The sequence below is a fragment of the Watersipora subatra genome, chromosome 1 (assembly GCF_963576615.1).
Source record: "Watersipora subatra chromosome 1, tzWatSuba1.1, whole genome shotgun sequence".
Classification (NCBI taxonomy): domain Eukaryota; kingdom Metazoa; phylum Bryozoa; class Gymnolaemata; order Cheilostomatida; family Watersiporidae; genus Watersipora; species Watersipora subatra.
The window spans coordinates 27266656-27489404 of NC_088708.1; the positions used below are offsets into that span (position 1 = coordinate 27266656).

A 222749-nucleotide genomic window follows, 5' to 3' on the forward strand; every position below is an offset into this window, starting at 1 on the left:
TGTTCAAATCTGTAAGGAATTATTTTCTCGTAAGATATGATCACAGTCATGATTCTAACTCTTTGATAATATGGCACCAAACTCATTTAACCCGCATGAGAGAATTTCTTATTTAACCTTATAATCACCATACAGTTATGAGCCACTCTCAGTCAGATAAACTGTAGATTTTAAGCTCCTTTATGGTCTATTATTTTGTTCTTGCGTTGTTTTTACGTTACCCTGAGCAGACTGAACTAAATATGAATTGTTGTTTTTGCATTTATGATTGTGAAATCTTCACCGAGGTAGAATCACAATGGTACTGAACAATAAGTCCAGTCATGTTTGTATTCCATAAATACATAGTCGCCTTTTTACAACTTCCTCTATTCGGTAAACGCAATATTCAGATAATGGTATATACCAGGGGTCGGCAACCTGCGGCTCATTCATCCCTTTGCTGCGGCTCCCTCTGACTTTGGACTTTTCCTTTTTTTTACCATATGCCAAGTAATTCATAAAAATATAGAGGTTTTATCATTAGATTTTGTAATATAATTTATAAAATTGTAATTATGGCAATAAATCAAACATTGTCGCTTGTTATACGTCATTATTTATGCGCTAATGAAACTGCCAAAATTACACCAGTCGGCACGACACTTCTTGATTTTCTTTCTCCAAGTAAGCAAACTATGGCGAATACCAAGAAAAGAGAAGTGGCAGAAGAAAATAGAACATTTAATCCTACGTGGGCTGATTCGTTTGCTTTCACTGCTGATGAGACAGGTTAACCAGTTTGTTTAATATGTAATGAAAAATTTGCAAACAACAAAAATCAAATGTCGCAAGACACTTTCAGAATAAACGCAGCCTTTGGTAAAAAATATCTAGAGGAGATGAGAGAGAAAAGGCTGTTTTGGAACTGATGCGTAAGGCTAATTTGAGCAAAAATCATTTTAAGAAGTGGGTTTAGTCCACAAATTCAACTAAATATGCTAGTTTTGTGGCCGCTCAAGAAATAGTCAGGCATGGAAAGCTGTTCACCGATAGAGAATATATAAAATAATCATTCGTTAAGATTTCTGAGCATTTGTTCACGCACTTTAAAAATAAGACTGAATTTGTGCAGAACATCAGAGATATGCCCCTGTCTGCAAAGATAACCAAAGACAGGACCATACGAATGGCAGAAAACATCACCAGACAGCAAATAAAGCTATAAAAGACATCAATAAAGCTGTGGCGTATTCAATTGCTTGTGATGAATCTAAAGACATCTCAAAGATGTAGCACATTTGCTGCAGTTAGAATTTAAGTTCGGCGTTTTGTTAAAAGGACTGAATGAAACATGAAGTCGCAATTTTTCTTGAAAGTAACCGTAAAAACAACGTAATATTTTCACATTATGTTCAAGTTATTATTAACTATTTTATTGTTCTTTGCAAAAGTGTAATTTTGTTTTCTCAGCAGTTAACCATTATACATGCCACACCTTTTCATTTTATGATATAAACATGGTATACATAAAAGCATTGAAAACTAAACAAAAATGTTACATGTAGTATTTATTTTTTAATTTAAAATATCAAAGGGCACCCGGAAAACGGGTCCAAATGACTGTTTGAGTGGAAAAGGTTGCAGACTTCTGGTAAATACAGATAACACCGCATATGTATTTAACAATGCATGTATTGAAATATAATCTGATGTTTTTATTGCCCTGTTTTTCGATTTTTAATGGGAACACAGCGCCTGCAATGTTAGCAGTCTTCATCTGCCAGTTATTGGATTGTTCGATGAGAGTTTGAACGAACTTAAAATTGCTTCAAGTTGTTAAACTAAGCTAGTAATCATTTACAACTGTTGCAAGCTACTTTGACTATGGATGCTTTGTAGAAAGTCTGCTCAAAAACAGATTAGTGTTGTATCAATAGCATATAATTGCGCTTGCTAATTTTCCAACACAACATACATTATACATAAAATGGCAAACTAGAGGATTAGATCGAAATCTGGCTGACTGGCTAACTTTATGTTGTATGGCGGCTCGTTGTATTTGCTATGCAATATCATCGTCATGGCAATATGTACGCAAGTGTTTGAGGGGAATAGGTAAGTCGTCTCCTAGAGGTACGTGTCGCTCGGTGGTTCAAGGAGTTATGATGTTACATGTACAATTTCAGTTGAGACTGCAGCGCGGAATAGCTGGTCTCTGACCTTTGACCTTCCTGTGTCAGCATCAGTTTAAGGATGGCCGCTATTTGCTCCTCCCGCGCTCTTCTCTCTTGAGCGAGCTCTTCCGGAGTCAGCTTAGTCCTTACTGAGTTTCTAGATATGGGGTTTGAATGGTTGGCGGTAGTTGGTAGATTTACATTGTGTTGTTGCTCTAAGCTGTTATCTGGCAACGATTAAAACAGATATACATAATGTTATACAACTTGTGATCCAAGTAGCCTTACGATTCATGAACTTGCATATACCATAAAACCTCTATTTGAGTGCCATGGTGTTCAAATAAAGGTTTTACGGTACTTTCAAGTTATTACATGAACACTGAAGGTCAACAAATTATCAATACAACCTTCAACACTTCCTGCACTTTTTTATATATATATTATTGTATTTATTATTACTTATATTAATATAATTATAGTTTATATATATTTTTGACTATCACTGTTGCGTATAGCTACTCCCTTCAGTCTGCACCCTTTTCTAACCTTTTAACTCACAATTGATCTCTCATCTGCATTATCAATGCCATGCAACTCGCTTGTCCTACAAAATTCCAAAGGAATCTGATTTAGACAAGAATGTACCCAGCTCATGGGTGGGCGAGGTCACCAGGAAATAATTCCTTTATGATATAAAACCACATATTGTTCTTACATGCCCGAATTCCTGTAATAGTACACCGGCTTGCAGTAGAAAGCTGATAGCAGGTTTACAAATTTGTATTATAAAATATAGCGGATAGTCAATTATGCTAACCTAATACTTTGCTAACAGGTCACTCAGCGCATGTTATCTGATCAGTGACCTTGGCACTTGCACAAAATGGGAAGAGCTGTTTAACACATTATCTGAACAGGCTATAGAGCCAACAATTTTAGTTGGTCCTAACGAGAACAAGCTATTAGATACATCATCTTACTTTCTTTATTAACAGTGTGGCTGTTCCTTATAACCTCGCCCTCACCGTCTGTTCTGTTTCGGCGGCTTAAAGAGGGACATGTTCCATCGACTCCGTGGTTAGCTGGTACATCAGCTTCATCCTCCGAGTCAGCTCCCTCCTCAATACCAAAGTCAAAAGGGCACTTCTCTTCCCTAGGCTCTGCGTGTAGCACTGAATCAGGTTTGCCAAAGTTAAATGGGCATCTTCCACCTGAATCTTGAACCATCTTCATCAAATCCTCCTGATTGGTTACTGAGCTTTTGCTGCTGGAGTGTGACAGCGAATCGTCACTTTGGAAGGGGCAAAATAATTTGCTCACATCTACATCATCGTCTGCCAAGTACAGCATTAGTCTAGTAACACTGGTACGGTCTTTGAAAATCTTCATAAAGTTTTAATATCTTAAAGTTTAGCAATATTATTGCTTGAATTTGTGCGTTATAAGCAAAGCATTAACAACTTCTTGTTTTTAAATTTGATATTTCATTCTGGCTATTTTGTGTGGAATTACTTTGAAACCAAAAATCTTTATCCTAGTTTGATACAATGTAAAACAACTCCAAAGTGTTTGAAATTAGAATACGTTTTGAGACCTTCAGACTGACTTCATGGGAAACCCATCTTACTTCAAACATATTCGGTTTAGCCTAAAAAATTCACATTTTATGACTCTGAAACACCTAGTATATACTCCCTGCCACATTACTTGTATATTACATTTGCTGCCATTGATTCCACCTTTCAGTGTTTGATTTCACACTAGATGTCAATAATAAATAATATCTATCAACTGGAGAATAAATAAGGAAATAGCAGCCTTGTTTTTACTCACCTTTGGAGCCTGGCTGCTTCAACTTTCTGCCGTAGGTCTGATAAAGTGGGTCCTTGACACCTTGTTCTAACTCTGGACAAAAACCTTTTTCCAAGAACAGGTAAAATTTTTCTTTCATCGTCATCTCTTTTTCACTGGTTCTGTGAATGAATGAACAAAGGTCATTGCAATTTATGTTTGTATCATCGCAAGGTGGGCATTTTCGATACAGTAGTATTTTCGATATTATCGCTAAAATAGAAAAATAATTTCTAAATTTCTTATATCTGATTTCTAAAGCAACTGTTTGTCTGCTCGCAGCAAAATCGATGTGCACATATCTACTGCTTTCATTACATGCTTGAAATGCTGGGCACCTTTATACTACATACAAAGTATATATTAGCTAAAATCTTACACAAACATGAATAGTTCTGCACAGCCATCATCTTCTCAAGCAATCATCATGATAAGCCTCATCTTAACAGCGCAGTTATGAGTGCACAGGCTACAGTGTAGACTCAATGCTGATGGCTTGGCAAGGCAAAAAACTCCAGAGAGGAATTATGTGCTTATTAAAAGTTAAAACGACCTTAAAATTTGTAATTTCCAACTGTCCGGAAAGACAGCGTATCTACTTGACTTATGTATTATATCACATTGTTAGAGGCAAAGAAGGTAGGCAGAGGTTCAACAATGGTGGCTCATACAACCATATTGTTTTTCAAAATATGATTGATGGTAATAGCCTTTGGGCTCCAATCTAGCAGGTTTATTCTATTGTCTCAGTTCCATGTATGGCTATTATTATACCGTTTTCACACGTATTTGTCGCAACTCTCAGCTCCACTAGTATTGATTGGTGTCTGTGTATGAAGCTGTCAGCTGCGCTAAGAGTGGTAACTGACTGTGAAAGTCACCACAAAAACACCTGAACATCATGCGAATAGGAACCATGTATATGTATATGTTTGCTATAAGAACCATGTATTTGTTTGCTATAAGGACCATGTATATGTTTACGTGTAATCTACTGTTGGCTCATTAGTTTTATTACTAAATATTGAAACTAGTACGCTAGCAGTCATGAGCCTGCATCAAGAGAGATCGTCATGTATCACAAGTATGTGCACAATTATTCATAGATTTGGAAAGATGGTCGAGTGACACCGGAGTAGTAAGCTTGCCTTTGAATCTGGATAAGAGTCTGGGTTCAATTCTTGTGCAGTGCAATCTTTTTTCCTAACGCTATTGATGTGGCCTCGGACAGATGGACGAACAGACACGGCTCTTATTGAAAGACTGTAGTTTTACTATACAGCAATCTCTTATTGTACTGTAAAATCCTTGTGATATTTTTGGCCTTACACAGACAGGGAATTTTTTCTATTTCGTAGAGTACAGATGGTACTATGCTAATACCAACTGTATAACTGTTTCCTATTTGCTTCCACTTGGTCAATAAACCAGCAGTTTCTCTTGCCTTGCCTCATTGCCCTCGCTTGCAGTCTGTCCTTCAACTCCGACCAATGGTTGGGAACAATCGCTATTAGCATTAGGCTGGCAGTGTAACAATGTAGGTCTTGTTCATAAATTTTCGAGCAATTAATTCGTACGAGTGAAGCGTGTTTTGTGTTAATGTAAACTATGATATCTAAAGTTCACTTACTCCTAGGTATTTGTTACCTGACAGGATTGGTACGAGTCGGAATGATACAGTGAATGTTTCAAAGTAACCATGACAAATGCACTTATCCAAGTAGGCGTACATCTCTTCTTAGATAATCACAATCTACAGAAAGAGCAAAAGTTCGTCTTTTGTGCTTATGTAGCTCAAAATATCCACAAATTAGTACCTCAAGTTCACTTAATCATACATAATTATTATTTCTCAGGGTGCATAGTAGGCCTACATAATACCCCTTTATGTATAGCGCATAGTAGCAGGCTTACCAAGGTCATTGTTTAGACACGAGTGGTAGCCACTTTTTCACTGACCCAGATTTACATGTGTGCTCAGCTGTTCTCACCCGGTAGATTGTAGATGGTTGGATAAGTCACCCTCCTCTCGCTTATTCGAGTTGCTGCCATTTTTCTTGACGCATCTCTTTGTTTTGTCTCCATGCTGCCACTCTTCTTCACCTCGACTATCAATTGTTGGTCTCACAAACTTGGTGTTTAAATTCCCAAAGTACCAAAACAACCACATGACAACTGTAGTGACTATTCCTATGAAAATTGTGGAAAATAAATTCAGCTCTTCCATTTCTGTGGCAGCGAGTCAGGTGAGTGGTCCGACAGCCTAACTACCACATTGGATATTGATTTCAAGACATAATTAGCTTTAAGACAGCTCCCTCAGGGCAGCGCGTGTTTAATTATTTTATAGATTGAAAGACTTGGCTTCTTCTAATCCTCAAAACTAACAGAGAATAAGAGGCTTTTATACCTTTATCTGTTGTCTTAAGGCTCATCTATCCACACTTATAAACAAAGAACTCGTTTTTTTCGGAAAATAATTTAGATATTTTCAAAATAGACATTGTCCAGAAATTGAGCTAACTTGGTGTGCTAAAGAAAAAAGTAATCTACAGTCATTAGCACCATTGACACCAGTAAAAGTACCGACCGATGTTCTTCTGTTAAATTACTGCTCATCAAGTAATGCTCACATGTTTCTCACTGTAAACCAACCTCTTTAAACTCAAATATGAAATATTCGAAAACTTAGTAAAAACTCAAAACTCCAAAGATTACTAGATATGAAATCTAGAAGGAAAAGAGAATTATTACGAAAACAGGCACGGTTCTTAAGTACCACTAGCCTGAATTTATAAAACTATCAATACCTTTGCAAATTGTTTAAAAATTGCTAGATCTAGCAACGGTATATGTTTAATGCTATGCCTACAAACAGCATGGCTGACAAAAGGTTAAGAATTAAACAAGGCCAGTATGAGATGTAAAACAACAGGTAGGCCTATATGGTATAAAAGTAAAACAACTGAGATGTTACAAATGTGTAAAATGCATCAGGTAAAAAATTCATAAAGTTGATACATTGTGTGGAGAGGAGCAGAGGACTAGCCGCGCTGCTGAAACAAGGATGGCAGGAAATGGAAGAGTTAAGTTATAATAACGCAAAGGCAAAGGAATGCTTAACCATGAAGGAACATAATCTTTAAATTATGTTAATCATATATTTTTATATTTTAATATGTTGTTATTTTACATATTTTGAAAGAGTACAATAGTGCCCTCATATACTGCCCATGGCGGTTATGGGAAATAGTTTTTCAACTTATTGTTTATTGAATAAATTGAAAGTTGAACTCAAACCATCTCAGTAAATAGCTATTATGATTGACTCTTTGTTCAACCTATTAATTGTCATAAAATTATAAATTCTGACTCCAAGGTCGTTTAAACAACTAGTGCCAACAAGATTTCACTATTTTTTCTCCTTGTATGTTCTCTGTCCTTGACATTGTTGCTTCCATTTATGGCAGCCCAAGTGTCAATATACAAGAGGGTTGGCCTGAAACAATTTAATACCAGGCCTTGATTCAAGACTGCTTCTCAAAGTTCAACTAAATAAATATATAGCACAAGTTTCTTTATGAAGCAGGCGTTGAATGGCAACGGTATAAAAAAAGCCTGTTGTTTTTAAGGCAATCTCAAAATAGCCTGTAAAAAGTTGAATAGTGACCATGCAAGGCCTGACAACTCTGGCCTAAAAACTCTGGTCTGACTGCCTTTAACTATGTCTTTGAGGACTAGAAATGGCCTGCAGGTTGGCCTCTTACTATGACCTTGATAATTAGACATGGCCTGCAGGGTGCCCTCTTACTATGATCTTCAGAATTAGAGATGGCCTGCAGGTTGCCCTCTTACCACAACCTTCAGGATTAGACATGGCCTGCAGGTTGTCCACTTACTACAACCTTGAGGAATAGACAGGCCTGCAGGTGCCCATCCTCCTGTTTGGGTCAAGGAACATTAGGTTTAGAGTTTATTTTAAGTTTCAAAATCAGTGGCTTTTTCTGTTTGAAACTTTCCAAGTGACAAGCCGGCCTACCCCAGCTGTATTTTAGTATCCTACTAGAGGAAAAATGCTAATAAGTGTTTTGATTAAAAGTTACAAATGTTTAAAAGGCCATACGCTTCAAAGGTGTAGGCTCTATGCAACTTTCCAGTCAGAGAACAATATGCCTAGTCTTTTGTTACTGTTTTATATATATGTGCATGTATTAACAACGGCATGGGTAGCATATACATAGTACCTTGACAGCTTCATAACCCCATTAGAGAGTTGGCTGCTATTGAAGCAATGTCTAATATAACAAAGGCTGTGAAGAGGGTTTTCTTACTTTTTGTATCAATTCTAGGAATGATCACAGTTCTGATGTCTTTGCAAGGAAAGCTTATTATTGAAAGGTTAGTTGGCAGCTGCCAGGTGTGTCGCCCATAAAGGGTGGTGCACTTGACAAGGTTGGTGAGCGGCTGTCAGGGGGTCAGACACCCTTAGACACTGGTGCACTTGACAGGGTTAGTTAGTGGCTGCCAGGTGTCAGTCATCTATTATACGCTGGTGCATGTTGTGAGGTTAGGCATGAGCTGTCAGATGTCAGTCACCCATTAGACGCTGGTGCATGTTGAGGTTAGGCATGAGCTGTCAGATGTCAGTCACCCATTAGACGCTAGTGCGTGTTGAGGTTAGACATGAGCTGTCAGGTGTCACTCACCCCACTATTCTGTTGTATGCGGTAAGGAGAGAATTCTGATAGTAATTACTAGTTGACTGCCATGAAAACTCAGCTCTTTTCTCAATGAGTGAAAGGTTTTAAGACTGATTCAAAATAATTATTATTGATTATTATTATTCATCTGTCTTAAAAATTTATTATCTGTTAAAAATTAGTGTTATCTGTTCTTCTGAATTTGAGTACTGAAGACTCCTTGACCTACCACTAATTATACAACATGTGAATACCATGTATACAACATGTAGACACTATGTGTACAGTATGTAGACACTATGTATACAACATTGAAATTCCGTGTATACAACATGTAGACACTATGTATACAACATGTAGACACCATGTATAGAACATGTAGACAATATTTATACAACATGTAGACACTATGTATACAACATGTAGACACCATGTATAGAACATGTAGACAATATTTATACAACATACAACACTATGATATGTATACAACATACAACACTATATGTATATTATAAATTGTAATCTGTTCAATTAGGATACGTCATTTCAATGAGTTAAATACACATGTATATAAATTCATTTTTATTCATTAATTGCGAAGGCTTCATATAATAAATTACACCAGAATGAGCTTATAAATTATTATGGGTGAAAAGGCTAAGTAATATACATATTAATTAGACCTGCAAGTTGCTTTTTCATTGGTCCTTTTGTAAAACCAGTTAGCACTTTTACTGATGTATTTCAATGATAGGACTGTGTTAGTTTGTGTTCAAGCAAACCTCTGTACAATTTTGAGTTGTTGCTAAACAGACCTCAAATTTATACACGTCATTTGTATCTTTTCGTGCAAACACAAAACTATACAGATGAGATACAAAAATGCAATGCACAAAATATTAGTTTATTTTCATCTTCTAAAACATGGTGATGATCAACCTTGCAGCCTCTGATCACCGCGTAATTCTAATTTAACATTTTTTATTTCTACTTTGTACTCATGTATATAAGAGTGTAGACACTGCAAACATCAGACTTACCTTGAGTTACTTACCATCTGCACTATGTTTAATCTAACTGACCTTCCAACTAACTTTAAAAACTGCCATGATACTGTAAACTCAATCTGGAGCAACCAACCATAATATTATCAAACATGCGATTTCATTGGAAGCGGTGTGAGCTGAATCATATGTGCTTGCTTTTTATGTTGATTCAAGTCTTAAGAGTAAGTAACACACTTTCATATCATGTCTCCCTTTGAACAGGGAACAAACAGTTTATTATAATAAAGTTCTACAAATTTTTACTAAAGAGTATTAGATGAGCAGACTGCCCTAGCCTTCTTTCTCTCTCCGCTTTGTACAAGTGATACTCAAACATTAACACGCCATTTTGTCATTGTGCATATTATTACACATTGATAATGTTTACCGGCCTCCAAAGAGCTAAAGCTTTAAGTGTGTTACAAGGCATCTTTAGCTTGAAATACTCAAATAGTAGCTTTATGAAATCATCAGCCACTTTATAAAATAGCTCATTTTTAACTCTTCTTGCATTAATCATCTTATAGTTGTTTTCATTACTTCATCGAAAAAATTTTTTAGAGTCTTACGCTAGCTGAGATGGAAGCTATATGACTATAATAAAGTAAATGATTTTGTATATAGAACAAAATTGTAATATTAAATGCACAAATATTGTAGAGAGGGATACATGAATATGAAAGGCGTCTTTAATGAACACCTGATTATCAAGGTATGTGGTAAGCATGTGCTCATATTCATAGATGGATGTGTATTAAGAGGCCTGACAAGGTTATTAGCACCTTTGGCAGGTCAAAAGGTACTAATTAGGTTGTTACATCTTACTTCTCTCCATATGATATCCTTTTAGGTAGTTTTTACAGTACTTACTACAATACAATTGTATTAGGCGCTTTGGTATAGCCAGTTATGTAACAGGGAGATAAGATTACTTCTTAATCTCTGCGAAGAGAAAGTGGGAACCTAGGCTATTATTACAGCAGTATTTCATTGTCGCCAATGCTAAATCTCAAACAAATCGCTATTACCTGCCTTGTAACTTTCAATCAAACGTTTTAGTGTCTGCATTCAACCATTAATAATTGCCAATAAAGTAATATATATATATATACAATAATAGTAAATAATATAAAAAAATATATATATATACATGTATATATATGTATATAAATCTCAAAGTTTGTGTGTATGTATGTGTGTATGTCCTTCGGTATGTCTAGGTATGGCTATTAAAATCTTGGAATTAAAAGCTCGCTCTCTGCTGGAGTTGAACTCATGAAGATGGCAACCACAAGATTTGGACTGCAACACTGGAACCGCGCACTGAGCCACCAAGCTACGCTGTTCTCATGATTCTGTTGCTATTATCACACAGCGTATACCCTTTTCTCGATTTTCCACGCTAAATGACGTATTAATCGAAACTCTATGAAGTCTATTACCTCTATGAAAGATGGAGATGCGTTTTTCGTAAGGTTTAATTACTGAATTGGTAAAGGCCAATACTTTTCATGCAGGCAATTGTATTATATCGAGTAGGAATAGCCTCTACATTCTCTCTTTGTTCGGTCGGACAAAGATAGTCCGATATCTCAATTTTACATTTGTACCAGTATCGAAAGGTACTAGTATGGAGGTATTCAAAGTTTTGATGGATAGCTTTTGCTGGAACAATAACTTTTTTACACACACACTTTTATGCATGAATAATTATCATTAATTTAACATATTCATGATTTTTATTTTGTTTTCTCAGTTCGTATTAGTTGTATCATTACCAAATCATATTTTATTGTAATCGTAGCAAAACAGACTTAATTTAGCTATTACTTGCTATTTATTTCACATTTTAACACTTTTATAGTTGTTTTATTTTGCTTCTTAATTTATTTGACCAGCACAAACATTTTCCTCATAATATGAAGTTTGAAAATTACATTTGTTTGACAATGTTTGAAAACCTTTACAGTTGTTTTATTTTTTCTCTTAATTTATTTAAACTGCACAAAGCGCTTTTCTCGTGATATGAAGTTTGAAAGTTAGAAGGGTAACTGTTGTATTTTGTTAAATGGAAATAAATTTTCTGTGCAAAGACTTTTGTTACCCGGGCAACGCTGAGTATACATGCATGAATATATATATACCTATATACATATAGGTATATATATATATACATGTACTATTAAAATTGTTATTAAGATTATATTTGTTTGGACTTGCATATCATTACAATTTTCATGCTATAGATTTCGTGACAATCACAAATATTCTCTGTTCATTTTGAACTGTTTTGCGATGATTACAAAAAAAGGAGAGGAAGTTGTCACTCGAAAAAGCACTAGCTTAATTATGCTGCTGATGCCAAAAGGCTTGCTCTAGCATGCGTATAGTTTAGCGAATACGTGTGCGTAGGTACGTATCATAATCATAACATAATCATATTATACTAGAGGTCTGAAAGAGATGAGAAAATACCTACTAACGAGACAACACATAGGAGCGAGATAGAGGCCACATACAAATGCAGCAACTATCATGGTGAACTCATCTTGGCATCACTGCGATGTGATGGGCAGAATGACTGTGGGGATTGGTCCGATGAGATGGGTTGTGACTGCAACAGCCGGCAGCTGTACAAGTGTATGGGTAAGTAAGGCTGCCACAGCAATGCTGCCGTGTAAACAAAGTAACGACATAAAGATTAGAGCAGGCTTTATGCTGAAGTCGACCAACAATATGACAAAATAAAGCATCCATACTTTTTTCTATAGATTTGTAGATATGTTTAGGGAAGAGTATCAATTAGCACAGGTAAATATGTGAGACTGCTGGAGTTGTCCGAGCAATTTTTTAAAGCAAGTCCTAATCCGTCTAAACTCATCTTCACCGAATACATCCAAAGAGTATCATCGTAATCAAAGGGGGGTTAGAATGTCATTTGAGAGAACAATACTGCTTGCTATGAGTGAACTTTTACTCCTTCAGTTGCTATTGTCAAACATAGCAAACATTATATTCAGCCGATTAACATCCTGTAAAATAATCTAGGTGCAACTGTAAGACATATTCATAGCGTATTACGTAGGTAGCCGGTATTGATCAGGTCTGACCTTGTAAGCATAATAAGTGAGCTTAATCGCTAACAATAGGTATGATATCTGCTCTACAATCAATATTACGTGTATATATCCCAGGCTCAGGCAAATGCATCCTGAAGGAAATGCTGTGCGATGGGTGGAATGAGTGCGGCGACTGGGAGGATGAAATATGTTCCTGTACGGCTCGGCAGTTCGCGTGCTTTCAGGACTGCATTGCCAACACTGAAGTGTGCGCTGGACAACTGCTATGCGGAACTAACTTGCAGAGCTGGTCAGATGAACTGGAGGAGTGTGACTGCCACAATTGTTGAGACATTTTTTGGTAGCTGTTTTCCAATAAAAGGTTACATATTTTAGTAGAATAATAAGGTACTATTTTAATCTATGCTGATGCCAATGTATTTCTAATAGCTCAGCGCGTTTAGATATGACCAATTTAAAACATGACCATTTATAAAACGGAGAATCAAATGCAAAAACTGATATGGACGGAGGAAACAATAGCTAAAGTATGAGCCAGTCATGTTAAAACAGTGGGAACAAAAAAAATATCTAGCAAAATAAATTAGTTTTTAGAGATATTGAATTTTTGGTATAAAGTTGTGATAGAATTAGTGACTAGCTTCACATTGTATGTTGATTTTTATTATTAAAACATGAGGTAAGATAAATCGTAATGTTTTCAGTGATGTTTTAAACAAATTTCAACTATTTGTTTTTGCAAATGGAGTGAGCAATAAGTTTACAGAGAACGTTCGTTATTTTTCTAGTTTAATATAAGCAGACAACTCCCAATTTTGGTGCCTTAGCCTAATCTTAGTACATTATGGTGCTTAAAATTGTTTATTGAATTTGGCACTACATTTGTCAACTCTCGTTGCCTAAGTCAACTTGCTAACAAAATGTTTACATGAACAATTGCTCCAAAGGCATTTTAACAAGGATTATATAGCTTGTATTCTTTAAGAAGCGTATTGATGTTATTATATTTGCATGCTTGAATTGCCTGTGTATTTAGCCTTTTGCTTAATTTCAGACACTATATTATAGAAAAGACATTGTAAAGCTTTTTTTGATCGTATATATAAATATATTTCTATGACCTTGAACTACAGATATAAAGACAACCAACTGATTCAAAGTCACCTTAATTCATAGGAAGTTAACAGAATTACAATAATACACAATGAGGTTTAGGATGAATCCTAGTTTTTGTATAGTTTGACAAGGTCTTTTCTGCATCTGTGACATAAGTAGAGAGTTACATATGTAGTCCAGTTGATTCTACCAAATATATATTATCATTATTATTATTATGAGACAGACGTCTAATATGGTATTTATGACTACTGTAAGTGAAAATAGACCATTGAGAAACAATAAAAACTCTGCCTCTGATTACACGTACTTATTATGGTTTGACTTTTGTTGCTATGAAAATATGTTAACAGCTTGTAAACGTGTCACAGAGTTACCACTTGATGACTCAATTTCAAGTTTGAGCAAGGAGACACGACTCCAATATCAATCTATCAAGGATGCTCATAATTGGAGTTTGGCTAGCACACATAACTCAGATAATTGTAGAATCAAGCCATGTGTCTTTATGGTTTACAATGAGTTTGTTATAACAAATGTTCCTGTTTAGGGTACTAACCGTATGTTCCTGTTTAGGTTACTAACCGTGGCTGGCATTGAGTGATAACTGCATGTATGGATCGACTATACAAACAGGGAGTTGGTTTGTGATGGAGCTTGTTGACACTTCATTACCAAGCTATTTGTCTCATGAATACTTTAACTTCTTTTACTAACTTCATAATATGCTTTGGGCGCATAAAACATTATATTTATGAGTAACGATTATGATATCAAATTACTCACAAGTGAAAACTACAACAAGCAAACCAGATGTCAGTTTTTAAATAACAAGGGTGTTGAAAAAATTAGAAAAAATTGAATGGAGTTATTAAAAAGCAATTGACAAGCAGAAAGACACTGATGATAGCGGCTGTAGAAAGGCTAGTACAAATTTACACACATCTTTAAACAGTTTTTCTAAAATATACAAATGCAAAATTTCACACAAAATTATCGGTTCAACAGGTTGAGCTATATGTAAACGAGTATATGCTTTACTAATTACACATGCAGACAGTGAAAGCTTAAAAAATGGAAATAGACAATCAGTTGATGAGTATAAAATATTTTCCTCTCATTAGCCACTGAAGAAATATCAATCAGAGAAAGACCAGTTCAACTTGAAGCTTCCGTACCTTCTAAGGTAAGCATTAACCTAGCCATTATGCAGCCTATCTAGAACTTGGCACTTTCCATGACTGGCATCGTCCTTGACCTCATGTAATCACCGAAACATTCATCCTTGTGTTTGCACACGCTCAGTGACCGCGATGTATCACCGTAGGTATTACCAAAGGCAAATCTCCTCTCTGAAAATATTTAAAAATCATTGAATTGGATATTTGATCATACACTTTGCAGTATTGAGTCTGATGATTAAAAGGTTAGAATAGATCTATTATAGAATGAGTACATTGAATTCATTAAATTTTTCACATTATTCCATGTGGAGGCAATTCCATGAAATGTTTTAGATTGTTCAAGGTGAAGACAACTCCATGAAATCTTTTAGGATGATGAGCAAGAGTCAGCTTGGGCAAAAGTCTCAGAGCATCATTTGCCATGTGGTAAGACCACAGGCTAATTGGAGCAGTTCCTATAAAAACTTTGGGCAAAAAATGTAATCAAATCGTTTTTAACATGACAAAATCACTGCTATCCATGAAGTGAAGGCGCAAACAAAAGAACCTTTTACTATAATCAATATTGCAAGACCTGTGAGAGTTTATAAAAATATTACTTAGTCAAGGTAATTTGTGCATTTAGCTAAACCATGACAAAACATGTTAGTCCTACTACACAAGCTGCAATAAAAACTCTAGACATTATTTGGCAGCCGACTATATTTTGAGCTGCAGGTATTACCTCTTGCTGCAGGCTCTATACTTGAGCTGCAGGTATTACCTCTTGCTGCAGGCTCTATACTTGAGCTGCAGGTATTACCTCTTGCTGCAGACTAATCATGGACTGAAGACTAGTGATGTGAACCACACAAATAATATCTGTTAATTTTATTGACTGCTTTGCTTATATTTATGCATATTATTGAGTTTTACAATCATTAAGATAAGAACATCACGCATTTTAATATATAGGTAATCCAGGGTTGGAAAAAATCATTATTTTTTTAAATCAGATTTGTTGAAAACATTAATTACCAGCTTTTTTTTCATAACCGCTAACATAATATTATTTTATTTTGTTGAAGTGTGCCACATGAAAAAATTAGCAACATAACAAAACAACTTTGCATCACTTTAATTTATTAAAAGTTGTTTTTATTTTAATTTTGACCAACTTGTGCAGTTCATATTCACAGTAGACCCTCTATAAGTACCATTTTTTTGACATTGAAAAAATAAAAGAAATCATCAAACATAATTTTTTTAGGATGATTTAAATCGTTTGATTTTAATCGGCCAACTCTGAGGTAAGCTGTTTTATAATCCAAAAGACGCCAAAAGCATGTGCTCTTCAATGAAAACAAGATAGATTCACAGTGCCTTACGCAGTATTCTTATGGTACTCACGTGGTAAATAGCCTGTGTACTTTGGAATCATGCCATCGTTGAGATAGACCCTTCTACTGTATGATGGGCCATCTACACCTTCATAGTTCCTACAATCAGAGTCTTGTGTTTGTTGACTATTTTACTTCTCACTTCAGAATAAATCAAGAGAAATCCTAACAGCAAAAACAAGAAATTTTTAATTGAGTTGGTTTATCTTTGGATCAGGTTTGGTTTATGTCTGACTTGAAAGATTCTCATCACTAAATATTAAATATTTGTTTCATTGAATGATTTGAATTACCGGCAACATTTTTACTTGTATTTTTTGTGTCTAGTTATACGAAAAACAATTCTCTTTTTCTTGCAAGTTTATTTGAAATCTCAGCAGCGATGAGCAACTGTTAAGCTAGTCAAGAGCTTTGTTAACTCATCTTTTGCAGTTTTATACTACAAGTTTTAGAATACTACAATATTATAAAACTTTCTTAGCTTTAGTGTAATTAATGCATTCTTTAGTAGAGAGCAATAGAGTAGAAAGCAATTTTAGAGCAATAGGAGCCAACTTTTTGATTAGAAGTTTAGTGCTCTTGTGAGTAGTGAGGCAACAACTTCAAAATTAATGTTTTAAACTACATGTTCATGAGTCTCACATACTGTATCTAGCAACCATCGAAATAAAAGCTAACTTCTTCATAAAGCAGGTAGCTGGTAAAATTACTTGATTTTATTTTCAATAATTTAAAATGCACATAACATGCATAAATCTGTTAGCCACTAGAGCAATTCATTGATCACTAAATATTTTCACAAAAATAAGATTGCTGATTAAAATTGTAACAAAATTCTGGAGATTTAACAGCTCTTACCTATCCAAATTGACTTTTTCTGACATAGCATTCCAGTGAGCAGCATTTTCTTGAGCAAATGACTCTAATCCTTGTTTTGTTGATGAATGGTATCTACAACATTGCAACCAAATCTAAGAATCAAACTCAGCAAAAAGCAAATAAATTCCAAACATGCAACAAACAGTATTAGTAACTTTATTTTATGTACCAAACCTGACCTTCAATAAATCACAATACAATCAAAGTTAGGTTTCGCTCATCATATCAACAGACAGACATGAATTAGTTGTCAATAGCCTAACACCGGTTAATCACTGATTGAGAAAACAACTCCGTGTGATATGAGTTCGGTTAATGACTTGTGAGAAATTCAAACGCTAATTTACTGTTGAACATTAACAATACACGCCATCGAGTTGCTAAAATGGAGTTAATAAAACTAACGGTTGTGACCCAATCTTACCTTGCACCAAGACCCTTTTCCGTTACGTTGATGCGAGGAATAAAGCCTTTGTATCCTGGCATCGGAGGCTCCGTCGGCAGCCTCTTTTCAGCTGGCAATTAAAAAATAAACAGTTATCACGTGTAAGTCAAACACAGAAAGGTGGAAATAAGATTTGCTCAAAGGGGTTGCTAGGACATCTATATTTATTTAAGAGCATTATTTAGTTTGCTAAGACAAGTGAAAATAATTAGCTTGATGTAAAAAATTTAATTCTGCAAATGAATTCATGCTTGACACTCTCTTTTATTTGTTAAAAAAATTTCCATTAGCATCAGATCACTCTGATGCTAATGGACACACCAAAAAGTCATGATAAAACTCAACACTTTTAGAAAACTCTTCAATTTAGCCTCTGAAAATCCTTGAACTATAGAAATCCTCAAGGTTCAGTCATATCAGTAACTAGAGACATTTCACTCCCAAGACTTATAAAAACTGCAAAACATTTCCACTCCAATAGACTTATACCTAATAAAATGGATCGGGATGGATGGGTATCTCGATACTTGTCCAACACATTCTTAACATGGGGATCCTTGTCTACGGGATGAAGCTGTGACGCTGTTTTAACATGGTTCTGCAAATCTTTCATCTTATAATCGTGATACTTGTACATACTCAGATGCTGGTCAATGTTAAAATCGCAGTCCTCTTTGTAAGTGTTTCCAAACTTGAAGGGTGAACGAGGAATATAGCCTAAAATAAATTTACAGTATCTTCAGCTATGACAAAATTTTCTTGAGCAAATGACTCTAATCCTTGTTTTGTTGATGAATGGTATCTACAACATTGCAACCAAATCTAAGAATCGATCTCAGCAAAAAGCAAATAACAACAGATTTAGAGCTTGCGACGAACAGCAATAGTAGCTTTATTTAATGTACCAAACCTGACTTTTAATGAATCACACTACAATCAAAGTTAGGTGTCGCTCATCAATTCTACAGCCATATATGAATTAGTTATGCCAATAGTCAAACACTGGTTATTCTTGAGAAGACAACTCCGTGTGATGTGAGTTTGTGCTTTATGACCCTATGACTGACTTATTATTATGACAAGATCACTACAAGGAGTTAATTTTATAACGGTATCTAAGAGTATCTATGTACATATAATCATAAAGTTCTATAGAGTTTTTATAAAGTTATCTATAAAGTGTTTATTGATATGTCTATGACACCAGCCTTACCACTAAAGCTGAGTCTATAACATCATAGGCAAACGTCTAATACAAAGTAGTCTCTATAAGTATTGTGTCATTGTATCTTGTTCTAACAAAGCACCATCATGTATGTAACCCTTATGATGTTGATGAATTATTTTAAACTAATTTAAATCCTTTTGTTTTTGCAATTTAAAAGTTTTTTTCCATAAATTGCACATTTTTTGTGTAACTCTCAATAACTCCAAACAACTTCAATGCTACAAGTAAAGTCTAAAGTGATATCCAACCCTGTGTAAAAACATCGATCAAGTCAGCAAAAAAATTCAAAGCAAAAAGGGTTTCATGAGCTGACATTTTTCAGTTTTGCCGTATATGTTTAGTTAGAAGAGAGCCATTCTGTAAAAGTTAGTAGTCCTCTATACACAGCAACTAAATAAATGACAAAAGCCAAAATTTAATTTGAGCGCCGTGAATCTGTTTATATATAGTCAAATACATAAAGTCAAAGAACAAACATGCCAATCATCTACAACCTGCTTACTGCAATATGTTCCAATCATGTTATACCTGTATAGCCAGGTACCATCTGTTCTGTGTATTTGTTATCTCCAGTAGCGCTGGGAAGTTTATTTGACAACACAGGTTTTGGATTGGAAGGTCCAACTGGAGGCAGAGGGTGGACATGATCAGTTTTTGCAGAAAGTTCGCTTGTATCAGTGCCATATGTTTTTCCAACTCGATACTTTATCTGTGGGCAATACCCTCGGTAGCTGGGAGTTACACAAAACAATGCATGCAATGCGTGCAACTTTGGTAAAGATTTAACGTGTTGTTTAAAAAAAAAGCTAATTGATCTCAAGCTACAACAAGAATGGGAAGGAAAAGTTTACTAATTATAATTCAGCTACAAGCATGCAAGGAGGGAAACTTTGGACTAAATGTCCCGATAAACCTTTTCAAACTTGCAAATAAAATGTGAGACAACAGTAGGCTGTGATGTTGTGCACGCGTTGCAAAAATAATGTCAAAATTTGGCGGGTTTATACATGTAAAGATACCATCACTGAGCGAGTCCTGACAACAATGTTTATCAATTTGATGAAATCTTTTTTCTACAACCGAAAAACCTTAAAATAATTGTCGTAAGATAATGGTCATCTGACGGCAAAAATGAACTAAATCATTTTGAGAGTTTGTAATGTTCAGTACAAAAACTGAAAACAATTTTTTTGTTTACAGGCATATATATGTAGCAAGAAAAGTGTTATTCTTTATAAGTTTTAATCTCATTGTAGTCAATAAGCTATACATTCTTATAATGCAATCACTAGTAAATGTTAATTCACAGCTGATATCAATATATGCAGAGAGCGACTGTGTACAGCAGTATATTTTTTAACATAACAATTTTGGTGAATAGGAAGAATCTATAAGAGAGGGAAGAAGCAATGATATACAGCCCCTATGGGGCTGTATATCATTGGAAGAAGTAAGATTTACAGCAATTTAATGGTCAAAATCTATAATTTAACAGCTACGTAATACTCCAAACTACTGTACTCACAAAAAATTTAGCTGATAACAAAAAATAAGCCCATTGTAAGTGCCTATCTATTTGCTACTTCCAAATCAAAATTTTCAAGTTATCTCAACGCCTACAATATTTAATACATCGCAAAAAGAATTACAGCAACATTTTTCTAATAAATTCAAAATCATTAAATAAATATTTTTATTGGTCTATCATCCTTAAATGTTCTGAAACTTAACTTTATGACAACCACGTATATGACAACCACGTAGCGACCTTTCATGCGACTCAAAACCTAACACGACGTACACCTGAGCATAAAACTATAAAATTATACCCTGGTACATGAGTGCCTTCTCTCAAGCCTGCAAACTCTCTTCTTTGAAATACGTCAGGTCCTCCACCAAGAGCTATGGTGGTCATGTTGACTTCAATGTTTTTAAGACCACGAGTCAGATGTTATCATAGGTTGGTTGTGGAAAAAATATAGTGCCTTTGTTGAGGCAAGGTTTACGTTCGCTAACGAAATGCTTTTCCGTTTACCATACGTGCGGGCACCTTCTAGTCCGTGACTTGAATTATGAATAAACGCTTGATAAACTACATTAAAAAATGTATATAATTAAAAAGCACAGGCTAAAATAAATTTAGACAGACCCGCAAAGAAAATCATCGAAAAGTGGGCGCTTTTGCTAGTCGGTTGCTACGGACTGTAGATCAAATACAAACTTTTAAAACTTTTGGTCATTCATTAATTTTTTAAATTAAATTATCAACTGTTACAATTTAATAATATATATTTTGTTTATTAATTTAAAATTTATTTAAATAATTACATTTTTTCTAAGATCTTTATTTTTACTTTACTCATCTTTCTTTATTTCGGGTTTTCCGTTTAACCATTGTAGATGTGCATAATGAATCAAGGAGTAGGACCTCATAGCAAGAAGAAAGTGTGCTACTACTATGACGGTAGGCTACTAAATAGTTATTTTATGCGTTTACTTGGTATTATAAGTATATATGATAGTTTGAAACATTATACTGCATTAGTTTATACTCCGCCAGGTGTGGCGAGTCATTTGACAACTAGCCTATATGGCCAGGGTTGAAAATTTAGTCTAAATTCTTCTAATGTATTGAGATTCTGATTAGCAGCAATTACATAGCAACTGGATTCTTGGTGCGGTAATTAAATTTTGCTTAATATACTTTTTGTGAATTCAAACAACAGCGCCATAAAATTTTGCGCGATTTTTCTAATGGACTAAGCAGATTTTGAAAGCTCTAAACAGCGACGAAAAGTAATCAATTTTGACATCTTGATTAACAACATAAAATATGTGCAAAAATTTGCATAGTTATTGACTGATCCTCATTGCTTTGGAAAGTTGCCAGTTTTGTGTTTGTTGAAAATTAAGCATTGTTGAGTTACCTAAAATAACAATGCCTTTACGTTGCTGCGAAACATTATTATTTTGCTGTTAAACTGATATAGAAATTTGCATGTTCGTTTAGAGTCTTACATTGTATCAAAAAAACGAACACATGCTAGACGTTGTCAAACATTTTTTAGTTAGCGGTTCATTTAGACTCAATGTAGTGTGGCATACATCTGCGGAACTTTTTCGAAACACAGACTTTGTCAACTTTATAAGTGTTGCGGTTAATTGTACCCTAAAAGCACTTTCGTAGGAAACTCACACTTAAATTAGCAATCCTTTATAGCAGGGGTGTCAAACTCATTTTCACCGAGGGCCACATCAGCGTAATGGCTGTCCTCAAAGGGCCAGATGTAACTTATAAATGTAACAAAATGTATTCGAATAATGTAAAATAGCTTTAACTAATCTTTGATATTAAAAAAACTCTGACTTTATTACTTAAAGTTGCAAACAGAACAGTTGCACAGCAAAACATGCAGAACTCTTGTTTTCGAAAGAAATCAGAAAAATTACACAATACCCATTAACATGGGCATACTTTCAGCAAAATCAAAAATTGTGAGCTGCTAGCAACATGAATTTGTTTGCATACACACATGAAACCTGCAAATACTAAATAATTGCAGCAACACAGAATCAATATGTTAGCAGCAAAAAACTATTTGCTGAAACAAAGTTAGACTTTTTCCGAAGAAATTGCAAAATACACAGTGTTTGACTAAAATTACTTATTTATTGCATACAATACAAAGTTATGAATATTATTTATACATATACAGTTAGTTATGAACATGACAATCACGAAACTCTAATTTCCAACTTTTCTACGCGAGTATTATCCTTCAAAGCATAGCAAATCTACATCCTAATATAACTCAAATAAACTATCATGAACATATTATAAATAATAAAAAATATGTTCAGTAACTCTGTTCTTGACTTTTCAGACTTAAAGAGGCAGCTCTAAGAATCAATATGATCATATCGAAATTGAATGATAACTTTACTCTGACTACGGCTGACAGCCTAAAAAGTGCATTTTTATTCTAGCATAACGATTTAAATTGAAAAAAATTAAAGTTAATAAAAACTGTAAAACCTTAAAAATAATGTTTCGATTTGATTTATGCAGTCTTTCACTGTCTTACCCCTTCTGAATCTGCATATTAACTTCTGGAGTGAAAAAATTGATCGCGAACGATAAATTTTAAAGTGACGATGAGGATTTTTGGTTTAGCTAGATGTCGAACTAGGTGTAGTATTTTGGGTGTGACTTTTGCCAGAGACATCATTGAGGCATATTTGTACGTTTGTTTGATTAGCCAGAAAATTTTCTTTCTGACTAATCAAAATTATTCTTATGTAATTTAGAAATAACGATACAAGTAATAGATAAATTTTAAAGGCAAGATAAATTCACGTTGGGTGCCTAACAGCGTTATAAATACGGAAGTTGACTCCGTCGCGTGTGAATGAGTCAAGCTGTCACTGGCCACATAAAATGACATGCCGGGCCAAAAGTGGCCCGGGGGCCATGTGATTGACACCTGTGCTTTATAGTGTCGGGTTTGTTGTAAGATCCGTCTGCTAGCAGGACACAGTAGTAACAACAGACTTACTTCTTGGTGGCAAACTGATTATAAATGCATGCTAGGATTTTTAATATTTAAATATATCAAGTTTTATACAATCGTTTTTTCTATCAACAAGGTTTTATGCAATTGATTGCTTTTTGAATGCTGCACTCAGTTAAGTTGCGTATCAACTGAAATTTTGTACCAAAGATAAACAAAATGTGGGCTATGTGACATTTGTAGAAAAAATTCCTATATTTTCTGTAACGCTTATTTTAGTTATTTTGCGCAAGCATTTTATTTATTTTTGTGATATTATTGAACAACTGGGACTTCCGCGCATAACTAGTGTGGATTTGGAAATTAATACAAAGGCTTTGCAGTTTAAAGTAGTAAACTAACTACTATTAAAGAATATTTTTGTTTAATAAGGTTTTAGGGAGCATCCATGGCTAATTGGTTTGCAGCATTTAACTTGTGAATAACATGTTAGGGCTCACTAATCACAAGGGTTACTAGTGGTGACAGGAAAGGTACATAACCTTAAATTGCTCTTTGTCACATATGCAGTGCAGGGTAGTCAGCACTTTGCCAGGAGATCGCCTAACTAGAGTTTGGCGACAAAAATTAAACTGTTTTCTTTTCTAACTTACAAAGTCTATGTAAGCTGTGACTGAAACCTTTGACGTAATTCTAGCCGAGGCAAGAATTAAGACTTATTTGAAAATTAGAATCAACATTTTGATCTGAATTCCATTCAAATGAACTTCAGAGTGATTTAGCTTTGAGTTGTCTTTTATTATAAACCACACAAGAATAACACAATAGCAAGGTAGTCAACCAACCATGATATATAACTTGAGTATAAACAAGCTAGTTGGTCAACTTTCATTCCTTATTTCTTGATCTAGCTTTGTCCAATTTGAAGGAACAAGGCTTATATAGCTCCCGAGTCACTATGGGCAATTGCTTGGCGTAGCAAGATATTCATCAGCCATATGCATACCGATCTAAAACATTTTCTCAAAAATATGCCGGAGTTGTATGCTGTAATGCTAAGTTTATGTTGAACCATTGTAGGAGATATTGGTAATTACTATTATGGACAGGGTCATCCCATGAAGCCTCATCGAATAAGGATGACACACAACCTTCTTCTAAACTACGGTCTTTACAGAAAGATGGAAATCTATGTAAGACGCAGTATTACCTGTTATTTTCGTCATGTTCATAAATCAGCTTCATTCTTGTTTCATATCCTTTTTTTGTAGATAACTTTTTTATTCGTATTTAAACAGAGTTGGTGAAATATCTAGACTTGAAGTTATTCATTCTGAGATTTTTGTTTGCTAGAGGCCGATGAAGGCGTCGGTTGAAGAGATGACAAAGTTTCACAGTGATGACTACATCAAATTTCTCCGCACTATCAGACCTGACAATATGTCAGAGCACAACAGACATATGCAGAGATGTAAGTAATGTCCTATGTAATCATAAGACTTGTGTGTTTAGGCATACTATGTGCGTCATATTGGGATTATATCCTCCAAAGTTTGAGAGACAATTCTCTTCTGATTGCAGTTAATGTTGGAGAAGACTGTCCAGTGTTTGACGGCATGTATGAATTTTGTCAACTATCCGGTGGTGGCAGTGTTGCTGGTGCCGTTAAACTGAACAAACAACAGACAGATATTGCAGTCAACTGGGCTGGTGGCCTTCATCATGCAAAAAAGTCTGAGGCATCCGGGTTCTGCTACGTGAATGACATTGTCCTTGGTATTCTTGAACTTCTCAAGTAGGTCACTAACTAAATGGTCACCTTGAGGCAGCTCTCTAATTGTGTATACTCGACAACCTTTTTTCTTGGGTGATGCCTTCTTCACACTCTACATTGCTGCATTCACACATGCGCTTGTTTGCTGTTTTTTTGCAACCAAATATATAGATAAGGGGTGTTTCTTTTGGCAAGATATTAGGGGCTGCGGTTTTCTTGGGAATCGCTCAATATTTTCCGGACAGCCAGAAAAATTAGGTATTTACCAGAAAAAATTAGGATTTAGAAAAATTGGCAAAAACTACAATTATAAAAATTGTTCCTACTACTGTTACATAAAATTGACATTACCCTACAGGATGAAATTATTCGATGGATTGAATAATTCATGAGTTCGCGTACAGTCAAATCCGCGAATAATCAGTGTTATTCTTAACACAAGGGAGAATAACTACTAAGTCAAATTAAAAACTAGCGGCTAGGCAGAGTTGGTAAACGTAGCTAAGCTCCAAACTCATAAAATCATCGCCCTGGTTTTGAATTAAGCCCATTGCGAATGCATCACACGTTTTTACAAAATTATTCAAGGTCACAAGTTATTTAGAATTCGGCACGGCATCATCATCGAAAAAATCTCTCCTGCAGTTCTTTCCGTTGAAAAAAACTCAGAACTTACCATAGGTAAGTTGGTTCACCAAAAGCCTCCAAATCGATAAAAATTCATGAAAACCTCTGGATGCAGCAAGAAATTTATAGCTTAGCATGATCAACATAAAATTCTCAGCTAAATAGAAACCTAAACACGTGGTATACGCATGTGAAGGTTTTACTCTATTGCTAACTGCTTTCACGGATTAATTGATTCGCAAATGTGTTCATCCACGAATAATTTAGTCCGCAAATATGCATGAAAAGGCAATTTTCATGAAATTCAACTCCGCGAATAATTTCATCCTGTGGGGTAGATTTTGACAGCGTTGTAGACTTACATTATATTACATACTGAGAATTCATGATTCAGCCCACATTTTTGAGTTAGTTAAAAATACCTTTTTGATTCTGGACGTGAGAGCCAAATATTTGCTGCACTGACGACAGCCGCGCGGTTTGGAAGTTGACTAAAGCTGTGTAGACTAAAATGAGCAGCCGGCATGGAATAGATATGGCTGCAAAGCTGGTATTGGGTATCACCACCACCTAAGAGAGCGAGGACAGTGTAACTTAAGTTGGTTACCAACTTTGAGAAACATTGTTCACTCTTATTGCCCATTTCTTACTTTTGCTCGTTGTCACAGCGTTGTATATAGTTGTATATAGTTGTATATAGTAGTATATAATTGTATATAGTTGTATATAGTTGTATTTAGTTGTATATAGTTGTATTTTCAACATACTCAACACTGATACACTTTAGCTGTATAAACTGATGTGCGTCATTAAGTGTCAAACAGATGAATAGCAAAATTCTATGTTGTATGACGTATTTCTAGTATCACCACTTCGCCAATCAAAGTTACAAAATTGAGTTTTATATCAGTTAAATATCAATGTCTTTATTTTATAGCAGTTCAAGGTGTAAGTGAACAGATTACAGTGCATGAGAATTAAAATGATTTCTTCCATTTTAATTTTTTACTAGGATTTTTTCTACTCAGTTTTACCAGAATTTTGTCAGTGGTAATTACCACTCTAGAAAATATTAACCCTGCAAGATAAATAAAACCCTGCAAAATAAATATACCATCAATAAATATACTGAGTATTTGGTTCACCGTGTTGCTCTACATCAACGCAATATTCTACACAGGCTTGCTTGTTCAATTTTCTAACAGAGTTCTCATAGCCACAACAATTGTCATGAGTAACTTTCACTTAGGCACCTTTTGAGAAACGTTTAAGCTAAGGTTGGGAATGTTTGTTACCTGAACCTACATGTTTAGTTGTTAATTTAGGAGGTCTGTAGCCTAACAACTTATCTTTTTATTTGCTCAAACATTTGTTGAGTTGAGGTTGACTATTTGTGACACCTACGTATATGAATATTTATCTGTCAGATATACTCCTTTACTGACAGCATTCTGACTTGAAACTGTTTGCATAATCTGTTCCGTGTTGGTAGACTATAAAATTTAGAAAAGGAACATTGGTAAAATATTAATATCTGTTAATACATATGTTTTGGTGTGTTTAGCATTTAGCTATGTCACTCAGCACACTTTTCAATTAATGCTGACAAAAAACTATGTGGGGATCACACTTTATGTACACATCTTTGATGCCAACATTTGCATGCGAATCCTGTCGGCGCTGCCTATGAATGTCTAATGTGAAATTGCTTTAAGATTAACTGGCAACTTTATGCTATGCATTCACCAATGGCTGTTATTAATGTTCACCTACTGGCTACAGGCATCACCAACGAGTGCTTTACATAGACATTGATATTCATCATGGAGATGGAGTAGAGGAGGCATTTTATACTACAGACAGAGTGATGACAGTCTCTTTCCATAAATATGGAGAATACTTCCCTGGCACTGGTGATTTGAGGGTAGGCCATTAACTTACTCAGTGCTGTTTTCTATACTCGTCACGTTTTTACCTTCTGTCATTGGAATGTTGCCATAGCCACTGCCTGTTTTGTAGGATATCGGAGCAGGAAGGGGCAAGTATTATGCAGTAAATTTCCCTCTCAGAGATGGAATCGATGATGAGTCATACGAACAGATTTTCCAACCAGTGAGTCTTACAAAAGTTGCTAATGCATGAGTAATACTTTGTAAGGATGATGTAATCATGATCTCAAATAAGCTTCCTAATGTGACAGGTATTGCAGGCGACTCAAGTAGGTGTTTATGTGTGACAACTGGGATAAAAAGTTTTTGCGCTCTTTGATTTTGTCACGCAGTCAGAGGTGATAGATCCCAATTTTTATGAAAGTTCCATCAATGATCATATTTACTATACCTGCTTTTCATGACCCGCTTGACTCTAACACGTTGCTCACTCGACTCACACATTTTGAAATCTGAAGCTGTGAAATGTGCATTTAAAGTTGGTGTGACACCGACAAAGTCTATGCATTTTACTAGAATGGTTATGAAACTAACTACTTTAATCATGAGTAAGTTTCATGTTGCGCAATACATAATAATTATAGACGCTATATATAACTATCTACTCAACCTAAAGTTTAATGCTCTTGCTGTTGTATTCTCACCACATTCCTTTATTGTCTGACACTTTAAAAAAATGTTACAGCTAGCTTTATACTGGTGATTAAAAAGAATCTTGCTGCTAATATGATTATGGATGCGTTATCATTTCATTTAATTCTTTGGTTACGTAATGCTATAGAATATATGTCTATTGTGTGCTGGTGTTTATTGATCTCAGCAATATATGGCTATTACAATAGCTCGCAAGGTGTAATGTTAGGAAAATTTTTGTTTTCACTTTATAAAATGTAGTTAAATAATTCTAAAACAGCACATAATGCCTTTAATATATGCTCACCTCTTAATTCAAATTTTTCGGAATGCAGCAAAATTTGAACAAACTTTTTTCATGGAAATTATTTACTACGTACGATATATGAAATTTCTCAAAATGTTTCAGTTCGGTAGAGAATATTAAAAATTAGTAACTTTATGATTCTTTGTTAATTTTGTTTTTACAAATAATTTAGGTTTTGAATTTAGTTGTTTGCATTGTTGCATAAGCCATTTGTTTCATGCTGTAAATGATTACTCGAAGTAATTACCTTTGTGTTTTGGGCCCTGACACAAGTATAGCGAAATATGAACTATTCTTATGAGAACGTGATCCAGCCTATGACTATTTCAATATACATAACAAGTACCAGAACTCTGTAACTTTGTATATCAAGCTTTTCCTTTCAGTTTTTTTGCAATAGCTCGAAATGGAGAAAAGTTTAATACATGCATTAGGTAAGTTTCTGTTTTGTTTGTATCAAACTTATTTAAGCATTACGGAAACATTAAATGCAAAGTTCTTATTTTACTGGCGCCTAACCATGAAAACAGCAATCTTTTAAATTTTCACATATGCATGTCCATGAAGTGTTACTTGGTCTGCATATAAAAATGTGTAGGCATCAGCGTTGCCCCTGAACTCACAAATGGAAGCTATTTTATACTTTGTTTTGGCATAAATCCAAGCATGAAGTTGTTACCGTATAAAGTTGTATAAATTCTAGTTTCATGTTTCCTTTGTTGATTTGTTTGCGAAGGACCTGGTTATTCCTCCATGGTTAGATTTTTACAGTCTGCAAGTGCAGAGATGTCTGCCTCTGTATATATACCGTGTGGCGTGTCTTATACAGGTGATGGCAAAGGTAATGGAGATGTACCAGCCCTCCGCTATTGTTCTCCAGTGTGGAGCAGACTCTCTCTCAGGCGACAGGCTCGGCTGTTTCAACTTAACATTGAAAGGTTCTGTCTCGTGTCACTACACTTGAGTAATATCTTTAGTTCTCCATAGTCCGCTCAGCTTGACCTCCAAACCTTACCCGTGTTCACATGGTGTTTGTAGGACATGGCAGGTGTGTGGAGTTTATGAAACGATACAACCTGCCGCTGTTGCTTCTTGGCGGGGGAGGCTACACCATAAGAAATGTTGCCCGTTGCTGGACATATGAAACTTCTATTGCATTGAATAGTGACATTGCCAATGGTAGGTACTACTTTTCTATCATATGGGCATGTTAGAGCAAATTTCTGATAATTGCTGGTAATATATTCTGCTCGATACATTAAAAATATTTAATAATTTGTGTGGCTCGATTATCTTTGTGTATTGACGGGTAGAGTAGTAACCGTGCCTGTTCGTGAATGACTATATTTACATGGCTATATATATATATATGGCTTATAAAATACAGGCTGTGCTCAATAACGTATCAACTAATGGTTTTATTTGCTAGGGATTCATTCTGCTCGAAGAACTGGTTCACTCAGGGGTATTTTAAAAATAGAATATCACAGTAGGTCTTTCAGTTTTGCAGACAAAAACATTTTAAACGGTGATCCCTCACTAGAGAATTTTCAATAGCACTACTTTTATTGTGTGTGACACGATAGGAAGGGGCTCAACATAAACACAACAACAGTTTAGACAACTAAAAGTATGAGCTATTAGTCTACAGCCGCCTGGGATTAAAACTTAGATTTGAGACACAAACATCATTGGACTAGGTTGTCGTATTTCGTTCACAAAGCTTGTTTTATCCTTATGTAAGATCTTGCTCTAGCATTTTTTACTGCAAAAAAGATAAACTAGGAAGCTAGTTTAAGTTGTTTTTAGATCATCCAAATATTTTAATATTATATTATTAGGCCATATAATTTTACCCCAACAGGCATCCAACGTACCAACTACATCTGATCTAATGTATTCGATTTTACACTTTTTACACTCAGTGCAAAAAGTAAGATTCGTGTATCCCAATTTCAGTGATCTCTTGCATATCTGAACATAAATTAACTTAAAATTTATTGTTTGCTCACCAACCCCTCTTGTAAATTCTTACCAGATTCGATAGTCTGCTGTCGCTAACGATGCTAATTTTTTTAATCCTAAACACTTAAATATGTCTGTTTTAAAACATGTTCTTTCCTGATTTTTTATTCTCAGCAGTAGTAACTCAATAGAAAACATTGCAAAGCGATGGGCAAACCTTTTGATAAGGTTTACAAGTATAAATAAACATTAAGAGCAATTACATACTAAATGGTTATGGTATATTAAAGACTTGGCACGGAATTTGATTTATTCAAAAGAGAAGGCAGCATTTGATGATAGGTTCACTGAACTATGGCTTGCCATGAATTCTTTAATTTAACTTGTTCTACAAAATAGCAATGCATTTGCAAAATGTAGAGAGATAGGTTGACATATGTGTGGATGTCTCTAATATGGAAAATTAGCGAGACAGTTGATTTAGCACTAATTTGTCAATTCTGATGCAAAATTATGTCCAATTATAGAACTGCCATATAATGACTACTTTGAGTACTACGGCCCAGATTTCAAGCTGCACCTAAGTCCCTCCAACATGAGCAACCAGAACACTCCAGAGTACCTTGACAAGATAAAGTGAGTTTTGTGTGTGCTATAGTCTTTACTATGCTCTCACTTATCTTTCCTTCATTAGTAATCTCTATTGCAAGTCTGCAGATTTTTCAAGTTTGGTTTACTCAATACATTTTCAGGTGCCGGCTGTTTGAGAATTTGCGAATGTTGCCACATGCACCTGGCGTGCAAATGTCTAACATTCCAGAAGACTCTTTACACACAGATGACAAAGCTGAGGCAGATAAAGACAATCCTGATGTTCGACTGTCTGGTATGAAATGGCATTAATTTATTCATATTGTGCGCCTTTGGCAAACATAGGAAAGTTTTAATTTTACATGGTTTGAGTTTTATGATGGATTCTTTTGGATTATCTGCGCAGGACGGTCATGGTTCTGTTGTCTGTGATTGTGACAGATGGCCGTATTGTCTGTGATTGTGGCTCATGGCTGTATTGTCTGTGATTGTGGCTCATTGCTGTATTGTCTGTGATTTTGGCTCATGGCTCTATTGTCTGTGATTGTGGCTCATGGCTGTATTGTCTGTGATTTTGGCTCATGGCTGTATTGTCTGTGATTTTGGCTCATCGCTGTATTGTCTGTGATTGTGGCTCATGACCGTATTGTCTGTGATTTTGGCTAATGACCGTATTGTCTGTGATTGTGGCTCATGGCTCTATTGTCTATGACAGTGCGCGCCGGTGAAAAGAGAATAGCTTGTGATGAAGACTTGTCTGACAGCGAGGATGAAGGAGATGGGCGCAAGGATGAACAGAATTACAAACCTAAGAGAACGAAAGGCGCGATTACAAATGGAGAAAGCAAGTCTATCAAGGATCCTTTACAGAGTGCTGCAGGTGATAGTGAAAAGATAGAGGAGCCAGCTAAGAGTTTACCCGATGGTGACAAACCTGCAGAGACTTCCACTGCTTCGTAAGTTCCTGGCTCCCTGGATTGTTATCGGTGTACATGCGTGTGAGGCAGCTTAACTTCAAGCAGCTTCAAGGCAACTTAACTCGCAAAAATACTTCTACAATAATAAAATTAGCCTATCTAGTTATTCTTGCTTTCGTTACTAGGGAATCGAGAGCACCCGCCCTAGAGTCTTCTGGGACTACAGCTACAGCAGCAAGTGAGACTGGTGGTGAACCAGCAGGGGATAGTAAAACTCTCCCTTCAGCCATGAATGAAACTCCTACAGTAGTGGATTCAGCAGGAGACAAGCCCTGACAGCATCTATGAGGATGTCTAATTTTAACACATGCTAAATCAAACGTTTATGTGCAGTCTATCTCGCTCTTGTGTATAAAGTAGTGGCCAACTCTGAACTTAATCTCACAACATGGTGATGCATTACATGTCATGATGTAAATAAATGGTTTATCAACATTGTATATTCAGGAAAATTTATCCTATTTTGCAAGAGCATGATTTTTTGTTATGTTCGTTTGCAGATATTTTTAATCCGAGGTGCTATTTATTAAGCTGATGAAACATGCGTTGTAATTTTATCTTATTGCAAGCGGTATTAAAATTGTACCTGGGTTAACAATTTCTGAATTCTATAAAAGCAGGCAAGTTGAAGTCTAAAGTGGAACCAGTTAGTATCGAACGATTCCTGTTAATATGCCATATTAAATTTTATATGTCCGTGTGCATGCCGTTTCTTTTACCTAGTAAGTACTGTTCTGATGTAGGATCAGATTTGTAATGCTTATTAGACTAATACAGTGTACATAAAATGTTCTCAAGTTGGATCTGCTTACAACACATGACAAAATGTTTCATAGGAAATTGACTTAATCACTGTTGTGTCAAAAAAGGTGTTACGGCAGCCTTTGACAAGGATAAAAACATTGCACCAGCATACTTGAGAGAGTATCATAAAAATGGTGCATGTTATTTAATTTTGAGGCTTTCACTTTTGGTTGCTTCACCTTGTAGTGTCATGCATCTGTGGTATGCCTTATGTAGTAATGCTGTAGGCTATGATGACCAGAATTGATCATGCGCACAAAGTATTCTAAAAACTTCAACTATTCACCGACTAAATTTTTCACGCAAACAATTTTTAGGCATGTAAAAATGTTGTGCAACTAGTCAACAATCAACTATAATATTGCCTTGTAAGACTGGAAAGTAGATATATTCCTAATTTTATACCTACATGTAGGTAATAATGTATAATAATAATGAGGTTGGGGCAACAATAGAATCTAGGAAGATTTGAGCATCGTGACAAAGTTTTTTTTATTAATTTCAAGTAATTTCATAAAATTTGGTGCTCTAAGAAGTCTTGCAAATGCAATCAGTGGTCAAAACCTGATGTCGTGTGACAATGAAAAACTTCAGGTGAGATGTAATCAAAGCTATTCAACATACTTTAAACTTATTTCAATCTACCTGGTTGAGTAGATTCCTCGTATTTACAGCACTCTTTTGACATACATGTTACAGGGATTCTTATAAACTACTCAAAATAGAAATATTTAAATCAGTTTGTGGCTACATTATGACTGACCCTCTTCGATCACTTGATCACCGATTCGGAGTTGCCTTTCCGCTGTAATTATCATTTCCCACAATTCCGTTCTCTTCCCAGTTACCATTAAGCAACATGGTGTCGTTGGTATTTCATTATTAGTCGTAAGCGTTATATAAGGCTGTACATGTTTTATCACATTACAATTTTTATGTATGCACTCAGTCGAAATCGATTGTTATTGCAAATTTATGGTCAAGCTTTTGCAGTCAAAATATTGCATTTTATTAATAGAAGCAGGATAGTTAGGGTTACAAATACGCTTTGCTCTTAAATGTTGCATATATAAATATATATTATTTAGACGCTCGGGCTTACTCAATGGATTTATTTGGGAAAACATCAAACACTGCCACCAAGAAAAAGTCGCCGTTTCAAACCGAACTAGCTGCAACGATGCGTGAGAGAAAAGCTAGAGGTCTTGCGGCCGATTTAACAGAAACTGAAGAAGACGATGACGATGTATCGGCCAGCGACGAAGATGGTACAAATTCTTTTTCCATTTTATGTCCGTTGTAATTTTTTTATAATGTTTAACTGTGTTCTCTCCAATCCTCTTTATTGTTTCATTAAAATGCTGGCAGGTTTATGATGGCAAAAATTTTCTTTAAGAGTTATTAATGCATTTTTCTTGATTAAGTTGCCTTTATCAGCCCATTCTATGTAGTAGAACTGCGATGATATTTAAATTTGGAGCAGAATAACTAAGTTCAATCATATGTGCTTGAAACTAGGTGATCTTTATTCAAGCATAATGTTACATAGGCTTTCTTGTTTAATTAAAACTAGCCATCAATTCGGTCAGTTGATAATAAGAAAGGTGGCACAGTGGGAAGACGGCTAGCAAATATTGTCTCCTTGTTTTAAAGAAATCTTGAAAACTTAGTGTTTCACTTAGTTTTAAAATAATAACATCTGCCAACTTTCCTAAACAGCTATATAATTGGTTATTGCGTAATACAACATATATTATTCAAACCATTCGTTCTACAGATCTATTGGCAACATTTACTAAGAAAACTAATGGCACTGCAAGATCACAGTCGTCCTGGAAGCCAGAGCTAGAAGCAAAACAACAGCCTCCAAAACCACAGATGCGCACAACCTTGAAAGACAATCAGTCAAAACATAAAATTCCCTTCAAGTATGCAACAGAAATTGAGTTGGTGGAGTAATTATTTCTAATATTGCTTTAGCAGCAGCAGTTCACGCCATTTTTCATGACTTGAAAATAATTGTCAGTAGAGGTAGGAGGGCACATACACACTAATAGGTTAGCTGTTACAACAGATTTTATTGTGATTTTAGACCCACCAGTGAATTGGATCACTATATGAGAGATGATATTGATGAGGTTGATAACATGGGACAGACTCAGAAGAAACCCTGGCAGCCTCCACAATTCAAAGAGTTTTCTACAGAACAATATACTAAGTAGGCTTCTATTTACTCTATTAAATTTGCAGGTGCAATAAATGCACTTTTTCAGGAAATAGAATACCACTGTTGCTGGTTACAACAGTTTCTGGCAGCTCCATAGTAGCAAACGGTTAAGACCCGTTGTTTGTGATTTGTTATAGTTTAAAAAGTATTTATACTTAGCAGCTGCCTTAGTCAGCTCTCAATATTGGCATTGATAATCCATTGGAAACTCGCTATTGTGTTTTTAATTGTTGGCACTCCTTTGTAATTTGGCTATAATTTACTGCAGAGAATCACCAAGTCTAGAAGATCACCTGACTAGGCAAACGCCGTTGATCAGGAAGCCACAACATGCACTAATGGAAGAGGATGAAGATGAAGAACTTACGGGAGCATACACACGACAGCTGGAGCAAATGGAGAAGCAGGGGAAATCGCCCTTAGGTATACCAACCCAATTTTATATCACAACTCCACTAAGCATTTTTAGCCCACAAATAGCATAGTTGTGAGTTTTATTGATTTTCAACCGACATTTTATTTGTTTTTGAAGGGCAACAATCTCCATCTGATAGACTAACTCCAACAAATAGACAAAGCCCATTTGGTGATCAGTCCAAAGTAAACAAGACTGAAGCCATATTTGGCAGTCTCAAATCACAGAAACCAGGTAACGGTATCAATGACATATTCGGAAAGCGTAAAAGTCCAACCGATCCAGAATTATTTGGTGGTATAAAGAATTTGAGTGATGGCCTTGCTGGTATTGAGCGAGGATCCCCACAACTTGGGAATAAACAAAGCCAACATACTGACATCTTTGGACGTAAAACGCCACAAGAAGTTACAGGCCGTAAAACACCACAAGATTTACCTGGACGCAAAACCTCACATGAAAGCCTATCAGGACGTAAAACACCACAAGGAGATGCGCCAGGGCGTAAAACACCACAAGGAGATGCGACGGGGCGTAAAACACCACAAGATGTTGCTGGACAAAGAATAGCGAAACAAGATATGTTCGGTAGAGGAAGTCCTAAATCGCCGTCATTCGATCGGCGAATTTCTGGAGACCAAGGTGACTTTACTAGGCAGTCAGCAGGTGACAACGCATTTGGAAGAAAGACGAGAACCGAAAGCCCACCTTTTCAATCAAAACAATTTGGAAGATCTTCCACCAGTCCTTTTGAGAGAGAAGGCGTATCTCCACAGCTTGGTCAAAATCAGGCAAAACCACAGCCAACTATCAGAAAAGGTTCATATATGTCGAAGCTTCTTGCCGACACAGGAGAAGAAAAAGATTCTGATTTAATACCCAAAACTCGAACATCCTACATCAATAACCTGCTTAATGATGATACAACGGAGAACAGCTCGGTGGGTTACAATGAGTATCTGTGTCCAACTTGCACTCACGTTTCTATTGATTAAGATTTATTTAGTTTTTTAAATCTATCTATTGGTTTATCTGTTGCTAAGAATATTAGCAAAAATTGTTTTATATATTGTATTTAAAATCTCAACTACCAGTAGCATTTTTGGATATTACCCAGTATTACGTAGAACAGCTACGATACATATACAGTAAAGCTGGCAATAATTTGGCGGCTTTAGTATTCATGCACTTCAACCTTTGTTTCAGATTTTAATACAAAGGTATAATTTGCCCAGTTCTGACGTTACGCTGTTTCAACTATTTTTCAACGTTGTTTCAAATTGTTCTTCGCCTCAGATGATTTAAATGTTTATGACATTCTACCTATGATGACTAGTTTATCCTCAACTGGATTGTGGCTGTTTATACGTCGGCTCATGTTGACAGACATGCAGTCCTTTTTTGGATAATCTATTGGGGGATGACGAAACTGACAGGCGTCAGCCACGTCCACGACAACGTAGACAAAGACCAGATGATTCCGCCCTTGCAGAGGAACGGGAAAGTTCGGTTGGTCGCGACGTAAACAAGGACCCTATGATGATAGCGCAAATGGAAAAGGAAAGAGAAGAAAGGTACTTTTCCTCTAGTAAATAGAATTAAAATAAAAAAGATTAAAAGAACATTATAAGCAAAATAAAAGTGTGTTATTTAATGATACTGAAATGCTTGGCAAGGCAAGATATTACATGCATTTTTTTCCGAGGTTACATGTTTGTTACAATGCATTACCATTCATTTTGTTAAATTCCCAAAATAAATAATTTGATGTACTACTACAAAGGTTGTTCAGATCTTTTTTGAATGTGTTTCAGGCTGTTATGGTGGTCTTCCTGACTTTGTTGGGCTCTGAATTTGTTTGCGGTAGTTTGAAACCCTGGTTATGTTCTGTTTGTTATTATAGCTTTCCACAGACTTGATTTAAGTTATTTATTCCAAATCTATCAGACTGAATAGACAGTTTATACGGAGTAAGTGTTTCTGGCTGTGTCAGCTTTAGGAATGATGTTGGCCTCACAGCCTCTGTCTGTCTTACAAGCTGAACTCTCACTCATATTGTATTTATTTTCACATGTCCTCTTACAGGCGACAGAAGAGTCAAGGAGCTGCTACAACTGAAGGTGAACAAGCTAGCTTTGATATCGAAGAGGTGGCTGATGCTCAGAATCCTCTCGCGATGACATACATTCAGCCGGAAACAGTGAATCTGTGAGCATCAGATAAGTTTTCTTTGCTCACATAGCTGCGTCATAGGTCAATGTTAGTCTTTGCTTGTATCTTTGCAAAACCATTCAAGTATAAAATGTTCATTTATCAGGTGAAACCTCATGACCCAGTTTAATCAACATGATCATTTTATACAAGTTCATAAAAAGTCGAATTAGCAGCAGAAGTTGTGATAAGTGAAAAACATGGCCAATCTTGTGAAAATAAAACATTGCACCTCAAGCACAAGCATTATACCATTGCCAATTTTTATCAAAAATATAAAAAACTGTATATTTTTGAAATCCTCAGGATGTACCAATCTGATTCTAGTATTTCTTTCTTAAGTTGTGATCAACTTGTGATATTGCCCTGTAAGTCTGGGAAGTGATATCCTGACTTTTGTTTATGCATACTCATACACAAGATCCAGACATTTAAAGGGTTAGGGGCACCAATAGAATCCAGGAAGATTTGAGTATGTAGTATGGCAAAGTGTGAGAAATTTCAAAGATTTTGGTGTTCTAAGAAGTCTTGCAAATGCAAAGTGTTCTAAATCTGGTGCTGTAAGACAATAAAAAAATTTGAGTGAGATGCAATTAAAGTGATTCAACATACTTAAAACCTATTCCAATCTACCTAGCTGGAACCTGAGTAGATAACTCACATTCATAGCACTTTTGATATACAGTTTACAGGGATTCTCTTATAAACTACTTAAATTTGAGATATACTGTATGTCAGTTTGTGGCTACATAACGACTGGCTTGTTCCTTCGCAAGGATTTCACTTTTCATTGTTATCATTTTGTGTCATGTTGCAAGTCTGTAGTGAGTCTAGTGTAAGTAGTATATGTGGTTATCTAGGAAGAACAAAGAAAAGGCCCTTCGCAAACCTCAGTCAAGGAGATCTTCTGCAAATCAACATTCCTCTCCGAGCTCGAGCGACTTGAGCTTTGAAAGCGCATCAGACATTCGCAATTATATTTACAAGGAATGGAGTGAAAAGAAACTTGCAGCTTCTAAGACAAACCTGAAGGAGAAGAAAAGGCAGGAAAAAGAAGAGGAGTTAAAAAAACAAAAGGTTACTGTAATGATAACTAAATTTCCACATTTTTCCGTTTTTTTGTCATTTTAATCATCCGCAAACAAGATCTTCTGTAACGTAGTCTGTGGTTGAAACGCCACCAGCTTTCATTACTAAAAGCATTGAAAAGCTTTTCAATTAACACAGGAGAAGGATGACAAAAGGCTTGAAAATGAGGCGACATTCCGAACATGGAAGAAAAACAAGTCTGGGATCCTGAAAGAACAGGTCAAAAGTAAGCGGCTAGCGGAAGAAAAAGAAAAGGAGAAGTTGGCAAATGAGCTTCAGAAAAAGCAAGATGCAGCTAAGGTAGTCATATGACCTTCCAATCACCATTAAATCAGTACTATATTACTAAAGATAAGATGTCCCTGCGGTAAAATCCCTGACATTTCAACTCAGGTTTTTCATCACTTTCAGCATAACTTGCAATTGGCTTCATGAAATACTCGATGAATGGCTGGCATTGCACAGGTGATAAAAAACATTTACCATTCTAACTTTTAAATGAAGGTGTTTGTTTATTTCTGTCTGTGTCCGGCCAATGCGTAATTCAAATACCTGACAGCTCGAGGCATAGCTAAAACGGATTGTTGAACAACATTTCTTCTTATTTTACACATTCGTTCAAGGTTTAAAATAGCTTATAAACAGGTGTGGGTAATAGCTTATAAACAGGTGTGGGTAATAGCTTATAGCAGGTAATGCAGTTGCCATTGGCTAAGTTTCTTTATTTAATAAATTTGAGTAACTTAAGCTACTCTAAATTTTTACTATAATAAGAGCCGTCCTTTCATCTAGGCGTAAAGAAAAATACTGCACCTCACAGGAATCGAACCCATACATTCTGCAGATGCAGGAAAGTGAAGTCAAGCGAAAACTACCACTAAGCCACGCAGCTAGCTTTGCGCTGATTGGATTTTGTAGTTATAATCGCTACGCGTCATGATCTCTCACGCAATCATGATCTCTCACGCAATCATGATCTCTCACGCAATCATGATCTCTCACGCAATCATGATCTCTCACGCAATCATGATCTCTCACGCAATCATGATCTCTCACGCAATCATGATCTCTCACGCAATCATGATCTCTCACGCAATCATGATCTCTCACGCAATCATGATCTCTCACGCAATCATGATCTCTCACGCAATCATGATCTCTCACGCAATCATGATCTCTCACGCAATCATGATCTCTCACGCAATCATGATCTCTCACGCAATCATGATCTCTCACGCAATCATGATCTCTCACGCAATCATGATCTCTCACGCAATCATGATCTCTCACGCAATCATGATCTCTCACGCAATCATGATCTCTCACGCAATCATGATCTCTCACGCAATCATGATCTCTCACGCAATCATGATCTCTCACGCAATCATGATCTCTCACGCAATCATGATCTCTCACGCAATCATGATCTCTCACGCAATCATGATCTCTCACGCAATCATGATCTCTCACGCAATCATGATCTCTCACGCAATCATGATCTCTCACGCAATCATGATCTCTCACGCAATCATGATCTCTCACGCAATCATGATCTCTCACGCAATCATGATCTCTCACGCAATCATGATCTCTCACGCAATCATGATCTCTCACGCAATCATGATCTCTCACGCAATCATGATCTCTCACGCAATCATGATCTTCTAGCATGCCAATATTATTCAAGCGTGCTAATTATTTTATAGTATTGCATGTAGGCGGTGTGGTGTAGAGAATAATACGGCTGTCTGCAGAACTGCTGTTTCTGAGTACAATGCCAGTGCAGTGGTATTTTTTACTTTCACCTATCTTTTACTTTCAGCTATTCCTTTAACATTATCGCTATAACTGTACATTTTAACTGTATATTGATGACAAACCAACAAATGCCTAGATTTATATATATACATGTAGATTGTTATTAATATGATTGCTCAGACTTGTGTTTCGCATCACTCGCTCCGCTAAGTTAAAGCTTATGTGTATGTCACAGCGGACATTTAAAAGTCTAACTTGGACAAACTCTCAGTAACCTTTCTCTTCCAACATCTCCATACCTAATGGTAATGACAGCACATAGTTTGAAACAGAAGCTTAGGGTAAATATAACTGCTGGGAATAAACTTTTTATGTGGATCTGCAAATCATTACCCTGTTAAGCGTACAGGAGTAACTGAAAAGAAGATATCAGATAAAATGCATTGTGAAACCATTGCTTTTACAAATTGAAAATGTCATTTCAATTCTCCCACTAGAATTATGACTGGACGCAGTTCACCCAAATCAGTACTTGCACTTATTGACTTGATGACATATGTCTCCAGTAGTATCACCAAATGGTTTTTGTATAACTTGTTATTTAGCTTGATGTTCATTCTTATGTACAGATTTTTAAAAAGTGGAAGGAGTCCAAGGATGAGGAAATATTAGAAAATCGAGAGAAGCAGCGAAAGAGCTTGTCATCAACTTTGGCTGAAAAACAGGAACTAGAGGCAAGGAAGCAGAAGGATGCCGAAGGCGCCTTTTTAGGCTGGTCAGTGCCTGGAAGTTTAAATAACTGTGGTCTATTAACCTTTCAAATACAACCGTAATCTGTTAACACTTTAAACATAACCATTGTCTGTTAATCCATTAAATATAACCGTAGTCTTTTAAACATAATCATAGCCTGTTAACACTTTGAATATAACCGTAGTCTGTTAACACTTTGAATACATGCATAACCTTAATCTGTTAATCATTTGAATGAAATTGGTTTGCCCAGCTAAACTTGTTAAATTGGTTTTCAATTAGGGTTCAATTAGACTGGATTCACGGGGTCTAGTTATTCAACTATAAAGTACACTAATGGATTGATCAGAGTGTGTAAATGAACATTCTCCCTTAAGGAAAAAAGCAAAGGAAAGGCAACTCCAAAAAATGAAGCAACAAGAAAAAGAGGTTAAGCAGAATACATCACCGAAGATGAATGAGCGCAGACGGAGAGAGATAGAGGCTGAGCAGCTCTATGATAAGTGGTTGCAGAAGAAGGTAGCGTGAATCCTATGCTCTCTATTACTTGCTAGAATTTCTTACTGCTAGAATATTATATAACAGAATTATTCATAGAGTATAATTAATGAAATAAGCCACCGAACCCTTTTCATTAACCTTTTGAAGCCTGTCTCATCAATAAGACTAAGAGCATCGATTGTCCTGGTATTACAGGAAGAACAAAACAAAAAAGAAAGGATGCAAGCCAAGAGACAATCCAACCAATCACCCCGTCCGGCTTGGAGCCCAGCTAACAAAACGATACCATATGGTAGATAGTAAGATAGCACCAGTTTCATTTTTCATGCCTTCATTTCCATAGATGCGCCGCGTTTATACAGATTGCATTCTGCATCAAATCAGTAGAATTAGTATCAGAGATGGCCTAAAGCTTTAGTAATGTATTTTCTATTTATCTATTATTACAATTTATATACAACTTGCTATTAGCTACTAGCTATGACATTAATCAAATACAACGGGTCTTGGCTCAGTCCTCCTTTTCTTTCTGCTGATCCGTTCTTTTACCTCTAAACCACTTGATGGCTGCCAGAGTGGATGTGAATAGAGGAATTCCAATCGGGAGAAACAAGGGAATGTAGATTGCGAATCTAGGAACAAAACACAGTTAACATATCCAGTGCATTGAAAAACAGGGTACCAGAATGGTTAATGGCTATCCTTAACAATGGTTAAGATATGTAGTAATTGATGAGGGGCTACCGCAGTGATTACTAGCTAAGATTATGCAGATAACAATTACCGGTATTTACAAATTCACAGATAGTGAAGTACTTTAGTTACTGGATTATGACACAGCCTAGCATTATGTTGTTGTAACAATATCAGCCTTTTTCGGAGAAATGTAACAAATAATTTTTGCTGGGCTGCATCAACTAATTGGTTGTGACTCAGTGTCAGTTTTCAATATTGAGAGAAGCCATGATGCATGGGTTAGCACTCCGGACTGCCCAGCAACAGGTCTGTAGTTCAAACCCTGCTATGGGTGTCAGGTAGGGCATTCTTAAACCGCCCCTGTGCTCAGGGAGACAACCCTGGTAGGAAACCGTCTATCAAGAAAACATGTAGAAATATCTAAGCAATTAGAGAAAATTTTATTTTCTATAATGGCTTAATTTCTATAATGACATTTTATTTTCTATATAGTTCTATACAAGGTATTCGTTCTAATGAGCAGCCATAGTACATTGGTTAGCACACAGGATTGCCAAGCAATCACAGCGGTTCAACCCTCAGAATGCCAGGACAGACATGTCCCAAATTTATGCACCAATTTCAGGGCAATTTTGCGTTCATAAGTGGCTCTATCCCAGAGCAGTAACGATGTGTCAATTTATCAGTAATGATACAAGGTATCCATTTTTCAGCAACCAAAATTACCTAAAACCCAAAGAGTCACATCCAGTAGATGATTAGACTAGTTTAGGATACATACTTTTGATCTTCAGGAAAGTAGAGCAGCTCCAACAATGAGGGATCAAAGAATGCTTTCTCTAAAAAGCAACAATTAAAATGTTTGACGCTGTGCATGTCTCTCAGCAATGCGTGACTCCACTTGACCAGCACCATTGCTCTGAGAGTAAATTCAAAGGGAAATGTTTCAACCAAATGTAACGAGCCTGGTGAGCGTTTGGAAAGACCATGCGAGATACATGATATTCATGCTTGAAAAGGAGTTGCTCCACATGAGCTCTGTGAGGAAAGCGAGACACAACACTCTTTGGCTTCTGGTTTTCCTCGAGACTATAGCACTTGGAATATATTTTGCTATGATTATATTCAAGGTGGCTTTTTTGAGCAGAGACCGACTTTACCGACAGATATACTTACGACTTTTGGGAGGTCAGCGAGTATTCTATCGTTTTCGGCCACACATGGCCCCACGATGGGATTGTCCTTGGAGAGAGGTACTCACCCTTATTGTGATAGGCATTGTCATACATTTTCTCAGATTTCAAATGAGAGTTCTGCGACACATGCTGACAGTGACGAGCAACCGCATCGAAAAAACTTACAATGCGTACACAACAGAAATGATGCCATACAGAGATTTCTAGTAAGAATGTTACCTGCAGAAATCAGGGCTTCTTTGGAGGCAAGGAAAGCTTCATGAATAGCTCCTCGTGTGAGTAACCTGTGGCTCTGTTGAACTGCTGCCACTGAGTCCTTCACCTAAGGTTTATATAACGAGAGGTAGCCATAGCCATCCATGGCAATAAATACCAAGGTTTACACTTGAAGTTAAGGATTTAAAACGCCAGTAGAAATAGAGAAGCTAACCTGTTCACTGATGTTATCATTGATGATCATATTACGAATATTCTGCACAAGGTTGGAAAGAGAATAAAGTGCATGAGTAGTGGTGCCAATGTTTTCCACTGTTCGTTGCCTCAACCACTGGTCTATCTCCTGTCAGAATATAGAGTAAGGTAAAATACTCATCTAGTCTAAGTTATAATATCACAGAAACTGATCATACATTAATATAAGGAGACCAAATTAATCTATCTTTATTTATAGCTAAAGCAAACACAGATATGCAGTTATATAATGCAACATGCAATCGTACAATGCAATATTCAGAAATGCAAAATGTATCATACAGTTATATAATATATTTGTAATATAATTGTATATTGCGATATTGTATAGATTGCAATATACAACTATATAATGTAACTAGCTGTGCTACCCGGCGTAGCCCGGGTATTAAAAATCGGCTTATAAACAATGAGAGGTAGTGAGAGTTGCCTGCCACTTGCTATTAGCCTGACACGTTGCCAATGGATAATTTGAGTAATCTTACTAATACGAGTTACCGCTTCTCATGACGCTGCGTCGTAGCGAAAAACGGTAGCGTATTTGCTCCCATATAGTGACATATATCGCTTGGCAAATCTATCAAGCTCGTGTGACTGAATTGGTAAGGTGTCGGACTGGCCAACGAGAGGGTCCGAGATAATATCTTCTGCGGTACGTAATCTTTATATTAAGATTTTAATAGCTTTAGATGGACATATACAACAACGGACGAATACACAAACTTTGAGAAATAGCTATATAGAAGATATGCAGTTACAAAAAAGCCACCTATACACATATAAATCTCAGTGTTTGTTTGTCATTTTGTTGGTCTTTTTGTTTTCATTCCTGTGTCCAGGTATAGCGATTAATATCTAGCAATGAACAATCCGCTTTGCGGAGAATTTCAACTTGCGATATTCAAATCACAACTCTACAAACCAGCGAACCTAACCACTAAGCTAAGCCTTTTTTTATCATTTTAAATGCGCTTATCTTTAATAAGTATATTCTTATCGCGATCACACATGCTAAATATGCACTTTTTATTCTTAATTAATATAGTTATTTTTTTAAGAGCTTATCTTTTCACTATTACCAACTTTTTCAATTTTCAATTATGCCGTTTCAATTTCAAATGTGCCGTTACACTCATATTTCCGGTTTCGTTAAATCTGTAAGTAAAAGTTAAATACTTTTCATGTGAACAATTGTATTATCTGAAGTAGGAATTGCCTTCACATACTCTCTCTGTTTGGTCAGACAGTATCAGAAAAAGACAGTCTGATATCTCATTTTTATGTTTGTACCAGTATCAAGAGGCACCAGTATCATCCATCAAAACTTTGAATACAATGAGTTTTTGCTGCAACAGCAAACTTTTTGTGCACATAATTCCATGTACTCATTGTTTATTTTTTCTCTTAATTTATTTAAACTGAACATTTTTCTCATGATATGAAGTTTAAAAGTTAGAATGGTAAATGTTGAATATATTAAATGAACATAAGTTTTCTGCGCAAAGACTTTTTTATTACTCAGGCAACGCCGGGCATTCAATTAGTACAATTATAAGACGCAATATACAAATACGCAGTTGTAATAATATACGCATTATTCAGTTATATAATGTAACAAGCAGCTATATAATACAATACACAGTTATATAATACAATATGGAGTTATATAATGCAATATGCAGTTATATAATGTAACATGGAGTTATATAATGCAATATGGAATTATATAATGTAACATGGAGTTATATAATGCAATATGGAGTTATATAATACAATCTGGAGTTATATAATACAATGTGCAGTTATATAGTGCAACATAGAGTTATATAATACAATATGCAGTTATATAATACAATATGCTTTCTCATATAATACAATATTAAGTTATTAATGCAGTATGCAGTTATATAATACAATAAAAAATTATACAATGTAACATGGAGTTATATAATACAATATGCAGTTATATAGTGCAACATAGAGTTATATAATACAATATGCAGTTATATAATACAATATGCTTTCTCATACCATGCAATATAAAGTTATATCATGCAGTATGCAGTTATATAATACAATATAAAGTTATATAATGTAACATGGAGTTATATAATACAATATGAAGTTATATAATACAATAAGAAGTTATATAATACAATATGAAGCTATATAATACAATATGAAATTATATAATACAATATGAAGTTAGATAACACAATTATATAATACAGTATGCAGTTATTTCAGATTACTGGTTCACAATGTTAGCAGTAAAGCTTCAGGTCTAATAAACTAACACTAACCCAATGAGAAAAAGAATCTGTCCGTACGGTTGGCTGCTGCAGAATTTTACTTTCCTGCAATAAACACATAGCATATCATAGAAATACTCAACTACAGATATTTTACTAAAACCATACAATCCATAGTTATTCACCACTTCTGATAGCGCCACCATATTATAACTCACACTGATTGGAGCAATGCCAAGCAGAGAACGAAGTTGTGGAATAAGCTCACTAAACACTTGTTCCATGTCAACCTGATGCACTACAGGGTATGAGTCTGCAGTCGTGTTGACGTTGTAGATGTAAAAGCCACCCCAACGTGGTACCAGAAATGAATTGGCTAGCACCTTCTTTCCTGTAACCAGATATAAGAAAGGTGTAAAAAGAACATTGTTCCAAAGCAGCTGAGTAAATCAGGTATACTGAAGAGTCAGAGATAAGCAACAATGTACTTTAAAAATGACCAAAGCAAAGATTAGAGTAAAAATTTCTAAATAGTCACAAAGTTTCAATTTGTAGAAGACGGTTGGGTGCAAGTGAATCTTAGTGCATCTAGTCATGAGGAGAATTTTACATGAACTGAGCTTTAGGCTAACTCAGTTTCAAAGCTATATTGATGGTAATCTGCTTTGTGATAGCCAAAATAGTTTGTTTACTGTCTTGAAAAAGCTATGACCTCTGTACCACGAAATTTCCTCAGGGAGCTAATAATACGAACTGTACAGTGAATTGCTCCTGAACCACTCTAATCTTGATTTACTATAACAGATTGTATGCAAAAGCGGTTGTACTGTTTGAAAACTTTGTACTGCGTTACCAAAGCACAAAAATGTAACCACAATTTTAACACCATTATATACAAATATCGTATTTGTCAAAAGAACAGTACAAAGGTTTTTGCTGTAAGAATATTTTAAAATTTACAGAAATCTAAATTCTATAGTACTCTATAATACCCCTTGTTCTAGACTTTAGAGATTTCAGAAGTGTTTAGAGTAAATAGTAAGCTAACCTTGTTCATCATGCAGATGTAATGGGTATTGTTCTCTTGTTGGAACATATACTATGAAGTTCAGGGCTGGATTTGTATCGACAAATGAACCTGAAAAAAAGAAAATGACAGTGAAGTTGGCACAATGCCATATGAACAGATCATTATAAAGCATAGCAAGAGCTAATTAAAAAGACGAGATACCTAGCCTGGCTTCCACAGGATTGATAAGATGAGGCATATCTTTTGGAGTCATATAGTAGTAACCCTTATTTTCCTCTTTCTTTGGCTGTATTGGTAATACTTCATAATATAGAACCTAAAATGAAGGCATCGACAAACTGAACCAGCCAAAGTTGTTCATCTCTATAGAGTCCAGGAAATATACAGAAGTATTGATCAGTTGTTACTCGTACTATTCATTCTAGCAACTAGATGATCATGAGGGACTATTTTCATATATGGAGGATTAAAAGGAAACCGATGCTATTCAGCACTGATAAGTACGTATTTGCAATGCTACAACATGGGTGATAACTACACAGTTATACAATGGCACTGGTGAAATCATCTTCATGACAGAATAACAATATCTTTCATAACTACACAACAGTATAACATATCCATGCAGCAAAGCTAATGGCATAACAAAACTGCATAAACATCAACTAAAGAAAATGGCAGACGAAATTTGCGCTGAGTCTAATACCATGGGAGAGGTGCTTACCTGTGATTTGACCTTGATATCCACATAGTCTGAGAGGGCAGTCTGCAGATCATAGAGGTACTCTGAAATTTTTTAGCAATCTAGTAGTGTAAGTAAAAGTAGATAATGGCGAAAGATTCATAATAAGCGGAATAAAGCATGTTTTATTAAAGTAAAAAAAACACACTGTAGCTTACACCTCATCTATACCATATGAGTAGTGTGTTACCTGACACTGTAGCATGCTATGATTAGTGTGTTACTTGACACTGCAGTATACTATGAGTAGTGTGTTACCTGGCACTGCAGTAGACATATCCCAACTGGCGAGCACTTGATCAGGTTGAGAGACGAGCAGAGAGAAGACAACTGTGTATGTAGGGTCGAATTTAAGCGACCTTAGAAGCTCCTTGTCATTCTAGGAAAACAAACACAAAGGCTTTCTAAAATCAATTTAAAAAAACTATGATGTAATAATAAAACATGGGAATATATTATGCTTATATTAGTACATGGACATTGTAACTAGAGGTCTTACCTTACATAACACAGAAATTTAAAAAACCTCTGCTTTATGTAAAAAGAGCAGGATGCTGAAATTTAGATATCAATGTTTTGCATTGGTCATATACAACATTTCATCATCATATTATGTAATATTTATATGCGTGAAGTTGTGCTTTCTACATGAGATAAACATGATCTAGTAGGCCCTACTGCTCACACATAACTTTGATCTCAGAACATGACTCAGCATTCAAAAGTGAAAAGGTTTTTTCCTTATTAAAACTAACCTACTATATACTGGGTACAGCTGTTGCCTACTATATACTGTGTACAGCTGTTGCCTACTATATACTGGGTACAGCTGTTGCCTACTATATACTGTGTACAGCTGTTGCCTACTATATACTGGGTACAGCTATTGCTTACTATATACTGTGTACAGCTGTTGCCTACTATATACTGTGTACAGCTGTTGCCTACTATATACTGTGTACAGCTGTTGCCTACTATATACTGGGTACAGCTGTTGCCTACTATATACTGGGTACAGCTGTTGCCTACTACAGTAATACTTCAACTTACGAGTGCTCCAACGTACGAGAAACTTGAGATACGAGCCAGCTTTCAAGCAAGTTTTAGCACTAACATACGAGCCATGTTTGAGATACGAGCACTTGAGTCAGTTGCCAAGTATGCCGGAGGTGTTTTATGAGAACAGCATCACTCTGTATTTTTCAACTGCTCAGGTTATACTGTTGTACCGTGCTTTTTGTGCACGATTTTCTGTGCAGAATTATGTGAATTAAAAGTACTGTGCGTAGACCGAAGGTTTGCCAGTAAAATGAAATATAATACAAAGAAAAAGCAAATGATAACAGTCGATATTAAACAGAAAAATATGCGAAATGTGTATGCGTAATTCAGCTAGCTCGGCAATATGACAGAAATACATTCATAATTATCAAACAGAAGGATTATATTCAGGGCATTTAGTTCGCAAAAGGGCTAACCATAGTTTCTAAACGGTGCAGCGATCTTCACGACTGCTGATGGCATTGGACAAACAATTGGCCGGTGACAGCGTAACTGAAACGATGCTATGTGAAAAGGCCGGCGCTATCTATCCAAACTGTTTAATAGACATTCGGACAAGTTGGCTAGTGGTCGTGCGTTAACCATTTGTGACGACACCTGTGTTCGTCCTAATCGCAACATGTTGCAAGGGCGACAAAGGCAAACGTCCTTAGATAGGTTTATCTTAAAACGGCCGGCTAGTCGTGAAAGCGAAAAAAAAGGAAAAATTTCTCGACAACCAGCGAGAAATTTCAAACTATGAACGCCGAAGAAATTTTAATTACGTTTAATTGAAAATGAAAGTTTGCTTTTAGGTTTGCTTCTGAGTTTGTCTTTTAACACTTTGATAAAATCCAAATTTATCAAGGACAACTGTTGTAACGAAGGATAACTTATATCTCCTTCCCTGGCAAATGCGAGTGTTAACTGCTATTGTATGTATTTACTTTTACATTTTAATTAATCACATTTCCTTGCATTATTTATTTGTTGCTTTTTGAAAGCATTTAGTACGTAAGGACAATAGCCAACATGTTCTTTCTGTTACAACATCTTGTTTTGAGTGTTCTATTTGCTTTTTTAGAGTATGGAAACCAATCAATATATATTTAATTGTTCTATATATAAATGAATTGCACCAACATGAGAGTAAATTGACATACGAGCTCAGTCTCGGAACGCATTAAGCTCGTAAGTTGAAGTATGACTGTATATACTGTGTACAGCTGTTGCCTACTATATACTGTGTACAGCTGTTGCCTACTATATACTGTGTACAGCTGTTGCCTACTATATACAGTGTATAGCTGTTGAAACCACAGAGCTGACTGTAGTTGATAAGATTGTATGTTTTCTGTACTGATTATTTGTGGATTGATTTTTTAAATTTTAACTCACCATTAATTAATTCTCAATTTAATTTTAAAATAATTTTCACAAGTTTATTTGCTACCATTAATAGATTTGTTACAATAGAAATCGACCACTTTACAGCCTTAATGATACCCATATAACCAGCACAATGCTATGTTTACAAAAGAAATTACGTTTTACCTACTTAGAAATACAAAAACAATAAAATTGTCAAACTTCTGAAATAAAGTCTGCTACAAACTATTAGCTTTTAAAATTAAAGCTTTGGGTTGCTGACCCAAGTTTTAATGCCACAAAATGACACAGCAATATCATCATACAAATGGCAACCCGAGAAAGGCAACTCCCAAGTTAGATAACAAAGGCATTTTTTTCATATGTTATCAAGTTCTCCGGTCACTGCTGCTTCAAATTGGAAATTTTTTGTTGCGCATTTCTTAGTTTATTTACCCGCTGTATGTCTCTGGTGAAGTTAAAATACAATGACATGGACTCACTATTGGCTCCCCGTGAACTACTTGGAAGGAACGGGATAGTGCAGCTGGCCGGAAAAGCTCTTCACACACAGCCTCAGCTTGTGGTATAACATCTGTCAGCTGTGAGGGATCTGTGACAACCACAAGTTAAATTCACAACGGCATTTAACAAAAACTTTTCTGACACACACAAATATTGAGCCCTCAAAAATTTTTATTCTAAGCCTGGGCACCTAGTTTCCCACTGCCATGTCATTTGATTTTATCGCACCGATTATTCAAGATATACTGTTATGAAAAATATATTGTGACATCAGCAGCAAACTGTAAGGAGAAGAACACAATTCCATGACTGGTTGAACACAAAGCGCATGCTGTCACTTATCACATACTGTAGCATTCAAATGTGTCTAAAAACCAACAATGCAAGTAGTGCTTCAGCAGCTGCTAGTGCTTGAGTGGCGAATGTAAACAGTAGACCTTTAGTAATATGAGTGAGAGGTACAAGAGTACACAGTATAGCAGTATGAGTGGGGAGTGTAAATAATACTGCCATAATAGCATGAATGAGAAAACTTTGTTTGATGAAAGAGGAAAGAGAGTTTGAGGAAAGGTACAAACAAGCAGTAAAACTGTAGTTGTACAAATGAGCGGTGTAAACTGCGCCTTTGCAGCAGCATGAGTGGAAGGTACAAACAGTGTGTTATGGATGCGATAGATTTGATTTGCGACCCAACTCATTTGGGTCCTATAATGCGACGAAGCCACTTCAAAAGCAAGACTTCATCCCTTCACACAGCTTAAGTTGTAAGCATTTCAGCATCAAACATTTCAGTTACATCAATTGACTTTATTTGACTTCAATTGACTTGGTTTTATACCATTGCTCTTGAAGAAATGCTTTCTTCAGAGAGATCTGCTTTATTTTGTTTCCTTACCAAGGAATATGTTGTTTATAATGCTAAGGCAAAGTGTTAGCATCATCTTATTTAAGGCAATTTATTTTCATGCCATTGTGTCAAAATTGTAAGTGATTACATTATTGCATACTGGTTACGAATCTGACATTTTGGATGTGACATTTTAGATGTGATCAAAATCTCTGATAGTGTTATGAAATTAATTATGTATAACAATTGAAGGTAAACGTGTATGTTCAAAAGTAAGCAATGGAGTTGAGATTTTATAATATGTTAGCAATTATAAGTGAATAAGTGCATGTATAAATGCAGTGCTAGAATAGTTCATATCAGTATGATTGGTAATTTTTTTCAAAGAAGTCAATGTTATCGATGTGACAACATCAGTATATTGATAGTATGTCCCAATTTTTTAAATATTCACATGAATAGGCCTTTTTAACTTTAGCTTCATTGTTTAATTTGAAGAAGCAGCAGGAGTTCCCACTGAGATAGCATGGCCCTGTGAGGTTCATCATCTATTACCACGTTCATAAGTACATGTAAGATTTCTGATGACTAGGATATCAATGACATCCTGTATTCCTTCTTTGCCACTACCTTTCAAATCTCCAATCGACCAGTTCTCATTGTAATCAACAACTCTGATGTTAACAATGATAGAAATTTTTTCTTCTACACCTTTTGGAAGAGTGGTTGACAAGCACGTTAACAATTCAGAAACAGCTGTCAATGAATTAGCAGGGGGTCATTAGTGTACTTGGTGAGTCAGCAACAAGCATGATTCTCAGCATCTCAAGCTGCCCATTCAAAACACTCTTTCATCTATGGCAGTTCTATCAGTATTTCTCGTCATTCTATAATTATTCCATGATTTGCGGAACTCTGTTCAGCGACAGGTATTTTTTTTCATAGGTTCAGAGTGCTGGACAGGTAAGCTATTACAGACACTTTCTTTATTGGTAAACTTGGCAATGTTCTCTGAACTCTTTCGCTTGCTTCTCTTAGATTATGTAACCTGACACTGACGGAAAATTTGCTGCTTCTAAGAGTGCCTTGGTTTTTGCACTTGGATTACTCTTCCAGTCTTTTGCCATTTTCCACTTCTTTGCTTTATTTTCCTTAGAGCTTGTTCTAAAAGATTCAAACATACTTTATGAATTATTGGATTGACAAGCCTTCCTATTACTGTATCACTGTGTGATAAATTAACAAAGAAATTAAGCATCCCTTCTCACATTGCTTATCTCTTATAAGTACAATTCAAACATTTAGAAATAAGGAGATGAAGTTTATTAGCAAGTGAAGCTTACCTTTTCTGTTTCTCTCTATTAGCTTTGTTCCTCAGTGCATCATTGGTTGCTGCTTCATATCTAGTTGTCTCTCGTTTTAATTTCTGTCTGACTTGTTGACACCCATGACTGCTCTTAGCCATGCTGCTTTGCTGGTTTACAATGTTCAACTGAGAGAGTATGCTTTTTGTTATTTTGACAAAAATGTTGCTTTATGTTTTACCTTACGCCATGGCGAGATGTCCTCATTTAACCTAACAATGCTATCAATAGAATACAATACAGTACGCGTCAAGTATATCCATACTGACTAAATGCCAGCTGTGTGTTCACTCTTGTGAATTTTTTAAAAACTTATTTTAGACTGGTGGCTTTGACTTTTCCTAAGAGTGATTAGAGCTGCCAAAAATAACCTAAATATTTCTTCAATGAGCCAAAAATAGCATTAATTTGCTGATCTTGTAACACACGCATACTGGCCACATACATAGCAAAATATAGACAAGCAATAAAACAGTGTTTAAAACAGTAATTTTTATTCACGAGTAGGTGACATGCAGTGGGCGTGCCCTGCCCATAATATTCAGCTCTTATGACTTCAAAACCTTAAACAACTTCAGTGGGAATAAAAACCAGCTCTAATTTTTGCTTGAGCTGGTAGAAAATATGATCAATGTTAAGAAATTCATTGAAAAAATCTTGGACTGAATCTATATTTAAAATGACGTCGGTGATTGGCTAATATATGTAACAGAAATTTTGTAAAAGTAAAAATTTAAATCTTAACTATTTTGTGATGGAAAAAACAAAAAGTGTCAGTCGGCTGAATTCTTTTATTAATTCAATATCGGTTTGATATCAAAGTGTAATCCAAATTAACCAATGTTTTGATGCAAGTGGGAGATACGAAGAGCGCTGCTGGAGTATTATGAGTGGAAGATAAAAACTACTCCTGGTGTAGCACGTGCTGATGATCCAAGCAGATTCATGACATGCTGTGGAACACATGGGACCCTCTTCGTAAGAATGTAACAAATGTCAAGGAATCGGTAGACTGGCGCTAGCTTACAACTCAAACATTATTATTCCAGCTCTAGTCAGTCATGAACAGCGATTAGCTGAATGGCTGCCAACAATCTGACTTACCCGAAGGAAGTGCAAGAAATATTTGTCGTCGGTTGTTGATGTAAGGAAGAGTGACCTTGGCCTTGAGACGTCTCACGAGGTAGAATACATACTTTTCCCCAGAATCACCAGGAAATGAATCCAATTCTGAACAAAAAAGAGGAAACTTGACCGAATATTTTCAGTAAACTGATAATATACAGAGGATCTTGAGATTGCAAAGCAAACCAACCTTCTGATGTCAGTGCATTCAGTTGCTGCAGCTCCTGTTGCAGCGCTAGCCGAACAGTTCCTTGGTATTTCACAGAAACAAATCCTTTGACATTGTTCATTCCTGCAATATATATCAAGAAAGGCATTGCGACCTTCTACCCATTTTGATCAACCTGAGCCATGAGCCTAATTTATCTGTTGGCTATCACCCGTAATGCTGTTCCTGACCACAGACTTATAGATAGCTGATGTTCTGTAAATTAACTTTCTAAATTAACTGAGACTCACGAGCAAAAGTCTCTTGAAGCACTTCACCAAATCTTGCAGCAGCAATAGGATCCACTTCCTCTGATCCAATCACAAACTCCAAATCGATTCGTAGGTTCGGCTATATAAGTATCAAGAGAACACTGAGAACAACTGAACTTGTAAACAAACAGCGTGCAAAAAATTATGTTTTATAGAGGAAAACATCTATGTTCACAGAACCCATATTTGAATTCGCTTACAAATCACAGAGTTTACAAATCACAAAGCCCCACCGCTATACTAGTATTCTTGTTGCACTCAAAATAGTATCATGAATTATAACCCTGAAAAACACCCAAAAACTTGGATAAAAAACAATAAGCACAATAATGTAATACATGTTGTGAAAACTGATTTCTTAGTATAAAATAAATACCCAAAGATGACAAAATATATTACTACTTACAATAGCGTTGAAGGCTTGCTGTATTTCGCTGTATGGTAAGTCAGCTCTGTATACTGTTGTGGTCCGCCACCAAATGGGCACACCAACAAAAACAAAGAATAATCCAAAGACCACAGAAGCTGTGTGACTGAACCATCTCTCTGTAAAAGTTATTATGCTATATTGGTAAACTTTTGTAGAGACCTAAATTACATTTTTCATCGGTTGAAATGTATTTTCTGTTTAATAATACGAACCATAATTACTACCATATACGGCCTACTCTATACAGAAAAGGCAAACTTTTTTAAAACTACATTCACTCATGTTTGTTAGTACTTACATCAAATCAAAAATTATCAAAGGCAAAACTTGAAATAATTAGTGCATATACATGTGTTAAGAATTTTTCTGCCGAATGACTAATTGCAACGAGAGTCTATTTCAGTAAAGTCTACTAAAACAGCAGTGGCATCCACAAGACACAAAAATTGGTAAAAGTATTCCACTCTATTGAATTGTCCAAGGTGATCAGTGCCCGCAAGCTATTCAGAATAAACTGACTATTATCAGGTCTTTTAGTTGCAAGAAGGGCAAATACTATCTAGTACAACACAAAACTGCAATTGCTGCCTTAGTAAGAACAGCCAGAAATTCTCTCCTTCAAATTGTTTTAACATATATGTACAAACTCTCTTTTTACTGTTTAACCTAGTAGCAATAATTAACTACCAATTGATTATTATATGTAACTAGCTCAATAATCTATACCGATTAATACTAAAGCTATGGAGTCTGCTTCTGTCAGGCAAGACATGTTTGTATTATAAAATGGTAATAGTCAGCAATGCTTGAAACTGATAAATTTTTAACATGCTTCAATTTTGTGCGATGAAAAATGTAGAATATCCTAATTTTAGACGATTTTAACACATGAAACCTGTTCAACTTGTAAAGTTACTCTAAATCGATTTATAAAAATTGCTTCAGAAATTCTCTCCTTCAAATTATTGTAATATATATGTACAAACTTTTCAGCACATGATACATAGTCAAAGGTAATATTTGACACTAACATGCCCAAATTAATTTCTAACAAGCAAAAGCTACATGACATCTTTGTAGCTTTTAGTTATAATTATACTAACACACATACCAGAAAAAGTGTTGCGCATTCTATATATATATTTAAAGATATATAGAATGCGCAACACTAAAAGATATATATATATAATATATATCTTTTAGGATTTACTTCATGTTGCTTTCTATTTCAACTCCCTATCTACGCCACTTGTTTATCAATAATGAGTGATAATAAAAAGGTTATCTGGCAATTTATGTTCATATATCGGTGACAAAAATTACATTTTCAGGTTTCATAACAAAAAGTCCATTTTTAAATGCAGGCGTATAAAAATTTTGAGTATAATATAATCTATAATGATAAAGTAATTCTAAATCTTAAGTCGAGTAATAATCCTAAAAAACTGATAGAATACATTAGAAAAAATTCTGATTAAGGTCGAAAAAGAACTGTCGATTGGATAAATTGATTAACTAATACTAGCTTCTTTCGCTTGCTGTGGTTGCACGCTAAAGGATCACATTATATCATCACATTACGACTTTGTTTCCTCAGCTGTTATTACAGTATATTAAACATATTAATATGTCTTAGAGAACAGTTGTCATTGAGAGTCAGTCTTATTCTCCCTGATAAGGAGTGCTGAACACTATTCTGTAGCAAGTAGCTTATAATGGAATGCAATTACTCATGTGGCTGGAACAATGTTACACCTGATAAGGTTTATAAAAGCCTGTAGGAATTTTACAGAAGAAGACTGCTGTGAGGTGTTGTCACTATAAAGGGTAATAAGGTTTGGGATGATCCATGTCGCATAGCAATTGGATGTAGTGTGTAGATAGGTGTCAACATTGTAGATGCCTTTCGATTAAAAACATCAATAATGGTGTGCAAATAATGTTGTCAAATTAAATGACACGGCAAATGGCATCAATATGTTTGCAAGGTAACAACTGAGAGATGTGACAATAATGACTGACTCAGCAACCGTATTTAATATCCCCCACCTTGATTTAGTAAATATGATTAACAAGTGATAGTTATACAATGGTGTAAATCACAGCAGATGTACTCGGTATAATGCTACTTCCAGTAGTTTTGAAATTACGGTTGCAGCCGATTTAAAAACGGCTCAGCATCAAACATGATCATGCAAACCGTCAATAGTCTATGTGGCTTGCACAAGGGTTTTTGGGAGATACTCGGACAAGTAACAGATTTTTGTGATCAGTTAAATTAGTCGCCAACTGATCACAAAAATCAGTTGTGGCTACTAATCAATTAGTGACTACTACTGTTTGAGAGACAAAGAAAGCTACTGCCTAAGTTGTTTAGCACAGCAGTAAATATATACAAGACGATGAAGCACGAGGCATTAAACTGTGCTGAAGGTAACAAAAGGAACAACAGACGATAACAGTAAGCTTAAACTATGAGCTTCGGTGAGCTTCAAAGGTTGACCACATGCATAACATTAAGCCTGTTGCACTAGCTCTACCCTGGCCTGCCGAGTCAATGTTAGTGACCCCCTTATGGCTAGCAGATTGATTTGGATCCTTTTGTCGGTTATATTATCATATTATGTCTTTGTGTACTCATATGTTTTAAAAATACATAAGCGTGTCTTATAGAGCAGTTGTCATAGATGTTCAGCGCAAAAACAATCTAAACAAAAACTGATGGGATCTACGACTAACAATGTTGACCAACTGCTATTCTCTGGCCTTCCTGCTACTAAACTCTTTTGGCATCCACAAGTATTAACCTGCAGTTGTACTCGAGCACTTACACTGCTAAAATATTTCGGCATATTTAAGGAATGCTGCATTCGTGTATAGGCTACTGTGTCTTCATTGTCAGCAATACGACAAAGAAGTTGCTGCGCAGCACTAAGCTGCTACAATAGCACACCAACCTCCCCTTTGCCACCAGCCTTCACCACCACGGCAATACACGCCCACAGCAGAATGCTGTCACAAATCTTACGGCAGTCCCTACTGCCAACCCGTAAGCAAAACAAACCAGCAGCCTCGCTGCTGCCCGATGGACTCTCAAGTCCGATCTCCACGGCGCAGATTGCTTGTTAGTAGAATTACAGCAATACACGCAATCAGCTTACTTGCTCTCCCACTGAAGCTTCTCTCAAGCAACTGATTAACGCCTGTTTATATAGCGAGACCTGTTAGTCCCTCGGCCTGTGAAAAGCTGACTTTTCTCAGGAAAAGCAAACTTACAGAGCAAAGCAAAGTTCACAGGAAAGTTAGGGACTTTCTATGAAAGCAATGATATACAGACCCCTGTATATCATTGCCCTGGGGGCTGTATATTGTTAAATAACGTGCAGGTACATACCTTGATACGACACTATAGAATAAGCCGATCCGTGAGTTGCCGTAAAGCTTATATGTCATAGCATCGAGAAGCCAATCAAGCTGTTTATCTGATAGCTTTAATACCATGGCAAAAGCATCACTTACCTTGACTTGTTTCACCATTGCCTTAGACATCATTAGGCTACATAATACCTCAAAACACGATTACACACCATGCCCCCTCTCCTAGGAAAAAGCCACCTCAGAAGATCCTAATTTCATATATTGTTATTTCCAATCAAGTTACAAACTTCCAAGATCAAAACTACAATTTTCCTTTTACCCCAAATACTCTATCATCTCCTTCGCTTCCCAAGGACTCTTCCTCTGCAGCTAGGTCAAGGGTCTTGGACTCCTCTTGACCAGTGCAGGCATCTGCCGTACTGACAGGCTTGCTGCTTTTATAAACCCTGGGGTCTCAAAAGACTCCTCCAGGGAGCTTTTAGCAACGCCTACAGTTTCCACCCTGGCCTTCTCCGCACTCAAGCTTTCCTCCCTGGAATCGCCCTCCAGGCTTGGATTACAAGAGCCAGGTCCAGCAGCCTTCTCTGCTTAAGCATGGGCGCCGGCAGAAACGCTGTCCACCGCGGGCCTAGCCTTCGCAAATCTAGCGGGCAAACGGGCTTTCACCTTGGCCATTTCAGCTAAGACGCCTTGGAGGGCGACAGAGCTCTCATACTCCTCACTCAATTCCATTTCCTCCTTCTCTAACTCCCTAATCTGCTCCTCAAACCTGCGCTGTAACCTCTCTCTCCTTAACCTAATATTTTTCCTTTTCTCCTCAAATTTATTCTCATCCAAAAAGCTGTCGCTTTCTATTTCGTCTAAAAACTCATTCACTTTGTTCAATATAGAGGCTTTCTGTACTTTGCCACTGTTCTTTATTACACCGGCATAACTAGCACCAGATCGAGAAATTGATTCACTAGCTGACATTATGTCTAATTCTCTTTCAGCTTGATCCTTAAGACCAGACACCATTGGTTTGGGTGTTAATAAACGCTTAGGTTCCATATTTTCCTTCAAGTTCATTTTAAAACCATGAAAAACGTCAGGAAACTCCTTTTGGTCAAAATCATCTTTGCACATACTATTAATGTCAAGCAATTTTAGCTGATGTAACTCATGTAATCCTAAAAGATTTTTTCTAGAACCTGTTAAAACATACACGGAAGTGTCGACTGACCTAAGAGTGCTTCTGATTTCAACTTTACAAATTCCAGCTACAGATAGAGAAGATTCATCTGCGCTATATATACTACGTTCAGGTTTACTCAAACTCAGACCAAGCATTTTACTAGTCTCTTCTGTTACCGTAGAAACTTCTGCTCCTGTATCGAGTGTAAACTCAACATTTTTCCCATTTACTTTTAAAACTTGTTTAATGTCACTACTACATAGCCCATCTTTATTGCTTTTGGTGAATCTCACTCTATGTGGACTTTTTCTAAAACTCCTACTTTGTCTACTAGACTTGTACCTATCCCCTGATGGGCTTCTACTCCTACCACTGCTGCTATATCTCTTACAATCGCGTCTAGACTCTCGTCTTTCAATACACTTGTTGCGAGGACAATCCTTAGAAATGTGACCTCTCTTTGAACAAACATAGCACCTAGCACTCGAGCAATCCCTAACATGATGTCCTTCCCTGTTACAAGCAAAGCAAATAATACTTCTAGCAGGGGAATTATATCGTCTAGGTGATGACCTTTTATAACTTTGCCTACCTCTCCACCCAGGTGAAAAGGTGTCAGATCTAGCACTACCTGAACTATCTCTTCTAGACAGCTTAAAATTAGGATGCTTACTACGAGATTGCCCGCTTCTCCTAGAAACTCGGCAAACAGGCGCAACAGGACTACTGTCACTAGATTCACTGTCTACTCTTATCCTGTCAACTTCTACCTTGATATCTCTCTTAGCACCGCTGATAATAGATTCTGATTCCCTAGCTAAATGACTAGCTTTCAATCTATTAGATAACTGCTCCCAAGTTAAGTCAGTCTCTTGCATTAGCCCTTTTCTGGTACCGGAATCACGCAAACCATTCACTGCTAAAGCTACACAAAAGCGCTGCCTTAAATCATCATTACCATCACCGAAATCCATATCTCTACTCAACTTTTCCACTCTCACCAAGTATTCTCTCTCTTCTTCCCCTAAAGCCTGTGAGACAGTAACAAACTTCATCGTTCTCACAAACACACTCTCCTCCCTCTCATAATGACCTCTCAAAAGATTTAAAGCCGTTTGATAAGCATCAGCTGCTTGGCTCGCAATATCAAACCCTAAGCTTCTCAGTAACTCCATTCCTCTGCTACCGATAGCGCCTAGTAAAACTAACAGTTTAGTCCTCCCCGCAAAGAGTGGGACCCCACCTTCAGTATTATCCATACGGAACGAAGTAAGCTCACACGCAACCTCAAACTCAGTAAGCCAAGACTTAAAAGAACTAGAGACGTTTCCATTATCTAGCCTCAACTTAGGGAAAACACCAACATCTAGCTGTCTAGCAGCCATAATCGCACACAACTATGACAACACTTTTGACACACCTAACAATTAACACCTCAAGGAATCACTATAGCACTACTACGATAATGCTACTCCACTACCTATACAACGTGGCAACCCAAATCTATAAATAACAATCACCTACCCGAACAACGCTACGACACAATAGCGTTACTAATTAATATTACCAACCCTCAACGATATATTAGAACAACACAGTATAATAACACCCCTCAATTAATTAATGTAACAACACAGTATCCTGCCTACGACGCCATGTTAAATAACGTGCAGGTACATACCTTGATACGACACTATAGAATAAGCCGATCCGTGAGTTGCCGTAAAGCTTATATGTCATAGCATCGAGAAGCCAATCAAGCTGTTTATCTGATAGCTTTAATACCATGGCAAAAGCATCACTTACCTTGACTTGTTTCACCATTGCCTTAGACATCATTAGGCTACATAATACCTCAAAACACGATTACACACCATATATCATTGATGAAAGGCAGGGCTTTTTATGAAGGCCAGCCTTGGCTCTCCAGAAAAGCCAGCCCCGTATTACCAGCTAATCACTAGGAAGCCTAAAATATTTACATAATATTCCACATTCATTTTAGTCATAGAAAATTATTTTGACTCTATAATTTAAAGAGTAGGCTATTATTCACGAGTTATATACATATAAAGATGTAAACCTTTTTCGTATCGAATGTCATCGTCACAAAGAGTTTTTTCTTCCACAGCGTTGGCCATAGATGTTAGTTAAACTACCGGTAGATAGCAATGTATTATAGCGTTTCTATATTATTATGAAGAGCGTAAAAACAATTTTTCTATTAAACGATATTATAGCACGAAAACCTATAAACATTCGGGTATAGTTGGACAGCACACGTATTTTGTACTACTAGCGTTTCCATGTAGTATGTCAATCTTTACTAGGTCAAGAATTACATAGTTACAAAATAGTTGGCAGACTTGATGCGGGCATTGACCAGGACAGCCGCCTTTGCTTGCAACATTTTTCTTTGCTTTTATCCATGTTTTTGCATATATGCAGTGCATGTGCTTCATAATACATGTATATGTACATGTGATTAATTATTATCACATATAACATATAAAAAGTATGCTTATGGTAAAACTCGAAATAATTGTTTATTTATGGGAGGCCAGGCTCGAATAAATACAAAGCTATACCGCACCAGCTATTTTTTTCGGGTACACAATTGAATGTTTATAACGATGTTTGTTTATGCTGCGCTCCTGTGAGTATGTTGTCACTGGTGGATTTGGGAGAAATTATGTTATCTATAATTAATCTGAATCCACATATGCCTCGGTGTTGAATTTTCTTCGTCATCTTATTTTATTCTGACTATGTTCAATTTGTACATTTTTGTTTAGCTTGTGTGAACTAATTTGATTATTGCTGGTTCAGGCATTAGTTAAGGTGTTGAGCTATTATGAGCAATTATGATATTTACTAGCAAAAATTTCTTTATTCTGTAAGTCAAACAATTCAAATACACAACTAACAAAATTCTAAAACAATAACCAGTTAAAATAGGCAATGAATGTTACGTTCCTACTCGCATGGTTGTCCATGTTCCTTTGCTCAGTACCAGATGGCTGTGAGTTTCGACAGACAAACGAGTGTCATGACTGTCAATAAATATATCGGCTCAGCAATTGAGATAGCGAAGGTAAAGAGGCTCATTAGATAATGGCGAACGAGGCTCCACAGGCAGGGGAAGGGCCTCAGCAGGCAGTTGGAGGAAGAGCTCTACAGGCGGGAAAAAGAGGCCAAGCCATTGGAGCTGTGTGTTTTTATAGAGGTCTCTGTTAATTTGTGAGAAAGTGGCGAGGCACTCAGGTTCGGTTCTTTATGTTGCAGAGGGTTAGTATCTGAGTACTTATCTCAAGTATGTCATGGGAGTTTACTGATCGGAAATTATGACTAATTCCAGTTATTTGGTAATGTCTGGTAGAGGTCTAATTTTTTGGTGGCTTTTTGTTAAGCCAATTGATATCTCTTTTTTCATGGGTTACTTTTACTGGAAGTTTCTAATCCGCTTGTAGATGGGTATACGATAACTGTTTTTCTTGATGGTTCTCTGATGTACCATATGATTTTGTTTGCTGTAGTATTGCGTATACTTCCAGTGATTTATTTGTTTCTCCATTATGCTATCTGCTTTTGCTAATACTTTCATACAACAGTATTCAACCTTGTTTGTAAAAAGGACCAGAAACTAGGCAAACGAATAAAAAAGATGATTCTAACATATAACCAAAAATACCTGCAAGTAGTTGGTTTAGTGAAGTAACAATACATAAATGTCAGCCCGCACTCATCGAAGAAAAAAAAGTTGTCCATAATTACATACACTGTAGGGTGGTGACGTAGCATCTTGGAGTGGAATCAATGCAGATACGAATCTAGCAAAGCAACATTATGGGTTGCGTTCCATTCTGTAAAACATTACATTTTTTAGTATCCGTAATGCACCTTTTCTAGTGAGGGTCCTATCATGTTTTATGAAGATTTTGATGACCTGATGACGGGGATAATTGAAAAGTAACAGACGAGTTGACCATTTATCACTGTAGGTGACGTTGACGAGGTGGCAATGATTGTGTAAGTAGGAATACTAAGTGGTTTATTATTTGTCCATAAATCAACACGATAAAACGAAACTTCACCAGTTTCGGTTTGAAGTATCCAAAGCCGTATCCAAGTCTGTGACTGACAGTGATTCTTGAAGACAATCTCATTCTACTTTCAGTACAGGAAGTGTAGCCCTAAAAACCTAAGACGCCTGTCACTCTTCGCGAAATAATCAGCAACGCTCCCAAACGTCACTCATAAGTTTGTGAAGGTCGCTAGTTCAGCCATGCTTTTGACTAGCAGAAGTTCAAGCTAGGCAAGTTTCAGGTTCTCACTACCTTTTGGAATACATCAAAACTTGTTGTCTATATTTATCCATGAGGTATTTAGGCAATTTTGAATCTCTAGCCCTCATAACAAAGTGATCACCAAAAAGATCATTTCTCAACAAATTGTAGATGCTAAAAATGACAAAACTAATTGATGACCTTTTCAGCAGATAGATGAAGTATGGAGTATTGGACCATCCAAAATTTATAGCATTTGAAATTAATTGATGTTTTAGTGGGTTTCTCTTATACATTCTTCTCAAAAACAAATGTATTTTTCAAATATCATTCGTCTTCTCTAAAACCTCATGCTATACCGGAGATAGCATGAGGTTTTAGAGAAGACGAATGATATTTGAACTCGCTAAAACGGGAAGAAATCTGTTCGAAAATTAATTTAGAGCACCGATCATATACGGTTTCTATTAGATACTAATTTGGCCAGTCTTACAGTATGATTACACCTTAATTAGAGCAGCTGTAATTAATAATTCTGTGAATTTGTGTTACTAAGAGCTTGATATCAATGTTTTGGTTTCTGGTTATAAAAACGACTAACTACTATGGCAAAGTAGAAGGGTTTAATAATTGAAGTAAGCAGTCCTACTACATGCATAACCTCTATCAAATTTTTAATATGAGCTTGTGAACAGCTTCTATTAGTGCTATTGGCTTCTTTTTGTAAACTCTAGTTAGCTGAGCATGAAATTTTAGCAGTCGACTGTAAAATAGTTAGTGGATGTCTTTACATGTATTTTCACATTTTCTGTATACTACATTACAATAAAAATAAATTTTGATACATTTTAGAGATTTGTTTAATACAATGGTATTGCTGAATGCTTTTTGTCATTTAATATGATGAGCTTGGCTACCTGCTCTTAGTGTATTCCAGCATCATTCAAACATTCAATCTTGATATTTTCTGCAAAGCTTTTTGAGACATACAATTTTTTTTGGTAACTCAAGCATAAAAAGTTAATCATTTGCATCAATAAACAAGATAGTGGAGTTAAATTATCGTTGCTTGTTCTCCTGTTTTTGAGAAGTTTGTTTCAGTAGTTATGTATGGAGATGCTGAATATCTGGGACACGATTCAGGAAAAAGAAAGTATGAAGCGCATCTAAGTGGTTTGTTCTTGCACTTCTGACCATGCCAGTTTCTATTCTGGTTTTATATATTTCCTTAAGTCATGGCATGACATAGTAAAAGCATGATACATGGAGGTCAACACAACCTTACTCATGGCTCATGTGATTAGTGCTAGCACATAATTACAGCAAACCTAGTAATGATATTGTTAGATAACAACAATTATCAAAGGATCAGCCGGTACTCTTCTATCAACCTACTCAGTGGGCACTGCCTCAGGCAACTAAATAAGTCAGTATCAACTTCACCATTGATTATTTAAGGAAGTCGGATGTCCTGGAAAATACTTGTTAGTTTTACATAATACCAATGGTATTGGCAGAAATAGAATGGAGCTTTACTAATTATGTTATACGCAAATAATTAAAATATACTGAGTGCATCAACTTGGTTCTTAACCAACATTTTAAAATAAAACATAAAGGGCAGATATGTCATACTCTTTATCACATTTCTTTAAATGCAATAAAGTAGTGAATATAAAATTTTGGCAAACCAACCAAAATGACACCCTGATAAAACATCAGTTTTTCTACCTCAGATCTTTACTGTAGATCATAGTGTGTCAGTTCTGGCATGTACACTTTATCATTTACTGATTATTTACAAATTTGTGAATATAGCATACTTGAGCAATTTAGGTAGACTTAGTGAGCTGACAGCTCTGTAAGAGTTGGTGACCCTAAAATCTGACATTCATTCAGGCTCTCATCGGTGATGTACAAAGGGCAAAAGTTGCAAAAAGCTTTGAGGCATCCGCTTTGTGACCAAAAAGCTCAAATCTTTTCTATCATTAGTTCTGAACTCAGTCCGTTTCTGCCTGGTGACCCAGTTAAGTGTTAACCTTGGCCGTAGCTCTGAGCCTAACAAAGTAGCATCCGCATAAGTGGTTCTCATGAGCAAGAACCCTAATAATCACAGATGATGTATTGAGCACAGCTATAAATATCCCACTTACACAAAATGTTACGTCAAGATATTCATAATTATGAATTTATCCTTTATTTAGAGCATCATGCTATGTGTTGGGAGTATTTGTGAACCATTTAATAAACACGTATTAATGCCGGTTCAATTTTATCCGCAATATCCTTGCGCGGCAAACCAAAAGACGGGTCTTGGTTTGCCATACGATTTTAACATCCACAAATATTTGTGGATTTTAAAGACATTGCATGCGAAGATTGGTACACTCAGAGGCTATCAGAAACTGTCCGACACACTTTATTTGCTGTGTTGTCCTTTTTTATTCATTGTTACTGGTGGCAGAATTGGGAAGTCAGCTATTATATAAAGAAGTTTTATCACTAGGGTTATCATGAGTTTATTCCTCTATTGGCCAATGTTAGTAGCGGTGTTTTATATTCAGTGGTATTGACGTTGTGCATGGTGAAAAATCGAACTTGATATAGTAAGGATCACACTCGCCTACAACATTATAGACAGTACAACATATAAACATTACCAAACTGAACCGACGGATGCTGCAGACAGATACTATCTACAATTCCCTTCTCTTTTGATACCTATAGTAGTAATCGACTAGGCCGCGTCTAGTAATCATTGTTAAGTTTATATGCATTAACTTGTTATGGTTTAAATCCGTAAAGAGGTTTTGTACATGTTTACTTTTGACTTTATTTTCAAATACCTATTAAAAATATCATAAAATCATTTTATTTATTGCATGTGCTAACATGCTACCTTTTGGATCTCTTCCAAGTGTAGTTTTAGTGTGTTGTGTTTATTATGATGTTTAATGGTCAATTAATGTTCTGTTTTGGCTTATACCCGTATTTTGTGTCATTTTTTAGTTTCACAAGTCATGCCTGCTGCAACTGTCACAAGCAATGCAAAGATAATATTGCTAGATATAGAGGGCACCACTACCTCTATCAGTTTTGTTAAGGTAATAAACCTATTTCTATTTGTTGATGCGCATAGACTATCTGTGCATGTTGAAACCACTTGAAATAGTTGGAACTTATTGTATTGGTTTTTTGATGTCAGGATTGAATATGTTAGTAGCCTTATGTTAAGATTGAATATGTTAGTAGCCTTATGTTAAGATTGAATATGTTAGTAGCCTTATGTTAAGATTGAATATGTTAGTAGCCTTATGTTAAGATTGAATATGTTAGTAGCCTTATGTTAAGATTGAATATGTTAGTAGCCTTATGTTAAGATTGAATATGTTAGGAACTTTATGTTAGGATTGAATATGTTAGTAATCTTATGTTAGGATTGAAAATGTTAGTAACCTTATTTTAGGATTGAATATGTTAGTAACCTAATATTAGGATTGAATATGTTAGGAACCTTATGTTAAGATTGAATATGTTAGTAACCTTACGTTAGGACAGAATATGTTAGTAACCTTATGTTAGGATTGAATAGGTCCTTTAGAGCAATGGTTTTCAACCTTTTTTAAGCCAGGGTGCAGTTTTTACATTGGAAAAATTTTGTGGCGCACCACTAACCAAAAATGTTAAAAAATGACACTCTGAACAGTATATTTAATTACAATATAATTTCTCAATTTATTTATACTCAGTGTGAAACCTGGGACTGTTTAGATGAACGCAAAGCCGATATCCTGGCATGAATAGAAGAAAGACACGCATGAAGCTCTTCTTCAACAGATCTCAGTCTCTCTCTGTTTTTAGTTTTTATAGAGGTTAGGCTTGAAAAGCTCTGCTCACACAGATATGTTGTGGAGAATGGGAGCGATGTCAGAACAGCTTTGTTGGCCAGAATGGAGAACTCCTTGGCAACAGTCAACCAAAAACTGTCCGAAGGAAAATCAGCAAATCTTAATTTTAAACCTCGATCCTGTTTCAGTTCAGCTAGGTCCTCCTGCTCGTGTAAAGTCATGTCCTTTCCAACAACTGATGCTGAGCTGTATGGGTCCCTTACCCAGTCAAAGCATTCAGTGGAGGCTGAAAAGAAATAAAATGACAACTTCTGCTCAAGACTTCAAATGTTTACATATTACCTCACACAGTGCAGCGGTGGGACATTGCCATTTCTCTGTGGGTCAAAACATCGCCAGGTTGGCACGTAGCACATGTTGTTGCCAGAGGTGGTCCTTTAAATGGAATCCATTTACTTTATTTGTGCTTGTAAGCAGGTTTTTATTTCGGCCCTGCATCCTTGTGTTCAGTTCGTTCAGATGATGAAATATATCAGCCAGATATGCCAGCTTTGTGCATCACTTGAAAAAAGATGTGAGTAATCAGACATCTCATTTGTCAGAAACATTTGAAGTTCCTCTTGTAGCTCATACACACGGGCCAGGGCCTTATCGAGCGACAACCATCTTACCTCCGTATAAAGTAATGAGGCCTTATGCTCCGCTTCCATTTTCTCACACAGAGATGCAAATATATGGCTTTTCAGAGGTCGTGTCTTTACCAAGTTCACTATGCTCTCCGCATCGTCCAACACAGGAACCTGTTCTGCTGGTAAAGTCTTAGCAACAAGGGCCTCACGGTGCAAAAAAACAGTGTGTCAGGTCTGGGTTTCTTTTCTTCACTCTGCTCACAAAGACTTTGGTGCGCCCGACCATGGTTGCAGCTCCATCAGTGCAAGCACTTTGCAGTTTTCTTACGTAAGTCCTCCATGGTCCAGATATTGCGATGTAACCCGAAAATTTCTTCTCCAGTTGTAATTTCATGCAGGCGAACAAAATAGTTTATTGGCTTGTTTTGAAGTAGTGGGTGTTTTGTTTGGAGATGGGGTTTAAGCTTGCTCGGCACCATAGCGCTGTTGGATAGCTTCTCGCCACATACCAGGCATAATGAAGTAGGTGTTGTATTATCCCCGGTGAAAGTAAATCTATACGAAAGATAGCTTACACTATATTGCCTTGAGCTCACCGTCTTTGCTTTCTTTTTCCCACCACTTATACTAGGGCTTTCATCTGGGTCAGAATATTGTACAGAGCCCAATTCGGAGTTTGCAGTTGTCATTTTCAAAAACTTCTCCATGACTGTTACCACAACCTCCCATGTGCATCATTAAGTCTCTCGGAGGAACAAGGCTATCAGCCACACTGACGAACATTAAATTACCCTCCCAGTCTTTACAGCATGGACACCAGACAATGACATACCGTAATATTTACAGAAAATGATTAATAAATGTTTTATAAAATTTTAAATTTCAAAAAAGTGACATTGAATAATTTCTCACGGCACACTTGACGAACTCTCACGGCAGACTAGTGTGTGGCAGCACAGGTGGTGAAAATCTCTGCCTTAGGAAATCTTGATGAATATTAGCAGTTTTTGTTAACAATAGTAATATATAAAAATAATGTCAGATTCTTTTCATCCGGTTTCACCTGATACCAGTAGTCTCAGTCCCTTGTATGGATTAACTGGCATTATAAGTACATTTTCAGTGACATCCAATATATCGATTTGCTTGGTGTAATGTAACAATGCAATCAAGCTGACTCATCAATCAAGGTCTACAGCGGCTGTGATAGAATCTAGATATCATTTTAAAGGCCAACTTATAAGGTTTTGCTCTTGTTGTGAGAATGCTCATAAAGTTGTCTCCACAGGATGAACTCTTCCCATATGTACTCCGGAACTTAAAGCACCACCTTGACAATCACTGGAATGAGCCTGAGATGATGGCTGATATTGATGCTCTGAGGGAGCAGGTAACCTTTTTTTTTCACATTTATCTTAGGTCCTTGTAGCAGCTGCATCCAGATTTTCATCTTCAAAACTGTTAAAATTTATAGGAAATTGGCCTTATTTTCTGCTGTCTGGAATATTCTACATCTTGCCTAACACTCTGAATGGGCAACAGTATTGCTAGTTAGCCGCAAGGATATGAGTGTCAATTGATCTAAAATTCCAATTCAAAATTTTTTTGGCATTCATGCAAAAAAAAAATTTATCACTCAATTATAAAGTTAACTAATGCTGCGGAATTACTTTTGATATCTTTTATCAAGATTACCGCTATTCAAACTGACTTTTGGTTCTCTTGGCTATACCACAGCTTTAACGAAAGGGAAGTCACGGACTCGGGTTCTTATTGTCAGCGAGGAGGTGCAATCTTTAAATGTTTACTTGTAGACAATGCTTGTCAGAGATGTTTGGTAAGTTTACAATTTACTGGAATATTGCTCCTCGCACTGTGGTCGCTGCAGAAACTGAGTGATGTCTGGGCAGCAGTAGCGACAAACTTAATAACAATATAATATCTTACTGTTGATTGTATTTACTAATATTGAAATTTATTGTTGTTTCTGACAATACTATTGTTGTTGTTAACGAAGTCCTTTAGTTTGTCTTTCATTTGTGCCTTCACTCGCATTTCTAATAATTTCATGCTTTTTGCTATTAACAAGTATTGTAGGGAGTAAGTATAATTATGTTCTATGGGTAATCTGTGGAAGTCTTTTCATCACGGAGTTTGATTAACACAATCTGCTTATCCTTGTTGCCTAATTTCTGTAAAGGCCATGGTGACACGTCAGCTACATTCACTGCCAGATAATGGAGTGTTCTGATTATCTATTTGTGAGATATATAGCTAATCAGTAGATATGTTGGAGGCAGCGCTGCTATCTAATATCTGCCGAGGTCTAGTACATCTGAGCTGTGAACAACATTTTGGGATTTGATTCTTTAAAAGGCCACCGGTGATGGCGGGAAGGGTCTTCCACTTTGTTGTATTATTCATTCTGTTAGCAAATAGAGTTGGGGCCCTATTAGGCACTTGATGTAATCACTGATTTTCATGTGGTAGCCCCAGCCTTTGTGCTCTCTCCGGCGCATTTGCACCACATTCCCTCTGACTTCCCCTTTAACAAAACATGATTTGTAGTTCACCTACAAATCATGCATGATTTTTAGTAAATTGATCCCTTCAGCATTGTTTGTCATGCTAAAATAACCTGCTGGTGGTACACTTGACTAGGCTGAGCGAGACAGGACAGATGGCATACTCTCCGCTCCTCCAATCCTATCCACTGAGAGTGTCCAATCAGAGATTATCCAGTCTGTCATATCCAATGTTGAATGGCAAATGAGTAGTGACAGAAAAACAACAGCTTTGAAGCAACTTCAAGGTCATATGTGGGTCGATGCTTATGAAAAAAAAGAAATTGAGGCACAGTAAGACTATATATCTGAATAAGCATGTAGGAACCATATGTCATGATAGTTGAGGTGCAGTAAGACTATATATCTGAATAAACATGTAGCAACCATATGTCATAGTAGTTGAGGCGCAGTAAAGGGGTGGTCACATGAGCCCCGAACCGAACTAAATGACGCAAAACGACGTCGCTCTCAGCTGTAAAAAGTTCGGCCGAAGACATTTCTGGCCAAAACGAACCATTTCGGTCCTGCTCGAAATTTCGTGGCCGAACCCTTTCTCTTATTGGCTGGTTAAAATTTCTAGAATTCTAGCGAGCACACGTCACATTTTTCCTTACGTGCGTGTGAGTAAAGTAAAAAAAGAAATGGGACGATACTTTTATTTCATTAAATAAACAACATGAAGCAATTTACGACAAGGTTCGCCCGGACTTGTGATTGTGTTGCATAAATGTAAGATGTTGCACTTAAGTTTTGCATAAATGTAAGAGAATGGTTGTGATTTTCTTTCGTGTAGAATATAAGTAATGTGTCATATTCATCCTGATGAAGTATCGTTGACTGATTTATTTATGTAAAACCACAGTACTATGATAAAGACTGTTTTTTTTGGTTATGTACTCAGCATAGAAAAACATTCATATGTTAATACAAAAATATAATTATGTTGATTGGAAGGGTTGGCAAAATCTTTGTATCGAGTGATTTATTTTGAGCAGCTGAACAATTTTGTGATAAATCTGCTGTGTAATTATAATTTATAATTGTTCCTCAAAGTTTTTGTTTACAATAGAAATATTTAACTCAAATACATAAAAACTACTAATGAAACCGTGTCCTGTCTCTATATGTATGGTATCTAAAAAGCGAAGTGACTTCGGATGCCATGTGACATATGCCACGAACCGAACCAGCCTCCGAACCGATCCTACATTGGTTCGGTGCTCGTGTGACAACGCCTTAAGACTATATATCTGAATAAACATGTAGCAACCATACGTCATAGTAGTTGAGGTGCAGTAAGACTATATATCTGAATAAACATGTAGCAACCATATGTCATGGTATTTGAGGAGCAGTAAGACTATATATCTGAATAAACATGTTGCAACCATATGTCATAGTAGTTGAGGTGCCGTAAGACTATATATCTGAATAAACATGTAGCAACCATATGTCATGGTAGTTGAGGAGCAGTAAGACTATATATCTGAATAAACATGTTGCAACCATATGTCATAGTAGTTGAGGTGCAGTAAGACTATATATCTGAATAAACATGTTGCAACCATATGTCATGGTAGTTGAGGTGCAGTAAGACTATATATCTGAATAAACATGTTGCAACCATATGTCATAGTAGTTGAGGTGCAGTAAGACTATATATCTGAATAAACATGTAGCAACCATATGTCATAGTAGTTGAGGTGCAGTAAGACTATATATCTGAATAAACATGTTGCAACCATATGTCATAGTAGTTGAGGTGCAGTAAGACTATATATCTGAATAAACATGTTGCAACCATGTTATAAAAGTTGAGGTTTGTTAGGACTCAAAGTTGAGGCTTAGTCAGACTATATATCTGAATAAGCAACTATATACGGTATACTGCAGTGTAGATATCTATATATAAATATAACTAATAATTAAAAAATGTATATCTAATATATATTATTCTTGACTGTTTTCCATCTGTCTGTTTGCGTATTTTGTCACAAAGCGCAAAGAATACTTATGGTCACAATTATTTCTGAGGCTTTAGAACATGGCTGATTAGCTCAGTTGGTTAGAGCTTCATTCCAATGAGGTGAATGTCATGTTGGCCAACATTTTAGTCATCTCATTAGTTGCATGTACAAAATTTTGTTGTATGAAAGCTGGCACATTCGAAACAACTAGTACTGTAACACAAAAATAAAAGGCGTTGACATCCATATTGCACTTCATCATGTCTGGCAATTTAACATTGATTAAAAAGTCACCTTTTACTAACGACGAATCCTCTTAAATGAATCTCTAATGAAGATGATTTCAGATAGAAGGAATTACAATATAAATTGGTAATCTGCCCAAGCAAGCTGTATGCAAAGAAGAAAAGGAACATTGATTCGCTAATTCGTCTTTCTCAGGTATACAGCAAGGACATCAGAATAACCTTGATGGTATAAAAAAATGTGGAAAGTTAATCCTCAAGAAAGGCCATCCTGTGCACACAGATGGCCTGGAAATATCAACCGGTACCATCAAGGATATTAAATAAGAGTACAAGGAATTCATTCGGCAGTTTCTACGAAGTTAGCTCAATGCCAGGAACCAGGTTACGACAATAAAGACCTATGCACTGACAGCAGTAAGGCACCCAGCAGACATAAGGTGGACAGAGAAGCTACCAAGGAAACAGACATAGCAATTCGCATGCTGCTGACCATGCTTTGAGCACTCCATCCAAAGTCATATACTACTATGTTATACCTGAGTAGAAAATATGGGGTAGAGGGATCAAAAGTGTAGGCTACGTCAAACAGTGAAAGAAAAACAGCATGGAAGCTTATGCAGTCTCCATTGCCATCATTGACAAGTTGCTAGCTGAATTCCACTTGATTGTTGTGACAACGGAACCGTAAACTGATAATGAGGAACCTGACTGTCACATTAAACCTCTCCATAGTGCCTACTACTGACAGGTATCTGAGGTTGGCGACCCCCACCAAACATATACAAAAAATGTATGTGTCTGAACAGAGCTCACCTAATGGCCAACACAATGTTGTTAATCATGGCAGCTCAAGAACAAATACTCCCAACTAGGCAACCCTAAACACATATATCTCGCTAGCAAAGATCCTAGACGCAGACTGTGCAATGATGTACCAGAGACCATCTAACAAGTCATCAGTGGATGCAAGCAGATAGCAGGCAATGTATACACTGAGCGAAATAATCATGTCCCAGGTGTAGTGTACGGAAGCCTTTGTGATGAGTATAGTCTCAATAAACCACAACCCAGCTCACCTAATGGCCAACACAATGTTGTTAATCATGGCAGCTCAAGAACAAATACTCCCAACTAGGCAACTCTAAACACAGATATATCTCGCTAGAAAAGATCCTAGAAGCAGACTGTGCAATGATGTACCAGAGACCATCCAACAAGTCATCAGTAAATGCAAGCTGATAGCAGGCAATGTATACACTGAGCGAAATAATCATGTCGCAAGTGTAGTGTACGGAAGCCTTTGTGATGAGTATAGTCTCAATAAACCACAACCCTGGTGGGAAGCTCATAATTAGGTCAATGAGACTGACCGGGGCTAAGCTCTTAGTAGACTTCAACATCCAGACTGACAAGTGCATCTTGGCAACCCTACCAGATATCAAGGTAGTGGACAAAAAGAGCAAGAAGGCTACTATAATAGATATAACCATATCTAATGACTACAGCAAAGCAAGTCAATAGAAGGAAAAAGTGGAAAGATATCTCCCACTTGAAAAGTGCCAACATATAACAACTGTACTCTCAGTATTCATTGAAACATTGGGTGTCATAACACCCAACATCAAATGTGGCTTGCCCAAACACTGGCAGCATCAGCACAAGTGAGTTGCAGAAATACATGTTATGGGAACTGACAAGACCTGTAGGCGAGTGCTCAAGCTACCAGGTCTCTGGTAGGAGCCCCGAGCTTGAGTAGACACTACCACCCACATGAGTTAATTGGAGTGATGAAACAACATTTTATACATACTATATATACACTATATATAGTATATATATACATGTACTATATATATATAGTATATATACACTATATATACTATATATATGAAGGATTATCGCATTGTTTGAAAAAGTGCTCAATAGTAAAACTGGAGCTGACTAACATCAAATTTGAGTAAAAGTTACCAAAATGGTTAGAGCATTTTACTACTAAATAGTTTCACGCATAGTAGGTGCACTTTATTTTAAACCTATAATTGCTTAGCTTGCGTTTATACGTTTTATGAACCTTTGGTCATTTTACCTGAAGAGTGCCCTTACTATGCTCGAAACTATTTAGTAGTAAAACTTTTTAACCATTTCAGTAACTTTTACTCAAATTTGATTTGATAGACTATATATATATATATATATATATATATATATATTTTAAATAGATATAGTCGTGCAATTATTTGTTAGCACCCTTTAAAAATTTGTATTTTTCAATTGATATTAGCAATTACTCATCATATTGAAGTGTATCCATCTTTACATCTACTCGAACCTTACCGGATGTTCTGTCAAATGATGCAACTCAAAATTACATACTCAGTTTTCACTCGCAGTGCTGATTTTGAGAATTTACATGTTTCCGAAATTTTTTGATGATTGTAATAAGATTGTAGCAAAATTACAAAACAATGTGAAGCCTATGTTAGACGTCATGCAAAACATTGTGTAGACAGTGATAGAGTTTAAAAGCTGCTTGCTGGCTAAAACAAGGCAGAACTCAGCTTTAACTTTACTTGATTCTCACCAGTGAGTATGAACAACAGCATCTTTTAGATTAGTGATTGTTCACTTACACCAGCAAAGCTTGGGGTATAGGAACTGTGCAACTCAGGGTCTTTAAGATCAACTATTAAATACACCATCAAGGCTTGGGGTATAGGAACAGTGCAACTCAGGGTCTTTAAGATCAACTATTAAATACACCATCAAGGCTTGGGGTATAGGAACAGTGCAACTCAGGGTCTTTAAGATCAACTATTAAATACACCATCAAGGCTTGGGGTATAGGAACAGTGCAACTCAGGGTCTTTAAGATCAACTATTAAATACACCATCAAGGCTTGGGGTATAGGAACAGTGCAACTCAGGGTCTTTAAGATCAACTATTAAATACACCATCAAGGCTTGGGGTATAGGAACAGTGCAACTCAGGGTCTTTAAGATCAACTATTAAATACACCATCAAGGCTTGGGGTATAGGAACAGTGCAACTCAGGGTCTTTAAGATCAACTATTAAATACACCATCAAGGCTTGGGGTATAGGAACAGTGCAACTCAGGGTCTTTAAGATCAACTATTAAATACACCATCAAGGCTTGGGGTATAGGAACAGTGCAACTCAGGGTCTTTAAGATCAACTATTAAATACACCATCAAGGCTTGGGGTATAGGAACAGTGCAACTCAGGGTCTTTAAGATCAACTATTAAATACACCATCAAGGCTTGGGGTATAGGAACAGTGCAACTCAGGGTCTTTAAGATCAACTATTAAATACACCATCAAGGCTTGGGGTATAGGAACAGTGCAACTCAGGGTCTTTAAGATCAACTATTAAATACACCATCAAGGCTTGGGGTATAGGAACAGTGCAACTCAGGGTCTTTAAGATCAACTATTAAATACACCATCAAGGCTTGGGGTATAGGAACAGTGCAACTCAGGGTCTTTAAGATCAACTATTAAATACACCATCAAGGCTTGGGGTATAGGAACAGTGCAACTCAGGGTCTTTAAGATCAACTATTAAATACACCATCAAGGCTTGGGGTATAGGAACAGTGCAACTCAGGGTCTTTAAGATCAACTATTAAATACACCATCAAGGCTTGGGGTATAGGAACAGTGCAACTCAGGGTCTTTAAGATCAACTATTAAATACACCATCAAGGCTTGGGGTATAGGAACAGTGCAACTCAGGGTCTTTAAGATCAACTATTAAATACACCATCAAGGCTTGGGGTATAGGAACAGTGCAACTCAGGGTCTTTAAGATCAACTATTAAATACACCATCAAGGCTTGGGGTATATGAACAGTGCAACTCAGGGTCTTTAAGATCAACTATTAAATACACCATCAAGGCTTGGGGTATAGGAACAGTGCAACTCAGGGTCTTTAAGATCAACTATTAAATACACCATCAAGGCTTGGGGTATAGGAACAGTGCAACTCAGGGTCTTTAAGATCAACTATTAAATACACCATCAAGAGGTTCCAGCATACCGGATAGTTCAAGAATTGTGGATGGTCTGATCACCTCACCAATATCTATAATGGTAAATCTTAGTAGTGCTAAACTTTAGTGCACATGTGCAAGCTTAACCATTTCTCTGGCAGCGCTGAGTTTGCTGTGAAGCTTGGAGACTCTACTGGCATAAAGATTGTACGTTCAACTGTCAAAATCATTCTGGTGAAGTATGGTTTTAAAGCAAGAAGACCTTGCAAGCAGGCCTTTGTAAATGCAAGCCAAAGATCACGGCGCTATTGGTCGGCTGTTCAGCATGCATCTTGGACAACAGAGCAGTGGAAAAAGGTAATATGGAGTGATGAGTCAAACTGCTACCTCCATAATCACTCTGATCAAATAACCATCAGAAGACAAGAGGGAAATATAAACAAGCCATAGCATTTTTATCAACTATCAAGCATCCCTACAATTATGATTTGAGGATGTTTCTCTTTTGCTGGTGCTCGTTGTATTGGTTTCTGTTAGGGAGGAATGCAGCGAAGTACATTGAAACAATGAAAATTAAGTTACTCCCTTCTGCAAATGACATTTGATCAGAACAGCCGAGACTAGATGTTTCAGCAGGATAATGCTCCATGCTGAGCAAATTGTGAAGACTTGGTTCCGGTGTAACCAAAGTGATGTCATGGCCTGCTCAGTCTCTCGACCTTAATCTTATTGAGAATCTCTGGCAGCAAATCAAAGTCATAGCCAGTAGAGACAAACCAGAATCTAAAAGAGTCTGTCATCAGAGCTTGGCATGACATATTAGTAACAGATGATCGGCTCCACACTTTTATTGAGAGTGTGCTACGCAGGTGTGCTGTTATACAGGCAAAAGGCTAGCCTACTAAGTGTTACACTCTTCTCAAACTCCAAAGGCCTTTTTAGAGTCACTACCAAAGAGTTAGTTCCTATCCACCCAATAAAATTGAATACAAACCATCACATGTCAAAATCTTTCCATGGCTGTTGTTGTTGCAGTACAATATTGTGCCAATAAAACTATTGGAAATGATTTGAAGCTTGCAAAAACAGATTCTCTGCATCAAAATTCCAAAGCCAGTTTTAAAACTTCTCGCGATGCTCAAGGGTGCTTACAATTAATAGCATTACTGTATATATACTGTGTATATATATACACACTGTGTATATACTCACACCGTAACTAATAGAAATTCTAGCATGATGTATGCACTTTAGAATAATAACATATACCATTACCTTGATAGATTTACTGTATCTATAATATGTACTATAGATATCTACTGTAGTGTGTATAAATCATAATATATGCTATGGTATATTTACTGCAGGTTGTATATACCGCTGCATTTGCTATATATATTTACTGTTATGTGTATACTATGGTTTTATTCACTATTGCATATATACACCATAGTGTCTGTTATAGTGTCTGTTATGGTATCTGTTATTCAGTGATTAAATACTCACATCATTCTTCAGCAAGACTGTAAAATTTAAAGTTTTCATCAGTATCTTAAAGAACCTACGATATAGGTGGGCAGTGTTGTAAAAACCATAAGGTTCCGGTAATACCAGTGAATATTTTTATAGCAGTTTGGTTGACAGGTTTCCTTGACTGCTGTTTGTTGGGGAATTGCTTGAGTATTACTTTGAAGTGTATATAACGGTTGCAGTAATAATATAACCAAATCGAATTCCAGGTTTTTGAAAGTCCTTTTCACTTATTTCAATCATCGTTTAGTCTATTCCTTGCAGCTCTTGTCATAACCAACAATGTTGCTTTACATCTCCCCTCTCATCCTCTCTCCCTCTCTCTCCCTTCACGGTAACTACTAGACTGCCTGGGAAATTGGTCTGCAGATGTTTGGCCTTGGATTTCTATTGTTTCCATGGTCTTTTTCATTGCAGTTTATTTGAGGATGTGGCCTCTTGCATGAAAACATGGAAAAAGTTGGGGAAGTCCATCTGCATCTATTCATCTGGCAGCGTTGCTGCTCAAAAGCTACTGTTCAAGTATTCAGTGAAGGGGGACCTTACCGAGGTAACTGATCTTCTTTGATTGGATACCATGAGATGTTTTACTATGCATTATTTATTGCGGGAGATAGAATTTTGGGGAACTCTTGCAATACTGTCTACCTTACAATACTGTGTGCATCATTACAGCTCATTTCTCAAAACTTTGACACCAGAGTCGGAGGTAAAAAAGAGACAAAAAGTTACAGCACCATAGCAGAGCAACTTGGAGTGATGCCAAATGAGATTATATTTCTGACAGATATTGTGGAAGGTATATGTGCTAAATCAACACTACAGTAGACACTCCTATAACGAAAATTCCAGACAGCGAAAAGAATTTATGTGAAGTTTTTACTTCGTACTACATAAGAAATTCTATATAATGTAAGGTGTCAAGTCTGTGCAAGTTCTCAAATTCGATCTGAATAGTAATGCATCTCGCAGCACTTGTGAGAAAAACACTGTACGTATTATAGTGTTTACATACTATATATACAACCTCCACGACATTCTAGTTTGTGGTGATTAATCGTCAGATGTGTTGACTAAACAGAGAACAGGTAGCTGCGCAATTGTTCATAAATACTTAAAGGCAATCGATTGGTGCAGGTGTTGCAGTATCAGTCTACCAATCTGAATGTCACGAGTTGGAGTATCGTCGAAAGTTATCTTCTATTCTAACCTTGACCCCTGGATATAGATAGACGATGAACAAGTAGACACACCTTTTTTTATAGTAAAAACATTTTTGTTTTGCTTTATTATAGACATATTGTAGATGTATAAAAGATTTGTTATTAGTTTTTTTTTACAGAAATGACTTTTCTGTTAAGAAAAAAATAAACAAATTATCGTAAATGAACGTCGAGAATGTGCGCTCCCAATCAACTTATTGTAAAATTGCTGCAACCATGGTCTATAAAACCAGTGAAATTAATCAGAAAAAGGAGACAAGATATCGATGCAAACCAATAATAATGCAGTTGTGGTTTAGCCTACAAATTAAAACATTGAGAATAATTTTTTCTTTTTGGGTGGCCATAAGGGTGAGTTTGTAAAGATCTTGGAATGGATTAGGCAATTTATATGTACATGTATTTTACTGTTCATATAACGTAAATTCGGTATAACGTAAATGTTCCTGGAACAGATTATTTATGTTGTAGGAGTGCCTACTGCACATCTAACAGATATAGTTGAAGGCTAAATTAACACTGTATCTTTAACAGATAGAGTAGGTGTTATATGCTAGATTACCGCTGTAGTATATTTTGCATATGTAGTGGATGGTACATGGGCTAAGTTAACACTGTTTTCGGCAGCTGTAGAGAAACAGTACTGAAAGAATTGAGCAAGGGTCTAATTTGAAGTCAATAAATTTATATTTGGAATACCTCATATCTGCAATTTGTATCAAAATCAGCTGTGCTACTACATGTACTTGCTGTCTGATATTGTTTATAGAAGCAAGGGCTGCCAAGGCAGCAGGAATGCAGACTACAATAATGGTGAGACCAGGGAATGGTCCACTGACTGTCCAACAATTGGAAGAATATGAGACCATGACTGACTTCCATCAGCTCAAGTTTGAGTAATCCACACACACAACTCCAGACCATTAGGCACAGTCGGAATAACTGCTAGTTATAATCTCCCGTCTTCCATCTTGCGACTAAATTCGTTTCAGAGTTGATAGAGTTTTCGCAATTCCTCCAGCTGAGCCTTCGGAATGTTCTCCTGCGTTGCTAAGTGTTCAAGAATGTTTTTTGCATCTAAAAGTGCGAATAATAATCTGGACTGTTGGACAATCAATCAATATACTACTGCAATATTTTACATTACCGTGCACAGTTCATGTCGTGACTACGCTATATATATATATACATAAATAAACTTTGCATATCAGCTATAACATGAAATAATGTTGACCTTGTTTGTCATCTCGTGACATGAACATGATGACCATGGTGAACCTCTTCACTTGACTTAAGTATTTCATTGGCTGTAGCACATCTAAACCATCCCTGAAATAACAAGACAATAGCGTTACTAGCTAGTAGTACTAATAATAGCTAGTAGTACTAATAATAGCTAGTAGTACTAATAATAGCTAGTAGTAATAATAATAGCTAGTAGTACTAATAATAGCTAGTAGTACTAATAATAGCTAGTAGTACTAATAATAGCTAGTAGTACTAATAATAGCTAGTAGTAATAATAATAGCTAGTAGTAATAATAATAGCTAGTAGTAATAATAATAGCTAGTAGTAATAATAATAACTAGTAGTAATAATAATAGCTAGTAGTAATAATAATAGCTAGTAGTAATAATAATAGCTAGTAGTAATAATAATAGCTAGTAGTGATAAACAAATCAGATTAGTAGCTAGAAAAGGGCATTGCCGTATGATTACAGATGGCTGACGGAAGATTTGCATAAATCTGTGTTCAAATCATAAAATATTGTTAATATATATCAAATAAGGTTATAAATTGAATATGCAGACTGTTTGCCCACAGCAACTAAAGTTTGTTTCTGAGAAGCCCATATTTCAACTGATGCTTGTAATTGGTTGTCACATGAACTAAAGAGAATCCTCAGCGAAGAAGCAACAATAGCAAAATCTGAGTTTGCCTACACTAGAGTTTGTTTATAATATATAAACAGTTTGTAATAATTAGTGACATGTATTTAGTGTAAACAAGCATTAAATAAACTGATAACATAATACTCCGTAACATAATGCATTTGTCTGTTCTTTTTCAATTTAACAGCAACATACATGAGAAGACAATCCTTAATTTAGTATCAGCTTTTTATTAAATGATTGTCTGTAATGTATTCGGTAAACTGCAAGCAATATTAGCTGAAAAAGCATATTCTGAGGAGGGCGCAGATGCTCAATAATGTATTTAATCAGACTAATCGATAAGCGTTACCATCTGACAACAGTAATATAATTCTTGCTATTGTCGAGTGATTGATTTTCAGCAAATGCACAACACGAATAACCAGCAATGAACAAGTTAAGTAAAAAATAGCGTTCACCAATCGTACATTACCCAATTAAATTTTAATTTGGTTGTTGCTTCACCAAAAGAAAACTGAGATTGGCCAACGAACGCTGGTTTCGAGCCTTTTGGCTACTTCTGTGATGGAGCCTTTCTGAACTGACATTTCCAACATCAAAAACATTGCTTTGGTTGCCAAGTGCTCAGGTTTTACAATACTTCTTAACATGTGTGTGAGCAATACCTTGAAGATGAGTATGATGTCAGCTTATTAGAAGCTGTACGTGTTTTTTACGAGCACAAACGATGGCTCTGTAGTCTAGGCTGGACATGTCCGAGTTCAGTAGCCGGGAAACCTTGACAACTGTAGACATGCCCAGTTACAGAGAGCAATTTAAGGTTGGATGTTATTCCTGTCACCACCAGTGGCCCAGTGGCCTTTGTGGGAATTTAACCCAAACCTGTTGTATGCTGGTCAGGGTTCTAGACCACTAAGGCACGATGAACATATGTTGGTGCCAAAGAACCACATACTAAGCTTATCATCGGTCTACTGTGGAGCGAATAGGAAAGTTACCTGATGAACCTGGAGTAGAGTATAGACAATATGGTTTTTAGCACACTCTCATCTAAGAACTCTCCAAACAGTTTAGGAAAATCGGAGACAGGAATAGGCTGAAACAAAAATTATCTGATTAAGGAAAATGGTAAACAAATAGGAATACAAGTTTTGATTTTATCTCAATCGTAATGATTGAACCTGTGCACTACATGTGTATGCGTTTCGCATAGCTGCTGTTAAAACAATGGCTGCCAATAGTGCAACTACAGGATAATGATCATTTTAAAATAGCGACTGTTGCTATGGCGACCATATATAATACCGTAATGTAATAAACGAGAGATCGTCATAACATGGACAAGGCTGTATCGCTAGGTCTGTTCTTGTCTCATCGGTCGCCCCCACGTCAGCATAAATCATTTATCAATTTCAATAAACAACTGGCAGTAGCTGGAAATACACAGCAACATGTAATGACTGCTCATTATAAAAAGGTCAAGCTTAAAAAATTAGATATTTGATTTCATTTATTCTACTCCAACGATTATATTTCAGCCAAAATATCTAGCGAGTAAAACAGAAATGCTTAATTAAAGATGACAAAATACTATTCGGCAAAAAACATCTATCATTTATTCGAAAATGACTAAAAATGACATTTAATTTAGATAAGACAAGCAAAAAACATACTTTGCGGCCTTTTAAATATATCTCATTTTAAAGTTGATAATGAGGTCGATGCCATAACAGTTGATGTTATGAGGTCACAATACAGAAAAAAGCCATTTTCACAGTCGTTATCCAGCTGGGATACTGACTGTCCAGTGACACATCGACTGACCATCATGGTTTTAAGAGCTAGATATCATGCACTTGGCGAAAAGGGAAGTCTTTACAGAAGAGTACTTATACAATGGCAATTTGTATAAGTACATCTTAGTTTTACTTACTAAATCATACGTGTACATAGCAACAGAAGCATTTCATACCTTGAGATAGTCATAGCATGCATCGACATCGTGCTTGACTGTTTTCCAATCTTGGTGGAATTGATAGGAGTTGGCTGGTGTTCTTGGACTTGTCCTCGGAGAAGTGTGACTGGTTTCCTTGGCTGGAATCTTCTGTATCGTTTTGTTCATTGGAAGTGGTTTGATATCAGCTGGTGACTGGACTATCGTAGCCTGAGGACTTTCATTTGTGTATTTGCTGAACATTTCCTCATCCTTTGCAACTATCCTTTTCTTTTCGCTGCTCTGATGCTGTGTAGTCTTCGAGATGGCAGCGTTTAATTTCAGTTTTACATCTTCCTGATCAATATCCTCTATCTCTATACGTAGTAGTGGTTTCTAACAACATAGAAAAAGTGAAGATGGCTACGTGGTAGTCCAGTGTTGAACAAAACAATATTCAAGGCAACAGGGTATAGTATCATCAGCAAATAAAATACCACGAATAATCAGATTCCTACCAATAGGAGACAACTACAAATACATCCTCAAATCTTCATTTTAAGACATGTAATAAAATGAACCAGAGAGAATGCTGATAGCGCCAACCATATTACAACGTCTGATCATGTCAGTGTGAAAACAACCAGAGCTCAGGGTTGGAAAAAATCATGATTTTTTTAAAAAATTCAGAAAGTCAGATTTATTTTATTTGAATCGGATTTTTTGAAAACATCAATTCTCAGCTTTTTTTCATAACCGCTAACATAATATTATTTTATTGAAGTGTGCCACATGAAAACATTCGCAACATAACAAAACAACTTTGCATCACTTTAATTTATTAAAAGTTGTTTTTATTTTAATTTTGACCAAGTTGGCAGTTCATATTCACAGTAGACCTAAAATTCCCATTTTTTGGAGGTCAGCCTTTGAGATGGGTAACTTCTGAAGAAATCAAACATGATATTTTAGGATGATTTAAATTACAGTCTTTGACATGGAAAAAATAAAACAACATTAAACAGGAATTTTTTAAGATGATTTAAATCAATGACTTAAATCATTTGGTTTTAATCGGCCGACCCTGCCAGAGCTTTCAAGCAATAACATAGCCAACACTTCCCAACAATGTAAGCATCAAGGTTTTTCATATAAGACCTATTCTACAAAGCTTAAATGTCTGAACATCTGGAACATCTAAACCTACCATTGTACTTTATGCAGTATATTTTTAGAAATGACCAAGTTTATGACATACTTTTGATCGTTGGCTTATATCTTTCTTGATTGGAATAACGAGCCCTGCTTCACTGATCTCCAGCTCCTGCCAATAAAACATTCATTGGCTGATGGGCTTAAACTTGGAATTATCATTGTATCACCTGGAGCAGGACAGTACATGCATACAAACCTCACACACACATGCTACCGTGACATTCATAGAAACTCTTAGCCTGTTTAATGCCAATTGCATTTGATAAGCAAAAAGGGTGATTCCAGAAACTAACTTGTTTTAAAATGGCGGCTTCCCGCTTGGCAGTTTTGTTTTCAGGCTCAAGTGAGAGAACCCTTGTATAATCATTCAATGCAGCTTGCTGTTTATTCAGCTTATGTCGGGCTGTGGCACGTCTCATATATGCCTTAATGTACATGGGATCTAAGGCTATAGCATCAGTGCAATCCTGCTCAACTGCACCAAACCTACAATAGTAAAACAAATCACTTCAAAAGTAGTTCAATTTTTTACGGCATAAAAATTTAAGCGCAATTTATCAAAAATAAAGCCAACACTAAGTTAAGTGCAACAACCTTCAACAATAGGCTATATGGAGATTTGCAACCATAGAATACCGCTTATATATCGACCCGGTGAGGGTACATATGACAGTTTATCAGTTCTTTTGTGAATATGTATGACAGTACTTAATCAACTTTTAAAACTTTAGAGAACAAGCCCGACAGCAAAAACTTACTTTTCCTGTTTGAGGAGAGCCATAGCCCGATTGGCATAAAGAATAGCGTTGCTAGGGTCACATGCTATGCCTCGTGTGTAGCAGCTGATTGCTTCATTAAGTTGGTCTTTCTTGTAATAATCATTACCCTAAAAGCAAATTTTAACAGATAAACTATAAAGATCTACCTCGTTCGATACAGTGAGTACCCATAACGCAGCTAGTAATGCAGCTGATATGTGAATATGTGAAACATGTGAAAGACTTGAAGTGCATTATAAAGAGCCTCTAGTTATCTTAAGCTAACTCTAGCTGAAACCTCTATTTAAATAAGAATACTACAACAATCCATGTCAAAAGTCGTCTTCAAAGTCAGAAAAGTGGTGTCAGAATTTAGGTAAGTAAATAATAGAATTATACCTATAGCATTTTTATAGATAATCTACATCAATAAAGCTGAATTTAGAAATAGTAAACAAAAACTGTAACAGTAAAAGAATCATTAAATAGATTTATAGATTTATATATACTATATAAATATATATAAAAAAATTGTTTCCTCATGCCGGTTAACCTGTATGGGTGGTAATTTCTGCTCTAACTCGGGTCTCCTACCAGAGACTTAGGAGTTTGAGCATTCGCCTCAAGATCTTAGCTGTTCCCAATAGCGCACTTTTCTGCAACTCACCTGAGTTGATTGCTGTCGGTATCTGGGCAAGCCACATTTTATGCGCCGGTGTTATTGCGCCCAGTGCCCCAATGACTACTGGGATTACCGTTGTTCTTACATCCTAGCATTTTTTAATCTCTTCTCCAAGAGGGAAATATTTCTCTAAATTTTCTTTTTCTTTGCTGACTATATTGTAGTCATTGGGTACTGCTATATCTATTATAGTAGCCCTCTTGCTCTCCTTGTCCACCACCACTATATCTGGTTGGTTTGCTAGGACATGTTTGTCAGTCCGGATGTAGAAATCCCAGAGAATCTTAGCGCGGTCATTTTCATTGACCTTACCAGGAGCTTCCCACCAGTGTAGTGGTTTATTAAGGCCATACTCATCACACAGACTTTTATACACAACACCTGCGACATGATTATGCCGCTCAGTGTATGCGCTTCCTGCTAGCTGCTTGCATCCACTGATGATGTGTTGGATAGTCTCAGGTGCATCTTTGCGCAGTCTGCATCTAGGATCGTCTCTAGTGTGATAGATTTTTGTTTGGAGTTGCCTTGTTGGGAGCACTTGCTCCTGGGCTGTCATGATTAGCGACTCCGTATTGGCCGTTGGATTTTTTTTGTTCAGCCACATATATGTCTGGTGAGGATCACCAACCTTAGATATTTGTCGGTGGTAGGCACCATGAAGAGGTTTCATGTGCCAGTCAGTTTCCTCATCATCACTGCGAAGCTCCATTGTCAGAGCAGCCGATTGAAATTCAGCTAGCAACTTATCTGAAGTGGCCATGGAGGCTGCATAGGCTTTGATGCTTTGCTCTTCCTTCTTCACTGTTTGCTGTACACTTTTGAGTCCCCTACCGCCATCTTTCCTATCGAGATACAATCTAGTAGTATCAGATTTTGGGTGGAGTGCTTCATGCATGGTCAGCAGCTTACGAGTTGCTATATCTGTTTCCTTGATGGCTTCCTCAGTCCACTTTATTATGCCTGCTGGATATCTTATTACTGGCAGTGCGTAGGTATTTATTGCCATGACTTGGTTCTTGGCATTGAGCTGGCTCCGTAGGACCTGCCGAAGGCGATTCTTGTATTTAGTAATGGCTTTGTGACGTACCTCAGCTTTGTGGTTGATGTTGCTTTGCATAATCCCCAAGTACTTGTACCCTTCTTCTATATCTTTGATGGTACCATTTAGCATTTTTGCGCCATCTGTGAGCATAGAATGGTCTTTCTTAAGAATTAGCCTTCCACATTTCTCAATACCGAAGGTCATTCCAATGTCCTTGCTGTATACCTGAGTGAGGTGTATTAGCGAATCAATGTCCCTTTCTTTGTTAGCGTACAGCTTGATGTCATCCATGTAGAAGCGGTGGTTTATCTTGGTGCCACTCTTAAACTGGTACCCATATCGAGTCTTCTCCAGCATATTGCTTAGAGGGTTTAGGCATATGTAGAAGAGCAGCGGTGATAAGGAGTCACCTTGATAGATGCCTCGCTTAATTTTTACACTCGCCAGCTTTTTGCGATTAGCCTCCAGTTCCGTCTTCCATTTGATCATTGACATCTTGATGAATGCCACAAGAGCAGGGTGAACATTGTACATACTGAGGCACTCAAGTATCCAACTATATATATATATATATATAGTAACTAAAAGCAGGTGCAAAAGCATATAAAAAGAGAACTCTACACTAAATACCTAAAAGACAATTAGTGGAGTATGAAATATTTGAAAAGTTATTCAGAAGAAAGTAAATTTTTAGTAATTGCGCTACAAATCTGTTTCGTGCGATGCACTCATCAGACGTGGTTGTACTAAAATCTAATTATGATTTTAGTACAGTCTGATGAGTGCATCGCACGAAACAGATTTGTAGCACAATTACTAAAAGTCTACTTTCTTTTGAATAATTTTTCAAATATATATATATCTATATACATATATATATATATAGTATATGTGGTTTACACTGTAAAGTGCTCAATAATCGAGTCAATTAGAGCTGTGTATGAAGTTTATTTAAAACTACAGGTTAAAATCATTACTACTATTAGTTTCATGCAATCGCGTTGCAATCTTCAAGTAGAATGACTAAAATGTATAATGTACAAGCTATAAAATTACTTTATAAAGCTGAGGGCTTAATACTATTGTGTGATATATGCATTATAGTATACAGCAAATATGTAGTCAAATTATGTTATTGAGCTAATTAGGTGTTTTCTAGCATGCCAGCATGTGGATATCAGCTCACTTCTAGTGTTGAGGCTGGCTAACTTCGGTTCGAATATGATTAAGTACTTTTCCCATAGACATAACTGGCAAGATTTTGTTGATGTGTTGTGAGACCGTGCTCTTTTGATGATCTTCCAGGTTATATTATAGCAAACGTTCTTGTGGTGACTACACACCATGTGGCTAACAAACAAATTTTTGTTAGTAAATTGCTGTTACATTGCTTCCATATTTAAATATATGCTACCATATTGTACAAGACTAGCCAACCACAAAACATCCTTTAAATATCTTACTAAAAGGCTACAAACAGAATTGAGTAAATACATATGGGACTTAAAACAAGAAACTTAAAGATAAAACCAAAGTTATTGTGGCTGCAGACAAAACAAACAATTACTATCGCTAGAATACTCAGACCTACCAAAGCCTCTTAACCAACAACACCACGAAGGACTACAAAAAGATAACTACAGCTACAGTAGATTCCATCAATTTAGAAACAAAGGCTATAGCAGACAAACCTAATATTGCAGACCGCATATATAAAACTAGCGAGCAAGAAGCATTTATCACTATTAAAGACCAACAAGGCAAACTTCCCCGAGAAACCAAATTGCCGGCTCATTAATCCTAGCAAATCGAGATAGGCATAATCAGTAAACAAATCACGGATCGCATCAACCAGGAAATACTCAACCAACTGAATTTAAATATGTGGAAAAATACAACATCGGTGCTAACCTGGTTTAAAAACATCAAAAACAAATCCCAGCACTCTTTCATTGTATTTGATGTTGTTGAATTTTATCCCTCAATAATGGAAGATCTACTTAACAAAGCTTTAACGTTTGCATCTAAATACACAAATATATCTGACTTGGACAAGCGTATAATACACTACGCAAAAAAATCTATACTCTACAGCGCTAATGAACCATGGGGTAAGAGATCAACTGCAAACTTGTATGACATAACAATGGGCTCTTATGACGGAGCAGAAAGCTGCCAACTTGTCGGAATCTTCATGCTACACCTTATCACTGAGAAGCTTGGCAAAAACTTTGGCTAATATCGGGACGATGGTCTAGGACTACTATAAGATACTGCACGAAACATCGAGCGCACTAAAAAAGAACTATGTGAAATCTTCCGTAAACACAGCTTACGTATCACCATCGAAGCAATTAAGAAAGTAGTAAACTTCTTAGACATAACTTTGGACCTTAACAGCAACAGTTTCAAACCGTAGAGTAAACCTAACAACACAACCACATATATACACAAAGACTCAAATCCCCCACCATCAATCGTAAGAAACATACCTGAATCCATCAAGAGAAGACTCACCAACATTTCGTCAAACAAGCAACTCTTCGAGGAAACAGAAGCCCCATTTCAAAATGCACTTTCTAACAGTAAATACAACTTTTCTTTAAAATACCAGAGTCAACACAGAAACAGGAAACGCCAAACAATATGGTACAACCCCCCATACAACAAAGCTGTTAACACTAAGATCGGTAAACAATTTTTCCAGATCCTGGAGAGTGAATTTCCACCAGAACATAAATTACACAAAATCTTCAACAAAAACTCCTTAAAACTACGTTATAGCTGTACTTCAAACACCAACCACATAATTAGCGGGCACAATAAACAAGCACTATCGCAACCAACCAACATGGACAGGAAATGCAACTGCAAAAATCGGAAAAATTGCCCTCTAAATGGAGAATGCCTTTCAAACTGCATAGTATATCAGGCAACCGTAGAGTCTGAAGAACGCGATGCGCAAGAGACACAAACGTATGTAGGCCTCACTGAAACAACTTTTAAAACAAGACTAGCCAACCACAAAACATCCTTTAAATATCCTACTAAAAGGCTACAAACAGAATTGAGTAAATACATATGGGACTTAAAAGACAAGAACATTCGCTATAATATAACCTGGAAGATCATCAAAAGAGCACGGTCTTACAACACATCAACAAAATCTTGCCAGTTATGTCTATGGGAAAAGTACTTCATCATATTCGAACCGAAGTTAGCCAGCCTCAACACTAGAAGTGAGCTGATATCCACATGCCGGCATGCTAGAAAACACCTAATTAGCTCAATAACATAATTTGACTACATATTTGCTGTATACTATAATGTATATATCACACAATAGTATTAAGCCCTCAGCTTTATAAAGTAATTTTATAGCTTGTACATTATACATTTTAGTCATTCTACCTGAAGATTGCAACGCGATTGCATGAAACTAATAGTAGTAATGATTTTAACCTGTAGTTTTTAATAAACTTCATACATATATATATATATATATACATATACGATAATATTCAACAACACCCAATCCAGTCTATAATGCAATTTTTTAAATGTTGAAATTTCAACCTGGTCTTTTTCAAATATGGCCTGCTGTTTCATTCGCTCCTCTTCCCATTCCTCATCTGTCTCTTCTTCCTCACTAGTACTACTATGAGCTTTGTCATCAATGTCATCTAGAGCTTTATCCTTTAAACAGTTCACAAAATTAATAACAGATTGTTTTATTGGTAATCTCTTGTATGAAATATAAATTAAAAATAGTTGAACGTCTACATGCAGACAACATTAGTATTATTAAAAACATACCACATCAAACCTGTCCCATGCTTTAAAATCGTAACCAGGAATCCTAGCCGGTTTTTTCTTTTCATTTGGCTGTTCATCTTTAGGCTTCTTAATTTTTTTCTTTTTCTTTTTGTGCAAACTGTTTCTTATAGGAGGATAGCTCTATAACAAAAACAATTATCCGTTCAACTACTGTATACACAATTTTAAATAAAGCATTTCGTGACTTAACCATTCACTTAATATGTATGCTATTCGCTCATTCATTTTAGCTACCATGAGTCAGACGCACTTTTTCTGTAGGATCCGAAGCGGTTCCAGCAGAACCTTTGCTGGATGAACTCAAGTTTTTATCTTTTTGCGTAATAGAGTCTTTCCAAGAGTCCAAGTCTTTTAAATAATCCGTTAGTTCAGCCTGATTTCGACTTATTTGTTGCTGAAAAGAACCAAAACTTGATTGATCCATATTAGAAGTCAGGGTTGACGAGCAAGCATTTTTCTTCGCATTTGTTTTTTTAGCCTATGATTTATATTTCAGTTGCTAGCGCTTGGCTTGGTTATGTTCACGACGAAAAAAGTTGAAGATCAAAGGTGTTAGCAAGGAGGTATTTATAGTTTCACAGAGAGTTGCCGCTATTGCATGTAAATCGCTGGCTAGTAATTAAAAAGAGAACGCAACTCCATTTAAACCGCACGCCTTTTGCAGTACTCCGTGTACATAACTACATACGGCCACATATATTAGTTTTTTTTAAACCTAAACTGAGCGGTCTAACGGTTTTTTTGTGTTGTATACTGAAGCAAATAAAATGGTAAAACTTTGTTACAATGTATCAACTTTTTTTATATTACCCTAACTAGATATTACAGTCACTCAAATTTGCTTGGCTCAAAACTTTGTCAATCTGGAATGTATCTAGAAATGCTGCATAGTTTCAAAAGGATAATAAAGCCTTAATACTTTTAAAAATTAAAATATAATATTCTATTAATAATACATAAGAAATAAAAATGTGTCCAATTTTTGATGAAGTCTATGTTATTAATAACTTTGTAAATAAATTTTGTCTGGAAAAGTTGTCGTTGCATAAAGCCTATTTCTCAGAACCTATATTGAGCTCCTAGGATTATTGCTTCACTGTTGGAGCAATACATGATACGCAAAAAAATAAAACATCTATTTTAAACAATAACCGTCAGTATAAATCAATATATCTTATGAAAGAGTTTAGAACTAGTAGCACACTTCATCACACTTTGTCATATCTAATTATGCCTAGTCATAACTAGTCTAGCTATGGCTAGATATCTAATGATATCTAGCCATCGCTAGTTAAACGTAGTCATATCTAGTTGCATCTAGTCATATCTAGTCGTATCTAGCTGCATCTAGTAATATCTAGTGATATCTAACCATATCAAGTTGCATCTGGTCATATCTAGTTGCATCTAGTGGTATCTAGTCATATCTAATCATATCTAGTTGTATCTCGTTGCATCTAGTCATATCTAGTCGTATCTAGCCACATCTAGTAATATCTAGTGATATCTAACCATATGTAGTTGTATCTAGTCATATCTAGTCATATCTAGTCATATCTAGTCATATCTAGTCGTATCTAGTCATATTTAGTCATATCTAGTTGTATCTAGTCATATCTAGTCATATCTAGTCATATCTAGTCATATCTAGTCATATCTAGTCATATCTAGTTGTGTCTAGTCGTATCTAGCCATATTTAGTCGTATCTAATCATATCTAGACGCATCTAGTCGTATCTAGTTGTATCTAGACGCAATTAGTCACCTATAGTTGCATCTAGTCATATCTAGTCGACTTTAATGTACATTTGCTGTGAATTAACGCCGTGGATTTTTAAGCCAAATTTATATTTGACAACAAAACTATGTATGCTTGGCATGCCTAACAGATTATTTTGTAGCTAAAAGCTCCTAAGTATTAACAAAAAGCTCATTTGTATTCATAAATTATCACGCTCATACAGACAGACATAGTGATGCTAATCAATAAACTAGCATATAACTACCGCAAACGATTATAACATTTATATTAATAAATCCCACTTTGTCATTGCGCGTATGGTGTGTGGTCTGGTGGGTGTGTAGGGTGTGTTTAGCGTGTAGCATGTTGGTGTGGTGTGTGTGGTGTGTGTGTAGTGTAGCGGGTGATGGGCGGTGTGCATCGTGCGGTGTGTGTGTGTGTGTGTGTGTGATGTGTGTGCGGTGTGGTGTGTGTGGGTGTGTGTGTGGCATGTGTGTGGCGAGTGTGTGGGGCATATGTGGTACGTGTGGCGTGTGTGGCATGTATGGCAGGCAAGCCTGATGAGAGGATAGGCTGCATCTATTGGCGTATGTCTATTGGTGTATACATATATATGCCTATATATACATTGTACGTACAAATTAAAAAATTGAACAGCTTACTTATCTTTTTTCCACCTACTGACAGTTTTTTGCTAATGCAATCCTCAGGCTGTAGACTTCAACTGGCACAAAATGGTGACTTTTCAAAAGAGCCCCACAGAATCCACCAATCCATAAAAGAGTTGGATGTTTGAAAAGTCACCATCTTGGGACTATATATATATATATATATATATATATATATATATATATATATATATATAAAATATGTATAAGTGGAACTTCACTCTATAAGTTAAACATTTTTCCAGAAGACAACAGTATCCACTTTGTCTATATATATATATACATGTATATACTACATGTAGCTGTGAATATCGGCGTTGCCCGGGTATTAAAAACCAGCTTATAAACAATGAGAAGTGATGAGAGTTGCCTATCACTTGCTATTAGCCTGGCACATTGCCAATGGAAAATAGTCTTAAAAATCAACTTATAAACAATGGGAAGTAATGAGAGCTGCCTGTTACTTGCTATGAGCCTGGCACATTGCCAATGGCAAGTCTCAGTAAGCTAGTTAATAAGCACTATGCTTTTAATGACGGTACACCATGACATTGCGTCAGCATTTTCCAGCTACAGCTGTTCTAATAATAGCTATAGCTGGAGGGACACACATATTCTCACATTTATATATCTAGATAGATTTATGAAATATATATTTACTTTATTGCCTGGCACTCAGTGATTTAGATTCTTACGGACTAGTAAAGGGAAGACCCCTGTTTCCTTTACATTATTATCATAGTGATAATTGCTACTATTACAGTATTCTAATATGTTGTTCTTATTACAACTTTTCTTGTTCTGGTCAAAAAAACTTCTAGATGGTTGTTTGTAAGGCCCAAACACAGATATTTGGTTTTTCAACATTTTGGTAATGTTACTTGCAACCAAGCAAGAATCAAGCAAATGGGAAGGTAATACAAATTCTTTACCTGTTTGATACTCTACTCACGTAAATCTTATAAACCAATCCATAGGTGATTTGCTTCAAGCCTTTTTGTATTTGGTTTGTAAGAGGTTTGGGAAAAAACCGTTAGCAAAATAATTGATGTGCATTTATTAGATTTCTTCAAGGTGTAAATTATTTCAATAACCACACTAGTAAGTGGAAGACCTTATCTATTACTCATTGCAATAGTTTCTCTAGGTTTGAGTACACTAAAGTGACAATATGAGAAGATCAAGTGTCAGGTAGCTTGGCAAGATCGCCATGATTGCCTTAGATTGCAAAGAGAAGGCAATCCCTAAATACAACCAATTTTGGTTATGTGCTGTTTATACAATGATGGCTGTTTAACATAGATCTTCCTTATTTTTTAGCAAATTATGTATTTTTATGTACACTATATAAATATTTATTTGAAATTACGTACTAATGATTAACAATGGAATTTTTGTGATTATGGTTCAGTTTCTGACATCGCCAGATTGAGAGAGTTTGTTAATGGCCAAAGTTGTCCTTGGGAGTAAGGAGTGCTGAGTAAAAAGGAGGATCAGGTGAGCTGGAGTTAAAATGAGGATCAAGTGAGGAGTTGTTTACTCATTGACATTCATAACCCAAGCTCCAACTTTGGCATCCTTGCGTCATCCTTGTTTTTGTTAACTGTATGTAGATGTACCCAAAACCATAGCAATTATATAGAAGTTTCTGAGGCTGCAATTTAACCTCCTTTGGGCTCATAAGCGACTATTACAGCTTATAGAAATAAAACAATCATTTGTACCCTAATTTTTATGTGTTGTGCGATGCAATGTGATTAACATAAAATTAATAAAGTTTGATGGCTCTACACAAAACACCAGCGATGAGCTATTCTGTGATGGGTTCAGGTAGTACACTTTGTACTAACATAAAAATTTTGCATTTCAAAGGTCGCTTTCAGATTTGTCATTCCGTACCCTTTAAAGTTGTAAGAAAATTGGGGTAGTTTTAGGCCTTGTTTAGAATACATGAGAGTGCGTGATAACTGATTTGGGTAAGGAACATTGAAAGTGAAAAGGGGCATGTGAAAATCCAAAAACCAAGCTCTGTATGAAGAGGTTTAACATTTGCAGGCTATGATACCTGAATGCTGGCCCTATAACAAAAACATTCAGTGTTTATAATTGTTCATTGGGCTTATTTGGGAGTTATCGATAGAGTAATTATCAGATGATCACATATGGAGGATAACTCCAAGTTAATAGATTAGCCTGAAACTTAAAGAATGCTATCACGCACTTTATTTCATTATGATATTTTTCTATTTTTGTAATTCAAAAACACCCCAAGAACTACGCATGATTTTGTTAGCTACTACAGACAGTAAGCCTGGCAAAGCCTGGGATTGGTTCATTTTAAATCAGAGAGGTGGAGTTTTAAAAGCCAGCCAAGGTTTGAAACCAATAGATGGTTTCAAACCTTTGTCTGGTTCCTGAGAACCAGACAAAGGTTTGAAACCAAATGCTTTTAGCAATTTGGTAGAAGGTACAAAGCATATGTGTGGAGAAATTAGATGAAATTGATCAAAAAATATGGAAACACATAGCATTTCAGACACACACACACTTGCACCCAGCAAACCTGTACCACCGCAAACCTGTACTACCGCAAACCTGTACCACTGCAAACCTGTACCACCGCACACCCGCAAACCCGGGCGCATACACACAATGCACAGTGGAATTTATTAGCATAGATATAATAGACTGCACATTTAATCACAACTGCCAACTAGATATATATTTTATAATGGTCAAATGAGGTCATTAAAGTAATTATTTTTTGTCTTCTTTTACACATTTGGTTAATACAACAAACAATGCCTTGACATAATTTGGGGTGCTACTATAACGTGAGGTCTACTACACTATGGCATGAGATCAACCTCCCATTAGTACTATAACACAGGTTTAATGCTGGTTTATTGTCCCTCATAGATAAAACACATTCCATATATTATTTGTTTAAGCAATAAACAAGCATTTTGTACATATCTTAGAAATGATTAGTAAAAATAATTGGATTTCTGATTACATTAAAAAAAAGCATGAAACTAAAAATAAACGCATTATCATATATTTCTATGCATTTATTCTAATGATGTATTCTTCGTACATCAAGCATATTATCATATACTTCACGGGGTATCGAACACGGTATACTATATATTTTGTATATTATATATATAGTATATTACATATAATAAGTTATATAGTATATAATATATAATGTATAATAATATATATTATAATATAGATATGTATGTATATATTATAATACAATTATACCATATAACTATGTTATACATGTAATTATATTTACAACATAGTATATACAATGTAGGTAATATTATATAGTATATTATATATTTTGAACGCGGTATATCATATATTTCACGCAGTATATTTCACGTGGTAACGAATATTGGCCACGAAATACATGTAGACCTCACCTTTCACCACGGTAGGCCACATATGACGGTAGACCTCATGCTATAGTAGCATCGTCTGTGTTTGGGAAGGATTTACAATCTTCTACAATGCTGAGAAAATGTCTCAGCAAGTTTACAAGGTTGCTAGCCTGAGATCTCAGCTTACAAATGTCTCCAATGGAAACGTTGTGCTGTGAAAAAATAGAAGTTGAAAAATACTAATAATAAAATAACAGTATTATTATCAAGTTTGATGTCAAAGTTTAACAAAACCAAAATATTTCCAGTATTGCGCTGTTGATAGCTACGCTAAACAATAACTTTATTTATTTTACAATGACTTTCATTAGGCGCAAGACTAAAGAGTTTCTAAAAATATTAAAATGACACTTATGAAAAATCTTAAACGTACTTTTTTGTAACAATAAAACAAAAAAGCCTCTTGTGCGTCTATTAAAACAACGCTGTGTTATTTTGTATTGGTAACTAAAAGGCAGTTGAAAATAGTTTTATTTCTATTGAAGCGATGGCTACTTTAGATGGACATCTTTTCATTATTTGATCCTAAACCAATCATCTGAGAAGAAAGTGACCCAGGCCTAAATCCTGAACCAATCATCTGAGAAGAAAGTGACCCAGGCCTAAATCCTGACCCAATCATCTGAGAAGAAAGTGACCCAGGCCTAAACTCTATAAAAAAGTCATCATGGCAATGGAGGTGTGCCAATGGAGGTGCTAATAACAATGAATAGTTTATATGTTGTTGTTGGACCCACTGACTTGTTGACAGAATAACATCAAAGAACGAGAAATATTATGACTGGACAAATGGATTACGAAGAAGATGCCTTCAAAGAATGTCTTCCACTCAGACTAAAACTGAGGGCCAGCTGCGCAGTTTTACTTTTATGTAGATAATATGTAAGTTATTATAATATATATTATAATAACATATATTATGATAGTTATGTAATATATTATTATATTTCCGTTTTTAATATTGATATCTTTAATCAATGAATTGAAAATTTCATATTGAAATTTCATTTCATATAAATATGTCAGCCTGTAACACAGCTAATTTAATAAAATTACTCATACAATACCATCCTTACTATGGGAGACCTTTAACAAATGTAAATAGTAATATTCAAAGATTTCAACTTTTAGAAACTAACTGCAGTGAAACTCGGATAACTCAAACTTCACAGGACGGAGCAGAAGTGTTCGAGTTATCAGAGCACTGTCACAAGCCCATGTATTTATTAGTAGATACCTGTACATATAGAAAATATATATAAATCAAAAGCATAGATTGCTTGTTGCAAACTAAAGGGCCTCTCATGTAGAGTTTTAAACAATTTTATCAGAAAGTATGGATACTTTTCTATCATTTGAGATTTGTTTGTTGTTTTAGGTGATGTGACTGCCAGGACATTCTCAAGTTAAAATTGCCAAAACTTGATCACGGCTAAAACGCTCAGAAAAAAAGACATCTTTTTCTCCTGAGCGTTTTAACCAAGATCAATTTTGCCGATTTTACTTTAAGTTTATCTGAAGGTTACCTCGCTTTTCCTTGCTTTCGAAGGGCCATCAAAGGATGTTTGGTAAAATTTGATGTTTTGAAAACCTTTAGAAAAGTTGTTAACGAAAATATTTTGCCGATGATGGTAATAACGACATCTGAGAACTACTAAAAGTTGATGTTTATTTCTATGCCTTGGAATAAAGTGATATTCTAAAGCGATAACAACCGTCTTGGTAGCCGTTGGGCAAAAAACTGTTGAGTTAATAATGTTAAGTTCGAGTTATCTAAAACAATTTATTTATCATTGCGTGGGGACAGACCAAACAAATCCGTTCGAGTTAGCCATGTGTTTGAGCTATCCGAGGGCGAGTTATCCGAGTTTGACTGTACTTAGTATAAGTGATACAAGAACGTTTACAATGCCAACAATATGGAAAATTTACCAATGAAAGCGATTACAAGATCAATTAAATACAATTACGCACAATTATGAAAACAGAAACTTCCTGCTTGTAGCTACTAGCTAATATAGTCTGTATTGAAATTTGCAACATGAGTAGGTGTGTCTAGAGGGGTGTGTCTAGAGGGGTGTGTCTAGAGGAGTGTGTCTAGAGGGGTGTGTCTAGAGGGGGGTGTCTAGAGGGGTGTGTCTAGAGGGGTGTGTCTAGAGGGGGGTGTCTAGAGGGGCGTGTCTAGAGGGGTGTGTCTAGAGGGGTGTTTCTAGAGGGGCGTGTCTAGAGGGATGTGTCTAGAGGAGCGAGTTATCCAAGTTTGACTGTACTTAGTATAAGTGATACAAGAACGTTTAAAATGCCAACAATAGAGGGGTGTGTCTAGAGGGGTGTGTCTAGAAGGGTGTGTCTAGAGGGGTGTGTCTAGAGGGGTGTGTCTAGAAAGGTGTGTCTAGAGGGGTGTGTCTAGAGGGGTGTGTCTAGAGGGGTGTGTCTAGAGGGGTGTGTCTAGAGGGGTGTGTCTAGAGGGGTGTGTCTAGAAGGGTGTGTCTAGAGGGGTGTGTCTAGAGGGGTGTGTCTAGAGGGGTGTGTCTAGAGGGGTGTGTCTAGAGGGGTGTGTCTAGAGGGGTGTGTCTAGAGGGGTGTGTCTAGAGGGGTGTGTCTAGAGGGGTGTGTCTAGAAGGGTGTGTCTAGAGGGGTGTGTCTAGAAGGGTGTGTCTAGAGGGGTGTGTCTAGAGGGGTGTGTCTAGAGGGGTGTGTCTAGAGGGGTGTGTCTAGAGGGGTGTGTCTAGAAGGGTGTGTCTAGAGGGGTGTGTCTAGAGGGGTGTGTCTAGAAGGGTGTGTCTAGAGGGGTGTGTCTAGAGGGGTGTGTCTAGAGGGGTTTGTCTAGAGGGGTGTTCGTCCACTAAATAATTAAATATAAACTAAAAAACCAAATCACTAGTCATTGCCAAGTCAGCGATGACTTAGTCTGTGATAAAATTTATTTTCTAAAAAAGTAATCATTTTGGAGTTTTGATGTTCAGGATATGCCTGACTTAATAGACTTCTTCATTTCGGTTTTGATTTAGCAGGCCTTCTCTGACTTAACAGACAACATGCTAAAAGAACTTTTTAGAAAAACTAACCATTTCTGTAATGGATATCTTTGAAGCAGAATCAAATATCAGCGAATAAATTTTAGGGGAATCAGCTGACCTTAAAATAGAAACTCCTTCACGTTTCACACCAAATTTTACAGTTTTTAGGTTATATCATTAATATATATCATTAATATTATAATATATTGAGTATAATTAATACAATATGAGCCTAGTAAAAACTGAAGTTTTACCTATTTATGGATTATTTTCTGAGTTTGTGTCAGCAAATTCAGTTTTTTAATTTACTTATTAAAATGGTGAAGTTGAAGATGAAACTTAGCCATTTTTGCTTCTACTATCATTGCAAAAATATTAGTAACATTATATTTTTTATCGTTGTGTTAGCTTGGAGTCAGGTTCAACATGAAAAATGAAAAGAATAGATATTCTCTCAAGCATGTCAAGATTTGTTGAGTTAGTATAAAAATATTCAAGGAAAAGTTTTTATACCTTGCTGAGGCGACAACCATTCAATTCTCACAGGTTTTTTACACTTTTAAATTTCAAAATATGTGATAACTAGTAGTAAACTAATATTCAGATATTATGGTTGGTCGATTTAAAGCAAGTAAGTAAGTTAGTCAGTCAGTCAGTCAGTAAATAAGTAAGTAAGAGCTTTACTTGATCAGATCAAGGTCAAGGCCAAACTGATTAACGATACCACAACCTCCTGTTTATAAATAATGATTCATAGCAATATGATTCACAAACTTTCTGTTATATTTGGTCTCATCATATATTACATTGTATAAACATTATTATTTCACATTATATCACAATATTTGGTCACAATATATACCTGAAAACATTTAGTTTATGGAAGAGTTTTAATTTAACCTGCTTACAGATTGTATGTATGTGTGTGTATGTATGTGTGTGTATGTATGTACGTACGTATGTACGTATGTACGTATGTATGTACGTATGTACGTATGTATGTACGTACGTATGTGCGTATGTATGTACGTACGTATGCATGTATGTATGTACGTATGTATGTACGTACGTATGTACATACGTACAAATGTACGTATGTACGTATCTATGTACGTACATACGTACATAGATACGTATGTGTGTATTACTTTTTATTAGCAGTGGTAATCATCAACAAAATGATGTTTTTCATTACATGCCAAAAGAAAAAAAATGAAAAGACAGAAATCAAGAATTATTGAGTAAATCGAACCGAAGTGTTTTAATAATTGTAATTTAACAGTGTTGCAGAAGAGTCAGGATAGTAAATTGTAGTTTGTAGTAACCAGACTGTGGTATGTAAAACATGCTAATGCTTTGCTTCTCATGCTGACTTTGTAAACAAAGTGTGTGAGGATGCTAGCTATCTAATATGACAAAGCACAACTTGCAAGAAAATGTATGTGAAAATTGATGTCAAAGGACATATGGTCATCATTTCAACCTTTCTCTTGTCGCAATACTGTCAAACCTTAGCATATGGAGTTAATTTGTTTTTAAATCCGCCTTGTCTGTTAACGCATCCTATGTCGTAGCAAATATTCTCCCATAACAATATAGTCTAATTCTTGGTTTAGTTCATTTCGTAAGACTATGACAACTCCTTAACACTTAACACTAAAACAAATGCAATATATAAAACTATATGTAAAATATTACATTATATGCAAAAGAACTCGATGAAAACCATAGTACATGTATATGTAAAAAGCTAAAATAATACAGCAATAATAAAAATATGTTTTTGTTTTCCTTTACCTGAGATACACATGAATAGAAGTGTAGGTGTTATGTAAGATCGAAGGTAGAGATGTGGTAGGGATATACACTATAGTCTACTTGATATATCAGACAAGGTAAAATCTAACTGCTTGATTTTTAATTTTCACCAATTTTTGCTTACAAAATTTCAATGTCTCCAAAAACCTTAAGCGCTGCATGTTAGAATTACTAAGGGTGTAGATTTAAATGTTGGTTCAAATTTTGCTTCAAATGTGGAAAAATTCATGTGTGGAAGTGATTGTGAGAAAATGTCAGACTGTATTATACTCCAGTTGTCATAATAAAACACATAATTGGTTCTACTGCTTATAAGCGTAGAGAAGATAACTGCTTAAGAAGAGAACCATTATGAAGTATTTCCTTTTATTGCGGGAGAAGGTGGTTAAATCGTTAATTGTATTGACAACTATTACTTACAAAACACATGAGTACTGTTAGTGTGTTTTAATAATTTAAAACAAATTTTCTGTGAATAATCATGTTGATATGTGAGAACACAAGCCATGCAAGATGATTATATAATCGCAAAAACCAAATAGCAAATTTAGATGCAAAAACAATGTAAAGTGTATTTCTAATGTCAGCATATTTACTCACATTATTTTATTTGTTATATTATTTGTTATTTGTCACATTCTCACTTTTGTTTATACAAGCAATGAAAATTATGGATTACTCTAATTCTTGCATTTTACCAAAGGCATAAAATTGTAGAAAAAGGCAAACAACATGCTGCCAACTGGTAGTCTTTAAGAATACAATTAATAGGCTCTAGTTCACTATAACTATAGTTCCGGTACAGAGTAATTACGGCAAATAATGCTTGATGATGTGTGACTGCAATGATCATATAACATGATATATCATATATACATATATCATCATGTAAAATGATGATAAAAACACAAAACATTTTACAAGAGTTTCATACGTGTACATAGTTGCGTAACTAAAAACAGTTAACAAGTTATAATCTAAAAACTAAAATCACTAGCGCTATTAAGACAAACTAAAATCTTAAACGTATTTAAGTGAATTTTAATAAAAAATATTTAACTACACACTTTCTGAAAGTTTTAAATTAATATGCTGACAGTTGTTGTTGGTTACAATTCTTATTAGGTGTAAGAAGTGTAACATATTATTAGATATCGTATACGTTATATTTTATATATATTAAATTATATATATTATTGTATATCACATATATTGACATCAAATAGATTTTTACTGAAGTAGTCCATTTTAAATGAGCAATTATATTACAGTCTGATAAATAGTCACAAAATTATTAAATTATTTAAAGTAAACCATAAATCTCTTGCTTAATTTGTACAAAATAAATCTCAAATATTTACATCTTCACAATTTAATATGTCAGAATAAATCTATCAGAGATTACAACACTATATAGAATCATTTGTGAAGCAATCATCACCTGGTGTTATTGGCCTTAAAGGCCCAGGTAAATAGCATCAGTCACAAAGTGCAACATCATTACACTCGCTGCCGTTGCCTTGTTCTGCTACAAGAAAATATTGAGACACTCTAGTGAGCAACGATAACAGGCCAAATAAGTGCAAGTCAAAGGCGAGCTTTCCTAGCAAGCATCTATATGATTATTATGTGTGGGCGACTAATGAGCCAGCCAATACCATCAAATGACAGTCTTCATATAGTCTCTTCAACTCTAACAATAGACAGAGCATGGATCTGTTGCATACCTTTCTCAGCCTCATCATAGATCACTCTTGTCTATAATGGCTTTATAATTGTTTATACAGCAACGCTCTATTTACACCTGACAGCGATACTGCCTCGTTTCAAATAAATAAATAGTATCAACCACCTCGTAGCCCATACGCTGTTTTAAGGTTCCCAGCTTACACTCGACAACTATCTTTGTATTACACACTCCCTCATAAAGTGGGACTTTTAGTAGCATTATATTAGGGCTTTAAGACTAGAGGTTGGAAAACTGGCTGAGGTTGAATTTTTGCAAAAAAGGAGATTTGCGGTGTGACAAAGATCATCTATTTGAAATTTTTTATCTCATTCTCACAATCTTCATTCCTAACAAAAAACTAATTAATTGTACATTTTCAGCTGAAATTAATAGCAGAAGTAGATATGCTGAGTACAGTACAGTGTGCCTTTGGGTCACAGCGTCCTTGTGATACGATTTTTCCCGCCTTGTGATGTCACACACAATGTTTTTTGTCCTTGTCATACGACATTTTTTCGTCATAAAAATTTCTCTCGAAATTAAAATTTGGCAGTTGGTGTGCTGAATACGTCAAAATACAAAGATGCCAATATGCTATTTACTGAAATCTCTCTCACAATGCTTGAAAGAGAAACAAAGCTCACTCTCTCTCTCAGTTCAGCATTATTCGTTATTAGTTATAGTGAAAACGAAACCGGAAAGAGCTGATAAAATTTTAGATGATGACAAAATTGATGTTTAGTAAAATACATACTAAAACTTAGCTTTAAAATGTGTCTAGTAAGCTAAATTCATTCAAGTTAAATTAAATTTTTATGTTATATCTCTGTCTCAAAGATAAGAACTCTCTGTGGCTACTGCATGTAGTACATTGTAATATTATATTTTGTTTCAGATCATAACCACTAAATACACTAAAGTTACTGTAGGTAACTATAGTTACTAAGTTGTTACGAATTTGCAATATGTACAGTACACACATAAAAGTTTGATGCTTTTTTACCAAGGGGTGTTTGCATTGGATAATTACTGTGGGTTTCTATACTCCTCTATATGACATTTTTGCTATGCGATATATTTTCCCTTTAAAAAGAAAAAAATATCATGGGAAATTACTGCAATCTTGAACTCTAAACCAAGTGAAAGTGATATAAAAAACAAACCATTTTCATCTGGTTTTGGGTTCATGATTATAGTATTTATACATTTAGGAGAGCGCACACCTTCACATGTAAATCGATTTTTTCCCTTTTCTCTAGACATCAAGGTCTATGGTGGAAAGAAAAAAAAACAATTTTGTATGTCTATAATAAAGTAACGCAAAAATATGTTTACTTACTTTCACAAAAGCGCTGTCTGTTTTTCTGAAGCCAAGGTTAAAGCTCAGGATAAAAAAGTGATTTCAACAAGATTCCAATTGGTAACATTCAGATTAGTAGACCAACACCCTAACATTCACACCAATCGACCTCCTTTAGGTATTTCTGAATAATATGAAGCTACATATCCTCTTTGCCTTATCGGCATACGTGACGATTGTTCACATTTGCTAGACTGCGATGGTACTAGTATAAATATAATAGTGATACCCCTATATGTTGTTTACTCTCAATAGTAGAAGAGAGAAAACGGTATTTTAAGGTTAACTATGAGATTCTCGTTATACAAATTGAGTTTGAGAATTTGCACCGACTTAACGTTTTACGTTATATGCAATTTTTATGTAATATCAAGCAAAAAATTTACATAAATTTTTTAGGTTAAGTACAAATTATTTACGTTCTAATAGCAACTACTAAATATCGCTCCACCAGAAACTGATGCTTCTTCCTTTTATTCTAAACTTTTGTTAAATTTACTCACGCAAACTACATTTGTACATGTTCATGCGTCTACATGAGCACAACCACGCAGTAGGCTTTGTAATAGTTTAAAAAAGACCTAAAAAGTATCAGTAGCAACCGACTCAAGAAGGTTTTTGTACTCACAGGGAGTGGTTAACTCAGAGAGAATATTATGGTTAATAAACAACTACTCAATTCTAAAATAACAAACAAATATTCCATTTATGAGATAGAACTTTAAAAGGTGACCTCACAGAAAGATTTCCTCTGGAAAGTTTTTGCTGTCTAGAAAAAATGATAAATTCCGAGTTATGGTCTGGCTATCATGATTTCTTTACCATACACAAGTCTGTAAGTTTTCAACGAAGTGCTAAAACATAATTTATGTAGCTTTAATGTTGAATGTCTAAAAACAGCCAACATTTACTGAATATTAAAGACAGTAGATGGTTAGGCTGTTGCTGCGCGGCACAGAAAATAGATACTTTACCAGAAGTCTGGAAAATAACATTTTGATTTGTTAAACTTGAAGCATACAATGATAAGAAGAGAGTCGTAACATAACTTATTGGTAAAAGCATTGTTCTAGAATGTTCTAGAATCAAACTTTGAAAGTTAGACAAAAAATAAGTGAATCAAATTGCATACTTTGTTCCTGAGCTGAATGCTAGTCTAAATATATATACTGAACTGCTCTTAAGACGGCATCTACGTTGTAATTGCCTTTTTTAAATGCAGCTTCAAAAAACTTCTCGCTGCCAGTTTTAACTGCTGACCTCACTTTTTTTACTTGGCATTCATATTAACAAACCCGTGATACCTCTCATTTAAATTCTATTTCTTAAACTCTCTTTATTCACCTTCTTATTGGACACAATTTGTGCAGCTCAGTCTGAGGTCTTTGCAGAACAAGCCTCTTAAAAATCTCAACGACGGATAAAAAGATTTATACCTAACATTCTGATTGGTACTTGGCAGATTATCGAAATATGATTGGCTGCCGCTCAAACCAGACCACCACAGCATAATCTTAGTTTTTATATTTTTGAGGATTTTTCAGACAGCTGGCTTCTGTGTAGAAGGTTCATTTTTAAGTCAGCAGTTTTGGGAAGACCACTGTAACACCTATATTTCTGTTTATGCTCTAATACATACAGTAGTTTTAGGCATGTTTGATTTAAGAAACTGTTTGAAATACTGCCTTTGATAATTTTGTTAAATGGTAAAAGTTGTAGTCACGAAACGCTAACCATGATATACCATTGCGTATACTAGCTATTATTATTGACTTATTACAGGTATGAGTGTCCAATATACTTTGTATCATATATATTACTAGTGCACAGCATATGATATGTTATATCATTAGTGTACAACATACAATATGTTATATAATTAGTGTACAGCAAACAATATGTCTCATAAGCTATTATAGCAAGTGTCACATACCTTATTTATAAAATATTGTATATAATTAGTGAATGGCATACAGCACACTACAATTTTTGCAATGGCTTCATTCAAGAGGTGCTTTGAACCATTTTTACAGCAAGGAGAGAAGTTTAAGTTTTCTCATTCTGATGGCACTCAGGCTATCTAGTTTGGCTACTTATGTCCAACTACAATGTAGTTTTGGCTAAGTGCCAATAATAATTTTTCATGAATTCAGTTCCTTTCCAGCTATGCTTTTGTTGGAAGAGCAAATGGGCTGCAAAAGGCATAGATGGCATGGTCATACAGCAGCACATAACTGCCTAGTATAGTAAGGAATGTGCTGCTCCTTCCAATCAACCATCCTGAAAGTTTGATGAAACTCCATATACCGGTCAGCCGTATTATCAATCGAATTGGGTCTACCTGAGTTATGACTCATATCACTTGTACCCCAATGAATTATGCTGACATCATGATTGGAAAAGAAATTCACCACATCGGTTCAATTTTAACCTAAAAATGTTTGTCTCAATCTGGTAAAGATGTGAAATTTTGTAATGTCATCATCATGTCGAGAAACAGCATCCTGTATAAAACGTAAACATATTTTATACATCACATCTGTCCTCATATATCTGATTATAAATAGACAGTGTAGTTTACACTTGACAAAGCCTAATGCCACCTAACTAAATAGTACAGTGTTATTCTCTGGTCGCAATGATGATCTTGATGTTTTACCACAAGCTGGTCAGCACGCTGTTTAGGAATGCCTTTGTATACCAAACTGTTGGTTTGTTAGTAATCGGAGGCATGAGAAACAGTTCGGTTTTGAGCAAACTAAGTAATTCATTCTTTTGGGAAGGCAGTGAGCTTGAGGGAAGATCTCAGTGGTTTATAAGATGTTGTTGTGACTGGCAGACGAATTCGATGAGCGATATTCGTTTGTGTAGGCTGTTGAATAAATATTTTCTATTGGTAATTTTGGCAGGTTTCATAGATCATACGTATGTTGAGTGGGGCTATGGTTGAATAGATCATACGTGTGTTGAGTGGGGCTATGGTTGAATAGATCATAGTGTGTTGAGTGAGGCTATGGTTTCATAGATCATACGTATGTTGAGTGAGGCTATGGTTTCATAGATCATACATATGTTGAATGGGGCTATGGCAGGTTTCATAGATCATACGCATGTTAAGTGGGGCTATGGTTGGGTAGAACATGCAGGGAGCTAGCATTCAGGTTGTTGGATAAATGAAATATATACCATAGTTGTTTTGGTTTGAGGAAGTGGAATTTAGCAATCATTTGTGAATTGTCTTGAAGTTTTAGGTCAGTTTTTAATATGCATGAATATATCTAGAGTAAAAGTTTATACTCTAGGTTTCATTGTGGTAGCAATCTTACAAGAAGTATTGTGCGAAAGTCTTGCGTTACCAAATTTTCTGGTGGCAGTCTTACAAAAAACATAGTGTGCTTCCAAGTTTTCTAGTAACAATTTTATGTCATAAAATTTTTTTTTAATTCTGGATTTTTATATATTCATGATGTAGAAGGCAGAAATAAACAGCACAATCAGTTTCTCTCAAAATATTTAACAATTTGAAAATATTTCAATGAAATTTAAATGTTCCAAAAAATGTCATTATTCATTAAAATCTCAGAGAACAAACAGTTACAATGTCAGTATTTAAATAGCAGATGGGAATCTTCCTGCGGTCTGGATGTGTCATCTATTGGTTTGCTGCTAATCGCTGACCTATGAGCGAATCTAATTGGCCAATAAGAGAAGTAGACATCGAGTAAATCGTGAAGTCAGCCCTTTCATGACTCTTGCCAATATAACGAGTTACTTGATTAGCCGTGCTAGGAACGGGCGCTGTAAAACGAATAAGACTCAAGGTTTAGAAATCATTACGGTCATCATCATCATCATCATAAGATAATCAGCATCATCTGTCCTAAAGCTCATCAACAAATAATGCAACAACCAAGATTCTACAGCCATGTCAGCGCTCCACCACTGCCACATTACCATTCAGGTGAGTCACCAGCATATATTCTAGTCTCTTTCCTCTATACTATTTACTGTTTCTTTTTCAGTTCGCTCTCCATTTTGCTAACAATACTGACAGATTTAGTTTTGACTTGTGATAGTAGAAATGGTTAAAAACATTTTTGGCATATTTATATTTACCAAAGTAAAACAATGTTCTGTTTACAGTCATAGCTACTCAGGAAGGTTGTTTGTGAGTTAATTTGGTGTTGAGATTGCTTACAATAATGTTACTAATAATATATTTGATCTCGTATACTACTTAGTAATGTTGATTTGTACTACACAACTTTTTAAAATGATAAGTCAACCCGTGGCCGTATTTTTTAGAGAAAATTGGATTGATAAAGAATCAATTACCTTTTTTAACTCTTTTCTCTCATTTGAGAAAACTATTATCTTCAGCAAAAAATATTTCATTCAACTTTTATTAGCATGGCACCAACCGATACAGCGAGCTGGAGCATCTCTCCCTCCTTTTTACGGAACACCCTTGGGTTATACATCAGATTGGGGTATCAACGCAACTACAACTGCTGCGAGAGAAACCTACATGTCAGACTATGTGCAGGTATAACTTCTACATCTTGACCTGAACATATCTTGGCATGACTTCCACGTCTATGTAAAACTAGCTATACGAGCTGCTCAGAATATATGAACCTCTTGGACAGTGGGCTGAAGATTAACACAAACAATTTTAGAAAAGTACAATTGCCTTTGTCTGTAATATAACTAAAAACTGATCAGGGTGCAGATGTATTTTGCTTTCCTATATGTTAGATATTAATACTTGAAACTAAATCAAAAGGCTTGTGTTCTAAAGCTTTTTGCTATAAGGTCTATAAGCTTTTTGCCAAAAAGCTTATACACATATAAGTTTGCATTTTGACCACGTGGAAATTCAAGAGTATTTTGTTAAAAATTTTGCATATGTGTTTATTTTTATATTCTCTACACAAACTCTTCTTAGCTGCAAAAAAATTTATCAACTTTCTAAATAAATTTTTGTCGTATAATAATATATCAAATAAAATACAAAAACTCATTAAGAGACCTGCTGAAAAAAATCATGTTATAATTGCAGCAAATATATATTCGGGATGGCCAGAACAGGCTGGTAAATAATACTAAAGTTTTCTTCTCTAACTATGGTACATGAATACACATGTATATCATACACTTGTCATAGGAATTCAGGGCTTTGTTTGACCAAATAACAGCTATATTGCTGTCACAAATATCTTTTTTACGACTGGGAACCAAAGATATGTGCCAACTGTTTATTCACACAGTGCTGTGATCACCGCTTTTAAATATTAGAAAGAGGCTAAAGCTGGTTTGCTATAGCTACAGATTGATAAATATTTGTGTGATTTCAGCTTGATAGTTGATAGTAGATGTTTTATATGGGAAAATGAAGGCGGTGGTTATTAAAAGATGTCTATCCACTCAGTTCCTGAATTGTCAGCTTTTATGTAATCTTTGAAGCCACCCAAACAGGCTTTGTTTGAGTTTTTTTTTAATAAAGTAAAAACTCGCTCAGCAAATGAGCACTTGAATAATATCAACAGTTTACTACTTTTTGGCAGCCATGCTGTGGGATGCTCTTTAGGCAGCTTGCCATTCAGCAAGCATGATCGGCCATGAGCGTAAGTTTAAGCCAGTCTTCACAATGCCAGCCTTTTCCAATAGAGATAATTTTTTGCTAAAAAAACTGCTCATGATAAAATGGCAGCAAATGTTATAGTTCAAAAGTAAAAGAGTAAGCTATTTGTGCACAACTTTCATTAAGATAACCTCACAAAAGCAAGAACTTAAATCATTAAGGTGTCAAAATCTTTGAATCAGTAATCTTTGTATCACTTCCTGTTGTCTAGCAGACCTCTCCAAGACTTACGAGGCTGGAAGAGGCAGTCACAACAGCGCACTCAACACCCCTTGCTCAAACTGCACCACAACTTAATCCAAGCTCTCCCAACTCTCTCATCCTAGGAGACAGCATATATGTTCCGAATAAACCTAGCTCCAGTCCGATTGAAGAAAAACCACACTTGCATGGCAGTGACAGTCCGCTCAGTAAGCATCTTTATTTTATCAACTTCCTGATGCTGCCTCTATTCCTGCTAAGTCGCTATGTAAAAAGATTTATGTAAATAATCTCACAATTTCCGACAAAACACTCCTTTCTGCGTGAAGTTTTTTGTAACTTGACCTTCCCGACGCAGGGCAACGAAAGTATACGATGTTCCTGAAGTAACGTGATACTACTGTAAACTGGCCAACGCAGCTTCCAAAAGTAGTTACACCTGCACAGTCTCGATATCCAATTGTCAGCATCAAAAGATCAGGTTTTAGGTTGAGTTATATTAAAAGCCAATTGTATTCAATCAGCTGTTTGCTCCTCTCCATAACCATTTTCAGCGCTGTGTAAAGTCTCATCCCTGCGGTGTTATGGCGGCACACGAACAGGCATGATTGATACAGCGACTAAACGCAGTCCGCTCTGGAATTATTTATTGCTTTTGCAGATTTTCAGAGTCGAAATTCTCTGAACTTTGTCCATGACTAATCTAATTCTATTATGGTGACTGACAGGACGCGTTGCTGTTACGAGAGAGCAATAAGCATTAATAAACAGGCACAGCGCTGCCTGACCGCATGTTATTATATTATGTAGAGCTAGAGGAGTTGCAAACAAGCATGGCAGCAGCAACCATGCACATAAAGACTGCTGCATTTTGCCAGTAAAACTATGTGTTTTATTCAATTTTAACCTTTGAGGGCCACTGCATTCTATGATACTGTAAAAAGAGAGTCCATTTTTGATAAAAAACTTTCCTATTTGTCGTGCTGGATTTATGAGCCTTGATTGGTCCTTTTTGTAGCAAACTGTATACAGTTTTTACATTTTTACACGCTTTACTAGTCATAGACTCATCTCATGCTAAGATTCTCGAAGAAAAACAAGCAAAGGTTCATCAATAACTTGTGATCAAAAGACTCCTTTGTATTCTAGGGTTTTTTCAGATCTCACCACGTAGGGGATATAGCATTGGATACAACTGAGACATTCAAATTCCAATCGCGTACATTTCACTTTTGTGGGATGACTATGGTAGTTTTTGCCTAAATTTGGGCGTACGAATACACACAAAAACAGAGTAGAGTAAGGTCCATCAATGAAAGATAAGCACGTGCGTGCCGATGCATCAGTCAATGTCGTAGACCAATATCTTTATAAATATTTTAATGTTTGTAGGATTCAGTAACCAAACGCTTGCCTCATAACAAACAAGCTCAGCGCACCACGCTAAAACATTTTATTCTATTAGTTCACAGGTCATCAATAGCATAACCACCATTTGGGGTCACATATCTTTGAAAGTGGCATGTAGAGAATAACTCTATGAACATATGTAGTGTGTATATGCGTGTAGAGAGAAACATTTTAAATACTTGATCACGCACCCTCCTCTAGAGTACGCGTAGGAAATCCGGAAGCATTCTAAGTCTACCAAATCGCTTGAAGTTGTGTTCAAACATTACTTAAAAATATATTTCTGCTCAATTAGCAACTCCCTCTATAAATACATCTATTGTTTAATTTTAGCAGTTCTCTGAAACAGCAACAATGTACAGATGACTAAAGTATACAATTCCATTTTTCTTAGAAGAAAGTTCTATTTATTCGTTTTCACTATGTACATAGCGCTGGGTATGAACATCTGTAACACCTTTGTGGCCTCTAGCCCATCATCTCATAAAGTGTTAGTTGTTTCCTGTAGCACAGAATAATTTATGATTTTTCTACATTTCCCAGCACCATCAATGAGCTCGTGTTGGAACACAAACTTGAAATGACCAAGTCTTTCGGCAGATGCAGGGGACATTAGTAAAGACACCAATGTGTTCAACTCATGATTTTCACAGATTATTTAGACTCATGCATGTTGGTATTAGTTCAATGAGCTCTTGCATCACATTGGACAACTTTGTTAGAAGCAAGCATGATTTTTGTTGTTTGAAAGTTACCAGACATGAAAGGCTCATCATTGTAATAATTGTTTTCAACTCAGAGCTATTGACTTAATTAGTTAATATAAATATGCAAACAGTAAAGATGATATTAAAGAGGACATTTGGTTGAAAAAAACATTGCCAAAATTGGGTTGGTTTAGTCACTTGAGGTGAAGGTTTTAGCGTTGGTTCTCACATCATAATGATAAACATCAGCGTGTATAGCTTCCTTTTAGCCTGTTGATTTGATGTCAGGCTAAACCCATAGATTATGACTAGCTGTTCATTATTGATAGTAAGATAGATACTAACACTATCAGTCTCACAGTTTTTTCGGGTATGAGGTCACATGACTTCTTAAAAAGTCATGTGATTACAAAGCGGTACATTTGGCCATTGTAGAAGATGCTGACGATTCTGGCAACTATTCATCAAATAAACCAAGGAAAGAGAGAACAGCATTTACTAAACATCAAATCAAAGAACTAGAAAAAGAGTTTGTAAACCACAACTATCTAACTAGATTACGAAGATATGAGATATCCATGGCACTCGACCTCACAGAAAGACAGGTAGGCTCTCTAGACTCTGAATGTAACTGCTGACCACTGATCAATTCGCGGAACAGTGCATTGCAGTTATTATTATGGCAAGGCAAGGCAGGTACTTTATCCGTGATGATACACACAATTATACAGCCATTAGCTATAATTAGTGCTGCCACAGGCTGCTCTCTGCTTGGGTCAGCTTGGTTTAACATAGAGAATGTGTTTGTCGGGTTTTATCTATCTTTACCTAATATGCAGCATTATAGCCGAGATATATAAAATTCAAAGTCTATGGATAGATAAACAGTTGAAAAAGAATTTGACACTTGGTAGCGGTGATTAAAAACTAGGAAAATGGTCATTCCAAGTGATTATAGGTATTTCCACTTAGGGGTCATTTCAACTTGGTTTGGATTGGTCAACCACATTTATGGCAACTCAAACTTTGCCATTTGTATTTTACCACGACAAACCATCAGCGTTGTGAATAAGCATTGCAACAGTTTGTATACAAATAGTCTAAAAATAGAAAACAGCCGAACCTATAGTTGGAAAGGGTAACAAAGCACAGGCCTCATAACCTTGGAGCATGGTCCTGAAGCTAAATACTAATAAGTGATACAATTCACTGGTAAATAAAAAACCTATGACATCACATACGTTGATTCACAAAGGGGACTTTTGCAATTCACACTAAAACCCTTTGAGGTACTTTGAGAAATCTTAATGAGTGCAGCAATATGCTGCCCTTGATATTCATCAATCATCATCCTAAAGATTTAGTGGTAGACTTTCACCATTTTTAAAGTTCTAGCAGTTTTAGCTGCCACGTACTTTGAGTGTCATGACTTTTAGCTACTATACTAATCGCAGAATTAAAATTGAGATAAACGCACAGTTTTTAGCCAAATTAACATGAGATCGGATTAACATCTGATTCATTGTGGGTAATACATTTCTATTGTTAGCTGGATAACCTGACTAATGTCCTAACTTTGAGAATAAATGTGAACACTTGAATTGCCCATAAAGAGGCCATAAAGGGATATCTCTCCCTCTCTGAGTACCATGTCCTATGAAGATATAGGTGATCATGGTTTTCCCTACTTCCTATAACCATGACTTTTCTTGGCAGGTTTCAGCAGTGGTTTGTCATTGCCTTCTGTTTTTATTGAGACAGCATCCCTAACTAGCTGGCCATTGCCTCGCAGTTGCCTTGCCGTTGCCTCAGCCCTTTGTCAAATTTTTTTAGTCCTGCAAGGTTGCTAGCCACCCTCCTTATCCACGCAGCAGCGCAAATGTGGAAGCCGTTTTAGTCGCCGACGACCCGACCATAAAGAGGTAGCAATAAAAAAGTATCATTGTTGTGGTGTAGCCTGAGGTCACACTATATGATTTTTTAAAGAAATTTGAAAGTTTACACACTATTAAAGGGCAGTCATCAGAGCCAAGTCACACAACAATAGAGAATGCATTAGTTTTAACCAAAATACTCAGATTGGTTCTCCAATCTGCTTGACCATCCACTATCTTCCTACTTCCCTAGAAGTTCCACTACCGTAAGTCCTTATGCTCAAGCCGCGCGGCTTGTCGTTGGGCGCGTCTTCTGGTTCAAGGTCATAGACCGCGGCTAAAGCCAAGTTTTTAAAACTTACGTGGGGCTCAGGGCGGCTTCTCGATAAATGCGGTCTCTGCTCAGTTCCGCGCTATAACAATATAATCGCAGTCATGATACACTTTTATGTACGGGGTTTTGGCGATCTACTCGTTTATTTTCAAGGTCATGTTTATGGAATACTTTAGACTAAAGAAGAATTTATCACTCTAAATCGATATGAATTCGTGACACACGAGTGAGAGACAGTTGAGAGTTGGGAGTGTGTTAATACCTGCCGACATCGAAGCAGAAACTATGGACCAAACTTAGTGCAAAGCTCATTTAAGTGATATTAAATTTCTTGGGCGTTTTTGTATTCTTTTTAAATAAATCTAAATTCCAAACGAAACTTCTATCTACGAAGATGATGAGGTATGTTTAACTCACCACAGTCATAGGTTATTAACACCTTTTCATTCTTGACCGACATCTTTCCATAAACGTGAAGCCCTCTAACAGCGCAATAAAAATCTAGCTGAGACACGGCAAGTAAGTTCTTAATGCAAGGGTTCAGAAATTTTAATTCGAACTTGGAAGTAAAAGAAAATTATTTTCATGTTTTCTGATGTGGCCTGTTTTCTTATTCAAGAGGACAGGGGTATAGTGAAACCCGTCTCAACACTCTCGCTCCTGAAAGGGTCAAGGACAACAAAACCTCAGTCGTTAGCCATGGCCTGTGGGCATATGCGGCTTGTTGGTAAGGGCGGCTAGATACTGCAGGCGGCTTGTTGGAGGATTTTTTTTTTGTGAGTCATCTGTTTTTGAGCACAAGCCGTGCAGCTTGAGCATGAGGACTTACGGTACACCTTATATCGAACACCTTGTCAATTCACATTATAGAACAGCATTATGTAAAAATAGCTTTTTATTCCATTGCAGATGAATTTTACTTCACTATTCTTTATTTTATGATATTATTTTTATCTTATTGTCTAATTTGCCTTGAACCGCATTGACCGGTAATAATAAAGCTAATATCTAATATCTATCTAAAACTAAAGACTGATATAAAAAATAAAAACAATCAATTAGATTGTTGCAGACAAAAATATTAAATGTATTGATTTTATTAATAGTTTTCAACAATTCTAGTCGATACTGTTTAAAATCATTTGATTGGGCCAGTTTACAACAACCTTGTAGCAACTTTTGTTATGCTGCTCATTTACGGTAGTCCCTCACTATACGCTTAATGGGGACCAATGTCCTCCGCGATAAGTGAAATCCCCAAAATAGAAACTAATTGTTTAAAGTATGCTATATGAATGCCTGGCATTGCACAGGGAATAAAAAAGTTTTTGCACAGAAAATTTATTTTTACTCAGTATATACAACAATTATTATTATAGCTTTTAAATGAAGGTGTTTTGCTTATTTCTTTGTACTTTGTTTATTTCTGTAATTTATACTGTACCGGCAGCAGTGCCTATTACAGCTCTATACTGATTGCAATAATCTTGTCGGCCGAGTGAGTTTAAGCATTTTTTTTTGTTCTGGCACGCATTTGTCTTCTGGTATATTTCACGCATAAAGCTAGCTGCAGTGTTAAGCGTGAAGCCATGAAATATTGACATGTGTAATAAGTATGTGCCCAATTTATTATCTAGTATAGCCAGTTGGACAGTGTAGTGCATTGGATAAATGCCTGTCCACAGAACTATAGGTTCTGAGTTTAAATCCAGCGTACAGTCGATTTTTCATTCCTAAAACTTTATAGCTACAACTGGACACGCAAACAGACAAATGTTGAGATTTCTGTACGTAGATGTAATGTATGTATGTAATGTATGAGCCAACATTTTAACACCAGATTACTTGAACTGCTTTCTAAACATATTGTATTTACTTCCTAGATAATAAGTAACAAATTGAAATTATTTTAATTGACTTTTAGTTTATATTTCAACTTTATTTCCAGTATTTTAAACCAGAGAAAACACTTACGTAGTACTGACATAGTTGAACCTCGTCTGGTCTGAATATTTGTGCATGGGAATGACTGTGGGAAGGAAGTCAAATCTTTGTACTTATGTATTTTATGTAAAATACATAAAACATGTGTAAATTAAAATACATGTAATTAACGTATTGTAATTTTTTCAATGTTTTTTTGTTAATCTTTTTAATTTTGGAACGAACATTTTTTAATCAGCAAGTACTAAAACTGCGAGAGGTGAATCGCGAAGTAGCAAGAGTGTACTGTATTGGAAAACAACATTGAGTTATTAAGATACGCACGCTAAGGAGTTGTTGCTAGCATTGTAACGTTGAGCAAGTGATTTCAGCATGGCGAGAAAATGCTCGTTCAAGCACATTGAGACGAGATGAGGCAGATTAACCCTGCATCTACTCAGTTAACCAATCACATAGTCATCGATCTGGTTCAGCATGCTTGCGCTGGTGATAAAACAGACAAGAATTTAATAAATGATTACAACATTGAGTGGTAGTGCAATACTACAAATTATAAATAAATTTATTTATTTATGATATCTATTTATAGATATCATAAATAAATAAATTTTGCCATATTTTGTTATTGCGGAACAAAATGTAGCAATGTACTATTGTTTAGATTGAGCGTTTAACAATATTTACAGAATTATTTTTGGTTTATAAAACCATTGTTTTATGGTTTTATAACCCATAAAACAATTTTTGGTTTTTGAGAGAGCAAATGGTTTTTGAATTATAAAACCATTTGCTCTTTCACCATTTTAATAAACCTTTCAATATAAACTGTGTTGTAGTTATGGTGCAAGGGACTAGGTTTTTTCTGAGATTAGATACTTGGCGAGTATTACTTATTTGCTGTAAGTAGAGCCCGTTGGGGTAAGTGAGACTGCTTACCTGGATGACATCTCCCTCAAAAGCGCTCAAAAACTCTTTAGTAAGTTTAAACCTTTTGTTACCGAGATAATTAGAAAGACAGTTAATGTCGTTTGCTAAAAACTCCTACAATTTTTGTTGGTTTTTCATCAAACTGTTCGTTTAGCCTTGTAAAAGAATACTTACCTTACAAAATGCTAAAAAGATCGTTTAGTGTAAAGGATGAAATTTGAGGAAGCCATCGCTGTTAGCGATCGTAATTCCGATCAGTTGAAACAACAGAATTGCTCACCAATTATAGCTCAGCATAAGAGTAGTTAGTACATTCGCTTTCGTTTCCTATCATCAAAAATCTATGCTTACAAATCACCCGTAGTGAGTTTACAGGAAGTTACAGCAACATATTTAACCCATTCAGGACTAATTAGTTATTGGTTGACTGCTCCCCCAGCCCAATTAATTTTTCACTAGCCTTACAATTAAAATAGAGCTACACAAAATTGAGTATAACTAGAGTTCTTTTCAAAATAATCTGTTTTTGTTTTTTGCAGCTTAACAAAGACATTCCAGGCTACAATGTGATATAAATTTTTGTGCACCTTTACAAATTCTACTGACCACAATTTCTAATAATTCTGTGAACTTTTTTTTTATCAAAATTGTTTTTCATGTTTCGTAGCAGCTCACAAGCAGTTTTTTGATACTGAAATTGTTGGACCTATGTTAGATTGATTGCAAACTTTATCAGCAGCAAATAAAAAAAAGATTTCTCAATTCCGAGCAATAGAACAGGTGTTACTAGCTTCTAACTAACACTACGTCACTGACAGTTTTATCAATTATATAATCAAACAATTTGTTAATTTATATTGAAATGCATTGCAGAGGTTATTATAAACATATTATGCATAAAAAATACTCAAGTTACCAGCTAACAGACCATCAATTACTAGCAAAAAAATAGGTGTAAAAATACAGTAAAATATATTGTAAAAAATACAGTAAAAATGAATATGCATAAAAACGAAACAATATATACATGTATAATAAGGGTGTGTTCATTAAAAAATTATGACACGGTGAGAGTTATTTGATGCCAACTACACATGCATATTTGCTGCCATTATAAGTTAGTTGATGCAGTATTCATCAGATATTGGTGTTGAAGCCCTAGGCTCATCAACAATGGCATCATCACTCACAAGCCCTTGACTGTCTTCACCTACATGTAGCAAATATGATCGGTAGTAAGCAACCTATTTGCTTTCAAACTTTTTGTACAGCCTAGAAAAAATTGTGCTTTAGTAGCTTTTCAGGGTAAATACCTGATAACAAATTGAAAATAAGTAGTCTACTGCAGCTAACAATTGGTAATACAAATTGCAAATATTTTTTGATACTGTAAATATAAACACAAAAAGTCATGAAGATGATTACTGTGGTAAGTGTCCCCTATCGACCAATATTAGAGCCTAGTGGTTGAGGCTAGTTTATAGTAGATGTTGAGGTTGAGAACTATATGCTTGACTAATTGTGGGTTGAACAATTGGATATAAATGAAATAAGAAATTTTTATTATCTTGTAGTTCTACAAGGAAATCATAAAACTATTGTTTATTATGGGGTAATAGAGTGATGAGTTCATGCTGCAAAAAGATCTAAATTTTATTGGATTGAAAATGTTATAATCATGTGTATCATGAAAAAAATCCATATCTTACACTGTTAGAATAAAGTTTGTTAGAAATTCACAAGAAAAATTTTGGCTTTTTATCGTTTTTTTTTCGGTAAAATTCTATAAATAGCCACATAAAACTTACCTTCTTCCATCAGAAAATTCTCATTTTCTTCTTGAACATTACTTTTGTTGCTATTTTCTTCCACTGAGCTGATTACCGCATCTAATTCACTTAAAAAATTTGCCATCGTTCGGATAAACCTTTTCCAATATGGCGATCATCAAATTTCCAAAACAGTTGATATCTATCACATAATTTGTTAGTTAAAACTTTCTTGTCCAATCACATATTTGGTATCAAAATGATGCCCAGACTCTTAAACTTCGTTTGGTGAATGAATAAAACCGATGTACCTAAACAGCTAAGCAATAGATCAAATCAAAGTTTAACCCGAGTACTTCGGGAATGGGCCCTGGAGAGCACAACTCTTCCCGAGGTATTCGGGAACAGTCCTGAGTGGGTTAATGTCATCCAATTTATTACTGGTCTGGAAGTTATGAAGTCCTCAAATGCAGATCTAGTCGGTTCAGTTTAATACGCTGATCAGGCGGACCATCAGAGTCAGCAAATAGCCGAAAAGCTATTATTAGTGTAAATGCTACTAGACTTATGCTTCTACAAGCATGTATGTGCTCATATATACACACGCTTGCACTGTAGTAAGTTGTAGTAGGCTGGCCAAGCAACATCCGCAGTCAGGCCATCATAGGAGTATCAATTTATTCCAAGTCCTAGTCTCGTTGCGTGACTCTGTGATATCTGTTAAAGTTATTAAAAATAATACCAACCCAGCCAGCAGCAAAACAGGTCAGTGTTATTCAAAGAGCACTGACAGCGCTGACAAGGCGGTGTTGGCTTGGGGTCTAGTTGTTATTCCAGAAACGAAGTCCTATATGATTGTTTTTACTGATGAACAACAAGGATATTGTAACAAACTGCATTATATTTCCATGAATTTCAACATATTAAAAAAATGATTAACTAAATATTGATTTATGTTCATTGAGAACAAATATGTTCTCGTTTATATAAACTAAACATATATGTTCAGCAAACAATCGCTGCCCGGCACTAGTTCATGAATAGATGGCATTTGTAACTTTTGATCTGTGACATCAAAGATGGATATACAATTCAAGCCACATCCTTGCATATAACAATCGCCATGGCTAAAAAACTAAAATGAGTGCCATTCATCTATCCAGTAACCCAAAGTTCATACACATCAGAGAGCGACAAACCGATTGAGTGCAGTCGTAATAAAATATTTCTCACAATGAACTGAGCGCTGAGCGGCCGATAAAGCCGATCTGGACAAGTCATTGAGAAGCTAAGTTAATTGCCATCGGTTTGGATTAGTTTTGGTTTTATCTGTCCTCTATAATGTCAGGCCATTAGAGAGGAATGCCTTCATCTGAGGTTCACCACTTCATATTGCGCTGCCATAAAATTGATGGGTATGGTTTGAGGCAGCAGCTGTTCACATACATCAGACTACTGTGTAGTTGCCAAAGGAAGCAATCTGTCTGTTTATTTACACATCAATGCGGTTGATGGGAGTGACAGTCATATAATCAAATGATGTCAGCTCGTTTTAAAACTTGCCAAATGCTAATGCTCTAAACCGACTGCACTGGCACTGCATTGCGACATTCCATTTAGAGGTTCCTGACATTGTTTATAGAGCATCTCAAAAAATATAATTTACTTTTAATTGGAAATATATTTCAATCTCAGTTTATTAACCTCTATTTCACATTGCCAAACAGCGCAGCCTTAAAAAGCTGCTAAACTTACTGCATTAACTGTTTTTTTAGAACATTCTAGAAAAAAAAACATTTTGTATTTCGGTCCACTTCTACTGTTTCGATAAGCAGACACGAAGAGGGTTTTATGTCAGTGAAAACTAATCAGCTGATTCGAATGATCTGTACTAATCCCTTGCTGACATTAAATATCCTGTCAACTACTTAATAAAGATATAGTTCTCAGTGTTTAGAATTTAAACACTCCGCAAGCTAGATTTTAAAAACTTAAAAATCATCTGTTTTGTGCAAAAACCTTTTAAAATGTTTGAGGCAGCCTTGAAGCTACTAGTATGACATATAAACCATTTCACAATTCTATTGGGCTGCTAATTTAGATCTCGAGATCAGCACTTCCCTATTCGTTCTCATCACTGAACCACTTTCGTCTGATGAGGGTACCCCTCGTTTTGAATGAAACAAAAGGCTCAAAATATAACTAAAAAATGGACGTATTTGGAAGATGTTACTGGAAGGTCATTCTAAGAAAAGTCTAACGTTTTTACACGGCAGCAACATGTAAAAAACTAACCCTGTGATCTTTGACCTTTTTCTGTCTCTTCTCTGCTATCATCTGATCGAAACTTGATTCCTTTTAGGTGAGTGAAATGTGCAGATCATTTACAGGATTGATGGCATTATGATATTTATTTTTGATATATCAAAAAGATAAAAATCCGGATTCACTGGGCAAGTTGTTGTGATGACAAATACGTTTTCTTCACAATTGATTCTTGCAGCCCCTGCGAACAACAGCTCATACCCCTTAGAGATGTGAACACTTCTTAGAGATGTGAACACCTCTTAGAGATGTGAACACCCCTTAGGGGTGTCAACCCTCCAATAGAGAAGCCCTACCCTAGATTAAGGTGGTAGCTAAAATATAATGATGTCAATATGTGATATGTCAGATGTGTATGGTGTCAATACATTTTTTTAAAGTAATTAATGGCAGACAACTTCATTTTAATTGCAAAGTGATATCCTTGTAGACTATTTTGTCATTGTGAGACATGCTTTCAAATGAGTAGTAGTGTGACTCAATGCCAGAGAGGTTGTCTTATCATTACCACTACGTATACCAACTACCGCTAACTAAAAACTATGCAAATGCCAATGTACTATTACTGCACTGATTTACATAGGCTACTGTAGAAGCTCGTCTGAGGTAGGTCTAGTATTAGTCAGAATGTTAAACTCTACAACAAATGTAACATAAAAATGGCCGCACTGCAACCAATTTGCTCCATCTTCCAACACTGCTCCATCTTGCTAGTTTTTAAGTATTAGCAACTTAAGATATTAATAGCATTGAAACTTGGATATATGCATTAGAGCAGCAGCTAACCTGCAAATACCCTACCGATGAAATAGGTGACAAAACGTATCATAGAGAAATGGTTGTAAAAGTATTTGTTAATCGCACAAAAAAGGGTTTTAGAATTAGGGTGATAGCTGAATGATATCGATAGCAATTATCGATACAAAATAACTCTGCAAATATTACTTCTTTTGAAGCACAGAATATTAAACTATCAGCGCTAGATGAATTAAATAAATAAATGATTTATCAAATGCAGCATGCAAAAAAGAAGTGATGCTTCCTTCAGAGCAGCATTTTAATTTGATGTTTATAGCTGTGCAGACGTGGCTGAGATTGTGCAGTTGCAAAACAAATGAAAACTTTGTTTGCATAACTGGACAAGAATTTTTATACTAACAGTGCAGTTGTTTTCCTCTTTTCTTAAAATTTAAAAATTTGATTAAAATGTTTATATTATAAATGGAGTAAAAAACTACTTCCCAAAATCATTTAGAGCTGCAAACTTTATTCACAATACAGTGGAACGCTACCATATGACATTAATCCGTTCTGGTGTTGGGATGGTAAGACGAAAATATCGTATAGCAGTATAAAAACCCATTGTAATTATATAATGCAAAAGCTGCCCCTCTGGTAAAAAACATCAACTGTACATAATAAAAAATAGTAACGAAATAGTATATTAACCTTAGTAACTATAGTTACCTATTTAGGGGTTATGATCTAGTTATATATAATTAAAGTTATATAATATTAAAGTTTATAGGAAATATTATATCAAACATAAAAATGCATAATAAATTCGATATCGTTTCACTCACACAAGATTTCACAAGTCTTCCCGAAACATGAAAAATGCTTAGCTGAGAGAGGGTTTCGTATCTCTTTTATGTGTTGGTGGAGAGATTTCAGCAAATAGGATATCGGCATCTTAGTGACTTCGATGTATGCAGCACATGGACCGCCAAATTTGAATTTTGAGAGACAATTTGGTCCATGTCATATGAGGAGAAAAATGATGTAACGAAGGCCGGAATAACTTCGTGTTCCACATCATAAGGTGAAGAAACTGTAAGACATTGGGTCCACTTTATATGTATTAACTAACAGAATAGCAAAAAATATATTAGTATTACATTTGTAGTTTTACGAGTGTTTCACTCGATGCTGCTGGGAAGCATGTCTGAACAACGGAGTAAATTCCAACTTGACAGCAATCTGTCAGACCAAGAGCACCGTGCATTTGTAAACAACACTGTTTGTTTGGTAAACAGAGAAAGACAAATAGAAAGTATGACAAGCAGAGAGATGTCATTATAGGCTAAGCACCATTGCTAGCCTAAGTTCTACCGGTGCTAGCCTACGTTCCACCGGTGCTAGCCTAAGTTCCACCGGTGCTAGCCTAAATTCCACCAGTGCTAGCCTTCATTCCTTTAGCGTTGGCCATGCTCCGTATTCACGGCATCGTGATTTGCTGGTTTATCTAGAAATAATGACTCACTGGAGCTGCCGAGTATGTAAAAGTAACAACCCACTGCCTCATTAGCCTCTCCTAAATCATTATTAATACATAAATTACCAGGTAGCTGATGAGGTATTCCATATTTCATATGAGTTAGGATTCCATGGATCTCATCAATCTCAGACAATTGCTTCATATCTGCTGCCAAGTGTCGTGATGTAAGGAGTGGCTACAAAGAATGCTGCTTCATAATGGTGCAGTCGGGTTTTTTATGCACCACAGCTGTCGCCCTGTACTGTAGTATGGAGGGCTAGGTAGCCTTTGTAATGCCCAAATAGATAACAGAGATGTAACACAAATATATATAATTTGTCTTTATTTTTTGTCTTAAGGGTTTAATTTGTTATGAACAGTATTTACCAGCGGTGATAAAGTTCATACCTATAAAAATTCAATTGAAGATTATAAAGATTATTTTCAAAAGATTTGTAACGGAAAGATGAGAAAATATTATTGAAATCTGCTAAAAAGGTTAGGAGACATTAACCTAATGACCTATAATGAAAATGATTATCTTTGATGCTTCACCGTGGTAGGATGTTAATAATTAGGTCAATTAATTAAAACTGTTGTTTTAATTAGTTTTGTTTGCTTTAGCTTTGTTTTTGTTTTTGTGATGTCATTGTTTTGTTTCTGATTTAAATATTAATAGTCTCAATTCTCTCACTTGTTTGAGGTTATAATGGCATTGACATCATAAGTTATTTGCTCTTAATTTTTCTAATTTGACACTTTTTAAAATTTTGCCCAGTCCTACTTCCTAATAATGTGATACTGTGAAGTCAAAATACTTATAAAATACTCGTAAAATAATACTTATACTTGAAAAATACTTATAAAATATAATATATATATTGAAATTAATCATACCTAAAACACTAAAACTAAAATCACATTGCTAAACATAGAATGAAGCAGTATAATATATATATATATATATATATATACTAGCTGTGCCACCCGGCGTTGCCCGTGTAATAGAAAAGTCTTTGGACAGAAAATTGATTTGTATTTAACATAACAACATTTGCCATTCTAACTTTCAAACTACATATCATGAGGGAAGTGTGTCGTGAAGTCAAAATAAATTAAGAGAAAAATAAAAACAACTGTTAAGGTTTTAAAACTTTATCAAACAACTGTACCTTTCAAGCTAGTAGCCTGGCATAAATTCCACTAAGCTAGTTAATAAGGTTAGGCTTCCAATGACGGCAAGCCATGACTTTGAGTCTGCATTGTTGTCCAGCTCAGCTGTTCTAATAATAGCTATAGCCGGAAAACCAACAGACAGATATGCGACATACAGACGGACTCTGAGAAATATATATATAGATATATATATATATATGTATATAATTGTACGGTCATAAAAACAGCCTATAAGCATTACATTACTTACTTATCTACTACCTTACCTTTGCACTACATGCGAGGTTGTTTATAAGCTGTTTTTATTTCCCTAGTGCATTCAACTAGTGAGGTCGTGAGATCAGTGTGTGACTCAACGTTGTTATGGGTATTTTAACTGATGTAATAGATATCTTCACTATTGTTGATCACCATGCTCAAAGGAAGGCGTAGTTTACTGGGTAAACTCAGTGCTTCTAGAACTGGAGGTTTGAAATTTGAATCATCTGCGAAGTGGATTTTTTGTTACCAAAACTTTATCGCTATACCCGTACCATATAGATATATCGAGCAATTAGGAATACTATTTTGTGAACAACTTTACATCCAATTGCAGATGACTATACGTCCAGTGTATTGCTTCTTGTTCGGAGCACTTTTGCATCACTGGCTCATTGGCTAATTTGGTCGGCCATTAATCTTACGTTTTGGAAAATTGCCGGAAACAGGAAACAGCCGGTAGCAGGAAACAACAAAATAACTTTTATGGAGTTTACTAATAAATGAAATTGATCCTTAATTCCATTTTAAAGTGCCGAATTTAGTATCCAAATTAATATTGAAAAAAATTGTGTTTTTGTATGAAGCAAGGTAGAAAAACATGATCATTGTAATCGTAACATTGTGATACATTAGCCGATGTCCATAACTAAAATTTGATTAGTTTTTCAAAAGATACTATAATAAAAAAGCTGTAATATCTGTTAGTTGCTCTATGACACTCTGTGAGATCAAGGTTTTTAATATTGACAGATCTTAATCAGATCTGTCTCATTCTGTGCATTAACAAATGCTGAACTAGTAAGTATGGTGGTCACACGAAAGGGGTGTCAAGGTCAATAGCAACAATAAGTGACTCAGTTTTATGCGTCTGAGAGTTGTCAGTCATATTTATTGTTTTTTTTGACACACAGACTACTTTTTAGCACAACCATGTGACCTTTCAGAGCTGGCTCTCTTCCATGAGCAATCTTTTCCTGACAAGATCAATGTTTCAGATTGTACTGATCTAATTGGGTTACTCCGATTCCTCTCAATTCTTGCTGCAGTGACGTCGGCTAATAGCTATATTTTTGATCCATTTTCTAATGCATCAGCCTTCTGTTAATCAAATTTGTGTTGTGAGCGGTGACACATTGCCTTTTCTAAACATGGGCCCCTAAAACATCTGCTTGTTTAACCAAACATTTTAAACAACTAGCCTTACCTCCTGGCGGCTCACCGCCTGATGGTATTTATACATTTAAATAGAGCTTACACAAAGTTTCTGTAGATTTTATCAGAAAGTATCGATATTTTTCCCTCATTTGCGATTGTTTTTATGCCTGAGGTGGTCCGTCTGCCAAAATTTTTTTGGCAGAAAAACTTGATCGCATCTAAAACGCTCAGAAGAAAAATGCTTGTGAAATATCGTCACTAGTCGCTGTCTTGTCTGTAAATGAAATCGGCGATCGCTTTCAAGTTGAAACATTACTGGTCTCTATTCTGTCCGTTTTTGTCAACTATCGACATAATAATCTCACTCTCGCTTGATCTAAGCGGTTTAACAGCGATCAAGTTTGGCCGATTTTAATTTTGAAACATCTTTACATTCAGATCACCTCAAACATCAAAAACAATCGCAAATGATAGAAAAATACCGATACTTTGTGATTAAATCAACTAAAATTTTGTGTACGGTCATTTTTAAAATAACTAAATGATAAAGCTTTTTTTATCTATAGTAGTGGCTAGAAATATAGCGAAAACCTATTACGTACGCATCACAATGAATTAAACATACAATGCTATAAGTATTCATATTGAAGACGGTCTGGCTGCATCAAAGTTGATAAATACTGAGGAAATTATTGTGGTATCGTAATAAAGAGCGAAATGGTCTATAATCATTCAGCATGGGCAGTGACGCAGATCATTGACAAACAATTAGCTGTTCTGAGTGAGCTCATTGACAAGATCATTGACAAACAATTAGCTGTTCTGTCGTTTTTTTTTATCTAAGAATTTCGTAGAGCTTTGTTTAAGATGGCCTAATATCCAATTACCAGCCTTTTTACAATCAATATAATTGTTGGCAAATTCTGGAAAATAAAACTTTGTAGTATGTATCGGTAACGAATTGAAATCTAACTTGTGCCACCATCTGTTCAAATCCGCAATACTATACTGCTGACTGCTATTGCAATAGAGAAAAGCCAACAAAGTTTAATATTATTCAAATTTTCACTTTGTTTTTTATCAGTTTTATTTAAATATTGTTTTAATTAAACGTACAACGTCTCCCAGTTTAGCTGCACAGAAAAATATGAAAACAGCCAGCTTGTTTATTTTTCTCTAAACAAAGTAGTATTGGCAGCAGCAAAAGTGTGAAGCTATCAGCTTTGCATAAGGCAGACCAAGAAGAACAAATCCAAAGTTTCTTTTGACAGAAAAACTATGATAAAGCTACTGCTGTGTAAAGATAGTAGAAGTGGCAGATCACTAATGTATGGTCGCTGTATTACGCCTCCAGTCACTAATGTATGGTCCCTGTATTACGCCTCCTGGTTTTGTTTCCTAATATTTGTTGAAATTGTTACAAATAATTTATACCCTACAAATATGTTTTTGTAAACAATGCATCAAAATTCCAGTACAGTACAAAACTTAGTATTAAATGTAAAAAGATTTCGTTGTGTATTTATAATATAAAATAAAATACAACTTTTGTTTTCCGAGATTCATCCATTGTTGCACAAATGATAACATGACATTTAGGTTGATCAAAGTAATATAAAGATATCTTGTGCCTTACCTGAGTTATTGCTTCAAATTATATGTTGTACTTAATGTTTTACATACAAGAGAATTTATATTTTGTATAACGTATTTTCTACCATCTTAAGTTTTGGACCTGAAAAGCACTTGGATGTTGCAAACGGTTCAATAACTTGAAAGACTTAAATGCTTTGAAAGAAATATAGAAGCCACTCTCTCCGCCCTGGACCTGTAACTCTAACAAACTAGCGGTCAGATAAAAGAGCTCACTTATATTATTCTTTTTCAATTAATTAGAACATCTTGGCAAATATTTCTCTTAAACTTGGTATATCACAAGCAAGCATAAACACTTGCAGTACTGTATTTATTTGCTAGAATGATTTATGGGCTGCTGCTGTACATGTTTCCTTCCAATTTCAGCATATGGTCAATGTAGAGTTTCACGATTTCCAAAAATCACTAGGCAATTCGATATTGCAAATTTGCAATATCGAATTCATGATTTATTATATTATTCATGATTCGCAATTTCATTCATGATTATTCATGATTTCATAAGTTGTTCGTGATTCATGATATCATTATATGTAAAAAAACTTGTAAATTTTTGTTAACGTTTAATTCTATATTTTAGCTTAAAAAGAAACTGGTTTGTGTTTATGATAATTAGAAACATTTATGTCATGAATGCCCGTGTGTGAGTGGAAGTGGAAGGCTTTGAAATGAGCTTATTTTAAGGCATCCGTTTTTGTTTCAGTATCGCTCACTCTCAAAATCGTGAGGTGCGAGATAAATTGCCGTTACATTATTATATTGCTTATACGATTGGCGATGTCTCTTTAAATGGTGGTCATTTTCAAATCGTCTGCCTTCAAAATTGCCACTAAACAATTAAGTCATGATATCACAAAGCTTAAGGTCAAAGTGCATTTATGATGAGTATCCAGACACAATCGTTTTTGAACATCTTCCAAAGTTCTCGCAAGGCAGTGCTGTAGCTACAGTGTCTCATCCGCTCTTCTCCCCCTTCAAATAAACAATTGTAACACCTTTGTCATTCAAGTGTGTCTGGAAGTGACACCTGAGTCTACACTGAGAATAAAAACAATGAAGTCTATGACTATACATATAGGATGCTATTTAAAGTGCATTCAGAGCAAACTGTACCTTTACTAAATGTCAAACACCTGAGTTGAAATATATTTCAGCTGAGAGATTCTTCTCCGCATCTCTATCTAGAATAGCCTACCTAAATTGTTCAGCTTTCCACAATTGTAATATTTATATTAGTGACTTATATATACAATGCTTAGCTTAATGAGTTGATCAGGGATAGTTCACTCATCAACTTCTCATCCTCTTGCTTCTGGAAGAGTCAGCTGGCAGCACAGTCCCAGCTTCATTGACTTTCCAACTTCGGATTCTAACATGTTTTAAAATTTAGTATAAGGTTATGATATTTTGTTCCTAAACCTACCAAAAAGCCATCTTAGAACATATATACGCTGTTCTCACAAAAAAGTTTTCCCGAATACAGTCATCATTAAAGATCAACTTGCACAGAATTCTAGCAAATTTATCAAAAGTTTTTTTATCATTTGCGATTTTTTTGATGTTTGAGGTCGACAGCCAGAATGTTTCAAGATTAAAATTGACCAAACTTGATTGCGATTAAAAAACTCGGATCAAGCAAAAGTGTGACTATGACGTCTATGGTTGCAAATAAGTGTGACTATGATGTCTATGGTTGCAAATAAGCTGCCAGAATGAAGACGCGTAATGCTGCAACTTAAATGCAAATCAACTGCCGTCAATAACTGCAATCAATAAATGCCGATATCAACTAAAGCAGCGATAGCAACTAGTGACATCAGTACACAAGTCTTTTTCTTCTGAGTGTTTTTACCGCAATCACGTTTTGCTGATTTTAATCGTGAAACATTGTGGCAGTCAAATCACCTCTAATATGAAGAACAATAGCAAATAATAGAAAAATACCGATACTTTCTGATATCCACTAAAATTTTGTATAAGTTCATCTCTAAGCTGAAGATTATATTTTTCTTGTACCAAGCGTTTGGTTCAGTGAGGAGGCTGCGGCTTTGCCTTATGTTAGACATAGGTACCTCTATGCTAACTAGTTCTATGGCGGATAGTTTTATGCTAGTTTTTTCTATGACAGATAGCTTAAGATGATGTCGCTTGTAACAGCTCTACGTTAGTCTATTCTATGAAAGGCAGTTCTAAACCAACTCAGTTTTTGTTAATTAGTTGCGTACGCCAGTCAAATGTAGACAGGTTAGGTCTATGGCAGTTAGTTCTATGTAAATTAGTTCCATGATAGAAAACCTGTGAGTCTGCTGGACAATGAGGTGCATTGCTATTAGCTAAATATAATTTCCTACAATAATTATATTTTATTTATTATTTACGAACTATTTGTGTCTCAACATCAGCTGATGGCTGTGTGCAAGTTACGACTCACTTATGTAAAAGGCCAACTGGCTTCACACCTGCTGCTGTTATTCTCCTTTTAATAATAATGTAACCACCTGAATAGGAGGCTGTGTATAGGAGGCTGTGTATATACACATCTGCGTAGCAGAGCTATTATAGTGAAGGAATTGTATTAAAACACTGCAAGCATTTGTATTGCAAGTAGTTACAAACACTAAAATAATAGCTGTAATTCGATGAAGAAAATGTTGCACTATTTAAAGATTTTGTTTCAAAATTAAATGAATTGTGTTTGTCCAAGTTAATTTCACAACATCAGCCTAGTTTTAGTTTTCAAGCATTTCATCTCTGCACAAATCAAAATTTTCAAACTTGACTTCGAATGCTGAACAAAAATTCAGAGCCTGATCAGCAAAAATAACCTTGACATGGCTCTGCTGTCGTGTGACTTTCAATATCTTTTGTGTTCAATTGTTGACTAGCTTTCTATATGCTAATGTTTTTGATGTTAAAATTGGTAACAATACAGAAACATTTTTGAAGCAGTTTTACACGATCTTTGAGAGAATATCTTTTATTTAAATGAAACACAAAAGCTATTTCATTTTAAACCAAAATTTAAAGAAATAACTATGGAATACAAGCTGCTATACTGTTCCACCTAGTCGATGCTATTAGAAGAGTATTTACGGCGAATTCAGTTTACTTTATACACTCCCTGCTTTGGTTATATACAGTTGATAATTGAAATAATATAACAACACATTAAAACACTGTGTTCTAGTTTTGGAGCAAATCAAGTTGTTTCCATTATTTTTAATAAAAAAATCATTTCGGACTTTGAACAAACCACTTTTTAACCAGCCCTCTGTAATGAATTGTTGCCCAAAACTACCTGAACAGTAAGAGCTCAAGAGTTTATTTCACTGTATTCTGTCAGCATCTAGCAAAGTACACGCCAAACTTGCAGTGCAATGTTTGCTTAAAAGCAGTAAAACACCCTTTTGATCATTTTAAATAGTTCAAACATTTTACTGTGCTTGTAGCTGTATTGATTAGTTAAAAATATTTTTTTCACCTACAACAAAAGCTGCCTACTATTATGTGTTGGTTAAAAGACAAAACAGCAAAATCACTTGTCAATTTGCTGTCGGGTCTGTTTCAGGTCAAGGTTTGGTTTCAGAATAGACGAATGAAATGGAAAAGAACAAAGGGAGCCCAAGTAGTAAGAGACAAAGTCACTGGTCAAGTAAAACCGGCAGCGGAAGTAGACATTTCTTTAAATAATTTGGCCAATCAAGTGCAATCACATGCAAACTCTGTCAACCAAGGAGTTGCAAACATGTATCTAAATGACTGAATAGAAGTAGTAATACTTTGATTGTTATCACTAGTTGATGAGTCAATCTAAAGTTTTCATTTTTATTATAAATTTCTATAAATATATTAGACTATATGTTTTTAACAACAATAATAATCCTGACTAGCGGACAAGGTGTCTTCTGCTGTTAACGGATATTTGTCTTACAGTATATTGAAAGGATGAATAGTTTATAAGAAGACAACTCCGACATGTTTTTTTACCAAAGACCCTAGTTTTATGTTTCCATCTATTACCATTATGTCAGCCATGAGATAAATACCTCTATATTTCTTTCTTGGCTGATTATAAGAAACAATGTAAAAATTTCTGCCCCGCCAAAGAATGTACAATGACAAGCATCACAAAGCATTTTATCAAACAACCCATTTGTATATTGCTGTCATGTTTGTGTTTTATAATATTTTTTCATTTTTTTGACGACATGCTCAATATAACACTCTGGTGTACTTGATTATCAGACTCTTCTTTTCTTTGAAATTATTATGTTTAATGAATTTTACCTTTGGTTACTCTGCAAGCAAGGATTCTTTGCCAAAGCATCAGACCACAAAACTTGTTTCAACATCATCTATCTAGCAATGAATAGGGCTATAAATATAACTTTATAGTCACTGCCAAAAATTTTATTGTTTTTGTACACATTAGAGCTTGACTCATTTGATAAGAATGCCATTTCAATGGGTTTTAACTTCCTCTTCAGTTCCTTTTATGTGCCAATTTACAAAACACGCTAAATGACCTGAATCAGCTACATTTATGTCTTGTTTTGATAATAATATTCTCTAATTTACAATCTGTTCAGTTCTCTAATATTCATAGTAGTGGTGGTGATCATGGCAGCATTAGTAAACTCAGTAAAATTGTTGGTAATGGTAATAACAAAATGGCATTAGTCTTTAAAGTATAGCAGTAATAATTAAGGTATTAGTAACAGTTGAAGTGATACTAGTAGCAATCGTGGTATTATATAACAGTATAAATAATACTTGCAGCAGTCGTCGTCGTATTAGTAACATTTGAAATAATTCTAGTAGTAGTCGTGGTATTACTAACAGTTGAAATAATACTAGTAGTAGTAGTCATGGTATTACTAACAGTTGAAATAATATTAGTAGTAGTCATGGTATCACTAACAGTTGAAATAATACTAGTAGTAGTAGTCATGGTATTACTAACATTTGAAATAATATTAGTAGTAGTATTGGTAACAGTTGAAAAATGTTAGTCTTGCAGGTAATGCCACTAAAGGTTTATTTCATTTGATGATAGCCAGCAACTCAGTTTTATCTGTTCCTGGGTAAAACCAGGTGAAACTCTTTCTTGTACAGCTATGTTTCAGTTAGTCCTTTTTACATCACAAACTAATACTATTGAGTTGTCTGTTCTTGTAGATTACAACTTATTGGTCATTATTTTCTTGAATATTGAATGTTATGTACAAATTCAAACTGGATTTATATTTAGCAAAATGTCGCACTTTTGGATTGTAAAAATCACTATCATATATTTTGCACAACTAGAAGCACCAATATAATTTGTTCATTTTGTGTACCATGTTTACTAGCGGATTAGCTATTGTAAAGCTGAAACGATATTTATTAAGTTAGATGATTGATTTATATGATATAATTATAATCTTACACAAATAAAGTTACAAGACACCATTTCTCAGGTTACACAATCTCATTGATATTCAAATCACTTATATATTTAATATGTAGCCAAACGAATTAAATACGCACTAAATGAAGTAGACTTTGACAAACAACAATGTTAACCGTACTTTAGACAAGCTGTTGAAGTTGTCTTATTTTGTTTCTTTAATTATTTTGATGAGAAGATGACTACACTCCTCACTGGTCATATGAAACACTGCAGGTTCTTTATGCTAGCAGTAGTAAAGTCCAAAGACACGTAATTATGCTGACATACTGAAGCATGCTGATACACATTGCTTATTGACACGCTGTTGTTAGCATTTTTGAGCCAAATCATATATAAAAGATTTTACCAAATTCGATATTTTAGCATATTTGCAAGAGCTGATTTTTATGTGAGATAAGACAATATGCACAGAAATTCTTTAATCAGCTTTTTTCTCATTTTGTTAACAGGTCAGTTTATTAACAAATTTAAAAAGCAAATTATAAAGGCATTAAAATTGCAAAATAATCTCATATGAACTTTCAATTTATAAAGCCACTATGTAGAGCATGTGGTCAGTCCCAAAGTATACAAGGCATCTAATAGTAAACAATAAACAGGCATCTAAACTCTATACGATACAGCCATTTGAACCTTGTGATGGTAGACCAATATGTACATTGTAGACTCATTATAAGGTACCTTGTTACTTAGTTCCATATGTGAATTACAGTATGCAGGCCTACGTATATACTATCCTATAGAAGTGCACATCCTTCATACATAAGTTATATGGCTGAAAGTGTTGTTTATTAGTTTATATTGAAAAGAAAACTCTAAGAAAGAGGTGAATAATAATGCTAGGCATATAATGGTTTTTAGGGGTTAAAACTGTCAGTCTCCTGACAAAAGGTAACTACCATTAAATATTTGGAGTTGTAAGCTCATTTATTGTTTTTGGCAAGTGAGAATAACTCCAAATTGACTTTTCTAAATCATGTAATTACGCTTGAGCAACATTTACAGTCAGGGTGTCAATATTTCCACAAGCAACCTAAAAAAAGGTATATTAAGTTTATTTGAACATAATTCTGGATCAGATGCTTTCCAAAGGCAGTTCAGATGCCTACTTGGAAAACCATTTGGTTTACCAGGCAGTGTTACAGCTACGGGGCCCATCCTCCTCCCCGCCTTCTTCACTCCCTCTGTCCCCCCTCCACTCTCTCAAACAAACAAGTATTCTGAAAAGTAGCATGTCAAGAATAACAAAAGTAATCAAAGATAACAATTAAAAGCATATAAATCATTTTTTCATATTTTCATGAAGCGCATGAAAAGTTTGAAAGCCTTAATAGAAGCGAGTAGACCTACTTTTTCCCTTGTATAACCTACCGTAGACCTGCCTACCATGGAGCTACTTACTGTAGATCTACCTACCATAGAGCTAACTAATGCAGACCTACCATAAGCCTGCTGTAAACACGTTCATCAGCTTTTGAGAGCCTCATGTAAAAGGTTGACAAAAAATAATGTTAGCTAAATATCGCAAAAACATGCCCTGCTTTTGTTCAATTTCTAAATTGAAACAGCACATAAAAATGCTTTAATGTTGTTGGTAGACTAGCTGATAATCTGTCATTAAAGCTGGTTTTTGTGACTGACCATTTATTTTAAAGATGATTCCATTGACCGATCTACACTGACAATTGATATTACGCACACATGGACATTCATCATTCTTATTGGTTATTATTCCTCGCTTGTTGTTGGTGAGAGAATAGAATTACATGTGATCTGCTGTAACTGGTTGCCACACCCAATCAATCATGTGCATATTGAACACGTTCAGGCTGGGTTGGTGTTGGAGAAAATAAAAAGTTTTCTTTAATTTCTCAGCTAGTGAAGATTTTTGCAAAATCTGCGTGTTTATTGGCTAACGTATACAGAAATCTGCGTGTTTATTGGCTAACGTATACAGAAATCTGCGTGTTTATTGGCTAACGTATACAGAAATGTAAACTCCTACTACTGATGGGGCTAGCAGCTGTAATATCAATGCTTTTATTTAGTTGTTCACAGCTGAGTTTGTTAGCTAACATTGAATAGAAGCTCTCTAAAGCATGTCTGAATACAATTATGCTAGATTTCCTTTGAAAAGGCAGGTGTGCATTTCTTAATGTCAACACTGATGCAAGCCAAACAGCCTCTGAAGCAAATGCATGAAAGGAACGAGAACAAGAAGAGCCCAAGTAGCAAGAGACAAAGTCACTGGTCAAGTAAAACCAGCAGCGGAAGTAGACATTTCTCTAAATAATTTGGCCAATCAAGTGCAATCACATGCAAACTCTGTCAACCAAGGAGTTGCAAACATGTATCTAAATGACTGAATAGAAGTAGTAATACTTTGATTGTTGTCACTAGTTGATGAGTCAATCTCAAGTTTTCATTTTTATTAAATTTTTTTATAAATATATTAGACTATATGTTTTTAACAACAATAATAATTCTGAATAGCGGACAAAGTGTCTTCTGCTGCTAATGGATATTTGTTTTATAGTATTTTGAAACGATGAATACTTTTTATTGGATGATAATTGTGAAATTTCAAATTTACAAGGTATGATTATGATTTTCCAAAGCTCAAGGTCATGTTTTTATAGGTGCAGAGTAGGCACATACCGGTATCCGGTATCATCGTGTCATCAATGAGATATATCTGTACATTAGTTACCTCTACTATCTAAAAAGTTGCTCAAGTACAATTACTTTCAGTGAAGGCGTGATGTACTTTCTTATGATTGTATTAACAAGAAGGTAACAGTTCGTCGGAGAAAAAAATCGGAGGAGGTACAAAAAATCTTTCGATGGACACAAAGATATTTTTGAGAGAGACTAAAATTTACAAAGTAAACCAGAAGTAAGAGCAGAGTTACAGAAGTTTTAATTACCGTAACTCTGTCTTATTGGGTGGTCGTAATTTTGTACTTGAGTCATCAACTTCAACAGCCGGGTTAAAACTAGCTAATCAGAGTTGACCTATATACCTGTACTAGCTGTGCTACCCTGTTGCCCAGGTATTAAAAGTCTGCTTATAAACAAGGAGAGGTAATGAGAGTTGCCTGCCACTTGTTATTAGCCTGGCACATTGCCAATGGATAATTTGAGTAAGATTGCTAATGAGAGCTACGGCTTCTCATGACGTAATAGCATGACTTTGCGCCGTGACCGCAAGTATAGCCTATTTGCTCCCACATAGCAACATATATCGCTTATTGAATCTATCAAGCTCGTGTGGCTAAATTGGTAGGACGTTGGACTGGTGAAAGGGAGGTTCCAAGATCAAATCTTCTGCGTAATGGATTCTTTATTCCAAGATTTTAATACCTATAGCTGGACCTACACATTGATGACAAGCTTTGAGAAATAGATATAAGATCACTACTTCTTCCAAGGTGGCAGTTTCCTGCGTAGGGGAGGAGTAGAATACGTGGGCCTCCAAAAGTGCTTATAATTTGTTATTTGAATATATTCTGCCGAAAATGCCAAAAAAACTACCTATTGTCACCATGAGTTAAAGCATTTGGTACAATACTATAATGGCATTAAACTTCTGCACAAAAACATTTGAAAAGGGAGTTTTAAAAGTGTGGCTCATGTATCCTTTTAAAGAGGATACATGAGCCGGTATGGAGGATACATAGTCCACTGCCGTAGGACATTTGGATATTCAAGATATTCTTATCCTCTACTACTCTTTTGACAGCTTTTCTCATCACAGTCTCGGGTACTGCTTCTCCGTTTGTTCTCTTTTTGTAAAATTGGGACATGATTATCTGAAATAATCAAAAAATAGGATAGATGGACCACCTTCCTAATCATCCAGGTATATATCTGCATTCATGTATGATACTTGGACCGCCCGGTTCACCTATCCTACCATGGCATAGCCCGTGTATCCTCAGTCAAAGCATTACTGAATCGCCTGTCGAAATCGCAAGTCATATTTACTGAATCGCCTGTCTATCTGTGCGTGGAGAATCTGCAAGTACCACAACACCATTTTTGATCTTGTATGAATTGGTCTTGTAGTTTATAGTGTAGTTTGTTAGTAATTTGTTACTTGTTTATAGTGTAGTTTGTAGCAAATTACTAATCCTTGTAGTTTGAAGCATTAGTAATTTGATAATTTTTGGGATTAGACAGTTTTAAATGTTTATCAAAATGCATTGAATGGCTCATTTAATGTTCAACTTTGATATAAAATTAAAATCCGTAACATCTTTTTAATAATTACAAAGATCCAACCAGCATTGACTTACTAGGAATAGCCCAAGTTCGCAAGCATAAGGCACCTCACTTGCAGCTCTTTGTATGAATGTTGAAAATTATTAAAAATGGCAACCGTGGGTTCGTTGCTGATTGGCTAAAAAGATTATGGCAGTGGAAAACATTCACAGATAACACAATTCCTACAATAAGAGGTGGCCTATATATCCTCTGTGACCTCCCCTACCAGAAAGGCCTGACTTCAGCCAGGACATTTCAGTAGCTGAATTGTCGGATATTTCAATATTGAAGGGTGTTGATTTGACTGAGTACATCATTTTAAGACGTGTTCTACCGGTGTAGGCCAGTAACTGTGAGATCTAAATCATTACCATATGTTTACTATGTAAACTAACAGAAACCAGGGCCTATATAAAGAGTCTCAATAAAGATATCACTACGTTTAGAGAAAGCAAAGCTTGCTGTGCTCTCAGGCTAGATTTAATGATGGAGAGAATATTTATGAGTCTGATATTCTGGTTAAAATGGTGGGTGGTGTGGTTGCCCACAAAAACAGTGTAACTATCCCTCTGAATTTTGACAGTGTAGACTGATTGGATGGATGAGTAGTCTTATACAACATTTATTGTTCCGACCAACCGTGACACTATAATTAAAGGCAATATGAAATAATATGTGCACTGAGCATAAAATAGAAAGTGACAGCATGCAGTGCAATAAATTCAAGCTCAAATTCAAAATAAAACAATAGGCATTATATAAAGTGGATGAATAGCACAAATCATACCTTATTGTGGTCTCCAGAGAGTAGTTAGTGTTTCAGTTTAGTTGTTGGCTATATGTATGTAGTTTAATAATAAGAAATCATGGCTACGTTTTTGATGTTGCTAGCGTAGCTGTATGCTGAGAACTGATCTACTGGATTACAAAACAAAAGACAAGTTGCATTTATCATAAAGTAATTAACCTATGAATATCCATCTCTTCATTGCTCACCCAACCGCAATCAAAACATTCACAGCAAAAAACAGGCTGGTGGGGAAAGCCACTAGGCATTGATGCTGACCAATTCCCTACACTCCCCCTTTTAATTTGACCACCTGACACAGGAAAATTAACTCCTGAAGTTGTATCTACATTGAATTAAAGCACTGAATATTGTCTTATGCTGCCACATACTTACCATGCTAAAGATTGTTGTCACGGTCTTAGTTCTAAGATTATTACTATAATGTGGGTATTAATAGTTTGTTTCGCTTTTGTTGTTGTTTTTCTTATTTTATTTCATTTTTTGTATTTTTTATTATAGCAATAAATGGTAAAAGCTACTACTACTAGTGGTGGATAAGGCATAATGGCTATGGTTATGTACGTCAGTGTGAGTAGTTTCATCAAGAGTATACTTACTTACTTTGGTACGGAGATCTCTAACGTATCCTTGACATATCTTAGCAATTACTTACCTCTTTCTCTGGTCTGTATATGGTAATCAATTTATGAACTGGCCTTTCAAAAGTAGATCGTTGATCAACAGGCTTACCATTTTTGTGGAGTTTATCAGTGGCTAACACAAGTTGCACCCTTCTAACTTGTTCGTCCTAGCTTGTCCTAGGGAGAAGTTGCGTGATTCTTCCCATTTGCCAGTCATTCCTGTGTTTGGCGTCATCCTTAAGTAAGACTATGTCACCCACCTGAGGTGGAGTTCTCTTCTCTATCCATATCTGTCGGCTCTGTAGGCTTTGTATATGCTCTTTTCTCCACCTTTGCCAGAAGGCATCTGCGAGACCCTGTACTTGACGCCATCTTTTGCGGGCATATACATCTGTATCGTTAAATTCACCTGGAGATGGCAAAACCACATGAGACTTCATGGTTAAGAGCATGTTTAGTCGACAAGTTGCCATTTGTTTGGTTTTCCATCCCATTCCTGTTGGTCTGGTGCAAAATGGTAGTGGCATGTTTATGTAACCTCTTTTATCTTTCTTGATTTCGTTTTCAAGTTTTGTGATGAAATGGCGATTTTTGATGGTAAGACCTGGTTCTTCTCTTGTGACTGCGAAATCGGCTTCCAATATCCTGACTATGGATTCAGGTGTGGGTAGTTGTGGCTCTGGTTCTACATTGCATTCAAAAGGCACGGAGCATCGTGAGTTAGCGGCACCACTGTTTACTCTCTTAGCTAACATTTTGTAACTATATACCTGTTTGTCGCTATTTTCGTGATGGCTACCCATGATTGTCCAACCTAGAACAGTGCGTCTAGCATGTGGTTGCTCTGGCGAAGATGCTACTACTTCGAGTGGAAGGTGTACGGCATTGCAGTCTCCTCCTAATAGGATATCGACATTGAGATCGAGTTCTGGTGGTAGCTTCTTTGCAACATCTCTCAAGTGTGACCAGCTTGATATTCGTTGTGCAGTTGGTATGTAGCTTTTGTTGATTTCCATCTTCTCTGGAGTGGTTATCATTGTTGGCAACTTAACCACATAGCTTTCACCATATCCTCTCAGCTTGAGTCCTTGTACAGCTAGTCGAGTATCTGTAGATATGTGGTTCATGGTTGTAAGCGTGAGCTGCTTCGGTTTGACAGCACTCTGTGGGATATTTAGCGATCTGAACAGTCCTTCACTTATGTATGAGCTGTCAGACATAGAGTCTACTAAGGCATAAGTGAGTTTCTCCTTGCCATTGTATGATACATAGACTGGCATAACCATCAAGCTGAGATTTGATTCCATGCTGCGGATACTGTAGCACTGTCCAGACACACCTTTAGATGTATCGGCTGGATTTGTGTTTGGCAGTGCTCCTGGGATGGCTGGCATTCCCTGTGGTCCTACAGTTGGTTGGAGTTGAGTAGATTGATTCTTCGGTTCAACTCTTTGTTGCTGTTGGTACGCAGTTTTCTGTTCAGTCAGAATTGCATTTGTTGTTTGTTTAACTTGCTGGTTTGTAGTAAAGTGATTGTCAGGTGTGATTGCATTTGCAAATGGTTTGTTTCTGAGCGCATTGTTCTGGTTTGTTGTTGGTTTGTTGGTATACCTTTGGTGGTTGATTGTGGCATGAGCTTGTTTGCAGCCTTTTACTTTGCATTCAAGATGGCTTCTGCATTGTTTTGAGCTGTGTCTGCCTCTTGCACATTTAAAACAAAGGTTATTGTCTGTGAGGAACTTTTCTATTTCTGCTACAGATAGTTTTCCTACATGAAAGCAGTCTTTTGTTTCGTGGTTTTCCTTTTTGCAGTAACCACAATACATTGGTTTCGGGTTTGTCTGTCTATTTTGACAAGTCTGAATTGGGAGTGATGGTCGACTGTTGCTAGCAGCGATGTTGTATGCATGGGATCTTTTAGGTAGAGCAGGCCTTTTGGTTTCAAGCAAGGTTTTACTGTTTGTTTGGGGTTTATCATAGTGTTTCAGGTTGTTCAAAGGATTGCATGCAACTTTGACTTCAATTCTGAGAAAGTCACAAAGGTCTTGAAGTTTAGGAAACTTACTATGTTTTTTTTGGTATTTGGTCGACTCCCGGATCCATTTCCTTTCAAGATAATTTGGCAGCCTTTCGATGATTTTCTTTATCTCTTTAACAGTGTTGAGATCTTGGAGTGTGTGTATCTTTTCCATCGAGGCAACGCATTGCTTGAGAAATGCAACATAATTACGAAGAGCTGCTCCGTCTTGGTTTGGTATCCTTGGCCAGTTTTCCAGCTTTCGTCCAAATGCAGCTCCAATGAGAAAGGGATCCCCAAACTGCTCATCAAGCATGTTCAAGGCTTCTCGATAAGCATCTGTGGTTCCTAGTGTGCAGTACCCGCTGATCTGCTTTTGTATGTCGAGGCACAAGTAGCTTTTCAACAGCGCGAGTTTTTCTGCTGCTCCACCAGGCCTTTTGTCTACAAGTTCGATGAATGAGGTTTTCCAATCGGTGTATTGTAGAAGGTCACCGTCGAAAGTAAATGGCTGAGGAGGTGGCAGCTTCGATTGGTTTATGGCTTCCAACATGGCGTTGGCCAAACTTGCTTCATCTGAAACTCGAGACGATGTGTTGCGGGAAATTTCTACGGGTGTATCAGAGACGTTTGGCTCTTGATGTGATTTGGGCAGTTGTGGAGTGCTAGTTGGAGCTTGGTATTCAGTGCGTCTGAATACTGATCAAGGTTGATGGGAGTGGTTGTGATAACTGGCCTATTCAACGCTTGATTGGTTTCATGGGTGTTTTCGTGTATAGATTGTGTCTTACCTTGTTTATTTGTTGATAGTTGTGATCTTTGCAGTTCTGTAAACTGTCTCTCTTGCAGTTGTTCAAAAGATGGAGCTGGTAACTGCATGGTGTTAGCATTTTGTATAATGTTCCTTTGGACTACTGTCGGTGGTCTTAGGACTGGCGGTAAATCTTCTTCTGCTGCGGCTTGTTCCAGCACTTGCTGTCGTCGCTCATCAGCAGCTATTTCAGCTCGAAGTTTTGTCATCTCCATTTCCTTCCTTTTTCTCTGAACTTCGCGGTTCATTTCTGCTATTCTTGCCTGCATTTCTTGGTTTAACTTTTCTAGTTCATCTTCTTGATTTTCTTCTTCCTGCAAGGCTTGGAGTTGTGTTCTCTTTGCCTCCATGTTGGCTCTGGCCATAGATGCTTGAAATCGAAGGGCAGAGCTGGTAGATGATTTACTGGTGTCACGAGAGGTTGATGACTTGTGTGATGTAACACTGCTGAGTGTTCTGCTTGAGTGGACAGATGCAGCAGCAAGGTTTTTATTAGTTACCGGTGCAGCAGGTTCATCTGTCTCACCAGTAATGACAGTATGGCCAATATCTGTCAACAATGTGGCTGAAAAGGTTTCTTCCAAATTTGCTGGCCTTTTGGTTTGTCTATCAAAAACATGGCCTTTCAATGCTCTAATTTCTTCAGATATAGCATCTACATCTCTTACTATAGCCCTATCAATATCTGGAGTTGTTTTCCTTACCTGCTCATAGATTTCATTTAGCTTTGAGAGCATTCGACTTAGTTCAACATAGATCTGTCCTAGTCTATCATTTCTAGGAGGGGTCATGATATTAGTCAGCTTTAATCTGTAATGCTTGATAGAATGGCTAATAGACTCTATGTTTTCATTCAGAGCTTTAGTATTTGCTAAATTCTGTACTCGTTTTGAGAACCTACCTTTCGTAGTCTCAAAAATATCTTCCATAATTTGTTTTCATTAAAAATGTTTGGCAGCAGTCAGCAATGTTCTTTGAAAAGAAATATTTTGATTGTTGTGTTAACTTCAGAAATCTGTATGTAGCCTCAGGTGATCAAGCCCCAGGGTTAACCATAAGGAATACACAAACAAGTCAAATACCAGTCACCCCTCTAATTTTAGAAGCAAGCTTATGGCTATTTTATAACACCAGCCCTTTGTTTTGATCAACTGAGTACGGTTGTGGTCAGTAATGGCTAAGATGTTTACATTAATTCTCTGAGATAAAATAGAATAAAAAATAACCAATTTTATCAATCACAGATGTTAAAATATTAAAAGTCTTTGAATGTGAATGCTTGTTTAGAATTTGGGACTCCGTAGCTAGTATCCCAGCGGTAGCAAGAAATATTAGCAGTTGTTAGATTAATTGAGTGTGTTTCAGATGTAAACGTTACTAATACCAGATTCAGTGTCAATGGTTATCACAATTAAACACTCGCAACATAGAGCCTTGGAGACTTATCTGGTCTGCGTTTCTCTTGTTGAGTAGTGGTTGTGATCTGTTAGACTCATCAAAGGTAGTGTGAGGTTGGACATCTGCCAACGTATCAATCTTGTATTGTATTAGCTTTCTAGGTCAGCCGCTGCCACTGGCGTAGAGTTTACTTGCGTGGAGTGTTAATGGTGTATATGTAGCTTGTTTGGAGATATGTTGAATATACGGTACTGGTACACCGTCTTCTCCAAATAAGTGTCACTGTAACTATCCCTCTGAATTTTGACAGTGTAGACTGATTGGATGGATGAGTAGTCTTGTATATACAACATTTATTGTTCCGACCAACCGTGACACTATAATTAAAGGCAATATGAAATAATATGTGCACTGAGCATAAAATAGAAAGTGACAGCATGCAGTGCAATAAATTCAAGCTCAAATTCAAAATAAAACAATAGGCATTATATAAAGTGGATGAATAGCACAAATCATACCTTATTGTGGTCTCCAGAGAGTAGTTAGTGTTTCAGTTTAGTTGTTGGCTATATGTATGTAGTTTAATAATAAGAAATCATGGCTACGTTTTTGATGTTGCTAGCGTAGCTGTATGCTGAGAACTGATCTACTGGATTACAAAACAAAAGACAAGTTGCATTTATCATAAAGTAATTAACCTATGAATATCCATCTCTTCATTGATCACCCAACCGCAATCAAAACATTCACAGCAAAAAACAGGCTGGTGGGGAAAGCCACTAGGCATTGATGCTGACCAATTCCCTACAAACAGTCTATTATGTAAATATGATTTGACTAAAGAACGCCTATCATATTTCATTGTTAGTGTATTCTTCAATCTCTCCTTTGGGGTTATTTAGTAAGACTAGGAGGAGCTAACAGAAAGCTGACAGAATGCAGTGACGCCGTAGTCTATCAATAGGATGTATATGTGACTGCGTGACAGGGCACAAGCTTACACTATAGAGCCATATACAGTAGTTGAGAGATCATTCAACCGTATTCATGCCATCAGCTAAGTTTAGCGGTATCAGACATAATGAGTTCATCTGCTTCATATGAGCTAGCGAATGTCAAGGTTGACTTAAAAGACATGGAAAATGTGAAAATGCAAGAGAGTGCGGATAGTGGAATGGTAAATTCACGGAATGGAGAGACTTGCATTGAAATGGTAAGATAGATATATTACTAGCACTGAGGCTATGCTTTAGGGAGATTAGCTCTATGTATTCATAGACAGTTCAAACATAGAGAGAGTTTTGAGTAACTTGAACAACCCAGGATATGAAATTGTTACCAGCAGGTTTCATTTAAAACTCATGTCAATTGGTGTTAGAGATCACTGTTTTACGTTCTGTCTGTTGCTAGGGCCTGATAAAAGAAATGGTTTCTAGTATGAGTGAACATTGGTTGTAGTGGAAACTTGTGTATACCAACGTTATTAACTGTAGGGAGGAAACCATGCTCTATACAGGTTTCCATCACATATGTTTGCAGAGTCACTTGTAGGCGTCAATGCTTGTCAAAACTAAATGGGTTTTTTATATTCTATGAAAATTAGGGTTTGCAAAGTTGCTCATGCTGTCAACAAATGCATTTGTTAACAGTATGTGTGCAGTAACAACAAATGCATTTGTTAACAGCAGGCGTGCAGTAACAACAAATGAATTTGTTAACAGCAGGTTTGCAGTAACAACAAATGCATTTGTTAACAGCATGTGTGCAGTAACAACAAATGCATTTGTTAACAGCATGTATGCAGTAACAACAAATGCCTTTGTGGACAGCATGTGTGCAGTAACAACAAATGCATTTGTTAACAGTATGTGTGCAGTAACAACAAATGCATTTGTTAACAGCATGTGTGCAGTAACAACAAATGCATTTATTAACAGCATGTGTGCAGTAACAACAAATGCATTTGTTAACAGCATGTGGGCAGTAACAACAAATGCCTTTGTGGACAGCATGTGTGCAGTAACAACAAATGCATTTGTTGACAGCATGTGTGCAGTAACAACAAATGCATTTGTTAACAGCATGTGTGCAGTAACAACAAATGCATTTGTTAACAGCATGGGTACAGTAACAACAAATGCATTTGTTGACAGCATGTGTGCAGTAACAACAAATGCATTTGTTAACAGCATGTGTGCAGTAACAACAAATTCCTTTGTGGACAGCATGTGTGCAGTAACAACAAATGCATTTGTTGACAGCATGGGTGCAGTAACAACAAATGCATTTGTTGACAGCAGGCGTGCAGTAACAACAAATCAGGATTAGCCATGCAGATAATTGAAACTAAGAGATGCTCAAAAGCACTGCGCTTCGCTTCACTTTGTGCTGATACTGGAGCTATTAGAAGCTCTGTGCTTTAGCTACCTGCAGCATACTGGTTTGGGCCAACTTTGCAAGCTGAACTCTTATCCTCATAATAAACAGTTTTGAACAATTTGTTGCAGTTATGACTTGGTAGGGCTCTAACTTTTTTTGTCGAGCGGTACTTAGACTCTTCAACATAACCAGTTTTTACTATGACAGAGCAGGTTGAAAAGGTAGGTTGAAAAGTAAAATCTCTAGTGCCTTTGCTACTAGGTATGATAAGGATGGCTACTAAAACAACCTATCCATGACAGCATTGTCTCCACTCGTACTCACGGGAAGTTTCATTGTGTCATTCTGACAAACAGCAAACAGGCCGTGTCCGAAATTTGATCGACTTTTTAAAACTTTGACCTTCTTAAAATGTAAAGTTGCGATGTTTACCAGCCAGTCAGACGTATTTCACATGATCAGTCTATTTTAAATTCATGACATTTTATTCTATGCATTGAGGAACACCGCAGTTAAGACTACCAGTTGTGCGAAGGCTATGTCAAGGTCGATATAATAGACTACCAAATTCAGTCATTGTACGCTTATATTTGTTCCCTTATTTGTAGTTGTATCATTATCAGGACATTTATTACTAGAAGTATCTTCACTGCCCAGAAGCTGTCAGCGATGTTTATTGCTTTGCTTTATTTAATTGCATAACCATTGCTATGCTGCTGCTTTTTTTGACAACCATCAAGTTGGTCGGCCAAGATCAACTTTCTCCCATGAACAAACCCTACCATAAATCTCCTATATGTACAAGTGTAAGGGGTATGCGATCTGATGAATGTTTCATGTTTACTGAATCGCTTGTCTATCTATGCGTTGAGAATCTGCAAGTACCACAACACCATTTTTGGTCTTGGATGAATTGGTCTTGTAGTTTATAGTGATACAGGAATTGACACTCAGCTAAGCTGTATTAAATGGGTGATAAAATTCCACCCTTTCAGAAATGCTGGCATTTTAGCAGCATTTGTGTCTAGACAAGCTGTACATTTATTTTTAGTAGATGTTTATTGGCTCCCTGTATATAAAAAGACTCGTGTGTCAGCATTTTAGGCAGCTATGAAATGGATCTGTGAGGTTATTTGATAATCATGTAGCTCGTAGCCACATTTCATCGATACTACTATTAGAGTGACTCCTCGTTTATCGTGGGGAGGGGAAGTTGCCTTCCAAAAATAAACCATGATAAGTGAAACCCGTGAAGTAGTCAGCTTTATTTTTTTATTATTTTACAATGCAATACTGTATGATAGAATGTCTAAATGATAGGATATCAGCGAAACGCTGTCGGTCAGTGTAAATGTGGCTCACCTCAATTTGCAGTGTTCAACAGCAGTTGCAAACTTCCAACGTTACACCATTTTTAAACATAATATGTCTTGCTCCATTTTGTTATAATTTTAATTGTTGTTATACAGCGATCCCTCGTTCATCGCGAGAGTTGTGTTCCAAAAATAACGCGTGATAAATGAAACTAGGAGATCAGTTTTATTTTTGTATTATTTTACAATGCACTGTACTATAAAATGAAACCAAAAATCAAAACTTGTTTCAAGGCCTCAAATTTGTTTAAAAAACAAAAATTTCGAAGAATCGAATTATTCAAAAAATTCATTTATTCAAATTATTCGAAGATTCACTTATTCCGTAATGGCGCCCTATAGTCACATAACTTTTACCTTTCTTTAGCATGTTCTGAAGTTTAACTTGTTCTGCAATAGCTAGCATCTTTCTCAGCTTTTTGGGCGCGTCCGGAGGCCCCTTCGTCTGCACAGAACGTTTTTTTGACAATGTGAGTTTGTTACGGAGAAATTTTGCAAGCTTAAATTTGGCAGAATGTACAGAAACAAAAACTGTTGTAAAGTGATAAAAAACAATACAGTACGGCATCAATATTTTACTTCTAAACAACAGTAAGGCCCCTGAGCTAATTAGAAGTTGGAGCACAATCCATTGTAAAAAAAAATCCTCGAAGCCGCGAAAGATAAAGCGCGATAGAGCGGCGAATCACTGTACATCTGCTGGAAGACAGAGTGTTGCCACACTTGAAAGGAACATTGCACTCCTTTATTTAACACTGTCATAGGCTGGGTGGCAACTAGTAGGAATGACTAACAACACACTATTGGTTTATATAAAATAGCGTTTAAAAAGTTCCCACTGGACTGCAAGGCTAATAACAATAAAAATAATAGCATGGCTTCATCTGGAGAATTGGATACCGGTTTCACGTAGAACACTCATGGAAGGGAGCGCGCTCAGAGTATGCAATGTGAAAAAAAGGTTTCGTGCATTTTAGCCATTTGTTGTACTTCTAATTGACAAACAGAAACTGGAAGAGCTATTGCTTTTTAAGTTAAACAAGTTTTGTTAAAGCCCTGTGTTATTTGGTTCAGCAATTGTGATTGGAAGACCAGATTTCTAGTTGCCAGAAGAAATGACACAATTAACAGCACTATGTTACAGGGATTACGTGTTTGTCACAATTTCCATTTCCATAACATTTCCATAATTCATTTTCATATTATTTCCATTTCCATAACATTTCCATAATCTATTTCCATATTATTTCCATTTCCATAACATTTCCATAATTCATTTTCATATGATTTCCATTTCCATAACATTTCCATAATTTATTTCCATATTATTTCCATTTCCATAACATTTCCATAATTTATTTCCATATTATTTCCATTTCCATAACATTTCCATAATTCATTTCCATAGTTTTTTTCCATTTCCATAACATTTCCATAATTCATTTCCATATTATTTCCATTTCCATAACATTTCCATAATTTATTTCCATATTATTTCCATTTCCATAATATTTCCATAATTCCTTTCCATATTATTTCCATTTCCATAACATTTCCATAATTCTTTTCCATATTTTTTCCATTTCCATAATTCATTTCCATATTTTTTCCATTTCCATAACATTTCCATAATTCATTTCCATATTTTTTCCATTTCCATAACATTTCCATATTTCTAAAATAAAATTTCCATATCCATTTCCATAAAAATTATGGAAATATTTATGTTTATGGAAATGGAAAAGTAAACATTTCCATAATATGTTTAGCGATTCCTGGTGTGTATGTATGTGTGCGCGCTTGCGTGTCAAATGAGCGTGTGTGTGTGTGCAATCGTCGACTCTTCCCGAATATGTGATTAATTTATACATAATATGAATATGATATTTGCTTGCTAATATACTTTATTTAGGGTCCAGGCAACATCAAAACTGTATGCTACCATTGCCTATAACTAAGCCAGAGACGATTTGAGATGTTTTGAGAGTTTCTTTCAGACTTCCTTAATAGTTTCTGTAATACCACTGATGTTAGCTGGGTTTGTGTGTTACCATTGTCCGTACATGTAGCCAAGTCCAGAGACAGTTTGAGTTAATTTCTCCCAGACCACTTTATTAGTTTCTGTAATACCACGGATGTTAGCTGGGTTTGTGTGTTACCATTGTCTATACATGTAGCCGAGCAAGAGACAATTTGCGTTAGTTTCTTCCAGACCCCTTTAATAGTTTCTGTAATACCACTGATGTTAGCTGTTTGTGTATTACCATTGTCTATTCATGTAGCCTAGTCTATACAATATAACTCCCCTCTGTTTATATCTTGGATTACGTGTATGTTACAATTTCCATAATTCAATTCTATATTATTTCCATTTCCATAAAATTTCCATAATTCATTTCCATAATTTCCATATTATTTCCATTTCCATACCCTTTCCATAATTTATTTCCATATTATTTCCATTTCCATAATATTTCCATAATTCATTTCCATATTATTTCCATTTCCATAATTTATTTCCATATTTTTTTCCATTTCCATAACATTTCCATAATTTATTTCCATATTATTTCCATTTTCATAACATTTCCATAATTCATTTCCATAGTTTTTTCCATTTCCATAACATTTCCATAATTTATTTCCATATTATTTCCATTTCCATAACATTTCCATAATTCATTTCCATATTTTTTCCATTTCCATAACATTTCCATAATTCATTTCCATATTATTTCCATTTCCATAACATTTCCATATTTCTAAAATAAAATTTCCATATCCATTTCCATAAAATTATGGAAATATTTATGTTTATGGAAATGGATATGGAAAAGTAAACATTTCCATAATATGTTTAGCGATCCCTGCTATGTTACTACGATGAAGAAACCCCTCTAATAGTCCTTCAATACTGGCTGATGTCAGATAGGATTTCTTAGTTAGTAGCATAGCCAGAGAGCCAGAGATTGGCAGATTTGTGCTTTTAGCATTCCTTATAACAAATCTGTACTAAATTAGACCTCTGTATGACATGTACATCTACAAAATGGTCAAGGGCAGACAAGTCTAGTTTCCTCGTAGAATAAACTTGCATCGCTCAGGGAGCTGATACAAAAAAGGTCAAAGACAAATGTATATTATTGTTATTACTATACAGCTATTTTCTCAGCAAACTGAAAATATTCAGATAGCGGAGATTTAGAAGGAGTTATCTCCCCGACAATACGCTGCTTACACTGATAATTATAATTCTGTCGTATTGAGAGTTTTCGTAACTCTTGGTTTAATCATGATCTGTTACGGTGAAGGCTTGCATTACATGGTGTCATCAAACCTTTGCTATATCCTTTAATACCAAAAAGGATTTTTTCAAATCCTTGCTTTATCTTGAGCATGTTTTTCAACAAGCTCAGTGTTCAGCTGATACTTATCATTCTTTCAGCTGCAAGCTTTAGTTCAATTGTGTAGCTTCAAGAATCACATTAAAAAATGTTCAATTCATCAGCAAACAACCAATATGCAACATGATAACGTATTTTACTAAACGGTGAGGAGTAACAAGTGATATACGATATTTAGCAGTTAACGCTATGCCCATGATGTTTGCTGTAGAAATATATAACTTATCATAAACAATATGATAATTAAAATATATACCATATAATAAACATATTTAACTAAACAGCGAGGGGCAATGAGCTACGCAACACAATGTTATGCCCACAATATTCGCTGTAGAGATGGCTTCTCCATTCATGATAAACTTTTATACTCATATTTTCATAGAATCTTGTCTAAGGTAAATCAACAGCCAAGCCAACATGTCTTGCTATCATGATGCATAATAGTGGGTGTCTTGCTATCATGATGCATAATAGTGAGTGTCTTGCTATCATGATGCATAATAGTGAGTGTCTTACTATCATGATGCATAATAGTGGGTGTCTTACTATCATGATGCATAATAGTGGGTGTCTTGCTATCATGATGCATAATAGTGGGTGTCTTGCTATCATGATGCATAATAGTGAGTGTCTTGCTATCATGATGCATAATAGTGGGTGTCTTGCTATCATGATGCATAATAGTGAGTGTCTTGCTATCATGATGCATAATAGTGGGTGTCTTACTATCATGATGCATAATAGTGAGTGTCTTACTATCATGATGCATAATAGTGAGTGTCTTGCTATCATGATGCATAATAGTGGGTGTCATGCTATCATGATGCATAATAGTGAGTGTCTTACTATCATGATGCATAATAGTGGGTGTCTTGCTATCATGATGCATAATAGTGAGTGTCTTGCTATCATGATGCATAATAGTGGGTGTCTTGCTATCATGATGCATAATAGTGGGTGTCTTGCTATCATGATGCATAATAGTGAGTGTCTTGCTATCATGATGCATAATAGTGAGTGTCTTACTATCATGATGCATAATAGTGGGTGTCTTGCTATCATGATGCACAATAGTGAGTGTCTTGCTATCATGATGCATAATAGTGGGTGTCTTGCTATCATGATGCATAATAGTGGGTGTCTTACTATCATGATGCATAATAGTGGGTGTCTTGCTATCATGATGCATAATAGTGAGTGTCTTACTATCATGATGCATAATAGTGGGTGTCTTGCTATCATGATGCATAATAGTGGGTGTCTTGCTATCATGATGCATAATAGTGAGTGTCTTGCTATCATGATGCATAATAGTGGGTGTCTTGCTATCATGATGCATAATAGTGAGTGTCTTACTATCATGATGCATAATAGTGAGTGTCTTGCTATCATGATGCATAATAGTGGGTGTCTTACTATCATGATGCATAATAGTGGGTGTCTTGCTATCATGATGCATAATAGTGAGTGTCTTGCTATCATGATGCATAATAGTGGGTGTCTTGCTATCATGATGCATAATAGTGGGTGTCTTGCTATCATGATGCATAATAGTGAGTGTCTTGCTATCATGATGCATAATAGTGGGTGTCTTGCTATCATGATGCATAATAGTGAGTGTCTTGCTATCATGATGCATAATAGTGGGTGTCTTGCTATCATGATGCATAATAGTGGGTGTCTTGCTATCATGATGCATAATAGTGGGTGTCTTGCTATCATGATGCATAATAGTGGGTGTCTTGCTATCATGATGCATAATAGTGGGTGTCTTGCTATCATGATGCATAATAGTGGGTGTCTTGCTATCATGATGCATAATAGTGAGTGTCTTACTATCATGATGCATAATAGTGGGTGTCTTGCTATCATGATGCATAATAGTGGGTGTCTTGCTATCATGATGCATAATAGTGAGTGTCTTGCTATCATGATGCATAATAGTGGGTGTCTTGCTATCATGATGCATAATAGTGAGTGTCTTACTATCATGATGCATAATAGTGGGTGTCTTGCTATCATGATGCATAATAGTGGGTGTCTTGCTATCATGATGCATAATAGTGAGTGTCTTACTATCATGATGCATAATAGTAGGTGTCTTACTATCATGATGCATAATAGTGGGTGTCTTGCTATCATGATGCATAATAGTGAGTGTCTTACTATCATGATGCATAATAGTGGGTGTCTTGCTATCATGATGCATAATAGTGGGTGTCTTGCTATCATGATGCATAATAGTGAGTGTCTTGCTATCATGATGCATAATAGTGGGTGTCTTGCTATCATGATGCATAATAGTGAGTGTCTTACTATCATGATGCATAATAGTGGGTGTCTTGCTATCATGATGCATAATAGTGGGTGTCTTGCTATCATGATGCATAATAGTGAGTGTCTTACTATCATGATGCATAATAGTAGGTGTCTTACTATCATGATGCATAATAGTGGGTGTCTTGCTATCATGATGCATAATAGTGAGTGTCTTGCTATCATGATGCATAATAGTGGGTGTCTTGCTATCATGATGCATAATAGTGGGTGTCTTGCTATCATGATGCATAATAGTGGGTGTCTTGCTATCATGATGCATAATAGTGGGTGTCTCACTATCATGATGCATAATAGTGGGTGTCTTGCTATCATGATGCATAATAGTGGGTGTCTTGCTATCATGATGCATAATAGTGGGTGTCTTACTATCATGATGCATAATAGTGAGTGTCTTGCTATCATGATGCATAATAGTGGGTGTCATGCTATCATGATGCATAATAGTGGGTGTCTTGCTATCATGATGCATAATAGTGAGTGTCTTGCTATCATGATGCATAATAGTGGGTGTCTTGCTATCATGATGCATAATAGTGGGTGTCTTGCTATCATGATGCATAATAGTGGGTGTCTTGCTATCATGATGCATAATAGTGGGTGTCTTGTTATCATGATGCATAATAGTGGGTGTCTTGCTATCATGATGCATAATAGTGGGTGTCTTGCTATCATGATGCATAATAGTGGGTGTCTTGCTATCATGATGCATAATAGTGGGTGTCTTGCTATCATGATGCATAATAGTGGGTGTCTTGCTATCATGATGCATAATAGTGGGTGTCTTGCTATCATGATGCATAATAGTGGGTGTCTTGCTATCATGATGCATAATAGTGGGTGTCTTGCTATCATGATGCATAATAGTGAGTGTCTTGCTATCATGATGCATAATAGTGGGTGTCTTGCTATCATGATGCATAATAGTGAGTGTCTTGCTATCATGATGCATAATAGTGGGTGTCTTACTATCATGATGCATAATAGTGAGTGTCTTTCTATTGGATATAATCTCCTTAAAATTAGTGTTGCAGGATTTTACAAATATTTTATAGTAGCGAATTTTGTATTTTAATTCATGCTAAAATAGTTTTCCTATTTGCCTCTCTTGGTCTGCACTATAGGTAATAGTGTGTTCAAATGCTGCCGAGCACACATATTTATATTTAATTTCCTTTGGGCAGATATAGCAAAATCTATGCCCGCTAAGAATGGAAAACTTTGCATGTGCTGTTTTTGTAATAGTTGAAAAAGCTTAATTGAACAAAAAAATTAAAGTGAGATTATACATTGGAGACTTCTTGACTGTTACAATAGTAATATAATATAATATTGTTTGTATTGATAGCCATTGGTGCACGTAGAAATAACTCTCGTAACGATGTGTTCCACAAATCATGTGCAAAAATGCACATAGCTAATGTTGTTGATAAGATTTGTAATTGTGAAAAATATAATGTTGTCTTATGACAAAGTTTGATAAAGCGCTGTAAAAAGTGGTTGAGTGCTATTGTTTTGTCAAAAGCAGTAAGTTCTCTTAGAAAACACCATAGATAGTTGGCTACATAACCATAACAACTGTATCTATCGCTTGTCATTGATTGACCTACGCTACTGTTTGCATGCAAGCATGACTGACTCATAAATCATTTCATAATTTATATTTAAAATAAGTGTTTGTCCTGAGATGAGTTCTCACAATGCTTAGATTTGTAGCTGTCACACCACCTTTAAGTTCACATGTTAAGGAATGTCAACCTACTATATGTCGCTGCCTATCAATAATGATCGTATCTCAATATTTTAAAAGTAGGCAATGTTCCTCACATTACTATTCCATTTTCAATTTAGATTTTATCAAACTTCAAGTATTTAAAAACATGCATTAAATTAAATTAATTAAAAGCATGCAGAAACTCTCATAATGCACAGGAACTTGGAAAACAAATCAATATTTCAGTTTTCCTTTATTTACATTTATATGATCTGTTGCATAGGCAGCAGTAAAATAGGTCATCGTCTGTTGCTGGATTGAAATGCGCAGCTGCGCATTAACCTGACCAAGTAAGAGGCACCTATAAATTGATTTTTGGTGTACATGATTCTAAAACAGTTATTATTACTTAAAGTGTCAGCACTCCTCCTTTAAGGTCTTGTGCCCGACCACTAGAGGTGTTTCTTTATGGAATCAGAGTAGTGGTTGACGCTGCTGTCAGTGACTTCAGAGCAAGTCCTTAAGAGCAAGATTTATTCCTCAATTATAACGTTAAACTAGTCTTTTGAAGTATGAACTGGAAAAACTGTTCAATATGCATATCCGATTGCATCCTCTACAACATTTGGTACTAATCGCTTTTGGATAAATCGTGACCACCCAGTCTTTCATTTAAGACACAAGCGGAGGATTGGAGGATTAACAGCTATCGAACTTCTGCTTTCAATTTTCTCCGTCTTGATTGCATAAACAGGCAGGAACTAAAGGAACGACCCTGGCCTCTGACCTTCACAATGTATTCTATTCAGGGGTTGACGATATGAAATGCCACGTTTGTGGTTGTCAGTTATCGAAAAAGTACCAGCAAGTGGAATACTTGACATGTTGTTGTTAAATACTATCTTTTGACTAGTAATGAAATTACAATTCATGAAAACATGAACTCTGAATATACATAGAGCAATACATAGAATATATAAAATACTGTCTCTTTACTGTTACAAGGTAAAGCTATTACTAAATATACTATACAGTTTATAGAGTAATATATAGTACAAGATGGTTATATTTATCTGTTGGTGTCAACCACAAGTATTAATTAAGTAGTAATTAACTACTTAGAAGATGATTGCAGGCTTACAAATGCATCAGATTAAATGATTGCTGTCGTATATCTCAGCCCATGATATTTTTTGCATGTGCCCTTCAAGGATACGTGTGGAGAGCCTGAAAAAACCAGTTATCCACCAGTAAGTGATCTTGAATCAGTAAGTTTACTTGAATAGCTTTTGGAGGTTGTTTGTGTATATTTACTCCAACAAAGAAAGATAGGAGAAGAACAGCAGCAATGCATGGAACCAAGCTCTAGCGTACAAGGCAGCTGTAGTGTTTTTTATAAGTTTTAACCCATAAAAGCAGATGAAATAAAGTGAGCACTGTCGTGGCTGGACTATTATGGTGGTATTTGAAGAACCAGATAAATACACTTTATCCTAACTAAACAAATAATGTAAGTCTTATATTTAAAGTGCTCATATAATAACCAAGTGTTTGGTTATTGGACTCTTGCTAGATAAAAATTTGTACTGTAAAAATTGAATTTTTCTCCAAACAGTAGAAATTCTAGATTTTTCAAGTGAGGATACAGAAGTATTACAGATATTGACTGTTTGATCGCCAAGTTGGTGGTTGCAGTAAACAGCCATTCATTTTTTGCTCATTTGTTAACCTAATTAACTGTGTCAAACCAAAGGATCAGAGTGAATTCTTATTATTCCCACTTGATACAAGGTACATCATTTGAGGCATTTGTTACTCGAGATGACTGAAGGTTAATGAGATGCAACATTATATCTAGAGGCAATAGATCAGCAGGTTTATACTCAGATGTTCTCTACTTGTCGCTGATAAACATCCCATATGTAGTTTATGACTAAAAAGAAACTGCCAGTAATTAGTGTTATAAGCATGAGCGATTTAGATGCACACAAAAAGTCATTGTTGAACATTTACTATTTCAGATTTGCAGTTAGAAATCAGCTAACCACGTTTGATCATTCAATTATTTTCACGGAGTGTCAATTGCGTTCAAGGCCTTGATGCCATCAGTGAGATGCCACCATGGCCAACAGTATTTTGAAATAGGCCTACAGATTTTCTGATGATGTCTTTGACGGCCTAGAAATTATGTCGTTTTGCCACATCTGCTCATTGGCTACTTTGTGTGAGAAAAACATGCTTGGCAATTTAAGCCTGGTTTCCATATGACAGCGCAATGATCGCGCGCGGCCCAGTGATCAGGCGCAATGCATTTCTTGGGCCGCCAGGCAGTGTTTCCATATCGCGCGTAAGCTCCATGCTTGCATTGGACAGGGTGGATATTTTCCTTACTTTTTCGTAGGAGAGACATATTTCTTCGGAAAAACAGACCTCTGTTGCGAAATTACGATGTCATATAAAAATCAGGCTAATAAGGCTCGTTACTCTTTCATACGGGAGACCGATTTCTTCGGAACAAAGCCCTTCGCTGGAATTGTGGGATAGGTTGAAAAGGTCTAGCGGTGTATTGTGGGATACATAATCGCACGCACCCATTGCAAAGATCCATTCTGTTGGATACTTGCGATCAGCGTACGCACGTCGCGTGACCGTCGTGCGTTGACGTTTCCATATCACAACTGGCCTACGCACGACGTCGTGCGCCTTGTTGCGCGCCTTGCGCTGTCATATGAAAACCAGGCTTTACTGGGCTCAGTCATTTGCAATATAATGTTAGTATTTCTCAATGTCAGCATGAAATTCCTCCACCCTTCTCGACATACTCGACTTAATTGCAGCAATGTTTTTCATTGCAAACAATCAAAAGGTCAAACATGAAAGGACTTTAGCATGATTCTAGAAGTACTTTACTTTTCATATGAATATGCGGCTGCAATATTGACTTGGCAGTTGTGCAGAAAGCAACTCTCTAAAAATTAGGCCAATCTTCTGAAGGATAGATCTCACCGAAATGTAAAATTATAATATTTGTCTGTTGGTCTTTAGCACATCATAAAGTTGACCTTCATTAATGAGCTACATACTACTCACAATAGTGATGAATTTCAAAAAGATTATAGTATAAGCCATAGTAAAACTATGTCACCCAAACTAAGGTCCCCAAAAATGTAAGTTTTAGAGCCAAAAATATGCATGCAGTACCTGACTGCTAGCGTTGACACTCCAAACCTTCCCTTATGTCACTCCTACTCCTCCTGCACGTTTTCCCAAAAAACACCGTAGTGCCAGACTACTCTAAGAGATAAAATAACCACAAGTCACCAAGACCCAAACAGACAAGCAAAGAGTTGATCTGTAACACAGCGAAAAAACACAGCGAAGATCGCCAATCACGAGCTACTCGAACGAAGCTCTTTATCAGAATGCGGCATGGCCAATTACACACGTCCGGTGGAACATGCTCACGAACTCTTACGAGGCCCTCTTGAGCACCACACAACTATTAACTCACAAAAACAATCGAAAAAATGCCTAAAATCAGTGGTTTCATTATGCTCTTTTAGCATTTAATTTTATTGTACATAACAGCATTTTGCTATCTAAATATTCTAGTCACCATATATCTTGCTTCCTCACGCTACAACTAGCTGTTGTACCTTTCGTATCAGTTTTTTATGAACGATCTTTTGACAGGAACTAAATTTTATTGATTGTATCACAGCAATTGCATTGACCCAATTTTTATTCATCTTTGCTGGCTCAATGCTGATGATTGGCAGTATTTTTGTTAATTATAAACATAGCAACCATTTGTCATTCAAAGTTGATTCATGGTTGGTGACGGTTAGAAATTCATTATTGATGAGAACTTAAGATTGGTGAACAGGCAGTCTAAGCGGTTGGGCAAACTAGTTCCCTGGGCCGCAGACACAGCTAACTAATTCTGTAAGGACGCAGGTCAGAATAGAACTCGAAATCTAAAGCCATTTCAGCTATTTCTTGTTTCATGGATGCTCACTCCACTTGAAGCATTTTGACTCAAAACTTACTCAGCTGTTTGTGGACAAATAAAGTGAATAGTGTACTCACTAATAATAGATTATCCAATCAAATGTAAGCTTTGATTGGGCCTAGCCAAAATAAGTAGCACATGATGATAGTCATTCAGCTGGAGGTCTCAACTCTTTTCTTACTTTGGCTGTATCTTAAGTTTTGTATGTCGGAAGTCTCACACCCTTCTATAAGCCTTCGTGAGTTGGGTCTGTAAAGAACCTTCCATATATGCTGCTATAATAAAAACTTTCTATAAATATAGCAGAAACCCAATAGACTAGAGCTTGAAATTAATTACAATTTAAGCATTTTATAATAAGTAACTTGTTTTAGAGGCAAGAACTGTTCTTCAGGCTTTCAAACTGGCAGCCATTTTGAATCTCGTTGCTTAAAAGATAAGAAGTTCTATGTAAAGCTCACTCAAGTCTCACATACAACATTTATATATAAGTATGGAAATTCGTGTATTCTTATGTATGTGTTCTCTAAAGGTCTCTAACTCTGCCCTAACAGAGCTGCATACAGTTCTAAGTGCAAGTGATTCATAAGACCAGATGCAAAAAGAGGAAACCTTTTAAATATTACAAAAGAATGAATTTAAGAATAATCATCAGCTGATGTTATAAATATCTAGTACGTGTTGAGTTTGAGAGCTGAGCAAATCACTCAAGTGAAAAATATGTTTTCATCGACATTTGACCCCTCGGCGGCATGTACGTATATTCACCCCGAAGTCTCCTTTTTCCTTTATATAGGTTGATTAAGAAGTAAATAAGAAGTGCTAAGACACTAACAACCACTTGCTCAAGTGTTTGTAAACAAGATTACAACTCGACTTACAAGTTCTTGGTTCAATTACAGAATAGTCAAGCAGTAGTCATCGATGTTCCGAATGACACGGCTGACGTTGATGATGAGACGACTGATTCAGAATCCTTGGAGTTTGAGGAAACTGCCTGTAGTGCAGCAGTCGGTCACGTAACTGGAGATATGTCAGATTGGTATGCCCTTGTTATAATCATCTCTCTCTACTAGTAAACAACTGATCAATACTTTAAGATGAACATCAATGCCTCTAGTCAGCTTTTACAAGAATATCAACAATGTAACGAAATGAACTCCCATAATATTCATATAGTAGTTATATTCATATTTACCAGCTACAAAAAATAAGGACAGTGGAGGGTGAAAATTTATTTCTGACTTTCTCACTCTGTCTGCAAGCAATTTAAAAATTGAGCTTCAAATGTTTATATTGAGGAGGTAAATGTATTTTTAGCTGTTTGCTGTCTAGAATCCTCAAAATGCATCTCTATTCTGCCTGACCATCCATTGCATCCTTATTTCTCTTAAAACCACTACACCTTATAGCAGGCACCAATACCTTACCAATTTACATTATAGAACAGAGTTATGCAAAAAGAGTTTTCTTTCAATACACATAATTTACTTAACTATTTTTTGTGTCATTTGTTTCATAGTCAAATTTGCTTTGAAATGCATTGACCGGTGTAAATTGTTAATAAAGTTAACCTAAATAAGTCTTTAAATAAGTTTATAGGTAAGTCTATCTACCAATAATAAAATGAACACTCATAATTTTCTTAAATAGTTACATACAGTGTATATATATTCATATTTACTAGCTAGCAGTGAAGAGTGAAAGTTTATCTTCAACTTTATCACTCTGACTGCAAGCAATCTACAAATTGAGCTTCAGATGTTCATGTATAGAAGAGCCATCTTTATGACAGCTTTATTTAAATGCAATCAGAGTATACATATCAGAACACACAATGCTAAAGCTTCTCTCCATTATTACATGGCTGGGCACACATAGACTATATAACATAGCAACGCTACACAAGAACAAAACACAGCATCTTCATAGAGTAGACTATTGATAAGCTGAGCAAGTCTCCACATGCTAGTATATATTCACCAGTGATCACTCCATGATTTTTACTAACTTTACTATTAGATTAGCTCTGTTTCTGAGAACTCTTAAGCTACTTGTTTGTATAATTATGGAAGAGCTTATAATACAGAATGTAAACCATTATAAATATGATCCACATCTCAAATTCATCATATCATATCATCGACGACCGCCTTTCAAATGGGAACCATTTCAGCGATGGTAATTCGCAGTCGCTGATAAAGTGCTTTATTGATATCCGGTTATGCTAGTCGCTACGGGCCTAGTTTTTTATTCTAGCGCACAACAACAAAGAGGTTTCTTCGCGAAAATTTAAAAAGATAAATGAACATACTACGTCACGGAGTATTTGCTGATGCAAAGGCAGATGAGTATGTGATAGTGTGAACATGGTCATCATCGATGATCATCGAAGTATTGTGGCATCAACGCCGAATTACGCCGATATAGGGTAACTGGCCTTTAAAGACTGGCACACACTGTATCATCGCCATATATCAACAGTAATTTCACTTCTGTGTTTGTCCATAATACCATTGCTCACACTATCAAAAACTCAATTTGCGTTTACATAACCGAATAGTCAGCCACATAGTGCTCTCATTGCACAATGCAGTCCTCAAGATGCTAGTCTCGCAGCAACTTTCATGAAAATAAATATAGGTCACACAATCTGTGACGGGCAAATCACCATTGCACAGACTGTCGTGGATGCACTGCTAAATATAGAGAAAGTTTGACAGCTGCAATTTTTCCAAAATGTCTGTGTGTCCAAGTGATGCCATTGATACCGCGTTCTCATGATCTATGGATAATTACTGAGAGGACAACCCCAACATCCTGCAATATAGTGTGTACCAGGCTAGTATAATACTAGTATATCCTGCTAGTACAAAACATGTTCAACCTCCATATAGCTCCAAGGGATTGATACTTGTATGACAAGATATCACTGTACACAGGGGACTTGTCACTAATTCTCAGCTCACATTCACTGTGTATTCATTCTTATAAATGAGGTCCTTCCAAGTGTGTCTTGACATTTTCACAGCAATCTTCATCGCAGAATAATTAAGCTTACAAATTTTATTTAAGAAGTTGAAAATCCAGCAACAAGAACTATTCTAAGGTGATAACATGGGCACAAGTATAAACCTGAATTTGAGTAGAGCAGCAGCTGCCTAAACAAATTTAGGCAGCTGTTTCTATTGGGAGGGAAATAGGGTTTTATGGTTATACCAGTGACCTATGATACTTTTTTATGACCTGATAAATATTTTTATTTCATGACACAAAATATAAAAAAACATGCGAAGGCTGAACAACAACCATTATTAACTGCTGATCAATTGACAGAAACAAATATTTTACTTTAGTAAATAACTACAGTATACTTTGATATCTAAGTTCACTTTTATATTAATTAACTTATTTGATGAGACAGAAGTTAGTTTCTTTGTTTCTTTGGTCGCTGTGGAGCCCTACTGACATACATGTACTTTTAGTGAGTGCTTTATTTTACCAATAACAGCAATAGAACAAGCAATAAAACAAGAAAGTTAATTTAATTAAACACTAAACAAATACCAATTATTATTAATATGAAAAATGTTATTTTGTAAAAAGAACAATAAATGTCATCTTAGACAAAAACATGATAAATTATATTACTGAGAGTAACGACAATTCCATCTCAACCCAATTTTGAGCTCAACTGCTAACTAGTTATAATAATTCCAACAATATATGCAAATAAAAAGTATATCCCCTAACATCAATTCTTATGTACAATGTGAAAGCATGTGAAAGAAGGGAAGACAACTCTGAGACATGCTAAAATTGCTTTTACTGCTGCATGCCATGTTTGGTTTCACAATCTCACAAATGTTGATACAAACTGGGGTACTAAAGTGTATAACTGCTGGTATTACAGGTATAAGATGAACTCTACCGTAGTGAAATACGGTATAGGACTCGGCCTTCTTGTGCTCTGGACTGCATACTTTATATGGACTATGATATACAACTTTCGCCGCGGTTTTGACCCAACCAATGAACCAGCCATTCGCCTGATTTCTATAAACGTAATTGCTGTCTTCTGCGTCACTTATTGGGCTATTAAGAAGTTCTACGGGAGGCAGATATGGAAACTATTTTTGAAGCCATGTACCCAAGCAATATCAGCTTTTGTCGACAAATACTGGCACATTTTGAAATGGTGAGTCATATGCCTTCTTTATGTTTGACATACTATGTAGATTTAGAGCCAAACATATTCTAGATGCGAAGAATTGATGTTATGTTTAACTCTGGTTGAGATTCACTAGCGATTTTTGAAGATGTACATGATTAGAGATGACAACCAGTGACTCCATTTTCAATTTTTTCAACTGTTACTTTCTGGGTGTCTGACTGACAGTCTCTTTTCGTAATTTTATATACCTTGAAATCCTAGTAACAGGTCAGCAGAGTACACAGAAGTTTGAGCTGTTTATGTTAAAATAACTGCTGCAAGTAAGTAGAAAGAACGCTGATAGGATTTCAATGGACTATTTGAGACAGTAACCAATCGGTCACCTGTTCAGAGACACTACAATATTTTCATACACTTTTACATATCGATCAGTTGAGCTTATACCCAGCCACTATCCGTAACCAAGTTAGGTCAATCTTCCACGTGATCGATCTTACTAACACATAAAGTTACAATATTTGTCATACATTCTGTAATCCTATACGGTAAGATTGACCATTAATAACCGGTTTCATGATGTCTCATTCTCTGCATCAGCGATCACTAAAGCAATAATTGGTGGTCATGCCGACTCTGTGTCAAGGACGCCGATAGTATGGATTACAGAAGTCATAAATTATGCCTTATCATTTTACTCTTTTGTTTCGTAGTTTTATCTTTCACAAAAAAACACTTTTGATCCTTCAAATTTCTAATCAACCCATTTAGACCTTTGCTAGACTTGACTACTATTTGTTGACAATCATTAGATCGACATTTTAGAATAAGCTTTCACCAGTAAGAAAAATTTTGTAAACAGGATCTTTAAAGTTTTGTGATAATATTTGTGTTGATGTGATTTTTTTTTATTTTTGCTAGCGCAATGCCAGTCCATAGCTTTATTTTTTCTAACTATTTGCGAAAAAAATGTGTCATCGCAATGGTTCAGTAGGTGGTTGTAAGTGGGGTGCAAGAGATAGGATGCCTAAAAGAGGTATAGCATGAAAAATTGAAAAAACTTATGTTATAACTTTTTCACATTTTGGTAGACTTGTCTCCCATGATATAAGGTGCATTTAAAGAAGATGACTAAGCATTTTTATTGTTGCCTATGTAATGCATAGTTCATATAAGCATAAACTTTCTGTTTTCATAAGATGTAGCTAAAAATAGGGTCTTTTCGTTTTTGGTCATATCAAAACAAGTCTGATAAAAACAAAACACTTTTTTCAAGTGATATTAAACTTTGCCAAAATTCAAGCTACTGCGATAGTGATGTAATATTGCTTGTATTCTTAAATACTAAAAAGCAGCACGCACTAAACTATAAATTCCTTAGCAATGCGTAACTGAGGGAGCAGGGAGAAAAAGTCTTCAATTTGTATAGCGTCTGTTTCATTGAAGGGCATTTTGGAAGCTTGCGAAAATATGCTCACTTTTTCACCTCAATTATTAATTTATTCACTAGTACAATCTGTTTATAAGTTTTTTTTCTAAAATGTCAAAAGATTGCTTAGAAGAGGTTCCATCAATCAGTCTGTTTGTGTAAAGACCACATGGTTTTTGAAGGAAGATCACATGTTTTTGTGTCAAGACCATTTGTTTTTTGTATTAAGACCACATGTTTTTTGTGTAGAAAGATCACATGTTTTTGTGTGAAGACCACATGTTTTTGTGTCAAGACCACTTGTTTTTGTGTTAAGACCACATGTTTTTTGGGGGAAGATCACATGTTTTTGTGTGAAAACCACATGTTTTTTGGGGGAAGATCACATGTTTTTGTGTGAAAACCACATGTTTTTTGGGGAAAGATCACATGTTTTTTAGGGGAAGATCGCATGTTTTTGTGCGAAGACCACATGTTTTTGCATCTTCGAGACAAAAGTTGTTTATAGCAGCAGTTGGTGTGTAATGATGTACTGAATAAGCTTTCTCTTTTCGTGCAGAAAGTTGGAGGTACAATCTTACTAAGGGATTAAGATCACAAAATCGGGCCACTAGTATTCCAAAAAAAAAACTGCTGTTTCTTTATCAAAAAAATATTGCTATTGTGGGTTTTGCAAAAAACACCTAATCTATTGTGATTATAATCTGCTCTATGGTTGCTAGGCTGACTAAAGAGAGATCTATGTTTTCATGCAAATCAACATGTAATGAAAGCAAATCAAATTGAAAAAATAAACTTGCTAAAACTTTTACAGAAGAATATAATTGAAGAAAAAACATGCTGTCATACTTCAAGTGTACACTTTACTGTATCTGTCCTACTTCAAGTGTACACTTTACTGTATCTGTCATACTTCAAGTGTACACTTTACTGTATCTGTCATACTTCAAGTGTACACTTTACTGTATCTGTCATACTTCAAGTGTACACTTTACTGTATCTGTCATACTTCAAGTGTACACTTTACTGTATCTGTCATACTTCAAGCGTACACTTTACTGTATCTGTCCTACTTCAAGTGTACACTTTACTGTATCTGTCATACTTCAAGTGTACACTTTACTGTATCTGTCATACTTCAAGTGTACACTTTACTGTATCTGTCATACTTCAAGTGTACACTTTACTGTATCTGTCATACTTCAAGTGTACACTTTACTGTATCTGTCATACTTCAAGTGTACACTTTACTGTATCTGTCATACTTCAAGTGTACACTTTACTGTATCTGTCATACTTCAAGCGTACACTTTACTGTATCTGTCCTACTTCAAGTGTACACTTTACTGTATCTGTCATACTTCAAGTGTACACTTTACTGTATCTGTCATACTTCAAGTGTACACTTTACTGTATCTGTCATACTTCAAGTGTACACTTTACTGTATCTGTCATACTTCAAGTGTACACTTTACTGTATCTGTCATACTTCAAGTGTACACTTTACTGTATCTGTCATACTTCAAGTGTACACTTTACTGTATCTGTCATACTTCAAGCGTACACTTTACTGTATTTACATTTTGATGGCCGGTATAAACACAAAATGTTTTCAAAGAAAATCAACAAATTTTGAATCATTTTTACTAAACTATTTGATTTTTTGAGTCCAAACTTTATAGCACTTTTTATGTCTCTTTTAAATTTGTTTTTTAAAGTCTGTTTTAAAGAAATGACTGTTACCTTAAACTCTCTAACAGTTTTTTGATTTGGTATCATAGATTAGCAGCCCTAAACATTCACTTAGGTAATATCATCACTTTGTTGTCAAAACTATTTTTGTCGTACTAAATACATAGTATATCACAGCGCTCAACTAACCAAACATAACCAGATTAAAAAGTTATGTACATTACTTTGCGCTAATGCACACTGCACTAGACTGAGAAAAAATATAGATGTACATTTTCATGTAGACTTTCCGTATAGACTTTCAGACTAGATAGATAGATAGATAGATAGATAGATAGATAGATAGATAGATAGATATATAGATAGATATATTGATAGATAGATACATAGGTAGATACATAGGTAGATACATGTATATAGATAGATAGATAGATATATAGATGGATAGATAGGTAGATAGATGGATAAATAGAGAGATAGATAGATAGACTTTCAGATGAAACCTTTAGTGTGATATACAATTGTTCTCTGCACTGGGTGCATGAGATATTAGAGAACAGTTATTCAGACAATAGAAAAATATTTGAATAGAGATGAGCATAACTGCATGAGTGAACCCTGGAAAGTGTGGAATGCTATGCTGAGAGGTGAGAATTATGTAATGTGTTTTGTTCTCACAAAGTTGAATCTCTGGCTCCATAAACAATGAAGCACAAGATGTGCTTCATTCGTTCTTTTGTGACCGTCAGAGCTCATGGATTACGGGTTCAGGTGTCATTAGTGCAGTTTTTGGTGAACAATGGAAAACATCAAATATTAAGCTATGTTGACTGTTAAATTCATTTCATAGTAGCAATCAGCTGCTGGCAATAAGACACGCAAATGAATCATTATAAACATTTAGGTATAGATGGTACAGTAAGGTATAGATGGTACAGTAAGGTGTAGATGGTACAGTAAGGTATAGATGGTACAGTAAGGTATAGATGGTACAGTAAGGTATAGATGGTACAGTCATCAGGTATAGATGGTACAGTCAGGTGTAGATGGTACAGTCATCAGGTATACATGGTACAGTCAGGTGTAGATGGTACAGTCAGGTGAAGGTGTGATTGGATATAATAGTTCGCCATAATTTGATATTCATGTCCATTTAATTAGAAGTGCACTAAAAATATTGAGTGAAATGATTGGGTATATTCTCTGGCAATGTTGCTGAATTGAAATTGCACTGATGATGTATTGACGATGCATTGATGATGCATTGATGATGTATTGGATGTATTGATGATGTATTGATAATGTATTGACACTGCGCTGCATTGATGCTGCTATTTATGCAAGTGGTAATGCTGGGCGTTGTCATGATTGGCTGATCACTGAAGAAACAAAACAAAGTAGTTTGATCTGTAATAAAAACTCGGTTGCTTTTAAACAATATTGTTTTGAAAAAATGAATCATTTTCAAGCCGTTATTATGAATAAAAAATACTTTTCTGAATAAAATTCTTAACAATTAAGGCCAGAAATATATACAAGTTATATTACCAGGATCGTAATAAAAGTTTGTTATTAAATTTTAAGAACACAAGATTTTGCTGATGTCTTAAGATGTTAAGGTTAAGGTTTTGACAATTTTGTAAGCTGCCTATTACATATCTAACCAGATTTTGTTAACGGCAACTGAGCTATTTTAATACTGCTATTTGCGAGGCTATAAATTCTGTCATATGAAATATATGCTGGAGCAATCCATATCATGCAGCAGCCACTCTATGTACATACAAAGCGTGAAATTAAGATTTGTTTTCCTTTTTGATTTAGTTATCACAACAAAAGAGCAGACAACTACTATGTGATACCCTATCATTGCTTGTAAAGTCTACATAAACCATACTCTGATCTATTATTCTAATAATATTCTGGCTGAGTGCTCACTTGACTGGCCACATACTCTGGTCTATTATTCTAATAATATTCTGGTCGAGTGCTCACTCAACTGGCCACATACTCTGGTCTATTATTCTAATAATATTCTGGTCGAGTGCTCACTCAACTAGTCACATACTCTGATCTATTATTCTAATAATATTCTGGTCGAGTGCTCACTCAACTGGCCACATACTCTGGTCTATTATTCTAATAATATTCTGGTAGAGTGCTCACTCAACTGGTCACATACCCTGGTTTATTATTCTAATAATATTCTGGCTGAGTGCTCACTCAACTGGCCACATACTCTGGTCTATTATTCTAATAATATTCTGGTCGGGTGCTCACTCAACTGGCCACATACTCTGATCTATTATTCTAATAATATTCTGGTCGAGTGCTCACTCAACTGGTTACATACTCTGATCTATTATTCTAATAATATTCTGGTCGAGTGCTCACTCAACTGGCCACATTCTCTGATCTATTATTCTAATAATATTCTGGTCGAGTGCTCACTCAACTGGTCACATACTCTGATCTATTATTCTAATAATATTCTGGTCGAGTGCTCACTCAACTGGCCACATACTCTGATCTATTATTCTAATAATATTCTGGTCGAGTGCTCACTCAACTGGTCACATACCCTGGTTTATTATTCTAATAATATTCTGGCTGAGTGCTCACTCAACTGGCCACATACTCTGGTCTATTATTCTAATAATATTCTGGTCGGGTGCTCACTCAACTGGCCACATACTCTGATCTATTATTCTAATAATATTCTGGTTGAGTGCTCACTCAACTGGTCACATACTCTGATCTATTATTCTAATGATATTATGGTTGAGTGCTCACTGAACTGGCCACATCCTGTGGTCTATTATTCTAATAATATTCTGGTCGAGTGCTCACTCAACTGGCCACATACTGTGGTCTATTATTCTAATAATATTCTGGTCGAGTGCTCACTCAACTGGCCACATACTCTGATCTATTATTCTAATAATATTCTGGTTGAGTGCTCACTCAACTGGTCACATACTCTGATCTATTATTCTAATGATATTATGGTTGAGTGCTCACTGAACTGGCCACATACTGTGGTCTATTATTCTAATAATATTCTGGTCGAGTGCTCACTCAACTGGCCACATACTGTGGTCTATTATTCTAATAATATTCTGGTCGAGTGCTCACTCAACTGGCCACATACTCTGATCTATTATTCTAATAATATTTGGGTTGAGTGCTCACTCAACTGGCCGCATACTCTGCTAATCTCTCCCTCTTTGTCTATTACATTATCAGTATCATTGCATTGGTAACCAGAGCACATTCACTGCAACTCTTGTATCCAGAAATGACACAGTATTCCAAATTTCCGTCCTTCAGTAGCCAAAGCCAGCTCAGCACACATAGTCTATAACATATTAAATACGACAATAATGTAATATTTATAACGATGCTGGTGTTACAGAATGACAGGCATGACAACAATTGAGAACTCTATCCTACAGTTCATAATATAGACTCTGAAATTCTGGCAGTTCCCAATTGATGTATGGTAAAACCTCACTTTTTACGGTTAATCGGAACCGACGGATTCAAAAGATATGTGAAAATCCACAAAATAGAAACCAGTTTTTTAAAGTCACTTCTTCATTAGCCGTGGGTGTTGAAAAGCGTGACGAGGGGTGTCACAAGCACGTCACCACTTTTCACATCACAAAACAACAGAAAAATAGCAAACCGCAATGGCTACTAGGACAATAATGCTTGCAGACAGATCTCACTGGGCCAGAGTACGAAAGAAATTATATACTATTTTACTATATTTATTTTGCATATTTGATATATTTACTTTTTGTTTTTATTTTTCTAATTTATTATTTATTCAATGGGTACTTTTCCCATTTATTAAAATTAAAATTGGTCTTGTCTCCCTACAGCTATTTTAGCATGCGCTTTTCATTTGTGCAGAGGTCACCATTACTGAATTACAGATCTATGTATCTTCATCTAATGCTGTGGTGCTAAAACACTCACTCGCTTGATTGATGGACAATATGAAGAAATGAGACAAATAGGGCTCAATATGTGAATTATCTGCAATGTTTTACCATCATACGAATGTTACCTTGTCAGTGCGGTCTATGGTGAGGTGCTATGCTAGGACATTTAAGCTCTACTTTGATCTATTAAATGAGAACGTATAACAATATTTTAGTAATAATAAACATGAACTGTAAATATGTCCAAAGTATTATAGCAACTACATCAGCATAGCCTTAGCTCACACATACACTGATGCTTCATACTGATGTGGGCACCCATGAAGCCAGACGTACTTCAGATCGGTTTGGCACTAAGTCCAGTATGTTGGTGTTTTCTCCACTCACCTTTACTTGCTTGTTAGTGGCAGAGTGTGTTTAGAGAAGTGACCAGAGACAATAAGTATCTCATTACATCAATTCTTCTCATGGCTAATAAAAATAGATAATTATTTATTTTAAGTAATAGAGCAGCACCAAGCCTAAGAGGTGTAACTTTCTGTTAGATTATTCTCAGTTAGCATGAGTAGAATTTAAACTAGAATACACAAATAAAGTATCACAGAGAATACATTGGAATGCATCTAGCAACTAAAACACTAACCTTAGAGTAACCACTCTATGGACGGTGGTCAACTAATATTTGTCATGAATATTGTCTACCAATGTTGGGCTCAGCCAAACTGCCTTTTTTTCTTTTTAGGGTGTTTACTGCTGTCTTGGTGCTCAGCTTGGCAGCAATATTAATCTTTGATGTCGCTCTCAAAGCTCCGTCTAATATGATTTCTCTTCTTGGTTTGGCAGTCTACATCATCCTCTGCTACGTGTTTTCTGCTCACCCATCCAAGGTAATTTGTTTGCTCAGTGAAATATATTTTAGTTGAACATGACACATGCATCACCAGCCACTAGCTTTGCTTGTAAAGATCTTAAAAAATAAATATTAATTTGTTTTATTTATAGTTTGTTATAAGAAAAACTTTGGACCGTTTCTTGAATTGTTTAAAAAAAATTTTATTTTTAAATAATTTTTTTTGTATAATATACAAAAAAATTATTTAAAAATAAAATTACTACTACCATATTATAGTAGAAGACATCATATTCCGTCGTGACACTAATAATTAGTTTTTATGATAAAACTTGCTGATAAATGTTTCTATTGAATGAGTAAATAAATGTATATTTTTTCACCTCAGTTCAAATCTATGAAATCAGCACAATTGTTTGTTTACGCACTGTCCAGAATGTATTCACATACCAATTCTAGAGTGAAAGTTTAATTTTTTTAGTCCTGCAAACTTTTAAAACACCTGCTGACCCACTTATAACATTCACTATTCATACATCAGTAGGAGCTTGTCACGAATCGAATCGTAGCACTATGATAAGAGATCTTTGAGTAGAAACTTGCGGTCAGTAAACAAGGTGCTATTCGCAGGTGCGCTGGAGGCCAGTCATACTAGGATTGGTTCTGCAGTTTATATTCGCTTACCTCATCTTGAGGACTTGCGTTGGATATCTGACATTCAAGTGGTTGGGAGACCGCGTGCAAGAGTTTCTGGAGCACACTGACGCAGGTTCCAAGTTTGTGTTTGGAGACTCATATGAGAACCACTTCTTCGCCTTCAAGGTTTCTTTGATGAAAAATAAAATTAATATCTAGCTAAATATGAAGTATCAGGCATTTGCTGTGTGAGAGCCAGAATACGTAAGGATTATAGTTTATTGGCTAAGCATGTAACTTAGATGATGCTGACAAATACTGTTGTCAGCATAGAGATTAGACTACCTGAGCAATTTGTAAGTTTTGTAATTATTTTAAAACACTGAAAGATAAATATCACTATGACTTCATTAATGTTCAGTAATCTTATGCTATGAAATTAAGGTTTAATATTATTACTATTACTAGCACTCTTGCCAGTCCCATACACTGAGAGATTGTCATGAGTGATCAGTATATGGAGAATTATCTCATGAAGTTGTAAGGTGCACAAGTGGTGTAGAAGTAGAATGCTTGTCTTTGAATTTGACTTCCTGGGTTTGAATCTCTTGCAAGGCAATCCTTTTTCCTAACGCTTTTAGCGTGGTTTTGGATAGATGGACAAACAGACAATGCATTAATTATAGTAAAGATTATTATTAGTGTTATAGTTATTATTATTGTTATTTGTACATATGAATCAGTGTTGAGCTACTTTTTAGTGCTTTAGCTAACAGTGTATTCTTCTACCATTGACCTAGCTCTGCCAGATTTAGTTAGATCAGTCTTTTTGTATTATTATTTGTATCTTGTTTTTCTCAGCTGTTTATCTGGTTTAATACCGGTATTCAGAAAGATCCTCTCACCTCAGATATTAAGCACTTTTTGAAGTGCATATTTGAAGCGCAATCATAGCAGAGCAACTTCCTCACCCCCTCCATTAGACTTACCACTGCTCCCGCTGTTCTAAACACAACATCCTATTCACTGTCATCTTGCAGTGTTTCTAGATTTCTAACCAGGTCCTAGTACTTCTGTCTTTTCCTGCTCCTCCTGTCTCCTGTCACCAAGCAGTACAATATCCAACACATGACCCAGATCTTTGTGTTTGATCTCTTACATCATGTGAATTCTTACAGTGTGTTTGTTTTCTTGTTCTCTGCCACTTTCTCTGCTACATGATCATACCAGGTTTTTTCCTGCGGTAGCTTATACTTCCTACATATGCACCATTGTATGGCATATTATTATTATTGTTATTATTATTATCAAATAGAATGAATGGTATCAGGTTTTAGCTAAAAACTAGTAAAGTTTGTATAGCTTTTACCATTGATGTACCTCCTTCAACAAACATGACATTCCTAATATAAATAGCTTCCTGTCTTGTCATAGCCATTTTGTGCATCCAATCGCAGCCAAATAAAGACAGGTGCCTGTTCGAAATAGTTTCTTATGTCCTAATTACTATAGAGATAAACTTGGATTAATATCACACCGCCATCCATTTCCAAATTTTAGTAATTAATTCTTTAATCCTTATTTGGAATTGCATGTGCGTCTTTTGGGTTTGTTGCTGTTAATATATCATTTCAGAGTTTAAGTTGATTTGATAATCAGTTACAGTAATGGACAGCAATCGTCTTTTAAAGTTGACTGTTTAGTAACAGCTTACAACTGTTGTAATCCATATACAGTCATACCTCGACATACGAGTTTAATGTGCTCTGGGACTGAGCTCGTATGTCAATTTATTCGTGTTTAAAGGCACTATTTTCTATATAAAATAACTAAATACAAATATATCCGTTACCATACTATGAAAACAAACATATAAAACAGAACATTACGGTGGAAAAAACGTGTTTTGACTATAATAATTGCAGTTTAGTACCTAAGCTAACAAAGTAGCAAATACCTATTTCATTGTTAAAATCTGCAATAAAGTGTGAAATTATTATGTACACTACTAGAAGTTTTTACCTTCGAGACAGCCGTAGTGGTTAACGGTGGTATGAGAGACGTAACAGCAACGCGTTCGGTACACTAAACTTTTGTGCAGTTACGTAACAGTAACTTTGTATTTAATTTAAATGAATTTAGCTTCCTAAGCACATGCTTAAAATTAAGTTTTAATCCTGCACTAAACTGGCTTTAATCTTGTCATCTTAAGTTTTTATTAAACAATTTCTGTTTTCGGTTTGAGGCTTTTTGCTTCGCGTTCACTATAACTTTTAACCAACCTTTTAAAAACCTTTTTTTAAAACTGATTCGTAGAGAAAGACCAAGCGATGCTGTTCTCCAAAGCAGCCTATCAAATACTTTGTCATATCGTGGCCATTAAGAACTTGCTTGTATCTTAAATATTACTCGTATCTCAAAGAAGAAACCTGCTCGAAATGCTGCACGTATCTTGATTTTCTTGTTTGTTGAGGCACTCGTATGTCGAGGTACTCGTATGTCGAGGTACTCGTATGTCGAGGCACTCGTATGTCAAGGCACTCGTGTGTCGAGGTGCTCGTATGTCGAGGTATTCGTATGTCGAGGTACTCGTATGCCGAGGCCTTTGTATGTCGAGGTACTCGTATGTCGAGATATGACTGTATATTAATGTAAGCGCTTTTTGTCTGTGGTATGTGCAGTTTATAGCGATTGGTTAAAATCCGCATGCTTGAACTACTAGAAGAAGAATACATGCCCAGACTTCCCCAAATTACTATAAATATATGTACCATATAACATAAACTAACTTATACATATATAGCATAAAAATTGATCTTGATTTCACGATGACGACAAGCCCAACGCCACGACTAGCTATGCTAATGCGTATTATGGGCTTCATCACTCTTCCAGCTTTTCTTTCTTTTTAATGGCTATTGTTGATGAAAATAAATCAGAAATCAAAATCAAATATACCACACACAAAAATAGAAAAATACCTTAATTTAAAAGTTAGAATGGTATATGTTGTATATGTTGTATAAAAATAAATTTTCTGTGCAAAACCCTTTTTTATTACCGTGCAACGCCAGGTATTCAATTTGTATAATACTATAAAAATTTAGCTGGGACTGTATGCTCGTGTTGACCTATTAGAGATAACCAATAGCTTTTACCTATGCAAGGCCATAACAAAGCCATTTAGCTGGGACTGTATGCTCGTGTTGGCCTATTAGAGATAACCAATAGCTTTTACCTATGCAAGGCCATAACAAAGCCATTTAGCTGGGACTGTATGCTCGTGTTGACCTATTAGAGATAACCAATAGCTTTTACCTACGCAAGGCCATAACAAAGTCAACAATAATTTGGTGAATAAAAAACTTAGAAAATTTTTTCTAGTTTTTCTTTTTTCTTTTTGTATGTAATAGAAGTCTGTTATAATTTCAGGTTCTGCCAGTTGTGGTGTTCTTTAGCACTACAATATCAATGCTCTACTATCTTGGAGTCATGCAGGTCATTATTCTCAAAGTAAGTATTATTACAAAATCTATTATACATACAAAATACTGCTACAAACTGTTACACGTATTTTCTGATCAATGAACATTTGTTAAAGAAAATTCAGTCAATCTGGGAAAAAATAGCTTGACTATTTCCTAAGCTGTAATGGCTGGTCGTACATCGCTATACTTTTAAGAAATAACATTTTCAACAAAATAACATTTCATCTAGTAAGAAAGTTAAGTTTCGACTCACATAGCCAAAAGCAAAGCTATTATAAAGCATTAGATAGGCTAAAGTGACTAGCAGTCCTCCAGCAATTTAGAGAAGTGTATACTGTTTAGGACGACCAACTGTATCATCAATATACATATATTGCTTCTTGATATATGAAAGCAACTAACATTATATCCAGATATCATTTAAACCTGAACGTCAGCCTCCTGTCACTCACAATAATGCTAGTAGTTAGTAGCACCTCTGCTGCATACTTTAAAAAATTCAGCATTCATATGCAACTTATTAGATATTTGTAATTTTTAGATCGATGAGATAAAGTACCAAGTGACAGCAACGATATAGAGTATGTTTGTGAAATAACATTTCAGTTTAAAAATTGAACTAAAAGTTTATCTTCCAATGCAATAAAACAAACTACTATACAAACTAGACAGGGCTAAAACTTTCTAATTCTGCCAAAGCACATGCAACAACTAGTGTGGTCACTTAAGAGATACTTTCTGTTTGTATTTACTACATGTATATTACAATTACAGAAAAAATAAAGCTTTGCTGAGCTGACCAGATTTAGAAATGCAGCGTATATATTCCCTTGATTTGATTTGATTACTGGTTTAGTTAAAATGCTGTTATCTTTTTTGTTTATTTTTGAGAAAATATATGCATAATCTCACCTTTCAAATGATATAAAAGAATATGCATTTCACTGAAATGCTACAGGAACTATTGTCAATGTAACAGCTGCTCAGTCAAAACCTTTTAAACAGTTGGATACATTTATAGAGTGCTAATAGTTACATGCATAAATAATCATCATCATTATCTGCATAAATAACTGTCTCATCTCAAATTAAAAACCCAGGCTGCTGCAGAAAGTATATCAGTCAAACAATATCAACACTTTTACAACTTTTTACATTTTCGTTCTTATTGATTTAAACGAAATTAAACGAAACTATACACCCTTTAAGTGTATACAAACGAGAGTGTACACTCATGAAAAACATTTGATGAACAAATATTGTTAACTTACATGCACTTTCTGCTAACAATTCCATGAAAATTATTCCGTTACATTTGGTTGTTATATCAAATTCCAGTAAAACGACTAACAGTTGAGCTGAATCAGCAGGCTTCCAACACTACTTGGAGAGTAGACTGATTTACTTGCATCTCACAAAGAATAAGTTATTGTTCATTTTAATGAGGATCATTTTTTGTAAGGCACTATATGCTAAAAATTGCTTAATTTAAGGTTTAATTTAAGGTTTAGTTTTAAAAGCACGGAACTTTTCTTCCGTACAGACTTTCTATATGCAATTCATGATTGCAGGTAGCCTGGCTGATGCAGGTAACCATGGGAACTACTGCTGGGGAGTCTCTCAATGCTTCCGCTAACATCTTTGTTGGTCAGGTGGGCTTCCATATTTGTTAGAGATATACCATATATAACCATTCCAGAACTCATTTCTTCAAGGCTCCAACAATTGTCACAATAGATTATGTTCTTAGTTGATAAACAGTAAGTCTGTCAAGTTATCTAATCCCGTTATATCACATGTACTTACAATATCACTATATCGGCTCATCCATTACCTTGTCTCTACTATAATTAATACAAGTAGACAGATCTGGCGTTGTTTAGGCAAAAATAAAACTTGAATTTCTAACTTTCATTCTTTTATTGTAGTAATCTTCAAATAAATCCAACAAAAAATTAAACACAACAGAGATAAAAATAAACTATTTTTATCTTTGTTTGGTAAAATTATCCCGAGTCTTCAGAAGGTGACTAATTAGTTCAGTTGGTTAGAGTGTTAGTCAAATAAACTGTGATGATTGTCATAGGGTTCCACCGTAATATTGGCCAACATTCTAGTGGTCTCATTAATTATGAAATCGTATTTAGCGTCATTTTTATTTACGACAAATGTCTTTTTTTGTCTGTATTTGCCCCTTACGGGTGGTGAACCCAAAATATGTTTAGACCTCAAACTTGAGGGAGTAACCATGAAAACCACATGCAAATATTAAACAGATTTTTTCCTTAAAAGTTAGTTTCTATAGAGGACACACGCACGCACGCATGCACACACACATGAAGCCAAATATATATTGCTGACTTGAGTGATGTAAGCGATCATCAGTTAAGCTTGCAATAAAAACGATTCTATGCAATTCAATTCTCAATCGTCAAAACATACCTGATGCTATGGCAAATCATTCAAGTATTGTTTATAATAGATCATCATTTATGTATGCACTTTTTCCACAAATAATTATGCCAAGTCGAATTAAAATCTCAGCATTCTGATAAATCTATTGTATTTAGACTGAGGCACCACTCATAATCAAACCCCTACTCAATGACATGACCAAATCTGAGCTACATGCAGTTATGACGGGAGGATTTGCAACCATAGCTGGCAGCGTGTTGGCAACCTACATCTTATTTGGGGTAAGCTTAAACACCCATTATATGTCACTCTCTTTTCATGTAGGTGCTTGACTGCCCAAAACATACACAAGACAATAGTGAGGAGTTGTCTTTGCCTGATACTGTCATACATAGGATTAACAGTTTTTTGTGTTACGGGGTTAACAGCGTTAACAATGTTTTTTTTCACCCTAGTAGATCTAAATTCAAACTCGCAGAGCAAAATATATGAAGAAATGTAGTGAAATAAGGGTCTGTTTCTCGATTACTTATTAAGACAACAGTAGTTGGTACAAGAAAAAGGAACTTATCGGAAGATGTGAAAACCCACACTTTTGCAGGTTTCGTCTATACATTTAAGTAGCTTTTGTTAGGATAGACCATTTGATAGATATGGCAACATTTATAAGCGCGTATAACTGCCATTCACTTGCAGCGTGTGCGTGTGGCACACATCTCTATAGAGGGCATCCAGTTAGAGATTGATACAACAAAATATACAAACAGATATCTTCAGATACAGAAACAGTGAATATCTTTAAACATATTTTGCTAGGTCTCTCCCAGTCACCTGCTCTCTGCATCTGTCATGTCAGCACCTGCTGCACTTGCCATGTCCAAGCTATTCTATCCAGAAACACAGAAATCTAAGACAACAGTAGATGACATTAAAGACATGGGTAAGCTAGCTGTTATTCATATATACTTTTCTAATCATAGCCCAGTTTTGTATTAATATAATAATTTTATCATTTTTATTAGAGCTCTGATCGTAATATTCACACAAAAGTAATACTATGCGAAATATGATTGCACTATTCTAATCATGACTAAGGTATATAAAACTATCACTATCACAAGATCGTGGTTGAAGTCACATAAGTGCTAGACAAGTATTACTACTACAATAACTCTCTATGATTATTATATTGTATTATAATTACCATAGTTTTATTGCTATAACAATTTATGATAATTATAAATCTCAGCGCTTGTCTTCTTGTTTTCATCTCTGTGTCCAGTTATAGAATTGAAATCTAGCAATAAAAAATCTGTATTACACTGGATTTGACCTCGGAACCTCGAGAGCTGGAGGCAGCTAGCTTAACCATTATACTAGGTGTGCATAGCTAATAATAATGGTCAAAATACTGTTCATTGCATCAATTAAACTGCTCACGCTTATACTGGGTGGGGCTATTAACTAGCTCAGTTGATCATTGTGCGTAATGGAACGGAACGGTTATTAAGCAGGCCGAAAGCACCGCTATTGTTTTAGTAAAGATTACTAACTAGCTTACAAGGTAAGTTAATCAAATTCAAGGGTGATTATTTTATTACCCACGCGACCCCGGTCATTTGGCTAGTCAGTCAATGAATTCTTCTTTTTATTTAAACTCTAAGTAAAGTGTAACAACTCCCAGCAAGAAGGAGATATTAACAAAATTAATTAGCGCAAAATGTAGAAAGTAACTTCAAATAAAACTTCCGTTAGTTTTGATCAATACCATGAAAAGTGAGTTGAAGTTTTTTTCGCCATTGATGCTACTAATAAGAGCAATAGTAATTATGATGGTGAAGCAATAAGAGTAGTCGTTTATAATCACTGTTTATCTTTTCTCAGCTAAGCCTCAGGAGAGAAATATAATCGAGGCTGCATCCAATGGAGCCTCCACCTCCATAAAACTTGTAGCTAATATCGCAGCAAATCTCATCGCATTCTTGGCTCTCCTCCAGTTCATAAATCAGACCCTCAAGTGGTTTGGTGCCGCAGCTGGACTCAAACGTCCTCACCACCCTGAACTTACTTTTGAAGTAAGTTTAAGTTATTTATATGTGGACTTCCTGTAGAACACTGAGAGTTGGTTTTCACACAATTTTTAATACACGCTGATATGTTAAGAAAGCATATAATCATATGATCACTGAGCTACTAGTTTTAATTTTTTGTCAGTGACATCATCAGAAAAATTTTATTATATTCACTTAGCATTTGGTGAGCAGATAGAAAATAAATCACCAGCGATTGCCTACTAAGATCAGTAAAACTTGAAGTTAAGAATTGTTTCCTCTTTTCAATTAATATTTGGAAAATAGCTGACTGCTATTTGCATAGCAAGTCGTATTGCGTCGCAGTCTCTAAAACTCGATTTTACCAATTCATTAGGTACAAACATTTGGTAAACAGGCTAAAGATGTCTTATTATCGGATAGTAGTCTTACTAAAACTTTCCACTTTGACCACCACCAGTCACTGACAGACCTCCAGAATAGTTTAGATTGACCACTGCCACTTAGCCATTACGGCGATGAGCAGAACTTATAACTTCTTTGTACTTTCTCATTTCTTAACAAATTAAAATTTCTATGAAATGTAAAGGTATAAGTTTTCACTCTGTTCACATACCAAGCTAGCCTATACACATGCTAAGAAAGCGCAGTGACTAACTTGGCATACAAATAATTTAATCACCATATACAAAAATTTCTGCAACGCTTTCTGCACATACTACAGCTACGAGTTACACCCACCTTTGTAGGTAACTCTAGGCATGCGTAGGTAGCCAATTTAATCTAAAGGCCTTCTGCACACCAGCAAGGCTTCATCAGAGAGAGTATGTTAGAGTAGAGTTGTAAGCGACGATTTTGAGTTTTGTGTAGTTAGTGAAGTTCTCTAAAAGCAGACCATGGAGATAGGCTTGGGGCAAGACCCGCCCTACTCTCTTGAAATTAGATTTGTCTGTCTCTAATATATACTCATGGTATACACAGCATTCACTGATTTGCTGTTTAAAATTTCTTCTGCAGCTCATTTGCTCCTACCTGCTCTACCCTTTTGCATACGTAATGGGAACTCCCACAGAAGACTGCTTCCAGATGGCCACCTTGATAGGAGTCAAGACTTTTACTAATGAATTTATAGCATATGACCAGCTCGGGACACTACAGGAAAACAGGAATTTCCTCAGGACATGGGTGAATCCTTCATTGAATCGAACCACACACTATGACCACATTGGGAACTGTTTTAATGTCATGGACGGTGACACAATAGCCTCCGATAAATGTTATCCTACTATATCGGTAAGATCAGCATAGCCAAAGTTATTTCAGGTTCTAAAATAAACCCAAAATACGCTAGCAAGCTGTGAGTGGGAGTAAGAGCTATTAAAGACTTAGTACATGGCTGGTTGAACTTGATGAAGAGAAAAATCTTCCAAAGCTAAAAAACTTCTAGCTCAATAATTGGATTTAAACCTAAGGCTTTCTTGAGTCCTGTTGCATTACAGTAAAATTAAAACTAACCTTGGATAGATGTCAATAGGACATAATGGGCTAACAGTTTGTAGAATGTAGAGTAATTGTGTTGGTCATCCTTTTCCTTTCCCTCATTTGGGGGAGTACATGTTGCGTAGAGCACAAAGTTTGCACCGTGTTGTTATGCTCTTTTGGTCATGAGGTACAAAAGCTTTTACTAATGAACACCTGTATACTTGGTATAGTGAAATAATTTCCAAATAAGTTTGGCACAAGTTGTCTGTATCTGGAAGAGTTGTTGTCCTTTAAATAATGTTGTTCATTTTGAGAAGTAGGCAACTCTTTACGATCCTTACTTAATGGAGTTTAAACAAACTATAGCTGGGCTCTTCTGAAGCATCCCACAATTAAACAGTACTATATACTGTTGTGTAAAAGAACTGACCGAGTTTCTCTACTTGCTCTACAAAAACCAAACCACTCAAGTGTAAGGCAATGAATTTATATATTTCTCTGTAAATATGTATAAGAGTACAGTTCAATATGCAATAAACATCTAAACTGCACGTTGAGGGACTTCCAGGTGTTCTGCTCTTGGTCGCTTTTGCAGCGTCTTTCATAGCTCCTGCAGGTGGCTTGACTCCTCCCCTCAATGGTAAGGCCAACTCGGTAGATGACTGGAATTGTTACCAAGGGCTGTGTTGTCTACCAAGTCGAGGCTCAGCCTGATCGTGGCGTCTGTCGCCTCGATGTCGGTTCTCCTCTCTAGTTCAGCTTTGGTCTCAGTGATCGGTCACCACACTCTCACCTCAGTGGATTCCTAGGAGCCATCCACTTAGCCACGGGAGAAAAGATCAGTTGGGACCAGAACCGGTGCTGTCGGGTTCCCTACTCCAGTCAGCTGACTTCTGTTTTGACAAAAGCTCGGTCCTGTCCCTTCAGGTTCTTTGCTTAGATCAGGCTGGTAAATGGTAATGTCAGTTTACCGAGTTGGGTTTCGGTCAGGTCATGGCACCAGTCGCTTCATTGTTGCTCTCCTCTTTAGCTCAGCCCCAGTTCTGGCACAATCCACCGCCACAGTTGTGCATTTTTTAAAGGTGACAGCCACAGAGAAAGCCTCACAATGACTAAGCATCTCTCTACACTGAACTAACATAATACAAATTTGCGTGGCTTGTCTTTAGAAACACTGGAAGCATAACGCAGTTTTACGATGGCATTAGATTTATCATATGCAAACAACGTGCCAATAATTATTCTATGTGCAAAGCTAGTTTCACTGCATAATGACAGCACTTTTTTTAAGGAAAAAACATAAATTACTAAAACTCTTCATGCATATTTGTAATACCATAATGCACTGTGTCAGGAATTAGAAAATTGCTGTTGAAGTAGTTTGATAACATCCATATCAATGTAGGAACGAGGAGAAGTAATAGCCACATATGCGTTATGTGGATTTGCCAACCTTGGAAGTATAGGAATAATGCTTGGAGGCCTGGGAGCTATGGCACCCCAAAGAAAAAAGGATATTGCTACAACAGTATTTCGTGCTATGCTAACTGGGAACGTTGCGTGTTTTATGACGGCATGTATTGCAGGTAAGCGTTTCCTTTGAGAATAAAAAGGATTATCTAGACTACATTCTATAGTGACTTATTCCAATCTCTGATTCCAACATATTGCACTTGCTGTTTAAACATAACATCTATACTTGCAGGACTCCTCTCAGTGCCAGGTGCTTTAAATCCGGAGACATGTGGAACGATATGAATTACCTAGAATTCATATGAATTCAATTCAATGTCAGCACTTCCTAATAGATGCTGATTTACTGACGCTCATTGTAAATAAAAATAGCTAGTAGAATTTTTACATGACATGAATTTTTTGATTTTCAGCTAAAATGTGCAAGACCAGGATGTCCAAAGGCCTCCAGATTAGGTTTAGCATTGTATTAATGAAGAACCAATATGACCTTCAAATCTGTTTATCCCAAACGTTACAGTGTTTTATCTATGCAAATAATATTGTATATTAGCTAATATATTCATATTTTATATGGTAATTTTGCATGCTACCAATATTTTTCTGTAAATTCTAAAACCTGCAATTTGTACTCATACCATTGGTTCAGGTATGTAACTGTAACCTTATAACCCTTTGCTACCAGAGTATGAATACGAGTGACATTTCTATAGCTCTTCGGTGCAAAAGAAAAGAAAACATGAAAAAACGAACAATGTTTGCGCACGCCATGAATCACTGTTGGTGTTAAAGTTTTCCACAATAAGCTGACAAGTCACTAAAAAATGTTGCACTGAGAATCGTTTTGCTACAAAAGAAGTTTATTATATGCACTGCGCTACCCAATGTTTGCCAGAACTGTCTCCAGGGAACCAGGGAAATGAACGGCGTGTCGATTGACCCATGGTAAGGAATCCAGGAAATAATATTTTCAGACATGATACAACGGCTTACATTCAGATTAAGTGTCAGAAAAATGTGGTTAGACATTACCAAATACACCAAACAGATTCCAGGAAAGCAGTCCATTTGTTTCTACAGCAACATCTAGTTAAGAGTAAGTACCTCATTGCCAGTAAGAAGACATCATGATTGAACAACAGAAATAATATTCAGTCTCTGTAAATCTATCACTCCCAATAATTAACTGGAGTAGATGATGTTGACTATAGAATAATCTATGAATTATATTATATAATATGATATTGTAAAAACATGAGTAAGAGTAAATATAGCATCACATTATTGGATGCAGATGGCAGAGTCACCAAATTATACAATATAGAATAGACAAGTAAAGACCAGATAGTGTAAAGCTCGCTACGGTATATGCCACCATCTACAGGAGATGTAAATATCATATCAAAAGTTGTGGTTACTGCCGGTGTACAGCCTCGTGTTTGGAGAGAAACTCTGAAGCAAAGTTGGAGTTCTTAACAAGAACAATGAGAGTTGGCAGACCTCCATAGACAATGTACCTGACAAGAGAATTATCAAATTGTTAAATTATTATTATTATTCCTCAGTTATTAATATGAAAATATTCAAAAACAAACTTTTTGTTGCTTTGAAATCAAACAGAAATATACAATTCTACTACTATTTAGAGAGTATATAAGGCTTTAAACTTACCGAGAAGTGAAAAAGGTTTGCACTTTTGAATGCGTCATTTTTGAGAATGAACACACTGGATGATGTTAACAATATAAAGAACCATTCTTGGTATGACTCAATACAGAGTGTATAGTAGTAATACTTACTTGTGATGACTCGGTACAGACTGTATGCTAGTAATACTTACTTGTGATGACTCCATACAGACTATGTTAGTAATACTTACTTGTGATGACTCAATACAGACTGTATGTTAGTAATACTTACTTGTGATGACTCAGTACAGACTGTATGTTAGTAATACTTACTTGGGATGACTTAATACAGACTGTATGCTAGTAATACTTACTTGTGATGACTCAGTACAGACTGTATGTTAGTAATACTTACTTGGGATGACTTAATACAGATTGTATGCTAGTATCAAAATTTAGCTCATAGAGCGATTGCTTCTCTCTATCCTCAAAGAACACCTAGAAGCACAAACAACCATAGAGCCAATCGTCACAAAAATAGCCAAATATTCATTGTCGAACAAGAAGTTTGTGAAGGGTTCTTCAGGAATCTATATACAGTATATACAAGGTCTGATCCAAAAGTTCCAGTAATGGAGATATAACTCATAAGTCATGGGAAGCCAGATCTGTTGAATATGGAGGATGTGGTAGAATGGCCATGTTGTATTTAGCGCAATACTGTTTCACAGAAAATGCAGTGTGGGCGGGTGCGTTATCATGGTGCAGCATTCATGAACCTGTGCACCACAGTTCAGGTCTTTTGCACCTCTTTCCCTAAGACGTCTCGAAATAGCAATATAAACATACTGATTCAGAGTAGTACCCTGTGGTAGTACTCATGGTGTACTACTTGACGAATATTAAAGATCAGCATGGTCTTTATGCCTGACGAACACATCTTCGCCTTTTTCGGTCTTGGGGAGCCCAGAGACTTTCACTGGCTACTTTGTAATTTAGTCTCTGGGTCATAACCACACACCCAAGACTCATATCCAGTTATTACATTCGAAAGAATGCTTTTTACCCTTAAACTTCCTTGAAAGCATTGCAAACATGCATCCTGAGCTCCTTTTGGTTATCAGTTAGCAAGCATGACATGAACTTTGCTACAACTCTTCTCATGTTCAAATTGTCAATTAAAACTCTTTGAACAGTTCCAAAACCAAGTCCAGTCTCTCCAGATATCTCTCCAATGGTTAAACGACGATCTGCCGTGACTAGTGATCTCACACTGTCGATTGACAAGCAAGTTCTTGACAAGCAAGTTCGTGCAGAGACTGGTCTGCCAGACCTCGCATCATCTTCATTGCTGTCTCTACCTTCACAAAAATATGTGTCACTCAAAAACTTGTGTTATTTTTAGAGCAGCATTTCCAAAAGCAATATTTAACAATTCAGCTGTCTGAGTACTTGTTTTCCCTAATTTCACACAAAATGTAATGCAAATACGCTGTTTCGATTGATTAGCCATGACAATAAATCTGTTAAAAAATTGCTGGAAGCACCTGACAGGTCTTGATATATCGTCGACTCACGTGAGAACGCGTTGCTATAGCAACTTGAAATTTTGTGACAACACTACAGAGATGTTTCCCGGCAAACGCTGCAATGGGTTTTTCCATCGTGCAAATATGCAAGTGTGTACAACTCATTCCGCGAACTTTTGGATCAGACCTCGTATATATACTGTGTGCATATACCGTGATTATATACCGTGTTTGTATATATATTAGAGCTGCACAACGATTAAAAAGATTAATCATGATTAATAACTGGTCTGACCCAGTTAATCTTCGATTAATCTTAGAATTAATCTTGCAAAAACCTGCATATTCAAAAACAAATAATACAGCTACATATAGATTAATTATATTTTAAACAATTGTTAGCAGTAGTACATGTTATGTACAATGTACATAAGTTAAAATGTAATAATTAATATGAGTATGAAAACTGTCTATGAAAGTCTAGAGCCAAGAGTTGAGACAGCACAGTTTATTCACATTATCTGAATAAAGGGATGCCCTCTTCCTACATACGATATTGCCAGCTTTAGAGAATAGCCGCTCACATGGGACAGCAGTGCCGGTAGTCAGTAGTATTAGTTATTGTCTGCGACAGCTGGTGATGATTTCTGCACAGTAGGATGAGAATTAGTTAAAATATATCTTAATGATGATGTGCTGTGGTAGTAAGCAAATTCTTTCTGGCATATACTGCCCTTCGCTTTTTTGTTTACGCTTCCAACAACTTACATAAATGTGCTCCCTAGGGTGGAAGACATATTTCTGCTTTCATGTTCCAATAAAGTGTCAATCTTATATTACTAATATTCTGAAGCTGAAATATGATTGTGATTTTTTTGAAAAATGAAAATACATGTATAATTTACTTAAAGAAGTATTTAAAAAATAAACAAAAATAAACTGTAAGATATTAAATAATTCTGAAATCACTTTTGTTGCTGTTACCTAGAAACATGTTCAAACAACTAACAACATGGCCGCTTACAGTTAGATCGGCACGGCGCTTGTGCATTGTATTGTATAAACAAGTTTAATGTTAGCGACTCACTGTGTTTTCATAGTCGAGTGCAAAATAATTGTGGTTTAACTTATTGGTAAGAAAATGTTGCTTGTCATAATGTTTGTTAGTAAATTAAATGGTAGTAACCTGCTACGTTAGTATAATGTATGGTACTAAACAGTACTAAGGAAAGGAACCACATCAAGATCATCACCTCGGTTGCATTTTAATTGAAGATTAATTGGCCCAACTCAGTTAATCATTTATTTGTAATAGTTGCGTTAATCGTTTAATTAACGCGATCATTGTGCAGCTCTAATATATATATACATATATATTTAGAATAAAAATAGAGATTTAAAAATATATAAATTGATCTATATATAAATATATCTCTCAGTCTTTGTCAGTCGGTTGTGTGTCCAAGTATAGCGATTAAGATCCAGGAGTCCAGGAGAAAAATCTGCTTTGCACGAATTGAACTCGGAACCACTAGTTCTACAGACAGACAAGCTAACCACCATGCTATGTTATCCTTGCCATACTATGGAATAATTGCGCACATACTTCTGCAGCGCTTGCGAAAATACTATTGGTTACTACTAACCCATTTAAAGATCATGATGACGTGAGAGATCATTACATGTAACGATCACAAGCTGGCTTCAGATGAACGGACATGGCTCTTATCATAGTAAAGATTTAGATTAGCTTAAAGGTTGACTTGCAACAAAATTCACATTACAGTTATTTGGTATCATAAGATTCACCATGTTTTACTCTGTTGTAGGTGCAAAATATATTGAAATCTGATTACAAGCTCTTAAAAGCTAAAAAACGAACAGTTAATCGCAGCCACACGAGACCGCCGTAGTTTGGATTCTCTTCCCAAAACGGCTCAAATGGGACGTAGTTGTTACAAGATGGTTTCTGTTTACACATTCATGCAACCTCATTCTTCGAAATATTTTCACAAATATACTTCACGCATTCAATAAAACCATGTCTATTGTTCTTACGCGTCTATTTTATCGTCATTGTAATGCTGTCACTTTTAGCACTGATATCTTATAACTTACCGTAAAAATTTGTTTAATTTTTTAACCTTAGCTCGAAGGAGTACATATCCTTGTCTGATAATCATGACGAGCCTGTTGGTCACCTGTGATAGTCGAAAAGTGCTGCAGAAATTATTTGCGAAGTATTGGGTCACATGATCAGATTACGACTTGACGATTAGATCAAGCAGAAACAAAACTGTAAAGTAGCGAGCATCAATATTTGATACGGGGTCTTTGGTAAAACCCGAAGAATTGTCATAAACTAGTACTGCGATAAGTTTTATATTGAGCTTTTTATTGGCCTTTCAATTCACGTGAGAACATCACGTGACAAGACAATAACCAAATGTTATGACTACGTCAGAGAAATGAACAGATTCCAATCTACGGCGGCTTTTCATTTTTGAGCTTTTAAGAGCTTGTAATCACATTTCCACATATTTGGCACCTACAACACAACAGAGTAAGACACGGTGAATCTTTTGATACCAAATAACTGTAATGTGAATTTTGTTGCAAGTCAACCTTTAAGTTACTCAAATTCATTGGGTAATAATATTAAGAGAATGCAAAGAACATTTTAGTCACTAAACCTCACCCATAAGAATATACATAAAATTAAAAAAACTAAAATTTTATTTTGGTTCGGCGCATTTTACTTGTTCAGGTCAGTATTTCACTCGGCATTTTATTGCACATTTAACATGAGTAGCTTCAATAGATGCAGCTGATCTGTGACCATTTCAGCATTAATTCCTTATTTTACTTCTAATCACTCTTTCATTAATTACATGAATGTTTATGTTCACATTGCCAAATTCAATTAAACGATCTCGTGAACGACATCTGTCAAATACATAAATATAGCCATTATGTACAATTTTTCTTTTTTGCTTTACTTAAAATTTGTTGAGCCATAGTAACTCGCAACAAAAGATAAATTCTGAATTCGTAACCTTCGGCCAAATTTCTGCAACAAAAAGTCCTGCGCCAAAACATCTATGCCAAAACCTCCGGTTCTGTCTTGAAATAACATGGAACAGAGAATACCTACTGCAAAGAGAGACTACGCACCAATAACAATGAGCAGAAAAGACAATACTCAGAAGAGACAATGCTCAGCAAAGATCATGTTCAGCAAAAACGATATGTAACCAAGACAATATGCAGCAAAGTTAACGCTGAACAAAGACAACGTGAAGCAAGGACTTCTTAAGATATACATGTAAATAGATATCAGGAAGATATAAATAAGTAAGATATGATATAAATAAAAATCGGCTATTACCTCTATTCTGTCTAACTTGTATTTGAGCTCTTCATCCCAACTGGCTGAAGGAGTCTCAGGACCGAACACTTGGTACAGTAAGTCATATAGTCTAAGAAAAGAGAGAGATATACGTAGATTAGACATCATTTACAGTATCAACATCAGCATCCGAGGTTGACAGAGTTTTTAACACTCAGTGCAACTCACAAATGGCAGGTTCGATGCTATCATCGACTTTGCAATTCGCATACATAAAGTGTGCGCATGAAATAATAAGATTTTTACATAGCAGTACCTTTGTCATCCGTAACAAAGTTGCCCAAGTGCCAGGTCACCAAAGTGGCCATGATTCCTGACTCAAGTTGTATTGAAAGTAGTTAATGTATAACTCGCAGAGCATATGTACGACAATTATTAGGGTACTTGACAAGGTAGGCAAGAATTCATTTTACTATGAAAACGCATCATCTAAAATTGGAGCTGACATTTCAACAAGAAGGTGGTGTGGCCTAGAAAATTTAGCAACGCTCCAAAATCTTTATTAGCTGAAGCTCTAGAAAAGTAAGATGAAGAGAGAATAGCCTTAGGATATGCCTTAAGATATGCTTGGATGGAGTGTTAGAAGCTCGGATTTCACCCCATGGCCAGCCCAGATGGTGTGCAGTCTGCCCGCGCATAGATCTATTAACTATAATTAATATTAACTGTATAGTTAATAGGTCTATTGCCCGTTTGTACTGGAAACCTATGTATGGCAAACGCGTGCCTGGGGTGGCCAGGGCGACCAGTCGCCTATGCTTGACCTGGTACTGGCCGGGCCGGACAGCAACTGTGAAGAGACTCGCTAGAACAAGGACAGCCAGAAGGAGGCAAAGACGATATGCCGGCAAGCCCCAACAAAAAGTGGTGGTAGACTTGGTGGGGCCTCTGCTAACGACATCAAATACAAATAAGTGGATTCTGGTGTTAACTGACCAGTTCACCCTATGACAGGGCGCTTTGGCCCTTCCAGAAGCCACATCCCCATGGAGGCCAGTGCCCTGGATGAGATGATACTTCCTGATACTGGTGGGAAGGGGAGAGTCAAAGGGCAAGCTGAAGACTCTATGGTAGTAATGTCCTTTAGTCAGAGCAGCAAATTCAGTAAAACAAGTGCAGCTGGTGCACATTCTAAAATGTCTATATGTACTGACCTAGTAGTCTCATTAGCCTGAGATATAAGGTCTGTTTGCCCGTATTCTGGGTACATGAGGAGCAGCGGCCAGTGCATAGTACCAAAGTCATCTACGAATACTCTGGCGCTGGCAGCCTCCGTGTTGGCAGTCCTTCCAAACAGACTCTCCCACTCCTCACCTACCATTCCTTCCTCGTCATGGTCTTCACCGTATACACCCCTTAACTGTATACTCCTCAGCTAAATACACAACCAAGGTAATAGTCAATTCTAGAAACATGACGTACCCGCTGTATAGATGCAAACATGCGCTAATACACTTCTGAGTGAAGATAACACGCATGCATATGTCGCTACTCAGCATCCTTTAAACTCTGAAGAAGGAGAAACAGGAACTTCTAAGCAAACCTTTACTGCATCTAACAATGTTTTTCTTTTCTTCTCTTGCTTTCTCTCTTTAGCCTGTTCTTTTCTTTTGTCTCTCTCCTCTTCTTTCTAAAAAATATAAAACCTATCCATTTGAATAAGTCACACAGCACCGTAAGAATGAATGATTACAGGTGACGAGCAAGGTCTAGCAGCAAGTCTTATAGTACCTGAAGTTTTTCACATGTCTGTCGCAGGTTGAGCAGCTCTTGGTGAGAAGGGTCGATCAACAGGCCACTCTCTATCCATCTCAAAGCTATAGCAAACTTACGCATCTTACATGCGCAGTTGGCACCTGTAACAGTTGACCATTATATCAGTACTGCTGAATGCCCGGTGTTGCCTCGGTAATAAAAAGGTTTGCACAGAAAATTCATTTTATTCAACATATGCAACATTTGCCATTCTAACTTTTAAACATTATACCATTAGCAAAGTGTTTTGTGCAGCTCGAATAAATTTGGAGAAAAAATATAACAATTGTAAAGGCGTTTAAACGTGAAATAATTAGCAAGTAATGGCTGGATAAAACCTGTTTTGCTACAATGAAAATGATTTAATACTGATACAATTAATAGAAATTGAGAAAAAAAAATCATGAATATGTTGAATTAATAATAACAATGAGTACATAGAAGTATGTGTATAAAAAAGGTTACTGTTTCAGCAGAAGCTCGTTATATTCAAAGTTTTGATGAGTTATACCGATACTGCTTGATAGTGGTACAACTCGTACAGCAGTGAAGCGCACAAGGGTACTTTGCATGACAGAATGCACAAGGAAGGAGAAGGAATGTAGAGGCAATTGCAACTCGAGATAATACAACTGTCCACGTGAAAAGTATTTAGATTTTACAAATTTAGCGATTGCCATTAGGAAGAACCGGAAATTGAAGGAGAATAACACCACATTTGAAATTGAAACGGCCATAGATATATATACCTAGATTGGCCAATAAGGAAAAAGCCTGTCAGACATAAATAGCAAGACGTAACGTCACTGTATTGTACCTCACGCTTGACTGCACTGCTGTTTACAATGAATCTAATGGGAAGAAGGTAACAAAATAACATTTATTTTCACATAAAAACCTTCTTGTATACATAATCCAGTAAACTAAAGCAATTCTGTGATAATATCTGATAACCACCATAGATTAAAACTATAAAAGCTATGAATTGTTGCACACAAATCATGAGCCATCATGACTTTATTTGCAACCTCTCTTATCCCCATTCTCTCTTTTCCCCTTCTCCAAAGAATAAGTTAGAAGGGGAAAAGAGAGAAGGGGAATGGAGAGGGGAGGGGAAATAGCCCACCCACTCAAAGAGCCAGACCTTGGCTAGGTAAATAGACTAATATGCTGAACTAAACATGACTAAATATGATGAGTATGCAAGTATGTCTGAAGTCGAAAATGAGACAGAATGGTTATTTTACAGCTGGCTATGTAGCTGGCTAGGTCACCAAAGCCAAAGTGTAATGATTGTATCACTAGCATCGTTGATGTAAACCAAGCAACGAATTCCCTAATCACAGTTAAGAATCAGGGTGGCTTGACTTTGTCTTCGCCTGTGGTGATTGAGGTTTGCAACCACAGCGAGAAAGCGACAAGAGTGTTGCTCAGTAGTGCTAGATTGGTGACAAACTTTGCCAGGCTAGCACTAACTGCCACCACTAAGAAGCCAGTCACGAAAGGACAATACCAAGTTATTTGTACAATATGCAAAAGCAAGTTAAAGGTTGACTTGCAACAAAATTCACATTGCAGTTATTTGGTATCATAAGATTCACCATGCCTTACTCTGTTGTGTTGTAGGTGTGAAATATATGAGAAGGTGATTACAAGCTCTTAAAAGCTAAAAACCTATACAGTCATACTTCAACTTACGAGCTTAATGCGTTCTGAGACTGAGCTCGTATGTTAATATACTCGCATGTTGGTGCAATTTATTTATATATCGAACAATTAAATATATATTGCTTGGTTTCCATCCTCTAAAAATGCAAATAAAACACTCAAAACAAGATATTGTAACAGAAAGAACATGTTGGTTATTGTCATAATTTACCACATGCTTTCAAAAAGTAACAATTAAAAAATAATACAAAAAATGTGATTATTTAAAATGTAAAATTAAATACATACAATAGCAGCTAATGCTAGCATTTGCGAGGGAGGGAGATATAAGTTATCCTTCATTACAACAGTTGTCTTTGATAAATTTGAATTTTATCAATGTCTTAAAAGACAAACTCAGAAGCAAACCTAAAAGCAAACTTTCATTTTTAATTTGACGTAATTAAAATTTCTTCGGCGTTCGTAGTTTAAAGTTTCTCGCTGGTTAGCTAATTTTTCCTTTGTTTCGCTTTCACGACTAGCCGGCCGTCTTAAAATAAATCTATCTAAATACGTTCGCCTTTGTCGCCCTTTCAACATGTTGCGACTAGGACGAACACAGGTGTCGTCACAAAGGATTAATGCACAACCACTAGCCAACCTGTCCGAATGTCTATTTTTATAGTTTTGATAGATAGCACCGGCCTTTTCACGTAGCATCATTTCAGTTACGCTGTCACCGGACAATTGTTTATCTTTTACCCAATTAAATGCCTGAGCAGTCTCTCCATCAGCGGTCGTGAAGATCGCTGCGCCGTTTAGAAACTATGGTTAGTCCTTTTGCGAACTAAATGCCCTGAATATAATCCTTCTGTTTGATAACTGTGAATGTATTTCTGTCATATTGCTGAGCTAGCTCAATCACACATGCACATTTCGCATATTTTTCAATAATTTTCTGTTTAATATCAACTGTTATCATTTGCTTTTAGACATGTTATCAGACATTTCTTTGCATCATCTTTCATTTTACTGGCAAACTTTCAGTCAACGCAGAGTACTTTTAATTCACATACAGTGTAATTCTGCACTGAAAATCGCGCACAAAAACGCAGTACCAAAGTATAAATCTGAGTAGTTGAAAAATACAGAGTGATGCTGTTCTCATAAAACTCCTTCGGCATACTTGGCAACTGACTCACGTGCTCGTATCTCAAACATGGCTCATATGTTAGTGCTAAAACTTGCTTAAAAGCTGGCTCGTATCTCAAGTTTCTCGTACGTTGGAGCACTCGTAAGTTGAAGTATTACTGTACTTAGTAATGTTTAGTTCAACATGATATTAGTCTTTTACCTAGCCAGGGTCTGGCTCTTTGGGTGGTTTGGCTATTTGCCCCCCTCACCTTTCCCCCTTCTCTACTTTTCCTTTCTCACTTCTTCTTTGGAGAAGGAGAAAAGAGATAATGGGGATAGGAGAGGGTTGCAAATAAAGCCCTGATGGCTCGTGGTTTGTGTGCAACAATTCATAGCTTTTATAGTTTTAATCTATGGTGGTTATCAGATATTATCACAGAATTGCTTTAGTTTACTGGATTATGTATCCAAGAAGGTTTTTATGTGAAAATAAATGTAATTTTGTTACCTTCTTTCCATTAGATTCATTGTAAACAGCAGTGCAGTCAAGCGTGAGGTACAATACAATGACGTTACGTCGTGCTATTTATGTCTGACAAGGCAACCGATGGGAATAGCTATTATTGGCCAATCTAGGTATATATATCTATGGAAACGGCTCATTTGAATATTACATATTAAAAAAGAGTAATGGATTTTATAAATACATTGTAGCTTTTAAAAAACTTTCAAAAGAAAAACAAACATAAAAGGTAATATTAATTAATAATCAAAAGTGCATCTTTAGTTTGTAGCCTGCAATCGCAGTAAGAATAGATAAGATAATAAAGAATAATAAGAATGGCTTAGCCTAGTGGTTAGGTATCTGTGTTTGTAGTCGTGCAGTTTAAATGTTGAGGGTTCGAATCCGGTTCGAAGCAGATTTTTCATTGTTTTTTAGTAGATTTTAGTAGCTATAACTGGGAACAGGAACGACAGACCAACAAAAGACAAACAAGCTTTTATATACATAAAAGATTAACTCTTAAGCATGTACAAACAGCCTAGTGAGATTTTAATAGCATTCTAACTGTTAGCTAATAGCCGGACTGCTTCAGAAACCTGAGATTTTAGAAGTAAGTAACGACATGTGTATGATGTTACAATACACAGTAGTAGCTTCTCCTAATTTGCAGTTTTTAAGGAAGAGACCCGACAGAATAATACAATTATTAAATTTACTGACCAACACTTTATTCATATTAGCTGATTCACCGTTGCTGCCAATTGGTTTTACTTATTGTCATAAATTTTCCAGTGTTTCATGTTCGCTGACTTACTTTTCCTATTACCGTATGTCCCGGCAGGCAGCATATAAGCTAACCCTGGAAAAACAGCCCTGATATCAGGAAATTTATAATTGTAACCCACCAAACGTATCTATAAAAGCAGAAGATCGCGGAAGTAGAGCGGCTTTTGCAGGATTAGTACAAAACGTTTCTGATTGGTGAGTAGTTGGATAATTAGCCTATCATGTCTCCGCATAATCGAAAGAAAACAATAATCTGTTTGCGTTGAGCCAATGAAAAACATGTTTGCATCTTACGCTAACCTTAGTTTTGCTTTGCAAAAACACTTTTTATAGCTATTTCTTCTTCGCAGTCATCAGGTGCATTGCAGCTACGTAGGTTCACTAATTGTAGATCAATAAACTTCTTATGATTATCTATTGGGCAATAGTAGTAGTGACAGTGAGTATTTATTTTCAACAGTAATAATAATGCCTCAAGCTATAGCATTAGTGGTAACTTGTTTGACTCGAAATATGTTATCTTGTCAACCACGACAGTATGAAGACGACAACAAAGTGTCCGAACTCATTTTGCGACACATTTATAGCCTTTTTATGAGATCAGATGATCATTATCAAATTTTATGCTAATTAATTTAGTCAAATGTTATGACAACTTATATGCACCAATGTCAAATATTTGGTTTCAAACGTTTAATTGTCTCGGTAAGAAAAATTATTTGGTAGTGAAAAAGTAATAGTGGTAACAACTATTGTTATGTTATGTTGTTTACCAGTTTTAGTTTAAAGAAGCAGTGTATGACATTCTTTTTCTTTCAATATTAAGATCAGACCTTTCTTAGGTAAAATCTTTCCAACTGTACTAGCGATACTATTAATGCAATTGCGTGTGATGCGCGTAAAACGTAAGTGATCATGTGTATGACAAACCAACTGCAGACTGTTATTGCTGTCACAGTGTACTATTATCAAACAACAGCTGCTTCGCATGTTTGTGCACGCTCTTACCGTGAAAACAAAAGCTGAACAGAACCAGGCTAAATGCACCAGTTCCGCTGCATGTTTTTTCCGATGAATCTTCACAAGCAGCTTTTCTTCAACTGCAAGCCATCGCTACTGTATATAACAAACTGTAAGTAAAAGGCTACCAGAGGTATGCTTCGAGTCGTGGTTGTTGAAATTAAGTTAGCATATCATGTCGTTTGCTTTCAATCAGTGTGACACACATATAAGCCGGATCCTTTAGTTTGGTGATAATTTTTGCGTTTTAGAATCGGCTTATATGCATGGATAGAGAGCACTTTAATATACCTATGCTAAATCTAATCTTATTGACGTCATTTTACTTCCTACTAATAACTCTAAATCTAGTGAAGAGGTCGTATCACCGTATTGGTATCAAAAGGAGCTGTGAATAAAACTTTTATAAATAAATCCCCTTCCTGCCACCACTGATGACCTTGTGGGTGACTGAAACCTTCATCCGGTGATGGGAAGTCGACCACTCTAAGCAGCTGCTACTAGACCAACCCTATGCTACTCTTACTGTAGCTGCTACTGACTCACCTCGCACTATTGCTTTCATATGATCTGGTACAAACTTTCGAGCGAACACCACATCTTGAAAGGCTGATCTTATGTTTCCTGAAAAGTGAGCATGAGTAATAATATACTTGTAAACTATTAGGGCATGCTGCCTGCGTATCATCTCTGCATTAGATGCAAGACCGCGCAAGATATACAGATAAACCTTGTCCAGTGAGCATATCTTACCAGCAGGAATTACATACTAACCATAATATATTTGATATGTTCTTATAGAGCCCTGAGAACAAATTATTAGCAGTAAGTGAACAGCAAATTTCATGCTTGAACCATAGAAAATATGTTTTATGACCCGACCACAACGGCAAATATAGTGTAGTTCTTCACTTCCCAACTGGGTCATTCATTATCACGCATTTATACAGTTTCAGCTTATTTAAAACAATCTATTCAGAATGAGCATGAATATTCATATACAAATATCTATGTACTAATTGGAGTTAATTTCAACAGATTTGGCAGAAAACGCCTCTCAGCAACGGTATGTAAAAGAAAATTATTAATTGCAATAACAAGACAAATAGTTGCTGATTAGATTGTTATAAAAGGAACAAACTAATGTTTAATGTTTAAACAATAGATCTTAAACAACCTAACAAAATCCATGCAAACTGTATACTTGATTATAGCCACGTTTGACAAACAATCGTACATGTGTGTAATTAATAAAATGCCATGGTCAAAAGGTACCAAAACATGACTACAATAAAATACAGATTAAAGGATGTTGTAATCCTCTAGTTTGGAACTAACATAAACAATCAGCAAGAGAAAAATAAACAAAATATAAACCATTTTAATACGATGTAAGCATTACATCGAGCCTTAGAATGAACACCCCACTGGTTCCCAAAATGTTCTGAAGCCAGTTAACTTATAGTTGGCATATAATATAGATCTGGTCATTTGACGCTGTAGATTAATGTCTACTATATGAGTATCTGTACTACACTTCAGCAATTAAATTACTTACTCAGACATTGATTCATGCTAATGAGACTCTATCACATGCTTTCTATACATGACCATGGGATTTCTATATGTGATAACACATCTTATATACGTGATAACCCATCTCCTATACGTGACAATACATTTTCTATACATGACAACATATTTCCTATACCTGAAAATACATATTCTATACATGACAACACATCTCCTATACGTGACAAGACATCTTCTATATGTGACAACACATCTTCTATACGTGACAATATACCTTCTATATGTGACAAAGTGTCATTCGTATGTACCCAAGAGACTTTTATGTGAGGTAACACTATTGAGTAAGTATGAAAGTTAACTTCTATTCCTTTTTTAATTACACTAGAAGCCATAACGACAATATAGTTTTACATTAATAGCAACTGACCACACTAAAAAGGAAAACAACATGCCAATGGTAAAGCAAATCCAACAACACAAAGTGAATCTAAACAATAGAGTAAAAATGTAAGTTACTACCAAAGGCAGCCCTAATGTTTCTGTACGCAGTACACAGGAGCAAAGGCTATAACTCCCTCAAGTTTACAAGCAGAATAAAGAGCTAAGGTAGACTGACCAAGCCTATACTGGGCGGCAGCTCGGTTGGTGTAGCAGACAGCGTTGAGTATCTTGTCCGGGGACTGGCATTGTATGGCGACAGTGTAATTATCTATGGCCCAGCGGTACTTGCTGTTCTTAAAGTTCACATTGCCATCATCCTTGTAGTTGGTGGCCTTCTCTGTAACAGTTGACTAAGGTTGATGACTCCTGCAAAGGCTGCCTACCGTTAGTACATTTTGTGAATGAATAATGTGGAGTTGTGCTCTTTTGACAAGTGGTTAGCGTAACAACTTAACAAAGAGCTGGTAACTACAATAAGGTTAGTGAATCTCAATGTGTAATTGTGAGCTTGGTCAGTGAATGCAATGCTAGTGTTCGTAGAAAATTTCCAAACATTTTAGGCGGTTATATTTTTAATAGTGAACATGTACGCGGAACAAACTTGAAGAATGAAAGTAAAAAAAACTCTAGTAGATGATTTCTATTCAGTTTGTTATTCTAGTTTTGACTGATCGCTGATAGAGATGAGAGTAAATCAAATGAGTGCAGTTCAACAAGCCGGTTATTATAAGCCTTAGAATGAACACTGCACTGTTTACCAAAATGTTCTGAAGCCAGTTAATTTATAGTTGGCATATAATATAGATCTGGTCATTTGACGTTGTAGATTAATGTCTACTATATGAGTATCTGTACTAAGCTTCAGCAATTAAATTACTTACTCAGACATTGATTCATGCTAATGAGACTCTATCACATGCTTTCTATACATGACCATGGGATTTCTATATGTGATAACACATCCTCTATGTGTGAGAATATATCTTCTATACATGACAACATATCTCAGGGACTATACCTGACAACACATCTTCTATACATGACAACACATCTTCTATACATGACAATACATCACCTATATATGTGACAACACATCTCCTATATGTGACAACACATCTCCTATATGTGACAACACATCTCCTATATGTGACAACACATCTTCTATACATGACAACACAGCTTCTATACACAACAATACATCTTCCATATATGTGACAACACATCTCCTATTTGTGACAACACATCTCCTATATGTGACAACACATCTCCTATATGTGACAATGCATGTTCAATTCCAATAATGTTCAAATTCTAATGACAAATTTCGGCTGAATGGTGCCCTCCATGGTCATGTCTCGAGTTGAGATAAAACATTAAAAGGCAATCATCTTTACCCTTCTATCAGTTTTGCTGATCCGCTTTTTTACGCACATGGCTACTCCTTCAATTGCATTTTTATAGTAATAATACGGATAATTCAAAATTGCAATAGAATTCCTTTTCACTGATCATGGATGTTAGAAAACCAAAATTTACTGCCACTAATGAGATTGCCATGAAGAAACAAAATCACCAAAGTGCATGACAATCAGTGGATGAGCTTGGATAATGTGAAAGACCTCCAACCAAAACGTCGATGAAGAATTTTTCAAAATGCAACTTCCTGCTATTTCATCAATCCATGATCTTAGCTTTCTGGATAAGATAGAAAGAGCTAATCAAGAGACAGCAGGTAGAAGATAGCATTGACAGTATGTGATAGACTTGATGTTTACATACCAGTAGCATCATCACACTCTTCGTACTTTATGTTAATTAAAGCTTCCATCTCTGGAGTCATTGGCTTGCTTGGATCCCATTCAGTCATAAATGCGGGGTGGTTGACCATCGCCTGGTAAACACAGAGAGACATCAGCTATGTCAATTATTAGTTTGAAGCGGAGAGTGTTAATCCTAACAGCTCCAGATATCACTACTCCCACCTCTTCCATCTTTTTAAAGTCAAACGGCTCTATAGGCACATCTTTGTTGGCTTCGATTTTTTCCAAAATGAACTCCTGGAGATCTTTATCCATCTGCTCAGCAAGCAGTGCTCGCTCCTTGTTTGACATACTCTTTTTTCCAGCCATTCTATTTCATAGGAAAAAGATATATATTAACAAACAAAGGCACATGAATATGTGGCTTTGATAGTGGCTGTGAAAAAACTTGAGTGACTTGCAAAAACACGGAACAAAGTTCCTAAAATCAAGAATGATCAGTGTGGGTATGAAATATGATTAGTGTATTGCAGTTTTTGATACCATAATTAAATAGATAAAAGATTTTAAACAACTTTTAAGCTGTGAATAATGGAACTTTGTTTAAGAAAAGGAAATGAGATGAAAAACATATCAGCAGTACAGAAAACTTACAGTTTATATTGTTGCCAACAACCTAAAGATATACTAATCAGGGGCAAACCGAAAGGCAAGAAATGTATGACTGGATTCCAGCTCTATGCTGTATCAAAAGGAACGAAGACTGGGATATTCAAGAACCAGCTCGCCTGCGCACCCCATGAGAGAAAGGTGAATGGAGCAATATCTAAGGTGTTTAACACTGAAGAAGAGGCACAGAAATGGTTAGCCACTGCAGAAACACCAGTTACATACAAAGATCGCAAGCAAATCAAGAGTTCTTAAGAACAGGAACTTTAGTAGATAAAGATAACATTTCTATGAGTTTATCTCTCTCTGACCCCAAACTTCCAATGAGCAGTGTCATATGTTGTTTAGGGCGTATCAGTTGTGCGTGTATGATATTGTTATTGTTGTACTGTGTTATGTGAATGTATGAAGTATAATCTTGTGAGAGTAGATTAGTTTATTCTTGTCAAATCAGCTACACAACAGCAAGTGTGTTACCACATCAGTTTTACATCCAAGTATTAATCATGAGTTGATCACTAGTTAATTAGATCAGGAAACAGTAAAACCACACAATTCTTGTAAACATACATGGATGCATGACCTCGTGACCTGCCTGTCAGCCATTGCTATATACAAAACATCACAACAAGCAGCAACCTCGGAATACAAGAAACTTCACCAGCAGAGAGCAAAAATGGGATGTATCTCACTCTGATACAGCAATCTGAAGCGATCGAACGGCCGGAAGATTTAATCAAAAACAATCAAGACCATATCCAGCTTTTAGAATGTTGTCAGAAATTCATTAAAGTTCCACAACAACCTGACTAAAACAATGGCAAAGAATTCAACAATGGAATTCCAGAAACTCCAACAGCCCACAGCTCAAACACCAAGCAGTACATACTCGGATAAAGTGAAACATCCCTCCAACACCCCTACCACATCACTGGGCTCCCAGATACAGCCTATTCAATCAAACAAAGAACGAGGCAACATAATAAAAAAACAGAAAAAAAATTTCAAGCTAGAGCAATGCATCATCATCTCCATCATCATCTCATCATCTTAACGAGTTCAATCCAGCTACAATCAGAAGAATGAACAACAGTCATTTTGGACCAACATTAATAGAAAAAGTAACACCTTACAAACTAAAATCGCCAAATCCACGAATAACCATCAGCTACGAAACAATGGAAGTGCAGAGAATATGGTGAAAAACTGGTCTGATACTCCATTTGGTGGTTCATCAACTCGACTCACTATTGATCCCACAACAGTTAATAAAAACACCATCATGACTCACCATCACGATGAAAATTGCACCACTGGACTCTGATGATTCACTAGCATATCAGGATATTCTGAAATCTTATCTAGGTGCAAAAAGCCCTAACTAGACTCAAAGATGGCAGGAAGCTTTGCACATTTAGGATAGAATTTGAAAAGGTACATGAACGAACGAAAGCCTCATATGATGGAGTTATCTTATCATCACAAGCAATCATCTGCCACTGTCAGAAAATAAACAGAAATGGATAACAAGTAACACAGTACCGACTCATTTGAGATTGCGTATCTTCATGTTTGTGAATTAACCGGTAAGATTGATCAAGTGAGGTTTACTATTTACACACAAATTTAAAATACTCTGTCTGAAACATTTCTGAAGAATGACTCCGTCAGCAGTTATTTTGACATTCCCGGATATAACTTGATACGGAAAGAAAGGATAGAAAAGCAAGGTGGAGGCATAATCTGCTACATTGAAAAATCTATCGATTTTGAACTTTTAGACATTCTTCATCTACGTAGGTGATACAGTTGCTGTTAAGATCTAACACAGTCATCAAAGCAATTACATTGTCTTATGTGTATACAGCCACCAAACTCCGTTTTCACATAGAATAAACAGTTCAAACAATATGTGGAGACCTGCTATTCCGAATGGAGAGAATTATTAGTAGTAGATTTTAATGTTGACCTTAACTGCTCCATCAGCTCAAAAGGGTGAAAAAAAGATCTCATAGATCTACTCGGATGATTTCTGGTGCTGCTCGTGTTACCTAGATTTTCTCTACCCTTATATATCATGCTTATACAAACAATCCCCAACATTATTGTGATCAAAAGATTCACCTTGTATCCATGAGTGACCACTATTTAATTTCTGTTACAAGAAAATTGGGAGTTGCGCCTCAATAAAAAAGCTCAAGCACTAAAGTGTCATATCTGGCCTATTCATCCTTCCCTGCAGAAAATATTAGCAATGCGCTTACAAGTATGTAATGGAACAACTTTCTTTTACACAAAGATGGCAATGCTGTGTTTGAGGACTTTAATTCAACTTATCAAGGCCTGATCTCAAAGATGGTTTGCAAAAGGACATGGTATGTGAAAAGTGAAATACTACCTCCTGGATGGATAAGGAAGTACAATCACATATTAGGGAGAGAAATCAACTAAAGCGTGATAAAGACTGATTATCTTATAAGTTGCAAAGAAATCTTATCACAAATTTGATACATTCAAAAAAGAAGCACTACATAAATGATATCATCCGACAATCCAAACCAGGCAACACAAGACAGATAAGGAATTCTCTTGGTATGAAGATAGAGAAAGATGACAACATTCAAGGAATATCAGCAGAAAATTTGATGCCACTTTACATCAGTTGCATCAAAACTGTGCTCAGTGCTTCCTGACAGGAGTTATGATAGCCTTACAACTAACACACTTCATGTTAGGAAGGTTTCCTAGGTTTACACCTTTTCCAATAAAAAAGCTACCGGCCCCGATGGCATGTTTGCAAGATGGTTGAAAACTACTTTCCCTTAAATTATCCGTATTATTACAGACATGTTCAACCGAAGTTTAATAGATGGGATATTTCGAGACTGCTGGAAATTAGCAAGGGTTCTACCTATATTTAAATCAGGAAACCGTAAAGATCCTAATAACTATCATTCTGCATGTATATCTATATTGCCGATTTTAGCAAAAAGATTTGAAAAACATTTAAATCAATGCCTCCAGGATTATCGGCAGGACTCCAAGCAGCTTCATCACCTACAAACCGGTTTCAGATATAGCCATATGGACAGTGATGTAGTTTGGTCAGTAATATCTCTTTGCGCTCAAAGATGAAATCGAGGCGATTCCACTGCTTTGGTATTTCTTAACTTTGAAGGTTTACTTGCAACAAAATTCACCTTATGGTTATTTGGTATCAAAAGGTTCAACCAGTCTTAGTCTGCTGTGTTGTAGGTGCAAAACATGTGAAAATGTGATTACAAGCTCTTAAAAGCTCAAAAACAAACAGTTAATCGCAGCCATCACGAAAACACCGTAGTTTGGAATCTCTTTATTTCGATGACTTACTCGAACATTGTGGTTATTGTCTTGACATGTAATATTCTCACGTGAAATTAAAGGCCAACAAAAGGCTCAATATGAAACGTCTCGTAGCACTAGTTTATAACAAACACTTCGAGTTCTCCTGGAAAGCCCTTATCAAATAGATGCTCACTATTTTACAGGTTTGTTTCAGCCGGGTCTAATCATCAAGTCGTAATCTGATCATGTGACCTATACTTACTTCCGAATGGCGCGAACAATTTCTGCAGCATTTTTCGACTATCACAGGTGACCAACAGACTCGTTATGTTCATCAGAGTATGATATGCACTCTTTCGAACTAAGGTTAAAAAATTGAACGAATTTTTATGGTAGGTTTTCAGATATCAGTGCTCAAAGTGACAGCATTACAATGATGATGAAATAGACGCGTAAGGACAATAGACATGGCTTTATTGAATGCGTGAAGTATATTTGTGAAAATATTTCGACAAATAAGGTTGCATGAAAGTGTAAACAGAAGCCATCGTGTTCAACTACGTCCCTTTTGAGCCATTTTGGAAAGAGATTCCAATGTTCCGAATTTTCGTGAGGGCTGTGATTAACTGTTTGTTTTTGAGCTTTTAAGAGCTTGTAATCACATTTCCACATATTTTGCACCTACAACACAGCAAAGTAAGACATGGTGAACCTTTGGATACCAAATAACTGTAATGTGAATTCTGTTGCAAGTCAATCTTTAAGAAAGCTTTTGATTGTGTCAACCATGATATTCTAATGGTGAAACGAAATGCGATTAGAATGACAGGTTATCCAGTCAAATTACTTGCTTCCTGCCTATCAGACCATGAACAATTTGTAAGAGTTGAGAATGTTCAATTCAGTAGTTTGCCAATCTCATTCAGAGTGCCACTCGAGATACATCCTTGCTCTTTCTAATGTACATAAATGATTTGCTCCTAATGCTCTTGTTGAGTGCCGCCTATGCATAAGCTAATGACAATGTTTTCACTCGAAACTACAACGGAATCGCCTTGCTAAAAGGAGTGTAATTCTGATATCAATAAAATTATTCAGTGGTGTATTACCAATAATATGAAGATCAATATGCAAAAGTCACACTTTTTGTTGATCAGTCATTTCAAAATGGTTACCGTAATTTTCAATTTACATGTGGGAGATAACATTCTGTGACGGTAGAGATCAACAAAACTACTCAGCTTCATCATAAGTAATGACCTTACATGATCCAAACATATTGATCATGTTTGCAACAAGCTTTTATCAAACACGTGTTTTTTACCAAACAGTCCTTTTTTCGAGGCAATGCAAATATTTTATGAACAAAATGACAGTACTGTTGTTTTACTTCCAATTTTTACATTTTCATTTTATCAATGGCATTGATTTATATCGCAAAAAGGAATATTGCTTCTACATAAATCCATACAAAAACTTATGTACTACCAATCACGAATTCCAACTTACCACACTTCTACCCATCGCATCACAAAATTTTTGAACATTTTGCCTTATCCTAAATTTGCTCATTTCTGCATTTGTGTTAGAGGTTTCAAAATTCTGCATAAACTGTACCTAGAATATTAGTATTTATCCATCCACACATATGAAAAACATAGTTTTGTATTTCGCGACACCAACATACTACATCCACCATCTCGTTTCAGTTTATCAACTTTCTGTTAAGTACTACAACCTTCAATCCATTATCCCAACTCCTCCGCAATACTATTAGATTACCAACTTTTAAAACGCATTTGTTCAACTCACTTAATACTTCTTGACATCTGTTTGTTTTTTTTGGCATGTAATGAAAAACATGATTTTTTATGTCAAGTGGATTTTGGTTAGCAGACTAAAGGAGGTTGTCCAATCCCTGACCCTTTGTTCACAGGCATTGCAACTTCAAACTTTCTGCTGGTTTTAAAGGAAAAATAATATTTTGTATGGGTCCTGACAAGTGGAAATTGCCAGGGAGACACAACTGTCCTACTGGTGCACAGTGGTAACCCAGCCTCTTGGAGAGAACAAATCAAATTAATGCATTTCAAGAGATTGCCAACCTAGTTGCTTATTGAAGATGATGTTTGCTGGTATACTGTGACGCTGGTGCAATTTAGGAGATTGCCAACCTAGTAACTTATTGATCATGGTGCTTGCAAGTGCACTGTAGATCCTGATGCAATGCAGACAATTGCAGCTCGTTGATGCTTGTGAAAAAATACAGCGAAGGTTGTAGTTTGTCTTGTATTTTGCACAAGAATGAATATAACTATACATACAGAAGTATTTATACCCTATATGGTGGGTCTTAGCAAGTTCAAGAGGGTAAAAGTGAATGTGTCAACTATCTTAAGCGGCTAGTCATATAAGAGTTACAATGATTTGTAGTTAGTAGAAAAAAGATCCTGCCCTCAACTTATAGAACATGCCTATGCTTATAGAACACATCTAATGGTTACACACATAAAGAGATAGATGAGGATATATATTGTAGTTTATACGCGTCTACATCATTTGATTATCAATACCAATAAAAAGTAATACAAAGACGTTTATTAAACATCATCAACAATCCAAAGGCAGGTGAAAGTTACGATAAAAAACAAATTATTGTATATTTTGAATAAATTTATCCACAAGACAGCATTCTTCCAGCTATGTCAGTCGAGCTGGTTCTTTCTATTAAACCAATGATATACAGCCCCCCATGGGGGCTGTATATCATTGATTAAACGATGTGAACTATAGTGTACCGAGTTGTTGCTCATATTACGTACATTGCCTTACTAATGTAACTCACACGTCTAATAATTTTCTCATAATCATTCTAAGGTAATGGAGATCGAATTTGACCTGCATATATTCATACAGCGTTCACAATGAATGTCATAACAGGTTTACCTGGTAGGAATGGGAATAAACGTAGGCTAGATCTCAGAATGGAATCTGCAAAAGTTCAATTATATTATCACTTATTAAAATACATTAGCTATCATTTGTGTAAGCATAGCTAAAAATTTCTTATATAAATTGGCTCAACTTATGGCTTTGAAACCTTATTCTAAAGTTTGTGTGAGCAATCGCTTTCGACACATGGGCGAATTTTGCGAAAATATTATATCAGGGTCGCTAAGTCTGCCTAAGTTGCCTTAGCAGGTCTTAGTTGTATACGCAGGCGTCTCTTGCGTCTTCGACTATGCAGTGAGAACTCGAGTTACGGATGCTAGATCAGGTCCTATAGGTGCTATGCTGTGGTAAGGGTACAGCCAGAGCCATGTAGCTTCACCGAGTGCCGCGACCCATAGAAGCGTGTATGGGAGCTCGCTTGTTTCCAAACAAACAGGCCGCGCCTACAATTTTTATATGAGTAGTGAAGGAGAGGCCGCAACACTAACCAACAAAAATTACTTTGAGTTTCAATTTTGTAAAAATTATTTTTGAAATTACACATCATATAAAAAAACAAAAGCTACTACATGTAATAATTATTTGTAAAAAAGAAATTAAATGCAAAAACGAAAGGTATTGAAAGCGAGGTATGAATATTCCATTAGAGATCATTATGTCGATCGTGTTTGTTTGGAAACGAGCGTTTTTGTTTCCTGTTTTGGTCGCGGGACTTGGTGAAGCTGTACAACTCCGGAATACGTAATGAATTGCTACACAAATGCAACGTTTGCATAAGTATTAAATTGGAGTCGCTAGGTTTGCTTACGTAGCCCTCGCTCGTAATATTTTTCCGCTATTCGCTGCGCTGTTTTTGTTACACACGCGAGGCTCTAAGGTTAATATTCCTATCGTGTTTTGAAGTAGTCAGCATCATTTGAGATTGAACTGCATTTGATCTTCTTGTTGTATACGGTATTATTCTAGAAAAAAATTTATTATAAATTATACATCACTCCGTTAATTGCCTAATTTTAAATGTAGGAGAGTCCACTTTAACAGCTTGTCAACGGTAGCCGTAACGCGAATCTCCTATATTGCTTGATTTGATAGACTGATACCAACTGATACTGATTTGATTAGATTGATAATAAACGTTGATGGATTGCGCAATGAAATGGCGTTTAATGTATTGTATGGAGATATAATGTTGGGATAGTGTTAAAACTCATCAAGTTTGCTAAACACGAAGGTTGTTTACTAAATGCAGGAATCTTAAAGCTATTCTGATTGAAAACAAAAACATTAGCAGCCATCATGCTGTGGGATGGAAAAGTCAACTGTCATATACACGACACACAAGTTGTCAGTTAATCATGATTGAATGTGGTCTTAAGGATTCTGTTGGAAGCCCATGATTATGGGCTGATTCGTGCCTTTGTAGACAAAATTTAGAGTAGGTTTCTGTTACATTTAGATAAGCTACATAATAAGTTTAAGTAGTATTGCATAAAGCCGTCATATTCATATGTCAACTACAAAAATATGGAAAAAAATCAGCACAGTCTGTACAAAGTTGCAGTTGGATGGCCTATTTGACAAGTATATTGTTGTGTTGGTAATTAGTAGAACTGGTTTATCCTACCAATTACTCTACAACATATTGGGAATGGCTCGGTTTATTATTGAGCGCAGATTGGCTGCTTCAAGTAGTTATTGCTAATAGCTCTTCAGTAAGGTCTGATCCTGATTAGTGACTGTTTTAATCAATATATCTTGTTGATTAATGTAACCAAAGTCTTACAGCTGACTTTCCCAGATGCTAAAATTTAAAACTACAGTTTTAAAGGAAATGAAATTTCTAAAATGAAGAATTTGAAGTGGTTTTCTTATAACCTTATGTTTATTTTAACAACAAGGAACAGATATAATAGTTATGCATTTAGATTAAATTATAAGAATAGAAAGTAAATGTCTGAGATTTAAAATATAGTCACCCTCTTGATAATCGACTCTTTGGCTCGCTCTGCTGACACGTCTGTCTGCCATGATGACGCTGTATTGAAAGAGTGAAGATTATGAGTGAATATTTGTCTTTTTATATTGATTCAGCATTAGCCTTAGTGTCCAGGAGTGAAACTATGTTTCAGGTCTTTGATTGTGAATCTTGTAGTTTTGGGGGTTTCTGACAACTTTCAGATTTCCACATGTGTAATCTCTAATCATAATCCCAGGTCTGGTGTAGATTGGTACCAGATGCGAATCTTGATATTGCATGATACCATTTGTTATAGTCTGGACTATAACTACAGTCTTTTGGTGATTGTCTGAGATTTATTTATGCCAAGTTCTCAATGTACTAATAGTACAATGGGTAGGTTGAATCTGGAAGTTGGCTTGTAATGGTGATCATCTCATCTCCGGAATTTGTAGATGCTGTAACTGTGGCAATCTGTTATGAAATTTGCATTGGTGCTGTAACTTGTTATTCTCTGTATGTCTATGTGTACATTGCTGATATCAGATACAACAATATCGAAGTCATACATTTTTATGAAGGTATTTAGTTGAAGATCATAGAGACACCTTATCAAATGATCAAATGTATATAATGAATTAGCAAATCTCTATCACAATGCAATATAGTAGTTAGACAAGGTAACATAAGCAATATAGGCTAAGTTGTCAGTCAGCATATCATAACAGCTTCTTACCAAAAATGGCCGTAGAACAGCATTTCTAGCTAATGATTACTTAAAATGTTTTTAAGGCATCGCCAATACTGCTAACAATCTATGAAAATAAGTTTCAGTATAAAATGTGCAACCTACAGCACAATAAGGTTGCTATAATACTAGTCATGCATGTCAGTCAAAACCTGAAATTGTTCTATGTATTTACTAAGCACAAAGGGTGTTAAAGTAAGTGATTTTTTTTTGACGGCGGTGTTCTATTTGAAGCATTTTTCTTATGCGTATGCAACACATGATATTCTCAAAACTTTTGGGTAGACTAAATTATTATCTTTGGGAAGGTCAACAAGCTCTTTTATAGTAGGAGTAAAAATATTGGTCACTCTATAGATGAGCTCAGTGCACATAATGATTCAAAATACAAACTGTTAGACTTGAAATGAATAGCAGGTACAGCAATTTTGAAGATGCAAACATTTAAAAGTAAGTTTGAGCTTCAAGATACACTTGTGTGGCTTACTTGATGAGACTAAACATTTTCCTATTTACTTCAGTCTTATTTTCATGTCAGCTATTTCATGCTCTATCAGCCATTTTGTTAAGCAGTAGTCTGTCATTGCTTGAGTCTCATCATACATGAGAGTTTTCAGCATGATATCAGATTTGAGGAGCGAGTCAAGCAGTTTTCTTATGCACATGTGCATTATAAACCTATTACCAGTTGCATAAGATGCCCTCACCCAACTCATCCAAAATTTTTACTTTATGCAGTTCACCTTTTGCGTTTGTACTTTCATCCGTATGCATGTACAGTATGTCATTCTTGGCTACAGAGTTTCTTCTGTCACATCATTACTGGTTTAGATTCTGTGACCATCATTGAAATCATGTAAACCATTAGTTTTCTTGCCATTCTAACACAGCTGCTAAACTTCCAAACTTTCTTCTGTTGTAAAGTTAATATAAATGTTTTGGCATAAATAATATCGATCGTTTTTTTCAACACATGTTTATCATATCTCTCAGAATCATTGAAAGTGAAGCCAAGTTAAAGTAGAGTCTAATCTATTTTTTGTTCGGAATCGTGATAAAGTTTGCTTGTGTAATTTTCATGTCCTCGCTCACAAAATTAAAACAATATATAAGAACAAAATGGCTAATACATTTCATGCCTCTGAGATCAAAAACAAATATATACTTTGTATGTTGTGTTGAGTATTTTAAAAAAAATGACCACCACTGAACCCAACTTTCTCGGTTGAACTGATCTACAATTATATTTATATTCTATAAAACAGAAATTTCAAAAACCATTTCTTAACAAGGTATCTAAAAACCTTATGGTAAGGCCTATTCGTAAATATGAATATACCTTAGCTAAAATAACATTGATAGTTTAGTGTAGTTTTATATTTTCAGCATACAACCGTGTCAACATGGATGTATTCAATGTTGACAAAGTTTTAATTTAAACTAGAGAAAAAGAGATATTTATTTTGTTGTTATGGCACTTTGACGTTGTTGTAGATATCTCCAGGACTCAGGTCAAATCATGGCCGTGTGTGTGGCTGTCATAGCTAAGGATGTATGTTTCTATTGATAATTATTTTACTGCTTTTCTTTTCTCTATATGTTCTTGCCTTCACCGTTTTGTCTTGCAACATCACTGAATTCATTTATTGCTCATGTTGAGTAACAATAGCGAGGCCGTTGAAGAGCATTTAAACACTGCTTGCAGAACTATCCCCTGTTTGTGAAGACTGTGCCTGCTGAGGATGAGCTTAAGTTTACCTACATAGTACACACATCTCTTGATGTGGTGGAAGAGAGGCTAAACAATACTAGCAGAGCTGCTGGAGATATGAGGGAATTATATCTAGGCCAGCTCTATCCCACAGAAGACTACAAAGTGTATCCTTGTCATTTTGTATTCGTACCAAAGCTTACAGCAAATATGTTTCTCCCAATTCTCATTTAACTTGGAATATCACATAGACTTTATACACCCGTCTTGTCATCCATGTATGAGTACTATTATGAATACTAGCAGTTACTGTTAACAAGCTTATGTGAGACTTTGGTCATGCCACGTACTCACTGAGCCATGGAGACAAATACATGTATTAGACAATTTCCTATTTTACTTGTTACAAGTGATTTTCACGACTAGGAGACCTTGGCTAAATTTTTGATCGCGAAATGACATGACTAGTTTTTTGATGTTTTTCGCGAAAGGTTTCTATTGTGTTGTTTGGTTCTTGTCAGTCATAATGTTCTATTCATAGCAAAATGCTTCCGCAGGATCTTTTAGGATCGTCTTGATTTAATTAATATTACATATGGTAACAGGAATGAGCTTGAAATTCATTTTTTGATTTATTTTTCCTTACTATGTATTGTCTATTGTTTTGCTTCTTTTTCTTTCATGTAATAAGCTTTGTTAGTTTAAGAATGATTCTTAACAAGAGACCTCAGATATGGTTTTGTAACCAACACCAAGGTCAAGTTCATTCTAATTGTTGAAGCCTCAAATGCAAATCTTAGAGACAATGAAATTCGAGGGGTGAGTCAATACCTTCATCAATTGATGTATCAGCTATGATATGTTGGTTTTCTAAGAACTACATAAAGCTATTCTTAAAGTGTGTATTAATAAAATTTTCTAAAGGGTTTGCTATTTTCTGAGTAATAGCAATGACACGCAATTACAGGGAACAACTTTATTACACAGGTTATTTAGTGGCAGTGTACTTATATTTAGTTCAATAAATTTTCAAAATATTTTTGCTTTGACAAGTGTGCTGCATTCTATCATGGCTACAAAGTTTTCTGTCCACAAGACTTTGCACACTGATTTAGTTGGGAAAAGCATACAGGACTATAGAGCTAATGTATAATTTTTATATTGTTTGGAAGAGAATGATTAAGGAAGTCTCACTGCAGTGTTGACACTGTAAAGAACACTTACATACCCTTGACCACTTTGGAACATAATCTATATATATAAATCTCAAAGTTTGTGCGTGACTTTTTGTGTCCGACCATAGCTATTAAAATCTTGGAATTAAGAATCCGTATCGCAAAAGATTTGATCTCAGAACCTCTCAATCCCCATACGATATGCTAATCCAATGCGCTATGCGAGATTTGGATTCATTGGGCGATATGTGTTGCAATGTGGGTGAAAATACGCATGTCGCTTTCCGTTGCAACGTCATTTTATGCTTGCTCTCATAGTTCTTATTTGTAAGTTTAGCAATAAGTTACCAGCTTACTCAAATTAGTCATTGGCAATGTCCCAGGCTGATGGCAAGTGGCAGGCAACTCATTACGTATCACTGTTTATAAGCCGATTTTTTATACCCGTGCAACGTCGGACATTCCGCTAGTCTTGTATATACAAGTAGGTGCCCTGATTGTAGATCGCATTCACAACTTCTCATTGACTGAAAGAACTTATAATAGCCCAATTCCTTCTAACTGAATGTTGTTTTGAAGTTCTAAGCTGGTGAAACTTGATGAGAAAAACAGAAATCAAATATATTAAAGAGTTTTTTCTACACTCTTTCAGAGAAGTGATGTTTTAAAGATCATTTAAGAAACATAATGATTGTAGTACACTTAATTTGATAGACTGTTTATATTTGTTATGAATAGAAAACGAATACCATAAATTCCAGGGTACAAGTCGACCCTGCATATAAGTCGAGGTCTAAAGTTTGGTTTAGAAATCTAGTTTTGACAAGTACCTGCCGTATGAGTCAACCCTCTTCTCTAGTTCAAATTGTTTGATTGCCAATAGTTCAGTCGGCATCAGAGACAGGCAATGCGCAGCTGAAGAAATGGCATTCAAAGACGCCATCAACAATAACGCCCGTTTTTTGTGCCATTAGCAGTATGTACAGCAATTAACAAAATAACGAGGAACGACAATTCTACTGAAAACCGCAACGCATGAAAAACAATACTTCACCATCATATTTACCTACCTCGCCAATAGAACGAAACTGGATGCTCTGATAATATATACATGTATGTAAATTATTAACAAAAAAAGCCATGCCCAAGATAGATTTCAGGAATCATGATTCATGTACATAAAAAGGATGGATGGACAATAGTGGATGTGTCAAATGGATTACTGAAGTGTGGACTTGTAGGCAGATACTACGAGAAAAAGCATTGAATTAAAAAAAAACATGTTGTTCCAGAAGAGAATCCTAGTGATGACAATTTGAATGAAGAATGGGACTTTGAGTTTGATTACTAGTATTTTGCTATTTCGTAAATAAATCCTTATATGTCATATCGTGTAATTTTGATTTGCGATGGTTTTTTTTAGTTAAATTTTACTAGAATTCGTGTCATGAAAAACGTGACCGCCGTAGGAGTCGAGAATGAATGTTTAGCTTGAAATTTGGTGTCAAATTTCAACATATACGCCGAAACTTACGGTAGTTTTAGTGTGAAACTCTTGTTGCTGAGGAGAAGCTTCATTTATTTTTTATCCTTCATTACAAATAATTTCATTCAATGGGTCATTAGAAACTAATGTTCTGTTAGCAGCCATTGTTTATTTTTTAGTTGGTGAGAATTGACTCGGTATTTTGAGGATATTTCAAGAACTAATAAGCCAATCAACTTGAAGGTCAGAATAAGGTTTAAAATATATTAAACACAAAGCGACACAAGTTTTATTAATCTTACGTAAAACCAAAAGTGCGAAAAAAAGGCCAAACTACGCAGTTGAGTTTACTCGGGTGTAGGATCAGGTGGGAAGACGATTCCCGGATGAGTCACAGTTGTGATTAGTCACAGGTCCTCCGTGTCAGCATTATGAGCTGAACGATTGAGGGTATAATTCAGTGCAGCAATGCTGTGATTTTTTATTATCTTTGAAATACGAGCAAAAACAAGCCATAGCACTGCAGTCGTACATATGTGCTGCTTCTCTTGTGCCAGTAGGACCCAGTGCTGTGATGACTAGTGATTATTGTTGTAATGGTTTATTGTAGATGTTTCGTAAGCTACACAATGCTTATGTCAGTATGGTATTCAATCCATTCTATACAACATCCCAGCCTATTTCATCCAGGTAATCTTTGTTCCTGTATTTTAAAATCAGGATTTGTCTGTATCTACTTTATTCTTGAGGTCCTGAACATCACAAAAGAAGACATTTTCTAATAGTTGAGACATTCACTAACTCTAGATTTAATGTTTTTGACAAGTTTTTTAAACTCAGCATTAAATTAAATGGAAAAATTGTTTGTAATATTGATTGTTTTGTTGACTTAGTAACCAAAGCAGTTTGGAATTTAGACAGTACTATAATAGATATTGTCCATCCTTTTAGCTTCACCAATATTTTACATGTTGCTATTTATTACGGCTAGTGTTAGGACTTCAGATTATACTATTCCTGTTTTAGGATATTTTAGTAGCTTCAATTGTAAGTTTTAACGAGTCCTACATGTGATAAAAGTGTTGTAAATGAGGGTTTTTTATGCCAAAAAAGTGCAATTGTTATATTCATGAAACCCTTAAAATTACTCATGTCAGCAAGTTTTTGGCTTCATTTTACTCTTAATTTTATGCATCTACATCTTGTATTAGAAACACCACTCATTGGGAACTCCAGTAGCCCAGGCCCTTGTGATGAAACTAAACTGACTGGACTATTCTTGTAGTCGCTTTCTAATTGAAAGTTTTAGTTACAAAAAAGTTTATTTATAAAACAACAAATTATTTATGTTAGACAACTTCATTATATTTATATTGTGGTTAATTTTATATTTGTAGATCATTTGAGAAAACAATATCTACTATTCTGATTGAAGACTGAGATACACACAAGTAAAACTTATTATTTTACTATTTATTGTTGGCAAGTTTGGAGTTTTCTACTCTTGTTGTTAAGTTTTATTCAAATCTAATTAATTTTTCAAGCAACTACTCACTCAATGAGCTGATAAGCTAGGTGGCTGCAAATGGAACATTGATATTTGACATTTTGTCAATAGTTAGTATCACTATTCCATGACGTAGGATGTCTTGTGGGTCAGCCCGAAAGCCTCAAGTTCTTAAAAGTACATTCATGATTTACGTCAGCGTGCTCTGTGTGTATGAAAGAGAGTCTTTAATTTAAATAGACATTTATAAGTAAAAGTAGTCGGCCTAACTTACACAAAACATGTGCACTCTATGTCAGCAGAGTCTCTAATGAATTCTATACCGATTTTGATGCATTTTATAATGAGTAAATTATTATAATACATCGGCAGCAGTTAGTCGCTTTGACTCACTACTAAGGATTTATTGGTAGCAACTCATTTTTCCGAGTCACTACTCTGAGCTTGCTTCATGGATACTGATAATCTGAAGAAGGTTGGAGACAGAAAGGTTGCGAATTTATTGGATCATTCATTCTTTGCCTGGAACATTCTAGAAACAAGCACTCAATGCTGGAACATGTATCGGATTAGATTACTCTTGTTTCTTAATATTTCAACACTCTAATTTATTCTTAAGATGATCCCACAGTCTAGGGTACTTGTTGAATCATCTCTAACAATTGTGTACCTCCTTAAAGTGTCTACAAGAAACTATATGCCTCGCTGAACATAGTATTACATCTTTATGAAAATCTATATAGAGATTAGTTAGGTCACGACTGATGCAAAATTATGGCTTTCCTAAAATCAATAGAAAACTATTATAAAATATCAGCAAAATGGAATGCAGAGATTCATTTCAAAAAGATTGAATCAAGAATAAAATTTATCTTCCTTTCCCATTACATAATCGAACCAGTTGATATAAGAATACAAGGGTGTGTGCTTGTGTATTATAGAGTTTCCTGACCTTGTTCGTCGCCATTCCGCTGTTGTTAGACCTGCCAAACCCCAGTCTGTATCGCGAATTCCGAGTCGAACGTATATCGGAGCATCTGTAATGGTTTGTGTACTTGGAGATTTTTTCACGAACCTTGAACATATATATTTGCCTGATGAGCAGAGTTTGGGAGCCAGTTTTATTTTCTTAGATGTCACATCCAACCATTCTTTCCCTCGTCCATATGTTATCATTCCGACCTTAAATTCTTTGATAGTCCTTGTCAGATCTATTTCTGAGACGATACACGGAAAACTGCTGTATAGCTCCGCTGCCTCAGGAGCACCTGCTAGCTTTATGAGAGCAATGTCGTATCTTCTTTTGTTCCTCCTTTCGAATTCTGGGTGAATCACTACCTTGCTTATGCTACGGAGCTGTTCTCCGACATCCCCATCAAGATGCCCGATGGCAACCTTGTACTTATGTTGCGACTTTTGTATGGTTTTTCCCTGAATGCAACTAGCTCTTAGTGTGACCCATTTCTCGTCAAGTCGCACACCTGTGCACAAGACTGTCTCTGTATCTTGCTCTATCAACCGTGCATGCCAGTTGATTAACAGCCTCTTACCTCTGCAATAAGTACAGGTTCATAATATACCGCTAACATTTGAGTACGAGTTGCAACTAGACCTACACGATTTCCAAAAATCGCCAGGTAATTCAATATTGGAAATTTGCAATATTGAATCCGCGATATATCTAAAATTGTCTTTTTTTAAACGATTCGTGATATATCACAATATTATTACTTACAAAAAACTTTCAAGTTTTTATCAATATTTGTTTGTATATTTTAACTTTTTAAAAAATGGTTTTATGTTTGGAATAACTAGAAACATTTATGTCATGAATGCCGGTGTGCGCGGAAGGATATGGAATGAGTACATTATAATACTAGAAGACCTGTGCATTTTAATTCCAGTTTTTTTAATTCCAGTATCGCTCACTGAAAATCGTCAGGCGTGAGATAAATCGCCATTATGCGATTATATTGTTTATACCATTGGCGATATCTCTTTAAATGGTGGCAATTTTCAAATCATCTACCTTCAAAATCGCCACCAAACAATTCGCCATATTGAGAAGCTCTAGTTTCAGCCTTTATGCATCAGGTGAGTAGCGTAATATAACAATGAGTAATAAACAATCTGGCATCTCCAAATGAAATTTAAGAGTAAAACACTGACATATATGTCTGACACCACATCAAGAATGAAGCATGCCAATGAAGCCATCGGCATGCTGATAAAGATGGCCGCACCAAGTATTAGACTCATTTATACCTACCTATAGGTTGTGTTGTGTTGAGGAATTTGATCACATAGCAGCTTGGGCATGGCTGGCAGTGGACCAATAGGCATATCAGCAGATGCTATGCTTGATGTGAGAGGACGAGTTTGCAATGTTGTCTTTGGAGTTGTCATCTCCGCTGTAATAGGTTTCATCGCTGTTGTTGTAGTTTTCATTTGTGAGGTTAGGTTCGCTGTACCACACAACACATCTGCTCCTAATGTCAGCATCTATGACAATGAAAACATCATTTATGGCCCTATCTCATCCGTTTGTAGAAATAGACTAGAAATGTATTGTATATAGTGCTCAGCCCATTGTGCTGCCATACCGGCCCTCTGAATTTTCTGAAGTTAATAAGTTGTGTTTATGTAGAAATACACAAAAACCTGTTGGTATATGTAGAGAGAATATACAGGGAAGAAAGAGGTACCTCTAGCCCGTGTAAGTAGGTTGGGCTATAGCAATGTAGTGTGTCGACGTCCCGTAGTGTTTGGAGTAGCCTTTCATCCATCAACCAGAGTAATTGACATGAGCAATGCCAGTTATTGCCTTGCAAATATATCTTGCCATCTGCGCACAGAATATGTATACAATATTTCTCTTTTAAAGAAAGCTCACTAGTATATATTGGCTAGTCACTCGCTTACCCTGCATTGCTCAAGTCTCTAAAATAACTAGACGTTAGACAACTCTGCATAATTTGTGTTAATACCTTTGGATATATTAAATTGATATTTTCAGATATCATTATTACATCGATATCTTCAGATATATTACATTGATATCTTCAGATATATTACATTGATATTTTCAGATATATTAAATTTTATAGAATAGTTCAAATCATATTGAAGTAAGCTCAATCACTTGAATGGTTGCATAAGTTAAACCTTCAATTATTACAGATTAAATTACAGATGAAAAGGCAAATATTTCAAATTTGACTAATCACCTTGAGTAAGTGAGCTCATCATGGAAACTGAGATGGTGTGTAGATGATTATAGCGCAAGTCAAGTACATCAAGGGCAGCGGGTATCCCCCTGGTTGGTTCAACGCGCTCAACAATATTATACGATAAATTGAGATACCGAAGACTTGCCATTTCTTTGAAGAAATCCATATCAATTCTATGTAGGAAGTTTTGAGCTAGTTGGAGTTGTCTTATTTCGATGAGCCTTTCAAATGTGCCGGTCTGAAAAGATGAGATGGAATTGTTCCTGAGATTCAAGTCCATTAGTCTGGTTAAACCATCAAATAGTCTTGGCTGTATCATACTCAAGTTGTTTGAAGCTATGTCTAGCTTGACCAATGATGGAAGAGAATGAAAGAGACTCGGTGGTAAATAGTTCAATTCATTATACGCCAAGTCAGCCGTAATTAGTTGAGGGCACTGCCTAAAAGCGGCATCAGAAATGAACTGAATGTGATTATTGCTGACTCCCAAATATTTAAGAAATGGCGTACCAACTAACACGTCATCTCGAATGTAACTCAGCCTGTTGTAGTCGAGAAACAACCACGCCAACCTTGACACACTAGACACCGATAATACCACAAATGCGTCGTCTTCAACATCTTCGATCAGGTTATGGTCGAGATGCAGCACTTGTATCTTTCCCGTGTTTTGGAATGTTTGGGCTTTGATGACTTGAATCTTGTTGTGGGATAGATGTAAGCTTTCTATATTTGGTAAAGCCTTCAAGCTTCTCATGTAACTGATGTCTGATATGCTGTTGTGGCTCATGTCTAACAGTGTCAGAGAGGAAAGGCCGGTAAAGGTATCTTCTCTAAGGAATGTTATAACGTTGTTCGCCAAGTGTAGTTTCTCAAGCTGCCTTAGCATGGCGAAGGAATTGTCTTCAATCACTCCGAGTTGATTTCTGTTTAGATTCAACACTTTCAAACTGTGCAAACCTTCAAACGCTACAGGGTCAATGCTGCTGATTTGGTTACCTGACAGATCCAGATGCTCGAGGTTACGCAGGTCTATAAAACTGTTATCTCTTAGCATTGTAATTAAGTTGTTGGCTATATTCAGCCATATCAAAGTTGATGCTCGGTAAAACCATGTATGTGAAATCGTTTTTAGCCTGTTTGATGCAAGATTTAGCTTTTGCAGCCGAGTAATGTGCGTAAACATTTCTCCGCTGATATATTGTAGAGAATTGTTAGATATATCCAGCTCTTCAAGCATCAGTGTGTTTGCAAAAAGATCGTTTGTTAGCTCTTCAATGTTATTACTGTTAAGAATAATTGTTTTAAGCTGAAGAAGTGGAGCGGCTGACAGTTTGGAAAGAAATGAAAGTTGATTCTTTGACAAGTCTAGTCTCTTTAGGTTGAATAGACCTGCAATAAAACTAGTTTATAAATACATTCAACTACAATTAAATCTTTTAGGAAATATTATACATTACCAGAATTTTTAATATCTAAAGTGATATAAACTAACATTACAGATGTCCCGAGAACTCTAAAATATTACAACTCATGCGGTCAGTGATTCTTTACTGTGAAGCTTTTGTGGTTGGGTATTTTTTATCAACCAAGTATAACTTGGTTCAAATAATCAGTGAATTAATGGATGCAGTGGTAAATATCCTGCATCCACAACCACTTATAGTCTTATACCAACTGCTATTGGAATGGCAGACTTTCAACCTTATATAATAGTACAAATGATGGAAGTCAATTGCTGATTATAAAAAAGATGATAGAAGCGAAATTAATAAGTTTTGCATTTTTTCACATTTTTTATGCATTTGACAGGAAGCCATCAAATGTGGTCTGAATTAATATATTTACAGTCCTTATTTTTCAAAGGTTTATAGTTGAAAAACGGCAATTGTTCACCAAGTGTGGTCTGGAACTTATGTGGAATTTAAACTGTGTGTTTCTTTTTGCAAATCTCTCAAGTATTCATAAAATATTACTACCAGTCCTACAAGAGATGCTCAGTGGCAAGCCAGCTACCAAATCCTTAGCCACAAATTAAAAATTATCACACTGATATTGTTACTTTTTTTTCATTTGCTCAAAATTTTATTTTTCAATCGTGATTATAAACTAGCGCTGGCATGCAGTCGTCGGCATGCGGTCGTCGGCATGTGGTCATCGACATACGGTCGTCGGCATGTGGTCATCGGCATGTGGTCATCGGCCGTCGGCATGCGGTCGTCGGCATGCGGTCATCGGCATGCGGTCGTCGGCATGCAGTCGTCGTCATAACTGCCTTATAAACTAAAAAGCAAGAGTACAGCATATGTAAATTTGCCTGCATTTATATGTTTATGCGTAGTATTAGTAAATACGGACATTCACAAATATTTACATTGTATAGGCAGTAATTGTAGGCAATAACTTTTTTATAATTTAATATGTAATCAGAACATCTGACCAATTTGATGTCTTGTAGGTATTACCACCTTTACCGTTTATAGGGTTCAGCAGACACACAGGGCTGAATTGATTGTCTCATTTTACAGCCGGCCGACTAGCTTCTGCGTAATTTAGTGTAATAGTTTATAGATTAGTGTCTCAGCAGGACCTGGCCTAAGAAGATAAGCGTATCCTCTGCCAGACTTATCATTTTATTTCCTCCGCTACGTCGCCACGGCTACACACGAGTCTGATACTCTACAGTCTACACATACCCCAGCTCAGCTAACATAACTAGGAAATACTAGTGTATGGTCATTATCAGTTTACAGAGAATAACAGTCTTAGAATAGCAATAGTTGGGTAGTATAGTCCCAGTCCCCTACTCGCAGAGCATTGCAACGTCTAAAGGTGTTCTTAGTTATTTACTACCTTTTATATGCATTAAAATGAAACTCTTCAACTGTAATGAAGATACGAGGTTACTAGTTTACCATCAGAACATACTGGGCCGCAACCATAGAAGGACCTAGAGCTAGATTCAGCTAAGATTTCCAAGTGTGAATATTTCTACTAGTTCACCATGGAGGGTCCAGTTAGAAACATGGCCTAATAACACTCAACTCGAAGTAGCCAACTTCAACCTGAATCTTGTTGCGGGATAGATGTAAGCTTTCGATATTTGGTAAAGACTTCAAGCTTCTCACGTAACTGATGTCTGATTGCTATTGTAGCCCATAACTAAGAGTGTCAGAGAGAAAGGCCAATAAAGGTATCTTCTCATCGGAATGTTATAATGGTGT

At 35.9% G+C, this 222749-nt stretch overlaps 13 protein-coding genes across 19 annotated transcripts; 6 read left to right on the forward strand and 7 right to left on the reverse strand.

The window, feature by feature from the left end:
• Nucleotides 1–14681: 14681 nt before the first annotated feature.
• On the reverse strand, nucleotides 14682–21041 carry LOC137400767 (ciliary microtubule inner protein 2B-like). Its single transcript, XM_068087104.1, has 7 exons — nucleotides 20897–21041; nucleotides 19596–19798; nucleotides 18329–18556; nucleotides 17819–17909; nucleotides 17374–17466; nucleotides 16526–16614; nucleotides 14682–15304 (listed from the first exon to the last, which is right to left on the reverse strand). Exons 1-7 carry the CDS (start codon nucleotides 20980–20982, stop codon nucleotides 15171–15173), a joined length of 924 nt encoding a protein of 307 aa, XP_067943205.1. The 5' UTR covers nucleotides 20983–21041; the 3' UTR covers nucleotides 14682–15170.
• A 400-nt stretch (nucleotides 21042–21441) lies between these two features.
• Nucleotides 21442–33193, forward strand: LOC137385273 (probable histone deacetylase 1-B). Its single transcript, XM_068071712.1, has 12 exons — nucleotides 21442–21531; nucleotides 24659–24771; nucleotides 24932–25049; nucleotides 25160–25373; nucleotides 27762–27903; nucleotides 27999–28091; nucleotides 29698–29806; nucleotides 29907–30047; nucleotides 31361–31469; nucleotides 31586–31719; nucleotides 32140–32380; nucleotides 32527–33193. Exons 1-12 carry the CDS (start codon nucleotides 21468–21470, stop codon nucleotides 32675–32677), a joined length of 1629 nt encoding a protein of 542 aa, XP_067927813.1. The 5' UTR covers nucleotides 21442–21467; the 3' UTR covers nucleotides 32678–33193.
• Nucleotides 33194–34306: 1113 nt separating this feature from the next.
• LOC137385271 (microtubule-associated protein 9-like) lies at nucleotides 34307–42492 on the forward strand. The gene is made up of 12 exons (XM_068071711.1): nucleotides 34307–34473; nucleotides 34983–35133; nucleotides 35298–35423; nucleotides 35701–35855; nucleotides 35965–36788; nucleotides 37234–37421; nucleotides 37933–38055; nucleotides 38919–39135; nucleotides 39286–39447; nucleotides 41535–41680; nucleotides 42036–42177; nucleotides 42355–42492. Exons 1-12 carry the CDS (start codon nucleotides 34311–34313, stop codon nucleotides 42457–42459), a joined length of 2502 nt encoding a protein of 833 aa, XP_067927812.1. The 5' UTR covers nucleotides 34307–34310; the 3' UTR covers nucleotides 42460–42492.
• Nucleotides 42493–42654: 162 nt separating this feature from the next.
• Nucleotides 42655–62510, reverse strand: LOC137385274 (GPI transamidase component PIG-S-like). Its single transcript, XM_068071713.1, has 16 exons — nucleotides 62362–62510; nucleotides 55703–55842; nucleotides 55276–55375; nucleotides 55007–55108; nucleotides 54784–54921; nucleotides 51459–51550; nucleotides 48805–48925; nucleotides 48529–48590; nucleotides 48006–48120; nucleotides 47823–47912; nucleotides 46993–47165; nucleotides 46826–46879; nucleotides 44482–44610; nucleotides 44271–44373; nucleotides 43637–43694; nucleotides 42655–42791 (listed from the first exon to the last, which is right to left on the reverse strand). Exons 1-16 carry the CDS (start codon nucleotides 62417–62419, stop codon nucleotides 42671–42673), a joined length of 1656 nt encoding a protein of 551 aa, XP_067927814.1. The 5' UTR covers nucleotides 62420–62510; the 3' UTR covers nucleotides 42655–42670.
• A 222-nt stretch (nucleotides 62511–62732) lies between these two features.
• On the forward strand, nucleotides 62733–81496 carry LOC137396949 (enolase-phosphatase E1-like). 2 transcript variants are annotated; one of them, XM_068083246.1, is made up of 7 exons: nucleotides 62733–62793; nucleotides 67574–67668; nucleotides 70330–70431; nucleotides 71703–71899; nucleotides 79785–79917; nucleotides 80043–80166; nucleotides 81360–81496. In XM_068083246.1, exons 2-7 carry the CDS (start codon nucleotides 67585–67587, stop codon nucleotides 81488–81490), a joined length of 771 nt encoding a protein of 256 aa, XP_067939347.1. In that variant the 5' UTR covers nucleotides 62733–62793; nucleotides 67574–67584; the 3' UTR covers nucleotides 81491–81496. The 2 variants fall into 2 exon arrangements, with proteins under 2 accessions (XP_067939347.1, XP_067939339.1); XM_068083238.1 differs by lacking the exon at nucleotides 62733–62793 and adding an exon at nucleotides 64467–64593.
• A 36-nt stretch (nucleotides 81497–81532) lies between these two features.
• On the reverse strand, nucleotides 81533–92415 carry LOC137396939 (RNA polymerase II-associated protein 3-like). The gene is made up of 10 exons (XM_068083231.1): nucleotides 92208–92415; nucleotides 91937–92077; nucleotides 91697–91816; nucleotides 86394–86521; nucleotides 85929–86121; nucleotides 85679–85744; nucleotides 84460–84816; nucleotides 83486–83583; nucleotides 81825–81919; nucleotides 81533–81667 (listed from the first exon to the last, which is right to left on the reverse strand). Exons 1-10 carry the CDS (start codon nucleotides 92379–92381, stop codon nucleotides 81579–81581), a joined length of 1461 nt encoding a protein of 486 aa, XP_067939332.1. The 5' UTR covers nucleotides 92382–92415; the 3' UTR covers nucleotides 81533–81578.
• A 17096-nt stretch (nucleotides 92416–109511) lies between these two features.
• LOC137400132 (homeobox protein MOX-2-like) lies at nucleotides 109512–133623 on the forward strand. Of its 3 annotated transcripts, none has more exons than XM_068086451.1 (5): nucleotides 109512–109706; nucleotides 110155–110291; nucleotides 111601–111799; nucleotides 114143–114312; nucleotides 132954–133623. In XM_068086451.1, the coding sequence occupies exons 1-5, from the start codon at nucleotides 109646–109648 to the stop codon at nucleotides 133146–133148; spliced, it is 762 nt and encodes a 253-aa protein (XP_067942552.1). In that variant the 5' UTR covers nucleotides 109512–109645; the 3' UTR covers nucleotides 133149–133623. The 3 variants fall into 3 exon arrangements, with proteins under 3 accessions (XP_067942552.1, XP_067942558.1, XP_067942565.1); XM_068086457.1 differs by having other exon boundaries at nucleotides 111604–111799; XM_068086464.1 differs by having other exon boundaries at nucleotides 111604–111799; nucleotides 114146–114312.
• Nucleotides 133624–140758: 7135 nt separating this feature from the next.
• On the reverse strand, nucleotides 140759–143104 carry LOC137385722 (uncharacterized; the record flags this gene model as incomplete). The annotated part of the gene is made up of 1 exon (XM_068072260.1): nucleotides 140759–143104. A coding segment is annotated over exon 1 (2346 nt), but the record flags the coding sequence as incomplete, so codon positions are not given.
• A 2660-nt stretch (nucleotides 143105–145764) lies between these two features.
• On the forward strand, nucleotides 145765–184331 carry LOC137385704 (solute carrier family 28 member 3-like). 2 transcript variants are annotated; one of them, XM_068072235.1, is made up of 13 exons: nucleotides 145765–145973; nucleotides 160885–161024; nucleotides 163896–164180; nucleotides 171967–172111; nucleotides 172705–172896; nucleotides 176143–176223; nucleotides 177770–177850; nucleotides 178769–178894; nucleotides 179430–179564; nucleotides 180509–180688; nucleotides 181682–181957; nucleotides 183552–183732; nucleotides 183852–184331. In XM_068072235.1, exons 1-13 carry the CDS (start codon nucleotides 145842–145844, stop codon nucleotides 183902–183904), a joined length of 2007 nt encoding a protein of 668 aa, XP_067928336.1. In that variant the 5' UTR covers nucleotides 145765–145841; the 3' UTR covers nucleotides 183905–184331. The 2 variants fall into 2 exon arrangements, with proteins under 2 accessions (XP_067928336.1, XP_067928335.1); XM_068072234.1 differs by having other exon boundaries at nucleotides 145766–145973; nucleotides 179430–179553; nucleotides 180498–180688.
• Nucleotides 184332–184461: 130 nt separating this feature from the next.
• Nucleotides 184462–207899, reverse strand: LOC137385706 (tetratricopeptide repeat protein 4-like). 2 transcript variants are annotated; one of them, XM_068072236.1, is made up of 11 exons: nucleotides 207706–207899; nucleotides 200989–201136; nucleotides 200786–200897; nucleotides 199182–199343; nucleotides 197579–197656; nucleotides 191917–192041; nucleotides 191729–191815; nucleotides 191340–191560; nucleotides 190165–190255; nucleotides 185663–185745; nucleotides 184462–185136 (listed from the first exon to the last, which is right to left on the reverse strand). In XM_068072236.1, exons 2-11 carry the CDS (start codon nucleotides 201133–201135, stop codon nucleotides 185034–185036), a joined length of 1209 nt encoding a protein of 402 aa, XP_067928337.1. In that variant the 5' UTR covers nucleotide 201136; nucleotides 207706–207899; the 3' UTR covers nucleotides 184462–185033. The 2 variants fall into 2 exon arrangements, with proteins under 2 accessions (XP_067928337.1, XP_067928338.1); XM_068072237.1 differs by having other exon boundaries at nucleotides 200980–201136.
• A 703-nt stretch (nucleotides 207900–208602) lies between these two features.
• On the forward strand, nucleotides 208603–216489 carry LOC137405718 (trafficking protein particle complex subunit 2-like protein). Of its 2 annotated transcripts, XM_068092093.1 has the most exons (6): nucleotides 208603–208665; nucleotides 211911–211968; nucleotides 212122–212294; nucleotides 212859–212946; nucleotides 215399–215478; nucleotides 216186–216489. In XM_068092093.1, exons 2-6 carry the CDS (start codon nucleotides 211936–211938, stop codon nucleotides 216226–216228), a joined length of 417 nt encoding a protein of 138 aa, XP_067948194.1. In that variant the 5' UTR covers nucleotides 208603–208665; nucleotides 211911–211935; the 3' UTR covers nucleotides 216229–216489. The 2 variants fall into 2 exon arrangements, with proteins under 2 accessions (XP_067948194.1, XP_067948185.1); XM_068092084.1 differs by lacking the exon at nucleotides 208603–208665 and having other exon boundaries at nucleotides 211907–211968.
• Nucleotides 216490–216539: 50 nt separating this feature from the next.
• LOC137410655 (uncharacterized) lies at nucleotides 216540–218694 on the reverse strand. Its single transcript, XM_068096118.1, has 2 exons — nucleotides 218565–218694; nucleotides 216540–217847 (listed from the first exon to the last, which is right to left on the reverse strand). Exons 1-2 carry the CDS (start codon nucleotides 218636–218638, stop codon nucleotides 217151–217153), a joined length of 771 nt encoding a protein of 256 aa, XP_067952219.1. The 5' UTR covers nucleotides 218639–218694; the 3' UTR covers nucleotides 216540–217150.
• Nucleotides 218695–218818: 124 nt separating this feature from the next.
• Nucleotides 218819–220711, reverse strand: LOC137385731 (insulin-like growth factor-binding protein complex acid labile subunit). The gene is made up of 3 exons (XM_068072271.1): nucleotides 219523–220711; nucleotides 219001–219140; nucleotides 218819–218914 (listed from the first exon to the last, which is right to left on the reverse strand). Exons 1-3 carry the CDS (start codon nucleotides 220709–220711, stop codon nucleotides 218819–218821), a joined length of 1425 nt encoding a protein of 474 aa, XP_067928372.1.
• Nucleotides 220712–222749: the final 2038 nt, after the last annotated feature.

Excerpts from the sequence above, each read along its gene's own strand:
- LOC137400767 (XM_068087104.1), bottom strand. The coding sequence starts at position 20,982 with ATGACCACCATAGCTCTTGGTGGAGGACCTGACGTATTTCAAAGAAGA. Across the intron at positions 18,557-19,595 it reads GATGGTACCTGGCTATACAG|GCTATATTCCTCGTTCACCC; the intron begins GTATAACATGAT and ends AATTTATTTTAG. Across the intron at positions 17,467-17,818 it reads GAAAAGGGTCTTGGTGCAAG|ATACCATTCATCAACAAAAC; the intron begins GTAAGATTGGGT and ends GCAATGTTGTAG.
- LOC137410655 (XM_068096118.1), bottom strand. The coding sequence starts at position 218,638 with ATGCCTATTGGTCCACTGCCAGCCATGCCCAAGCTGCTATGTGATCAA. Across the intron at positions 217,848-218,564 it reads CAACACAACACAACCTATAG|AGGTAAGAGGCTGTTAATCA; the intron begins GTAGGTATAAAT and ends TACTTATTGCAG.
- LOC137385704 (XM_068072235.1), top strand. The coding sequence starts at position 145,842 with ATGAGTTCATCTGCTTCATATGAGCTAGCGAATGTCAAGGTTGACTTA. Across the intron at positions 179,565-180,508 it reads AAGACATGGGTAAGCTAGCT|GAGAGAAATATAATCGAGGC; the intron begins GTTATTCATATA and ends GCTAAGCCTCAG. Across the intron at positions 180,689-181,681 it reads ACCCTGAACTTACTTTTGAA|CTCATTTGCTCCTACCTGCT; the intron begins GTAAGTTTAAGT and ends TTTCTTCTGCAG.
- LOC137385706 (XM_068072237.1), bottom strand. The coding sequence starts at position 201,135 with ATGGCTGGAAAAAAGAGTATGTCAAACAAGGAGCGAGCACTGCTTGCT. Across the intron at positions 190,256-191,339 it reads CAGGCTAATGAGACTACTAG|ACTATATGACTTACTGTACC; the intron begins GTCAGTACATAT and ends CTCTTTTCTTAG. Across the intron at positions 185,746-190,164 it reads ACAAGTTAGACAGAATAGAG|GTGTTCTTTGAGGATAGAGA; the intron begins GTAATAGCCGAT and ends TTGTGCTTCTAG.
- LOC137385271 (XM_068071711.1), top strand. The coding sequence starts at position 34,311 with ATGGATTTATTTGGGAAAACATCAAACACTGCCACCAAGAAAAAGTCG. Across the intron at positions 35,134-35,297 it reads AAACATAAAATTCCCTTCAA|ACCCACCAGTGAATTGGATC; the intron begins GTATGCAACAGA and ends TTGTGATTTTAG. Across the intron at positions 42,178-42,354 it reads ATAAGTGGTTGCAGAAGAAG|GAAGAACAAAACAAAAAAGA; the intron begins GTAGCGTGAATC and ends CTGGTATTACAG.
- LOC137385731 (XM_068072271.1), bottom strand. The coding sequence starts at position 220,711 with ATGTTTACGCACATTACTCGGCTGCAAAAGCTAAATCTTGCATCAAAC. Across the intron at positions 219,141-219,522 it reads GATGAGCTCACTTACTCAAG|ATGGCAAGATATATTTGCAA; the intron begins GTGATTAGTCAA and ends TTCTGTGCGCAG. Across the intron at positions 218,915-219,000 it reads CCTACTTACACGGGCTAGAG|AAAATTCAGAGGGCCGGTAT; the intron begins GTACCTCTTTCT and ends TATTAACTTCAG.
- LOC137396949 (XM_068083246.1), top strand. The coding sequence starts at position 67,585 with ATGCCTGCTGCAACTGTCACAAGCAATGCAAAGATAATATTGCTAGAT. Across the intron at positions 70,432-71,702 it reads TTGATGCTCTGAGGGAGCAG|GCTGAGCGAGACAGGACAGA; the intron begins GTAACCTTTTTT and ends ACACTTGACTAG. Across the intron at positions 79,918-80,042 it reads TGAAGGGGGACCTTACCGAG|CTCATTTCTCAAAACTTTGA; the intron begins GTAACTGATCTT and ends GCATCATTACAG.
- LOC137405718 (XM_068092093.1), top strand. The coding sequence starts at position 211,936 with ATGGCCGTGTGTGTGGCTGTCATAGCTAAGGAT. Across the intron at positions 211,969-212,121 it reads TGGCTGTCATAGCTAAGGAT|AACTATCCCCTGTTTGTGAA; the intron begins GTATGTTTCTAT and ends CACTGCTTGCAG. Across the intron at positions 212,947-215,398 it reads GAGACAATGAAATTCGAGGG|ATGTTTCGTAAGCTACACAA; the intron begins GTGAGTCAATAC and ends GGTTTATTGTAG.
- LOC137385274 (XM_068071713.1), bottom strand. The coding sequence starts at position 62,419 with ATGGCCAACGCTGTGGAAGAAAAAACTCTTTGTGACGATGACATTCGA. Across the intron at positions 55,376-55,702 it reads AGCAAGCCTTCAACGCTATT|CCGAACCTACGAATCGATTT; the intron begins GTAAGTAGTAAT and ends ATACTTATATAG. Across the intron at positions 43,695-44,270 it reads AGAAGCCCTGATTTCTGCAG|AGAAAGCATTCTTTGATCCC; the intron begins GTAACATTCTTA and ends GTTGCTTTTTAG.
- LOC137400132 (XM_068086451.1), top strand. The coding sequence starts at position 109,646 with ATGCAACAACCAAGATTCTACAGCCATGTCAGCGCTCCACCACTGCCA. Across the intron at positions 109,707-110,154 it reads ACTGCCACATTACCATTCAG|CATGGCACCAACCGATACAG; the intron begins GTGAGTCACCAG and ends AACTTTTATTAG. Across the intron at positions 114,313-132,953 it reads TCGACCTCACAGAAAGACAG|GTCAAGGTTTGGTTTCAGAA; the intron begins GTAGGCTCTCTA and ends GGTCTGTTTCAG.
- LOC137385273 (XM_068071712.1), top strand. The coding sequence starts at position 21,468 with ATGTGCATAATGAATCAAGGAGTAGGACCTCATAGCAAGAAGAAAGTG. Across the intron at positions 25,050-25,159 it reads CAACAGACATATGCAGAGAT|TTAATGTTGGAGAAGACTGT; the intron begins GTAAGTAATGTC and ends TTCTGATTGCAG. Across the intron at positions 25,374-27,761 it reads GGTATTCTTGAACTTCTCAA|GCATCACCAACGAGTGCTTT; the intron begins GTAGGTCACTAA and ends TACTGGCTACAG.
- LOC137396939 (XM_068083231.1), bottom strand. The coding sequence starts at position 92,381 with ATGGATCAATCAAGTTTTGGTTCTTTTCAGCAACAAATAAGTCGAAAT. Across the intron at positions 91,817-91,936 it reads CATGGGACAGGTTTGATGTG|GATAAAGCTCTAGATGACAT; the intron begins GTATGTTTTTAA and ends AACTGTTTAAAG. Across the intron at positions 83,584-84,459 it reads CATGCTATGACTATCTCAAG|CCTATTCCTGTCTCCGATTT; the intron begins GTATGAAATGCT and ends TTTTTGTTTCAG.